The sequence below is a fragment of the Moschus berezovskii genome, chromosome 5 (assembly GCF_049115385.1).
Source record: "Moschus berezovskii isolate FMDL1 chromosome 5, NW_MosBer_1.0, whole genome shotgun sequence".
In the NCBI taxonomy this organism is placed as follows: Eukaryota; Metazoa; Chordata; class Mammalia; order Artiodactyla; family Moschidae; genus Moschus; species Moschus berezovskii.
In genome coordinates this window covers 3,304,168-3,590,564 of record NC_142464.1, presented here as the reverse complement: position 1 = coordinate 3,590,564, position 286,397 = coordinate 3,304,168, and positions in this window count along the sequence as shown.

Below are 286,397 nucleotides of genomic sequence, written 5' to 3'. Positions count from 1 at the left end.
CAGGGAATATCTTGAGTCTCATAAAGGGTGTCAAGTAACCGTTCGCGTTTCAAGCGGGAATGTATGATTTCTCTTGAGACTCGGCACGGGAAATTTTCCTCATCTCACCTTGAGTGCAGAATATTGTGGTTTTTCTCGAGTTGTGGCGGAAAGCTTGGGATCCTTCTCGAGTTGTGACATGGACCTCAGGAACTCGCTCTTGTAGTCCCTGGGAAGTCAGGTCTCCTTTCGCCTTGGTAGGGGAACATCGGGATTACTCTCGAGGCGTGGAATGGGAATAGGGCCTCTTTTAAAGATGAGTCCATAAAATGTGTTCTCTTCTCAAGTGGGGACAGCTATGTCAGGGAATGTCTTGTGTTGCATAAAGGGTGTCAAGTACCCGTTCGCATTTCAAGCGGGAATGTGGGAATTCTCTTGAGACTGTGCAGGGGAAATTTTCCTCATGTCACCTTGAGTGCAGAATCTTGTGGTTTTTCTCGAGTTGCGGTAGGAAGCTTGGGGTCCTACTCGAATTGCAACAGGTACCTCAGGAACTCATTCCTGTATTCCCTGGGAAGTCAGGTCTCTTTCGTGATGTAGGGGAACCTCGGGATTACTCTCAAGGCGTGGAATCTGAACAGGGCCTCATCTCAATTTGAGTCCATAAATTGTTTTCTCCTCTCAACTGCGGAGAGCTATGTCAGGGAAAGTCTTGAGTCACATAAATTGTGTCAAGTACCCGTTGGCGTTCCAGCGGGAATGAGGGATTTCTCTTGAGATTCTGCAGGGGAAATTTTCCTCATCTCACTTTGAGTGCAGAATCTTGTTGTTTTTCTCGAGTTGCGGTGGGAAGCTTGGGGTCCTTCTCGATTTGCGAAAAGTACCTCAGCAACTCCCTCTTGTATTCCCAGGGAAGTCAGGTCTCCTTTCGTTTTGGTATGGGAATATTGGGATTACGCTCAAGGCGTGGAATGGGAATAGGGCCTAATCTCAAATTCATTCCATAAATTGTGTTCTACTCTCACGTGGGGACAGCTATGTCAGGGAATGTCTTGATTTGCCTAAAGGGTGTCAAGTAATCATTCACGTATCAAGGGGGAATGTAGGATTTCTCTTGAGACTCTGCAGGGGAAATTTTCCTCATCTCACCTTGAGTGCAGAATATTGTGGTTTTTCTCGAGTTGTGGCGGAAAGCTTGGGATCCTTCTCGAGTTGTGACATGGACCTCAGGAACTCGCTCTTGTAGTCCCTGGGAAGTCAGGTCTGCTTTCGTTTTGGTAGGGGAACCTCAGGATTACTCTCAAGACGTGGAATGGGAACAGGGCCTCATCTATGGTTGAGTCCATAAATTGTGTTTTCCTCTCAAAGTGAGTTCAGCTATGTCAGGGAATGTCTTGAGTCGCATAAAGGTTGTCAATACTTGTTCGCATTTCAAGTCGGAACGTGGGATTTCTCTTGAGACTCAGCAGGGGAATTTTTCTCATCTCACCTTGAGTGCAGAATGCCGTGGTTTTTCTCGAGTTGCGGCGGGAAGCTTGGGGTCCCTCTCGAGTTGTGACATGGACTTTAGGAACTCGCTCGTGTAGTCCCTGGGAAGTCACGTCTCCTTTCATTTTGGTAAGGGAACCTTGGGATTACTGTCGAGGCATGGAATTGAAATAGGGCCTCATCTTAAGTTGATTCAATAAATTTTGTTCTAATCTCAAGTGGGGACAGCTATGTCAGGAAAGTCTTGAGTCTCATAAAGGGTGTAAAGTACCCGTTCGCGTTTCAAGCGGGAATGTGGGATTTTTCTTGAGACTCTTCAGGGTAAAATTTCCTCATCTCACCTTGAGTGCAGAATCTTGTGGTTTTTCTCAATTTGCGTCGGGAAGCTTGGGGACCTTCTCCAGTTGCGATGGGGACCTCAGGAACTCGCTTGTTTAGTCCCTGGGAAGACAGGTCTCCTTTCGTTTTGGTAGGGGAACATCGGGATTACTCTAGAGGCGTGGAATGGGAATAAGGCCTCATCTATTGTTGAGTCTATAAATAGTGTCCTCCTCACAAGTGGGGACAGCTATGTCAGGGAATATCTTGAGTCTCATAAAGGGTGTCAAGTAACCGTTCGCGTTTCAAGCGGGAATGTATGATTTCTCTTGAGACTCGGCACGGGAAATTTTCCTCATCTCACCTTGAGTGCAGAATATTGTGGTTTTTCTCGAGTTGTGGCGGAAAGCTTGGGATCCTTCTCGAGTTGTGACATGGACCTCAGGAACTCGCTCTTGTAGTCCCTGGGAAGTCAGGTCTCCTTTCGCCTTGGTAGGGGAACATCGGGATTACTCTCGAGGCGTGGAATGGGAATAGGGCCTCTTTTAAAGATGAGTCCATAAAATGTGTTCTCTTCTCAAGTGGGGACAGCTATGTCAGGGAATGTCTTGTGTTGCATAAAGGGTGTCAAGTACCCGTTCGCATTTCAAGCGGGAATGTGGGAATTCTCTTGAGACTGTGCAGGGGAAATTTTCCTCATGTCACCTTGAGTGCAGAATCTTGTGGTTTTTCTCGAGTTGCGGTAGGAAGCTTGGGGTCCTACTCGAATTGCAACAGGTACCTCAGGAACTCATTCCTGTATTCCCTGGGAAGTCAGGTCTCTTTCGTGATGTAGGGGAACCTCGGGATTACTCTCAAGGCGTGGAATCTGAACAGGGCCTCATCTCAATTTGAGTCCATAAATTGTTTTCTCCTCTCAACTGCGGAGAGCTATGTCAGGGAAAGTCTTGAGTCACATAAATTGTGTCAAGTACCCGTTGGCGTTCCAGCGGGAATGAGGGATTTCTTTTGAGATTCTGCAGGGGAAATTTTCCTCATCTCACTTTGAGTGCAGAATCTTGTTGTTTTTCTCGAGTTGCGGTGGGAAGCTTGGGGTCCTTCTCGATTTGCGAAAAGTACCTCAGCAACTCCCTCTTGTATTCCCAGGGAAGTCAGGTCTCCTTTCGTTTTGGTATGGGAATATTGGGATTACGCTCAAGGCGTGGAATGGGAATAGGGCCTAATCTCAAATTCATTCCATAAATTGTGTTCTACTCTCACGTGGGGACAGCTATGTCAGGGAATGTCTTGATTTGCCTAAAGGGTGTCAAGTAATCATTCACGTATCAAGGGGGAATGTAGGATTTCTCTTGAGACTCTGCAGGGGAAATTTTCCTCATCTCACCTTGAGTGCAGAATATTGTGGTTTTTCTCGAGTTGTGGCGGAAAGCTTGGGATCCTTCTCGAGTTGTGACATGGACCTCAGGAACTCGCTCTTGTAGTCCCTGGGAAGTCAGGTCTGCTTTCGTTTTGGTAGGGGAACCTCAGGATTACTCTCAAGACGTGGAATGGGAACAGGGCCTCATCTATGGTTGAGTCCATAAATTGTGTTTTCCTCTCAAAGTGAGTTCAGCTATGTCAGGGAATGTCTTGAGTCGCATAAAGGTTGTCAATACTTGTTCGCATTTCAAGTCGGAACGTGGGATTTCTCTTGAGACTCAGCAGGGGAATTTTTCTCATCTCACCTTGAGTGCAGAATGCCGTGGTTTTTCTCGAGTTGCGGCGGGAAGCTTGGGGTCCCTCTCGAGTTGTGACATGGACTTTAGGAACTCGCTCGTGTAGTCCCTGGGAAGTCACGTCTCCTTTCATTTTGGTAAGGGAACCTTGGGATTACTGTCGAGGCATGGAATTGAAATAGGGCCTCATCTTAAGTTGATTCAATAAATTTTGTTCTAATCTCAAGTGGGGACAGCTATGTCAGGAAAGTCTTGAGTCTCATAAAGGGTGTAAAGTACCCGTTCGCGTTTCAAGCGGGAATGTGGGATTTTTCTTGAGACTCTTCAGGGTAAAATTTCCTCATCTCACCTTGAGTGCAGAATCTTGTGGTTTTTCTCAATTTGCGTCGGGAAGCTTGGGGACCTTCTCCAGTTGCGATGGGGACCTCAGGAACTCGCTTGTTTAGTCCCTGGGAAGACAGGTCTCCTTTCGTTTTGGTAGGGGAACATCGGGATTACTCTAGAGGCGTGGAATGGGAATAGGGCCTCATCTAAAGTTGAGTCCATAAATTGTGTTCTCTCAAGTGGGGACAGCTATGTCACGGAATATTTTGAGTCTCATAAAGGGTGTCAAGTACCCGTTCTGGTTTCAAGCGGGAATATGGGATATCCCTTGAGATTCTGCAGGGGAAATTTTCCTCATCTCACTTTGAGTGCAGAATCTTGTAGTTTTTCTCGAGTTGCCGTGGGAAGCTTGGGGTTCTTCTCGAAAGGGGAAAGGGATCTCAGGACCTCCCTCCTGTAGTCCCTGGGAAGTCAGATCTTCTTTCGTTTTGGTAGTCACATCGGGATTACTCTCGAGGCTTAGAATGGAAATAGGGCCTCTTACCGAAGTGAGTCCTAAATTGTGTTCTCCTCTCCAAAGGGGACGGCTCTGTGAGGGAGCTTTCTGAGTCGCATAAAGGGTGTCAAGTACCCGTTCACCTTTCAAGCGGGAATGTGGGATTTCTCTTGATATGCTGCAGCGGAAAATGTCCTCATCTCGCATTGAGGGGATAATTTTGTGGTGTTTCTCGACTTGCGGCGGTAAGAATTGAGTTCCTATCGAGTTACGACTGGGACCTCAGTACCTCGATCTCGATATCCCAGGGCAGTTAGGTCTCCTTGCGTGTTGGAAGAGGAACATCGCCATTCCTCTCGAGGCACGGGAGAGTAATAGGGTCGCATCTAGTGCTGTGTAGATAACTTGTGTTCTCTTCTTCAATGTGGACAGCTAACTAGGGGAAATTTTTGGGTCGCATAAAGTGTGTCAAGTTCTGTTCGGGTTTCAAGTGGTAATGAGCAATTTCTCTTGAGACTCTGCAGCGGAAATTATCCTCATCTCGCATTGAGGGGAAAATTTTGTGGTGTTTCTCGAGTTGCGGAGTAAAGCTTGGTATTTTTTTCGACTTACGATGGGGACCTCAGGAACTCGCTCATGTTACTTCAGGGAAGTCAGGTCCCCTTTTGTGTTGGAAGGGGAACTTCAGGATTACTGTCGACCCGTTAAATGTGAACAGGGCCTCTTCTCGACCTGAGTTCCATAAATTGTGTTCTCCTCTCCAATGGGGACGGCAGTGTGAGGGAACTTTCTGATTCGCATAAAGGATGTCAAGTACACGTACGCCTTTCAAGCGGGAGTGTGGGATTTCTCTTGAGATTCTACAGTGAAAAATTTCCTCATTTTGCACTGAAGGGATAATTTTTTTGTGTTTCTCAACTTGCAGCGGGAAGCTTGGCATTCCTCTCGAGTTGCGACGGGGACCCCAGGAACTCGCTCATGTTCCCCCAAGGAAAGTCAGGTCTCCTATCATTTTCGAAGGGGAACCTCGAGATTCCTCTATAAGGACCAGCAGAGGAATAGGACCTTATCTAGCATTCAGTTGATCCACTGTTTGTTCTTTTCCAGTGGAGACAGAAAAATTTTGGTTGCTCTCAAAATTCTCCAGGGGATTCAGGCCTCGTCTCTTGTTCAGACCTGGAACTGCGCTTTTTTCTCGAGTTGTAATACGGGTGATAGGCCACTTTAGTTTTCCATTTTTACCTGGAGATTGTATAGAGTATGCTCGTGGAGTCAGGTCTCCAATCGTCTTCTGAATTGATACTCGAGGATACATCTGAATCTGTGCAGTAGAATCAGACAATATCTCGAGTGGGTGGTGACATCCGTACCTTTTCCATTTGTGTTTTGAAAGCCGGTTATCCTCCCGAGTTTCAAGGTGGTACCTGCCTGCTCATCCTGTGGGATCGGAACCTCTAATTTCCATTCCAGATGAAGCAGAGGAATCAACTCTCATCTGGAAAAGAGGAGTGGAAAACGGGGCATTTTGTCAGTGTCGCAAGAAACTCGGTGTTCCTCTGGATTGGCGCTGTGTATGTAGGTTTAGTTTTTAGTCTCATTAAGGATGTTAACTAAACTGTCGAGTTTCAAGTGGGAATGTGGAATTTCTCTTGCGAATCTGAAATGCAAATGTTCTTCATCTCGCCTTGAGGGCAGAATCTTGTGGTTTTTCTCGAGTTGCGGCGGGAAGCTTGGGCTCTCTCTCGATTTGCCAAGGGGACATCAGGACATCCTCCATGTTGCTTCAGAGAAGTCAGTTCCCCTTTTGTGTTGGGAGGAAAACTTTGGGATTACTCTCGAGCCGTTAAATGGGAATAGGGCCTCTTCTCGAGTTGAGTCCATGAAATGTATACTCCTCTTCAATGGGGACCGCTGTTTTAGGGAACTTTCTGAGTCGCATAAATGTTGTCAAGTTAACGTTCGCGTTTCAAGCGGCAATGTGGGATTTCTCTAGAGATCTGCAGTGGAAATTTTCCCCATCTCTCATTGAGCGGTAATATTGTGGTGTTTCTCGACTTGTGGCAGGAAGCTAAATGTTCCTGTCGTGTTGTGACGGGGACCTCAGGACCTTGATCTTGATGTCCCAGGGAAGTTGGGTCTCATGGCGTGTTAGAACGGGAACATGGTGATTCCTCTCGAGACACAATAGAATAACAGGATCACATCTAGTGTTGTATAGAAAATTGTGTTCTCCGCTTCAATGTGGACGGCTTTCTTGGGGAAGTTTTTGGGTCGCATAAATGGTGTCAAGTACCCGTTCGAGTTTCAAACGGTAATGTGCGATTTCTCTTGAGTCTCTGCAGTGGAAAATATCCTAATCTCGCATTGAGGGGAAAATATTGAGGTGTTTTTCGAGTAGCGGCGGGAAGCTTGGTCCCCCTCTCGATTTGGAACGGGGACCTCAGGAAATCCCCCGTGTTGCTTCAGAGAAGGCAGGTCCCCTTTTGTGTTCAAAGGGGAACTTCGGGATTACTCTCGTGCCGTTCAATAGGAATAGGGCCTCTTCTCGAGTTGAGTTCATAAATTGTGTTCTCCTCTCCAATGGGGACGGCTGTGTTAGGGAACTTACTGAGTCTCATAAAGTCTGTCGAGTTCCGTTCTGGTTTCAACCGGTAATGTGCGATTTCTCTTGAGACTCTGCAGCGGAAATTATCCTCATCTCGCATTGAGGGGAAAATTTTGTGGCGTTTCTCGAGTTGCGGCATAAAACTTGGTGTTTTTTTCGACTTGCGACGGGGACCTCAGGAACTCGCTCGTGTTGCTTCAGGGAAGTCAGGTCCCCTTTTTTGTTGGAAGGGGAACTTCAGGATTACTGTCGACCTGTTAAATGTGAACAGGGCCTCTTCTCGACCTGAGTCCGTAAATTGTGTTCTCCTCTCCAATGGGGACGGCTGTGTTAGGGAACTTACTGAGTTGCATAAAGGATGTCAAGTTCCTGTTCGCCTTTCAAGTGGAAATGTGGGATTACTCTTGAGATTATGCAGTGGAAAATGTCCTCATCTCGCATTGAGGGGATAATTTGTGGAGTTCCCCTCGAGTTGTGACGGGGACCCCAGGAACTCGTTCGTGTTGCCCCAGGGAAGTCAGGTCTCCTATCTTTTTGGAAGGGGAGCCTCGAGATTCCTCTATAAAGAGCAGCAGAGGAATAGGGCCGCATCTAGCGTTGAGTCAGTCAACTGTTTGTTCTTCTCCAGTGGAGACAGGGATCTCGCGGTTGCTCTCAAAATTCTCCAGGGGATTCAGGCCTCGTCTCTTGTTCAGACCTGGAAGTGCACTTTCTTCTCGAGTTGTAATACGGGTGATAGGCCACTTTCAGTTCAGTTCGATTCAGTCGCTCAGTCGTGTCCGACACTTAGTGGATCCTGAACCACAACACGAAAGGCCTCCCTGTCCATCACCAACTCCCGACGTTCACTCAAACTCATGTCCATCGAGTCAGTGATGCCATCCAGCCACCGCCTTCTCTGTCGTCCCCGTCTTCTCCTACCCCCAACCGCTCCCAGCATCAGAGTCTTTTCCAGTGAGTGATCTCATCGCATGAGGTGGCCAAAGTATTGGAGTTTCAGCTTTAGCATAAGTCCTTCCAATGAACACCCAGGATTTATCTCCTCTAGAATGGACTGGTTGGATCTCCTTGCAGTCCAAGGGACTCTCAAGAGTCTTCTCCAGCACCACAGTTCAAAAGCATCAATTCTTCGGCTATCAGCTTTCTTCACAGTCCAACTCTCACATCCATACATGACCACGGGAAAAACCATAGTCTTGACTAGACAGAACTTGGTTGGCAAAGTAATGTCTCTGCTTTTTAATATGCTATCTAGGCTGGTCATAACTTTCCTTCCAAGGAGTAAGCGTCTTTTAATTTCATGGCTGCATTCAGCATCTGCAGTGATTTTCGAGCCCCCAAAAATAAAGTCTGACACGGTTTCGACTGTTTCCCCATCTATTTCCCAAGAAGTTATGGGACCAGATGTGATGATCTTCGTTTTCTGAATGTTGAGCTTCAAGACAACCTTTTCACTCTCCTCTTTTGCTTTCATAAAGAGACCTTTGAGTTCCTCTTCACTTTCTGCCATAAGGGTGGTCTCATCTGCATATCTTAAGTTATTGATATTTCTTCTGCCAATCTTGATTCCAGCTTGTGCTTCTTCCAGCCCAGCGTTCCTCATGATATACTCTGCATAGAAGTTAAATAAGCAGGGGGACAATATACAACCTTGACGTACTCCTTTTCCTATTTGGAACCAGTCTGTTGTTCCATGTCCAGTTCTAACTGTTGCTTCCTGACCTGCATACAGATTTCTCCAGAGGCAGGTCAGGTGGTCTGGGATTCCCATCTCTTTCAGAATGTTCCACAGTTTATTGTGATCCACACAGTCAAAGGCCTTGGCATAGTCAATGAAGCAGAAATAGATGTTTTTGTGGAACTCTTGCTTTCTCCATGATCCAGCGGATGTTGGCAATTTTGTCTCTGGTGCCTCTGCCTTTTCTTAAACCTGCTTGAACATCTGGAAGTTCACGATTCACATATCGCTGAAGCCCAGCTTGGAGAATTTTGAGCATGACTGTACCAGCGTGTGAGATGAATGCAATTGTGTGGTAGTTTGAGCATTCTTTGGCATTCCCTTTCTTTGGGATTGGAATGAAGACTGACCTTTTCCTGTCCTGTGACCACTGCTGAGTTTTCCAAATTTGCTGGCATATTGAGTGCAGCACTTTCACAGCATCATCTTTTAGGATGTGAAATAGCTCAATTGGAATTCCATCAGCTCTACTAGCTTGGTTCATCGTGATGCTCTCTAAGGCCCACTTGCCTTCACATTGCAAGATGTCTGGTTCCAGGTGAGTGATCACGCCATCCTGATTATCTTCATCGTGAAGACATTTTTTTTACAGTTCTTCTGTGTATTCTTGCCACCTTCTCTTAATATCTTCTGCTTCTATTAGGTCCATACAAGTTCTGTCCTTTTTCGAGCCCATTTTTGCATGAAATGTTCCCTTGATATCTCTAATTTTCTTGAAAAGATCTCTTGTTTTTCCTATTCTGTTGTTTTCCTCTATTTCTTTGCATTGATCGCTGAGGAAGGCTTTCTTATCTCTCCTTGCTCTTCTTTGGAACTCTGCATTCAGATGCTTATATCTATCTTTTCCTCCTTTACTTTTCGCTTCTCTTCTTTTCACAGATATTTGTAAGGCCTCCTCAGACAGCCATTTTGCTTTTTTGCATTTGTACCTTGAGATTGTATAGAGTATGCTCATGGAGTCACGTCACCATTTGTCCTGTGATTTGATACTCGAGGCTACATTTGAAACTGTGCAGTACAATCAGACAATAGGGTCGAATCTAGTGCTGTGTAGATAATTTGTGTTCTCCTCTTCAATGTGGACCACTATCTCGGGGATGTTTTGGAGTCACATAAAGGATGTCAAGTACCCGTTCGAGTTTCATGCAGTAATGTGTGATTTCTCTTGAGACTCTGCAGCGGAAAATATCCTCATCTCGCATTGAGGGGAAAATTGTGTGGTGTTTCTCGAGTTGTGGTGGAAAGCTTGGGGTTTTTCTCGACGTGCGACGGGGAACTCAGGAACTCGCTCGTGTTCCCCCAGGGAAGTCAGGTCCCCTTTTGTGTTGGAAGTGGAACTTCGGGATTTCTCTCAAGCCGTTAAATCACAATAGGGCCTCTTCTCGAGTTGAGTCCCTGAATTGTGTTCTCTCCAATGGGGACGGCTCTGTTAGGAAACTTTCTGAGTCACATAAAGTGTGTCAAGTTCCCGTTCACATTTCAAGCGGGAATGTGGGATTTCTCTTGAGATTCTGCAGCGGAAAATTTCCTCATCTCGCATTGAGGGGATAATTTTGTGTTGTTTCTCGACTTGCAGCAGGAAGCTTCATGTTACTCTCCAGTTGCGAAGGGGACCTCAGGACCTAGATCGTGATGTCCCAGGGAAGTTAGGTCTCCTTGTGCGTTGGAAGGGGAACATCGGAATTCCTCTTGAGGCATGGCATAGTAATATGGTCACATCTAGTGCTGTGTAGATATATTGTGTTCTCCGCTTCAATGTGGATGGCTATCTTGGTGAAGTTTTTGGTCACATAAAGGGTGTCAAGTTCCTGTTCGATTTTCAAGCGGAAATGTGGGATTTCTCTTGAGATTCTGCTGCAGAAAATTTCCTCAGCTCGCACTGATGGGGGAACGTTTTCATTTATCTTGATTTGCGGCGGAAATCTTGGGGTTCCTCTCGGGTTGTGACGGTGAACCCAGGAACCTGATCACGTTGTCCCAAGAAGGTTGAAATCGTTTGCTGTTTGAAGGGGACCTCAGGATTCATGTCTAGTCACAGGAGACGAATAGGGCCGCATCTAGTGTTGTGTACGTAAATTGTGTGCTCCGCTTCAATGTGGACGGCTATGTTGGGGAAGCATTTGGTTCGCTTAAAGGGTGTCAAGTTCCCATTCGAGTTTCAAGTGGGATAGTGGGATTTCTCTTGAGACTCTGCCGCAGAAAAAATTCCTCATCTCGCATTGAGGGGATAATTTTGTGGTGTTTCTTGAGTTGCAGCAGGAGGCCTGGTCTCCCTCTTGAGTTGCAATGGGGACCTCAGGAAATCCCCGTGTCTCTTCAGAGAAGTCAGGTCCATTTTTTGTTGGAAGGGGAATTTCTGGATTACTCTCGAGTCGTTAAATGATAATAGGGCCTCATCTCAAGTTAAGAATATAAATTGTGTGCTCCTCTCGAGTGGGGATGGCTATGATAGGGAACTTTCTGAGTCACATAAAGTGTGTCAAGTACCCGTTCGCCTTTCAAACTAGAATGTGGGATTTCTCTTGAGACAGTGACAAGGAAAAAATTCCTCATCTCGCATTGAGGGGATAATTTTGTGGTGTTTCTTGAGTTGCGTCAGGAAGTTGGGGTTCATCATGAGTTGCGACGGGGATGTCAGGAACTCGCTCGTGTTGACCCAGGGAAGTCAGGTCTCCTATAGTGTTGAAAGGGGAAACTCAGGATTCCTCTATAAGGAGAAGCAGAGGAATAGGGCCGCATCGAGTGTTGAGTCAGGCAACTGTTTGTTCTTCTCCAGTGGAGACAGGAATCTCCGGTTGCTCTCAATATTCTCCAGGGGATTCCGTTCTCCTCTCTTGTTCTGACCTGGAACTGCATTTTCTTCTCGAGTTGTAATACGAGTGTTAGGCCACATTAGAGTTGAATTTGTACCTCGAGATTGTATAGAGTAGGTCGTGCAGTCAGGTCTCCACTCGTCCTGTGAGTTGATACTCGAGGTTACATTTGAATTTCTCTTGCGAAACTGAAATGGAAATGTTCTTCATCTCGCCTTGAGGGAAGAATCTTGTGGTTTTTCTTGTGGCGGGAAGCTTGGGCTACCCCTCGAGTTGCGATGGGGAACTCAGGAAATCCCCGTGTTGCTTCAGAGAAGTTAGTTCCATTTTTTGTTGGAAGAGGAACTTCGGGATTACTCTCGAGCTGTTAAATGGGAATAGGGCCTCATCTCAATTTAAGTCTGTAAACTGTGTGCACGTCTCCAGTGGGGATGTTTGTTAGGGAACTTTCTGAGTCGAATAAATGGTGTCAAGTGGCCTTTTGAGTTTCAAGCGGGAATGTGAGATTCCTCTTGAAACTCTGCAGTGGAAATGTTCCTCATCTCACATTGAGGGGAAAATTTTGTGGTATTTCTCACATTGCACTGGAATGTTTTGGGTTCTTCTCGAGTTGAGGGGGACCTCATGTCGTAGCTAGTGTTGCTTCAGGGAAGTCAGGTCCTCTTTTGATTGGTACGGGGAACTTCTTGTTTACTCTCGAGACCTTAAATCGGAATGGGGCCTCATCTCAAGTTCAGTCCGTAAATTGTGTGCTCCTCTTCAGGGGGACACGTATGGTAGGGAACTTTTTGAGTCACATAATGGCTGTCAAGTACCGTTCGAGTTTCAGGTGGGAATATGGGATTTCTATTGAGATTCTGCAGCAGAATATTTCCTCATCTCGCATTGATGGGGTACCATTGTCTTTTTTCTCGTGTTGTGGGGGAAAGCTTGGTGTGGTTCTTGAGTTTCAACGGGGACCTCTGGAACCCACTCTCGTTGTCCCAAGATGTTCAAAATCATTTGCTGTTGGAAGGGAAACCTCAGGATTCATGTCTAGGCTCAGGATACGAATAGGGCCACATGTAGTGTTGTGTACATAAATTGTGTGCTTCGCTTCAATGTGGACGGCTATGTCAGGGAAGTATTTGGGTCGCATAAAGGGTGACAAGTACCCAATCGCCTTTCAAGAAGGAATGTGGCATTTCTCTTGAGACTCTGCCGCTGAAAGAAGTCCTCATCTCGCATTGCAGGGATAATTTTGTGTTGTTTCTTGGCTTGTGTTGGGAAGCTGGGGATTCCTCTCGAGTTGCGATGGGGATGTAAGGAACTCGCTCGTGTTGTCCCAGGGACCTCAGGTCTCCTATCCTGTTGAAAGGGGAACCTCGGGATTCCTCTCTAAGGAGAAGCAGAGAAATAGGGCCACATCGAGCATTGAGTCGGGCAACTGTTTGTTCTTCTCCAATGGAGAGAGGGATTGCGCGGTTGCTCTCAAAATTCTCCAGGGTATTCAGGCCTCGTCTCTTGTTCAGGCCTGGAACTGCGCTTTCTTCTCGAGTTGTAATACCGTTGATGGACCACTTTAGAGTTGCATTTGTACCTGGAGATTGTAAAGAGTATGCTTGTGGAGTCAGGACTCCATTCTTCCTGTGAGTTGATACTCGAGGAAACATTTGAACCTGTGCAGTAGAATCAGACAATATCTCGATTGGGTGGTGACATCCGTACCTTTTCCACTTGTGTTTTGAAAACCGGTTATCCTCCCGAGTTTCAAGGTTGTACTTGTCTACACGTCCTGTGCGACCGGAACGTCTGGATTCCATTCCAGAGAAAGCAGAGGAATCAACTCTCATCTGTAAAAGAGAAGTGGAAAACGGGGCATTTTGTCAGTGTGGCAAGAAACTCGGTGTTCCTCGGGATTGGGGCTGTGTATGTCGGTTTAGTGTTTAGTCGCATAAAGGATGTTAAGTAACCTGTCGAGTTTCAAGTGGGAATGTGGAATTTCTCTTACCGAATCTGAAACGGAAATGTTGTTCATCTCGCCTTGAGGGCACAATCTTGTGGTTTTTCTTGAGGGTCGGCGCGAAGGTTCGGCTCCCTCTCGATTTGCGATGGGGACCTCAGGTAATCCCCCGTGTTGCTTCTGAGAAGTCAGTTTCCCTTTATGTTGGAAGGGGAACTTCGGGATTACTCTCGAGCCGTTCAATGGGAATAGGGTCTCTTCTCGAGTGAATCCATGTAAATTTTGTTCTCTGCAATGGGGACGGCTGTGTTAGGGAACTTTCTCAGTCGCATAAAGGGTGTCAAGTTCCCATTCTCCTTTCAAGCGGTAATGTGGGATTTCTCTTGAGATTCTGCAGCGGAAAATTTCCTCATCTCGCATTGAGGGCAAAATTTTATGTTGTTTCTCGAGTTGCGGCAGGAAGCTTGGGGTTTATCTCGACTTGTGATGGTGACCTCAGTAACTCGTTCGTGATGCTTCAGGGAAGTTGGGTCCCCTTTTGTGTTGGAAGGATAACTTCGGGATTACTCTCAAGCTGTTAAATGGGAATAGGGCCTCTTCAAGAGTTCAGTCCATAAATGTGTTCTCCTCTCCAATGGGGACGGCTGTGTTAGGGAACTTTCTGAGTCGCATAAAGGGTGTCAAGTACCTGTTCGCCTTTCAAGCGGGAATGTGGGATTTCTCTTGAGATTCTGCAGCTGAAAACTTCCTCATCTCGCATTGAGGGGATAATTTTGTGGTGTTTCTCTACTTGTGGCGGGAAGCTCGGGGTTCCTCTCGAGTTGCGACGGGGACCTCAGGAACTCGCTCGTGTTGCCCCAGGGAAGTCAGGTCTTCTATCGTTTTTGAAGAGGAACCTTGAGATTCCTGTATAAGGAGCAGCAGAGGTATAGAGCCGCATCTAGCGTTGTGTCGGTCAACTGTTTGTTCTTCTCCAGTGGAGACAGGTATCGCGGGGTTGTTCTCAATATTCTCCAGGGTATTCAGGCCTCGTCTCTTGTTCAGGCCTGGAAATGTACTTTCTTCTCGAGTTGTAATACCGTTGATGGGCCACTTTAGAGTTGCATTTGTACCTGGAGATTGTATAGAGTATGCTCGTGGAGTCAGGACTCATTCTTCCTGTGAGTTGATACTCGAGGAAACATTTGAACCTGTGCAGTAGAATCAGACAATATCTCGATTGGGTGGTGACATCCGTAACTTTTCCACTTGTGTTTTGAAAATCGGTTATGCTCCCGAGTTTCAAGGTTGTACCTGTCTACACGTCCTGTGCGACCAGAACGTCTGGATTCCATTCCAGAGAAAGCAGAGGAATCAACTCTCATCTGTAAAAGAGAAGTGGAAAACGGGGCATTTTGTCAGTGTGGCAAGAAACTCGGTGTTCCTCGGGATTGGGGCTGTGTATGTCGGTTTAGTGTTTAGTCGCATAAAGGATGTTAAGTAACCTGTCGAGTTTCAAGTGGGAATGTGGAATTTCTCTTACCGAATCTGAAACGGAAATGTTGTTCATCTTGCCTTGAGGGCACAATCTTGTGGTTTTTCTTGAGTGTCGGCGCGAAGGTTCGGCTCCCTCTCGATTTGCGATGGGGACCTCAGGTAATCCCCCGTGTTGCTTCTGAGAAGTCAGTTTCCCTTTGTGTTGGAAGGGGAACTTCGGGATTACTCTCGAGCCGTTCAATGGGAATAGGGCCTCTTCTCGAGTGAGTCCGTAAATTTTGTTCTCCTCTCCAATGGGGACGGCCGTGTTAGGGAATATCCTGAGTGGAATAAAGGGTGTCAAGTTCCCATTCTCTTTTCAAGCGGTAATGTGGGATTTCTCTTGAGATTCTGCTGCCCAAAATTTCCTCATCTCGTATTGAGGCCATATTTTTGTGGTGTTTCTAGAGTTTCGATGGGAAGCTGTGGGTATTTCTCTAGTTGTGACTGGGACCTCAGGAACTCGCTCGGGTTGCTTCAGGAAAGTCAGCTCTCCTTTTGTGTTGGAAGGGGATCTTCCGGATCACTCTCCAGGCGTTAAATGGGAATAGTTCCTTCACTTAGGTTGAGTCCAAAAAGTGTGTTTTCATCTCCAATGGGGATGGCTGTGTGAGGGAAATTTCTGAATCGCATAAAGGGTGTCAAGTACCATTTTGCCTTTCAAGTGGGAATGTGGGATTTCTCTTGAGATACTGCTGTGCAAAATTTCCTCATTTCGCATTGAGGCCATACTTTTTGGTGTTTCTCGAGTTGCAGCGGGAAGCTGGGGGTACTTCTAGAGTTGCGACGGGGACCTCAGGAACTCATTCGGGTTGCTTCAGTGAATTCAGGTCCCATTTTGTGTTGGAAGGGGAACTTCCGGATTACTTTCGAGCTATTAAGTGGGAATAGGGCCTCTTCTCAAGTTGAGTCCATAAAGTGTGTTCTCCTGTCCAATTGGGATGTCTGTGTGAGGGAAATTTATGTGTCGCATAAAGAGTGTCAAGTACCCTTTTGATTTTCAGGCGAGAATGTGGGATTTCTCTTGAATAGTGCTGCGCAAAATTTCCTCATCTCGCATTGAGGGGATAATTTTCTTGTGTTTCTCCTGTTGAGGTGGGAAGCTGGGGGTAAATATCGAGTTGCGACATGAAATTCAGGAACTCGCTCGTGTTGCTTCAGGGTAATTAGGTCAACTATTTAATGGAAAGGGAATTTCAGGATTACTCTCGAGCCGTTAAATGGAAATAGGGCCTCTTCTCGAGTTGAGTCCATAAAGTGTGTTCTCCTGTCCAACTGGGACATCTGTGTGAGGGAAATTTATGTGTCGCATAAAGAGTGTCAAGTACCCTTTTGATTTTCAGGCGAGAATGTGGGATTTCTCTTGAATAGTGCTGCGCAAAATTTCCTCATCTCGCATTGAGGGGATAATTTTGTTGTGTTTCTCCTGTTGAGGCGGGAAGCTGGGGGTACATATAGAGTTGCGACATGAAATTCAGGAACTCGCTCGTGTTGCTTCAGGGAAGTTAAGGCCCCTATTTAATGGAAAGGGAATTTCGAGATTACTCACGAGCCGTTAAATGGAAATAGGGCCTCTTCTCGAGTTGAGTCCGTAAAGTAGGTTCTACTCTCCAATGGGGACGACTGTGTGAGGGAAATTTCTGAGTCGCATAAAGCGTTTCAAGTACCCGTTTGCCTTTCAAGCGGGAAAGTAGGATTTCTCTTGAGATTCTGCAGCGCAAAATTTCCTCATCTCACATTGAGGGGATAATTTTGTGGTGTTTCCTGAGTTTCAGCGGGAAGTTGGGGGAACTTCTCGAGTTGCAACGGGGACCTCATTAACTCGCTTGGGTTTCGTCAGGGAAATCAGGTCCGCTTTTGTGTTGGGAGGGGAATTTGGGGATTACTCTCGATCCGTTAAATGGGAATAGGGCCTCTTCTCGATTTGAGTCCATAAATTGTGTTCTACTCTCCAATGGGGATGGCTGATTGAGGGAACTTTCTGAGTCCCATAAAGGGTGTCAAGTACACTTTTGCCTTTGAAGTGGGAATATTTGATTTCTCTTGAGATTCTGCAGTGGAAAATTTCCTCATCTCGCATTGAGGGGTAATTTTGTGGTGTTTCTCGAGTTGCGGCGGGAAGATTGGGGTATTTCTAGGGTTGCGACTGGGAACTCAGGAACTCGCTCGGGTTCCTTCAGGGAAGTAAATTCCCCTTTTGTGAAGTAGGGGAAACCTCAGGATTACTCTCGAACCGTTAAAGGGGAATAGTGCCTCTTCTCGTGTTGAGTCCAAAAAGTGTGTTTTCCTCACCAATGGGGACGGCTGTGTGAGGGAACTTTCTGAGTCTCATAAAGTTTGTCAAGTACACTTTTACCTTTCTAGAGGGAATGTGGGAAATCTGTTGAGATTCTGCAGCAAAAAATTTTAGTCATTTCACATTGAGGGGATAGTTTTGTGGTGTTTCTCGATTAACGGCGGGAAGTTGGGTACTTCTCAAGTTGCGACGGGGACCTCAGGAACTCTCTCCGGTTGTTTCAGAGAAGTCAGGTTCCCTTTTTTGTTGGAAGGGGAACTTCCGGATTACTCTCGAGCTGTTAAATGGGAATAGGGCCTCTTCTCGAGTTGAGTCCATAAAGTGTGTTCTCCTCTCCAATTGGGATGTCTGTGTGAGGGAAATTTGTATGTCGCATAAAGGGTGTCAAATAAACTTTTGATTTTCACTCGAGAATGTGAGATTTCTCTTGAGATTCTGCAGTGCACAAATACCTTATCTGGCATTGAGGGAATAATTTTGAGGTGTTTCTCCAGTTGGGCCTGGTAGGTGGAGTATTTTACGAAATGCGACTGGGACCTCAGGAATTTGCTTGGGTTGCTTCAGGGAAGTGAGTTCCCCTTTTGTGTTGGATGAGCAACTTCCGGTATACTCTGGAGTCGTTAAATGGGAATAGGGCCTCATCTCGAATTGAGTCCATATAGTGTGTTCTCCTTTCCAATGTGGACTCATGTTAGTGAAATTTCTGAGTGGCATAAACTGTGTCAAGTTCCCTATTGTCTTACAAGAGTTATTGTGGTAATTCCCTTGAGATTCTGCAGCAGAGAATTTCCTCATCTCGCATTAGGGGTTAATTTTGTGGTGTTTCTCGAGTTGCGGCGGGAAGCTGGGCGTAATTCTCGAGTTGCGAAGAGGACCTCAGGAACTCACTCTGGTTGCTTCAGGGAAGTCAGGTCCCCCTTTTTGTTGGAAGGGGAGCTTCTGGTTTACTCTAGCCGATAAATGGGAATAGGGCTTCATCTTGAATTGAGTCCATGAAGTGTGTTCTCCTGTCCAATTGGGAAGGCTGTGTGAGGGAACAAACTGAGTCGCAAAAAGGGTGTCAGGAACCCTTTTGCCTTTCAAGAGGGAATGTTGTATTACTCTTGAGGTTATGCAGCGAAAATTTCCTCATGTTGCATTAAGGGATAATTTAGCGGTATTTCTCGAGTTGCGGCGGGAAGCTGGGGGTACTTCTCGAGGTACGTCGGGCACCTCAGGAACTCGCTCAGGTGGCTTCAGGGTAGTCAGGTCCCCTTTTGTGTTGGGAAGGGAACTTCCTGTTACCCTCAAGCTGTTAAATGGCAATAGGGCCTCATCTCGAATTGAGTCCATAACTTGTGTTCTCCTCTCCAATGGGTACAGCTGTGTAAGGGAACTTTCTGAGTCCCATAAAGGGTGTCAAGTACCGTTTTGCCTTTCAAGAGGGAATGTGGTATTTCTCTCGAGATTCTGTAGGGCAAAATTTCCTCATCTCGCATTGAAGGGATAATTTTGTGTTGTTTCTCGACGTGCGGCAGGATGGTGGGGGTAATACTAGAGTTGGGACGGGGACCTCAGGAACTCGCTCGGGTTGCTTCAGGGAAGTCAGGTTCCCTTTTGTGTTGGAAGGAAAACTCCCGTTTTACTCTCGAGCTTTTAAATGGAAATAGGGCCTCATCTCGAATTGCGTTCATAAAGTGTTTTCTCCTCTCTAATGGGGACGGCTGTGTCAGGGTAAATTCTGAGTCGCATATATGGTGTCAAGTACCCTTTTGCCTTTCAAGAGGCAATGTGGTATTTCTCTTGAGATTATGCAGTGCAAAATTTCCTCATCTCACATTGAGGGGATAATTTTTTGGTGTTTCTCGAGTTGCGGCGGGAAGATGGGGGTACTTCTTGAGTTGCGACTGGGACTTCAGAAATGCACTCCGGTTGCTTCAGGGAAATCAGGTCCCCTTTTGTGTTGGAAGGGGACCTTCCAGTTTACTCTCGAGCCGTTAAATGCGAATAGGGCCTCATCTCGAATTGAGTCCATAAAGTGTGTTCTCCTCTGCAATGGGGACTGATGTTATTCAATTTTCTGAGTCGCATAAAGTGTGTGAAGTGCCTCTTTTGCCTTTCAAGAGGAAATGTGGTATTTCTCTTGAGATTCTGCAAGGTAATATTTCCTCATCTAGCACTGAGGGGATTATTTTCTGTAGTTTCCTGATTTACGGCGGGAAGCTGGGGGTATTTCTCGAGTTGAGACCGGGACCTCAGGTCCTTGCTCGGGTTTCTTCAGGGAAGGAAGGTCATCTTTTGTGTTGGAAGGGGAAGTTCCGGTTTACTCTTGGCCGTTAATTGGGAATAGAGCCTCTTCTCGAGTTGAGTCCATAAAGTGTGTTCTCCTCTCCCACGGGGACAGATGTTAGGGAACTTTCTGAGTGGCATAAAGTGTGTCAAGTACCCTTTTTCCTTTCAAGCGGGAATGTGGGATTTCACTTTAGATTCTGCAGTGCAAAATTTCCTCATCTCGCATTGAGGGGATAATTTTGTGGTGTTTCTCGTGTTGTGGCGGGAAGCGGGGGTACTTTTCGAGTTGGGACGGGGACCTCAGGAACTTGCTCGGGTTGATTCAGAGAAGTCAGGTCCCCTTTGGTGTTGGAAGGGGAACTTCCTGTTTACTCTCGAGCCATTAAATGGGAACAGGGACTCATCTCGAATTGAGTCCATAAAGTGTGTTCTCCTCTCCAATGGGGATGGCTGTGTGAGGGGACTTTCTGAGTCGCATAAAGAGTGTCAAGTACACTTTTACCTTTCAAGAGGGAAAGTGGTATTTCTCTTGAGATTCTGCAGCACAAAATTTCCTCATCTCGCATTGAGGGGATAATTTTGTGGTGTTTCTCGAGTTGCGGCGGGAAGCTGGGGGTACTTCTCGAGTTGCGACGGGTACCTCAGGAAATTGCTCGGGTTGCTTCAGGGAACTCAGGTCCCCTTTTGTGTTGGAAGGGGAACTTCCGGATTACTCTCGAGACATTAAATGGGAATTGGACCTCATCTCCAGTTGAGACTATAAAGTGTGTTCTCCTCCCCAATGGGGAAGACTGTGTGAGGGAATTTTCTGTGTCTCACCCAGCAGCGCAGATGCGAGAGATGCCGTCCCCTCCAGCGCAGAAGCAAGAGAAGCCTTCCCTGCCTGCCCAGATGCTAGAGAACCCGGCCCCTCCCACGCGGACGCGAGAGACACCACCCCCACCCACGCAGATGCCAGAGTCGCCGGCCCCGCCCGTGCAGACGAAAGAGACACCGGCCTGGCCCGCGGTGACCCGCGAGACCCCGGCCCCTTCCGCACAGAATCGAGTTACACTGCCCCCGCCTAAGGAGACGCGAGAGTCGCCTGCCCCGCCCGCTCAGACCCTAGAGTCCCGGATCCCTTCCGTGCAGACGCAAGAGACCCAGGCCTCGCCCGCGCAGTTGCGAGAGAATCCGGCCTCACCCGCTGCAGACTAGAGAGAACCCGGCCCCGCCCGCGCAGATCGCCGGCCCCTCCTGCTCAAACGAGAGAGACGCTGGCCCCGCCCACGCAGACGCGAGAGAAGCAGGCCCTGGCACAACCGACCATGCAAAGAGGCGAGGCCATGACCTCACGCCTGAGGCCAGGGCAGGCGGCCAAGAGGAGGTACCCCAAGTCCAATAGGCGGTGACTGTGTGGGGGAGGGCTGAGAGGAGGTACTCACCTTCAAAGTCAGGAGGGGCAGCCTTGAGGACACACCCCTCATCCAAGGTAAGGTGCAGCAGCTGCGTTTTCTTGGAGCAGCTGTTAAGAGACATCCCACACCCAAGGTAAGAGAAACTCAAATAAGATGGTAGGTATTGCGAGGGGGCCTCAGAGGGCAGACACACCAAAATCATAATCACAGGAATCTAGTCAATGTGATCACATGGAACACAGCCGAATGTGGTCCGCTGGAGAAGGGAATGGCAAACCACTTCAGTATACTTGCCTTGAGAACCCCATGAACAGTATCAAAGGGCAAAATGATAGGGTACTGAATGAGGAATTCCCCAGTTTGGTAGGTGCCCAGTATGCTACTGGAGATCAGTGGAGAAATAACTCTAGAAGGAATGAAGGGATGGAGCAAAAGCAAAACCAGTACCCAGTTTTGGATGTGACCGGTGATAGAAGCAGGGTCCAGTGCTGTAAAGAGCAAGATTGCATAGGAACCTGGAATGTTAGGTCCATGAAACAAGGCAAATTGGAAGTGGTCAAACAGGAGATGGCAAGAGTGAACATAGACATTCTAGGAATCAGTGAATTTAAATGGACTGGAATGGGTGAATTTAACTCAGATGACCATTATATCTACTACTGTGGGCAGGAATCCCTTAGAAGAAATGGAGTAGCCATCATGGTCCACAAAATAGTCCAAAATGCAGTACTTGGATGCAATCCTAAAAACGAGAGAATGATTTCTATTCGTTTCCAAGGCAAACCATTCAACATTACAGTAATCCAGGCCTAGGCCAAACCATTAACACTGAAGAAGCCGAAGTTGAGCGGTTCTATGAAGACCTACAAGACCTTTTAGAACTAACACCCAAAAAAGATGTCCTTTTCATTATAGGAGACTGGAATGCAAAAGTAGAAAGTCAAGAAACACCTGGAGTAACAGGCAAATTTGGCCTTGGAGCACAGAATGAAGCAGGGCCAAGGCTAATAGAGTTTTGTCAAGAAAACACACTGGTCATAACAAACACCCTCTTCCATCAACACAAGAGAAGACTCTACACGTGGACATCACCAGATGGTCAACACCAAAATCATATTGATTATATTCTTTGCAGCCAAAGACAGAGAAGCTGTATACAGTTAGCAAAAAAAAAAAAAAAAAGACCAGGAGCTGACTGTGGCTCAGATCATGAACTCCTTATTGCCAAATTCAGACTTAAATTGAAGAAAGTAGGGAAAACCCCTAGACCATTCAGATATGACCTAAATCAAATCCCTTATTATTATACAGTGGAAGTGAGAAATAGATTTAAGGGACTAGATCTGATTGATAGAGTGCCTGATTAACCCTGGATGGAGGTTCATGACATTGTACAGAGACAGGGACCAAGAGCATCCCCATGGAAAAGAAATGCAAAAAAGCCAATGGCTGTCTGAGGAGGCCTTACAAATAGCTGTGAAAAGAAGAGAAGCGAAAAGTGAAGGAGAAAGGGAAAACTATAGGCATTAGAATGCAGAGTTTCAAAGAAGAGCAAGGAGAGATAAGAAAGCCTTCCTCAGTGATCTATGCAAAGAAATAGAGGAAAACAACAGAATAGGAAAAACAAGAGATCACTTCAAGAACATTAGAGATTTCAAGGGAATATTTCATGCAAAGATGGGCTCGATGAAGGACAGAAATGGTATGGACCTAACAGAAGCAGAAGATATTAAGAAGAGGTGGCAAGAATACACAGAAGAACTGTACAAAAAAGATCCTCACAACCAGGATAGTCACGAAAATGTGATCACTGACCTAGAGCCAGACATCTTGGAATGTGAAGTCAAGTGGGCCTTAGAAAGCATCACTACGAACAAAGCTAGTGTAAGTGATGGAATTCCAGTTGAGCTATTTCAAATCTTGAAAGATGATGCTGTGAAAGTGCTGCACTCAATATACCAACAAATTTGGAATACTCAGCAGTGGCCACAGGACTGGAAGAGGTCAGTCTTCATTCCAATCCCAAAGAAAGGCAATGCCAAAGAATGCTCAAAGTACCGCACAATTGCATTCATCTCACACACTAGTAAAGTCATGCTCAAAATTCTCCAAGCCAGGCCTCAGCAATATGTGATCCGTGAACTCCCAGATCTTCAAGCAGGTTTTAGAAAAGGCAGAGGCACCAGAGATCAAATTGCCAACATCCGCTGGATCATGGAGAAAGCAAGAGAGTTCCAGGAAAAAATCTATTTCTGCTTCATTGACTATGCCAAATCCTTTGACTGTGTCCGTCAAAATAAACTATGGAAGATTCTGAAAGAGATGGGAATCCCAGACCACCTGAGCTGCCTCTTGAGAAACCTGTATGCAGGTCAGGAAGCAGCACTCAGAACTGTACATGGAACAACAGACTGGTTCCAAATAGGAAAAGGATTACGTCAAGGCTGTATATTGTCACCTTGCTTATTTAAATTATATGCAGAGTACATCATGAGAAACGCTGGGCTGGAAGAAGAACAAGCTGGAATCAAGATTGCTGGGAGAAATATCAATAACCTCAGATATGCAGATGACACCACCCTTAGGGCAGAAAGTGAAGAGGAACTCAAAAGCCTCTTGATGAAAGTGAAAGAGGAGAGTGAAAATTTGGCTTGAAGCTCAATATTCAGAAAACAAAGGTCATGGAATCTGGTCCCATCACTTCACTGGAAATAGATGGAAAAACAGTGGAAACAGAGTCAGACTTTAATTTTTGGGGCTCCAAAATCACTGCAGATGCTGATTGCAGCCATGAAATTAAAAGGCGCTTACTCCTAGGGAGGAAAGTTATGACCAACCTTGATACTATATTTAAAAGCAGAGACATTACTTTGCCAACCAAGGTCCGTCTAGTCAAGGCTATGGTTTTTCCCGTGGTCATGTATGGATGTGAGAGTTGGACTGTGAAGAAAGCTGATGGCCGAAGAATTGATGCTTTTGAACTGTGGTGTTGGAGAAGACTCTTGAGAGTCCCTTGTACTGCAAGAAGATCCAACCAGTCCATTCTAAGGGAGATCAATCCTGGGTGTTCATTGAAAGGACTGATGCTAAAGCTGAAACTGCAATAGTTTGGCCACCTCAGGCGACGAGTTGACTCACTGGAAAAATTCTGGTGCAAGGAAAGCTTGGGGGCGAGAGGAGAAGGGGACGACAGAGAATGAGATGGCTGGATAGAATCACCGACTCTGTGGACATGAGTTTGAGTGAACTCCGGGAGCTCCTGATGGACCGGGAGGCTTGACGGACAGTGATTCATGGGGACGCGGAGAGTCGGACACGACTGAGCGACTGAACTGAACTGAACTGAATAAACTGTGTCAAGTACCCTTTTGCATTTCAGGCCGAAATGTGGAATTTCTCTTGATTGTGCAGCACAAAATTTCCTCATCTCGCATTGAGGGGATAATTTTGTGGTGTTTCTGGAGTTGTGGCGGGAAGATGGGGGTACTTCTCGAGTTGCGACGGGGACCTCTGGAACTCGCTCGTGTTGCTTCAGGGAAGTTAGTTCCCCTTTTGTGTTGGGATTGGGAACTTCCGGTTTACTCTTGAGCCGTTAAATGGGAATAGGGGCTCATCTCGAATTGAGTCCATAAAGTGTGTTCTCCTCTCCAATGGGAATGGATGTGTGAGGGAACAATCTGAGTCGCATAAAAGGTGTCAAGTACCCTTTTGAATTTAAAGCGGGAATGTGGGTTTTCTCTTTAGATTTTGCAGTGCAAAATTTCCTCATCTCGCATTGAGGGGATAATTTTGTGGTGTTTCTCGAGTTGCGGTGGGAAGTTGGGGGTACTACTCTAGTTGCGACGGGGACCTCAGGTACTTGCTCGGGTCCCTTCAGGGAAGTCACGTCCCTGTTTTTGTTGGAAGGGGATATTCTCAATTACTCTCGAGCCATTAAAAGGGAATAGGGACGCTTCTCGAGTTGAGCCTATAAATGTGTTCTCCTCACCAATGGGGACGTCTGTTTGAGGGAAGTTTCTGAATCGCATAATCGGAGTCAAGTACCCTTTTGCCTTTCAAGTGGGAATGTGGATTTTCCCTTCAAAATCTGCACTGCAAAATTTCCTCATCTCGCATTCAGGGAATAATTTTGTGGTGTTTCTCGAGTTGCGGCCGAAAGCTGGGGGTACTTCTCGAGTTGCAATGGGGACATCAGAAACTCTCTCATGTTGCTTCAGGGAAGTCAAGTCCCCTTTTTTGTTGGAAGGGGAACTTCCGAATTACTCTCCAGCCGTTAAATGGGAATATTGCCTCTTCTCGATTTGAGTCGACAAGTTTGTTCTCCTCTCCTCTGCAGAGTGATGTTAGGGACCATTCTGAGTCGCCTAAAGTGACTCAAGTCCCCATTTGCCTTTCAATCGGGAATGTGGGATTTCTCTAGAGATTCTGCAGCGCAACATTTCCTCATCTCGCTTTGACGGGATAATTTTGTGCTGTTTCTCGAATTGCGGTTGGAAGCTGGGGGGGTTTCTCGAGTTGCGACGAGGACCTCAGGAACTCCCGCGAGTTACTAAAGGGAAGTCAGGTGCCATTTTGTGCCAGAGGAGAAACTTCCGGATTACTCTCGAGCCCTTTAATGGGAATAGGACTTCTTCTCGACCTGAGTCCATAAAGATTGTTCTCCTCTTTAATGGGGACGGATGTTAGGGAACTTTCTGAGGGGCATAAAGTGTGTCAAGTACCCTTTTGCCTTTCCAGCGGGAATGTGGGTTTTCTCTTGAGATTCTGCAGCGCAAAATTACCTCATCTCGCATTGAGGGGATAATTTGGTGGTTTTTCTCGAGTTGCGGCGCGAAGCAGGTTGTAATTCTTGAGTTGCAACTGGGACCTCAGGAACTCGTTCGCGTTGCTTCAGTGAAGTCAAGTTCCTTTTTGTGTTGAAAGGGGAACTTACCGATTACTCTCGAGCCTTTAAATAGTAATATTGCGTCTTCTCGAATTGACTCCATTAGGTGTCTTCTCCTCTCTAATAGGGACGGATGTTAGGGAACATTCTGAGTCGCCAAAAGGGAGTCAAGTACCCTTTTGCCTTTCAATTGGGAATGTGGGATTTCTCTTGAGATTCTGCAGCACAAAATTTCCTGATTTTGCATTGAGCAGATAATTTTGTGGTGTTTCTCGAATTGTGGCGGGAAGTTGGGGTACTTCTCGAGTTGCAACGGGGACCTCAGGAACTCTCTCATGTTATTTCGGGGAAGTCGGTTCCCTTTTGTGCTGGAAGGGGAACTTCCCGATTACTCTCTGGCCTTTTAAAGGGAATAGGCCCTCTACTCGTGTTGAGTCCATAAATTGTGTTCTCCTCTCCAATGGGGACGCAGGTTAGTGAATTTTGTGAGTGTCATAAAGTGTGTCAAGTACCCTTTTGCCTTTCAAGTGGGAATGTGGGATTTCTCTTGAGATTCTGCAGCGCAAAATTTCCTCTTGTCGCAATGAGGGGATAATATGGTGGTGTTTTTCGAATTTCGGCGAGAAGCTGGGGGTAGTTCTCGGGTTGCGGCGGGGACCTCAGGATATCACTCGAATTACTTAAGGGTGGTCTTGTCCCCTTTTGTGCTGGAAGGGGAACTTCCGGATTACTTTCGAGCACTTTAATGGGAATAGAGCCTTTCTCGAGTTGAGTCCATAGAGTGTGTTCTCCTCTCCAATGGGGATGGATGTTAGGGAATTTTCAGAGTGGTATAAAGTGTGTCAAGTACACTTTTGCCTTTCAGGCCGGAATGTGGATTTCTCTTGAGATTCTGAAGTGCAAAATTACTTCATCTCGCATTGAGGGGATAATTTGGTGGTGTTTCTCGTGTTGTGGAGGGAAGCAGGGTGTAATTCTTGAGTTGCGAAGGGGACCTCAGGAACTCGCTCGGGTTGCTTCTGTGAAGTCAAGTCCCCTTTTGTGTTCAAAGGGGAACTTCCTAATTACTCTCAAGCCGTTAAATGGAAATATTGCCTCTTCTCGATTTGACTCCACTAAGTGTGTTCTCCTCTCCAATGAGGACAGATGTTAGGGACCGTTCTGTGTCGCCTCAAGGGCGTCAAGTTCCCTTTTGCCTTTCAAGTGGGAATGTGGGATTTCTCTTGAGATTCTGCAGCGCAAAATTTCCTCATCACGGATTGAGGGGATAATTTTGTGGTGTTTCTCGAATTGCGGTTGGAAGCTGGGGGGATTTCTCGAGTTGCAACGAGGACCTCAGGAACTTACTCGAGTTACTTCAGGGAAGCCAGGTCCCCTTTTGTGCTAGAAGGGGGACTTCTGGATTACAATCGAGTCCTTTAATGGGAATAGGGCCTCTTCTCGAGTTAAGTTCATAAAGTGTGTTCTCGTCTCCAATGGGGACAGATGTTAGGGAACTTTCTAAATGGCATGAAGTGTGTTAAGTACCCTTTTGCTTTTCAAGCAGGAATGTGGGATTTCTCTTGAAATTCTGCAGCGAAAAATTACCTCATCTCACATTGAGGGGATAATTTTGTGGTGTTTCACGAATTGCGGCGGGATACTGGGGGTACGTCTCGAGTTGCGAGGTGGACTTCAGGAACTCACTCGGGTTACTTCAGGGAAGTCAGGTGCCCTTTTGTGCTGGAAGGGGAACTTCCGGATTACTCTCGAACCGTTAAACAGGAATATTGCCTCTTCTCGATTTGAGTCCATAAAGTGTGTTCTCCTCTCCACTGAGGACGGATGTTAGGGACCATTCTGACTCGCCGAAAGGGAGTCAAGTACCCTTTTGCCTTTCAAGCGGCAATGTGGGATTTCTCTTGAGATTTTACAGCGCAAAAATTCCTCATCTCGCATTGAGGGGTAATTTTGTGGAGTTTCTCGAGTTGCGGAAGGAAGCAGGGGGTACTCTTGAATTGCAACGGGGACCTCAGGAACTCGCTCTGCTTTCTTCAGGTAAGTCAAGTCCCCTTTTGTGTTGGAAGGGGAACTTCCGGATTACTCTCCAGCCGTTAAATGGGAATATTGCCTCTTCTCGATTTGAGTCGACAAGTGCGTTCTTCTCTCCTCTGCAGAGGGATGTTAGGGAACATTCTGAGTCGCCTAAGGGGACTCAAGTAACCTTTTTCCTGTCAATCGGGAATGTGGGATTTCTCTTGAGATTCTACAGCTCAAAATTTCCTCATCTCGCATTGAGGGGATAATTTATGCTGTTTCTCGAAATGCGGTTGGAAGATGGGTGTGTTTCTCGAGTTGCGACGAGGACCTCAGGAACTCACTCGAGTTATTTCAGGGAAGTCAGGTCCCCTTTTATGACAGAGGAGAAACTTCCCTATTACTCTCGAGCCGTTCAATGGGAAAGGGACATCTTCTCGAGTTGAGTCCATACAGTGTGTTCTTCTCTCAAATGGGAACAGATGTTAGGGAACTTTCTGAGTGGCATAAAGTGTGTAAAGTACACTTTTGCTTTTCAAGCGGGAATGCAGGATTTCTCTTGTAATTCTGCATCGAAAAATTACCTCATCTCACATTGAGGGGATAATTTTGTGGTGTTTCACGAATTGCAGCGGGATACTGGGGGTACTTCTCGAGTTGCGAGGTGGACTTCAGGAACTCACTCGAGTTACTTCAGGGAAGTCAGGTGCCCTTTTGTGCCAGAGGAGCAACTTCCGGATTACTCTCGAGCCCTTTAATGGGAATAGGGCCTCTTCTCCAGTTGAGTCCATAAAGATTGTTCTCCTCTCCAATGAGGACGGAAGTTAGGGAACTTTCTTAAAGGCATAAATTTTGTCAAGTACCCTTTTTCCTTTCAAGTGGGAATGTGGGTTTTGTCTTGAGATGCTGCAGTGCAAAATGACCTCTTCTCGCATTGAGGGGATAATTTTGTGGTGTTTCTCTAGTTGCGGCGGGAAGCAGGTTGTAATTCTTGAGTTGCGACGGGGATCTCAGGAAATCATTCACGTTGCCTCAGTGAAGTCAAGTCCCCTTTTGTGTTGAAAGGGGAACTTCCGGATTCTTCTCAATCCCTTTAATGGGAATAGGGCCTCTTCTCGAGTTGCGTCTATAAAGTGTGTACTCCTCTCCAATGGGGATGGAAGTTAGGGATCTTTCTGAGTGGTACAAAGTGTGTCAAGTACACTTTTGCCTTTCAAGCGGGAATGTGGGATTTCTCCTGATATTCTGAAGCGCAAAATTACCTCATCTCACATTGAAGGGATAATTTTGTGGTGTCTCTTGTGTTGAGGCAGGAAGCTTGGGGTATTTCTCGAGTTGCGCCGGGGACCTCAGGAACTCGCTCTGGTTTCACAGAGAAGTCAGGTCCCATTTTGTGTTGGAAGGGGAACTTACGATTACTCTCGATCACTTAAATGGGAATAGGGCCTCTTCTCGAATTAAGTCCATAACGTGTGTTCTCCTCTCCAATGGGGATGGATGTTAGGGAACTCTCTGAGTGGTATAAAGTGTGTCAAGTACCCTTTTCCCTTTCAAGCTGGAATGTGGGATTTCTCTTGAGATTCTGCAGTGCAAAATTACTTCATCTCGCAATGAGGGGATAATTTGGTGGTGTTTCTCGAGTTGCGGCGGGAAGCAGGGTGTAATTCTTGAGTTGCGACGGGGACCTCAGGACTCGCTTCGGTTGCTTCAGTGAAGTCAAGTCCCCTTTTGTGTTGAAAGGGGAACTTCCGGATTACTCTCGAGCCGTTAAATGGGAATATTGCCTCTTCTCGATTTGACTCCTTTAAGTGTGTTCTCCTCTCCAATGAGGACGGATATTAGGGACCGTTCTGAGTCCCCTCAAGGGAGTCAAGTTCCCTTTTGCCTTTCAAGCGGGCATGTGGGATTTCTCTTGAGATTCTGCTGCGCAAAATTTCCTCATCTCCAATTGAGGGGATAATTTTGTGGTGTTTCTCGAATTGCGACGGGAAGCTGGGGGTACTTCTCGAGTTACGGCGGGGAACTCAGGAACTCACTCGAGTTACTTCCAGGAATGCAGGTCGCATTTTGTGCTGGAAGGGGAACTTCCAGCTTGCTCTCGAGCACTTTAATGGTAATAGGGCCACTTCACGAGTTGCGTCCATAAAATGTGATCTCCTCTCCATTGGAGATGGATGTTAGAGAACTTTCTGAGTGACTTAAAGTGTCTCAAGTACCGTTTTGCCGTTCAAGCCGGAATGTTCGATTTCTCTTGAGATTCTGCAGCGCAAAATTTCCTCATCTCGCTTTGAGGGTATAATTTGGTGGTGTTTCTCGAATTGCGGCGGGAAGCTCGGGTTACTTCTCTATTTGCGACGGTGACCTCAGGAACTCACTCAAGTTACTTCAGGGAAGTCAGGTCCCCTTTTGTGCTGGACAGGGAAATTCCGGATTACTCTCGAGCCCTTAAATGGGAATATGGCCTCTTCTGGAGTTGAGTCCATAAAGTGTGATCTCCTCTCCAATGGGGATGGATCTTAGGGAACTTTCTGAGTGGAATAAAGTGTGTCACGTACCCTTTTGCATTTCAAGCGGGAATGTGGGATTTCACTTGAGATTCTGCAGCGCAAAATTACCTCATCTCGCATTGCCGGGATAATTTTGTGGTGTCTCTCGTGTTGTGGAAGCTTGGGCTATTTCTCGAGTTGCGACGGGGACCTCAGGAACTCACTGGAGTTACTTCAGGAAAGTCAGGTCCCCTTTTGTGCTGGAAGGGGAACTTCCGGATTACTCTCGAGCCCTTTAATGGTAATAGGGCCTCTTCTCCAATTGCGTCCATAAAGTGTGTTCACCTCTCCAATGGGGAGAGATGTTATGGAACTTTCTGAGTGGTACAAAGTGTGTCAAGTACCCTTTTGCCTTTCAAGCGGGAATGTTGGGATTTCTCTTGAGATTCTGCAGCCGAAAATTTCCTCATGTCGCATTGAGGGGATAATATTGTGGTGTTTCACTAATTGCGGCGGGAAGCTGGGGGTACTTCTCGGGTTGCGACGGGGACCTAAGAAACTCACTCGAATTACTTCGGGGAACTCAGGTCGCATTTTCTGCTGGAAGGGGAATTTCCCGATTGCCTGGAGCCCTTTAATGGGAATAGGGCCTCTTCTCGAGTAGCGTCCATAAAGTGTGTTCTCCTCTCCAATGGGGATGGATGTTAGGGAAATTTCTGCGTTGCATAAAGTGTGTCAACTACTGTTTTGCGTTTCATGTGGGAATGTGTGAGTTCTCTTGAGATTCTGCAGCACAAAATTTCCTCATGTCGCTTTGAAGGAATAATTTTGTGGTGTTTCTCGAACTGCGGCGGGAAGCTGGGGGTACTTCTCGGGCTGTGACGGGGACCTCAGGAACTCACTCGAGTTACTTCAGGGATGGCAGGTCCCCTTTTGTGCTGGAAGGGGAACTTCCGGATTACTCTCGAGCCCTTTAATGGGAATAGGGCCTCTTCTCAAGTTGAGTCCATAAATGTGTTCTCCTCTCCAATGGGGATGGATCTTAGGGAATTTTCTGAGTGGTATAAAGTGTGTGAAGTACTCTTTTGCCTTTCAAGCGGGAATGTGGGATTTCTCTTAATATTGTGCAGCGCAAAATTACCTCATCTCGCATTGACGGGATAATTATGTGGCATCTCTTGTGTTGAGGCGGGAAGCTTGGTGTATTTCTTGAGTTGCGACGGGGACCTCAGGAACTCGCTCTGGTTTCACAGAGAAGTCAGGTCCCATTTTGTGTTGGAAGGGGAACTCACGATTACTCTCGAGCCCTTAAATGGGAATAGGGCCTCTTCCCGAATTAAGTCCATAACGTGTGTTCTCCTCTCCAATGGGGATGGATGTTAGGGAACTCTCTGAGTGGTATAAAGTGTGTCAAGTACACTTTTGCCTTTCAAGCGGGAATGTGGGAATTCTCTTGAGATTCTGCATCGCAAAATTTCCACATGTCGCGTTGAGGGTATAATTTGGTGGTGTTTCTCGAACTGCGGCGTGAAGGGGAACTTCCGGTTTACTCTCAAGCTTTAATTGGAAATAGGGGTAATCTCGAATTGAGTCCATAAAATGTGTTCTCCTCTCCAATGCCGACTAAGGTTAGTTAAATTTCTGAGTCGCAAAAACGGTGTCAAGTACCATTTTGCCTTTCAAGAGGGAATGTGGTATTTCTCTTGAGATTCTGCATGGCAAAATTTCCTCTTGTCGCATTGAGGGGATAATTTTCTGGTGTTTTTCGAGTTGCGGCGGGAAGCTGGGGGACTTCTCGAGTTGTGACTGGGACCTCCGGATCTCGCTCAGGTTGCTTCAGGGAAGTCAGGTCCCCTTTGGTGTTGGAAGGGTAACTTCCGGTTTACTCTCGAGCCCTTAAATGTGAACAGGGGTTCATCTCGAATTCAGTCCATAAAGTGTGTTCTCCGCTCCAATGGCGACGGCTGGGTGAGGGAAGTGTCTGAGTCGAATAAAGGGTGTCAAGTACCTTTTTGCCTTTCAAAAGGGAATGTGTTATTTCTCTTGAGATTCTGCATTGCAAAATTTCCTCATCTCGCATTGAGGGGATAATTTTGTGGTGTTTCTCGTGTTGCGGCAGTAAGCTGGGTGTACTTCTCAAGTTGCGACGGGTACCTCAGGAACTCTCTCTGGTTGCTTCAGGGAAGTCAGGTCCCCTTTGGTGTTGGAATTGGAACTTCCGGTTTCCTCTCGAGCCCTTACATGTGAACAGGAGCTCAGCTCAAATTGTGTCCATAAAGTGTGTTTTCGTCTCTAATGGGGAAGGCTGTGTGTGGGAACTTTCTGAGTCGAATAAAGCGAGTCAAGTACCTTTTTGCCTTTCAAGAGGGAATGTGGTATTTCTCTTGAGATTCTGCATCGCAAAACTTCCTCATCTCGCATTGAGGGGATAATATTGTGGTGTTTCTTTTTTGGTGCGGGAAGACGGGGGTACTTCTGGATTTACGAAGAGAATGTCAGGAATTCTCTAGGGTTGCTTCAGGGAAGTCAAGTCCCTTTTTGTGTTGGAAGGGGAACTTCCGGATTACTCTCAAGCCGTTAAATGGGAATATTGCCTCTTTTGGATTTGAGGCCATAAATTGTGTTCCCCACTCCACTGAGGACAGATGTTGGGAACATTCTCAGTCGCATGAAGGGAGTCAAGTACGCTTTTGCCTTTCAAGCGGGAATGTGGGATTTCTCTTGAGATTCTGCAGCTCAAAATTTCCTCATCTCGCATTGAGGGGATAATTTTGTGGTATTTCTCGAATTGCGGCGGGAAGCTGGGGATACTACTGGAGTTGCGAGGGGGACCCCAGGAACTCACTCGTGTTGCTTCAGGGAAGACAGGTCCCCTTTTGTGCTGGAAGGGGAACTTCCGGATTACGCTCTAGCCCTTTAATTGCAATAGGGCGTCTTCACGTGTTGAATCCATGAAGTGTGTTCTCATCTCCAATGGGGACGGATGTTAGGGAAATTTCTGAATGGCATAAAGTGTGTCAAGTACCCTTTTGCCTTTCAATCGGAAATGTGGGATTTCTCTTGAGATTCTGCAGCGCAAATTTACCTCATCTCGCATTGAGGGGATAATTTTGTTGTGTTGCTTTATTTGCGGCAGGAAGCCGGGGTTACTTCTGGATTTGGGAAGGGAACTTCAGGAAGTCGCTAGGGTTGCTTCAGGGTATTCAAGTCACCTTTTGTGTTGGAAGCGGAACTTCCGGGTTACTCTCGAGCCGTTAAATGGGAATATTGTCTCTTCACGATTTGAGTCCATAAAGTGTGTTCTCTTCTCCGCTGAGGACGGATTTTAGGGAACATTCTGAGTCACATAAAGGTAGTCAAGTACCCTTTTGCCTTTCAAGCGGGAATGTGGGATTTCTCTTGAGATTCTGCATTGCAATTTTCCTCATCTCGCATTGAGGGGATAATATTGTGGTGTTTCTCGAATTACTGCGGGAAGTTGGGAGTATTCTCCAGGTGAAACGGAGACCTCAGGAACTCACTGCAGTTACTTCAGGGAAGTCAGGTCCCCTTTTGTGCTGGAAATATAACGTCCATATTAATTTTGAGCCCATTAAAGGGAATAGGGCCTCTTCTCGATTTGAGTCCATAAAGTGTGTTCTCCTCTCCACTGAGGACAGAAGTTAGGGAACATTCTGAATGGCACAAAGTGTGTCAAGTACGCTATTGCCTTTCAAGCGGGAATGTGGGATTTCACTTGAGATTCTGCAGTGCAAAATTACCTCATCTCGCATTGAGGGGACAATTTTGTGATGATTGTCGAGTTTCGGCGGGAAGCAGGGGGTACTTCTGGAGTTGCGACGGGGATCACAGGAACTCGCTCGATTTGCTTTACGGAAGTCAACTTCCTGTTTGTGTTGGAAGGAGAACTTTCGGATTACTGTCGAGCCGTTAAATGGAAATATTGCCTCTCTTGATTTGAGTCCATAAAGTGTGTTCACCTCTCCACTGAGGACGGATGTTAGGGAACATTTTGAGTCGCATTAAGGGAGTCAAGTACCCTTTTGCCTTTCAAGCGGTAATGAGGGATTTCACTTGAGATTCTGCAGCGAAAATTACCTCAGCCACCATTCACGGGATAATTTTGTGGTGTTTCTCGAGTTGCGGCTGGAAGCAGGGGTTATTTCTCGAGTTGGACGGGGACCTCAGGCACTCGCTCGTGTTGCTTCAGGGAAGTCAAGTCCCCCTTTGTGTTGGAAGGGGAACTTCCGGATTATTCTCGAGCCTTTAAATGAGAATATTGCCTCTTCTCGATTTCAGAGCATAAAGTTCTGAACATTCTGAGTGGCCTAAAGGGAGTCAAGTACCCTTTTACTTTACAAGCGTGAATGTGGGATTTCTCTTGAGATCCTGCAGCACAAAATTACCTCATCTCGCATAGAGGGGAAAATTTTGTGGTGTTTCTCGTGTTGCGGCAGGAAGCAGCGGGTACTTTTCGATTTTCGAGGGTAACCTCAGGAACTCGCTCCAATTGCCTCAGTGATGTCAAGTCCCGTTTTGTGTTGGAAGGGGAACTTCCAAGTTACTCTCGAGCAGTTAAATGGGAATATTGCCTCTTCTTGATTGGAGTCCATAAAATGTGTTCCCCACTTCACGGAGGACGGATTTAAGTGAACATTCAGAGTCGCATATAGGGTATCAAGAACCCTTTTCCCTTTCAAGCGAGAATGTGGGTTTTCTCTTGAGACGCTGCAGCGCAAAATTACCTCATCTCTCATAGAGGGGATAATTTTGTGGTGTTTCTCCAAATGCGGCGGGAAGCTGGTGGTACTTATCAAGTTGGGACGCGGACCTCAGACACTCACTCGAGTTACTTCAGGGAAGTCAGGTCCCCTTTGTGCTAGAAGGGGAACTTCCGAATTACTCTCTAGCCCTTTAATTGCAATAGGGCGTCTTCACGTGTTGAATCCATAAAGTGTGTTCTCCTCTACAATGGGGACGGATGTTAGGGAAATTTCTGAGTGGCATAAAGTGTGTCAAGTACCCTTTTGTCTTTCAAGCGAGAATGTGGGATTTTTCTTGAGGTTCGGCAGCACAAAATTTCCTCATCTCGCATTGTGGGGATAAATTTGTGGTGTTTCTCGAATTGCAGCGGGAAGTTGGGGATAATTCTCGAGTTGGGACGCGGACCTCAGGAACTCACTCGAGTTATTTCAGGGAAGTCAGGTCCCCTTGTGTGCTGGAAGGGAACTTCCCCGTTACTCTCTAGCCCTTTAATTGGAATAGGGCATCTTCACGTGTTGAATCCATAAAGTGTGTTCTCCTCTCCAATGAAGATGGATGTTAGGGAACTTTGTGAATGGCCTAAAGTGTGTCAAGTAACCTTTTGCCTTTCAAGTGGAAATGTGGGATTTTTCTTGAAATCCTACAGCGCAAAATTACCTCATTTCGCATAGAGGGGATAATTTTGTGGTGTTTCTCGTGTTGTGGCGGGAAGCAGTAGGTACTTAACGATTTGCGATGGGAACATCAGGAACTAGCTCCAATTGCTTCAGGGAAATCAAGTCCTCTTTTGTGTTGGAATGGGAACTTCCGGGTTACTCTCGAGCTGTTAAATGGGTATATTTCCTCTTCTCGATTTGAGTACATAAAGTGTGTTCTCCACACCACTGAGGACGGATGTTAGGGAACATTCAGAGCCGCATAAATGGTATCAAGTACCCTTTTGCCTTTCAAGCGGGAATGTGGGATTTCTCTTGAGATTCTGTTGTGCAAAATTTCCTCATCTCGCATTGAGGGGATAATATTGTGGTGTTTCTTTTGTTGCTGCGGGAAGCCGGGGGTACTTTTGCGAAGGGAACGTCAGGAATTCTCTAGGGTTTTTTCAGGGAAGTCAAGTCCCCTTTTGTGTTGCAAGGGGAACTTCCGGGTTACTCTTGACCCGTTAAATGGGAGTATTGCCTCTTCTCGATTTGAGTCAATATAGTGTGTTCCCCTCTCCACAGAGGAGGGATGTTAGGGAACATTCTGAGTGGCATAAAGGGAGTCAAGTAACCTTTTTCCTTTCAAGCGGGAATGTGGGATTTCTCTTGAGATTCTGCAGCCCAAAATTTCCTCATCTCGAATTGAGGGCATAATTTTGTGGTATTTCTCTATTAGTGCTGGGAAGGTGGGCATACTACTGGAGTTACGACGGGGACCTCAGGAACTCACTTGAGTTATTTCAGAGAAGTCTGGTCGCCTTTTATACTGGAAGGGGAACTTCGAGATTACTCTCTAGCCCTTTAATTGGAATAGGGCCTCTTCTGGTGTTGAATCCATAAAGTGTGTCCTCCTTTCCAATGGGGACGAATGTTAGGGAACTTTCTGAGTGGCATAACGTGTGTCAAGTACCCCTTTGCCTTTCAAGCGGGAATGTGGGATTTCTCTTGAGATTCTGCAGCGGAAAATTTCCTCATCTCGCATTGAGGGGATAATTTTGTGGTGTTTTTTTTTTTGCGGAGGAATGCCGGGGGTACTTCTGGATTTGCGAAGGGAACGTCAGGAACTCGCTAGCATTGCTTCATTGAAGTCAAGTGCCCTTTTGTGTTGGAAGGGGGAACTTCCGGGTTACTCTCCAGCCATTAAATGGGAATATTGCCTCTTCTGGATTTGAGGCCATAAATTGTGTTCCCCTCTCCACTGAGGACGGATGTTAGGGAACATTCTGAGTCGCATGAAGGGAGTCTAGTACACTTTTTCCTTTCAAGCGGGAATGTGGGATTTCTCTTGAGATTCTGGAGCCCAAAATTTCCTCATCTCGAATTGAGGGCATAATTTTGTGGTATTTCTCTATTAGTGCTGGGAAGGTGGGCGTACTACTCTAGTTACAACGGGGACCTCAGGAACTCACTTGAGTTATTTCAGAGAAGTCTGTTCGCCTTTTATACTGGAAGGGGAACTTCGAGATTACTCTCTAGCCCTTTAATTGAAATAGGGCCTCTTCTGGTGTTGAATCCATAAAGTGTGTCCTCCTTTCCAATGGGGACCGATGTTAGGGAACTTTCTGAGTGGCATAACGTGTGTCAAGTACCCCTTTGCCTTTCAAGCGGGAATGTGGGATTTCTCTTGAGATTCTGCAGTGGAAAATTTCCTCATCTCGCATTGAGGGGATAATATTGTGGTGTTTTTTTTGCGGAGGAACGCCGGGTGTACTTCTGGATTTTCGAAGGGAACGTCAGGAACTCGCTAGCATTGCTTCATGGAAGTCAAGTCCCCTTTTGTGTTGGAAGGGGGAACTTCCGGGTTACTCTCCAGCCATTAAATGGGAATATTGCCTCTTCTGGATTTGAGGCCATAAATTGTGTTCACCTCTCCACTGAGGACGGATGTTAGGGAACATTCTGACTCGCATGAAGGGAGTCAAGTACACTTTTTCCTTTCAAGCGGGAATGTGGGATTTCTTTTGAGATTCTGCAATGCAAAATTACCTCATCTTGCATTGAGGGGATAATTTTGTGGTGTTTCTCCTGTTGCGGCGGGAAGCAGCAGGTACTTTTTGATTTGCGACGGGAACCTCAGGAACTCGCTCCAATTGTTTCAGGGAAGTCCAGTCCCCTTTAATATTGGAAGGGGAACTTCCCGGTTAGTCTCGAGCAGTTAAATGGGAATATTGCCTCTTCTCGATTTGAGTCCATAAAGTGTGTTCACTCCACTGAGGACAGATTTTAGGGAACATTCAGAATCGCATAAAGGGTACCAAGTACCCTTTTGCCTTTCAAGCGGGAATGTGGGATTTCTCTTGAGATTCTGCAGCGCAAAAAATTCCTCATCTCGCATTGAGGGGATAAATTTGTGGTGTTTCTCGAATTGCGGCGGGAAGCTTGAGATAATTCTCGAGTTGCGACGCGGACCTCAGGAACTCACTCGAGTTACTTCAGTGAAGTCAGGTCCACTTTTGTGTTGGAAGGGGAACATCCGAGTTACTCTCAAGCCGTTAAATGGGAATATTGCCTCTTCTCGATTTGAGTCCATAAAGTGTGTTCTCCACTGCACGGAGGACGGATGTTAGTGAACATTCAGAGTCGCATAAAGGGTATCAATACCCTTTTGCCTTTCAAGCGGAAATGTGGGATTTCTCCTGAGATTCTGCAGCACAAAATTTCCTCATCTCGCATTGAGGGGATAATATTGTGGTGTTTCTTTTTTGGTGCGGGAAGACGGGGGTACTTCTGGATTTACGAAGAGAACGTCAGGAATTCCCTAGGGTTTTTTCAGGGAAGTCAAGTCCCTTTTTGTGTTGGAAGGGGAACTTCCGGGTTACTCTCGAGCCGTTAAAGGGAATATTGCCTCTTTTGGATTTGAGGCCATAAATTGTGTTCCCCACTCCACTGAGGACGGATGTTAGGGAACATTCTGAATGGCACAAATTGTGTCAAGTACGCTTTTGCCTTTCAAGCGGGAATGTGGGATTTCACTTGAGATTCTGCAGTGCAAAATTACCTCATCTCGCATTGAGGGGACAATTTTGTGATGATTCTGGAGTTTTGGCGGGAAGTAGGGGGTACTTCTCGAGTTGCAACGGGGATCACAGGAACTCGCTCGATTTGCTTTAGGGAAGTCAACTTCCCGTTTGTGTTGGAAGGAGAACTTTCGGATTACTGTCGAGCCGTTAAACGGAAATATTGCCTGTCTTGATTTGTGTCCAAAAAGTGTGTTCACCTCTCCACTGAGGACGGATTAGGGAACATTTTGAGTCGCATTAAGGGAGTCAAATACTCTTTTGCCTTTCAAGCGTGAATGTGGGCTTTCTCTTGAGATTCTGCACTGGAAAATTTCCTCATCTCGCATTGAGTGGATAATTTTGTGATACTTCTTAAATTGCGGCGAGAAGCTGGGGTACTTGTCGAGGTGCGACGGGGACCTCAGGAACTCACTCGAGTAACTTCAGGGAAGTCAGGTCCCATTTTGTGCTGGAAGGGGAACTTCCGGATTACTCTCTAGCCCTTTAATTGGAATAGGGCCTCTTTTCGTGTTGAATCCATAAAATGTGTTCTCCTCTCCACTGAGGACGGATATTAGGGAACTTTGTGAGTGGCATCAAGTGTGTCAAGTACCCTTTTGCCTTTCAAGCAGAAATTTGGGATTTCTCTTGAGATCCTGCAGCAAAAAATTACCTCATCTCGCATAGAAGGGATAATTTTGTGGTGTTTCTTGTGTTGCGGGGGGAAGGAGCGGGTACTTTTCGATTTTCGAGGGGAACCTCAGGAACTCCCTCCAATTGCTTCAGGGAAGTCAAGTCCCATTTTGTGTTGGAAGGGGAACTTCCGGGTTACTCTCGAGCCGTTAAATGGGAATATTGCCTCTTCTGGATTTGAGGCCATAAATTGTGTTCCCCTCTCCACTGAGGACGGATGTTAGGGAAATTTCTGAGTCGCCTAAAAGAAGTCAAGTACCCTTTTACTTTTCAAGCTGGAATATGGGATTTCTCTTGAGATCCTGCAGTGTAAAATTACCTCATCTCGCATTGAGGGGATAATTTTGTGGTGTTTCTCGAGTTGCAGCTGGAAGCAGGGGGTACTTCTGGAGTTGCGACGGGGACCTCAGGCACTCGCTCGTGTTGCTTCAGGGAAGTCAAGTCCCCTTTTGTGTTGGAAGGGGAACTTCTGGGTTTCTCTCGACCCATTAAATGGGAATATTGCCTCTTCTTGATTTCAGTGCAGAAAGTGTGTTCTCCTCTCCTTGAGGACGGATTTTAAGGAACATTCTGAGTGGCCTAAAGGGAGTCAATTACACTATTACTGTTCAAGCGGGAAGGTGGGATTTCTCTTGATATTCTGCAGCACAAAATTTCCTCATCTCGCATTGAGGGGATAAATTTGTGGTGTTTCTCGAGTTGCAGCGGGAAGTTGGGGATAATTCTCGAGTGGCCACCCGGACCTCAGGAAATCACTCGAGTTACTTCACGGAAGTCAGGTCCCCTTTTGTGCTGGAAGGGGAACTTCCGCATTACTCTCTACCCCTTTAATTGGAATAGGGCGTCTTCACGTGTTGAATCCATAAAGTGTGTTTTCCTCTCCAATGGGGACGGATGTTAGGGAAGTTTGTGAGTGGCATAAAGCATTTCAAGTACCTTTTGGCCTTTCAAGAGGAAATGTGGGATTTCTCTTGAGATCCTGCAGCACAAAATTACCTCTTCTTGCATAGAGAGGATAATTTTGTTGTGTTTCTTTAGTTGCGGCTTGAAGCAGCGGGTACTTTTTCGATTTGCGACGGGAACCTCAAGAACTCGCTCCAATTGTTTCAGGGAAAACAAGTCCCCTTTTGTTTGGAAGGGGAACTTCCGGGTTACTCTTGAGCCTTTAAATGGGAATATTGCCTCTTCTCGATTTGAGTCCATAAAGTGTGTTCTCCACTCCACTGAGGCCGGATGTTAGGGAACATTCAGAGTCGCAAAAAGGGTATCAAGTACCCTTTTGCCTTTCAAGCGTGAATGTGGGATTTCTCTTGAGATTCTGCAGCGCAAAATTTCCTCATCTCGCACTGAGGGGATAATATTGTGGTGTTTCTTTAGTTGCGGCGGTAAGCCGGTGGTACTTCTGGATTTGTGAAGGGAACGTCAGGAACTCGCTAGGTTTGCTTCAGATAAGTCAAGTCTCCTTGTGTGTTGGAAGGGGAACTTTCGGGTTACTCTCAGTCTGTTAAATGGGAATATTGTCTCTTCTCGATTTGAGTCAATATAGTGTGTTCTCCTCTCCACAGATGACAGATGTTAGGGAACATTCTGAGTCGCATAAAGGGAGTGAAGTACACTTTTGCCTTTCAATTTGGAATGTGGGATTTCTCTTGAGATCCTGCAGGGCAAAATTTCCTCATCTCGAATTGAGGGCATAATTTTGTGGTATTTCTCTAAGAGTTGTGGGAAGCTGGGCATACTACTGGAGTTGCGAAGGGGACCTCAGGAACTCACTTGAGTTATTTCAGGGAAGTCTGGTCGTCTTTTGTGCTGGAAGGGGAACTTCGAGATTACTCTCTAGCCGTTTAATTGGAATAGGGCCTCTTCTGTTGTTGAATCCATAATGTGTATTCTCCTCTCCAATGGGGACGGGTGTTAGGGAACTTTGTGAGTGGCTTAAAGTGTGTCAAGTACCCTTTTACCTTTCAAGCGGGAATGTGGGATTTCTCTTGAGATTCTGCAGCACAAAATTTCCTCATCTTGCTTTGAGGGAATAATTTTGTGATGTTTCTCCAATTGCGGCCGGAAGCTGTGGGTACTACTGGAGTTACGACGTGGACCTCAGCAACTCAGTCGAGTTACTTCAGGGAAGTCAGGTCCCCTTTTTTGCTGGAAGAGGAACTTCCGGATTACTCTCTAGCCGTTTAATTGGAATAGGGCGTCTTCACGTGTTGAATCCATAAAGTGTGTTCTCCTCTCCAATGGGGACGGATGTTAGGGAACTTTCTGAGTGAAATAAAGTGTGTCATGTACCCTTTTTCCTTTTAAGAGGGAATGTGGGATTTCTTTTGAAATCCTGCAGCGCAAAATTTCCTCATCTCGAATTTAGGGCATAATTTTGTGGTTTTCTCTAATAGTGGTGGGAAGATGGGGATACTACTGGAGTTGTGACGGGGACCACAGGAAATCACTTGAGTTATTGCAGAGAAGTCTGGTCGCCTTTTGTGCTGGAGGGGGAACATCTAGATTACTCTCTAGCCCTTTAATTGGAATAGGCCTCTTCTGGTGTTGAATCCATAAAGTGTGTTCTCCTCTCCAATGGGGGCGGATGTTAGGGAACTTTCTGAGTGGCATAAAGTGTGTCAAGTACCCTTTTACCTTTCAAGCGGGAATGTGGGATTTCTCTTGAGATTCTCCTTCGCAAAATTTCCTCATCTCGCATTGAGGGGATAAATTTGTGGTGTTTCTCGAATTGCGGCGGGAAGCTGGGGATAATTCTCGAGTTGCGACGCGGGCCTCAGGAACTCACTCGAGTTACTTCAGGGAAGTCAGGTCCCCTTTTGTGTTGGAAGGGGAACTTCCAGGTTACTCTCGAGCCGTTAAATGTGAATATTGCCTCTTCACGATTTGAGTCCATAAAGTGTTTTCTCCTCTCCACTGACGACGGATGTTAGGGAACATTCTGAGTCGCAAAAAAGTACCCTTTTGCCTTTCAAGCGGGAATGTGGGATTTCTCTTGAGATTCTGCATTGCAAAATTTCCTCATCTCGCCTTGAGGGGATAATATTTGGTGTTTCTCGAATTGCGGTGGGAAGTTGGGGATATTCTCAACGTGCAACGGAGACCTCAGGAACTCACTCCAGTTACTTCAGGGAAGTCAGGTCCCCTTTTTGCTGGAAAATTGAAAGTCTATTTGGGACCAGCCTCGATATGGCCCAGGGTAACCTCGGGATGAACGGCGTCGGCGTCAGAGCTAGAGAGAGAGAAAGAGAGAGAGACAGGGGCTGATGATTCCCTGGTTTACGCTGGAAACCAATAAAACCCCAGCAGGGGACTTGCTCTGTTTACGTAGGCCGCAGGCGCCCTCTCAAATCACTGGAGGCACCCCACCAGGGCACCCCCTCGAGTGGGTCTTAGAAGCCCAGGCAGAGAAGTAAACTCAGAGGGCCCAGCGCTCCAAGGATCTCAACCAGAAAAACGAGAATAGAGAAAAGGATGGAAAAAGAGAAAGAACGACACGGGGAGACCAAGCTTCAGTGAGCAAGGCCCAAAACTTTATTTTCCAGTGTTGCTTTTATACCCTAAGTTATGCGCATAAGAAACAGACAAAGGGAGGTATAGAGTCACGCCAAAATCGCGTGGGGTCAGCAGTCTTGACCCTTATCAGGATCAGGGCTTATTTTTGTGTGTCTTGTGATAAAAGTTTTAGGTGGTTTACATCCTCTTCTGGCCAGGGGCCCTGCTAACAGTTTATGGCCCTCTCTCCTAACAATAGGTTAGTTAGCAAGTAAAAGGCTTATATTCTTTTAAGGTGACTTTCCTAGAGTCAGGTGCTAGACACATAACAAAGTTACATTCCTATAAGGCACCGGTGTAGTGAGCTGCAAGAAAGGAATTTATTAACTTAAGATCTGATGTGGTTAAATCAAAGGCTACTAGTTATATTCTCTATATGTGATTAATATATTTCCAAGGATACAATAGATAGAGGAAACTGCAGCAAGCATTGATTCAACAATGAAACCTTTTTTAGTACTACTATAATGATTTTAACTTCTTCAACAGATTCCTGTATTTTAGAATATTAGGCTTTCTGTCCTTGCATGGCTGGGAGGCTATAAACAGTCACACTCATAGTTGTAAGAGCCCGGACATACTTGTCATGCAAGTTAGAAAGCTATCAGAGGGGCTTGGATTAGAACACTCCTATTAAGCCGAGGAGAACTTTTAAACTACAGCTCTGAATTAATGTTTTCAGAGAAAGATGGTTGGGGGGAAGCCCCTGTAAGTATTAGAGGACTTGATAAGAGGCGTAAGAGAGTAAAGCAGTCAGACTCTAGTTTGCTTTGGGGTAGATGCTCAGGTAAGTCCAGGGGGTTCCTCGAGCCCTGATTAGCCTTTGCCCGTCAGGCCTCTTCCCCAATTGACCTTTGCCATGGGTAGGATTTCCCTCGCTGGCTCCCGGCAAACGTCCGTATTACCTTTGAGCCCTTTAAAGGGAATAGGGCCTCTTCTCGATTTGAGTCCATAAAGTGTGTTCTCCTCTCCACTGAGGACGGATGTTAGGGAACATTCTGAATGGCACAAAGTGTGTCAAGTACGCTTTTGCCTTTCAAGCAGGAATGTGGGATTTTACTTGAGATTCTGCAGCGCAAAATTACCTCATCTCGCATTGAGGGGACAATTTTGTGATGATTCTGGAGTTTTGGCGGGAAGCAGGGGGTACTTCTCAAGTTGCGACGGGGATCACAGGAATTCGCTCGATTTGCTTTAGGGAAGTCAAGTTCCCTTTTGTGTTGGAAGGAGAATTTTCGGATTACTCTCGAGCCTTTAAATGGAAATATTGCCTCTCTTGATTTGAGTCCATAAAGTGTGTTCCCCTGTCCACTGAGGACGGATGTTAGGGAACATTTTGAGTCGCATGAAGGGAGTCAAGTACACTTTTGCCTTTCAAGCGGGAATGTGGGATTTCTCTTGAGATTCTGCAGCGGAAAGTTTCCTAATCTCTCATTGAGGGGATAATTTTGTGGTATTTCTTGAATTGCGGCGAGAAGCTGGGGTACTTGTCGAGGTGCGACGGGGACCTCGGGAACTCACTCGAGTAACTTCAGGGAAGTCAGCTCCCCTTTTGTGCTGGAAGGGGAACTTCCGGATTACTCTCTAGCCCTTTAATTGGAATAGGGCCTCTTCTCGTGTTGAATCCATAAAATGTGTTCTCCTCTCCACTGAGGACGGATGTTAGGGAACTTTGTGAGTGGCATCAAGTGTGTCAAGTACCCTTTTGCCTTTCAAGCGGGAATGTGGGATTTCTCTTGAGATCCTGCAGCAAAAAATTACCTCATCTCGCATAGAGGGGATAATTTTGTGGTGTTTCTCGTGTTGCGGCGGGAAGCAGCGGGTACTTTTCGATTTGAGATGGAACCTCAGGAACTCGCTCCAATTGCTTCAGGGAAGTCAAGTCCCTTTTTGTGTTGGAAGAGGAACTTCTGGGTTACTTTCGAGCTGTTAAATGGGAATATTGCTTCTTCTGAATTTGAGGCCATAAACTGTGTTCCCCTCTCCACTGAGGACGGATGTTAGGGAATATTCTGAGTCTCCTAAAGGGAGTCAAGTACCCTTTTACTTTTCAAGCTGGAATGTGGGATTTCTCTTGAGATTCTGCAGCACAAAATTTCCTCATCTCGCATTGAGGGGATAATTTTGTGGTGTTTTTCGAATTGCTGCGGGAAGCTGGGGGTACTTCTTGAGTTGCGACGCGGACCTCAGCGACTCACTCGAGTTACTTCAGGGAAGTCAGGTCCCCTTTTTTGCTGGAAGGGGAACTTCCGGATTACTCTCTAGCCCTTTAATTGGAATAGGGCGTCTTGACATGTTGAATCCAAAAAGTTTGTTCTCCTCTCCGATGGGGACGGATGTTAGGGAACTTTCTGAGTGGCATAAAGTCTGTCAAGCACCCTTTTGCCTTTCAAGCGTGAATGTGGGATTTCTCTTGTGATTCTGTCGCCCAAAATTTCCTCATCTCGCATTGAGGGGATAAAGTTGTGGTGTTTCTCCAATTGCGGCGGGAAGCTGGTGGTACTTCTCGAGTTGTGACTTGGACCTCAACAACTCACTCGAGTTACTTCAGGGAAGTTAGATCCCCTTTTGTGCTAGAAGCGGAACTTCTGGATTACTCTCGAGCCCTTAATAGGGAACATTGCCTCCTCTCGATTTCAGTGCATAAATGGTGTTCTCCTCTCCTTGAGGACGGATGTTAGGGAACATTCTGAGTCTCCTAAAGGGCGTGAAGTGCCCTTTTACTTTTCAAGCGGGAATGTGGGATTTCTCCTGAGATTCTGCAGCACAAAATTTCCTCATTTTGCTTTGAGGGGATAATTTTGTGGTGTTTCTCCAATTGAGTCGGGAAGCTGGGGGTACTTCTCGAGTTGCGACGCGGACCTGAGGGACTCACTCGAGTTTCTTTAGGGAAGTCAGGTCCCCTTTTTTGCTGGAAGGGGAACTTCCGGATTACTCTCTAGCCCTTTAATTGAAATAGGGCGTCTTCACGTTTTGAATCCAGAAAGTGTGTTCTCCTCTCCAATGGGGACGGATGTTAGGGAACTTTCTGAGTGAAATAAAGTATGTCAAGTACCCTTTGGCCTTTCAAGCGGGAATGTGGGATTTCTCTTGAGATTGTGCAGCGAAAAATTACCTCATGTCGCATTAAGGGGAAAATTTTGTTGTGTTTCTTTAGTTGCGGCGAGAAGCCGGGGATACATCTGGATATGGGAAGGGAACGTCAGGAACTCTCTAGGGTTGATTGAGGGAAGTCAAGTTCCCTTTTGTGTTGGAAGGGAAACTTCCGGGTTACTCTCGAGCCTTTAAATGGTAATATTGCCTCTTCTCAATTTGAGTCCATAAAGTGTGTTCTCCTCTCCACGGAGGGCGGATGTTTGTGAACATTCAGATTCGCATAAAGGGTATCAATACCCTTTTGCCTTTCAAGCGGGAATTTGGGAATTCTCTTGAGAACCAGCAGTGGAAAATTTCCTCATCTCGCATTGAGGGGATAATATTGTGGTGTTTTTTTTTTTTTTTTTTTTGCAGCAGGAAGCCGGCGGTACTTCTGGATTTGCGAAGGGAACATCAGGAACTCGCTAGGGTTGCTACAGGGAAGTCAAGTCCCCTTTTGTGTTGGAAGGGAACTTCCGAGTTACTCTCGAGCTGTTAAATGGGAATATTGCCTCTTCTCGATTTGAGTCAGTATAGTGTGTTCCTCTCTCCACAGAGGATGGATGTTAGGGAACATTCTGAGTCGCATAAAGGGAGTGAAGTACACTTTTGCCTTTCAAGTTGGAATGTAGGATTTCTCTTGAGATTCTGCAGGGCAAAATTTCCTCATCTCGAATTGAGGGCATAATTTTCTGGTATTTCTCTAATAGTTCTGGAAAGCTAGGCGTACTACTGGTTTGCGACGGGGACCTCAGGAAATCACTTGAGTTATTTCAGGGAAGTCTGGTCGTCTTTTATGCTGGAAGGGGAACTTCGAGATTACTCTCTAGCCCTTTAATTGGAATAGGGCCTCTTCTGGTGTAGAATCCATAAAGTGTGTTCTCCTCTCCAATGAGGGCGGATGTTAGGGAACTTTCTGAGTGGCATAACGTGTGTCAAGTACCCTTTTGCCTTTCAAGCGGGAATGTGGGATTTCTCTTGATATTCTGCTTCGCAAAATTACCTCATCTCCCATTGAGGGGATAATTTTGTTGTCTTACTTTAGTTGCAGCGGGAAGCTGGGAGTACTTCTGGATATGGGAAGGGAACGTCAGGAACTCGCTAGGGTTGCTTCAGGGAAGTCAAGTTCCCTTTTGTGTTCGAAGGGGAACTTCCGGTTTATTCTCGAGCCGTTAAATGGGAATATTGCCTCTTCTCAAAATGAGTCCATAAAGTGTGTTCTCCTCTCAATTGCTGACAGATGTTAAGGAACATTCTGAGTCGCATAAAGGCAGTCAAATACCCTTTTACTTTTCAAGCGTGAATGTGGGATTTCTCTTGAGATACTGCAGCCCAAAATTTCCTCATCTCGCATTGAGGGGATAATTTTGTGGGGTTTCTCGAATTGCGGCGGGAAGCTGGGGGTACTTCTCGAGTTGTGACGTGGACCTCAGCAACTCACGCGAGTTACTTCAGGGAAGTCAGGAGCCCTTTTGTTCTAGAAGGAGAACTTCTGGATTACTCTCGAGCCCTTAATAGGGAATATTGCCTCCTCTCGATTTCAGTGCATAAATTGTGTTCTCCTCTCCTTGAGGACTGATATTAGGGAACATTCTGAGTCGCCTAAAGGCAGTCAAGTACCCTTTTACTTTTCAAGCGGGGATGTGGGATTTCTCTTGAGATTCTGCAGCACAAAATTTCCTCATCATGTTTTGAGGGGATCATTTTGTTGTGTTCCTTTTTTGTAGCGGGAAGCCGGGGCTACTTTTCGAGTTGCGACGTGGACTTCAGCGACTCACTCCAGTTCCTTCAGGGAAGTCAGGTCCCCTTTTTTGCTGGAAGGGGAACTTCCGGATTACTCTCTAGCCCTTTAATTGGAATAGGGCGTCTTCACGTGTTGAATCCAGAAAGTGTGTTCTCCTCTCCAATGGGGACGGATGTTAGGGAACTTTCTGAGTGAAATAAAGTATGTAAAGTACCCTTTGGCCTTTCAAGCGGGAATGTGGGATTTCTCTTGAGATTCTGCAGCGCAAAATTACCTCATCTCTCATTGAGGGGATAATTTTGTTGTATTTCTTTAGTTGCGATGGGAAGCTGGGGGTACTTCTGGATATGGGAAGGGAACGTCAGGAACTCGCTAGGGTTGCTTCAGGGAAGTCAAATTCCGTTTGTTTTTGGAAGGGAAACTTCCGGGTTACTCTCGAGCCCTTAAATGGGAATATTGCCTCTTCTCAATTTGAGTCCATAAAGTGTGTTCTCCTCTCCACGGAGGACGGATGTTAGTGAACATTCAGAGTCGCATAAAGGGTATCAAGTACGGTTTTGCCTTTCCAGCGTGAGTGTGGGATTTCTCTTGAGATTCTCCAGCGGAAAATTTCCTCATCTCACATTGAGGGGATAATATTGTGGTGTTTCTTTTTTGCGGCGGGAAGCCGGTGGTGCTTCTGGACTTACGAAGTGAATGTCATGAACTCGCTAGGGTTGCTTCAGGTAAGTCAAGTCCCCTTTTGTGTTGGAAGGGGAACATCCGGATTATTCTCGAGCCCTTAAATGAGAATATTGCCTCCTCTCCATTTCAGTGCATAAATTGTGTTCTCCTCTCATTGAGGACGGATCTTAGTGAACATTCTGAGTCGCCTAAAGGGAGTAATGTATCCTTTTACTTTTCAAGCGGGAATGTGGGATTTCTGTTGACATTTTGCAGGACAAAATTTCCTCGTCTCGCATTGAGGGGATAAATTTGTGGTTTTTCTCGAATTGCGGCGGGAAGCTGGGGATAATTCTAGAGTTGCGACGCGGACCTCCGGAACTCACTCGAGTTACTTCAGGGAAGTCAGGTCCCCTTTTTTGCTGGAAGGGGAACTTCCAGATTAATCTCTAGCCCTTTAATTGGAATAGGGCGTCTTCACGTGTTGAATCCATAAAGTGTGTTCTCCTCTCCAATGGGGATGGATATTAGGGAAATTTCTGAGTGGCATAAAGGGTTTCAAGTACCCTTTTGCCTTTCAAGAGGGAATGTGGGATTTCTCGTGAGATTCTGCTTGCAAAATTACCTCACCTCGCATTGAGGGGATAATTTTTTCGTGTTTCTTTAGTTGCGATGGGAAGCCGGGGGTATATCTGGATTTTCGAAGGGAACGTTAGAAATTCGCTAGGGTTGCTTCAGGGAAGTCAAGTCCCCTTTTGTGTTGGAAAGGAAACTTCCGTGTTACTCTCGAGCCGTTAAATAGGAATATTGCCTCTTCTGGATTTGAGGCCATAAATTGTGTTCCCCTCTCCACTGAGGATGGATGTTAGGGAACTTTCTGAGTCACATGAATGGAGTCAAGTAAGATTTTTGTTCAAGTGTGAATGTGGGATTTCTCTTGAGATTCTACAGCACAAAATTTCCTCATCTCATTTTGAGGGGATAATTTTGTGTTGTTTCTCGAATTGCGGCAGGAAAATTTGGGTACTTCCCGAGTAGTGTCGCGGACCTCATCACCTCCCTCGAGTTACTTCAGTGAAGTCAAGTCCCCTTTTGTGCTAGAAGGGGAACTTCTGGATTACTCTCGAGCCCTTTATAGGGAATATTGCCTCCTCTCGATTTCAGAGCATAAATTGTGTTCTCCTCTCCTTGAGGACGCATGTTAGGGAACATTCTGAGTCGCCTAAAGGGAGTCAAGTACCCTTTTACTTTTCAAGCGGGAATGTGGGATTTCTCTTGAGATTCTGCAGCACAAAATTCCCTCATATCGCTTTGAGGGAATAATTTTGTTGTGTTTCTCGAATTGCGGCAGGAAGCTGGGGGTACTTCTCGAGTTGCGACACGGACCTCAGCGACTCACTCGAGTTACTTCAGGGAAGTCAGGTCCCCTTTTGTGCTGGAAGGGGATCTTCCGGATTACTCTCTAGCCCTTTAATTGGAATAGAGCGTCTTCACGTGGTGAATCCATAAAGTGTGTTCTCCTCTCCAATGGGGACGGATATTAGGGAACTTTCTGAGTGAAATAAAGTATGTCAAGTACCCTTTTGCCTTTCAAGCGGGCATGTGGGGTTTCTCTTGAGATTCTGCAGCGCAGAATTACCTCATCTCCTATTTAGGGCATAATTTTGTAGTATTTCTCTAATAGTGGTCGGAAGCTGGGGGTACTACTGGAGTTGCGACGGGGACCTCAGGAAATCACTTGAGTTATTTCATAAAAATCTGGTCGCCCTTTGTGCTGGAAGGGGAACTTCTAGATTACTCACTAGCCCTTTAATTGGAATAGGGCCTCTTCTGGTGTTGAATCCATAAAGTGTGTTCTCCTCTCCAATGGGGGCGGATGTTAGGGAACTTTCTGAGTGGCATAAAGTGTGTCAAGTACCCTTTTACCTTTCAAGCGGGAATGTGGGATTTCTCTTGAGATTCTGCTTGGCAAAATTACCTCATCTCGCACTGAGGGGATAATTTTGTTGTGTTTCTTTAGTTAGGCGGGAAACCGGGGGTACTTCTGGATATGGGAAGGGAATATCAAGAACACGCTAGGTTGCTTCAGGGAATTCAAGTCCCCTTTTGTGTTGGATGGGTACTTCTGGGTTACTCTCCAGCCGTTAAATGGGAAAATTGCCTCTTCTCGATTTGAGTCCATAAATTGTGTTCCCCTCTCCACTGAGGACGGATGTTCGGGAACATTCTGAGTCGCATAAATTGAGTCAAGCCCCCTTTTTCCTTTCAAGCGGGAATGTGGGATTTCTCTTGCGATTCTGCAGCTCAAAATTTCCTCATCTCGGATTGAGGGGATAATTTTGTGGTGTTTCTCGAATTGCAGCGGGACGCTGGTGGTACTACTGGAGTTGTGAGGAGGACCTCAGGAACTCACTCGTTTTGCTTCAGGGAAGTCAGGTCCCCTTTTGTGCTGGAAGGGGAACTTCCGTATTACGCTCTAGCCCTTTATTTGGAATAAGGCCTCTTCTCCTGGTGAATCCATAAAGTGTGTTCTCCTCTCCAATGGGGACGGATGTTAGGGAACTTTGTGAGTGGCTTAAAGTGTATCAAGTACCCTTTTGACTTTCAAGCGGGAATGTGGGATTTCTCTTGAGATTCTGCAGCGCAAAATTTCCTCCTCTCTCATTGAGGGGATAATTTTGTGGTGTTTCTCGTGTTGCAGCTGGAAGCAGGGGGTACTTCTGGAGTTGCGACGGGGACCTCAGGAACTCGCTCGGGTTGTTTAAGGAAGTCAAGTCCCCTTTTGTGTTGGAAGGGGAAAATCGGGATTACTCTCTAGCCGTTAAATGAGAATATTGCATCTTCTCGATTTCAGTGCATAAATTGTGTTCTCCTCTCCTTGAGGACGGATGTTAGGGAACATTCTGAGTCGCCTAAAGGGAGTCAAGTACCCTTTTACTTTTCAAGCGGGAAGGTGGGATTTCTCTGCTGCACAAATTTTCCTCATCTCGCATTGAGGGGATAGATTTGTTGTATTTCTCGAATTGCGGCGGGAAGCTGGGGATAATTCTCGAGTTGCGTCGCGGACCTCAGGAACTCACTCGAGTTACTTCAGGGAAGTCAGGTCCCCTTTTGTGTTGGAAGGGGAACTTCCGTTTTACTCGCGAGCCATTTATGTGAATATTGCCTCTTCACGGTTTGAGTCCATAAAGTGTGTTCTCCTCTCCACTGAGGACGGATGTTAGTCAACATTCAGAGTCTCATAAATGGTATCAATTACCCTTTTGCATTTTAAACGGGAATGTGGGTTTTCTCTTGAGATTCTTCAGAGGAAAATTTCCTCATCGTTCATTGAGGGGATAATATTGTGGTGTTTCTTTTTTGTTGCGGGAAGTCGGAGGAACTTCTCGATTTGCGAAGGGAACGTCAGGAACTCGCTAGGGTTTTTTCAGGGAAGTCATGTCTCTTTTTGTGTTGGAAGGGGAACTTCCGGGTTAATCTCGAGCAGTTAAATGGGAATATTGCTTCTTCTGGATTTGAGGCCATAAATTGTGATCCCCTCTCCACTGAGGACGGATGTTAGGGAACATTCAGAGTCGCATGAAGGGAGTCAAGTACCCTTTTTCCTTTCAAGCGGGAATGTGGGATTTCTCTTGAGATTCTGCATCTCAAAATTTCCTCATCTCGCATTGAGGGGATAATTTTGTGGTATTTCATGAATTTTGGCAGGAAGCTGGGGGTACTACTGCAGTTGCGAGGTGGACCTCAGGAACTCACTGGTGTTGCTTCAGGGAAGTCAGGTCCCCTTTTGTGCGGGAAGGGGAACTTCCAGATCACTCTGTAGCCCTTTAATTGGAATAGGGCGTCTTCACGTTTTGAATCCATAAGTGTGTTCTCCTATCCAATGGGGACGGATGCTAGGGAAATTTATGAGTGGCATAAAGTGTGTCAAGTACCCTTTTGCCTTTCAAGTGGAAATGTGAGATTTCTCCTGAGATTCTGCAGCGCAAAATTTCCTCATCTCGCATTGAGGGGATAATATTGTGGTGTTTCTCAAACTGAGGCGGGAAGTTGGGGGTATTCTCAACGTGCAACGGAGACCTCAGGAACTCACTCCAGTTACTTCAGGGAAGTCAGGTCCCATTTTGTGCTGGAAAGGGAACGTCCGTATTACTTTTGAGCCCTTTAAAGGGAATAGGGCCTCTCCTCAATTTGAGTCCGTAAAGAGTGTTCTCCTCTCCACTGAGGACGGATGTTAGGGAACATTCTTAATGGCACAAAGTGTGTCAAGTATGCTTTTGCCTTTCAAGCAGGAATGTGGGATTTCACTTGAGATTCTGCAGCGCAAAATTACCTCATCTCGCCCTGAGGGGACAAATTTTGATGATTCTCGAGTTTCGGCGGGAAGCAGGGGGTACTTCTCGAGTTGCGATGGGTATCACAGGAACTCACTCTCTTTGCTTTAGGGATGTCAAGTTCCCTTTTGTGTTAGAAGGAGAACTTTCGGATTACTCTCCAGCCGTTAAATGGAAATATTGCCTGTCTTGATTTGAGTCTATAAATTGGGTTCCCCTCTCCACTGAGGACGGATATTAGCGTACATTTTGAGTCGCATGAAGGGAGTCAAGTACCCTTTTGCCTTTCAAGCGTGAATGTGGGATTTCTCTTGAGATTGTGCAGCGGATAATTTCCTCATCTCGCATTAAGGGGATAATTTTGTGGTATTTTTTGAGTGGTGGCGAGAAGCTGGGGTACTTATTGAGGTGCGACGGGGACCTCAGGAACTCACTCGAGTAACTTCATGGAAGTCAGGTCCACTTTTGTGCTGGAAGGGGAACTTCCAGATTACTCTCTAGGCCTTTAATTGGAATAGGGCCTCTTTTCGTGTTGAATCCATAAAATGTGTTCTCCTTTCCACTGAGGACGGATGTTAGGGAACTTTGTGAGTGACATCAAGTGTGTCAAGTACCCTTTTGCCTTTCAAGCGGGAATGTGGGATTGCTCTTGAGATCCTGCAGTGCAATATTATGTCATCTCACATAGAGGGGATAATTTTGTGGTGTTTCTCGTGTTGCGGCGGGAAGCAGCGTGTACTTTTCGATTTGCAATGGAACCTGAAAAACTCGCTCCAATTGCTTCAGGGAAGTCAAGTCCCCTTTTGTGTTGGAAGGGGAACTTCCGGGTTACTCTCGAGCCGTTAAATGGGAATATTGCCTCTTCTGGATTTGATGCCATAAATTGTGTTCCCCTCTCCACTGAGGACGGATGTTAGGGAACATTCTGAGTCGTATAAAGGGAGTCAAGTAACCTTTTTCCTTTCAAGCATGAAGGTGGGATTTCTCTTGAGATTCTACAGCACAAAATTTCCTCATCTCGTTTTGAGGGGATAATTTTGTGGTGTTTCTCGAATTGCGGCGGGAAGCTGGGGGTACTTCTCGAGTAGTGATGCAGACCTCAGCACCTCACTCGAGTTACTTCAGGGAAGTCAAGTCCCCTTTTGTGCTAGAAGGGGAACTTCTGGATTACTCTCGAGCCCTTAATATTGAATATTGCCTCCTCTCGATTTCAGTGCATAAATTGTGTTCTACTCTCCTTGAGGACGGATGTTAGGGAAATTTCTGAGTCGCTTAAAGGGAGTCAAGTACCCTTTTTCCTTTCAAGCGGGAATGTGGGATTTCTCTTGAGATTCTGCAGTTCAAAATTTCCTCATCTCGCATTGAGGGGATTATTTTGTGGTATTTCTCGAATTGCGGCGAGAAGCAGGGGGTACTACTGGAGTTGCGAGGGGGACCTCAGGAACTCACTCGTGTTGCTTCAGGGAAGTCAGGTCCCCTTTTGTGCTAGAAGGGGAACTTCCAGATTACTCTCTAGCCCTTAAATTGAAATAGGGCGTCTTCATGTGTTGAATACATAAAGTGTGTTCTCCTCTCCAATGGGGACGGATATTAGGGAAATTTTTGAGTAGCATGAAGTGTGTCAAGTACCCTTTTGACGTTCAAACGGGAATTTGGGATTTCTCTTGAGATTCTGCAGTGCAAAATTACCTCATTTCGCATTAAGGGGATAATATTGAGGTGTTTCCTTTGTTGCGGCGGGAAGCCGGGGGTTCTTTTGGATTTGAGAAGGGAATGTCAGGAATTCTCTAGGGTTTTTTCAGGGAAGTCAAGTCCCGTTTTCTGTTGGAAGTGTAACTTCCGGGTTACTCTCGACCTGTTAAATGGGAATATTGCCTCTTCTCGATTTGAGTCAATATAGTGTGTTCCCCTCTCCACAGAAGACGGATGTTAGGGAACATTCTGAGTCGCATAAAGGGAGTCAAGTACCCTTTTTCCTTTCAAGCGGGAATGTGGGATTTCTCTTGAGATCCTGCAGTGCAAAATTTCCTCATCTCGATTTGAGGGCATAATTTTGTGGTATTTCTCTAATAGTGGTGGGAAGCTGAGCGTACTACTGGAGTTACGACGGGGACCTCAGGAACTCACTTGAGTTATTTTAGAGAAGTCTGGTCGCCGTTTAGGCCGGAAGGGGAACTTCTAGATTATTCTCTAGCCCTTTAATGGGAATAGGGCGTCTTCACGTGTTCAATCTATAAAGTGTGTTCTCCTCTCAAATGGGGATGGATGTTAGGGAATTTTGTGAATGGCCTAAAGTGTGTCAAGTAACCATTTGTCTTTAAAGCGGGAATGTGGGATTTCTCTTGAAATCCTGCTGCGCAAAAATACCTCATTTCACGTAGAGGGGATAATTTAGTGGTGTTTCTCCTGTTGCAGCGGGAAACAGTGGGTTCTTTAAGATTTGCGACGGGAACGTCAGGAACTCGCTCCAATTGCTTCATGGAAGTCAAGTCCCCTTTTGTGTTGGAAGGGGAACTTCCGGGTTACTCTAGAGCCTTTAAATGGTAATATTGCCTCTTCTCAATTTGAGTCCATAAAGTGTGTTCTCCTCTCCACTGAGGACTGATGTTAGCGAACATTCAGAGTCGCATAAATGGTATCAAGTACCCTTTTGCCTTTTAAGCGGGAATGTGGGATTTCTCTTGAGATTCTGCAGCGCAAAATTTCCTCATCTCGCATTAAGGGGATAATATTGAGGTGTTTCTTTTGTTGCGGCGGGAAGCCGGGGGTTCTTTTTGATTTGCGAAGGGAACATCAGGAACTCGCTAGGGTTGCTTCAAGGAATTCAAGTCCCCTTTTGTGTTCTTACAGGAACTTCCGAGTTACTCTCGAGCCGTTAAATGTGAATATTGCCTCTTCACAATTTGAGTCCATAAAGTGTGTTCTCTCCACTGAGGACGGATGTTAGGGAACATACTGAGTCGCATAAAGAGAGTTAAGTACGCTTTTGCCTGTCAAGCGGGAATGTGGATTTCTCTTGAGATACTTCATTGCAAAATTTCCTCATCTCGCATTGAGGGGATAATATTGTGCTGTTTCTGGAACTGAGGCGGGAAGTTGGGGGTATTCTCGACCTGCAACGGAGACCTCAGGAACTCACTCCAGTTACTTCAGGGAAGTCAGGTCCCCTTTTGTGTTGGAAAGGGAAGGTCCGTATTACTTTTGAGCCCTTTAAAGGGAATAGGGCCTCTTCTCGATTTGAGTCCATAAAGTGTGTTCTCCTCTCCACTGAGGACGGATGTTAGGGAACATTCTGAATGGCACAAAGTGTGTCAAGTACGCTTTTGCCTTTCAAGCGGGAATGTGGGATTTCACTTGAAATTCTGCAGCGCAAAATTATCTCATTTCGCATTAAGGGGACAATTTTGTGATGATTCTGGAGTTTCGGAGGGAAGCAGGGGGTATTTCTCAAGTTGCAACGGGGATCACAGGAACTCGCTTGATTTGTTTTAGGGAAGTCAAGTTCCCTTTTGTGTTGGAAGGAGAACTGTCGGATTACTCTCGAGACTTTACATGGAAATATTGCCCTTCTTGATTTGAGTCCATAAAGTGTGTTCCCCTCTCCACTGAGAACGGATGTTAGGGAACATTTTGAGTCGCATTAAGGGAGTCAATTACCCTTTTGCCTTTCAAGCGTGAATGTGGGATTTCTCTTGAGATTCTGCAGCGGATAATTTCCTCATCTAGCATTGAGGGGATGATATTGTGGTATTTCTTAAATTGCAGCGAGAAGCTGGGATACTTATCGAGGTGCCACAGGGGCCTCAGGAACTCACTCGAGTAACTTCAGGGAAGTCAGGTCCCCTTTTGTGCTGGAAGGGGAACTTCCGGATTACTCTCTAGCCCTTTAATTGGAATAGGGCCTCTTCTCGTGTTGAATCCATAAAATGTGTTCTCCTCTCCACTGAGAACGGATGTTAGGGAACTTTGTGAGTGGCATAACGTGTGTCAAGTAACCTTTTGCCTTTCAAGCGAGAATGTGGGATTTCTCTTGAGATCCTGCAGCGCAAAATTACCTCATCTCACATAGAGGGGATAATTTTGTAGTGTTTCTCGTGTTGCGGCGGGAAGCAGCAGGTATTTTTTGATTTGCGATGGAACCTCAGGAACTCGCTCCAATTGCTTCAGGGAAATCAAGTCCTTTTTTGTGTTGGAAGGGGAACTTCCAGGTTACTCTCGAGCCGTTAAATGGTAATATTGCCTCTTCTGGATTTGATGCCATAAATTGTGTTCCCCTCTCCACTGAGAACGGATGTTAGGGAACAATCTGAGTCGCCTATAGGGAGTCAAGTACACTTTTAATTTTCAAGCGTGAAGGTGGGATTTCTCTTGAGATTCTGCAGCACGCAATTTCCTCATCTCGCTTTGAGGGGATAATATTGTTGTGTTTCTCGAATTGCGGCGGGTACTTCTCGAGTTGTGACGCGGACCACAGTGACTCACTCGAGTTACTTCAGGGAAGTCAGGTCCCCTTTTTTGCTGGAAGTGGAACATCCGAATTGCTCTCTAGCCCTTTAATTGGAATAGGGCGTCTTCATGTGTTGAATCCAAAAAGTGTGTTCTCCTCTCCAATGTGGACGAATGTTAGGGAAATTTCTGATTTGGAAAGGGATACTTCCCTTTTAATCTCGAGCCGTTAAATGTGAATAGGAACTCATCTCGAATTCAGTCCATAAAGTGTGTTCTCCTCTCCAAAGTGGACAGATTTTAGTGAAATTTCTGAGTTGCATAATGAATGTCAAGTACCCTTTTGCCTTTCAAGAGGGAATGTGGTATTTCTCTTGAGATTCTGCAGCGCAAAATTTCCTCATCTCGCATTGAAGGGATAATTTTGTGGTGTTTCTCGTGTTGAAGGGGAAATCTGGGTGTACTTCTCGAGTTGCGACGCGGACCACAGCGACTCACTCAAGTTACTTCAGGGAATTCAGGTCCCCTTTGGTGTTGGAAGGGGAACTTTCGGTTTACTCTCAAGCCGTTAAATGGGAATAGGGGCTCATCTCGAATTGACTCTATAAAGTGTGTTCTCCTGTCCAATGGGGACGGCTGTGTGAGGGAACTATCTGAGTCGCATCAAGGGTGTCAAGCAACCTTTTGCCTTTCAAGAGGGAATGTGGTATTTCCCTTGACATTCTGCAGCGCAAAATTTCCTCATCTCGCATTGAGGGGATAATTTTGTCGTGTTTCTTGAGTTGCGACGGGAAGTTAGGGGTACTTCTCGAATTGCCACGTGGCCCTAAGAATTCGCTCGGGTTGCTTCAGGAAAGTCAGGTCCCATTTTGTATTGGAAGGGGAACTTCCGGTTTACTCTCGAGCCTTTAAATGGGAATAGGGGCTCATCTTATATTGAGTCTATAAAGTGTGTTCTCCTGTCCAATGGGGACGGCTGTGTGAAGGAACTATCTGAGTTGCATCAAGGGTGTCAAGCAACCTTTTGCCTTTCAAGAGGGAAAGTGGTATTTGTCTTGAGATTCTGCAGCGCAAAATTTCCTCATCTCGCATTGAGGAGATAATTAATGGTGCATCTCGAATTGCGGATGGAAGCTGGGGGTACATATGAAATTTCAACGGGGACCTCAGTAACTTGCTCGGGTTGCTTCAGGGAAGTCAGGTCCCCTTTGGTGTTGGAAGGGAAACTTCTGGTTTACTCTCGAGCCGTTTTTTCGGAATAGGGCTTCATCTCGAATTGAATCCCTAATGTGTATTCTCCTCTCCAATGGGGACTGATGTTAGTGAAATTTCTGAGTCACATAAAGGGTGTCAAGTACCATTTTGCCTTTCAAAAGGGAATGTGATATTTCTCTTGAGATTCTGTAGCGCAAAATTTCCTCATCACGCATTGAGGGGATAATTTTCTGGTGATTCTCGTGTTGAAGGGGAAAGCTGGGTATACTTCACGAGTTGCGACGGGGACCTCAGGAACTCGCTCGGGTTGCTTCAGGGAAGTCGGTCCCCTTTGGTGTTGGAAGGGGAACTTCCGGTTTACTCTCGAGCCGTTAAGTAGGAATAGGCGCTCATCTCAAATTGAGTCCATAAAGTGTGTTCTCCTCTCCAATGTGGACGGCTGTTTGAGGGATGTTTCTGAATCGCATAACCGGTGTCAATTACCCTTTTGCCTTTCAAGAGGCAATGTGGTTTTTCTCTTGAGATTCCGCAGCGCAAAATTTCCTCATCTCGCATTGAGGAGATGATTTTGTGGTGTTTCTTGAGTTGCAGCGGGAAGCTGGTTGTACTTCTCGAGTTGCGATGGGGACCTCAGGAACTCGCTCGGGTTGCTTCAGGGAAGTCAGTTCCCCTTTGGTGTCGGAAGGCTAAATTCCGGTTTCCTCTCGAGCCGTTAAATGGGAATAGGATCTTATCTCGAATAGAGTATATAAAATGTGTTCTCCTCTCCAATGGGAAGGCTGTGTAAGGAACTTTCTGAGTCGCATAACCGGTGTCAAGTAACCTTTTGCCTTTCAAGAGGGAAGGTGGTATTTCTCTTGAGATTCTGCCGCGCAAAATTTCCTCATCTCGCATTGAGCGGATTATTTTGTGGTATTTCTCAAGTTGCGGCGGGAAGCTGGAGGTACTTCTCGAGTTGTGACGGGGACCTCAGGAACTCGCTCGGTTTGCTTCAGGGAAGTCAGGTCCTCTTTGGTGTTGGAAGGGGTACTTCCGGTTTACTCTCGAGCCGTTAAATGGGAATAGGAATTCATCTCGATATCAGTCCATAAAGTGTGTTCTCTACTCCAATGTGGACAGATTTTAGTGAAATTTCTGTGTCGCATAAAGAATGTCAAGTACCCTTTTGCCTTTCAAGAGGGAATGTGGTATTTCTTTTGAGATTCTGCAGTACAATATTTCCTCATGTCGTATTGAGGGGATAATTTTGTGGTGTTTCACGAGTTGCGGCGGGAAGTTGGGGGTAATTCTCGAGTTGCGACCCAGACCTCAGGAACTCGCTCGGGATGCTTCAGGGAATTCAGGTCTCCTTTGTTGTTGGAAAAGGAAATTCCGGTTTACTCTCGAGCCATTAAATGGGAATAGGTGCTCATCTCGAATTGAGTCCATAAAATATGTCCTCCACTCCAATGGGGACAACTGTGATGGAACTTTCTGAGTCGCATAAAGGATGTCAAGTACCCTTTTGCCTTTCAAGAGGAAATGTGGTATTTCTCTTGAGATTCTGCAGCGCAAAATTTCCTCATCTCGCATTGAGGGGATAATTAATGGTGCATCTCGAATTGCGGATGGAAGCTGGGGGTACATATGAAATTTCAACGGGAACTTTAGTAACTTGCTCGGGTTGCTTCAGGGAAGTCAGGTCCCCTTTGGTGTTGGAAGGGAAACTTCTGGTTTACTCTCGAGCCGTTTTTTCGGAATAGGGCTTCATCTCGAATTGAATCCCTAATGTGTATTCTCCTCTCCAATGGGGACTGATGTTAGTGAAATTTCTGAGTCACATAAAGGGTGTCAAGTACCATTTTGCCTTTCAAAAGGGAATGTGATATTTCTCTTGAGATTCTGTAGCGCAAAATTTCCTCATCACGCATTGAGGGGATAATTTTCTGGTGATTCTCGTGTTGAAGGGGAAAGCTGGGTATACTTCTCGAGTTGCGACGGGGACCTCAGGAACTCGCTCGGGTTGCTTCAGGGAAGTCGGTCCCCTTTGGTGTTGGAAGGGGAACTTCCGGTTTACTCTCGAGCCGTTTAATAGTAATAGGGGCTCATCTCAAATTGAGTCCATAAAGTGTGTTCTCCTTTCCAATGGGGACGGCTGTGTGAGGGAACTTTCTGAGTCGCATCAAGGGTGTCAAGCAAACTTTTGCTTTTCAAGAGGGAATGTGGTATTTCACTTGACATTCTGCAGCGCAAAATTTCCTCATCTCGCATTGAGGGGAAAATTTTTTCGTGTTTATCGAGTTACGACGGGAATTTGGGGGTACTTCTCGAGTTTCAACGTGGACTTCAGGAACTCGCTCGGGTTGCTTCAGGGAAGTCGGGTCCCCTGTAATGTTGGAAGGAGAACTTCCTGATTACTCTCCAGCCGTTAAATGGGAATAGGGGCTCATCTCAAATTGAGTCCATAAATTGTGCTCTCCTCTCCAATGTGGAGTGATGTTAGGGAAATTTTGGAGTCGCATGAAGTGTTTCAAGTACGCTTTTGCCTTTCAAGAGGGAATGTGGTATTTCTCTTGAGATTCTGCAGCGCAAAATTTCCTCATCTCGCATTGAGGGTTAAATTTGTGGTGTTTCTGGATATGCGGCGGAAACCTGGGGGTACTCCTCGAGTTGCGACGGGGACCTCAGGAACTCGCTCGGGTTGTTTCAGGGAAGTCGGGTCCCCTATTTTGTTGGAAGGGGAACTTCCTGTTTACTCTCGAGCCGTTAAATGGGAATAGGAGCTCATCTCGAATTGAGTTCATAAAGTGTGTTCTCCTGTCCAATTGGAACGGCTGTATGAGGGAACATTCTGTGTCGCATAAAGGGTGTGAACTACCCCTTTGCCTTTCAAAAGGGTATGTGGGATATCTCTTGAGATTCTGCAGCGCAAACTATCCTCATCTCGCATTGAGGGGATAATTTTGTGGTGTTTCTCGAGTAGAGGCGCAAAGCTGGGGGTACTTCTTGAGTAGGGACGGGGACCTCAGGAACTCACTCCCTTTGATTCAAGGATGTCAGGTCCCCTTTGGTGTTGGAAGGGGAACTTCCGGTTTACTCTTGAGCCGTTAAATAGGAATAGGCCATCATCTCGAATTGTGTCCATAAAGTTTGTTCTCCTCTCCAAAGGCGACAGATGTTCGTAAAATTTCTGAGTCGCATAAAAGGTGTCAAGTACCATTTTTCCTTTCAAGAGGAAATGTGGTATTTCTCTTGAGATTCCTCAGCGCAAAATTTATTCATTTCCCATTGAAGGGATAATTTTGTAGTGTTTCTCGAGTTGCGGCGTGAAGGTGAGGGTACATCTAGAGTTGCGACGGGGACCTAGGGAACGCGCTATGGTTGCTTCAGGGAAGTCAGATCCCCTGTAAAGTTGGAAGGGGAACTTCCAGTTTACTCTCGAGCAGTTAAATGGGAATAGGGGCTCGTCTCGAATTGAGTCCATAAAGTGTGCTCTCCTCTCCAATGCGGAGTGATGTTACTGAAATTTTGGAGACGCATGAAGTGTTTCAAGTACGCTTTTGCCTTTCAAGAGGGAATGTGGTATTTCTCTTGAGATTCTGCAGCGCAAAATTTCCTCATCTCACATTGAGGTGATAATTTTGTGGTGTTTCTCGTGTTTAGAGGGAGCTGGGGGAACTTTTCGAGTTGCGACGGGGACCTCAGGAATTCGCTCGGGTTGCTTCAGGGAAGTCAGGTCCCCTTTTGTGTTGGAAGGGGGACTTCCGGTTTCCTCTCGAGCCGTTAAATGGGAATAGGGGCTCATCTCGAATTGAGTTCATAAAGTGAGTTCTCCTCTCCAATGGGGACTGACGTTAGTGAAATTTCTGAGTCGCATAAAGGGTGTCAATGACCCTTTTGCCTTTCAAGAGGAAATGTGGTATTTCTCCTGAGATTCTGCAGCGCAAAATTTCCTCATCTCGCATTGAGGGTATAATTTTGTGGTGTTTCTCGAGTTGCGGCGCGAAGCTGGGTTACTTCTCGAGTTGCGATGGGGACCTCTGGAACTCGCTCGGGTTGCTTCAGGGAAGTCAGGTCGCCTTTTGTGTTGGAAGGGGAACTTCCGGTTTGCTCTCCAGCTATTAATTGGGAATAGGGCCTCATCTCGAATTGAGTCCATACAGTGTGCTCTCCTGTCCAATGGGGACCGCTGTTTGAGGGAAATTTCTAAGTCTCATAAAGGGTGTCAAGTACCGTTTTGCCTTTCAAGAGGGAATGTGGTATTTCTCTTGAAATTCTGCGGGTCAAAATTTCCCCATCTTCTATTGAGGGGATAATTTTTTGATGTCTCTCGAGTTGCGGCGGGAAGCTTGGGACACCTCTGGAGTTTCGACGGGGACCTCAGGAACTCGCTCTTGTTGCTTCAGGGATGTCAGTTCCCCTTTTGTGTTGGAAGGACAACTTCCTGTTTACTCTCGAGCCATTAAATTGAAATAGGGCCTCATCCTGAATTGTGTCCATAAGGTGTGTTCCCCTATCCAATGGTGACTGATATTAGTGAAATTTCTGAGTTGCATAAAAGGTTTCAAGTACACTTTTCCTTTAAAGAGGGAATGTGATATTCCTCTTGAGATTCTGAAGCACAATATTTCTTCATCTAGCAATGAGGCGATAATTTTATGGTGTTGCTCGCGTAACGACGGCAAGCTGGTGGTAATTCTCGAGTTGCAACGCGGACATCAGTAACTCGTTCGGGGTGCCTCAGGGAAGTTAGGTCCCCTTTTGTGTTGGAAGGAGAACTCCCGGTTTATTCTTGAGGCATTAAATCGGAATAGGGCCTCATGTCGAATTGAGTCCTTAAAGTGTGTTCTCATCTCCAATTGCGACTGCTGTGTGAGGGAACATTCTGAGTCACAAAAAGGGTGTCAAGTACCCTTTTGCCTTTTAGGAGGGAATGTGGTATTTCTCTTGAGATTCTGCGGGTCAAAATTTCCTCATCTCACCTTGAGGGGATAATTTTGTGGTGTTTCTCGAGTTGAGGAAGGAAGCTGGGGATACTTCTCGAGTTGCGATGGGGACCTCAGGAACTCGCTCGGGTTGCTTCATGGAAGTCAGGTCCCCTTTTGTGTTGGAAGGGGAACTTCCGGTTTACTCTCGAGCCATTAAATGGGAATAGGGCCTCATCTAGAATTGAATCCATAAGAGTGCTCTTCTCTCCAAAGGGGACGGCGGTGTGAGGGAACTTTCTGAGTTGCAAAAAGGGTTTCCAGTAAACTTTTGCGTTTCAAGAGGGAATGTGGGATTACTCTTGAGATTATGCAGCGAAAATTTCCTCATCTCGCATTGCGGAGATAATTTTGTGGTGTTTCTCGAGTTGAGGCAGGAAGCTGGGGGAACATTTCGAGTTGCGACTGGGACCTCAGGAACTCGTTCGGGTTGCTTCATGTAAGTCAGTTCACCTTTTGGGTTGAAAGGGAAACTTCTGGTTCACTTTTGAGCCGTTAAATAGGAATAGGGCCTCATCTCGAATTGAGTCCATAACGTGTGTTCTCCTCTCCGATGTTGACTGATGTTAGTGAAATTTCTGAGTCGCATAAAGCGAGTCAAGTACCCTTTTGCCTTTCAAGCGCAAATGTGGGATTTGACGTGAGATTCTGCAGCGCAAAATTTCCTCATCTCACATTGTGGGGATAATTTTGTGGTGTTTCTCGAGTTGTGATGGGGACCTCAGAAACTTACTCGAGTTACTTCAGGGAATCAGGTCCCATTTGTGCTGGAAGGGGAACTTCCAGAATACGCTTGAGCCCTTTAATGGGAATAGGGCCTCTTCTCCAGTTGAGTCCATAAAGTGTGTTATCTTCTCCAATGGGGACGGATATTATTGAACTTTCTGAGTGACATAAAGTGTGTCAAGTAAGCTTTTGCCTTTCAAGCAGGAATGTGGGATTTCTCTTGAGATTCTGCAGCGCAAAATAACCTCATCTCGCATTGAGGGGATAATTTTGTGGTGTTTCTCTAATTGCGGAGGGAAGCTGGGGGTACTTCTCGAGTTGCGGCGGGGACCTCAGGAACTCGCTCGGGTTGCTTCAGGGAAGTCAAGTCCCCTTTTGTGTTGGAAGGGGTACTTCCGGAATACTCTCGAGAAATTAAAAGGGAATATTGCTTCTTCTCCATTTGAGTCCATAAAATAAGATCTCCTCTCCACTGAGGATGGATGTTAGGGAATATTCTGAATCGCATAAAGGGAGTCAAGTACCCTTTTGCCTTTCAAGCGGGAACGTGGGATTTCTCTTGAGATTCTGCAGCGCAAAATTTCCTCATCTCCCATTGAGGGGATAATTTTGTGGTGTTTCTCTAATTGCGGCGGGAAGATGGGAGTACGTCTCGAGTTGCGGCGGGGACCTCAGGAACTCATTCAAGGTACTTCAGGGAAGTCAGGTCCCCTTTTGTTCTGGAAGGGGAACTTCCGGATTACCCTCGAGCCCTTAAATGGGAATAGGGACTCTTCTGGAGTTGAGTCCATAGAGTGTGTATGCCTCTCCATTGCGGACGGATGTTAGGGAATTTTCTGAGGGTCATAAAGTGTGTCAAGTTCCCTTTTGCTTTTCAAGCGGGAATGTGGAATTTCTCTTGAGATTCTGCAGCGCAAAATTTTCTCAACACGCATTGAGGGGTTAATTTTTTGGTGTTTCTCGACCGTTGGCGGGAAGCAGGGGTACTTCTCTAGTTGCGGCGGGGACCTAAGGAACTCGCTCCGGTGGCTTCAGGGAAGTCAATTCCTCTTTTGTGTTTGAAGGGGAACTTCTTCATTACTCAGGAGCCTTTAAATGGGAATATTGCCTCTTCTCGATTTGAGTCCATGAAGTGTGTACTCCTCTCCACTGAGGACTAATATTAGGGAACATTCTGAGTCGCATAAACGGAGTCAAGTACCCTTTTGCCTTTCAAGTGGGAATTTGGGATTTCTCTTGAGATTCTGCAGCGAAAATTTTCCTCAACTCGCAGTGAGGGGATAATTTGAGGTGTCTCTCGAGTTGGGGCGGCAAGCAGGGGGTACTTCTCGAGTTGAGCCGGGAACCTCAGGAACTCTCTCGGGTTGTTTCAGGGAAGTCAAGTCCTTTTTGTGGTGGAAGGGGAATTTCTTGATTTCTCTCTAGCCTTTAAATGGGAATATTGCCTCTTTTCGATTTGAGTCCATGAAGTGTGTTTTCCTCTCCACTGAAGAAGGATGTTAGGGAACATTCTGAGTCGCATAAAGGGAGTCAAGTACCCTTTTGCCTTTCAAGCGGGAATGTGGGATATCTCTTGAGATTCTGCAGCGCAAAATTTCCTCCTCGCATTGAGGGGATAATTTTGTGATGTTTCTCGAAGTTGGCGGGTAGCTGGGGGTACTTCTGAAGTTGCGACCGGGACCTCAGGAACTCACCCGAGTTACATCAGGGAAGTCAGGTCCCCTTTTGTGCTGGAAGGGGAACTTACAGATTACTCTCAAGCGCTTGAATGGGAATAGGGCCTCATCTCGAATTGAGTCTAATAAGTGTGTTCTCCTCTCCAATGGGGAAGGATGTGTGAGGGAACATTATGAGTCGCATAAAGGGTGTCAAGTACCCTTTTGCCTTTCAAGAGTGAATGTGGTATTTCTTTTGTGATTCTGTAGCGCAAAATTTCCTCATCTCGCATTGAGGGGATAATTTTGTGGTGTTTCTGGAGTTGTGGCAGGAAGCAGGAAGTACTTCTCTAGTTCCAGCGGGGACCTCAGGAACTCACTCAGGTTGCTTCAGGGAAGTCAAGTCCCCTTTTATGTTGGAAGGGGAACTTCTGGATGATTCTTGAGCTGTTAAATGTGAATAATGCCTCTTTTCGATTTGAGTACATAAATTGTGTTTTCCTCTCCACTGAGGAAGGATGTTAGGGAACATTCTGAGCCGCCTAAAGGTAGTCAAGTACTCTTTTCCTTTCAAGCGGGAATGTGGGATTTCTCTTGAGATACTGCAGCGCAAAATTTCCTCATCTCGCATTGAGGAGATAATTTTGTGGTGTTTTTCGAGTTGCGATGGGGACTTCAGGAACTTTCTCGAGTTACTTCAGGGAATCAGGCCCCTTTTTTCCTGGAAGGAGAACTTCCGGATTACTCTTAAGCCCTTTAATGGGAATAGGGCCTCTTCTGGAGTTGAGTCCATAAAGTGTGTTATCCTCTCCACTGAGGACGAATGTTAGGGACCATTCTGAATCACCTAAAGGGAGTCAAGTACCCTTTTGCCTTTCAAGCGGAATGTGGGATTTCTCTTGAGATACTGCAGTGCAAAATTACCTCATCTCGCATTGAGGGGATAATTTTGTGGTGTTTCTCGAGTTGTGATGGGGATCTCGGAAACTTACTCGAGTTACTTCAGGGAATCTGATCCCATTTGTGCTAGAAGGGGAACTTCCGGAATATTCTTGAGCTCTTTAATGGGAAAAGGGGCCTCTTCTGTAGTTGAGTCCAAAAAGTGTGTTATCTTCTCCAATGGGGACGGATATTATTGAACTTTCTGAGTGGCATAAAGTGTGTCAAGTACGCTTTTGCCCTTCAAGCGGGAATGTGGGATTTCTCTTGAGATTCTGCAGCGCAAAATAACCTCATCTCGCACTGAGGGGATAATTTTGTGGTGTTTCTCGAATTGTGGCGGGAAGCTGGGGGTACGCCTCGAGTTGCGGCGGGGACCTCAGAAACTCACTCGAGTTACTTCAGGGAAGTCAGGTCACATTTTGTGCTGGAAGGGGAACTTCTGGATTACTCTCCTGCTGTTAAATGAGAATAATACATCTTCTCGATTTGAGTCCATAAAGTGTGTTTTCCTCTCCACTGAGGAAGGATGTTAGGGAACATTCTGAGTCGCCTAAAGGGAGTCAAGTACCCTTTTGCCTTTCAAGTGGAATTGTAGGATTTCTCTTGAGATTCTGCAGCGTAAAATTTCCTCATCTCGTATTGAGGGGATAATATTGTTTTGTTTCTCGAGGTGCGGTGGGAAGCATAGGTACCTCTCCAGTTGAGCCGGGAACCTAAGGAACTCGCTCAGGTTACTTCAGGGAAGTCAAGTCCACTTTTGTGTTTGAAGGGGAACTTCCGGCTTACTCTCGTGCTGTTAAATGGGAATAATACATCTTCTCGATTTGAGTCCATAAAGTGTGTTTTCCTCTCCACTGAGAAAGGATGTTAGGAAACATTCTGACTGGCCTAAAGGGAGTCAAGTACCCTTTTGCCTTTCAAGCGGGAATGTGGTATTTCTCCTGAGATACTGTAGGGCAAAATTTCCTCATCTAGCATTGAGGGGATAATTTTGTGATGTTTCTCGAGTTGCGGCGGGAAGCTGGGGGTACTTCTCGAGTTGCGGCGGGGACCTCAGGAACTCGCTCGGTTTGCTTCAGGGAAATCAGGTCCCCTTTGGTGTTGGAAGGGGAACTTCCGGTTTCCTCTCGAGCCGTTAAATGGGAATAGGGGCTCTTCTCGAATTGAGTCCATAACGGGAGTTCTCCTCTCCAATGGGGACTGACGTTAGTGAGTTTTCTGAGTCACATAAAGGATGTCAATTACCCTTTTGCCTTTCAAGAGGGAATGTGGTATTTCTCTTGAGATTCTGTAGCGCAAAATTTCCTCATCTCGCATTGAGGGTATAATTTTGTGGTGTTTCTCGAGTTGCGGTGGGTTGCTGGGTTACTTCTCGAGTTGCGACAAGGACCTCTGGAACTCGCTTGGGTTGCTTCAGGGAAGTCAGGTCGCCTTTTGTGTTGGAAGGGGAAATTCCGGTTTGCTCTCCAGCTATTAAATGGGAATAGGGCCTCATCTCGAATTGAGTCCATACAGTGTGTTCTGCTGTCCAATGGGGACCGCTGTTTGAGGGAACTTTCTAAGTCTCATAAAGGGTGTCAAGTACAGTTTTGCCTTTCAAGAGGGAATGTGGTGTTTCTCTTGAGATTCTGTAGTTCAAAATTTCCTCATCTCGCATTGAGGGGATAATTTTGTGGTGTTTCCCGAGTTGCAGCGGGAAGCTGGGAGTACTTCTCGAGTTGCGACGGGGACCTCAGGAATTCGCTCGGGTAGCTTTAGGGAAGTCAGGTCCCCTTTGGTGTTGGAAGGGGAAGTTCCGGTTTACTCTCGAGCCGTTAAATGGGAATAGGGGCTAATCTTGAATTGAGTCCATAAAGTGTGTTCTCCTCTCCAATGGGGACTGACGTTAGTGAAATTTCTGAGTCACATAAAGGGTGTCAATTACCCTTTTGCCTTTCAAGAGGAAATGTGGTATTTCTCCTGAGATTCTGCAGGGCAAAATTTCCTCATCTCGCATTGAGGGGATAATTTTGTGTTGTTTCTTGAGTTGTGGCGGGAAGCTGGGGGTACTTCTCCAGTCGCAACTGGGGCCTCAGGTACTCACTCGGGTTGCTTCAGGGATGTCAAGTCCCCTTTGTTGTTGGAAGGGGAACTTCAGGTTTATCTCCAGCTGTTAAATGGGAATAGGGGCTCATCTCGAATTGAGTCCGTAAAGTGAGTTCTCCTCTCCAATGGGGACGGCTGTTTGAGGGAAATTTCTGAGTCGCATAAAGGGTGTCAAGTACCGTTTTGCCTTTCAAGAGGGAATGTGGTATTTCTCTTGAGATTCTGCGGGTCAAAATTTCCTCATCTTCTATTGAGGGGATAATTTTGTGATGTCTCTCGAGTTGCGGCGGGAAGCTTGGGACACTTCTGGAGTTTCGACGGGGACCTCAGGAACTCGCTCTTGTTGCTTCAGGGAAGTCAGGTCCCCTTTTGTGTTGGAAGGGGAACTTCCGGTTTACTCTCGAGCCGTTAAATGGGAATAGGGCCTCATCTCGATTGAATCCATAAGAGTGTTCTTCTCTCCAAAGGGGACGGTGGTGTGAGGGAACTTTCTGAGTTGCAAAAAGGGTTTCCAGTAAACTTTTGCGTTTCAAGAGGGAATGTGGGATTACTCTTGAGATTATGCAGCGAAAATTTCCTCATCTTGCATTGCGGAGATAATTTTGTAGTGTTTCTCGAGTTGAGGCGGGAAGCTGGGGGAACATTTCGAGTTGCGACTGGGACCTCAGGAACTCGTTCGTGTTGCTTCATGGAAGTCAGTTCACCTTTTGTGTTGAAAGGGAAACTTCTGGTTCTCTTTCGAGCCCTTAAATAGGAATAGGGCCTCATCTCGAATTGAGTCCATAAAGTGTGTTCTCCTCTCCGATGTGGACTGATGTTAGTGAAATTTCTGAGTCGCATAAAGGGAGTCAAGTACCCTTTGCCTTTCAAGGGTAAATGTGGGACTACTCTTGAGATTCTGCAGCGCAAAATTTCCTCATCTGGCACGGAGCGGATAATTTTGTGTTATTTCTCAAGTTGCGGCGGAAAGCTGGTGGTACTTCTGGAGATGCGATGGGGACCTCAGCACCTCGCTCATGTTGCCTCAGGGAGGTCAAGTCCCCATTTGTGTTGGAAGGGGAACTTCCGGTTTACTTTCCATTCTTTAAATGGGAATAGGGCCTCATCTCGAATTGAGTCCATTAAGAGTGTTCTCCTCTCCAATGGGGACTGATGTTAGTGAAATTTCTGAGTCGCATAAAGGGTGTCAAGTACCCTTTTGCCTTATAAGAGGGAATGTGGGATTTCTTTTGAGATTCTGCAGCGCCAAATTTCCTCATTTCGCACTGAGGGGATAATTTTGTGGTGTTTCTCCAGTTGCGGCGGGAAGTTGGGGGTACTTCTTGATTTGCGTCGGGGAACTCAGGAACTTGGCCGGGTTGCTTCAGTGAAGTCAGGTCCCCTTTTGTATTCGAAGGGGAACTTCCGGATTTAATCTCGAGCCGTTAAATGGGAATAGGGCCTCATCTTGAATTGCGACCATAAAAGTGTTCCCCTCTCCAATGGGGACGGCTGTGTGAGGGAACTTTCTGAGTCGCGTAATGGGTGTAAGTACAATTTTGCATTCAAGAGGGAATGTGGGTTTACTCATGAGATTATGCAGCGAAAATTTCCTCATCTCGCATTGAGAGGATAATTTTGTGGTGTTGATCGAGTAGCGGCGGGAAATTGGGTATACTTCTCGAGTTTCAACGGGGACCTCAGGAACTCGCTCGGGTTGCTTCAGGGAAGTCAGGTCACCTTTTGTGTTGGAAGGGGAACTTCTGGTTTACTCTCGAGTCGTTAAAGGGGAATAGGGCCTCATCTCGAAATGAGTCCATAAAGTGTGTTCCCCTCTTCAATGGGGACGGCTGTGTGAGGGAACTTTCTGAGTTGCATAAAGGGTGTCCAGTACCCTTTTGCCTTTCAAGAGGGAATGTGGTGTTTCTCTTGAGATTTGCAGCACAAAATTTCCTCATCTCGCTTTGAGCGGATAATTTTGTGCTGTTTTTCGAGTTGCAGCGGGAAGCTGCGGGTATTTCACGAGTTGTGACGGGGACCTAAGGACTCGCTCGGTTTGCTTCAGGGAATTCAGGTCCTCTTCTGTGCTGGAAGGGGAACTTCCGGATTACTCTTGAGCCCTTTAATGGGAATAGGGTCTCTTCTGGAGTTGAGTCCATAAAGTATGTTATCCTCTCCACTGAGGACGAATGTTAGGGACCATTCTGAGTCGCCTAAAGGGAGTCAGGTACCCTTTTGCCTTTCAAGCGCAAATGTGGGATTTGACGTGAGATTCTGCAGCGCAAAATTTCCTCATCTCACATTGTGGGGATAATTTTGTGGTGTTTCTCGAGTTGTGATGGGGACCTCAGAAACTTACTCGAGTTACTTCAGGGAATCAGGTCCCATTTGTGCTGGAAGGGGAACTTCCAGAATACGCTTGAGCCCTTTAATGGGAATAGGGCCTCTTCTCCAGTTGAGTCCATAAAGTGTGTTATCTTCTCCAATGGGGACGGATATTATTGAACTTTCTGAGTGACATAAAGTGTGTCAAGTACACTTTTGCCTTTCAAGCGGGAATGTGGGATTTCTCTTGAGATTCTGCAGCGCAAATTAACCTCATCTCGCATTGAGGGGATAATTTTGTGGTGTTTCTCGAATTGCGGCGGGAAGCTGGGGGTACTTCTCGAGTTGCGGCGGGGACCTCAAGAACTCGCTCGGGTTGCTTCCGGGAAGTCAAGTCCCCTTTTGTGTTGAAAGGGGAACTTCCGGAATACTCTCGAGAAATTAAAAGGGAATATTGCTTCTTCTCCATTTGAGTCCATAAAATATGTTCTCCTCTCGACTGAGGATGGATGTTAGGGAATATTCTGAATCGCATAAAGGGAGTCAAGTACCCTTTTGCCTTTCAAGCGGGAATGTGGGATTTCTCTTGAGATTCTGCAGCGCAAAATTTCCTCATCTCCCATTGAGGGGATAATTTTGTGGTGTTTCTCTAATTGCGGCGGGAAGATGGGAGTACGTCTCGAGTTGCGGCGGGGACCTCAGGAACTCATTCGAGTTACTTCAGGGAAGTCAGGTCCCCTTTTGTTCTGGAAGGGGAACTTCCGGATTACCCTCGAGCCCTTAAATGGGAATAGGGACTCTTCTGGAGTTGAGTCCATAGAGTGTGTATGCCTCTCCATTGCGGACGGATGTTAGGGAATTTTCTGAGGGTCATAAAGTGTGTCAAGTTCCCTTTTGCTTTTCAAGCGGGAATGTGGAATTTCTCTTGAGATTCTGCAGCGCAAAATTTTCTCATCTCGCATTGAGGGATAATTTTTTGGTGTTTCTCGACTTGTGGCGGGAAGCAGGGGTACTTCTCTAGTTGTGGCGGGGACCTCAGGAACTCGCTCCGGTTGCTTCAGGGAAGTCAATTCCTCTTTTGTGTTTGAAGGGGAACTTCTTCATTACTCACGAGCCTTTAAATGGGAATATTGCCTCTTCTCGATTTGAGTCCATGAAGTGTGTACTCCTCTCCACTGAGGACTAATGTTAGGGAACATTCTTTGTCGCAAAAACGGAGTCAAGTACCCTTTTGCCTTTCAAGCGGGAATTTGGGATTTCTCTTGAGATTCTGCAGCGAAAATTTTCCTCAACTCGCAGTGAGGGGATAATTTGAGGTGTCTCTCGAGTTGCGGCGGGAAGCATGGGGTACTTCTCGAGTTGAGCCGGGAACCTCAGGAACTCTCTCGGGTTGCTTCAGGGAAGTCAAGTCCTTTTTGTGGTGGAAGGGGAATTTCTTGATTTCTCTCTAGCCTTTAAATGGGAATATTGCCTCTTTTCGATTTGAGTCCATGAAGTGTGTTTTCCTCTCCACTGAGGAAGGATGTTAGGGAACATTCTGAGTCGCATAAAGGGAGTCAAGTACCCTTTTGCCTTTCAAGCGGGAATGTGGGATATCTCTTGAGATTCTGCAGCGCAAAATTTCCTCCTCGCATTGAGGGGATAATTTTGTGATGTTTCTCGAAGTTGGCGGGTAGCTGGGGGTACTTCTGAAGTTGCGACCGGGACCTCAGGAACTCACCCGAGTTACATCAGGGAAGTCAGGTCCCCTTTTGTGCTGGAAGGGGAACTTACAGATTACTCTCAAGCCCTTGAATGGGAATAGGGCCTTTCTCCAGTTGAGTCCATAAAGTGTGTGCTCCTCTCCAATGGGGACGGATGTTAGGAAACATTCTGAGTGGCATAAAGTGTGTCAAGTACGCTTTTGCCTTTCAAGGTTAATGTGGATCTTGTCTTGAAATTCTGCAGCGCAAAATTTCCTCATCTCGCATTGAGGGGATAATTTTGTGGTGTTTCTCGAGTTGTGGTGGGAAGCAGTGTGCACTTCTCTAGCTACGGACGGGACCTCAGGAATTCGCTTGGGTTGCTTCAGGGAAATCAAGTCCACTTTTGTGTTGGAAGGAGAACTTCAGGATTACTCTGGAGCTGTTAAATGGGAATAATGCCTCTTCTCGATTTGAGTCCATAAAGTGTGTTTTCCTCTCCACTGAGGAAGGATGTTAGGGAACATTCTGAGTCGCCTAAAGGGAGTCAAGAACCCTTTTGCCTTTCAAGCGGGAATGTGGGATTTCTCTTGAGGTTCTGCAGCGCAAAATTTCCTCATCTCGCATTGAGGGGATAATTTGTGGTGTTTCTCGAGTTGTGGTGGGAAGCAGGTTGTACTTCTGTAGTTCAGGCGGGGACCTCAGGAAATCGCTCGGGTTGCTTCAGGGAAGTCAAGTCCCCTTTTGAGTTGGAAATGGAACTTCCGGGTTACTCTCCAGCTTTAAATGTGAATAATGACTGTTCTTGATTTGAGTCCATAAAGTGTGTTTTCCTCTCCACTGAGGAAGGATGATAGGGAACATTCTGAGTCTCCTAAAGGGAGTCAAGTACCCTTTTGCCTTTCAAGCGGGAATGTGGGATTTCACTTGAGATTCTGCAGCACAATATTTCGTTATCTCGCAGTGAGGGGATAATTTTGCGGTGTTTCTCGAGTGCCCCCGGAATCTCGGGGTACTTATCGAGTTGCGATGGGGACCTCAGGATCTCACTCGGATTCCTTCAGGTAAGTCAGGTCCCCTTTGGTGTTTGAAGGGGAACTTCCGGTTTACTCTCGAGCCGTTAAATGGGTTAGGGCCTCATCTCGAATTGAGTCTAATAAGTGTGTTCTCCTCTCCAATGGGGAAGGATGTGTGAGGGAATTTATGAGTCACATAAAGGGTGTCAAGTACCCTTTTGCCTTTCAAGAGTGAATGCGGTATTTCTCTTGTGATTCTGTGGCGTAAAATTTCCTCATCTCGCATTGAGGGGATTATTTTGTGGTGTTTCTCTTGTTGCAACGGGAAGCTGGGAGTACTTCTCGAGTTGCGACGGGGACCTCAGGAACTTGCTCGGCTTGCTTCAGGGAATTCAGGTCCACTTTTGAATTGGAAGGGGAAATTCCGGTTGACTCTGGAGCCGTTAAATGGGAATAGGGACTCATCTCTAATTGAGTCCATAAAGTGTGTTCTCCTATCCAATGGGGACAGATGTTAGGGAATATTCTGAGTGGCATAAAGTGTGTCAAGAACGCTTTTGCCTTTCAATCGGGAATGTGGAATTTCTCTTGGGATTCTGCAGCGCAAAATTTCCTCATCTCGCATTGAGGGGATAATTTTGTGGTGTTTCTCGAATTGTGGCGGGAAGCTGGGGGTACGCCTCGAGTTGCGGCGGGGACCTCAGAAACTCACTCGAGTTACTTCAGGGAAGTCAGGTCTCATTTTGTGCTGGAAGGGGAACTTCTGGATTACTCTCCTGCTGTTAAATGTGAATAATACATCTTCTCGATTTGAGTCCATAAAGTGTGTTTTCCTCTCCACTTAGGAGGGTGTTAGGGAACATTCTGAGTCGCCTAAAGGGAGTCAAGTATCCTTTTGCCTTTCAAGCGGAATTGTAGGATTTCTCTTGAGATTCTGCAGCGTAAAATTTCCTCATCTGGCAATGAGGGGATAATATTGTTTTGTTTCTCGAGGTGCGGCGGGAAGCATAGGCACTTCTCCAGTTGAGCCGGGAACCTAAGGAACTCGCTCGGGTTACTTCAGGGAAGTCAAGTCCCCTTTTGTGTTTGAAGGGGAACTTCCGGCTTACTCTCGTGCTGTTAAATGGGAATAATACATCTTCTCGATTTGAGTCCATAAAGTGTGTTTTCCTCTCCACTGAGAAAGGATGTTAGGAAACATTCTGAGTGGCCTAAAGGGAGTCAAGTACCCTTTTGCCTTTCAAGCGGGAATGTGGTATTTCTCCTGAGATTCTGTAGGGCAAAGTTTCCTCATCTAGCATTGAGGGGATAATTTTGTGATGTTTCTCGAGTTGCGCCGGGAAGCTGGGGGTACTTCTTGAGTTGCGACGGGGACCTCAGGAACTCGCTCGGTTTGCTTCAGGGAAGTCAGGTCCCCTTTGGTGTTGGAAGGGGAACTTCCGGTTTCCTCTCGAGCCGTTAAATGGGAATAGGGGCTCTTCTCGAATTGAGTCCATAACGTGAGTTCTCCTCTCCAATGGGGACTGACGTTAGTGAATTTTCTGAGTTGCATAAAGGGTGTCAATTACCCTTTTGCCTTTCAAGAGGGAATGTGGTATTTCTCTTGAGATTCTGCAGCGCAAAATTTCCTCATCTCGCATTGAGGGTATAATTTTGTGGTGTTTCTCGAGTTGCGGCGGGAAGCTGGGTTACTTCTCGAGTTGCAACGGGGACCTCTGGAACTCGCTCGGGTTGCTTCAGGGAAGTCAGGTCGCCTTTTGTGTTGGAAGGGGAACTTCCGGTTTGCTCTCCAGCTATTAAATGGGAATAGGGCCTCATCTCGAATTGAGTCCATACAGTGTGTTCTCCTGTCCAATGGAGCCCGCTTTTGAGGGAACTTTCTAAGTCTCATAAAGGGTGTCAAGTACAGTTTTGCCTTTCAAGAGGGAATGTGGTGTTTCTCTTGAGATTCTGTAGTTCAAAATTTCCTCATCTCGCATTGAGGGGATAATTTTGTGGTGTTTCCCGAGTTGCAGCGGGAAGCTGGGAGTACTTCTCGAGTTGCGACGGGGACCTCAGGAATTCGCTCGGGTAGCTTTAGGGAAGTCAGGTCCCCTTTGGTGTTGGAAGGGGAAGTTCCGGTTTACTCTCGAGCCGTTAAATGGGAATAGGGGCTAATCTTGAATTGAGTCCATAAAGTGTGTTCTCCTCTCCAATGGGGACTGAGGTTAGTGAAATTTCTGAGTCACATAAAGGGTGTCAATTACCCTTTTGCCTTTCAAGAGGAAATGTGGTATTTCTCCTGAGATTCTGCAGCGCAAAATTTCCTCATCTCGCATTGAGGGGATAATTTTGTGTTGTTTCTCGAGTTGTGGCGGGAAGCTGGGGGTACTTCTCCAGTCGCAACTGGGGCCTCAGGTACTCGCTCGGGTTGCTTCAGGGAAGTCAAGTCCCCTTTGTTGTTGGAAGGGGAACTTCAGGTTTATCTCCAGCCGTTAAATGGGAATAGGGGCTCATCTCGAATTGAGTCTGTAAAGTGAGTTCTCCTCTCCAATGGGGACGGCTGTTTGAGGGAAATTTCTGAGTCGTATAAACGGTGTCAAGTACCGTTTTGCCTTTCAAGAGGGAATGTGGTATTTCTCTTGAAATTCTGCGGGTCAAAATTTCCTCATCTTCTATTGAGGGGATAATTTTGTGATGTCTCTCGAGTTGCGGCGGGCAGCTTGGGACACTACTGGAGTTTCGACGGGGACCTCAGGAAATCGCTCTTGTTGCTTCAGGGATGTCAGGTCCCCTTTTGTGTTGGAAGGACAACTTCCTGTTTACTCTCGAGCCGTTAATTGGAAATAGTGCCTCATCTTGAATTGTGTCCATAAGGTGTGTTCCCCTATCCAATGGTGACTGATATTAGTGAAATTTCTGAGTCGCATAAAAGGTTTCAAGTACACTTTTCCTTTAAAGAGGGAATGTGATATTCCTCTTGAGATTCTGAAGCACAATATTTCTTCATCTAGCAATGAGGCGATAATTTTATGGTGTTGCTCGCGTAACGACGGCAAGCTGGTGGTAATTCTCGAGTTGCAACGCGGACATCAGTAACTCGTTCGGGGTGCCTCAGGGAAGTTAGGTCCCCTTTTGTGTTGGAAGGAGAACTTCCGGTTTACTCTTGAGCCCTTCAATGTGAACCGGGGCTCATCTCGAATTGAGTCCATAAAGTGTGTTCTCCTCTCCAATGGGGACGGCTGTGTAAGGGAACTTTCTGAGTCGATTAAAGGGTGTCAAGTACCTTTGGGCATTTCAAAAGGGAATGTGGTATTTCTCTTGAGATTCTGCATCGCAAAATTTCCTCCTCTCGCATTGAGGGGATAATTTTGTGGTGTTTCTTGCGTTGCGGCGGTAAGCTGGGGCTACTTCTCGAGTTGCGACGGGGACCGCAGGAACTCGCTTGGGTTGCTTCAGGGAAGTCAGGTCCCCTTTGGTGTTGGATGGGAACTTCCGGTAATCTCTCAGCCCTTAAATGTGTTCAGGGGCTAATCTCGAATTGAGTCCATAAAGAGTGTTCTCCTGTCCAATGGGGACGGGTGTGTGAGGGAACTTTTTGAGTCGAATAAAGGGTGTCAAGTACCTTTTTGCCTTTCAAGAGGGAACGTGGTATGTATCTTGGGATGCTTCATCTCAAAATTTCCTCATCTCGCACTGAGGGGACAATCTTATGGTGTTTCTCGAGTTGAGGCGGGAAGCTGGGGGTACTTCTTGAATTGCTCCTTGGACCTTATTAACTCGCTCGGGTTGCTTCAGGGAAGTCAGGTCCCCTTTGGTGTTGGAAGGGGAACTACCGGTTTACTCTCGAGCCTTTAAATGTGAACAGGGTCTCATCTCGAAATGAGTCCATAAAGTGTGTTCTCCTCTCCAATGGTGACGGCTGTGTGAGGGAACTTTCTGAGTCGAATAAAGTGTGTCAAGTACTGTTTTGCCTTTCAAGAGGGAATGTGATATTTCTCTAGAGATTCTGCATCGCAAAATTTCCTCATCTCGCATTGAGGGCATAATTTTGTAGTGTTTCTCGATTTGGGGCGCGAAGCTGGGGGAACTTCTCGAGTTGCCACTGGGCCTCAGGAACTCGCTTGGGTTCCTTTAGGAAAGTCAGGTCCACTTTTGTGCTGGAAGGGGTAATTACGGAATACTTTAGAGCCATTAAATGGGAATATGGCCTCTTCTCGAGTTGAGTGCATAAAGTGTGTTCTCGTCCTCAATTGGTACGGCTGTGTGAGGGAGATTTCTGAATCGCTTAAAGGGTGTCAAGTACGGGAGAGATGGGAGTGACCCCGGCCCCAGCTGTGCAGAAGTTAGAGACACCGGCCCTGCCTGCGAAGATGTGAGAGACGCCGGCCCTTTCCACGGAGTCCCGAGAGACACTGACCCTACCCGCGCAGACGTGAGAGTCGCCGGCCCCAGCGCACTGACCATTCAAAAATGCACGGCCGTGAGGAGCTACCCCACTCCTGAGGCCAGGGCAGGCAGCCGAGAGGAGCTACCCCACGTCCAATAGGCTGTGGCTGTGCGGGGGAGGGCCGAGAGGAGCTACACACGTTCAAGGTCAGGAGGGGCGGCCTTGAGGTGATACCCCTCATCCAAGGTAAGGTGCAGTGGCTGCGCTTTCTTGGAGCAGCTGTGAAGAGATATCCCTCACCCAAGGTAAGAGAAACCAAATAAGACGGTAGATATTGCGAGGGGGCATCAGAGGGCAGACACACTGAAATCATATTCACAGGAATCTAGTCAATCTGATCACATGGAACAGAGCCGAATGTGGTCCACTGGAGAAGGGAATGGCAATCCACTTCATTATACTTGCCTTGAGAACCCCATGAAGAATATCAAAGGGCAAAATGACAGGATACTGAATGAGGGATTCCCCAGGTCGGTAGGTGCCAAGTATGCTACTGGAGATCAGTGGAGAAATAACTCTAGAAGGAATGAAGGGATGGAGCAATAGCAAAATCAGTACCCAGCTGTGGATGTGACCAGTGATAGAAGCAAGGTCCGGTGCTGTAAAGAGAAATATTGCATAGGAACCTGGAATGTTAGGTCCATGAATCAAGGCAAATGGGAAGTGGTCAAACAGGAGATGGCAAGAGTGAACATAGACATTCTAGGAATCAGTGAATTAAAATGGATTGGAATGGCTGAATTTAACTCAGATGACCACTATATCTACTATTGTGGGCAGGAATCCCTTAGAAGAAATGGAGTAGCCATTATGGTCAACAAAAGAGTCCGAAATGCAGTATTTGGATGCAAACTTATAAAGGACAGAATGATTTATGTTCGTTTCCAAGGCAAACCATTCAACATTACAGTAATCCAGGCCTATGCCCCAAGCAGTGACACTGAAGAATGCGAAGCTGAACGGTTCTATGAAGACCTGCAAGACCTATTAAAAGTAACACACAAAAAAGATGTCCTTTTCATTAGAGGCGAATGGAATACAAAAGTAGGAAGTCAAGAAACACCTGGAGTAACAGGCAAATTTGGCCTTGGAGCATGGAATGGAGCAGGGCCAAGGCTAATAGAGTTTTGTCAAGAGAACACACTGGTCATAGCAAACACCCTCTTCCAACAACACAAGAGAAGACTCTACACGTGGACATCACCAGATGGTCAACACCAAAATCAGATTGATTATATTCTCTGCAGCCAAAGAAGGAGAAACTGTATACAGTTAGCAAAAACAAGACCAGAAGCTGACTGTGGCTCAGATCATGAACTCCTTATTGCCAAAATCAGACTTAAATTGAAGAAAGTAGGGAAAACCCCTAGACCATTCATATATGACCTAAATCGGATCCCTTATGATTATACAGTGGAAGTGAGAAATAGATTTAAGGGACTAGATCTGATAGATAGAGTGCCTGATGAACTCTGGTCGGAGGTTCGTGACACTGTACAGGAGAGAGGGACCAAGAGCATCCCCATGGAAAAGAAATGCAAAAATTGCAAAATGGCTGTCTGAGGTGGCCTTACAAAGAGCTGTGAAAAGAAGAGAAGAGAAAAGCAAAGGAGAAAGGGAAAGATATAAGCATTAGAATGCAGAGTTCCAGAGAATACCAAGGAGAGATAAGAAAGCCTTCCTCAGTGATCAATGCAAAGAAATAGAAGAAAACAACAGAATAGGAAAAACAAGAGATCTCTTCAAGAACATTAGAGATTCCAAGGGAACATTTCATGCAAAGATGGGCTCGATAAAGGACAGAAATGGTATGGACCTAACAGAAGCAGAAGATATTAGGAAGAGGTGGCAAGAATACACAGAAGAACTGTACAAAAAAGGTCTTCAAGACCAGGATAGTCACGAAAATGTGATCACTGACCTAGAGCCAGACATCTTGGAATGTGAAGTCAAGTGGGCCTTAGAAAGCATCACTACGAACAAAGCTAGTGGAAGTGATGGAATTCCAGTTGAGCTATTTCAAAATGAAAGATGATGCTGTGAAAGTGCTGCAATCAATATGCCAACACATTTGGAAAACTCAGCAGTGGCCACAGGACTGGAAAAGGTCAGTCTTCATTCCAATCCCAAAGAAAGGCAATGCCAAAGAATGCTCAAACTACAGCACAATTACACTCATCGCACACGCTAGTAAAGTCATACTCAAAATTCTCCAAGCCAGGCTTCAGCAATATGTGATCCGTGAACTCCCAGATGTTCAAGCGGGTTTTAGAAAAGGCAGAGGCACCAGAGATCAAATTGCCAACATCCGCTGGATCATGGAGAAAGCAAGAGAGTTCCAGAAAAACATCTATTTCTGCTTCATTGACTATGCCAAAGCCTTCAACTGTGTGGATCACAATAAACTGTGGAAGATTCTAAAAGAGATGGGAATACCAGACCACCTGACCTGTCTCTTGAGAAACCTGTATGTAGGTCAGGAAGCAACAGTCAGAACTGGACATGCAACAACTGACTGGTTCCAAATAGGTAAAGGAGTACGACAACGCTGTATATTGTCACCTTGCTTATTTAACTTATATGCAGAGTACGTCATGAGAAACGCTGGGCTGGAAGAAGAACAAGCTGGAATCAAGATTGCTGGGAGAAATATCAATAACCTCATATATGCAGATGACACCACCCTTAGGGCAGAAAGTGAAGAGGAACTCAAAAGCCTCTTGATGAAAGTGAAAGAGGAGAGGGAAAAGGTTGGCTTGAAGCTCAACATTCAGAAAATAAAGATCATGGCATCTGGTCCCATCACTTCACGGGAAATGGAAAAACAGTGGAAACAGTGACAGACTTTATTTTTTTGGGCTCCAAAATCACTGCAGATGCTGATTGCAGCCACAAAATTAAAAGGCGCTTACTCCTTGGAAGGAAAGTTATGACCAACCTTGATAGTATATTAAAAAGCAGAGACATTACTTTACCAACCAAGGTCCGTCTAGTCAACGCTATGGTTTTTTCCATGGTCATGTATGAACTGTGGTGTTAGAGAAGACTCCTGAGAGTCCCTTGTACTGCAAGAAGATCCAACCAGTCCATTCTAAGGGAGATCGATCCTAGGTGTTCATTGGAAGGACTGATGCTAAAGCTGAAACTGCAATACTTTGGCCAACTCATGCGATGAGTTAATTCACTGGAAAAGATTCTGATGTTAGGAAAAGTTGGGGGTGGGAGGAGAAGGGGACGACAGAGAATGAGATGGCTGATGGCATCATCATCTCTGTGGACATGAGTTTGAGTGAACTCCAGGAGATGGTGAAGGACAGGGAGTTAAGGCGTACAATTATTCATGGGGTCGTGGAGATTCGGACACGACTGAGCGACTGAACTGAACTGAATAAAGTGTGTCAAGAACCCTTTTGCCTTCCAGGCGTGAATGTGGGATTTCTCTTGTATGTGCAGCGCAAAATTTCCTCATCTCGCATTGACAGGATAATTTTGTGGTGTTTCTCGAGTTGTGGCTGGAAGCTGGGGGTACTTCTCGAGTTGCGACTGGACCTCAGGAACTCGCTCGGGTTGCTTCAGGGAAGTCAGGTTCCCTTTTGTGTTGAAAGGGGAACTTCGGGATTACTCTCGAGCCGTTAAATGGGAATACGGCCTCTTCCCAGTTTGAGTCCATAAAGTGTGTTCTCCTCTCGCATGGGGACAGCTGTGTGAGGGAACTTTCTGAGTCGCATAAACAGTGTCAAGTACACTTTTGCCTTTCAAGCGGGAATGTGGAAATTCTCTTGAGATTCTGCAGTGCAAAATTTCCACATCTCTCATTGAGGGGATAATTTTGTGGTGTTTCTCGAGTTGCGAGGCGGACCTCCGGAACTTTCTCGGGTTGCTTCAAGGAAGTCAGGTCCCCTTTTCTGATGGAAGGGGAAATTCGGGATTTCTCTCAGGCCGTTAAATGGGAATAGGGCTTCTTCTCGTGTTGTGTCCAAAAAGTGTGTTCTCATCTCAAAAAGGGGACGGCTGTGTGAAGGAAATTTTTGAGCCGCATAAAGAGTGTAAAGTACCCTTTTGACTTTATAGAGGGAATTTGGGATTTCACTTGTGGTTCTGCAGCGCAAAATTTCCACATCTCTCATTGAGGGGATAATTTTGTGGTGTTTCTCGAGTTGCGGCGGGAAGCTGGGGGTAATTCTCGAGATGCGACGGGGACCTCAGGAACTCGCTCGGGTTTCTTCAGGGAAGTCAGGTCCCCTTTGGTGTTGGAAGGGAAATTTCCGAATTACTCTAGAGCCGTTAAATGGGAATAGAGCCTCTTCTCGACTTGAGTCCTTAAAATGTGTTCTCCTCTCCAATGGGAACGGTTATCTGAGGGAACTTTCTGTGTCGCTTAAAGGGTGTCAAGTAAACTTCTGCCTTTCAAGCGGGAATTTGGGATTTCTCTTGAGATTCTACAGCGTAAAATGTCCTCATCTCGCATTTAGCAGATAATTTAGTGGTGTTTCTCAAGTTGCGTCGGGAAAAGGGGGTACTTCTTGAGTTTCGACGGGGACCTCAGGAATTCAATCCGGTTGCTTCAGGGAAGTCAGGTCCACTTTTGTGTTGAAAGGGGAACTTCGGGGTAACTCTCGAGCCATTAAATGGGAATAGGGCCTCTTCTCGTTTTGAGTCCATAAAGTGTGTTCTCCTATCCAATGGGGACGGCTGGGTGAGGGAAATTTTTGAGTCATATAAAGGTTATCATGTACCATTTTTCCTTTCAAGCAGGAATGTGGGATTTCTCTTGAGATTCTGCAGCGCAAAATTTCTTCATCTCGCATTGAGGGGATAATTTTGTGGTGTTCCTCGAGTTTCGGCGGGAAGATGGGGGTACTACTCAAAGTGCGATGGGGACCTCAGTAACTCGCTTGGGTTGCTTCAGGGAAGTCAGGTCCCCTTTAGTGTTGGAATGGAAAATTTGGGATTCCTCTCGAGCCGATAAATGGGAGTAGGGCCTCTTATTGAGGAGAGTCCCTAAAGTGTGTTCTCCTGTCTAATGGGGTGGGCTGTGTGAGGAAAATTTCTGAGTCGAATAATGGATGTCAAGTACACTTATGCCTTTCAAGCGGGAATATGGGATTTCTCTTGAGACTCTGCAGCACAAAGTTTCCTCATCTCACATTGAGGGGATAATTTTGTGGTGATTCTCAAGTTAAGGCTGGAAGATGGGGGTACTTCTCTAGTTGCGACGGGGACCACAGTAGTTCTTTCATTTTGTTTCAGGGAAGTCAGGTCCCCTTTTGTTTTGGAAAGTGAACCTCGGGGGTACTCTCAAGCCGTTAAATGGGAATAGGGCCTCTTCTCGTGTTGAGTCCATAAAGTGTGTTCTCCTCTCCAATGGGGATGGCAGTGTCAGGGAACTTTCTGAAACGCATAAAGTTTGTCAAATACCATAGTGCCTTTGAAGTGAGAATGTGGGATTTCTCTTGTGATTCTACAGTGTAAAATTTCCTCATCTCGCATTGAGCAGATAATTTAGTGGTGTTTCTCGATTTGCGGCAGGAATTTGGGTTACTTTTCGAGTTGCCACGGGGACCTCAGGAACTGCTCGAGTTGCTTCAGGGAAGTCAGGTCACCTTTTGTGTTGGAAGAGGAACTTCGGGATTACACTCGAGCCGTTAAATGGGAATAGGGCCTCTTCTAGAGTTGAGTCCATAAACTGTGTTCTCCTCTCCAATGGGGACAGCAGTATGAGGGAAATTTCTGAGTCGCATAAAGGGTGTCAAGTACCCTTCTGCCTTTCAAGCGGGAATGAGGGATTTCTCTTGAGATTCTGCAGCACAAAATTTCCTCATTTCACATTGAGGGGATAAATCTGTGTTGTTTCTCGAGTTGCGGCCGGAAGCTGGGGGTACTTTTCAAGTGGCGTCGGGGTCCTCAGGAACTCGCTCTGTTTGCTTCAGGGAAGTCAAGTCCTCTTTTGTGTTGGAAGAGAAACTTCGGGATTACTCTCGAACCGTTAAAATGGAATAGCGTGTATTCTCGAGTTGAGTCCATAAATTGTCTTCTCCTCTCCAATGGGGACCGCAGTTTGAGGGAACTTTCTGAGTCGCATAGAGGGTGTGAAGTACCCTTTCGCCTTTCAAGCGGGAATGAGGGATTTCTCTTGAGATTCTGCAGCACAAAATTTCCTCATCTCGCATTGAGGGGATAAATCTGTGTTGTTTCTGGAGTTGCGGCTGGATGCTGGGGGTACTTCTCGAGTGGCGTTGGGGTCCTCAGGAACTCGCTCGGTTTACTTCAGGGAAGTCAACTCCTCTTTTGTGTTGGAAGAGGAACTTCGGGATTACTCTCGAACAGTTAAAAGGGAATAGCACGTATTGTCGAGTTGATTCCATAAAATGTGTTCTCCTCTCCAATGGGGACCGCGGTTTGAGGGAACTTTCTGAGTCGCATAAAGGGTGTTAAGTACCCTTTTGCCTTTCAAGCGGGATGTGGGATTTCTCTTGACATTCTGCAGCGCAAAATTTCCTCATCTTGCAATGAGGGAAGAATTTTGTAGAGTTTCTCTAGTTGCGGCAGGAAGCTGGGGGTATTTCTCGGCTGGGCCGGGGACCTGAGGAACTCACTCGGATTTCTTCAAGGAAGTCAGTTCACCTTTTGTGAAGGAAGGGGAACTTCGGGACTACTCTTGAACCATTAAATGGGAATAGGGCATCTTCTCGGGTTGAGTCCATATAGTGTGTTCTCCTCTACATTGGGGACTGCTCTATTAGGGAACTTTCGGAGTGGCATGAAGGTTGCCAAGTACTCTTTTGCCTTTCAAGCCGGAATGTGGGATTTCTCTTGAGATTCTGCAGCGCAAAATATCCTCATGTCGCATTGAGGGGCAATTTTGTGTTTTATATTGTGTTGTGGTGGGAAGCTGTGGGTACTTCTCGAGTTGCAATGAGGACCTCAGGAACTCACTTGGGTTGTTTCAGGGAAGTCAGTTCCCCTTTTGTGTTGGAAGAGAAACTTCCAGATTACTCTCGAGGCGTTAAATGGTAATAGGGCCTCCACTCGAGTTGAGTCCATAAAGTGTTTTCTCCTATCCAATGGGAACGGCTGTTAGGGAACGTTCTGAGTCGCATAAAGCGTGTCAAGAACACTTTAGCCTTTTAAAGCGGGAATGTGGGATTTCTCTTGAGATTCTACAGCGCAAATTTCCTCATCTCGCATTGAGGGGATAATTTTGTGGTGTTTCTCGACTCTCGGTGGAAGCTGGTGGTACTTTACGAGTTGCAAATGGGAATACAGGGACTTCCTCGGGATCCTTCAGGGAATTCAGGACCCTTTTTTGTGTTGGAAGGGGAAATTCGGGATTACTCTCGAGCCCTTAAATGGGAATAGGGTTTCTTCTTGAGTTGAGTCCATAAAGTTTGTTCTCCTTTCCAATGGGGACGGCTGTTTGCAGGCACATTCTGAGTCGCATAAATGGTGTCAAATACACTTTTGCCTTTCAAGCGTGAATGTGGCATTTCTACTGAGATTCCGCAGCACAAAATTTCCTCATCTCGCATTGAGGGGATAATTTTGTGGTGTTTCTCGAGTTGGGGCGGAAAGCTGCGGGTATTTCTCCACTTGCGACGGGGACTTCAGAAACTCGCCCAGGTTGCTTCAGGGAAGTAAGTTCCCTTATTATGAAGGAAGGGGAACTTCCTGATTACTCTCGAGCAATTAAATGGGAATAGGACCTCTTCTCGAGTTGAGTCCAAAAAGTGTGTTCTCCTCTCCAATGGCGACGGTTGTGTGAGGGAATTTTCTGAGTCGCATGAAGGGTGTCAAGTACCCTTTTGCCTTTCACAAGGAATGTGGGATTTCCTCATCTCGGATTGAGGGGATAATTTTGTGCTGTTTCTCGAGTTGCAGCCAGAAGCTGGGGGTATTTCTCCAGTTGCGACGGGGACTTCAGGAACTCGCTCGGGTTGCTTCAGGGAATTAAGGTCCCATTTTGTGTTGGAAGGGGAACTTCCCGATTACTCTCAAGCCGTTAAATGGGAATAGGGCCTCTTCTCAAGTTGAGTCCATAAAGTGAATTCTTCTCTCCAAAGGGGCGGATGTTAGGGTACTTTCTGAGTCGCATAACGGGTGTCAAGTACCATTTTGCCTTTCAAGCCGGTTGTGGGATTTCTCTTGAAATTCTACATCACAAAATTTCCTCAACTCGCATTGAGGGGATAATTTTGTGGTGTTTTCGAGTTGCGAGGCAGACCTCAGGAACTTTCTCAGGTTGCTTCAAGGAAGTCACCTCCCCTTTTCTGATGTAAGGGGAACTTCGGGAATTCTCTAGAGTCATTAAATGGGAATAGGGCCTCTTCTCGTGTTGAGTCCAAAAGGTGTGTTCTCCTCTCCAATGGGGACGGCTATGGGAGGGAAATTTCTGAGTCGCATAAAGGGTGTAAAGTACCCTTTTGACTTTATACCGGGAATTTGGCTTTCTCTTGCGATTCTGCAGCGGAAAATTTCCTCATCTTGCATTGAGTGGATAATTTTGTGGTGTTTCTCGAGTTGCGTCGGGAAGCTGGGGATAGTTCTCGAGTTGTGACAGGGACCTCAGCAACTCGCCTGGGTTGCCTCAGGGAAGTCAGTTCCCCTTTTATGTTGGAACGGGAACTTCGGGATTACTGTTAAGATCTTAAATGGAATAGGGACTCTTCTCGATTTGAGTTCATAAGGTGTGTTCCTCTCTCCAATGGGGACGGCTGTTTGAGCGAACTTTTGAGTCGCATTAAGGGTGTCAAAAACCATAGTGCCTTTGAAGCGAGAATGCGGGATTCTCTTGAGATTCTACAGCACAAAATTTCCTCATTTCGCATTGAGTAGATAATTTTGTGGTGTTTCTCGAGTTGCAGGGGGAATTGAGGGTACTTCTCGAGGTGCTATGGGGACCTCAGGAAGTAGCTCGGGTTGCTTCAGGGAATTCAGGTCCCCTTTTGTGTTGGAAGAGGAACTTCGGGATTACTCTCAAAACTTTAAATTGGAATAGGACTTCTTCTCGAGTTGAGTCCATAAAGTGTGTTCTCCTCTTCAATGGCGATTGCTGGGTGAGGGAAATTTTGGAGTCACTTAAAGGTTTTCATGTACCCTTTTTCCTTTCAAGCGGGAATGTGGGATTTCACTTGAGATTTTGCAGCGAAAATTTCCTCATCTCGCATTGAGTGGATAATTTTGTGGTGTTTCTCGTGTTGCGGCGGGAAGCTGGGAGTACTTCTCAAGTTAAGACTGGGACCTCAGGAATTCGTTCGGGTTGCTTAGGTAAGTCATTTCCCCTTTTGTGCCAGAAGGGGAACTTCCGGATTACTGTAGAGCCGTTCAATGAGAATAGGGACTCTTGAGTTGAGTCCAAAAAGTGCGTTTTCCTCTCCAATGGGGACGGCTGTGTGAGGGAAATTTCTGTGTCGCATAATTGTGCCAAGTACCCTTTTGCCTTTCAAGCGAGAATGTGGGTTTTCTATTGAAATTCTGCAGCGCAAATTTACCTAATCTCGCATTGAGGGGAAAATTTTGTGGTGTTTCTCAAGTTGCGCCGGGAAGCTGGGGGTACTCCTCAAGTTGCAAAGGGGACCTCAGGAACTGGCTCGGGTTGCTTCAGGGAAGTCAGGTCCCCTTTTTTGTTGGAAGTGGAACTTCCGGATTACTCTCGAGCCCTTAAATGGGAATAGGGCGTCTTCTCGAGTTGAGTCCATAAAGTGTGTTCTCCTCTCCAATGGGGACCGCTGTGTGAGGGAATTTCTCAGTCTCATAAAGGGTGTCAAGTACCCTTTTGCCTTTCAAGCGGGAATGCGCGATTTCTCTTGAGATTCTGCAGCGCAAAATTTCCTCATCTCGCATTGAGGGGATAATTTTGTGGTGTTTCTCTAGATTCGGCAGGAAGCTGGTGGTACTTCTCAAGTTGCAACGGGACCTCACGAACTCTCTTGATTGATTCAGGGAAGTTAGGACACTTTTGTGTTGGAAGGGGAACTTCGAGATTACTCTCGAGCCATTAAAAGGGAATAGGGCCTATTCTCGAGTTGAGTCCATAAGGTGTATTCTCCTCTCCAATGGCGACGTCTGTGTGAGGGAAATTTCTGCGTTGCATAAAGGGTGTCAATTACCCTTTTGCCTTTCAAGCAGGAATGTGTGTTTTCTCTTGAGATTCTGCAGCGCAAAATTTCCTCATCTCGCATTGAAAGGATAATTTTGTGGTGTTTCTCTAGTTTTCGCTGGATACTGGGGTAACTTCTCAAGTTTAGCAGGGGACCTCAGGAACTCGCTCGGGTTGCTTCAGGGAAGTCAGGTCCCCTTTTGTGTTGGAAGAGGAATTTCGGGATTACTCTCTAGCCATTAAATGGGAATTGGCCTCTTCTCGAGCTGAGTCCTTAAAGTGTGTTCTCCTCCTAAATGTGGATGGCTGTTTGAGGGAATTTTCTGAGTTGAATAATGGGTTTAAAATAACTGTTTGCCCTTCAAGTGGCAATGTGGGATTATCATTGAGATTCTGTCTCGCAAAATTTCCTCATCTCGCATTGAGGTGATATTTTTGTGGTGTTTCTCCAGTTTCGACGGCAAGTTGTGGGTACTTCTCTAGTTGCGACGTGGAACTCAGGAGCTCGCTCAGGTTGTTTCAGGCTAGTCAGGTCCCCCTTCGTGTTGGAAGGGGAACTTCAGGTTTACTCTCTAGCGGTTAAATGGGAATAGGGCCTCTTCTCAAGTTGAGTCCATAAAGTGTGTGCTCCTCTCCAATGGGGACGGCTGTGTGAGGGAACTTTCTGAGTCGCATAAAAGGTGTCAAGTACCGTTTTGCCTTTCAAGCGGGAATGTGGGATTTCTGTTGAGATTCTGCAGCGCAAAATTTCCTCATCTCGCATTGAGGGGATAATTTTGTGGGGTTTCTCGAGTTGCGGTGGAAAGCTGGGGGTACTTCTCGAGTTGCGACGGGGAACTCAGGAGCTCGCTCGAGTTACTTCAGGGAAGTCATGTCCCTTTTTTTTGTTGGAAGGGGAACTTATGGATTACTCTCCAGCCATTAAATGGGAATAGGGCCTCTTCTCGATTTGAGTCCATAAAGTGTGTTCTGCTCTCCAATGGGGACTGCTGTGTTAGGGACCTCTCGGAGTCACATAAAAGGTTTCAAGTACCCTTTTGCCTTTCAAGCGGGAATGTGGGATTAACCTTGAGACTCTGCCACTCCAAATTTACTCATCTCGCATTGAGGGGATATTTTGTGGTGTTTCTCGAGTTGCGGCGATAAGCTGGGGGTACTTCTCCAGTTGGGACGGGAACATCAGTAACTCGCTCGGGTTGCTTGAGGGAAGTCAGTTACCCTTTTGTTTTGGAAGGATAACTTCGGGATTACTCTCGAGCCTTTAAATGGGAATTGGTCTCTTCTCGGGTTGAGTCCATAAAGAGTGTTCTCCTCTCCAAAGGGGACGGCTGTGTGAGGGAACTTTCTAAGTCACATAAAGGATGTCAAGTTGCCTTTTGCCTTTCAAGCGGAATGTGGGATTTCTCTTGAGATTCTGCAGCGCAAAATTTCCTCATGTCGCATTGACGGGATAATTTTGTGCGGTTTCTCGCGTTGTGGCGGGAAGCTGGGGGTACTTCTTGAGTTGCGACGGGGATCTCAGGAACTCGCTCGGGTTGCTTCAGGGAAGTCAGGTCCCCTTTTGTGTTGGAAGAGGAATTTCGGCATTACTCTCCAGACATTAAATGGGAATTGTCCTCTTCTCGAGTTGAGTCCTTAAAGTGTGTTCTCCTCCTAAATGTGGATGGCTGTTTGAGGGAATTTTCTGAGTTGAATAATGGGTTTAAACTAACCTTTTGCCTTTCAAGCGGGCCTGTGGAATTATCATTGAGATACTGTCGTGCAAAATTTCCTCATCTCGCATTGAGGTGATATTTTGTGGTGTTTTCCAGTTTCGACGGGAGGTTGTGTGTACTTCTCGAGTTGCGACGTGGAACTCAGGAGCTCGCTCCGGTTGTTTCAGGCTAGTCAGGTCCCCCTTCGTGTTGGAAGTGGAACTTCGTGTTTACTCTCGAGCGGTTAAATGGGAAGAGGGCTTCTTCTCAAGTTGAGTCCATAAAGTGTCTTCTCCTCTCCAATGGGGACGGCTGTGTGAGGGAACTCTCTGAGTAGCATATAGGGTGTCAAGTACCCTTTTGCCTTTCAAGCGGGGATTTGGGATTAACCTTGAGACTATGCCACTCAAATTTTCCTCATCTCGCATTGAGGCGATATTCTGTGGTGTTTCTCGTGTTGCGGCGGGAAGCTGGGGGTACTTCTCCAGTTGCGATGGGAACATCAGGAACTCGCTCGGGTTGCTTCAGGGAAGTCAGGTCCCCTTTTGTGTTGGAAGGATAACTTCGGGATTACTCTCCAGCCTTTAAATGGGAATTGGTCTCTTCTCGGGTTGAGTCCATAAATTGTGTTCTCCTCTCCAATGGGGACGGCTGTGTGAGGGAACTTTCTGAGTCGCATAAACAGTGTCACGAACCCTTTTGCCTTCCGGCGGGATTGTGGGATTTCCCTTGAGATCTGCCACACAAAATTTCCTCATCTCGCATTGGGGGATAATTTTGTGGTGTTTCTCGAGTTGCGGCGGGAAACTGGGGGTACTACTCGAGTTGCAACGGTGACCTCAGGAACTCGCCCGGGTTGCTTCAGGGAAATCTGGCTCCCTTTTTGTTGGAAGGGCAACATCGGGATTACTCTTGACCTGTTAAATGAGAATAGGGCCTTTTCTCGAGTTGAGTCCATAAAGTGTGTTCTACTCTCCAATATGGACGCATGTTAGGGAACTTTCTGAATCGCATAAAGGGTGTCAAGTACAATTTTGCCTTCAAGCGGGAATTTGGGATTTCTCTTGAGATTCTACAGCATAAAATTTCCTCATCTTCCATTGAGGGGATAATTTTGCTTTGTTTCTCCAGTTTCGGCGGGAACCTGGGGGTACTTCTCGAGTTGCGACGGGGACCTCAGGAAATCACTCGGGTTGCTTCAGGGAAGTCAGTTCCCCTTTTGTGAAGGAAGGGGCACTTGGGGATTACTTTCGTGCCATTCAATGGGGATAAGGCCTCTTCTCGACTTGAGTCAATCAAGTTCTTTCTCTTCTCCAATGGGGACGGCTGTTAATGAACTTTCTTTTTCACATAAAGCGTGAAAGTATGAATGTCTGATTTCTCTTGAGATTCTGCTGCGCAAAATTTCCTCGTCTCGAATTGAGTGGATAATTTTGTCGTGTTTCTCAAATACCGGTGGGAAGCTGTGGGTACTTTTTGAGTTGAGACCATAAAGTGTGTTCTCCTCTGTAAAAGGAAGGCTACGTGAGGGACCTTTCTGAGTCGCATAAAGGGTGTCATGTTCCCTTTCGCCTTTCAAGCGGGAATGTGGGATTTCTCTTGAGAATCTGCAGCGCAAAATGTCCTCATCTCGCATTAGGGGATAATTTCGTGCTGTTTCTCAAGTTGCAGCGGGAAGCTCTGGGTCCTTCCTGAGTTGCGACGGGGACTTCAGGAATTCGCTCGGGTTGCTTCAGGGAAGTCAGGTCCCACATTGTGTTGCAAAGGGAACTTCCGGATTACTCTCGAGCCCGTAAATGGGAATAGGCCCTCTTCTCGTGTTGAGTCCAAAAAGTGTGTTTCTCTCCAATGTGGACTGCTGTGTGAAGGAAGTTTCTGAGTCGCATACAGTGTGACAAGTACCCTGTGCCTTTCAAGCGGGATTGTGGGATGTCTCTTGAGATTCTGCAGCGCAAAATTTCCTCATCTCGCTTTGAGGGGATAATTTTGTGGTGTTTCTCGAGTTGCGGCGGGAAGATGGGGGTATTTCTCGAGTTGCGACGGACACCAGAGGAACTCACTCGTGTTGCTTCAGGGAAGTCAGGTCTCCTTTTATGCTGTAAGGGAAACTTCCGGATTTCTCTTGAGATTTCAAATGGGAATACGGCCTATTCTCCATTTAGGCCATAAAGTGCGTTCTCCTATCCAATGAGGATGGCTGTTAGGGAACTTTCTGTGTCGCATAAAGGGTGTCAAGTACCCTTTTGACTTTCAAGCGGGAATGTGGGATTTCTCTTGAGATTCTGCAGTGGAAAATTTCCTCATCTCGCAGTGAGGGGATAATTTTGGGGTGTTTCTCGAGTTTCGGTGGGAAGCTGGGGGTACTACTACTGTTTCGATGGGGTCCTAGGGAACTCTCTAGGGCTGCTTCAAGGAAGTCAGGTCCCCTATTGTGTTTGAAGGGGAATGTCGGGATTACTCTCAAGCCGTTAAATGGGAATAGGGACTCTTCTCGAGTTGAGTCCATAAAGTGTGTTCTCCTCTCCAGTAGGGACCGCTCTGTGAGGGAACTTTCTGAGTCGCACAAAGGGTGTCAAGTACTCTTTTGCCTTTCAAGAGGGAATGTGGGATTTCTCTTGAGATACTGCAGCACAAAATTTCCTCATCTCGCATTGAGGGGATAATTTTGTGTTCTTTTTCGAGTTGCAGCGGAAAGCTGGGGGTACTTCTCGAGTTGCGACGGGGACCTCAGGAACTCGCTCTGGTTGCTTCAGGGAAGTCAGTTCCCCTATTTTGAAGGAAGGGGAACTTCCGGATTACTCTCGCACCATTAAAGGGGAATAGGACCTCTTCTTGAGTTCAGTCTAAAATGTGTGTTCTCCCCTCCAATGGCAACGGCTGTGTGAGGGAATTTTCTGAGTCATATGAAGGGTGTCAAGTAACCTTTTGCCTTTCACAGGGAATGTAGGATTTCTCTTGAGATTCTGCAGCGCAAATTTTCCTCATCTAGCACTGAGGGGGTAATTTTGTGGTGTTTCTCGAGTTTGGGCCGGAGGCTGGGGGTACTTCTCGAGTTGCGACATGGAGTGAAGGAACTAGCTTGGGTTGCTTCAGGGATGTCAGGTCCCCTTTGTGTTGGAAGAGGATCTTCTGAATTACTCTCAAGCCGTTAAATGGGAATAGGTCTTCTTCTCGAGTTGAATCCATAAAATGTGTTCTCCTCTCCAATGGGGACATCTGTGTGAGGGAAATTTCTGAGTCGCATGAAGGGTGTCAAGTACCCTTTTGACTTTGAAGGGGGAATGTTAGATTTCTCTTGAGATTCTACAGCGCAGAATTTCTTCATCTCGCACTGAGGGAATAATTTTGTGGTTTTTCTCGAGTTGCAGCCGGAAGCTGGGCGTACATCTCGAGTTGCGATGGGAACTCAAGAACTCTCTCGGATTGCTATAGGGAAGTCAGGTCTCCTTTTGTGTTACAAGGGGAACTTCCGGATTACTCTCGAGCCATTAAATGGGAATAGGACCTCTTCTCCAGTTGAGTCAAAAAAGTGTGTTCTCCTCTCCAATAGCGACTGCTGTGTGAGGGAATTTTCTGAGTCGCATGAAGCGTGTCAAGTACCCTTTTGCCTTTCACAGGGAATGTGGGATTTCTCTTGAGATTCTGCAGCAAAAAATTTCCTCACCTCGCATTGAGGGGATAATTTTGTGGTGTTTCTCAAGTTGCGGCCGGAAGCTGGGGTTATTTCTTGAGTTGCGACGGGGACCTCATTAACTCGATCGGGTTGCTTCAGGGAATTCAGGTCCCCTTTTATGTTGGAAGGGAAGCTTCCGGATTACCTCAAGCCGTTAAATGGGAATACGGCCTCTTCTCGAGTTGAGTCCATAAAGAGTGTTCTTCTCTCCAATGGGTTGGATGTTAGGGAACTTTCTGAGTCGCATAAAGCGTGTCAAGTACCATTTTGCCTTTCAAACGGGTGGTGGGATTTCTCTTGAGATTCTGCAGTGCAAAATTTCCTCATCTCGCTTTGAGGGGATAATTTTGTGGTGTTTCTCGAATTGCAGTGGGAAGGTGGGGGTACTTCTCGAGTTGCAACGGGGACTTCAGGAACTCACTCGGGTTGCTTCAAGGAAGTCAGGTCCCCTTTTGTTTTGGAAGGGGAACTTCCGGATTTCTCTCGAGCCGTTAAATTGAAATAGGGCCTTTTCTCGAGTTGAGTCCATAAAGTGTGTTCTCCTCTCCAATGTGGACGGCTGTTTGTGGGAACTTTCTGAGTCGCCTAAAGGGTATCGAGTACACTTTTGTCTTTCAAGCAGGAATGTGAGATTTCTCTTGAGATTCTGCAGCGCAAAATTTCCTCATCTCGCATTGAGAGGATAATTTTGTGCTGTTTTTCGAGTGGCGGCAGGAAGATGAGGGTACTTCTCGAGTTGCAACGGGGACCTCAGGAACTCGCTCGGGTTGCTTCAGGGAAGTCAGGTACCCTTTTGTGTTGGAAGGGTAACTTCCTGATTACTCTCGATCCCTTAAATGGGAATAGGGCGTCTTCTCGAGTTGAGTCCATAAAGTGTGTTCTCCTGTCCAAAGGGGATGGCTGTGGGAGGGAAGTTTCTGAGATGCATAAAGCGTGTCACGAACACTTTGCCTTTCAAGCGGGAATGTGGGATTTCTCTTGAGATTCTGCAGCGCATATTTTCCTCATCTCGCATTGAGGGGATAATTTTTGGTGTTTCTATAGTTGCGGCGGGAAGCTGGGAGTACTTCTCGAGTTGCAACGGGGACCTCAAGTCATTCGCTCGGGTTTCTAGAGGTAAGTCAGGTCCACTTTTTTGTTGGAAGGGGAACTTCCGGATTTCTCTCGAGCTGTTAAGTGGGAATAGGGCCTCTTCTCGGGTTGAGTCCATAAAGTGTGTTCTCCTCTCCAATGGAGATGGCTGTTAGGGAAATTTCTGATTCAGGTAAAGGGTGTCAAGTACTATTTTGCGTTTCAAGCGGGAATGAGGGATTTCTCTTGAGATTCTGCAGCGCAAAATTTCCTCATCTCGCATTGAGGGGATAATTTTGTGCTGTTTCTCGAGTTGCGGTGGGAAAGTGGGGGTACTTCTCGAGTTGCGACGGGGACCTCAAGAACGTTCTTGGGTTGCTTCAGGGAAGTCAGGTCCCCTTTTGTGCTGGAAAAGGAACTTCCTTATTACTCTCGAGCCCTTAAATGGGAATAGAGCCTCTTCTACTTTTGAGTCCATAAAATGTGTTCTCCTCTCCAATGGGGACTGCTCTTAGGGAACTTTCTGATATTCATAAAGGTGTCAAGTACCCTTTTGCCTTTCAAGCGGGAATGTGGGATGTCCCTTGAGATTCTGCAGGGCAAAATTTACTCATCTCGCATTGAGGGGATAATTTTGTGCTGTTTTTCGAGTTGCGGCAGGAAGCTGGGAGTACTTCTCGAGTTGCGACAGGGACCTAAGGAACTCTCTCGGGTTGCTTCAGGGAAGTCAGTTCCCCTTTTGTGAAGGAAGGGGAATTTCGGGATTACTCTCGTGCCGTTAAATGGGAAAAGGGCCTCTTCTCGAGTTGAGTCCATAAAGTGTGTTCTCCTCTCCAGTGGGGATGGCTCTGTGAGGGAACTTTCTGAGTCGCATAAAGGGTGCCAAGTACCCTTTTGCCTTTCAAGCGGGAATGTGCGATTTCTCTTGAGATTCTGCAGCGCAAAATTTCCTCATCTCACATTTAGGGGATAATTTTGTTGTGTTTCTCGAGTTTCACCGGGAAGCTGGGGGTACTTCTCGAGTTGCCACGGGGACTACAGGAACTTACTTGGGTTGCTTCATGGAATTCAGGTCCCCTTTTTGTGTTGGAAGGGTAACATCGGGATTACTCTAGAGCCCTTGAATGGGAATAGGGCCTCTTCTCGAGTTGAGTCCATAAAGTGTGTTCTCCTCTCCAATGTGGACGGCTCTGTGAGGGAACTTTCTGTGTCGCATAAATGGTGTCATGTCCACTTTTGCCTTTCAAGCGGGAATGTGGGATTTCTCTTGAGATTCTGCAGCGCAACATTTCCTCATCTAGCATTGAGGGGATAATTTTGTGCTGTTTCTCGAGTTGTGGCAGGAAGCTGGGGTACTTCTCGAGTTGTGACAGGGTCCTCAGGAACTCGCTCGGGGTGCTTCAGGGAAGTCAGGTCCCCTTTTTTGCTGGAAGAAGAACTTCCGGACTACTCTCCATCAGTTAAATGGAATAGGCCCTCTTCTCTAATTGAGTCCATATATTGTGTTCTCCTCTCCAAAGGGGTCGGCTGCGTGAGGGAACTTTCTGAGGTGCATAAAGGCTGTCAAGTACCCTTTTTCCTTTCAAGCGTGTATATGGGATTTTTCCTGAGATTCTGCAGCGCAAATTTACCTCATCTCGCATTGAGGGGATAATTTCGTGGTGTTTCTGGAGTTTCGGCTTGAAGCTAGGGGTACTTCTCGAGTTATGATGGGGACCTCAGGAACTCGCTTGGGTTGCTTCAAGGAAGTAAGTTCCTCTTTTGTGAAGGAAGGGGAACTTCAGGATTATTCTCGAACCATTAAATCGGAATAGGGCCTGTTCTCGAGTTGAGTCAAAAAGTGTATTCTCTTCCCCAAAGCCGGCGGCTGTTTGAGGGAACTTTCTGAAGCGCATAAAGCGTGTCAAGTACCGTATTGCCTTTCAAGCGGGAATGTGGGATTTCTCTTGAGATTCTGCAGGGCAAAATTTCCTCATCTTGCATTGAGGGGATAATTTTTTGGTGTTTCTAGAGTGTAAGCTGGAAGCTGGGTCTACTTTCCGAATTGTGACGGGGACCTCAGGAACTCGCTCGGGTTGCTTCTGGGAAGTCAGTTCCCCTTTTGTGAAGTATGGGGAAATTCGGGATTACTGTTGAGCCGTAAAATGTGAATACGGCCTCTTTTCCATTTGAGTCCATAAACTGTATTCCCCTCTCCAATGGGGACGGCTGTTTGAGGGAAATTTCTGAGTCACATAAATCGTGGCAAGTACCCTTTTGCCTTTCAAGGGGAATTTGGGATTTTTCTCGTAATTCTGCAGCCCATATTTTCCTCATCTCGCATTGAAGGGATAATTTTGTGGTGTTTCTCGAGTTGCAGGGGGAAGCTGGGGTACCTCTCAAGTTGCGACAGGGACCTCAGGAACTTGCTCGGGTTGCTTCAGGGAAGTCAGGTCTCCTTTCTTTTTGGCAGGGAAACATCGGGATTACTCTCAAGGCGTGGAATGGGAATAGGGTCTCATCTAAATTTGACTCAATAAATTGTGTTCTCCTCTCAAGAGGGGACAGCTATGTCAGGGAACGTCCTGTGTCGCTTAAAGGGTGTCTAGTACCCGTTCGCCTATCAATCGGGAATGTGAGATTTCCCTTGAGACTCTGCAGGGGAAATTTTCCTCATCTCACCTTGAGTGCAGAATTTTTTGCTTTTCTCGAGTTGCGGCAAGAAGCTTGGTGTCCATCTCGAGTTGCGACAGGGACCTCCGTAACTTGCTCGTGTAGTCCCTGGAAAGTCAGATCTCCTGTCTTTTTGGTAGGGAAACTTCGGAATTACTCTCTAGGCGTGGAATGTGTATAGGACCTCATCTAAAGTTGAGTCCATAAATTGTGTTCTCCTCTCAAGTGGGGACAGCTATGTCAGGGAATGTCTTGAATCGCATAAAAGGTGTAAAGTTCGTGTTAGGGTTTCAAGCGGGAATGTGGGGTTTCTCTTGACACTCTGCAGGGGAAAATTTCGTCATCTCACCTTGAGTGCAGTATCTTGTGCTTTTTCATGAGTTTTGGCGGTAACCTTGGTGTCCATCTCAAATTGGAACAGGGTCCTCAGGAACTCGCTCATGTAGTCCCTGGTAAGGCAGGTCTCCTTTCATTTTGGTAATAGAACATCGGGATTACTCTCGAGTCGTGGAATGAGAATAGGGCTTCATCTTAAGCTGAGTCCATAAAGTATTTTCTCCTCTCAAGTGGGGAAAGCTATGTCAGGGAATGTCTTGAGTCGCATAAAGGGTGTGAAGTATGTGTTCGTGTTTCAAGTGGGAATGTGGGATTTCTCTTGAGACTGTGCAGCGGAAATTTTCCTCATCTCACCTTGAGTGACGAATCTTGTGGTTTTTGTCGAGTTGCTGTGGGAAGCTTGGGGTCTTTCTCGAGTTGCGACAGGACCTCAGGAACTCGCTCGTGTAGTCCCTTGGAAGTCAGGTCACCTTTCGTTTTGGTAGGGGAACATCGGGTTTACTCTCGAGGCATCGAATGGGAATAGGGAATCATCTAAAGTTAAGTCCATAAAATGTGTTCTCCTCTCAAGTGGGGACAGCTATGTCAGGGAATGTCTTGAGTCGCATAAAGGGTGTCAATTATCCGTTCGAGTTTGAAGCTGGAATGTGGGATTTCTCTTGAGACTATACAGGGGAAATTTTCCTCATCTCACCTTGAGTGCAGAATCTTGTGATTTTCCTCGAGTTGCAGCAGGAAGCTTGGGGTCCTTCTCAAGTTGCTGCAGAGACCTCAGGAACTCACTCAAGTAGTTCCTGGGAAGTCAGGTCTCCTTTCGTTTTGGTAGGGGAACATCGGGATAACTCTGGAGGTGTGGAATGGGAATAGGTCCTCATCTAAAGTTGAGTCCATAAATTGTGTTCTCCTCTCAGTTGGGGAGAGCTATGTCAGTGAAAGTCTAGAGTCGCATAAAGGGTGTGATGTACCCGTTCAAGTTTCAAGCGGGAATGTGGGATTTCTCTTGAGACTCTGCAGGGGAAATATTCGTCATCTCACCTTGAGTGCAGAATCTTGTGATTTTTGTCGAGTTGAGGCTGGAAGCATGGGGTCCTTCCCGAGTTGCGTCAGGGACCTCAGAAAATCGCTCCTGTATTCCCTGGGTAGTCAGGTCTCCTTTCGATTTGGTATGGGAACATCAGGATTATTCTCGAGGTGTGGAATGGGAATAGGCCTCATCTAAATTTGAGTCCATAAATTGTGTTCTCCACTGAAGTGGGGACAGGTATGTCAGGGAATGTCTTGAGTTGCATAAAGGCTGTCAAGTACCCTTTCGAGTTTCAAGCGTGAATGTGGGATTTCTCTTGAGTATCTGCAGGGGAAATTTTCCTCATCTTACCTTGAGTGCAGAATCCTGTGGTTTTTAACGAGTTGTGGCGGTAAGCTTGGGGTTCTTCTCGAGTTGCCGTAGAGTCCTCAGGAACTCGCTCGTGTAGTCCCTGGTAAGTCAGTCTCCTTTCATTTTGTTAGAGGAACATCGGGATTACTCTCGATGCGTGGAATGGGAATAGGGTTTCATCTTAAGTTGAGTCCATAAAGTGTTTTCTCCTCTCCAGTGGGGAGAGCTATGTCAGGGAATGTCTTGAGTCGCATAAAGGGTGTTCAGTACGCATTCGAGTTTCATGCGTCAATTTGGGACTTCTCTTGAGACTCTGCAGGGGAAATATTCGTCATCACACCTTGAGTGCAGAATCTTGTGGTTTTTCTCGAGTTGCGGCGGGAAGCTTGGGGTCCTTCTCGAGTTGGACAGGTACATCAGGAATTCGCTCGTGTAGTCCCTGGGAAGTCAGGATTACTTTCGTTTTGTTAGGGGAGCAGCGGGAGTTCCCTTGAGGCATGGAATGGGAATAAGCCCTCATCTAACGTTGAGTCCATAAATTGTGTTCTCCTCTCAAGTGGGGAGAGCAATGTCAGGGAAAGTCTTGAGTCTCATAAAGGGTGTTCAGTATGCGTTCGAGTTTCAAGCGTTAATGTCGGATTTCTCTTGAGACTCTGTGGGCGAAATATTTGTCATCCCACCTTGAGTGCAGAATCTTGTGGTTTTTCTCGAATTGCGGCGGGAAGCTTGGGGTCCTTCTCAAATTGTGACAGGGACCTCAGGAACTCGCTCGGGTAGTCCCTGGGAAGTCAAGTTTCCTTTCGTTTTGGTAGGGGTCACCGGGATTACTCTCGAGGCGTGGAATGGGAATAGGGCCTCATCTAAAGTTGAGTCCATAAAATGTGTTCTCCTCTCAAGTGAGGAGAGCTGTGTCACGGAATGTCTTGAGTTGCCTAAAGGGTGTGAAATTCCCATTTGAGTTTCAAGCGGGAATGTGGGATTTCTCTTGAGACTCTGCAGTGGAACATTCCTCATCTCCCATTGATGGGATAATTTTGTCGTGTTTCTCGATTTCTGGCGGGAAGTTTGGGGTTCTTCTCACGTTCCGACTGGGATCTCAGGAACTCGCTCGTGATGTCCCAGGGAAGTCAGGTCTCCTATCTTGTTGGAAGGGGAACTTCAGGATTACTATAGAGGCATTAAATGGGAATAGGGCCTCATCTCGAGGTGAGTCCCTAAATTTTGTTCTCCTCTCCAGTGTGGGCGGCTATGTTAGGGAACTTTTTGAGTCACATAAATGGTGTCATGTACCCGTTCAAGTTTCAAGCGGTAATGTGGGATTTCTCTTGAGATTCTGCAGAAGAAACGTTCCTCATCTCCTATTGATGGGGGAACATTTTCATTTTTCTCGAGTTGCAGCAGAAAGTTAGGAGATCCCCTCGAGTTGCAACGGGGACCTCAGGAACTCGCTCGTCTTGCCCCAGGTAAGTCAGGTCTCCTGTCATGTTGGAAGGGGAACCTCGGGATTCCTCTCGAGGCGCAGCAGGGGAATAGGGCCGCATCTAGTGTTGAGTCGGTCAACTCTGTGTTCCTTGTTTGTGACGACAGGGATCTCGGTGTTGGTCTCAAAATTCACCTGGGATGTCAGGCCTCATCTCATGTTACTATATCGAACTGCGCTTTCTTCTCGAGTAGTAAAACGGGTGTTAGGTCACATTAGATTTGAATTTTTACCTGGAGATTTTATCGTGTATGCTCTGCGAGTCAGGTGTCCACTCATCCTGTGAATTGATACTCGAGGATACATTTGAATCTGTGCAGTAGAATCAGACAATATCTCGAGTGGGTGTTGACCTACGTAACTTTTCCATTTCTGTTTTGAAAACCTGGGGATCCTCCTGAGTTTCAACGTGGTACACGCCTCCTCGTACTCTGTGACTGGAACATCTGAATTCCATTCCAGAGAAAGTAGAGGAATCGACTCTCATCTGGAAATGAGGACTGAAAAACAGGACAAGTTGTCAGTGTGGCAGGTAACTCGGTGTTCCTGTCGATTGGGCTGTGCATGTCGGTTTAATTTTTGAGTCGCATAAAGGATGTTAAGTAGTAACCTGTCGAGTTTCAAGCGGGAATGTGGAATTTCTCTTGTGAATCTGTAATGGAAATGTTCTTCATCTCGCCATGAGGGCAGAATCTTGTGGTTTTTCTCGAGTTGCTGCGGGAAGCTTGGGTTCCAACTCGCGTTGGGCCATGGACGTCTGGAACTCACTCCTGTTGCTTCAGGGATGAGAGGTCTCCTTTGTGTTGGAAGGGGAACTTCAGGATTATTCTGGGGCCCTTAAATGGGAATAGGACCTCATCTGGAGTTGAATCCATAAACTGTGTGCTCCTCTCCAGTGGGGACATCTATGTTAGGGAACTTTTTGAGTCACATAAAGGGTGTCAAGTAACCGTTCGAGTTTCAAGCGGAAATGTGTAATTTCTCTTCAGATTCTGCACCAGAAATGTTCCTCATCTCCAATTGATGGGGCATTTCTCGCTTTCCTCAAGTGGCGGCAGAAAGCTTGGGGTTCCTCTCGAGTTGCGACGGGGACCTTAGTAACTTGCTTGCGTTGTCCCAGGGAAGTTAGCTGTCCTTTACTGTTGGAAGGGGAACCTCAGGATTCTTCACAAGACGCCAGAGAGGAATAGGGCGGCATGTAGTGTTGTGTATGTAAATAGTGTGCTCCACTTCAATGTGGACAGCTATGTCAGGGAAGTTTCTGGGTCGCATAAAGTGTGTCTAGTACCCGTTCGAGTTTCAAGTGGAATGTGGGATTTCTCTTGAGACTCTGCAGTGGAAAAGATCTTCATCTCGCATTGAGGGGAAATTTTGTGGTGTTTCTCAATTTGTGGCGGGAAGCTTGGGGTTCTTCTCGAGTTGCGACCTCAGGAACTCGCTCGTGTTCCCCCACAGAAGTCAGGTCTCCTATCCTCTCGGAAAGGGAACCACGGGATTCCTCTCGAGGCGCAGCAGAGGAATAGGGCCTCATCTAGCTTTAGGTCGGACAACTGTGTGTTCCTTGACAGAGGTGACAGGGACCTCGCAGTTGCTTTCAAAATTCACCTGGGGAGTCAGGCCTCGTCTTTTGTTCAGACATGTGACTGTGCTTTTTCTCGAGTTGTAAAACGGGTGTTAGGCCACGTTAGAGTTGAATGTGTACCTGGAAATTGTATGCTCGGCGTGTCAGGTCTCTACTCGTCTTGTGAGTTGATAATCGAGGACACGTGTGAATCTGTTCAGGAGAATCAGACAATATCTCGAGTGGCTGGTGACATCCGTACCTTTTCCATTTGTGTTTTGAAAACCTGGGGATCCTCCCGAGTTTCAACGTGGTACACGCTTCCTCGTACTTTGTGACTGGATCGTCCGGATTCCATTCCACAGAAAGCAGAGGAATCGACTCTCATCTGGAAAAGAGGACTGGAAAACGGGGTAATTTGTCAGTGTGGCAGGAAACTCAGAGTTCCTCTAAATTGGTACTGTGTATATCAGTTTAATTTTTGAGTCGCATAAAGGATGTTAATTAACCTGTTGAGATTCAAGAGTTAATGTGGAATTTCACTTGCGAATCTCAAAGGAAATGTTTCTCATCTCGCCTTGAGGGCAGAATGCTGTGGTTTTTCTTGAGATGCGGCGAGAAGCTTGGGCTCCCTCTCGAGTCGAGCTGGGGACGTCAGGAACTCACTCGTGTTGCTTCAGGGAAGTCAGGTCCCCTTTGTGTTGGAAGGGGAACTTCTGGATTACTCTCTCGAGCCATTAAATGGGAATAGGACCTCATCTCGAGTTGAATCCATAAATTGTGTGCTCCTCTCCAGTGGGGACGGCTATGTTAGTGAACTTTTAGGGGCGCATAAAGAGTGTCAAGTACCCGTTCGAGTTTCAAGAGGGAATGTGGGATTTCTCTTGAGATTCGGCAGCATTATTGTTCCTCATCTCTCATTGATTGGGGAACGTTGTCATTTTTCTCGAATTGCGGCAGAAAGCTTGGGGTTCCGCTCGAGTTGCGTCGGGGATCTCAGGAACTCATTTACATTGTGCCAGGGAAGTTAGGTCTCCTTTTGTATTGGAAGGGAAACATCGGGATTCTTCTCGAGTCACGTTAGAGGAATAGGGCCACATCTAGTGTTGTGTACGTAAATTGTGTTCTCCTCTTCAATGTGGAGGGCTATGTTGGGAAGTTTATGGGTCGCATAATGGGTGTCAAGTACCCGTTCGAGTTTCAAATGGGAATGTGGGATTTCTCTTGAGACTCTGTAGCAGAAATATTCCTCATCTCGCATTGAGGGGATAATTTTGTTGTGTTTCTCGAGTTGCGGCGGGAATCTTGGGGTTCTTCTCAAGTTTCGATGGGGACCTCAGGAACTCGCTCGTGTTGCACTAGGGAAATAAGGTCCCCTATCGTGTTGGAAGGGGAACCTCGTGATTCCTCTATAAGGAGCAGCAGAGGAATAGGGCCACATCTAGCGTTGAGTCGGTCAACGGTTTGTTATTCTCCAGTTGCGACAGGGATCTTGCTGTTGTTGCAGGTGAAATGACACAAAGACAAGACCCACAAAAGACAGACAAAGACACAACTCCGGCAGGAGGAAAAATTCTGCTCAAGACCCCTTGCGGTTTATTTTTATACCCCGGTAGCTGGATACATACCAAAATCTAAGCAATGCATTTTTCTACCAAATAAGGACAAAAAGCCAAGCACATTTCAAGGCCTGGAGGAAGAAAGGGAGGAAGTGACAACATCATGTTTATTACGAAGCCTGCCGAGAACTCCAGCCTCTTCCTTATTTATAAGTAGCTCATGTTCCCTCGTATGCAAGCGGACCATTAAGCTTGGATACTGTGTGCAGGCTTCCTGGCAGAACATCCTGTTTCAAGCATGCTCTGCCCAAGCAGAGAGTCTTGTTTGCAGGCTTCCTTAACCATTCTTTCTCGTGGTCACTGTCGGGCTCCTACATTTCCCCCTTCTTTCTGAGAGGCAGTAGCAAGCTGTAAGGCGGCAATAATGCATTGTCTGTCCTTTTTTAGTTGTTGCCTTCTCCACCAGCACCGGAAGACTAGAATAATAACACAGCATAATAGTATTATGAACAAAGTATTCCCAAAGTAGTTCCAATTAGAGTAGATACATGCCCAAAAAGATTCAAATTTTTCATCCCTTCCTGCAAATCCTTTAACAGATGGGACCCAGTAATATCTGGTAGCGTTTTGCTAAATGTATACAAAATTTGTTGCTCTAATTCCATAATTTCCCTGGTTAGGTTTTGATGCCCTGTTAAAGACCGTTTCACCTTTTCTCAACCCTCACTCATGTTGAAAGGCACAGGTGTTATACATAATTGCGAGGAGTTCCAATCACATTTCAACACACTTTTTGTGGATAAGACAGTTAATTGATCCCCAAGCCAAGAAACAGTATGTTGAAGATTGTGCACATAATTTGCAAGTTGGGTATCCAAATCTCGTTGTTGTTGCCATAATAAATGAGAGTCTTTATGTCATTCCCGCACAAAGTCTGCTGTTTGGATTCCTTGATGCAAAGCAAGTCCAGCCATGGCAGCGGTTGTAGTAACTGAAGCCACTGCAAGAACTGAAGCTATGATTACTCCAAGCATGCGTCGGGATCAATGAAGCAAAGTTTGTACAGCAGTCACCAAATGAGATACAGCAAAAGAGTCTGACCAAGGTCTTGTCAAACTTACAGGTAGCCATACTTCGGTTTGAGTTTTAACAACCACCATAGAAAACTTAGAATTGCGATTTTGTATGTCAAAATATTTCCACCATGATTGATTTACACATTGTGTTAAATTACAATGATTACACGATATGGATCCCTCAGTTGCATTTCAAGTCCAATTCCCATACAACAATGCAAAGGTGTATTTTAAACAAGCCGTAGCAGAATAAGATTTATTAATATGCAAGTTAACATGTAAGGGACCTGAACTGTCACTTGTATCCAAAGTATAGTTTTCCGAACATATAGTGAGATTCCCAGAAACTGCCTACAATTTCCAAATATTCCCTTGGAAGTGGGGATACCCTAACAATTGAAACTGAGGGGGAATGAGTGCAAACTGCTGCCATTTTACGGTTTCATTACCGTTACCCATTAAAGTACCAATAATTCGATGCCATTTGAGAGTTTTGTTAGACCATTTTTCCAAAATTTGGCTATGATCAGGGCTCTTATCTACAATAACAAATCCAGAATAGTTCATAACTTTGAAACGCCAATGACCTTGGCAACTTTCCCATTCCAAAGATTCTAGAGAAGAAATAAAAAATTTAGAAGGGCATAATGGTATAAAGGTATCAGAATGATGACTCATTGATGTCTTAGAGGTTTTGAATCCCCTTGTGGATAAAAGCACAGTAAAGACAGCAGGATGATAATTATTATATTATACCCCCCAGTTATTATAAAAGTGATGATTGTGCTTTTTTGTAGAAAGGCAAAAGGGTTGTCCTCTAATGCACAAGGGGAGGCCCTCCACTGCAACAGTAACATTATTTATGTTATATTGATTATTATGGTGATACAAATGCTCAATTTCTCCACACACGGGTGGTGGGAAGAATGCAATTTCATTGGTGCATACCTATACTTCAGGTTCACCCCAAGAGACAGCTCTCACAAGAGGAGGATTAGGAACATAAGCCCAATAAGTATATTCTATCGCTTGCGCATACATTACCTGACAGGTAACCACAGCCATCATAGACAACAGCCAATTAGTAGGATTGAGAGGTTGACCAGCATTAACGAGGGTTTTTTCAGCCTCCTGTGTAAGCTTCTTCAGTTGCCCCCAGCTTGGAAGGGACGCAGATAGGGTAGGGAAAGTAAAGCCCCGCTGTGCAGAAAGCTCTTCAAATTTTCGCACAAAGTGGCCATCAATGATGAATCTTGATCAACCGAGTTGGTGTCCAAAACCTAAAATTATCAACAGATTTGAAAGCATAACCTCGTCCTAAATATATCAGTGATGCTGGAACCCAACCTTTTTATCTTTATACCACAGGAGTGTATTCAAGATCTTCTTATCCTCATCTTTTCTTCGAAAATGCAATTCTGCTGCTGATAGAATTTCTTTGATTCAAATATTCAAAAAATTTAAAGTAAGTAAGGTTTTATTCAAGATATCTTTTGGTTTCATAAATCTCTCCTGTTCCCCTTTTTTTATTTTTTCAATATATTTACGTAAAGTATGATTAGCTCTTTCAATGGTAGCTTGTCCTTGACTATTATAAGGGATGTCAAAATATCAGCTATATGATATTGGGATAAAAAGTGAGCTAATTTAGCCGATTGGTAAGCAGGTGCATTATCAGTTTTTAATTCAATTGGTATTCCCATAATTGCAAAACAAGATAATAAATGAGTAATAGCAGCGTCATATTTTTCAGAATGTAATGCAGTAGCCCATTGGAAATGTGTGCATGTATCTATAGTATGATGGACACATTTTTGTTGCCCAAAAGATGAAATAAAAATAAGATCCATTTGCCATATCTGATTTGCTTGTAGTCTTCTTATGTTGACACCTGTTTGGGCAAATGGTAAAGTAAAAGGCGCACATTTGGGACATGAGCAAACAATATTTTCAGCTTGTTTTTGAGCAATATCATAAGATATTTTTAATCCTTAAGAGTTAGTGTGTGGCAGATGATGCTCTTGTTTTGCTACTTTTATATGATAAAGTAATGCATGAATTGCAGAATTTCCGAAGGACAAGGGTCCAGGAAGGGCGGAATGAGCATGGATATGAGTAAAGAAAATTGATTTGAATGTTATAGAAGCAATTTCTGCACCTGATAAAACAATTTATCAATATCTGTCTTAAGAGTTATAGGCAGGGAAACTTGAGGAAGTTAAAGACAAGAGAGAACAGCATATCGAGATTTTGAAACAATGTTAACAAGAAGTTGAGGAAAATCTTGCAAAACTAAATAAATAGCCCACAACTCAGCAGGCTGTGCAGAGGAGAATGAATGGGGAAGAACTTTAGAACGTTCAAAAGTAAAATGTCCAGCGGTGTTTTTATTTGCATCAGTAAAAACAGTGGGTCTTTTAACTGGAACATCTGAAATCGGAGATTTCATGGCGTTAGCTAGAAGAAAATCAATCAATTTAGATGACGGATAATGATTGGAAAATGAACCAGGAAATGAAGCAAGGGAGATTTGCCAGTTTTTATTAAATTGTAAACATAAAGATATCTGAGCATTTGTTAATTGAATGAAAATTTGGTGTTTTTTTTTTTCCTGATAATTGTAAAATACGATTGTGACCCTTTTGTATAAGAAAGGCTAATTTATCCATATATATATATAGTTAATTTTTTAGAGAAACTATTAGGTAAAAAAAACCATTTTATTAATCCTTTTCCTTGAGCAACTGCACCAGATGGAGAATGAGGGGTATGAAATATTATGAATGCAATAGGTTGAGACGCAGAAATATATGTTAAAAAACCATCATTTAATCTTTGTTCAACAAACTGAAGCTCTTGCAAAGCCAAGGGGGTTAAGATTCGGGGACTATCTAAAGCTGTGACTCCTTTTAAAGTAGAAAATAAGTGTTGTAATTGATAAGTAGGAATCCCAAGTACCGAGTGAAGCCAATTAATATCTCCTCATAATTTCTGGAAGTCATTTAAAGTTTTTAAATGGTATCTTTTAATTTGCAAATTTTGAGGCCAAATTTGGTGTTGTTCTAGTATGGTCCTTAAATAAGAAATGGGAAAATCCTTTTGAATTTTCTCTGGCACTATCAGCAAGTTATATTATTTCAAAGACTCCTATACTTTTCAGAAGAATTTATCACGTTCAGCAATACCGGGAACTGCCAATAAGTGATCATCCATATGATGATAGAGAATATAATTAGGATATTCTTGACGGATAGATTGTAAGGAAGGAGCTACAAACTCTTGATATAAGGTAGGACTATATATCATTCCTTGTGGCAAGACTGTCCAATGGTAGTGCTTAACGGGCTGAGCGTGATTAAGAACAGGAACCATGAAAGCAAATTTATCTCTATCTTGTAATTGTAAGGGAATAGTAAAAGAAAAAAAAATCTTTAAGATCTAATACCATTAAAGACCAATTTTGTGGAAAAAGAGCAGGAGAAGGAAGGCCCAACTGTAAGGCTCCCATGGGTTCAATACATTTATTAACTTCTCTTTAATCAGTCAACATTTTCCATTTTTCAGATTTCTTTTTTTATAACAAATACAGGAGAATTCCAAGGGGAAGTAGAAGGCTCTGTATGGCCAAGTTGAAGTTGTTTGTTATTAATTACTCTAAGGCCTCGAGCATCATTTTTGGTAATGGCCACTGCTCAACGCATTTAGGAGTATTAATTATCCATTTTAATGAGAGTGCTCGAGGAGTTTGAGCAGTGGCTATTAGTTTCCCGATGGAATGCTTACAGAGGCTCCCATGGGAGAGAGAATATCTCTCCCCCATATATTAATAGGTATACTAACAATATAAAAAGTGACAAAAACTGTTTTTCCATTATGGAACTGGCATTGTAAAGGACGAGTACTTTTTCAAACATCTGCAATGGAGCCTATTCCGGTCAACATTAGAGGACTCTTTTCTTTGCTCCAGTCTTGGGGCCGTTGATCGGAGGATATGACTGAAACATCTGCCCCGGTGTCTATTAGCCCTTCAAAGTTCTTTCCTTGTATGGTCAAGGAAAGGACCGGACGAGAATCCTTGATGAGCATCTCCCAAAATATATGTTGCCCAGTACTTCTAAAACCCCCTGACCTTTCATAAGGAAGAGCAGAAAATGGTAGATAAGATAAAAGAAGTACTTGTGCTATACGTTCTCAGCCAATAGTGAAATTGTAACAGAAGTAGAGACCAAAATTAAAATTTCTCCAACAAAATCAGAGTCTATTACTCAAGGAATTACGGTTAGGCCTCTTAGAGCGGCACTATTGCGGCCCAATATTAAGCCAAAAGTGCCTTTAGACAATGGGCCAAATACGTTTGTTCTTAATTTATAAATACCACAGCCCGGAGACAAAAGAATATTTTCAGCGAGAGGCAAATCAGCAGCAGCTCTTCTTGAAGTTGCAGAGCGTAAATCTGACACCATTAGAGGTTTGGTTTTTCCTGTTGTAGTGGTCGTCTCTAAGGGTTGTTGGGAAACAAAGGAGTTACTTGAGGAGCAGGAAGCATGGTTAATTGCATCCCCGGCATTGATCCTGGGATCCAGGGACTGAGGCACGCTAAGTAGTTTCCGAATGTGGGTTACCAATAGGATTGCCATATTTATTAGTTTTAGAGAGGCATTCATTGGTCCAATGAAGCCCTTTATCACATTGGCAGCAAAGCCCATGGGGCTTATTTTGTTTTGCATATCCTTGTTTTGCCTTTATTTTTTTGCTATCCTTTTTCATATGTCCAGGTTTCCCACAATGGTAACAATTTTTGCCCTTAGAGGGCTTCATAGCTTGAGCCAAGGCAGTAGCAAAAACAGTAGCACTATGTTCAGTTCTTCCCACTCCCGAACAAGCTCTAATATATTTAGCTATAGAAGCCCCTTGTCCCCTTAAAGGACACGTTTACATTCCGGGTTTGCATTTTCGAAAGCAAGTGTTTGTAAAAGTACCTCTGAAATTTCATCACGTCCAACAGCCCCTCAACAGCCACCCACAATCTAGCAAGAAAATCAGTATAAGGTTCATTGGGTCCTTGTAAAGTTTTTGTGAAAGAAGGCTGAGCGTGGTCAGTAGGTACAATATGGCGCCAAGCCCTAAGAAATACTTGGCACACCTGTTGTAAATCCTGGTCAGAATATTGAGCCTGATCTCTTAAGGCTCGAAATTGTCGTTCTCCCATCAATTTATCTTCTAAAGGACCAGGAGGGTTCTGTCCCTCATTAATTTGAGCCTGTGTTTGGGCTTTTTCTTCTCACCAACTCTTTAATTGCAACCACTGGGATCCTTTAAGCAGAGCCTGGGCTATGGACTCCAAATCGAAGGGAAGAATCAATTTTGTCTTCTCTACAGAATCTAACATAGCTAATACAAAAGGGGATTGGGGACCATATTGAGCAACAGCAGCTTTAAGATCCTTGAAAAATTTATATTTAAAAGGCGAATATTGAACATTAATCATGTTGTTGTGAGCTGCATGCCATTGAATTGGAAATAACTGTGGAGGATCTGTAAAACCACCAGAGGGCACAGGGATATCATCATCATAAAACATGGACTTGGAAAATGAGAAAGAGGGCCCCTCTTGGCCTACTTCTGGAGAACTATGCGATACCAGAAAAAGAGAAGCATAGGGAGGGGCTGTAGGAGTAGGAACCCTCTTTGTTCCTTCATTCTGTGTTTTCTACCATTGTTGAAAATTTTGGGTCACTTTATCAACATCGTCGTTCCCTTCCGATGACGAGGAGAGATCACTAGCACTATCAGATTTGGTGTCTGATTCCCCATCCCTGGAATGCAAAGCAGTGGCCACGGAAGCGTCATTTAAAGCGGCACCATTTGATTTTTTGTTTGTTTGTTTCTCAATAGGACTTCCTCATAAATTACCTCAGATTTTGTAGATTTAGTTTCACTATCGGTGGAAAACAATGCAAGTGCTTGAGTGATAGCACTACATAGAGTCCACAATTTCAAAAGAATTATGTTACCCTTCTGATGTTGTTGCCGTAATTCTTTCTGTATTAATTTCCATTCCTTTAAGTTTAATTGTACTTTAGGTTGGCACTTAAACCAATAACAATGCTGCTCCACAAGGGGAAATAACTCCGATAAACGACGACTAGATGCCTTTACCCCGATGGAGTGGAGAAGTCCTTTGACTAGCTCCATGTATTGTGTCTTTGCTGATGGGGAATTCCCCATAATTTTCCCGAACGTTCCCCTGCCTTGGACCTACAATGCTCGAGGGGGTACTCACCCTTTCGGTTTCGCTTGGGCCCCACGTTGGGCGCCAGATGTTGTGGGCTAAATGACACAAAGACAAGACACTCAAAAGACAGACAAAGACACAACTCCGGCCAGAGGTAAAATTCTGTGCAAGCCCCCTTGTGGTTTAATTTTATACCCCGGTAGCTGGGCACATACCAAAATCTAAGCAATGCATTCTTCTACCAAATAAGGACAAAAAACTAAGCACATTTCAAGGACAGGAGGAACAAAGAGAGGAAGTGACCACATCATGTTTACTGCAAAGCCTGCCCAGAACTCCAGCCTCTTCCTTTTTTTTAAGGAGGGCATGTTCCCTCAGATGCTAGCGGAACATTAAACTTGGATATTGAGTGTAGGCTTCCTGGAAGAACATCCTGTTTGCAAGCATGCTCTGCCCAAGCAGAGAGTCTTGTTTGCAGGCACATCTCTGCTTCCTTAACCATTCTCTCTCGTGGTCACTGTCGGGCTCCTAAACGCGGTTGCTCTCAAAATTTTCCAGGGGATTCATCCCTCGTCTCTTGTTCAGACATGGAACTGCGCTTTCTTCTCGAGTTGTAAAACGGGTGTTAGGCCCCATGAGAGTTGATTTAGTAACTGAAGATTGTATCGAGTATTCTCAGGGAGTCAGGTCTCCACTCGTCTTCTGAGTTGATGCTCAAGGCTACATTTGAATCTGTGCAGTAGAATCAGACAATATTTCCAGTGGGTGGTGACATCCATACCTTTTCCATTTGTGTGTTGAAAACCTGGGGATCCTCCCGAGTTTCAAATTGGTACCCGCCTCCTCGTACTGTGCGACCAGAATATCCGGATTCCATTCCAGAGAAAGCAGAGGAATCGAATCTCTCATCTGGAAAAGAGGACTGGAAAACGGGGTAATTTGTCACTGTGGCAGGAAACTCGGTATTCTGCTGGATTGGGGCTGTGTATGTCGGTTTAATTTTTGAGTCGCATAAAGGATGTTCAGTAAGCTGTCGAGTTTCAAGTGGGAATGTGGAATTTCTCTTGCGAAGCTGCAACGGAAATGTTCCTCATCTCGCCTTGAGGGCAGAATCTTGTGGTTTTTCTTGAGATGCGGCAGGAAGCTTGGGGTCTCTCTCGAGTTGGGCTGGGGACCTCAGGAACTCTCTTGTGTTTCTTCAGGGAAGTCTGGTCCCCTTTTGTGTCGGAAGGGGAACTTTGGGATTACTCTCTGGCCATTAAATGGGCTTAAGGCCTCATCTTGAGTTGAGTCTGTAAATTGTGTGCTCCTCTCCAGTGGGGACGGCTATGTAAGGGAGATTTTTGAGTCGCATAAAGGGTCTCAGATACCTCTTCGAGTTTCAACTGGAAATGTGGGATTTCTCTTGAGATTCTGCAGCCGAAAATTTCCTCATCTCGCATAGATGGGGGAACTTTGTCATTTTTCACGAGTTGAGGCAGAAAGCTTTGCGTTCCTCTCGAGTTGCTATGGGAACGTCAGGAACTCACTCGCGTTGTCACAGGGAAGTTGGGTCTCTTTGCTGTTGGAAGGGGAACCTCAGGATTCATCTAGAGGCACGGGAGAAGAATAGGTTCGTTATCTAGTGTTGTGTAGGAAAATTGTGTGCTCCACATCAATGTGGATGGCTATGTTGGGGAATTTTTTGAGTCGCATAAAGGGTTTCAAGTACCCGTTCGAATTTCAAGCGGGAATGTGGGATTTCTCTTGAGATTCTGCAGTGGAAAATTTCCTAATCTCGCATTGAGGGCATAATTTTTTGGTGTTTCACGAGTGCGGCGGGAAGCATTGGGTTCTTCTCGAGTTGTGACGGGGACCTCAGGAAATCCCTCGTGTTGCCCCAGGGAAGTCAGGTTTCCTATCGTGTTGAAAGGTGAACCTCCGGATTCCTCTCGAGGTGCAGCAGAGGAATAGGGCGGCATTTAGTGTTGATTCGTTCAACTGTGTGTTCTTTGCCAGTGGCAACAAGTATCTCGGGGTTGCTCTCAAAATTCACCTGGGGAATCAGGCCTCGTCTATTGTTCAGACATCGAACTGCACTTTCTTCTTGAGTTGTAAAATGGGTGTTAGGCCACATTAGAGTTGAATTTGTACCTGGAGATTGTATCGAGTATGCTCGGGGAGTCAGGTCTCCACTCGTCTTATGAGTTGATACTTGAGGATACATTTGAAACTGTGCAGTAGAATCAGACAATATCTCAAGTGGGTTTTGACATCTGTACCTTTTCCATTTGTGTTTTGAAAACCTGGGGATCCTCCTGAGTTTCAAGGCGGTACCCACCTCCTCGTACAGTGCGACCTGAAGGTCCGGATTCCATTCCAGAGAAAGCAGAGGAATCTACTCTCATCTGGAAAAGATGACTGGAAAACGGGACAATTTGTCAGTGTGGCACAGAACTCGGTGTTCCTCTCGACTGGAGCTGTGTATGTCTGTTTAATTTTTGAGTCGCATAAAGGATGTTCAGTAACCTGTCGAGTTTAAACTTGGAATGTGGATTTCTCTGGTGAATCTGCTACGGATATATTCCTCATCTTGCCTTGAGGGCAGAATCTTGGTTTTTCTCTAGTTGAGGCAGGAAGCTTGGGTTCCCTCTTGAGTTGCGCCGTGGACCTCAGGAACTCGCTCGTGTTGCTTCAGGGAAGTCTTGTCCCCTTTTAGGTTGGAAGGGGAATTTCGGGATTACTCTTGAGCCGTTAAATGGGAATAGGCCCTCATCTCGTGTTGAGTCCATTAATTGTGTACTCCTCTCCAGTGGGGACAGCTATGTTAGGGAACTTTTTGAGTTCCATAAATTGTGTCAAGTACCCTTTCGAATTTCAAGCGGGAATTTGGGATTTCTCTTGATAATCTGCAGCAGAAAATTTCCTCATCTCACATTGATGGGGGAACGTTGTCGTTTTTCTTGAGTTGCGGTGGAAAGCTAGGGGTTCCCTGCGAGTTGTGACAGGGAACTCAGGAACTCGTTCACGTTGTCCCAGGGAAGTTAATGCTCATTTGCTGTTGGAAGGGGAACCTCAGTATTCCTCTTGAGGCATGTGGGAGGAAAAGGGCCGCATCTAGTGTTGTGTACGTAAATTGTGTGCTCCAGTTCAATGTGGACGGCTATGTCCGGGAAGTTTTTGGATCGCATAAAGGGTATCAACTACCCGTTCGAATTTCAAGCGGGAATGTGGGATTTCTCTTGAGACTCTGCAGTGGAAATATTCCTCATCTCTCCTTGAGGGCAGATTTTTATGGTTATTCTCTAGTTGTGGCAAGAAGCTTGGGCTCCCTCTCGATTTGCGACGTGGACCTCTGGAAGTCGATGGTGTTGCTTCAGGGAAGTCAGGTGTCCTTTCGTGTTGAAGGGGAACCTCGGGATTCCCCTCGAGGTGCGGCAGAGAAATAGGGCCGCATCTAGCGTTGTGTACCTAAACTGTGTGCTCCTCTTCAGTTGGGACAGCTCTGTCGGGGAAGTTTTGATTCACATAAAGGGTGTCAAGTACTTGTTCGAATTTCAAGTGGGAATGTAGGATTTCTCTTGAGACCCTGCAGCGGAAAAATTTCTCATCTCACATTGAGGGGAAAATCTGATGGTTTTTCTCTAGTTGCAGCAGTAAGTTTGGGGTTCTTCTCCAGTTGTGACAGGGACCATATGAAATCGCTCGTGTTGCCCCAGGGAAGTCAGGTCTCCTTTCGTGTTGAAAGGGGAACCTCGGGATTTCTCTCAAGGTGCAGCAGAGGAATAGGGCCGCATCTAGCGTTGAGTCTGTCAGCTGTGTTCTTTTCCAGTGGCGACAGGGATCTCGGGGCTGCTATGAAGGTTCTACTGGGGAGTCAGGCTTCATTTCGATTTGAAGCATGGAATTCTGCTTTCCTTTCTAGTTGTAAAAGGGGAATCATTCTTCGTGTCTTGATCACGAGGTTCATTAGGGCTTTTTCTCTCGGCTGAGCATGGGTGTCAGGTTTCTCATCATATTGTGAGGGGATATTCGGTGTTCCATTGGAGCTTTGCTAGATCATCAGGACTTACCTCGATTGGAGGTGGAACTCAGAGTCCTCAGCAGCTTCCGCGGGAGGGTACTTGAGTTTCAATAGGAGACAGAGGCCTCCTCTTGTGGTGGGAGAAGAAGAAAGGATACATCTAGAGTTGAAGCAGGGTTTGAATGCTCATATCGTGAGGACGTGGGGAATACAGAGCTCTTCTAGAGCTGTGCATGGAAACTGGGCTTTTCTCTCAATTGAAGATGGATATTCTGGGAGCCCCTTCAATTGTAAAAAGGGATTCAAGTCTCCTGTGGTATCTTGAGAGAGAACTCGGGATTGCTCTCCAGGCACTGTAGGAAAAAATGGCCTCAAGTGACGTTGCCTGGGGCTTCTCGTGGTATATGGCGATTGCAAAGGGAAGTATGGCTTTCATTTCGAGTTATGCCAGGGAACTCAGGGAGACACTCATATTGCCTCAGGGAAGAAAAGTTGTGAGGGTAAGTTCGTGATTGATCTCGAGTCAATGCAGAAAAATCGGGCTTCAATTCACATTGAAAGTGGGTAATCCCAAAGTGTTTCTCGAATTTGGGCAGGAATCTTTCAGATCCCTCGAGTTGCAAAAGGGGCCTCACGGATCCTCTCAAGTTGTCTCTGGGAAGTCCAGAAACCTTTTGTAGTGTGGAGAGCCTTTGGGATGCCTTTCGAGACAGTGCAGGGGAATAGGATCTGATCTGGAGTTGAGGCGCTATCCTCAGTGTGCCTCTCCAGTTCTTACATGGATCACAGGGTTCCTACAAAGTTTCAAAAGGGGAGTCATGCCAAGTCTCTTGTTGAGGCATGGAACTCCACTAACTTTTCGAGTTGTAAAAGGGGTGGTCGGCCTCCTGTTGAGTTGATTTCCTGTCCTGGGGCTTTTTCTCTATGATGCACCTGGGAAATCAGGCCTCCCTGAGTGGTGTTACTTGATCCTGGGAGTTCCCTTTGAATTGGGACGTTGGAATCAGTCCTTATATTGAGCGGATGGTTAAATTTTTGTCTTTTTAAATTGTGGCACGACTCCCCAGGGTCCTCTCGAGTTTTAAGAGGACATAGGCCTCCTCTTCAAATTTGACAGAAACATCGGGATTAATTTCCATACGAAGCAGGGCAATCGATCCTCACCTTGAGATGACGAGTGGAAAACGGGTCTCTTCTTGAGCTGTGGCAGGAACCTCGCTGCTCCTCTTGAGTTTAGCCGGGTATCTCGGGGAAACTCTTCAGTTGCCTGTAGTGTGCAGAGTATCCTTTCGAGTTTGAAGAGGGAATGTGGAACTTATCTTAAGACGCTGCAGCAGAAAAGGGCCTCCTGTCGCGTGGAGTGGAGAATTTCATGGTTTATCTGGAGTTGCAGCTTGAAGCTTGGAGGTATTCTCGCATTAAGACGGGAACCACTTGGACTTGCTAGTTTTGCCTCAGGGAAGTCAGGTCTCCTTTCCTGTTGAAAGTGGAACTTTGCGATTCCGTTGGAGTCGCTGCAGGGCATGAGGGCCACATTTAGACTTGAGTGGGTAAACTCAGTATTCCTTTCAAGTGACCACATGGATCTTGGTGTTGCTCTGATGGTTGCACTGGGGAATCAAGCCTAGTCTTTGTTGAGGAGGGAGTTCTACTTTACCCCCGAGTTGTAAAAGGACTATCAGGTCTGCTTTCTGTTTTAGCTGGAAATTTGCACTTTTTCGAAAGTCTCAGCAGGGAATTCATGCCTCTGATCATGTTGCGAGTTGATACTCTGTGTTCCACTGGAGCTGCTGCAAACACAACACTACTCATCTCTAGTTGAGTGTGAACTCGGAGTCCTTTGAACATGCTGCAGTATCTACAGTGTTGCCCTCAAGTGTAAATAGATGTGACAGGACTCGTCCTGTGGTACGAGGTGAAATTGGGATTCCTTTTCAGTTGAACGTGGAACGCTCATTATCTTCAGCTGAGGTGTGATCACTGGCCTTTTCTTAAATTGTGGTGGGGAAAATCGGGTTTCTTCTCTCATTGGGACTGGTAGTTCTGGGAGACCCTTAAGTGGCATCAAGGAACTCAAGCCTAATCGAATTTGGAGAAGGAACTTGGGACTTTTGTCTACGTGCTGTAGGAAAAAAAAGGGGGGGGCATCATCTTGCTTTGAAAGAGGAATTTCCAGGTTATTCTCGAGTTGCGGCGGGAAAATTGGATTTCCTCTCGAGTGACGATGGATATATCAGAGAGCCTCCTGTGTTGTTTCTGGGAAGTCAGAACGCTTTTCCATGTGCAAGGGGAACCTCGGGATTCCTTTGGAGTCACTGCAGAGAAGTACGTCTGCATTTAGATTTGAGTCCGTTTAACTCAGAATTCCTCTCCAGTAGCGAAAGGGTTGCTCTCAAAATTGTTTTGGGGAGTCAGGCCTCGTCTCATGTTCAGACATGGTACTCCACTTTCTTCTCGAGTTGTAAAAGGAGTGTTAGGCCACAATTGAGTTAAATGTTACCTGGAGATTTTGTTGAAAATCCTCAGGAGACATGTCTCCACTCGTCTTGTGAGTTGATATTCGAGGATATATTTGAATCTGTGCAGTGGAATCAGACAATATCTCGAGTGGGTAGGGACATTGATACCTTTTCCAATTGTGTTTTGAAACCCGGAATTCTCCCGAGTTTCAAGGTGTTACCGGTCTCCTCGTACTGTGCGACGGGAACGTCCGGATTCCATTCCAGACAAAGCGGGGGAATCGGATTTCATCTGGAAAAGAGAACTGGAAAACGGGACACTTTGTCAGTTGTGGCAGGAAATTCAGTGTTCCTCTCGGTTCAGTTCGGTTCAGTCGCTCAGTCCTCTCCCACTCTTTGCGACCCCATGATTCACAGCACGCCAGTCCTCTCTGTCAATCACCCTTTCCCACAGTTCATTCAATCTCATGTCCACCCAGTTGGTGATGCCATCCAGCCATCTCATTCTCCGTCGTCGACGTCTCCTCCCACCCCCAATCCCTCCCAGCATCAGACTCTTTTCCAATGAGTCAACTCGTCACATGAGGTGGCCAAAGTATTGCAGTTTCGGCTTCAGCATCAGTCCTTCCAATGAACACCCAGGATTGATTTCCTTTAGAATGGACTGGATGGATCTCCCTGCAGTCCAAGGGACTCTCAAGAGTCTTCTCCAGCACCACAGTTCAAAAGCATCAATTCTTCGGCGATCAGCTTTCTTCACAGTCCAACTCTCACATCCATACATGACCACGGGAAAAATCATAACCTTGACTACATGGAACTTGGTTGCCAAAGTAATGTCTCTGCTGTTTAATATGCTATCTAGGTTGGTTATAAATTTCCTTCCAAGGAGTAAGCGTCTTTTAATTTCCTGGCTGCAATCAGCATCTGCAGTTTTTTTGGAGCCCCCCAAAAATGAAAGTCTGACGGTTTCCAAGGATTCCTCATCTATTTCCCATGAAGTGATGGGACCAGATGCCATGATATTCGTTCTCTGGATGTTGAGCTTCAAGCCAACCTTTTCACTCTCCTATTTCACTTTCATCAAGAGGCCTTTGAATTCCTCTTTACTTTCTGCCATAAGGGTGGCATCATCTGCATATCTGAGGTTATTGATATTTCTCCCAGCAATCTTGATTTCAGCTTGTGCTTCTTCCAGTCCAGCGTTCCTCATGATGTACTCTGCATATAAATTAAATAAGCAGGGTGACAATATACAACCTTGACGTACTCCTTTTCCTATTTGGAACCAGTCTGTTGTTCCATGTCCAGTTCTAACTGTTGCTTCCTGACCTGCATACAGGTTCCTCAAGAGGCAGGTCAGGTGTTCTGGTATTCCCATCTCTTTCAGAATGTTCCACAGTTTATTGTGATCCACACAGTCAAAGGCTTTGACATAGTCAATGAAGCAGAAATAGATGTTTTTCTGGAACTCTCTTGCTTTCTCCATGATCCAGCAGATGTTGGCAATTTGATCTCTGGTTCCTCTGCCTTTTCTAAAACCTTCTTGAACATCTGGGAGTTCACGGTTCACATATTGCTGAAGCCTGGCTTGGAGAATTTTGAGCATGACTTTAGTAGCGTGTGAGATTAGTGCGATTGTGCTTTAGTTTGGGCATTCTTTGGCATTGCCTTTCTTTGGGATTGGAATGAAGACTGACCTTTTCCAGTCCTGTGGCCACTGCTGAGTTTTCCAAATTTGCTGGCATATTGTGTGAAGCACTTTCACAACATCATCTTTCAGGATTTGAAATAGCTCAATTGGAATTCCATCACCTCCACTAGCTTTGTTCATAGTGATGCTCTCTAAGGCCCACTTGACTTCACATTTCAAGATGTCTGGTTCCAGGTGAGTGATTATGCCATCATGATTATCTTTGTCCTGAAGATCATTTTTGTACAATTCCTCTGTGTATTCTTTCCACCTCTTCTTAATATCTTCCGCTTCTGTTAGGTCCATACCATTTATGTCCTTTATCGAGCCCATCTTTGCATGAAATGTTCCCTTGATATCTCTAATTTTCTGGAATGGTTATGTCAGTGTCACTTTTGATTCGCCTAAAGGATGTTAAGTAACCTGTCGAGTTTTAAGCGGGAATGTGGGATTTCTCCTGAGAGTCAGCAACGGAAAAGTTGAACATCTCGCCTTGAGGGCAGAATCTTGTGATTTTTCTCTAGTTGTGGCGGGAAGCTTTGGGTCCCTCTTGAGCTGCGACGGGGAATTCAGGAACTCCCTCGTGTTGTTCCAGGGAAGTCAGGTCTCATTTTGTGTTGGAAGGAGAACCTCGGGATTTCTCTCGAGGTGTGGCAGAGGAATAGGGCCGCATCTAGCGTTGTTTACATAAACTGTGTGCTCCTCTTCAGTGGGGACGACTATGATGGGGAAGTTTTGAGTTGTATAAAGGGTGTCAAGTACCCATTCAAATTTCAAGCGGGAATTTGGGATTTCTCTTGAGACTCTGCAGTGGAAATGTTCCTCATCTCGCATTGCGTGGAGAATCAGGTTGTTTTTCTCGAGTTGCGGCGGGAAGCTTGGTATTCTTCTCAAATTGTGACGGGGACCTTATGAACTCGCTCGTGTTGCCCCAGGGAAGTAAGGATTCCTCTCGTGTTGAAAGAGGAACCTCGGGATTTCCCTCGAGGCACAGTAGAGCAATAGGGTCCCATCTTGCGTTGAGTCGGTCAACTGTGTTTTCCTCTCCAGTGGCGACAGGGATCTTGGGGTTGCTATGAAGGTTCTGCTGGGGAGTCAGGTTTCGTCTCGATTTGAGGCATGGAATTCTGCTTTCCTTTCGAGTTGTAAAATGGGAACAAGTACTCTTGTCGTGATCAAGCTGTTCATTAGGGCTTTTTTTATAGGCTCAGCATGGGTGTCAGGATTCCCATCACATTGTGAGGGGATCGTCGGTTTTCCATTGGAGCTTTGCTAGATCATCAGGACCTACTTTGATTGGAGGTGGAACACAGAGTTCTTTATCCTTGCATCAGGACCCTCGGGAGTGCCCTCGAGTTTCAATAGGAGACAGAGGCCTTATCTTGTGGTGGGAGAGGGAGAAAGGATTCCTCTAAATTAGAAACAGGGTTTTAAAGATCATATCGTGAGGAGGTGGGGAATACAGAGCTCTTCTTGAACAGTGGATGGAAACTCAGGGTTTCACTCGACTGAAGATGGGTATTCTGTGAGCCACTTGAATTGTATATAGGGATTCAAGCCTCCTATGTTATCTTGATAGTCAACTCGGGATTGCTCTCCAGGCGCTGCAGGAAAAAAAAAAGGGCCTCATGTGAAGTTGCCTGGGGCTTCTCGTGGTTTTTGGCGAGTTGCGAAGGGAAGTTTGGATTTCCTTTCGAGTTACGCCAGGAACTCAGGGAGACACTCGTGTTTCCTCAAGGAAGTCAATTTGCAAGGGGAAGGTCGTGATTGTTCTCGAGTCAATGCAGACGAATCGGGCTTCAATTCACATTGAAAGGGGTAATGCCAGAGTGTTTCTAGGTTGGGGACAGGAAACTGTCGGATCCCTCGAGTTTCAAAAGAGGCCTCACGGAGCATCTCAAGTTTTCTCTGAGAAGTCCGGAATCCTTTTGAGCTGTGAGAAGCCTTTGGGATGTCTTTCGAGTCAGTGCAGGGGAATAGGGTCTGATCTGGAGTTGAGGCGCTAACCTCAGGGTGTCTCTCCAGTTCTGACATGGGTCTCAGTCTTCCTATGAAGTTTCAACAGGGGAGTCATGCCACGTCTCTTGTTGAGGCTTGAAACTCCGCTATCTTTTTGAGTTGTCCAAGGGGTGGGAGGCCTCCTGTTGAGTTCAATTTCTGTCCTGGGGCTTTTCCTCCATGATGCACCTGCGAAGTGAGGCCTCCCTTATTGGTGTTACTTGATGCCGGGAGTTCTTTTTGAATCAGCACAGTGGAATCAGTCCTTATTCGAGCGGATGGGATAATCCGTGTCTTTTTGAATTGCGACACAACTCCCCAGGGTCCTCTCGAGTTTCAAGGGGACATAGGCCTCCTCTTCACATTCAACAGGAACATCGGGATTAATTTCCAGACAAAGAAGGGGAATCGATCCTCACCTCGACATGACGAGTGGAAAACTGGTCTCTTCTTGAGTTGTGGCAGGAACCTCGCTGCTCCTCTCGAGGTTGGTCGGGTATCTCGGGGAACTCTTGAGTTGCATACAGGGTGCTGACTATTCTTTCGAGTTTGAAGAGGGAATGTGGGATTTCTCTTAAGATGTTAAGCAATTAGACTATCCCTGCTGCTAGAGCTACTGCATCCATCAACTGTGGAAATGCAGGCTAAAAAAAACCCGCATCTTTCCGAGAAGTTCTCCAAATGGGTTTAGGAACAACACGTTTGCAAACCAGAGTTGATGACATACATGTCCATGGAAACTTGACACCTCTCAACAAATGCACGACAAATGATTCCTAGACATACATTCCATGCAAAACGGATCACAAATCCAGAAGGAAATGGAGCAGACATTAGACATGAGCTCTGAGTCTTCACACATAATACAGAATGGCACTACACAAAGAGTAACCAGGGAACAGTGAACTTTGTCAAATCCAAGATTTGGACTCTGGGAAAGACCTTCTGAAAAATGCAAACGAGACATCCCACGTTGGGAGACAATTGTTTGCATACACAGAACTTAGGTAGGATTTGGCTCTTAATACACAAGACACATGATCACAAACGAGCCTGAAGGAGGGGTCTGAAGGGACACCAGGCGAAGGAAGGGACACGGAGAGAACACCGAATGATGCCCAGCACTGAGGGCCTGAGAAATACGACCTAGCTGCACTTCCCGAGATGCGTGTTACCCTGGACTAGGCCTGTTCTACCTGGAGGCTCAGAGAGATGGACAGTGAGGAAAGGGAAGAGAAATCCTTGGCATTTCTATCACTCACAGCAAACACTTAGAAGGAGAAGGCAAGTATCAACCCCACCGACGGTGACATTCCCTGAAAGGCAATAGCTAGGAGTCCATCTAACCCAGGAGGGAAGCCCCTGTTCTCAGAGAACTGCAAGAGATGGATGAAAGAAGGTGAAGCCCACCAATCCAGTGGAAAATAAGCTGTGCTCACGGATCAAAAGAATTCCTACTGGTAAGATGATATCGATTCCCCCTCCCCCCAACCCCCACCGTGGGGCAATCCAGAATTTCCACCCTATTCCTCTCAAAATACAAACAGCTGTTCTCAGGGTAATATAACCAAAGAATTCCAAAATGTCTATGGAAATATTAAGAGTCAAAGTAGTCAATGCAATCTGCCGCAAAGTCGTGAAATGGACATCACAGGCTGCCTGATAGCCAGTTAGACTATCACACTAGGATCATCAGGACAGCATGGTACTGGGAAGAAGTGAAACACACAGAACCAGATCCATGGAATGGAATTGAGGGTCCAGAAAAAAACCCAAGCTTCTATGGTCAATTCCTCGATGCCAAAGGAGAGTACACAATATGAATGGGAACAAGAGCCTCTGCAACGAAAGACAATGGGAATTGGAGATGGTTCCATCTGAAAAATCACATTGGCTTTTGGTCTCATAACACCTCAGATTCAGTGAAAAACATCAACGCAAAACTGAAGAGATGAAAGTCCTGGAAATAAACAAGGGACATTGGCTCCTTAATTTCAGGGACTTCTCAACATGTGTGGGGGGTAAAGCAAAATTGGGTGTCTTCAAGTCAAGGAAACAGGAAACCAAAGGACACCAATGGGCTTGCATCCATTTGAACAGCTATGCAACAGAAAAGCTAAGCATTCACAAATCAAAATGGTAACAAAGTGAACACAAAAGAATATTTGCAAACAGAATATCGGCGAAGGGGTTCCTTCGTAAAAGAGAGTGAGAAATCCCACCACTAAGTCTACCAGAATTGACCACAGATGAATCCCTTCCCCTCACACAAACTCCAGTCCCAAATCATTACCTCACTCGAAAGGAAAAACTATAGCCTCACCCTAGGTCAATATTATACATGTGTACATGCATTCACAGTTTGTGAGCATCCACAGGAGAGACACAGAGAAGAGACAGACTGAATTTGGACAGGTCATAAAAGAGACGGAACGAGGGACAGAGACTGAACAATGGAGAGAGGAAATGAGTCAATTTCACAGAATTTTCATGAATCTCTCTTGAGGATGGAAACAATGACAGTGCCTATTCCCCCTCGATGATTAGACTCAAAGACAAGGATGTGGGAAGCCACTGTTTGAACAGCCTCCCCCACCCCTCGAGGCTGAGTGGGACACTTGAGTAGGACGAGGAAGGTTGATATCAGAAGGGGCGATGTCTGAATATGACCTTCCGATCCTCCTAATGCGGGGGTCAAGAAATGGGCAGGAAGGGGACTGCCTTCGCCCAGGTCCCAGAGCCCATCCAGGCCTGATTCTGCCCCATTCTGTGCTAGGTCAGCCCTGTGTGGAATCCTTCCTTTGGGAAGTCTGTGTCCAAGCTCCTTTTGATGGAAGCCCAAAGTTTGAACAGGCACTGGAGCTCTTAGTAGGCTGACAGACCTAGGCAGGATATGGGAGAGGGACCCCCACTCTGCACACGGAGAGACTGGGGAAACCCTGCGGGGCACATGTCTTGCCCAGGGCCACATCACTCCTGAGAAGAAGGAGCCTGGGTTGAAAGCAGCTCTGTCTTCAGAGCTCAGGCTCTGGCTGCACCAAGTTCTCCCCAAGGCTGTTGGATGGGGTGTGTAGGTGTCACTTTGCCTGCACGTGGACTAAGGGCGTTGGGGAACAGCCAGAAATCAGAGGTTCCCTTTGGGAGCTTGTCTAAGGGACCTCAGCCACGAACCCAGGAAATGATGTCACTTCCTGGCAACAGAACCCAACAGAACCAGAAACCCATGTATCCAGGCCTCCACAGCGGAAAGGAGCCCCAAGCCAGATCACTTGCTGTCAGGATGTTCTGCTGCTTGCCCCTGCTAAGAGGCCGGGGTCTCAGGAGAGCTCACAGGCAGAGTGTGTGGGAATGCGGTCGACGCTGGCTCAGGCACCCCCCTCCTCGAGAGGCCTCTGGCCCTTTGCCCGAAGGAACAGAAAGGTACCAGGGGAGCCCCAGACCGGGTCCAGCCACATCTCCCGTCCCACGCGGGGAAGACTGAGGCCTTTCGCTGTGTGGGGATGGGGGTTTCTCCGGGTGTGTCGAACTCAAGCAAGCCCAGTCACATGAGGGCCAGGAGTCCATGGGCTTCTTATGGCCACACCACAGGGGAGAGCAGGCTGGGTGGCATGAGGAGAGTCCGGGCAGTGCCAGCTGCCCATGCTGGCCGCACACCCTCATGATATTCTCCGTCCTTCCGGGTGGGTATCTGAGCAGACACTTGTGTCTCTGGTCTTTCTCGGAGCAGAAGGGCAGGCAAGCAGAAGCAGCAGCCATCCTGGCCAGGCACAGCTCAGAAATATCGAAGCAGGGCTGGCTGATGGTTTACTATCATTGCAGATCGTCCCAACTGAGGTGCCCCTGAGGGGCATACCCTATCCACCTCCCAGAGGGAGGGCTCAGCACACCAGCCCCCTGCCCTGGAGGCTAAGTACAGGCTCCAGGTGAGAGTGGCCTTGGAGGGCTCAGCCCAAATGGCGTTGAAGAGGAAGAGGGCAAGGCCTGCTGCTCAGACACCACCCAGCACACAACCCGGGGCCCAGTCTCAGGCTGCCACGAACTCAGCACAGCTGGCTCTGACCCAGAGCTCTGAGAAGCCCTGCCTCGGAGGCAGCTGGAGGACCTGGAGCCCAGCAGGGCAGAGCACAGAGGTGAGGCGGCTGGGACTACTCCATGTGAGTGTGGGGAGGCAGTGCTGAGCCACAGAGAGAGGAATCTCCCAGAGCTGGGGCTGGGCCTGGACCAAAGGCTGGCCTCACACCACCCATCTTGGAGACTGCAGAGAAGACTCCGATGGTGGGCCTTCTTAGCGAATCTCTAGGAAGCTTTCTGGCCCACTTAGGCATATTGCAAGGCTGGCCTGTGGCAAACTCTTCTTCTCCCCCAGCTCTAGCTCTGGCCGTCAAACTCAGCCAGCCTCCAGGTCCAAGACCTGTCACTAAGGAGGAGGAGAGAGGTCCAAGTGCAGGACCCAGGGATCCAGTGAAGGGAGACCGAGACCTGAGACGTCCCCTCCCAATGACACGGGGCCAGCCGGGTACTGGCCAGCACCCTCAGCACATCGGATTTCTGTGCCAGGATGACCCCCAGCCCCAGGCCCCGATGTCCCACCCGGCCATCCAGAAACTCCACCTCCACGTGCACTTGCTCCTACTCAGGCTTTGGCAACAGAACCCCAGTCAAGGCCTGAGTGACCACATGTGCAGAGGCAGCCTGCCCTGGCTCCTGCAAAGGACTCAGACGCCCACCATGACTGTCCCACCCCACAGGGAGAAAAGGCCCCTTCTCTGGACAGAGACCCAGAACCCTTCGCAACCAAACCATCCAGGGGCGTGGTTGGCACTGCAGCCTCCATCCCTGTATGTTCCCCATGGATGCTGTCCACTCCCTCCCCACCAAGGGGAGACTGAATTTCCTTAACCTGAGCTGATTTTCATCAGGGTCCTAGGCATTTTTCTCCTCCTCTTTATTTTCTTTTATAGCTTTCTGTATATTTTGCTCCTAAGTGTGTGTCAATAAAGCTTCCTTCGTTGATGCCAGTTGGGAATATGGAGGCCTTCACAATGCTGTGTAAGCATCACCACTGTCTACATTGGGACGCCCTCATTCTATCCACCCTCACTTCAAAAAAAAAAAAAAAAGCCTCGATTCATGGCTAGCAGCCCCCATCCAACTCTCCTCCGCCTGACAACATTGAGTCGTCTCCTCTCTGCATTTCTTCCCATCCTTTCGGTGTCCCCAGTCAATGCCAATCACTAAAATGAGAGGAAACTAGATTTTGCTCTGACAAAAGGTGAAAGTTATAGTCTCTCAGTATTGTTAGTCTTGGCATTCCCGTGAATTCTACAGTCCATGGAATTCTCTAGGTCAGAATCCTGGAGTTGGTAGCTTTTCCTTTCTCCAGGGGATTGTGCTGATTCCCCACATATTGGAAGACCAAACTGGAGAATTCTGGTTTCTATGTCATTTGAAGGATCCTTTGGGTATCTGATAGGACCAGGTAGATCTTTTCAAGTTGTCATCTGACAAATGAAGCCCTCTAGGCAAATGTGTTCAGAATCTCCAGGTAGCATTGCTGTTGCAAGTGGGACACCTCAGGCACAAGAGAAAGGCTGAGTTCTTCCGCCGGCACAAACAAACTCACAGCAATAAACCAGGCAGGAGAAATGGAAAGATAAACCCACACCAACAAAGGGACAAATATTCCTCAGAACACAAGGCCAGAGAAAGACCCAGCATTCTTGTGGCCCGCACACGCTGGAGAAAATCAGTGATCGGGAAGGAAACAGAAAAAACATGTGCAGGTCCAATGAGAGGCAATGCACATGGCTAGTGTAGCTCAGAGACAGCCTGACGCTTCGCATGGACATGCGGGCAAAGGGAAACACAGTGCAAGTGGTGCTGGTCATCATCTCAGAGCTAGGTGCTCAGGATGGTGACAACCAAGCTTCAGGACCACGAGAGGGAGTGGAGAGCCTAGCAGAGCCCATAGACATTTCTCTCGCTCTCTGGCAGAAGAGTGTGACAGACCCATCAAAGTCCCACAGGAGCATCTCTTGACGATAAGTGCCCACCCTCAGGGTGGATCCCACTCCACTTCTGGCATGGTTGTTCCTCTCCTCTGAAATGCTCACCTCTGGCGGTCCAAAACCGCAGGCCTGCTGGGTGCCTGTGGAGTCGAAACTCACTTCAACTACTCACACAGCCAAGGACACTCAAGGATGCTTATGGCCTCTGGCTCAAAGATGGAAGATCAGCACCCTGTCAACCCGACCTGGGGATCGGGGCTGAAAGGGAGGCCGCACCCGTCTCCATTTTCACTGGACACAGTGTCCCTGCTGCTAGAGCTGCTGAATCCATTCATCTGCGGAAATGCAAGCTGAAAAACCCCCATCTTTACAAGAAGGTCTACAAAAGAGTTTATGAGCAACGCATTTGGAAACCAGAGGGGATGACATGCAGGTCCATGGAAACTTGACACCTCTCAACAAATGCACTTCAAATGAATCCTAGACATACGTTCCATGCAAAACGGTTCACAAATCCAGAAGGAAATGGGGCAGACATTAGACATGAGCTCTAAGTCTCCACACACAATACAGTAAGGCACTACACAAAGAGTAACCAGGGAATACAGTGAACGTTGTCTAACCAAGATTTGGACTCTGGGAAATACGGTCTGTAAAACACAAACGACACCTCCCAAGCTGGGAGACAACTGTTTACAGACACAGAACTTAGGCAGGATTTGGCTCCTAATACACAAATGACATGAACACAAACGAGCCTGAAGGAGAGGACTGTGAAGGGACACCAGGCGAAGGAAAGGACACAGAGAGTACACCGAGTGATGCCAAGCATTGAGGGCCTGAGAAACACGGTCTAGCTGCACTCCCCGAGACTCGTGGGGCCCTGGACTTGGCCTGTTCTACAAAGAAGCTTAGAGAGATGGACAGTGAGGATGGGGAAAAGAAATCCTTGGCATTTCTAACACTCACTGCAAATGCTTAGAAGGACAAGGCAAGGATCAACCCCACCGACAGGGACATTCCCTGAAAGGCAATAGCTAGGAGTCCATCTAGCCCAGGAGGGAAGTCCCTCTTCTCAGAGAACTGCAAGAGATGGATGAAAGAAGGTGAAGCCCACCAATCCAACGGAAAATAAGCTGTGCTCATGGAGCAGAAGAATTCCTCCTGGTAAGATGATGTCAGTTCCCCATCCCCCCGATCCCCAGAGTGGGGCATTACAGAGGTTCCACGCTATTCCTCTCAAATACCAACTGCTGCTCTCAGGGCATTATAACCAAAGAAATCCAAAATGTCTATGGAAACACAAAGGGGACAAAAGGGTCAATGCGATCTGCCGCAAAGCCCTGAAATGGACATAGCAGGCTGCCTGATAGCCAATTTGATTATCACACCAGGATAACAGCACAGCAGGGTACTGGGAAGAAATCAAACATGCAGAAAAAGATCCATGGAATGGAATTGAGGGTCCAGAACTAAACCCAAGCTTCTATGGTCAATTCATTGACGCCAAAGGAGGCGAGGCGATAAGAATGGGAACAAGAGCCTCTGCAACGAAAGGACATGGGAAATGGAGATGGTTCCATCTAAACAATCACATTGGCTTTTGGTCTCAGAACACGTCAGATTCAGTGAAACACATCAACGCAAAGCCTGAAGTGATGAAACTCCTGGAAATAAGCAGGGGCCATAGGGTCCTCCTTTTCAGGGATTTCTCAACATGTGTGTGTGGCGGGGAAGCAAAATTGGGTCTCTTCAATTCAAGGAAACAGGAAACCAAGGGACACCCACCAGCTTCCATCCACTTGAACAGCTTTGCAACAGAAAAGCTAAGCATTCACAAATCAAAATGGTAACAAAGTGAACACACAAGCATATTTGCAAGCAGAATATCGGAGAAGGGGTTATTATGTAAGAGAATGAGAACTCACACCACTAAGTCTCCCAGAACAAACCCCAGACCTAACCCTTCCCCTAACACCAACTCCAACCCCAAACCTTTACCTCACTCAAAATGAAACCCTAAAGCCTCAGCCTAGGCCAAAAATATACATGCGTACATGCCTTCACAGGCATGCGAGCATCCACAGGAGAGACACAGAGTGGAAGAGACAGACTGAATTTGGAAAGGTCAAGAAAGAGAGGAAACGATGGAGAGAGACTGAACAATGCAGAGAGGAAATGAGTCGATTTCACAGAATTTGAATGAATCTCTCTTGAATTTGGATAAAATGACTGTGCCTATTCTCTTGCAAGTGGTACAATGACCCACGATGATGGGACTCAATGACAAGGATGGGGGAAGCCACTGTTGGGGAGGCCTCCCCTCCTCTCTAGGCTGAGTGGGACACTTGAGTAGGACGAGGAAGGTTGATATCAGAGGGGGCGATGTCTGAATATGACTTTCTGGTCCTCCCAATCCGGGGGTCAAGAAATAGGCAGGAAGGGAACTGCCTTTTCCCAGGTAACATAGCCCATCCAGGCCTGATTCTGCCCTTTTCTGTGTTAGGTCAGCCCTGTGTTGAATCCATCCTTTGGGAAGTCTCAGTGTCCAAGTTCCCTGTGAGAGCTGCCCAAAGTTTGAACAGGCACTGGAGCTGTTCGTAGGTTGACAGACCTAGGCAGGAAATGGGAGAGTGAGCCCCACTCTGCAGATGGAGAGACAGGAAACCCTGCAGGGCACATGACTTGCCCAGGGCCACATCACTTCTGAGAAGAAGAAGCCTGGGCTGAAAGTAGCTGTGTCCTCAGAGCTCAAGCCCTGGCTGCACTCAGGTCTCCCCAAGGCTGTGGGGTGGGCTGTGTGGGTGTCACTGTGCCTGCACGTGGCCTAAGGAAGTGGAGGAACAGCCAGAAACACAGAAGTTCCCTTGGGGAGCTTTGTGGAAGGGACCTCAGCCACGAACCAGGAAATGATGTCATTTCCTGGCAACAGAACCCAACAGAACCCGCAACCCGTGTATCCAGGCCTGGCCAGCAGAGAGGAACCCGTGGCCAGATCGCTTGCTATCAAGATGTTTTGCTGTTTGCCCCTGCCCAGAGGCCGGGTCCTCAGACGAGCTCACAGGCCGAGTGTGTGGGAATGCAGTCGACGCTGGCTCAGGGGTCCCCCGAAAGGCCTCTGGCCCTTTGCCCGAAGGGACAGAAAGGTAACAGGGGAGGACCAGGCCGGATCCGGCCACCTCTCCCATCCCACCCGGGGAAGCCTGCGGCCTTTCCCTGTGTGTGGATGGGGGTTTCTTGGGGTGTGTCTGCCTCAAGCACGCCCAGCTGCATGTGGGTCAGGAGCCCTTGGGATGCTTGTGTCCACACCCCAGGGGAGAGCAGGCTGGGTGGCATGGGCAGAGTCTGGGCAGAGCTGGTTGCCCAGGCTGACCTCACGCCCTCATGGTGGTCTCCGACTTCCCGGGTGGGTATCTGAGACACACGTCTCTCTGGTCTTTCTGGGAGTAGAAGGGCAGGCGGGCAAAAGCAGCAGCCATCCTGGCCAGGCTCAGCTCAGAAATATTGAAGCAGGGCTGGCTGATGGTTACTGTAATTGCAGATCGTCCGAGGGGCACACCACATCCACCTCCCAGAGGGAGGGCTCAGAGCACCAGCCCCCTGCCTGGGAGGCCCAGTGCAGGCTCCAGGTGAGCGTGGTCATGGAGGGCTCAGCCCACCTGGCGATTAGGAGAAGGCGGGCAAGACTTGCTGCCCAGACGCCACCCAGCACACACCCCGGGGCCCAGTCTCAGGCTGCCATGGAGCTCAGCACAGCCGGCTGTGACCCAGAGCTCCGAGATGCCCTGCCTCGGATGCAGCAGGAAGACCTGGAACTCAATACGGCAGAGCACGGAGGTACTTTGGCTGGGGCTAATGCCTGTGAGTGTGGAGACGCGGTGCTGAGCCACAAAGGGAGGAGTCCCACAGAGCTGGCGCTGGGCTTGGATCAAAGGCTGGTCTCACACCTCCCATCTTGGAGACTTCAGAGATGACTCCGATGCTGTGACTTCTTAGCGAATCTCTAGGAAGCTTTCGTGCCCACTTAGGCACATGGCAAGGTTGGCCTGTGGCAAATTTTTCTTCTCCCACAGCTCTAGCTCTGGACATCAAACTCAGCCAGCCTCCACGTCCAAGACCTTTCCCTAAGGAGGTGGGAGCTCAAGGAGCAGGACCCAGGGATCCACTGAGGGGAGATCGAGACCTGAGACGTCCCCTACCAATGTCATGGGGCCAGTCGGGTACTGGCCAGCACCCTCAGCACATCCGAAATCTGTGCCTGCACGACCGCCAACCCCAGGCACCGATGTCCCACCCCACCTTCCAGAAACTCCACCTCCATGTGCACTTGCACCTGCTCGGGCTTTGGTGGCAGAACCCAAGTCAGGGCCTGAGTGCCTACTTTCGCAGCGGCAGCCTGACCTGCCTCCTACCAAGGACTGAGACGCCCACCATGACTGTCCCAACCTTGCAGGGAGAACAGGACCCTGCTCTGGACAGAAGCCCAGAGCCCTTTGGCAACCACATCATCCAGGGGCACGGTTGGCTCTGCAGGCTCCATCCCTGTGTGTTCCCCATGGATGCCGTCCACTCACTCCCCACCCAGGGGAGATTTACATTCCTTACCCTGAGCTGATTTTCATCAGGGTCATAGGCATTTTTCTTCTCGTCCGAAATGCAGTACTTGGATGCAATCTTAAAAAAGACAGAATGATTTTTGTTCGTTTCCAAGGCAAACCATTCAATATTACAGTAATCCAGGCCTATGCCTCAATCAGTAACTCTGAACAAGCTGAAGTTGAACGGTTCTATGAAGACCTACAAGACCTCTTAGAACTAACACCCAAAAAAGATGTCCTTTTCATTCTAGGGGACTGGAATGCAAAAGTAGGAAGTCAAGAAACACCTGGAGTAACAGGCAAATTTGGCCTTGGAGAATGGAATGAAGCAGGGCAAAAGCTAATAGAGTTTTGTCAAGAGAACGCACTGGTCATAGCAAACACCCTCTTCCAACAACACAAGAGAAGACTCTACACGTGGACATCACCAGATGGTCAACACCGAAATCAGTTTGATTATATTCTTTGCAGCCAAAGATGGAGAAGCTCTATACAGTTAGCAAAAACAAGACTAATACAGTTAGCAAAAATCTGACTGTGGCTCAGATCATGAACTCCTTATTGCCAAATTCAGATTAAATTGAAGAAAGTAGGGAAAACCACAAGACCATTCAGGTATGACTTAAATCAAATCCCTTATGATTATACAGTGGAAGTGAGAAATAGATTTAAGGGACTAGATCTGATAGATAGAGTGCCTGTTGAACTCTGGAAGAAGGTTCGTGACATTGTACAGGAGACAGGGACCAAGAGCATTCCCATGGAACAGAAATGCAAAAAAGCCAAGTGGCTGTCTTCGGAGGCCTTACAAATAGCTGTGAAAAGAAGAGAAGCAAAAAGCAAAGGAGAAAGGGAAAGATATAAGCATCTGAATGCAGAGTTCCAAAGAATAGCAAGGAGAGATAAGAAAGCCTTCCTCAGTGAGCAATGCAAAGAAATAGAGGAAAACGACAGAATAGGAAAAACAAGAGATCTCTTCAAGAAAATTAGAGATTCCAAGGGAACATTTCATGCAAAGATGGGCTCGATAAAGGACAGAAATGGTAGGGACCTAACAGAAGCAGAAGATATTAAGAAGAGGTGGCAAGAATACAAAAAAGAACTGTACAAAAAAGATCTTCACGAGCAAGATAGTCATGATAACGTGATCACTGACCTAGAGCCAAATACCTTGGAATGTGAAGTCAAGTGGGCCTTAGACAGCATCACTACGAACAAAGCTAGTGGTGGTGATGGAATTCCAGTTGAGCTATTTCAAATCTTAAAAGATGATGCTGTGAAAGTGCTGCACTCAATATGCCAGAACATTTGGAAAACTCAGCAGTGGCCACAGGACTGGAAAAGGTCAGTATTCATTCCAATCCCAAAGAAAGGCAATGCCAAAGAATGCTCAAACTACCGCACAATTGCACTCATCTCACTCGCTACTAAAGTCATGCTCAAAATTCTCCAAGCCAGGCTTCAGCAATATGTGAACTGTGAACTCCCAGATGTTCAAGCGGGTTTTAGAAAAGGCAGAGGCACCAGATATCAAATTGCCAACATCTGCTGGATTATGGAGAAAGCAAGAGAGTTACAGAAAAACATCTATTTCTGCTTCATTGACTATGCCAAAGCCTTTGACTGTGTGGATCATAATAAACTGTGGAAAATTCTGAAAGAGATGGGAATACCAGACCAACTGACCTGCCTCTTGAGAAACCTTTATGCAGGTCAGGAAGCAACAGTCAGAACTGGACATGGAACAACCGACTGGTTCCAAGTAGGAAAAGGAGTACGTCAAGGCTGTATATTGTCACCTTGTTTATTTAACTTATATGCAGAGTACATCATGAGGAACGCTGGGCTGGAAGAAGCACAAGCTGGAATCAAGATTGCTGGGAGAAATATCAGTAATCTCAGATATGCAGATGACACTACCCTTATGGCAGAAAGTGAAGAGGAACTCAAAAGCCTCTTGATGAAAGTGAAATAGGAGAGTGAAAAGGTTGGCTTGAAGCTCAACATTCAGAGAACAAAGATCATGGAATCTGGTCCCATCACTTCATGGGAAATAGATGGAAAACCAGTGGAAACAGTGTCAGACTTTATTTTTTTGGGCTCCAAAATCACTGCAGATGCTGATTGAAGCCATGAAATTAAAAGACGCTTACTACTTTGAAGGAAAGTTATGACCAACCTTGATAGTATATTGAAAAGCAGAGACATTACTTTGCCAACAAAGGTGCGTCTAGTCAAGGCAATGGTTTTTCCCGTGGTCATGTATGGATGTGAGAGTTGGACTGTGAAGAAAGCTGATCGCCCAAGAATTGATGCTTTTGAACTGTGGTGTTGGAGAAGACTCTTGAGAGTCCCTTGTACCGCACGGAGATCCAACCAGTCCATTCTAAGGGAGATCGATCCTGGGTGTTCATTGGAAGGACTGATGCTAAAGCTGAAACTGCAATACTTTGGCCACCTCATGCGACGAGTTGACTCACTGGAAAAGACTCTGATGCTGGGAAAGTTTGGGAGTGGAAGCAGAAGGGGACGACCGAGAATGAGATGGCTGGATGGCATCACCGACTCTGTGGACATGAGTTTGAGTGTACTCCGGGAGTTGCTGATGGATAGGGAGGCCTGGCGTGCTGTGATTCATGAGGTCGTGGGGAGTCGGACACGACTGAGCGACTGAAATAAACTGAACTGACTGATAGCTTTCTGTATATTTTGCTCGTAAGTGTGTGTCAATAAAATTTTCCTCCTTGATGCCAGTTGGGAATATGAAGGCCTTCACAATGCTGTGTAAGCATCAACACTGTCTACATTTGGACACCCTCATTCTATACCCCCCCCACTTCCAGCAAAGCCTGTATTCATTGCAAGCTGTCCCCATTCCACTCTCCCCCGCCTGACAACATTGAGTCTTCTTCTCTTTGTATTTCTTCCCATTTTTGGGGGTTCAACAATCAATGCCAATCACTAAAATGAGAGGAAACTGGATTTTGCTCTGATTGAAGGTGAACGTTATAGTCTCTCAGTATTGTTAGTCTTGGCATCCCCATGAATTTAACCATCCATGGAATTCTCTAGGCCAGAATCCGTGAGTTGGTAGCTTTTCCCTCCTCCAGGGGATTGTGCTGACTCCCCACATATTGGAAGATCAAACTGGAGAATTCTGGTTTCTATGTCATTTGAAGGATACTTTGGGTATCTGAAAGGATCGTGTAGGTCCTTTCAAAATGTCATCGGCCAAACGAAGCCCTCTCAGCAAATGTGTTCAGAATCTCCAGGTAGGCATTGCTGTTGTAAGTGGGACACCTCAGGCACAAGAGAAAGGCTGAGTTATTCTGCCGGCACAAACAAACTCACAGCAATAAACCAGGCAGGAGAAATGGAAAGATAAACCCACACCAACAAAGGGACAAGTGTTCCTCAGAACACAAGGCCAGAGAAAGACCCACCATCCTTGTCGCCCCCACATGCTCAAGAAAATCAGTGCTTGGGAAGGAAACATAAGAAACATGCACAAGTCCAATGAGAGGCAATGCACATGGCTAGTGTAGCTCAGAGACAGCCTGACGCTTCGCATGTATACGCGGGCAAAGGGAAACACAGTGCGGGTGGCGGTGGTCATCATCTCAGTGCTAGGTGCTCAGGATGGTGATAACCAGCCTTTGGGACCCAAAGAGGGAGCGGAGGGCCTAGCAGAGCCCACAGACATCTCTCTCACTCTCTAGCAGAAGAGTGTGCCAGACCCATCAAAGTCCCACAGAAGCATCTCTTGATGATCAGTGCCCAACCTCAGGGTGGATCCCACTCCACTTCTGGCACGGTTGTTCCTCTCCTTTGAGATGCTCACCTCTGTCGTTCTGAAGCTGCAGGCAAGCTGGGCGCCTGTGGAGACGAAACTCCCTTCAGCTGCTCACACAGACAAGGGCACACAAGGATGCCTGTGGCCTCTGGCTCATGGATGGAAGATCAGTGCCTTGTCAACCGGAAATGGGGATCGGTGCTGAAAGGGAGGCCGCACCAGACTCCCCTTTCACTGGACATAGCGTCCCTGCTGCTAGAGCTGCTGAATCCAATCATCTGTGGAAATGCAAGCTGAAAAACACCCATCTTTCCGAGAAGGTCTCCAAAAGAGTTTAGGAACAATGCATTTGGAAACCAGAGGGGATGACATGCATGTCCATGAAAACTTGGCACCTCTCAATAATTGCACCTCAAATGACTCCTAGACATATGTTCCATTCCAAACGGTTCACAAATCCAGAAGAAAATGGAGCAGACATTAGAAATGAGCTCTTAGTTTTCACACACAATACAGAAAGGCACTACACAGAGAGTAACCGGGGAACACAGTGAAATTTTTAAAATCCAAGATTTGGCCCATTTTTTGATTGGGTCACTTATTTTTCTGGAATTGAGCTGCAGGAGATGCTTGTATATTTTGGAGATTACTCCTTTATCAGTTGCTTCATTTGCTATTATTTTCTCCCATTTTGAAGGCTGTCTTTTCACCTTGCTTATAGTTTCCTTTGCTGTACAGAAACTTTTGATTTTATTTAAGTCCCATTTGTTTATTTTCGCTTTTATTTCCAATATTCTGGGAGGTGGGTCATGGAGGATCCTGCTGTGATTTATGTCGGAGAGTGTTTTGCCTACGTTCTCCTCTAAGAGTTTTATGGAATCTGGTCTTACATTTAGCTCTCTAATCTATTTTGAGTTTATTTTGTTGTGTGCTGTTAGGAAGTGTTTTAGTTTAATTCTTTTACAAGTGGCTGACCTGTTTTCCCAGCACCACTTGTTAAAGAGACTGTCTTTGCTCCATTTTATATTCTTGCCTCCTTTGTCAAAGATAAGGTGTCCATAGGTGCGTGGATTTATCTCTGGGCTTTCTATTTTATTCCATTGATCAATGTTTCTGTCTTTATGCCAGTACCATACTGTCTTGATGACTGTGGCTTTGTAGTAGAGCCTGAAGTCCAGCAGGCTAATTCCTCCAGTTCCATTCTTCTTCTTCAAGATTGCTTTGGCTATTCGAGGTTTTTTGTATTTCCATACAAATTGTGAGATTATTTGTTCTAGTTCTGTGAAAAATATCATTGGTAGCTTGATAGGGATTGCATTGAAAGTATAAATTACTTTGGATATTATACTTATTTTCACAATATTTATTCCTCCAATCCACGAACACGGTATATTTCTCCATCTATTAGTGTCCTCTTTGGTTACTTTCACTAGTGTTTTATAGTTTTCTATGTACAAGTGTTTTGTATCCTTAGGTAGATATATACCTAAGTATTTAATTCTTTTCGTTGCAACAGTGAATGGAATAGTTTCCTTAATTTCTCTTTCTATTTTCTCATTATTAGTGTATAGGAATGCAATGGATTTCTGTGTGTTGATTTTATATCCTGCAACGTTACTGTGTCCATTGATTAGCTCTAGTAGTTTTCTGGTAGAGTCTTTAGGGTTTTCTGTGTAGAGGATCATGTCATCAGCGAACAGTGAAAGTTTTAATTCTTCTTTTCCAATTTGTATACTTTTTATGTTTTTTCTGCTCTGATTGCTGTAGCCAAAACTTCCAGAACTATGTTGAATAGTAGTGGTGAGAGTGGGCACCCTTGTCTTGTTCCTGACTTTAGGGGAAATGTTTTCAGTTTTTCACCGTTGAAGATAATGTTTGCTGTGCGTTTGTCATACATAGCTTTTATTTTGCTGAGATATGTCCATTCTATTCCCACTTTCTGGAGTGTTTTTATCATAAATGGATGTTGTAGTTTGTCAAAGGCTTTCTCTGAATCTATTGAGATAATCATATGATTTTTATTTTTCAGTTTGCTAATGTGGTGTATTACGTTGATTGATTTGCGGATATTGAAGAATCCTTGCATTCCTGGGATAAAGCCCACTTGGTCATGATGTATGATCTTCTTAATGTGTTGTTGGATTCTGATTGCTAGAATTTTGTTAAGGATTTTTGCATCTATGTTCATCAGTGATATTGGCCTGTAGTTTTCTTTTTTTGTGGGATCTTTAGCAGGTTTTGGGATTAGGGTGATGGTGGCCTCATAGAATGAGTCTCGAAGTTTCCCTTCCTCAGCAATTTTCTGGAAGAGTTTGAGTAGAATAGGTGTTAGCTCTTCTCTAAATTTTTGGTAGAATTCAGCTGTGAAGCCGTCTGGACCTGAGCTTTTGTTTGCTGGAAGATTTCCGATTACTTCCTCTAGATCCGTGCTTGTGTTGGGTCTGTTCAGATTTGCTATTTCTTCCTGGTTCAGTTTTGGCAAGGTGTACTTTTCTAGGAATTTGTCCGTTACTTACAGGTTATTCATCTTATTGCCATACAATTGCTAATAGTATTCTCTAATAATCCTTTGTATCTCTGTGTTGTCGGTTGTGATCTCTTCATTTTCATTTCTAATTTTATTGATTTGGTTCTTCCTCCTTTGTTTCTTGATGCGTCTGGCTAGTGGTTTGTCAATTTTATTTACCTTCTCAAAGAACCAGCTTTTGGCTTTGTTGATTTTTGCTATGGTCTCTTTTGTTTCTTTTGCATTTATCTCTGCCCTAATTTTTACTATTTCTTTTCTTGTACTAACCCTGGGGTTCTTCATTTCTTCCTTTTCTAGTTGCTTTAGATGTAGAGTTAGGTTATTTAGTTGACTTTTTTCTTGTTTCTTGACGTGTGCCTCTATTACTGTGAACTTCCCCCCTAGCACTGCTTTTTCAGTGTCCCAGAGGTTGGGAGTTGTTGTGTTTTCATTTTCATTCATTTCTATGCATATTTTGATTTCTCTTTTGATTTCTTCTATGATTTGTTCATTATTCAGCAGCGTGTTGTTCAGCCTCCATATGTTGGCATTTTTAATAGTTTTTCTCCCGTAATTGAGATCTAATCTTACTGCATTGTGGTCAGAAAAGATGCTTGGAATGATTTCAATTTTTGTTTAATTTACCAAGGCTAGATTTATGGTCCAGGATGTGATCTATCCTGGAAAAGGTTCCGTGTGTGCTTGAGAAAAAGATGAAACTCATTGTTTTGGGGTGAAATGTCCTATAGAGACCTATTAGGTCTAACTGGTCTATTGTATCATTTAAAGTTTGTGTTTCCTTGTTAATTTTCTGTTTAGTTGATCTATCCATAGATGTAAGTGGGGTATTAAAGTCTCCCACTATTATTGTGTTATTGTTAATTTCCCCTTTTATAAGTGTTAGTAATTGTCTTACATATTGTGGTGCTCCTATGTTGGGTGCATAAATATTTATAATTGTTATATCTTCTTCTTGGATTGATCCCTTGATCATTATGTAGGTCCTTCTTTGTCTCTTTTCACAGTCTTTGTTTTAAAATCTATTTTATCTGATGTGAGTATTGCAACTCCTGCTTTCTTTCGGTCTCTATTTGTGTGGAATATCTTCCTCCAGCCCTTCACTTTCAGTCTGTATGTGTCCCTCGTTTTGAGGTGGGTCTCTTGTAGACAACATATATGGGGGTCTTGTTTTTGTATCCATTCAGCCAACCTTTGTCTTTTGGTTGGGGCATTCAATCCATTTATGTTTAAGGTGATTATTGATAAGTATGATCCCATTGCCACTTTCTTTATTGTTTTGGATTCTAGTTCGTATACCCTTTCTTTGTTTCCTGTCTAGAGAAGATCCTTTAGTATTTGTTGGAGAGCTGATTTGGTGATGCGGAATTCTCTCAGCTTTTGCTTGTCTGTAAAGCTTTTGATTTCTCCTTCATATTTGAATGAGATCCTTGCTGGGTATAGTAATCTGGGCTGTAAGTTACTTTCTTTCATCACTTTAAGTATGTCTTGCCATTCCCTCCTGGCCTGAAGGGTTTCTGCTGAGAGATCAGCGGTTATCCTTATGGGGATCAACTTGTGCGTTATTTGTTGTTTTTCCCTTGCTGCTTTTAATATTTGTTCAAAGACATAAAGATGGCTAACAAACACATGAAAAAATGCTCAACATCCCTCATAATCAGGGAAATGCAAATCAAAACCACAATGAGATACCATTTCACACCAAAAGTCTACATGCAATAAATGCTGGTGAGGGTGTGGAGAAAAGGGAACCCTCTTACACTGTTGGTGGGAATGCAAACTAGTACAGCCACTATGGAGAACAGTGTGGAGATTCCTCAAAAAACTGGAAATAGAACTACCATATGATCCAGCAATTGCACTCCTGGGCATACACATGGAGGAAACCAAAATTGAAAGAAAAACATGTACTCCAATTTTCATCGCTGCACTGTTTATAATAGCCAGGACATGGAAGCAACCTAGATGTCCATCTGCAGATGAATGGATAAGAAAGCTTTGGTACATATACACAATGGAATATTTTTCAGCCATCAAAAAGAATGCATTTGAATCGGTTCTAATGAGGTGGATGAAATTGGAGCCTATTATACAGAGTGAAGTAAGCCAGAAAGAAAAACACCAATACAGTATACTAACACATATATATGGAATTTAGAAAGATGGTAATATTAACCCTGTATACGACACTGGAAAAGTGACATAGGTATATAAAACAGTCTTTGGGACTCTATGGGAGAGGGTGAGGTGGGATGATTGGAGAGAACGACATTGCAGCACATATATTATCATATGTGAAATGAATCACCAGTCCAGATTCGACACATGATACAGGATGCTTGGGGCTGGTGCATGGGGATGACCTGGAGGGAGGATATGGGGAAGAGGGAAGTGGGAGGGGCTTTCAAGAAAGGGAACACATGTACACCCGGAGCAGATTCGTCTCAATATATGGTGAAACCAACCAATATATTAATGTAAGGTAATTTGCGTCCAATAAAATAAATTAAAAAAAAATAAAATCCAAGATTTGGACTTTGGGAAAGACCTTCTGAAAAACGCAAATGACACATCCCAAGCTGGGAGACAACTGTTTACAGACACAGAGCTTTGGCAGGATTTGGCTCCTAATACACAAACGACATGGACAGAAACGAGCCTGAAGGAGAGGTCTGAACGGACACCAAGCGAAGGTAGGGACACGGAGAGTACACTGAATGATGCCCAGGACTGAGGGCCTTAGAAACATGGTCTAGCTACACTCTCCGAGCCCCATGGGTCCCGGAACTAGGCCTCTTCTACCTGGAAGCTCAGAGAGATGGACAGTGAAGAAGGGGAAGAGAAATCTTTGGCATTTCTAACACTCAGAGCAAATGCTTTGAAGGAGAAGTCAAGGAACAACCCCACCGACAGTGACATACCCAGAAAGACAATAGCTAGGAGTCCATCTAACCCAGGAAGGAAGTCCCTCGTCTCAGAGAACTGCAAGAGATGGATGAAAGAAAGTGAAGCCCACAAATCCAATGGAAAATAAGCTGTGCTCCCGGATCAGAAGAATTCCTCCTGGTAAGATGATGTCAGTTCCCCATCCCCCTTATCCCCACCGTGGGTCAATCCAGAGGTTCCACGCTATTCCTCTCAAAATACCAACTGCTGCTCTCAGGACATTATAACCAAAGAATTCCAAAATGTCTATGGAAACACAAAGGAGACAAAAGGGTCAATGCGATCTACCGCAAAGCCCTGAGTGGACATAGCAGGCTGCCTGATAGCCAATTTGATTATCACACCAGGATAACAGCACAGCAGGGTACTGGGAAGAAATCAAACATGCAGAAAAAGATCCATGGAATGGAATTGAGGGTCCAGAACTAAACCCAAGCTTCTATGGTCAATTCATTGACGCCAAAGGAGGCGAGGCGATAAGAATGGGAACAAGAGCCTCTGCAACGAAAGGACATGGGAAATGGAGATGGTTCCATCTAAACAATCACATTGGCTTTTGGTCTCAGAACACGTCAGATTCAGTGAAACACATCAACGCAAAGCCTGAAGTGATGAAACTCCTGGAAATAAGCAGGGGCCATAGGGTCCTCCTTTTCAGGGATTTCTCAACATGTGTGTGTGGCGGGGAAGCAAAATTGGGTCTCTTCAATTCAAGGAAACAGGAAACCAAGGGACACCCACCAGCTTCCATCCACTTGAACAGCTTTGCAACAGAAAAGCTAAGCATTCACAAATCAAAATGGTAACAAAGTGAACACACAAGCATATTTGCAAGCAGAATATCGGAGAAGGGGTTATTATGTAAGAGAATGAGAACTCACACCACTAAGTCTCCCAGAACAAACCCCAGACCTAACCCTTCCCCTAACACCAACTCCAACCCCAAACCTTTACCTCACTCAAAATGAAACCCTAAAGCCTCAGCCTAGGCCAAAAATATACATGCGTACGTGCCTTCACAGGCATGCGAGCATCCACAGGAGAGACACAGAGTGGAAGAGACAGACTGAATTTGGAAAGGTCAAGAAAGAGAGGAAACGATGGAGAGAGACTGAACAATGCAGAGAGGAAATGAGTCGATTTCACAGAATTTGAATGAATCTCTTTTGAATTTGGATAAAATGACTGTGCCTATTCTCTTGCAAGTGGTAAAATGACCCACGATGATGAGACTCAAAGACAAGATTGCGGGGAGCCACTGTTGGGGCAGACTCCCCCAACCCTCGAGGCTGAGTGGGACATTTGAGTAGGACAGGGAAGGTTGATATCAGAGGGGGGGATGTGTGAATATAACCTTCTGGTCCTCCCATATCGGGGGCCATAAATAGGCAGGAAGGGGACTGCCTTTTCCCAGGTCCCAGAGCAAATCCAGGCCTGATTCTGCCCATTGTGTGCTAGGTCAGCCCTGTGTGGAATCCATCCTTTGGGAAGTCTGTGTCCAAGCTCCAAGTGATAGCGGCCCAAATTTTGAACAGGCACTGGAGCTCCTCGTAGGCTGACAGACCTAGTCAGGAGACGGGAGATTGTGACCCATTCTGCATATGGAGAGACGGGAAACCCTGTGGGGCACATGGCTTGCCCAGGGCCACAACACTTCTGAGAAGAAGGAGCCTGTTCTGAAAGGAGCTGTGTCCTCAGAACTCAGGCCCTGGCTGCACCCAGATCTCCCCAAGGCTGTGGGATGGGCTCTGTGGGTGTCACTGTGCCTGCACGTGGCTTAAGGGCATGGGGAAACAGCCAGAAAACCAGAAGTTCCGTATGGGAGCTTGGTGGAAGGAACCTCAGCCACGAACCGGGAAATGATGTCAATTCCTGGCAACAGAACCCAACAGAACCCGCAACCTGTGTATCCAGGCCTGGCCAGCAGAAAGGAGACCCTGGCCACATCGCTAGCTGTGAAGATATTCTGCTGTTTGCCCCTGCCCAGAGGACGGGGTCTCAGGCTAGCTAACAGGCAGAATGGGTGGGAACGCGAACGACACTGGCTCAGGGCCCCCGCCGAGAGGCCTCTGGCCCTTTGCTGAAGGAAAAGAAAGGTAACAGGGGAGCCCCAGACTGGGTCCGGCCACCTCTCCTGTCCCACACGGGGAAGCTTGAGGCCTTTCCCTGTGTGTGGATGGCGGTTTCTTGGGGTGTGTCTGCCTCAAGCAAGCCCAGCCGCATTTCAGTCAGGAGCCCATGTGCTTCTTGTGTCCACACCCCAGGGGAGAGCATGCTGTGTGGCATGGGGAGTGTCCGGGCAGAGCCAGATGCCCAGGCTGACCTCATGCCCTCAGGGGATTCTCCATCCTCCCGGGTGGGTATCTGAGCAGACACTCGTGTCTCTGGTCTTTCTTGGAGCAGAAGGGCAGGCAGGCAGAAGCAGCAGCCATCCTTGCCAAGTTAACCTCAGAAATATCGAAGCAGGGCTGGCTGATGGTCACGGACTTTGCAGACCGTCGCACCCGAGGTGGCTTCTGAGGGGCACACCCCATCCACCTCCCAAAGGGATGGTTCAGAGCACCAGCCCCCTGCTCGGGAGGCCCAGTGCAGGCTCCAGGTGAGGGTGGCCACGGAGGGCTCAGACCAACTGGCGATGAAGAGGAAGTGGCCAAGGTCTGCTGTCCAGACTCCACCCAGCACACACCCTGGGACCCAGTCTCAGGCTGCCACGGAGCTCAGCACAGCCGGCTCTGATGCAGAACTCCGAGAAGCCCTGCCTCGGAGGCAGCAGGAAGACCTGGAGCCCAGCACGGAAGAGCACAGAGGTGAGTTGGCTGGGGCTACTGCCTGTGAGTGTGGGGAGGCGGTGCTGAGCCACACAGGGAGGTGTCCCCCAGAGCTGGGGCTGGGCCTGGAACGAAGGCTAGCCTCACACCACCCATCTTGGAGACTGCAGAGAAGACTGTGATGCTGGGCCTTCTTAGCAAATCTCTAGGAAGCTTTCGTGCCCTCTTAGGCACATGGCAAGGCTGGCCTGTGGCAAACTTTTCTTCTCCCACAGCTCTAGCTCTGGCCGTCAAACTCAGCCAGCCTCCATGTCTAAGACCTGTCCCTACGGAGGTGGGAGCTCCTGGTGCAGGACTCATGGATCCACTGAGGGGAGATCGAGACCTGAGACGTCCCCTCCCAATGATACGGAACCAGCCGGGTATTGGCCACCACCCTCAGCACATCAGAACTCTGTGCCTGCACAACACCCAGCGCCAGGCCAAGATGTCCCACCCTGCCTTTGAGAAATTCCACCTCCATGTGCACTTGCACCTGCTCAGGCTTTGTCGGCAGAACCCGAGTCAGGACCTGAGTGAACAACTTTGGAGCAACAGCCTGCCCTGCCTCCTACCAAGGACTCAGACACCCACCACGGCTATCCAACACTTAAATGGAGAACAGGACCCTGCTCTGGATAGAAGCCCAGAACCCTTTGGCAACCACATCATCCAGGGGCGCAGTTGGCTCTGCAGCCTCCATCCCTGTGTGTTCCCCGTGGATGCCGTCTACTCCCTCCACACCAAGGGGAAACTGACTTTCCTTACCCAGAGCTCATTTTCACCAGGCTCCTAGGCATCTTTCTTCTCATCTTTTATGTCTTTTATGTCTTTCTGTATATTTTGCTCGCAAGTGTGTGTCAATAAATTTTCCTTCCTTGGGAATACGGAGGCCTTTACAATGCTGTGTAAGCGTCACCACTGTCTACACTCAGACACCCTCATTCTATCCCCCCCCACTTTGCAGCAAAGCCTGGCTTCATGGCAAGCATTCCCCGTTCCTCTCTCCCCCGCCTCTCAACATTGAGTCCACTTCTCTCTGCATTTCTTCCCATCCTTTCGGTGTTCCCAATCAACGCTATTCACTGAAATGATAGGAAACTGGATTTTGCTCTTATTGAAGGCGAAAGTTATAGTCTCTAAGTATCGTTAGAGTCTTGGCATCCCTATGAATTCTACAGTCCATGGAATTCTCTAGGCCAGAATCTTGGGTGGGTAGCTTTTCCCTTCTCCAGAGGATTGTTCTGACTTCCCACATATTGGAAGACCAAAGTGTGAATTAGCCTTTGGGGATCTGAAGGACTTGTAGGTCCTTTTATAATGTTATCTTCCAAATGAAGCCCTCTCGGCTAATATGCTCAGAATCTCCAGGTAGGCAGTGCTGTTGTAAGTGGGACACCTCAGGCACAAGGGAAAGTCTGAGTTCTTCCGCCGGCACAAACAAACTCACAAGACTAAACCAGGCAGGAGAAATGGAAAGATATACCCACACCAACAAAGGAACAAGTGTTCCTCAGAACACAAGGCCAGAGAAAGACCCACCATCCTTGTGGCCCCCACATGCTTGAGAAAATCAGTGATCAGGAATTAAAAAGAAGAAACGTGCAGGTCCAATGAGAGGCAATGCACATGGCTAGTGTAGCTCAGAGATGTCCTGACTCTTCGCATGTTCACATGGGCAAAGGCAAACACAGTGCATGTGGCGGTGGTCATCATCTCACAGCTAGGTGTACAGGATGATGACAACCAGCCTTCGGGATCCAAAGAGGGAGCGGAGGGCCTAGCAGAGCCCAAAGACATCTCTCTCACTCTCTGGCAGAAGAGATTGCCGGACCAATCAAAGTCCCACAGTAGCATCACTTAATGATCAATGCCAACCCTCCAGGTGAATTCCACTTACTTCTGGCACGGTTGCTCCTGTCCTCTTAGATGTTCACCTGTAGCGATCCAAAGCTACAGACCTGCTGGGCGCCTGTGGAGTAGAACCTCACTTCAGCTGCTCACACAGACAAGGACATACAAGGATGCCTGTGAGCTCTGGCTCACAGATGGAAGATCAAAGCCCTGTCAACCTGAACTGGGGACCAGTGTTGAAAGGGAGGACGCACCCGACTCCCCTTTCACTGGACACAGCGTCCCTGATGCTAGAGCTGCTGAATCCATTCAACTGTGGAAATTCATGCTGAAAAACACCCATCTTTCCGACAAGGTCTCTAAAAGGGTTTATGAGCAACGCATTTGGAAACCAGAGGGGATGACATGCATGTCCATGAAAATTGACACCTCTCAACAAATGCACTTCAAATGATTCCTAGACATATGTACCATGCAAAATGGTTCATAAATCCAGAAGTAAATGGAGCATACATTAGACATGAACTCTGAGTCTTTACACACAATACAGAAAGGCACTACACAAAGAGTAACCAGAGAATACAGTGAACTTTGTCAAATCAAAGATTAGGACTCTGGGAAAGACCGTCTGAAAAACGCATAAGACACCTCCCAAAATGGGAGACAACTCTTTGCATACACAGAGTTTAGGCAAGATTTGGCTCCTAATATGCAAATGACATGAACACAAACTAGCCAGAAAGAGAAGTCTGAAGGGACACCAGGCGAAGGAAGGGACACAGAGAGTATACCGAATGATGCCCAGCACTGAGGTCCTAAGAAACACGGTCTAGCTGCACTCCCCGAGCCCCATGGGACCCTGGACTAGGCCTCTTCCACCTGGAGGCTCAGAGAGATGGACAGTGAGGAAGGGGAAGAGAAATCCTCGGCATTTCTAACACTCACAGCAAACGCTTAGAAGGAGAAGGCAAGTATCAACCCCACTGACAGTAAATTCCCTGAAAGGCAATAGCTAAGAATCCATCTAACCCAGGAGGGGTGCCCCTCTTCTCAGAGAACGGCAAGAGATGGATGAAAGAAGGTGAAGCCCACCAATCCAATGGAAAATAAGCTGTGCTCATGGATCAGAAGAATTACTCATGATAAGATGATGTTACTTCCCCCTCCCCCGGACCCACACCGTGGGGCAATCCAGAGGTTCCACGCTATTCCTCTCAAAATTAAAACGGCTGCTCTCAGGGCATAAAAACCAAAAAAATTCCTAAATGTCTATGGAAACACTACGGTGTCAAAAGAGTCAATGCAATCGGCCGCAAAAACCTGAAATTTATATAGCAGGCTGCTGATAGCCAATTAGATTTTCACACTAGGATCATCAGGACAGCATGGTACTGGGAAGAAATCAAACATGCAGAACCAGATCCATGGAATGGAATTGAGGGTCCAGACATAAACCCAAGCTTCTACGGTCAATTTCTCGACGCCAAAGGAGGGGAGGCGATAAGAATGGGAACAAGAGTCTGTGCAAGGAAAGACCTTGGGAATTGCAGATGGTTCCACCTGAACAATCACGTTGGCTTTTGGTCTCAGAACACGTCAGATTCAGTGAAACACATCAAAGCAAAGCCTGAAGTGAAGAAACTCCTGGAAATAAGCACAGGACATAGGCTTTTAATGTCAGGGACTTCTCAACATATGTGGGTGGAAAAGCAAAGTAGGGTCTCTTCAAGTCAAGGAAACAGGAAACGAAAGGACACCCACGAGTTTCTGTCCACTTGAACAGCTTTGCAACAGAAAACCTAAGCATTCACAAATCAAAATGGTAACAAACTGAACACAAAAGGATATTTGCAAACAGAATATCGGAGAAGGGGTTCCTACGTAAAAGAGACTGAGAACTCACACAACTAAGTCTCCCAGAAAAAAACCCAGACCTATCCCTTCCCCTAACACCAACTCCAACCCGATACCATTATCTCACTCGACACGAAACCATAAAGCCTCACCCTAGGTCAACACTATACATGTTTACATGCATTCACAGACATGCGAGCATCCACAGGAGAGACACAGAAAGAAAGATACAGAATGAATTTGGAAAGATCAAGAAAGAGACGGAACGAGGGAGAGAGACTGAACAATAGAGAGAGGAAATGAGTCAATTTCACAGAACTTGCATGAATCTCTCTTGAGGATGGAAACAATGACAGTGCCTATTCCCCCTGCAAGGGGGAAAATGACCCAAGTTGATGAAACTCAAAGACAAGGATTCGGGAAACCACTGTTGGGGCAGCCTCCCCCAGGCCTCGAGGCTGAGTGGGACACTTGAATAGGACGAGGAAGGTTGATATCAGAGGTCGCGATGTGTGAATATGATTTTCCGGTCCTCCCAATGCAGGGGTCAAGAAATAGGTAGAAAGGGGACTGACTTTTCCCAGGTCCCAGAGCCCATCCAGGCCTGATTCTGCCCATTCTGTGCTAGGTCAGCCCTGTGTTGAATCCGTCCTTTGGGAAGTCTCAGTGTCTAAGTTCCATGTGATAGCAGCCGAAAGTCTGAACAGGCACTGGAGCTGTTTGTAGGATGACAGACCTAGGGAGGAGATGGAAGAGTGACCCCCACTCTGCAGATGGAGAGACTGGGGAAACCAAGGGGAGCACATGTCTTGCCCAGGACCACATCACTTCTGAGAAGAGGGAACCTGGGCTGAAAGCAGCTGTGTCCTCAGAGCTCAGGCCCTGGCTGCACCCAGGTCTCCCAAAGGCTGTGGGGTGGGCTGAATGTGTGTCACTGTGCCTGCACGTGGCATAAGGGCATGGGAGAACAGCCAGAGACCCAGAGGTTCCCTTGGGGAACTTTGTGGAAGGGACCTAGGCCACGAACCAGGAAATGATGTCATTTCCTGGCAACAGAACCCACAACCCGTGTATCTAGGCCTCCCCAGCCGAGAGGAGACCCCAGCCAGATCGCTTGCTGTCAAGATGTTCTGCTGTTTGCCCCTGCCCAGAGGCCGGGTCCTCAGGCGAGCTCACAGGCAGAGAGTGTGGGAAGGCCGTCGACGCTGGCCCAGGGCCCCTCCGAGAGTCCTCTGGCCCTTTGCTCGAAGGAACAGAAAGGTAACAGGGGAGCCCCAGGCCGGGTCCACCCACCTCTCCCGTCCCAACCATGGAAGCCTGAGGCCTTTCGCTGTGTGTGGATGGGGGTTTCTCAGGCTGTGTCTGCCTCAAGCAAGCCCAGCCACAGGTCGGTCAGGAGCCCGTGGACCGCTTGTGTCCACACCCCAGGGGAGAGCACGCTTGGTGGCATGGTGAGCGTCCAGGCAGAGCCGTGTGCCCAGGCTGATCTCAAGCCCTTGGCGGGGGGTCTCCATCCTCCCTGGTGGGTATCTGAGCAGGCATTCATCTTTGTTCTTTCTGGGAGCAGAAGGGCAGACAGGCAGAAACATTAGACATCCTGGCCAGTCTCAGCTCGGAAATATCAAAGCAGGGCTGGCTGATGGTCACTATCATTGCATAGCGTCCCACCCGAGGTGGCCTCTGAGGGGCACACCCCATGCACCTCCCAGAGGTAGGGTTCAGAGCACCACCCCGTGACCAGGAGGCCCAATGCAGGTTCCAGGTGAGCATGGCCAAGGAGGGCTCAGCCCAACTGGCAATGAAGAGGAGGCGGGCAAGTCCTGCTGTGAGACACCACCCAGCTCACAAACCGGGGCCCAGTCTAAGGCTGTCACGGAGCTCAGCACAGCTGTCTCTGACACAGAGCTCCAAGAAGCCCTGCCTCAGAGGCAACAGTAGGACCTGGAGCCCAGCACGGCAGAGCTCAGAGGTGAGGCGGCTGGGCTTCTGCATGTGAGTGTGGGGAGGCGGTACTGAGCCACACAGGGAGGAGTCCTACAGACCTGGGGCTGGACCTGGACCAAAGGCTGGTCTCAAACTACCCATCTTGGAGACTGCAGAGAAGACTCCGATGCTGGGCCTTCTTAGCGAATCTCTAGGAAGCTTTCGTGCCCACTTAGGCACATGGCAAGGCTGGCCTGTGGCAAACTTTTCTTCTCCCCCAGCTCTAGCTCTGGCCGTCAAACTCAGCCAGCCTCCACGTCTAAGACTTGTCCCTACAGAGGTGGGACCTCTAAGTGCAGGACCCAGGGATCCACTGAGGGGAGATCGAGACCTGAGACGTCCCCACCCAAAGACACGGGGCCAGCCATGTACTGGCCAGCACCCTCGGCACATCGGATCTCTGCATGCATGACGCCCAGCCCCAGGCCCTGATGTTGCACCACGCCTTCCAGAGCCTCTACCTCCACGGGCACTTGCACCTGCTAGGGCTTTGGCGGCAGGACTAAAGTCAGGGCCTGAGTGACCACCTGCACAGAGGGAGCCTGTCCTGGCTCCTGCCCAGGACTCAGATGCCCACCATGACTGTCCAACCCCTGCAGGGAGAACAGGCCCCTGCTCTGGACAGAGGCCCAGAGCCCGTTCGGCAAATACCTTATCCAGGGGTGCAGTTGGCTCTGCAGCCACCATCCCTGTGTGTTCCCCATGGACGCCGTCCACTCCCTCCCCACCCAGGGGAGATTGACTTCCCTTCCCCTGAGCTCATTTTCAACAGGCTTCTAGGAATCTTTCTTCTCATCTTTTATGTCTTTTGTGGCTTTGTGTATATTTTGCTCACAAGTGTGTCAATAAATTTTCCTTCCTTGATGCCATTGGGAATATGGAGGTCTTCAATGCTGTGTAAGGATCACCACTGTCTACATTCGGACACCCTCATTCTCCCCCCTCCCCAACTTCACAGCAAAGCCTGGATTCATAGCAAGCACTGCCCGTTACTCTCTCCCCCGCCTGACAACATTGAGTCTATTTCTTTCTGCATTTCTTCCCATCCTTTCGGGGTCCCCAATCAATGCCAATCACTGAAAAGATAGGAAACTTTATTTTGGTCTGACTGAAGGTGAAAGTTATAGTCTCTCAGTATCGTTCGAGTCTTGGCATTCCCTTGAATTCTACAGTCCATGGAATTCTCTAGGCCAGAATCCTGGAGTGGGTAGCTTTTCCCTTCTCCAGGCAATTGTTCTGACTCCCCATATGTTGGAAGACCAAACTGGATTATTCTGGTTTCTATTTTATTTGAAGTAGCCTTTGGGTATCTGAAAGGACCGTGTAGGTCCTTTCAAGAAGTCATCTGCCAAACAAAGCCCTCAGAATCTCCACGTAGGCAGTGCTGTTTCAGTGGGAAACTGCAGGCATAAGGGAAAGTCTGAGTTTTTCCGCCGGCACAAACAAGGGCTGACCTAGCACAGAATGGGGCAGAATCAGGCCTGGATGGGCTCTGGGACCTGGGAAAAGGCAGTCCCCTTCCTGCCTATTTCTTGACCCCCTCATTGGGAGGACCGGAAGGTCACATTCAGCCATCGCTCCCTCTGATATCAACTTTCATCCTCCTGCTCAAGTGTCCCACTCATCTTCGAGGGGTGGGGGAGGCTGCCCCAAAAGTGGCTCCCCGCATCCTTGTCTTTGAGCCTCATCAACTTGGGTCATTTTCCCCTTTGCAGGGGGAATAGGCATTGTCATTGTTTCAAAACTCAAGAGAGATTCATGCACATTTTGTGGAATCGACTCATTTCCTCTCTCCATTGTTCAGTCTCTCTCCCTCCTTCGGTCTTTCTTGAACTTTCCAAATTCAGTCTTTCTCTTCCTTTCTGTGTCTCTGCTGTGGATGCTCGCGTGCCTGTGAATGAATGTAAGCATGTATATTGTTGACCTAGAGTGAGGCTTCAAGGTTTCCTTTCCAGTGAGGTAAAGGTTTGGGGATGGAGTTGAGGTTAGGGGAAGGGATAGGTCTGGGGTTTGTTCTGTGAGACTTAGTCGTGTGAGTTCTTGTCTTTTTTACTTAGGAAACCCTTCTTCTATATTCTGCTTGCAAATATTCCTTTGTGTTCAGTTTGTTACCATTTTGATTTGTGAATGCTAAGCTTTTCTGTTTCAAAGCTGTTCAAGTGGATGGAAGCTAGTTGATGTTGTTTGGTTTCCTGTACTTGAAGAGACGCAATTTTGCTTCCGCCACCACACACATGTCGTGAAGTCCCTGACATTAAGGAACCTATGGCCCGTGCTTATTTCCAGGAGTTTCATCACTTCAGGCTTTGCGTTGATGTGTTTCACTGAATCTGAGGTGTTATGAGACCAAAAGCCAATGTGATTATTCAGATGCAACCATCTCCAATACCCACAGCTTTTCGTTGCTGAGGCTCTTGTTCCCATTCATATCGCCTCCCCTCCTTTGGCGTCAATGAAGTGACTATAGAAGCTTGGGGTTATTTCTGGACCCTCAATTCCATTCCATGGATCTGGTTCTGCATGTTTGTACCATGCTGTCCTAATGATCCTAGTGTGATAGTCTAATTGGCTATCAGGCAGCCTGCTATGTACATTTCAGGGCTTTGTGGCAGATTGCATTGACTATTTTGACTCCTTTCTGTTTCCATAGACATTTTGGAATTCTTTGGTTATAATGCCCTGAGAACAGCCTTTGGTATTTTGAGAGAAATAGCATGCAACCTCTGGATTGCCCCACGGTGGGGGTTCGGGGGAGGGGGAAGTGACATCATCTTACCAGGAGGAATTCTTCTGATCCGGGAGCACAGCTTATTTTCCATTGGATTGGTGGGCTTCACCTTCTTTCATCCATCTCTTGCAGTTCTCTGAGAAGAGGGGCTTCCCTCCTGGGTTAGATGGACTCCAAGCTATTGCCTTTCAGGAAATGTCACTGTCGGTGGGGTGGATCCTTGCCTTCTCCTTCTAAGCGTTTGCTGTAAATGTTAGAAATGCCAAGGATTTCTCTTCCCCTTCCTCACTGTCTATCTCTCTGAGCCTCCAGGTAGAACAGGCCTAGTCCAGGGTCCCCAGGGGCTTAGGGAGTGCAGCTAGATCATGTTTCTCAGGTGCTCAGTGCTGGGCATCATTCGGTGTACTCTCCAGGTCCCTTCCTTCGCCTGGTGTCCCTTCAGACCTCTCCCTCAGGCTCCTTTGTGTTCATGTCACTTGTGTATTAGAAGCTAAATCTGCCTAAGCTCTGTGTATGCAAACAGTTGTCTCCCAGCTTGGGATGTGTCGTTTGCGTTTTACAGACCATTTTTCCCAGAGTCCAATTATTGGTGAGACAAGTTCACTGTGTTCCCTGGTTACTCTTTGTGTAGTGTCTTTCTGTATTGTGTGTGAAGACACAGAGCTCATGTCTAATGTCTGCTTCATTTCCTTCTCGTTTTGTGAACCATTTTCCATGGAATGTATGTCTAGAAATCATTTGAAGTGCATTTGTTGAGAGGTGTCAAGTTTCCATGGACATGCATGTCATCCCCTCTGGGTTCCAAATGCGTTGCTCCTAAACTTTTTAGGAGAACTTCTCGGAAAGATGGGTGTTTTTCAGCTTGCGTTTTCACAGTTGAATGGATTCAGCAGCTCTAGCAGAAGGGGTGCTGACTCCAATGAAGGGAGTCGGGTGCGGCCTCCCTTTCAGCACAAATACCCAGGTCGGATCGTCAGGGGGCAGATCTTCCATCTGTGAGCCACAGGCCACTGGCATCCTTGTGTGCCCTTGGCTGTGTGAGCAGCTGAAGGGACTTTCGTCTCAGCAGGCGCCCAGCAGGCCTGTGGCTTCGGACCGCCAGAGGTAAGCATCTCAGAAGACAGGAGCCACTGTGCCAGATGTGGAGTGGTATCCACCCTGAGGGTGTGCACTGATCGTCAATAGATGCTCCTATGGGACTTTGATGGGTCCGGCACACTCTTCTCCCAGATAGCGAGAGAGATGTCTATAGGCTCTGCTAGGTCCTCCACTCCCTCTTGTGGTCCCGAAGGCTGGTTGTCACCATGATGAGCACCTAGCTCTAGATGATGACCACTGCCACCTGCCCTGTGTTTCCTTTTGACCGCATGTCCACGCAAAGCATCAGGCTCTCTCTGAGCTACACTAGCCATATTCATTGCCTCTCATTGGACCTGCATATATTTCTTCTGTTTCCTTCGCGATCATACATTTTCTCGAGCATGTGGGGACCACAAGGATGGTGGGTCTTTTTCTGGCCTTGTGTTCTGAGGAAGAGTTTTCCCTTTGTTGGTGTAGATTTAACTTTCCATTTCTCCTGCCTGGTTTATTGTTGTGAGTTTGTTTGAGCCGGGAAAAGAAGTCAGCATTTCCTTGTGTCTGAGGTGTCCCACTTACAACAGCACTGCCTACCTGGAGATTCTGAGCAGTTATCGAGAGGGCTTCGATGGGCAGGTGACATCTTGAAAGGACCTACACTGTCCTTTCATATACCCAAAGGCTCCTTCAAATGACATAGAAACCAGAATTCTCCAGTTTGGTCTTCCAATATGTGGGGACTCAGAACAATCCCCCGGAGAAGGGAAAAGCTACCCACTCCAGGATTCTGGCCTAGAGAATTCCATGCACTGTAGAATCCATGGGCATGTCAAGACTCTAACAATACTGAGAGACGATAACGTTCACCTTCAGTCACAGGAAAATCCAGTTTCCTTTCATTTCAGTGATTGCATTGATTGGGGACCCCGAAAGGATGGGAAGAAATGCAGAAAGAAGTAGACTCAACGTTGTCAGGCGGGGGAGAGAGGAATGGGCAGTGCTTGCCATGAATCCAGGCTTTGCTGGGAAGTGGGTGGGGGGATAGAGTGAGGGTGTCTGAATGTAGACAGTGGTGATGCTTACACAGCATTGTGAAGGCCTATATATTCCCAAATGGCATCAAGGAAGGAAAATTTATTGACACACACTTGTGAGCAAAATATACAGAAAGACATAAAAGACATAAAAGATGAGAAGAAAGATGCCTAGGAGCCTGATGAAAATCAGCTCAGGGGAAAGGAAGTCAGTCTCCCCTGGGTGGGGAGGGAGTGGACAGCATCCACAGGGAACACACATGGATGGAGCCTGCAGAGCCAAACGCACCCCTGGACGAGGTGTTTGCTGAACGGGCTCTGGATCTCTGTCCAGAGCAGGGGCCTTTTCTCCCTGCAGGGGTGGGACCGTCATGGTGGGTGTCTGAGTCCTTGGCAGGAGCCAGGACAGGCTGCCCTTGTGCAGGTGGTCACTCAGACCCTGAATCAGGTTCTGCCACCAACGCCCGAGCAGGTGTAAGTGCACGTTGAGGTGGAGGATCTGGAAACGGGATGGGACATCGGGTCCTGGGGCTGTGGGTCGTGCAGGCACAGAGATCTGATGTGCTGAGTGTGCCTGCCAATACCCGGTTGGAAACATGTCTTTGGGAGGGTACGTCTCAGGTCTCGAACCCCCCTCAGTGGATCCCTGGGTCCTGCACCTGGAGCTCCCACCTCCGTAGGGACAGGTGTTGGAGGTGGAGGCTCGCTGAGTTTGACGGCCGGAGCTAGAGCTGGGGGAGAAGAAAAGTTTACCACAGGCCAGCCTTGCCATGTGCCTAAGTGGGCACGAAAGCTTCCTAGAAATTCGCTAAGAAGGCCCAGCATCGAAGTCTTCTCTGCAGTCTCCAAGATGGGTGGTGTGAGGCTAGCCTTTGGTCCAGGCCCAGCCCCAGCTCTGGGGGACTCCTACGTGTGTGGCTCAGCACTGAATCCCTACACTCATGTGCAGCAGTCCCAGCCGCCTCACGTCTGTGCTATGCCGTTCTGGGTTTCAGATCCTCCTGCTACCTCAGGTGCAGGGCTTCTCAGAACTCTGGGTCAGGGCCGGCTCTGCGGAGCTCTGTGGCTGCCTGAGACTGGGCCCCGGGGTGCATGCTGGGTGGTGTCTGGGTAGCAGGCCTTGCCCGCTCCATCTTCATCTTCAGTTGGACTGAGCCCTCCTTGGCCACGCTCACTTGGAGCCTGCACTGGGCCTCCCGGGCAGGGGGCTAGTGCTCTGAGCCCTCCTTCTGGGAGGTGGATGGGGTGTGCCCCTCAGGGGCCAACTCGGGTGGGACGCTATGCAATGATAGTGACCATCAGCCAGCCCTGCTTCGATATTTCTGGGCTGAGGCTGGCCAGGATGGCTGCTGCCTCTGCCTGTCTGCCCTTCTGCTCACAGAAAGAGCAAATACAAAGATCTGCTCAGCTACCCACCTGGGAGGACAGAGACACCCCTGAGGGTGTGAGGTCAGCCTGGGCACACGGCTCTGCCTGGACACTCCCCATGCCACCCAGCCTTCTCTCCCCTGGGGTGTGGACACAAGCGACCCATGGTCTCTTGACCCACATGCGGTTGGGCTTGCTTGAGGCAAACACACCCCGAAAAACCCCCATCCACACACAGCGAAAGGCCTCAGGCTTCCCCGGGTGGGACAGGAGAGTTGGCCGGACCTGGCCTGGGGCTCCCCTGTTAACTTTCTGTTCCTTCGGGCAAAGGGACAGAGGACTCTCGGGGGGGGGGGGGGCTGAGCCAGTGTCAACCGCGTGCCCGTACAGTCTGCCTGTGAGCTCGCCTGAGGTCCTGGCAGCATGTGGGCAAGGGCAATCAGCAGAACATTTTGACAGCAAACAATCTGGCTGGGGGCTCCTCTCCGCTGGGGAGGACTGGATACCCGGTTTGTGGGTTCTGTTGTGTTCTGTTGCCAGGAAGTGACATCATTTCCTGGTTCGTGGCCGAGGTCCCTTCCACAAAGCTCCCCAAGGGAACCTCTGGGTTTCTGGCTGTTCCCCCACGTCCTTAGACCACATGCAGGCACAGTGAAACCACACAGCCCACCCCACAGCATTGGGGAGACCTGGGTGCAGCCAGGGCCTGAGCTCTGAGGACACAGATGTTTTCAGCCCAGGATCCTTCTTCTCAGAAATGATGAGGCCCTGGGCAAGGCATGTGCTCCGCAGGGAAACCCAGTCTCTTGATCTTCAGAGTGAGGAACACTCTCCCATCTGCTGCCTAGGTTTGTCAGCCTACGAACAACTCCAGTTCCTGTTCATACTTTGGGCCTCTATCACACGGATCTTGGACACTGAGACTTCCCAAAGGACAGATTTCACACAGGGCTGACCTAGCACAGAATGGGGCAGAATCAGGCCTGGATGGGCTCTGGGACCTGGGAAAAGGCAGTCCGCTTCCTGCCTATTTCTTGACCCCCGCATTGGGAGGACTGGAAGGTCATATTCAGACATCGCCCCCTCTGATATCAACCTTCCTTGTCCTACTCAAGTGTCCCACTCAGCCTAGAGGAGTAGGGGAGTCTGCCCAAACAGTGGCTCCCCGCATCCTTGTCTTTGAATCTCATCATCTTGTGTCATTTTACCACTTGCAGGGGGAATACGCACTGTCAATGTTTCCAACCTCTAGAGAGATTCATGCAAATTCTGTGAAATCGACTCATTTCCTCTCTCCCTGGTTCAGTCTCTCTTCCGCGTTCCGTTTCTTTCTTGACCTTTCCAAATTCAGGTTGTCTTCCTCTCTGTGTCTCTCCTGTGGATGCTTGAATGTATGTGAATGTATGTAAGCATGTAAACTGTTGACCTAGGGTGAGGCTTTAGTGTTTCGTGTAGAGTGAGTTAAAGGTTTGGGGTTGGAATTGGTGTTAGGGGAAGGGCTAGATCTGGGGTTTGTTCTGGGAGACTTAGTGGTGTGAGTTCTCAGTCTCTTTTATGTAGGAACCCCTTCTCCGATATTCTGCTTGCTAATATTCTTTTTTGTTCAGTTTGTTACCATTTTGATTAGCAAATTCTTAGCTTTTCTGTTGCAAAGCTGTTCAAGTGGATGGAAGCTGGTGGGTGTCCTTTGGTTTACTGTTTCCTTGACTTGAAGGGACCCAATTTTCTTCCACCCCCACACACATGTTGAGAAGTCCTTGACGTTAAGGCGCCTATGGCCCGTGCTTATTTCCAGGAGTTTCATCACTTCAGGCTTTTCATTGATGTGTTTCACTGAATCTGACGTGTTATGAGACCAAAAGCCAATATGATTGTTCAGATGGAACCATCTCCAATTCCCATGGCCTTTCCTTGCAGAGGTTCTTTTTCCCATTCGTATCACCTCCCCTCCTTTAGTGTCGAGGAATTGACCGTAGAAGCTTGGGTTTAAGCCTGGAACCTCAAATCCATTCCATGGATCTGGTTCTGCGTGTTTGATTTCTTCCCAGTACTATGCTGTCCTGATGATCCTAGTCTGAGAGTCTAATTGGCTATCAGTCAGCCTGCTATGTCCATTTCAGAGCTTTACGGCAGATTGCATTGACTCTTTTGACTCCTTTGTGTTTCCATAGACTTTTGGATTCTTTGGTTATAATGCCCTGAGAAAAGCCGTTGGTATTTTGAGAGAAATAGAGTGGATCCTCTGGATTGCCCCACGGTTGGGGTCCGGGGGAGGTGAAATTGATATCATCTTGCCAGTAGGAATTCTTCTGATCCTTGAGCACAGCTTTTTTCCAGTGGATTTGTGGGATTCACCTTCTTTTATCCATTTCTTGCAGTTCTCAGAGAAGAGGGGCTCCCCTCCTGCTTTAGATGGACTCCTAGCTATTGCCTTTCAGGGAATGAAACTGTCGGTGGGGTTGATAATTGCCGTCTTCTAAGCGTTTGCTATGAGTGTTAGAAATGCCAAGTATTTCTCTTCCCCTTCCTCACTGTCCATCTCTCTGAGCATCCAGGTAGAACAGGCCTAGTCCAGGGTCCCACAGGCCTCGGGGAGTGCACCTAGACCCTGTGGATCAGACCCTCAGTTCTGGGCATCATTTGGTGTACTCTCCACGTCCCTTTCTTCGCCTGGTGTCCCTTCAGACCTCTCCTTCAGGCTCCTTTGTGTTCATGTCATTTGTGTATTAACAGCCAAATCCTGCCTAAGCTCAGTGTATGCATACAGGGTCCTGCCACCTCTCCCATCCCACCCGGGGAAGCCTGAGGCCTTTCTCTGTGTGTGGAAGGGGTTTTCTCGGGGTGTGTCTTACTCAAGCAAGCCCAGCGGCATGTGGGTTTGGAGCCCTTTGACTGCTTGTGTCCACACCCCAGCGGAGAGCAGGCTGTGTGTCATGGGAAGCGTCCAGTCAGAGCTGGTGGACGAGGCTGACTTCACACCCTCGGGTGTGTTTCCGTCCTCCTGGGTGTGTATCTCAGCATATCTTTGTCGCTGCTCCTTCTGGGAGCAGAAGGGCAGACGGGCAGAAGCAGCAGCCATACTAGCCAGTCTCAGCTCACAAATATCAAAGCAGGGCTGGCTGATGGTCTCTATCATTACAGAGCATCCCACCCGAGGTGGCCCCTGAGGGGCACACCCCATCCACCTCCCAGGGGGAGGGCTCAGAACACCAGCCCCCTGCCCGCTAGGCCAAGTCCAGGCTCCAGGTGAGCATGGCAACGGAGGGCTCAGCCCAACTGGCAATGAAGACGGAGCAGGCCAGGCCTGCTACACAAACACCACCCAGCACGCACCCTGGGGCCCAGTCTCAGGCTGCCACGGAACTCAGCAGAGCCTGCCCTGACCCAGAGCTCTGAGAAGCCCTGTCTTGGAGGTAGCAGTAGGACCTGGATCCCAGGAGGGCAGAGCAAATAGATGAGGCGTTTGTGGCTGCTGCATGTGAGTGTGGGGAGGTAGTGCTGAGCCACACAGGGAGGTGTCCCCCAGAGCTGGGGCTGGTCCGGGAACAATGGCTGGCCTCACACCACACATTTTGGAGACTGCAGAGAAGACTCCGATGCTAGGCCTTCTTATAGAATCTCTAGGAAGCTTTTGTACCCACTTAGGCACATGGCAAGGCTGTCCTGTGGCAAACTCTTCTTCTCCACCAGCTCTAGCTCTGACCGTCAAACTCAGCCAGCCTCCACGTCCAAAACGAGTCCTTACAGAGGTTGGAGCTCCAGGTGCAGCACCCAGGGATCCACTGAGGGGAGATTGAGACCTGAGACGTCCCCTCCCAAAGAAATGGGGCGAGCCGGGTACTGGCTAGCACCGTCAGCACATCCGAACTCTGTGCCTGCACGAACCAGAGCCCCAGGCTCCGATGTCCCACCCCGTTTTCCAGAACCTCCAACTCCACGTGAACTTACACCTGCTCGGACTTTGGCGGCAGAACCCGAGTCAGGGCCTGAGTGACCACCTGCAGAGGGGCAGCCTGCCTTGTCTCCTGCCAAGGAATCAGACGCCTAACATGCCTGTCCCACCCCTGCAGGGAGAACAGGTCCATGCTCTGGACAGAGACCCAGAGCCCTTTCATCAAAAACCTCGTCCAGGGACGTGGTTGACTCTGCAGCCTCCATCCCTGCGTGTTGTCCGTGGCAGCCGTCCACTCGCTCCCCACCCAGGGGAGATTGACTTCCATTCCCCTGAGCTGATTTTCATCAGGCTCCTAGGCATCTTTCTTTTCATCTTTTATGTCTTTTATGGCTTTCTGTATATTTTGCTCGCAACTCTGTGTCAATAAATTTTCCTTCCTTGATGCCATTTGGGAATATGGAGGCCTTCACAATGCTGTGTAAACATCACCACTCTCTACATTTGGACACCCTCATTCTATCTCCCCCAGTTCCCAGCAAAGCCTGGATTCACGGCAAGCACTCCCCGTTCTTCTCTCCCCGCCTGACAACATTGAGCCTACTTCTTTCTGCATTTCTTCCCATCCTTTCGAGGTCCCCAATCAATGCCAATCACTGAAATAAAAGGAAACTGGATTTTGCTCTGACTGAAGGCGAAAGTTATAGTCTCTCGGCATTGTTAGAGTCTTGGCATCCCCATGAATTCTACAATCCATGCAATTCTCTAGGTCGGAATCCTGGAGTCGGTAGCTTTTCCCTTCTCAGTGAATTGTTCTGACTCCCCACATATTGGAACACCAAACTGGAGAATTCTGGTCCCTATGTCATTTGACGTAGCCTTTGTGTATCTGAACGGACCATGTAGCTCTTTTCAAGATGTTATCTGCCAAACGAAGCCCTCTAGGCAAATGTGCTCAGAATATGCAGGTAGGCAATGCTGTTGTAAGTGGGACACCTCAGGCACAAGGGAAATGCTGAGTTCTTCCGCTGGCACAAACAAACTCACAACAATAAACCAGGCAGGAGAAATGGAATGATAAACCCAAACCAACAAAGGGAGAAGTGTTCCACAGAACACAAGGCCAGATCCACCATCCTCGTAGCCCCCACATGCTAGAAAATCAGTGATTGGGAAAGAAACAGAAGAAACATGTGCAAGTCCAATGTGAGGCAATGCACATGGCTAGTGTAGCTCAGAGATGGCCTGATGCTTCCCATGGACACGCGGGCAAAGGGAAACACAGTGCAGGTTGCGGTTCTCATAATCTCAGAGCTAGGTGCTCAGGTTGGTGTCAACCAGCCTTCGGGACCACAAGAGGGAATGGAGGGCCAGCAGAGCCCATAGACATCTGTCTCGCTCTCTGCCAGAAGAATGTGCTGGACCCATCAAAGTCCCACTGGAACATCTTTTGGCCATCAGTGCCCACCCTCAATGTGGATCCCATTCCACTTCTTGCACGGTTGATTCTGTCTTCTGAGATGCTCACCTCTGGTGGTCCAAAGCCGCAGGCTTGCTTGGTGCCTGCGCAGATGAAACTCCCTTAAGCCGCTCACACGTCCAAGGGCACACAAGGATGCCTGTGGCTTCTGGCTCAATGATGGAAGATCAGAGCCCTCTCAACCAGACTTGGGGATCGGTGCTGAAAGGGAGGCCGCACCTGACTCCCCCTTTCACTGGACAATGTGTCCTTGCTTATAGAGCTGCTGAATCCATTCAACTGTGGAAATGCAAACTGAAAAACACCCATCTTTCCGAGAAGGTCTCCAAAAGAGTTTAGGAGTGACACATTGGAAACCAGAGGGGATGACATGCATGGCCATGGAAAATTAACACCTCTCAACAAATGCACTTCAAATGATTCCTAGACATACGTTCCATGCAAAATGGTTCACAAATCCAGAAGGAAATGGAGCAGACATTAGACATGAGCTCTGAGTTTTCACACACAATACCAAAAGGCACTACACAAAGAGTAACCAGGGAACACAGTGAACTTTGTCAAATCCAAGATTTGGGCTCTGGGAAAGACCGTCTGAAAAACACAAACAACATATCCCAAGCGGGAAGACAACTGCTTGCATACACAGAACGTAGGCAGAATTTGGCTCCTAATACACAAACGACATGAACACAAGCTTGAAGGAGAGGTCTGCAGGGAAACCAGGCGAAGGAAGGGACATGGAGAGTATACCGAAAGATGCCCAACAATGAAGGCCTGAGAAACACAGTCTAGCTGCACTCCCCAATAGCCGTGGGACCCTGGACTAGGCCTGTTCAACCTGGAGGCTCAGAGAGATGGACAGTGAGGAAGGGGAAGAGAAATCGTTGGCATTTCTAATACTAACAGAAAATGCTTAGAAGGAGACGGCAAGTATCAACCCCATCGACAGTGACATTTCCTGAAAGCCAATAGCTAGGGGTCCATCTAACCCAGGAGGGAAGCCCCTCTTCTAAGAGAACTGCAAGAGATGGATGAAAGAAGGTGAAGCCCACCAATTCAATGGAAAATAAACTGTGCTCCAGTATCAGAAGAATTTCTCCTGGTAAGAAAATGTCACTTCCCCCTCCCCCCGACCCCCAACTTGGGGCAGTCCAGAGGTCGCACGCTATTCCTCTCAAAATACCAACGGCTACACAAATACAAAGGATTATTAGAGAATACTATCAGCAATTATATGGCAATAAAATGAATAACCTGGAAGAAATTGACAAATTCCAAGAAAAGTACAACTTTACAAAACTGAACCAGGAAGAAATAGAAAATCTGAACAGACTCATCACAAGCTCGGAACTAGAGGCTATAATAAAAAATTTTCCAGCAAAAAAAGCCCTGGTCCAGACGGCTTCACGGCTGAGTTCTACCAAAAATTTAGAGAAGAGCTAAAACCTATTCTACTCAAACTCTTCCAGAAAATTGCTGAGAAAGGGAAACTTCCAAACTCATTCTATGAGGCCACCATAACCCTAATCCCAAAACCTCATAAAGATCCCACAAAAGAAGAAAACTACAGGCCAATATCACTGATGAACATAGATGCAAAAATCCTTAACAAAATTCTAGCAATCAGAATCCAACAACACATTCAGAAGATCATACATCATGACCAAGTGGGCTTATCACAGGAATGCAAGGATTCTTCAATATCCACAAATCAATCAACGTAATACACCACATTAACAAACTGAAAACTAAAAAATCATATGATTATTTCAATAGATGCAGAGAAAGCCTTTGACAAAATACAGCATCCATTTGTGATAAAAACCCTCCAGAAAGTGGGAATAGAAGGGACATATCTCAATATAATAAAAGCTATATATGACAAACCCACAGCAAACGCTATCCTCAAAGGTGAAAAACTGAAAGCATTTCCCCTAATGTCAGGAATAAGACAAGGGTGCCCGTTCGCACCACTACTGTTCAACATAGTTCTGGAAGTTTTGGCTACAGCAATCAGAGCAGAAAAAGACAGAAAAGGAATACAAATTGGAAAAGAAGAAGTAAAACTTTCACTGTTCGCTGATGACGTGATCCTCTACACAGAAAACCCTAAAGACTCTACCAGAAAACTACTAGAGCTAATCAATGAATACAGTAAAGTTGCAGGATATAAAGTCAACACACAGATATCACTTGCATTCCTTTACACTAATAATGAGAAAATAGAATGAGAAATTAAGGAAACTATTCCATTCTCTGTTGCAACGAAAAGATTTAAATACTTAAGAATGTATTTACCTAAGGAAACAAAAGACTTGTACACAGAAAACTATAAAACACTAGTGAGCATAATCAAAGAATACACTAATAGATGGAGAAATATACCATGTTCGTGTATTGGAAGAATAAATATTGTTAAAATGAGTATAATATCTAAAGTAACTTATACATTCAATGCAATCCCTGTCCAGCTACCAACGATATTTTTCATAGAACTAGAACAAATAATCTCACAATTTGTATGGAAATACAAAAAACCTCGAATAGCCAAAGCAATCTTGAGGAAGAAAAATGTCACTGGGGGAATTAGCCTGCCGGACTTCAGGCTCTACTACAAAGCCACAGTCATCAAGACAGTATGGTACGGGCATAAATACAGAAACATAGATCAATGGAACAAAATAGAAAGCCCAGCTATAAATCCACGCACCTATGGATACCTTATCTTTGACAAAGGAGGCAAGAATATAAAATGGAGAAAAGACAGTCTCTTTAACAAGTGGTTCTGGGAAAACTGGTCAGCCACTTATAAAAGATTAAAACTAGAATACTTCCTAACACCATATACCAAAATAAACTCAAAATAAACTAGAGAGATAAACGTAAAACCAAAAACTATAAAACTCCTAGAGGAGAATGTAGGCGAAACACTCTCTGACATAAAACACAGCAGGATCCTCCAAGACCCACCTCCCAGAATATTGGAAATAAAAGCAAAAATAAACAAATGGGACCTAATTAAAATCAAAAGCTTCTGCACAGCAAAGGAAACTAAAGGCAAGGTGAAAAGACAGCCTTCAGAATGGGTGAAAATAATAGCAAATGAAACAACTGATAAAGGATTAATCTCCAAAATATACAAGCAGCTCCTGCAGCTCAATTCCAGAAAAATAAATGAGCCAATCAAAAAATGGGCCATAGAACTAAACAGACATTTCTCTAAAGAATTCATAAAGATGGCTAACAAACACATGAAAAAATGCTCAACATCTCTCATAATCAGAGAAATGCAAATCGAATCCACAATGAGATACCATTTCACACCAGTCAGAATGGCTGCTATCCAAAAGTCTACATGCAATAAATGCTAGAGAGGTTGTGGAAAAAAGGGAACCTTCTTACACTGTTGTTGGGAATGCAAACTAGTACAGCCACTATGGAGAACAGTGTGGAGATTCCTCAAAAAACTGGAAATAGAAATGCCATATGATCCAGCAATCACACTCCTGGGCATACACACCGAGGAAACCAGAATTGAAAGAGACACATGTACTCCAATGTTCATCGCAGCACTGTTTACAATAGCCAGGACATGGAAGCAACCTACATGTCCATCTGCAGATGAAAGGATAATAAAGCTTTGGTACATATACACAATGGAGTATTACTCAGCCGTTAAAAAGAATGCATTTGAATCAGTTCTAATGAGGTGGATGAAATTGGAGCCTATTATACAGAGTGAAGTAAGCCAGAAAGAAAAACACCAATACAATATACTAACGCATATATAGGGAATTTAGAAAGATTCAAATAATAACCCCGTATACGAGACAGCAAAAGAGAAACAGATGTATAAAACAGTCGTAGGGATTCTGTGGGAGAGGGTGAGGATGGGATGGTTTGGGAGAATGGCATTGAAACATGTATATTATCTTATGTGAAACGAATCACCAGTTCAGGGTCGAGGCATGTTACAGGATGTTCAGGGCTGGTATGACACAGAGGGAAAATAAAGGTAGGAGGGAGGTGGGAGGGGGGTTTGGGAGAGGGACCTCATGTACACCCGAGGCGGATTCATGTCAATGTATGGCAAAACCAACCAATATAATATTGTAAAATAATTAGCCTCCAATAAAAAAAAAAAAAAAAAAAAAAAAAACAGCTGTTCTCAGGGCATTATAACCAATGAATTCCAAAATGTCTATGGAAACACAAAGGAGTCAAAAGAGTCAATGCAATCTGCCACAAAGCCCTGAAATGGACATAGCAGGCTGCTTGATAGCCAATTAGACTATCACACTAGGATCATCAGGACAGCATGGTACTGGGAAGAAATCAAACACGCAGAACCAGATCCATGGAATGGAATTGAGGGTCCAGACATAAACCCAAGCTTCTACGGTCAACTCCTCGACGCCAAAGGAGGGGAGGTGATACGAATGAGAACAAGAGCCTCTGCAATGAAAGGCCGTGGGAATTGGAGATGGTTCCATCTGAACAATCACATTGGCTTTTGGTCTCAGAACACTTCAGATTCAGTGAAACACATCAACGCAAAGCCTGAAGTGATGAAACTCCTGGAAATAAGCACGGGCCATAGGCTCCTTCATGTCATGGACTTCTCAACATGTGTGTGTGTGAGGGGAAGAAAATTGGGTCCCTTCAAGTCAAGGAAACAGTAAACCAAAGGACACCCACGGGCTTTCATCCACTTGAACAGATTTGCATCAGAAAAGCTGACCATTCACAAATCAAAATGGGAACAAACTGAACAAAAAAGAATATTAGCAAGCAGAATATCGGAGAAGGGGTTCCTACGCGTCTCCCAGAACAAACCCCAGACCTATCCCTTCCCCTAACACCAAATCCAACAACAAACCTTTAACTCACTAGACACGAAACCCTAAAGCCTCAAACAAGTTCAACAACATACATGCGTCCATGCATTCACATGCATGCGAGCATCCAGAGGAGAGACACAGAGAGGAAGAGACAGACTGAATTTGGAAAGGTCAAGAAAGAGAGGGAACGAGGGAGAGAGACTGAACAATGGAGAGGGGAAATGATTCGATTTCATAGAATTTGCATGAATCTCTCTTGTGGTTGGAAACAATGAGTGTGCTTTTCCCCCAAGGGGGAAAATGACTCAAGATGATGAGACTCAAGGACAAGGATGCGGGGAGCCACTGTTGGGGCAGACTCCCCCAGCCTTCGAGGCCGAGTGAGGCAATTGAGGAGGATGGGGAAGGTTGATATCAGAGGGGGTGATGTCTGAATATGACTTTCCGGTCCTCCAAATGCAGGGGTCAAGAAATAGGCAGAAAGGGGACTGCCTTTTCCCAGGTCCCAAAGCCCATCCAGGCCTGATTCTGCCCCATTCTGTGCTAGGTCAGCCCGGTGTGGAATCCATCCTTTGGGAAGTCTCAGTGTCCAAGCTCCATGTGATAGCGGCCCAATGTTTGAACAGGCACTGGAGCTGTTCGTAGGCTGACAGACCTAGGTAGGAAATGGGAGAGTGACCCCCACTCTGCAGATGGAGAGAGTGGGGAAAACCTGCAGGGCACATGCCTTGCCCAGGGCCACTTCACTTCTGAGAAGGAGCCTGGGCTGAAAGCAGCTGTGTCCTCAGAGCTCAGGCCCTGGCTGCACCCAGGTCTCCCCAATGCTGTGGGGTGGGCTGTGTGTGTCACTGTGCCTGCACGTGGCCTAAGGGCGTGGGGAAACAGCCAGAAACCCAGAGGTTCCCTTGGGGAGCTTTGTGGAAGTGACCTCGGCCATGAACCAGGAAATGATGTCACTTCCTGGCAACAGAACCCAACAGAACCGGCAACCCTGGTATCCAGGCCTCCTCAGTGGAGAGGAGTCCCCAGCCAGATCACTTGCTTTCAAGATGTTCTGTTGTTTGCCCCTGCCCAGAGGCCGGGGCCTCAGGCGAACTCACACGCAGAGAATGTGGGAACGTGGATGACGTTGGCTCAGGGACCCCGGAGAGGCCTCTGGCCCTTTGCCCTAAGGAACAGAAAGGTAACAGGGAGGCCCAGGCCGGGTCCGGCCACCTCTCCCGTCCCGCATGGGGAAGTCAGAGGCCTTTGCCTGTGTGTTGATGGGGGTTTCTCAGGGGTGTGTGTCTGCCTTAAGCAAGCCCAGCCGCATATTGGTCAGGAGCTCGTGGGTCGCTTTTGTCCACACCACAGGGGAGAGCAGGCTGGTGGCATTGGAAGCATCCGGGCAGAGCTGGCTGCACAGGCTGACCTCACTCCCTCAGGGGTATCTCTGTCCTCCCGATTGCGTATCTGAGCAGACACTCATCTCTGCGCTTTCTGGGAGCAGAAGGGCAGATGGGCAGAGGCAGCAGCCATCCTGGCCAGGCACAGCTCAGAAATATCGAAGGAGTGCTGCTGATGGTCACTGTCATTGTAGAGCGTCCCACCCGAAGTGGCTCCTGAGGGGAAAACCCCTACCACCACCCTGAGGGAGGGTTCAGAGCACTAGCCCCCTGCCCAGGAAGCCCAGTACAGGCTCCAGGTGAGCGTGGCCATGGAGGGCTCAGCCAAACTGGCGAAGAAGAGGAAGCAGGCAAGGCCTGCTGCACAGACACCACCAAGCACACACTCCGGGGCCCAGTCTCAGGCTGCCACGGAGCTCAGCACACCCGGCTCTGACCCAGAGCTCCGAGAAGCCCTTCCTTGGAGGCAGCAGGAGAGCCTAGAGCCCAGCAGTGCAGAGCACAGAGTTGAGGCTCCTGGGGCTGCTGCATGTGAGTGTGGGGAGGCGGTGCTTAGCCACACAGGCAGGAGTCCCCCAGAGTGGGGCTGGGCCTGGACCAAAGGCTGGCCTCACACCACCCATCTTGGAGACTGCAGAGAAGACTCCGAAGCAGGGCCTTCTTAGCGAATCTCTAGGAAGCCTTCATGTCCCTTAGGCTCATGGCAAGGCTGGCATTTGGCAAACTCTTCTTCTCTCCCAGCTCTAGCTCTGCCCATGAAACTCAGCCAGCCTCCACGTACATGACCGGTCCCTACAGAGGTGGGAGCTCCAGGTGCAGGACGCAGGGATCCAATGAGGGGAGATCGAGACCTAAGACAACCCTCCCAAAGCTACGGGGCGAACCGGGTACTTGACAGTCCCTTGAGCACATCGGAACTCTGTACCTGCACGACTCCCAGCCCCAGGCCCCGATGTCTCACCATGCCTTCCAGAACCTCCACCTTCACGTGTACATGCACCTGCTTGGGCTTTGGCGGCAGAACCCGAGTCAGGGGCTGAGTGACCACCTGCACAAGGGCAGCCTGCCCTGGCTGCTGCCAAAGACTCAGACGCCCACCATGACTGTCCCACCCCTGCAGGGAGAACAGGTCCCTGCTCTGGACAGACTTCCAGAGCCCTTTCAGCAAACACATCGTCCAGGGGCGCGGTTGGCTCTGCAGCCTCCATCCCTGTGTGTTCCCGGTGGACGCCGTCCACTCCCTCCCCACCCAGGGGAGATTGACTTCCCTTCCCCTGAGCTGATTTTCATCAGGCTTCTAGGCATCTTTCTTCTCATCTTTTATGTCTTTTATGGCTTTCTGTATATTTTTCTCACAAGTGTGTGCCAATAAATTTTCCTTCTTTGATGCCATTTGGGAAGATGGAGGCCTTCACAATGCTGTGTAAGCATCACCACTGTCTACATTCTGAAACACTCATTCTATCCCCCTCCCACTTCCCAGCAAAGCCTGGATTCATGGCAAGCACTCCCCGTTCCTCTCTCCCCCACCTGAAAACATTGAGTCTACTTCTTTCTGCATTTCTTCCCATCATTTCGGGATCCCCAATCAATGCCAATCACTAAAATGAGAGGAAACTGGATTTTGGTCTGACTGAAGGTGAAAGTTATAGTCTCTCATTATTGTTAGAGTCTTGGCATCCCCATGAATTCTACAGTCCATGGAATTCTCTAGGCCAGAAACCTGGAGTTGGTAGCTTTTCCCTTCTCCAGGGGATTGTTCTGACTCCCCACATATTGGAAGACCAAACTGGAGAATTCTGGTTTCTGTGTCATTTGAAGGAGCCTTTGGATATCTGAATGGACTGTGTAGGTCCTTTCAAGATATCATCTGCCAAAAGAAGTCGTCACGGCAAATGTGCTCAGAATCTCCAGGTAGGTCGTCCGTTGTAAGTGGGACGCATCAGGCACAAGTGAAAGGCTAAGTTCTTCCGCCGATACAAACAAACTCACAACAATAAACCATGCAGGATAAATGGAAAGATAAAACCACACCAACAAAGCGAGAAGTGTTCCTCAGAACACAAGGCCAGAGAAAGACAAACCATCCTTGTGGCACCCACATCCTCGAGAAAATCAGTTATAAGGAAGGAAACAGAAGAAACATGTGCAGGTCCAATGACAGGCAAAGCACATGGCTAGTGTAGCTCAGAGATGGCCTGACACTTTGCATGGACATGTGGGAAAAGGGACATACATTGTAGGTGGAGGTGGCCATCATCTCAGAGCTAGGTGCTCAGGATGCTGACAACCAGCCTTCGGGACCACAAGAGGGAGTGGAGGGCCTAGCAGATCCCATAGACATCTCTCTCGCTATGTGGGAGAAGAGTGTGACGGACCCATCATAGTCCCACAGGAACATCACTTGACGATCAGTGCCCGGCCTCAGGGTGGATCTCACTCCACTTCTGGCACAGTGGCTCCTGTCCTCTGAGATGCTCACCTCTGGCGGTCTGAAGCTGCAGGCCTGCTGGGCGCCTTTGGAGACGAAACTCCCTTCAGCTGCTCACACAGCCAAGGGCACACAAGGATGCCTGTGGAATCTGGATGACAGATGGAAGTTCAGAGCCTTGTCACCCTGAACTTGGGATTGGTGCTGAAAGGGAGGCCACACCCAACTCCCTTTTCACTGGACACAGCGTCCCTGAGCTAGAACTGCTGAATCCATTCTTCTGTGGAAATGCAAGCTGAAAAACACCCATCTTTCCGAGAAGATATCCAAAAGAGTTTAGGAGCAACACATTTGGAAACCAGAGGGGATGACATGCATGTCTATGGAAACTTGACACCTCTCAACAAATGCACTTGAAATGATTCCTAGACATATGTTCCATGCAAAACGGTCCACAAATCCAGAAGGAAATGGAGCAGAGATTAGCATGAGTTCTGTGTCTTCACACACAATAAAGAAAGGCACTACACAAAGAGTAACAAGGGAACACAGTGAACTTTGTCAAATCCAAGATTTGGACTCTGGGAAAAACCGTCTGAAAAGCGCAAATGACACATCCCAGGCTGGGAGACAACTGTTTGCATACACAGAGCTTAGGCAGGATTTGGCTCTTAATACAAAAATGACATGAACACAAATGGGCCTGAAGGAGACACCAGGAGAAGGAAGGGACAGGGAGAGTACACCGGATGATGCCCAGCACTGAGGCCTGAGAAATACGGTCTAGCTGCATTCCCCGAGCCCCGTGGGACCCTGGAATAGGCCTGTTCTACCTGGAGGCTCAGAGAAATGCACAGTGAGGAAGGGGAAGAAAAATCCTTGGCATTTCTAACACTTCCAGCAAACGCTTAGAAGAAGGCAATTATCAACCCCACCGACAGTGACATTCCCTGAAAGGCAATAGCTAGGAGTCCATCTAACCCAGGAGGGAAGCCCTTCTTCTCAGGGAACTGCAAGAGATGAATGAAAGAAGGTGAAGCCCAACAATCCAATGGAAAATAAGCTGTGCTCATGGATCAGAGGAATTCCTCCTTGTAAGATGATGTCACTTCCCCCTCCCCCCAACCCCCACCGTGGGGCAATCCAGAGTTTCCACGCTATTCCTCTCAAAATACCAATGGGTGTTCTCAGGTCATTATAACCAAAGAATTCCAGAATATCTATGGAAAAACAAAGGAGTCAAAATAGTCAATGCAATCTGCCACAAAGCCCTGAAATGTACATAGCAGGCTGCCTGATAGCCAATTAGAGTATCACACAAGGATCATCAGGACAGCATGGTACTGGGAAGAAATCAAACACGCAGAACTAGATACATGGAATGGAATTGAGGTTCCAGAAATAAACCCAAGCATCAACGGTCAATTCCTCAATGCCAAAGGAGGGGAGGCGATACGAATGGGAACTAGAGCCTCTGCAAAGAAAGGCCGTGGGAATTGGAGATGGTTCCATCTGAACAATCACATTAGCTATCGTTCTCATAACATTTCAGATTTAGGGAAACACGTCAATACAAACCTGAAGTGATGAAACTCCTGGAAAGAAACAAGGGCCATTGGCTCGTTAATGTCAGGGACTTCTCAACATGTGTGTGGGAGGGGGAAGAAAATTGGGTCTCTTCAAGTCAAGGAAAGAGGAAACCAAAAGACACCAACTTGCTTCCATCCACTGAACAGCTTTGCATCAGAAAAGCTAAGCATTCATTTATCAAAATGGTAACAATCTGAACACAAAAGAATATTTGCAAGCAGAATATCGGAGAAGGGGTTCCTTCATAAAAGAGACTGAGAACTCACAACACTAAGTCTCCCAGAACAAACCCCAGACATATCCTTTCCCCTAACACGAACTCCAACCCGAAAGCTTTACCTCACTTGAAATGAAACCCTAAAGCCTCACCCTAGGTCAACATTTCCCCAGCGATCAATGCAAAGAAATAGAGGAAAACAACAGACTAGGAAAAACAAGAGATCTTTTCAAGAAAATTAGAGATATCAAGGGAACATTTCATGCAAAGATGGGCTCGATAAAGGACAGAAATGTTATGGACCTAACAGAAGCAGAAGATATTAAGAAGAGGTGGCAAGAATACACAGAAAAACTGTACATAAAAGATCTTCACGACGAAGATAATCACGATGGCGTGATCACTCACCTGGAGCCAGACATCTTGGAATGTTAAGTCAAGTGGGCCTTAGAGAGCATCACTACAAACAAAGCTAGTGGAGGTGATGGAATTCCAATTGAGCTATTTCAAATCCTAAAAGTTGATGCTGTGAAAGTGCTGTATTCAATATGCCAGCAAATTTGGAAAACTCAGTAATGGCCACAGGACTGGAAAAGATCAGTCTTCATTCCAATCCCAAAGAAAGGCAATGCCAAAGAATGCTCAAAATACGGCACAATTGCACTCATCTCACAAACTAGTAAAGTCATGTTCAAAATTTTCCAAGCTAGGCTTCAGTAATATGTCAATCAAGAACTTCCAGATGTTCAAGCAGGTTTTAGAAAAGGCAGAGGCATCAGAGATCAAATTACCAACATCTGCTGGATTGTGAAGAAAGCAAGAGAGTTCCAGAAAAACATCTATTTCTGCTTCATTGACTATGCCAAGGCCTTTGACTGTGTGGATCACAATAAACTGTGGAACATTCTGAAAGAGATGGGAATCCCAGACCACCTGACCTGCCTCTGGAGAAACCTGTATGCAGGTCAGGAAGCAACAGTTAGAACTGGACATGGAACAACAGACTGGTTCCAAATAGGAAAAGGAGTACGTCAATGTTGTATATTGTCACACTACTTATTTAACTTATATGCAGAGTACATCATGAGGAACGCTGGGCTGGAAGAAGCACAAGCTGGAATCAAGATTGCTGGGAGAAATATCAATAACCTCAGATATGCAGATGACACCACCCTTATGGCAGAAAGTGAAGAGGAACTCAAAGGCTTGTTGATGAAAGTGAAAGAGGAGAGTGAAAAGGTTGTCTTAAAGCTTAACATTCAGAAAAGAAAGATCATGGCATCTGGTCCCTTCACTTCTTGGGAAATAGATGGAGAAACAGTCAAAACAGTGTCAGACTTTATTTTTTGGGCTCCAAAATTACTGCGTATGCTGATTTCAGCCATGAAATTAAAAGACGCTTACTCCTTGGAAGGAAAGTTATGACCAGCCTAGATAGCATATTAAAAAGAAGAGACATTACTTTGCCAACCAAGGTCCGTCTAGTCAAGGCTATGGTTTTTCCCGTGGTCATGTATGGATGTGAGAGTTGGATTGTGAAGAAAGCTGATCACCGAAGAATTGATGCTTTTGAACTGTGGTGCTGGAGAAGACTCTTGAGAGTCCCTTGGACTGCAGGGAGATCCAACCAGTCCATTCTAGAGGAGATCAATCCTGGGTGTTCATTGGAAGGACTTATGCTAAAGCTGAAACTCCAACACTTTGGCCACCTCATGCGACAAGTTGACTCACTGGAAAAGACTCTGATGCTGGGAGCGATTGGGGGTAGGAGGAGACGGGGACGACAGAGAATGAGGTGACTGGATGGCATTACCAACTCGATGGACATGAGTTTGAGTGAACTCCGTGAGTTGGTGATGGACAGGGAGGCCTGGCGTGCTGCGGTTCATGGGGTTGCTAAGAGTCGGACACGACTAAGCGACTGAACTGAACTGAACTGAACTGAATTGAACTGAAGGTCAACAATATACATGTGTACATGCATTTCTCAGGCATGCAAGCATCCAGAGGAGAAACACAGAGAGGAAGAGACAGACTGAATTTGGAAAGGTCAAGAAAGAGAGGGAATGAGGGAGAGAGAATGAACAATGGAGAGAGTAAATGAATCGATTTCACAGTATTTGCATGAATCTCACTTGAGTTTGGGAAAAGTAACGGTGCCAATTCCCCCTGAAAGGGGGAAAATGACCCAAGATGATGAGACTCAAAAACAAGTATGCGGGGAGCCACTGTTGAGGCAGGCTCCACCACCCCTCGAGGCAGAGTTCGACATTTGAGTAGGACGAGGAATGTTGATATCAGAGGTGGTGATGTCTGAATATTACCTTGCGGTCCTCCCAATGCTGGGGTCAAGAAATAGGCAGGAAGTGGACTTCATCTTTGAAGGTCCCAGAGCCCATCTAGGCTTGATTCTGCCCCATTCTGTGCTAGGTAGCCCTGTGTGGAATCCGTCCATTGCGAAGTCTCTGTGTCCTAGCTCCAAGTGAGAGCGGCCCAAAGTTTGAACAGGCAATGGAGCTGTTCGTAGGTTGACAGACATAGGCAGGAAATGGGAAAGTGATCCCCACTCTGCAGATGGAGAGACTGTTGTAACCCTGCGGGGCACATGGCTTGCCCAGGGCCACATCACTTCTGAGAAAAAGGAGCCTGGGCTGAAAGCAGCTGTGTCCTCAGAGCTCAGGCCCTGGTTGCACCCTGGTCTCCTCAAAGCTGTGGGTTGTGCTGTGTGGGTGTCAATTTGCCTGCACGTGTCCTGAGGGCATGGGGGAACAACCAGAAACACAGAGGTTCCTTTGGGGAACTTTGTGGAATGGACCTTGCCCACGAAAGCAGGAAATGATATCACTTCCTGGAAACACAACTCAACAGAACCCGAAACCCGGGTTTCCAGGCCTCCCCAGCAGAGAGAAGCCCCCAGCCAGATCGCTTGCTTTCAAGGTGTTCTGCTGTTTGCCCCTGCCCAGAGGCCAGGGCCTCAGGCAAGCTCACAGGCAGAGTGTGTGGGAACGCGGTCGATGCTGGCTCAGGGCCCCCAGAGAGTCCTCTGATCCTTTGCCTGAAGGAACCGAAAGGTAACAGGGGAGACCCAGGCCAGGTCAGGCCACCTCTCCCGTCCCATATGGGGAAGCCTGAGGCCTTTCCTTGTGTGTGGATGGGTTTTATTGGGGTGTGTCTGCCTCAAGCAAGACCAGCCGCATGTGGGTCAGGAGCCCGTGGGTCGCTTGTGTCCACACCCCAGGGGAGAGCATGCTGGGTGGCATGGGGAGCGTCCGGGCTGAGCCATGTGCCCAGGCTGACCTCACACCCTCATGGGGGGTCTCCGTCCTACCCGGTGGGTACTGAGCAGACACACGTATCTGTTCTTTTTGGGAGCAGAAGGGCAGACGGGCAGAAACTTTAGACATCTTGTCCAGACTCAGCTTAGAAATATTGAAGCAGGGCTGGCTGGTGGTCACTATCATTGCACAGCGTCCCACCCGAGGTGGCCCCTGAGGTGCACACCCCATCAACCTCCAAGAGGGAGGTTTCAGACCACGACCCCCCGCCCTGGAGGCCCAGTGCAGGCTCCAGGTGAACGTGACCACGGAGGGCTCAGGCGAACTGGCGATGAAGAGGAAGCGGGCAAGGCCTGCTGCTCAGACACCACCCAGCACACACCCGGGTACCCAGTCTCAGGCTGCCACTGAGCTCAGCACAGCCAGCTCTAAAGCAGAGCGCTGAGAAGCCCTGCCTCGGAGGCAGCAGGAGGACCTGGAACCCAACACAGCAGAGCAAAGAGGTGAGGCGGCTGGGGATGTTGCTTGTGAGTGTGGGGAGGCGGTGCTGAGCCACACAGGGATGAGACCTCAAGAGCTGAGGCTGGGCCTGGACCAAAGCCTGGACTCAAACCACCCATCCTGGAGACTGCAGAGAAGACACCAATGCTGGGCCTTCTTAGCGTATCTCTAGGAAGCTTTCATGCCCACTTAGGCACATGGTAAGGCTGGCTTGTGGCAAACTCTTCTTTTCCCCAAGCTCTAGCTCTGGCCGTCAAACTCATCCAGCCTCCACGAACAAGACCTGTCCCTGCCGAGGTGGGAGCTCCAGGTGCAAGACCCAGGGATCCAATGAGGGGAGATCGAGACCTGAGACGTCCCCACACAAAGACACGGGGCAAGCCGGGTACTGGCCAGCACCCTCAGCACATTGGATCTCTGTGCCTGCAGAACCCCCAGCCCCAGGCCCTGATGCCCTACCCCACCTTCCAGAACCTCCACCTCCACGTGCACTTGCACCTGCTTGGGCTTTGGCGGCAGAACCCTAGTCAGGGCCTGAGTGACCACCTGGGCAGGGACAGCCTGTCCTGGCTCCTGCCAAGGACTCAGACGCACACCATTTCTGTCCCTCCCCTGCAGGGAGAACAGGCCCCAGTTCTGGACATAGACTCAGAGCCCTTTTGGCAAATACCTGGTCCAAGGGTGTGGTTGGCTCTGCAGCCTCCATCCCTGTGTGTTCACCGTGGACGCCGTCCACTCTCTCCCCACCCAGGGGAGATTGAATTCCCTTCCCCTGAGCTGATTTTCATCAGTCTCCTAGACATCTTTCTTCTCATCTTTTATGTTTTTTGTGGCTTTATGTATATTTTGCTCATAAGTGTGTATCAATAAATTTTCCTCCCTTGAAGCCATCTGGGAATATGGAGGCCTTCACAATGCTCTGTAAGCATCACCACTGTCTACATTCAGACACCCTCATTCTATTCCCCCCACTTCCCAGGAAAGCCTAGATTCATGGCAAGCACTCCCCGTTCCTCTCTCCCCCTCCTGACAACATTGAGTCTACTTTTCTCTGCATTTCTTCCCATCCTTTTGAGGCCACAATCAATGCCAATCACTGAAATGAAAGGAAACTGGATTTTGCTCTGACTGAAGTTGAAAGTTGCAGTCTCTCAATATTGTTAGAATCTTGGCATCGCCATGAATTCTACAGTCCGTGGAATTCTCTAGAGCAGAATCCTGGAGTGGGTAGCTTTTCCCTTCTCCAGGGGAGTTTCTGACTCCCCACATATTGGAAGACCAAACTTTAGAATTCTGGTTTCTATGTCATTTGAAGTAGCCTTTGGGTATCTGAAAGGACAGTGTAGGTCCTTTCAAGATGTCATCTGCCAAACGAAGCCTCTTGGCAAATGTGTTCAAAATCTCCAGGTAGGCAGTGCTGTGGTAATTGGGACTTCTCAGGCACAAGGGAAATGCTGAGTTCTTCTGCCGGAATAAACAAACTCACAACAATAAACCAGGCAGGAGAAATGGAAAGATAAACCCACACCAACAAAGGAAGAAGTGTTCCTCAGAGCACAAAGCCAGAGAAAGACCCATCATCCTTTTGGCCCCCATATCCTCGAGAAAATCAGTGATCGGGAAGGAAAGAGAAGAAACATATGCAGGTCCAATGAGAGGAAATGCACATGTCTCGTGTAGGTCAGAGATGGCCTGACACTTCGCATGGACACGCGGGCAAAGGGAAACACAGTGCTAGGTGCTCCAGATGGTGACAACCAGCCTTCGGGACCACAAGAGGGAGCCGAGGGCCTAGCAGAGCCCATAGACATCTCTCTCGCTCTCTGGGAGAAGGGTGTGCAGGACCCATCAAAGTCCCACAGGAGCATCTCTTGGCGATCAGTGCCCACCCTCAGGGTGGATCCCACTCCACTTCTGGCACGGTTGTTTCTGTCTGCTGAGATGCTCACCTCTGGCGGTCCGAAGCCACAGGCCAGCTGGGCGCCTGCCGAGACTAAACTCCCTTCAGCTGCTCACACAGCCAAGGCCAAATGAGGATACCTGTGGCCTACGGCTCACAGATGGAAGATCAGAACCCTGTCAACCCGACCTGGGGATCGGTGCTGAAATAGAGGCTGCACCCGAGTCCTTTTTCACTGGAAACAGAGAAAGTCTGATTGGCTATTGTTCGTCGGGAACATCCAGAAAGTTTAATTAGCGGATAGGGGCGACCTGTACGTGGAGTGCAGAATTTCATGGTTTTTCTCGAATTGCGGCTTGAAGCTTGGAGGTCTTCTCGAGTTACGACGGGAACCACTGTGACTCGCTAGTTTTGCCTCATGGAAGTCAGGTCTCCTGGCGTGTTGTAAGTGGAACTTCGTGATTCCTTTCGAGTCGTTGCAGGCATGAGGGCCACATTTAGACTTGAGAGGGTAAACTCAGTTTTCCTCTCCAGTGGCCACAGGGATCTTGGGGTTGCTATGAAAGTTCCCCTGGGGAGTCAGGCCTAGTCTTCGTTGAGGAGGGAACTAAGATTTCCCCCCAAGTTGTAAAAGGATTATCAGGCCCGCTATCTGTTTGAGCGGGAAATTTGGGCTTTTTCGAGAGGCTCAGCGGGGGATTAATGCCTCCGATCACTTTAGGAGTTGATACTCCGTGTTCCACTGGAGCTGCTGCAAACACAACATGACTCATCTCTAGTTGAGTGTGAACTCAGAGTCCTTCGACCTTGCTGCAGTATCTATTGGGTTGCCCTCGAGTGTCAGTAGATGTGACAGGACTCATCAAGTGGTGTGAGTGGAAGTTGGGATTCCGCTTCATTTGAAAGTGGAATGTCCCATTATCTTCAGCTGAGGTGTGATCACAGGCCTTCTCTTAAATTGTGGTGGGGAAATTCAGTTTTCTTCTCTCATCGGGATTGGTATCTCTGGGTGACCCTTAAGTTGCATCAAGGAAGTCAAGCCTCATATCGAATTTGGAAAAGGAACTCGGGACTTCTGTCTATGTGTTTCAGGAAAAAAAGATAACCTCATCTTGCTTTGAAAGAGGAATCTCGAGGTTTTGCTCGAGTTGCTATGGGAAGTTTGGTGATCCACTCGAGTAACGACGGGAATATCAGGGAGCCTTCCGTGTTGTCTCTGGGAAGTCAGAACTCCTTTCCATTTGCAAGAGGAAACTTAGGATTCCTTGGCGTTGCTGCAAAGAAAGAGGTCTGCATCTAGATTCGCGTCGGTTTAACTCAGCATTCCTCTCCAGTAGCAACAGAGTTCTTAGCATTGCTCTCAAATTTCACCTGGGGACTCAGGCCTCCTCTCGTTTTCAGACTTGGAACTCCGCTTCCTTCTCGGTTTGTAAAAGGGGTGTTAGGCCACAGTCGAGTTGAATTTGTACCTGGAGATTGTATTGAGAATGCTCGGGGAGTCAGGTCTCCACTCTTCTTGTGAGTTGATCCTCGAGGATACATTTGAATCTGTTCAGTGGAATCAGACAATATCTCGAGTGGGTGGGGACACTGGTACCTTTTCCAATTGTGTTTTGAAACCCTGTGGATATTCCCGAGTTTCAAGGTGGTACTGGCCTCCTTGTACTGTGCAACGGGAATGTCCGGATTCCATTCCAGACATAGCAGTGGGATCGACTGTCATCTGGGAAAGAGAACTGGAAACAGGGCACTTTGTCAGTTGTGGCAGGAAACTCGGTGTTCTTCTTGATTGGGATGGAGTAGGTCGATGTAATTTTTCAGTCACATAAAGGATGTTAAGAACCTTCTGGAGTTTCCAACGGGAACGTGGGACTGCCCTTGAGAATCTGCAATGGAAATGCTCCTTATCTTGCCTTTAGGGCAAAATCTTGTTGTTTCTCTCGAGTTGCGGAGGGAAGCTTCGTATCTCTCTCCAGTTGCGAAGGGAACCTAGGAAATCGCTCATGTTGCTTCAGGGAATTCAGGTCTCCTGTCATCTTGGAAGGGGTACTTCGGGATTACTCTTGAGACGTGGAATGGGAATAGGGCCTCCTCTGCTGTTGAGTCGGAAAAACGTGTGCTCCTCTCCAGTGGGGACAGCTATGTCGTGTAGTTTTTGAGTCGCATAAAGGGTGTCAATTACCCATTCGAATTTCAAGCGGGAATGTGGGATTTCTCTTGAGACTCTGCAATGAAAAATTTCCTCATCTGGCATTGAAGGGATAATCTTGTGGTTTTTCTCGAGTTGCGGCTGGAAGCTTGGGGTTCTTCTCGAGTTGTGACGGAGACCTCCGGAACTCTCTCGTGTTGTCCCATGGAAGTCAGGTCTCCTATCATGTTGGAAGGGAAACCTCGGGATTCCTCTCTAGGCACAGCAGAGGAATAGGGCCGCATCTAGCGTTGAGCCGGTCAACTGTGTGTTCCTCTCCAGTGGCTACAGGGATCTCGGAGTTGCTACGAAGGTTTTACTAGGGGGTCAGGTTTCATTTCGATTTGAGGCATGGAATTCTGCTTTCCTTTCGAGTTATAAAAAATGAATCTGTCCTCATGTCGTGATCAGGCCGTTCATTAGGGCTTTTTCTATAGGCTCATCATGGGTGTCAGGTATCCTGTCCTGTTGTGATGTCATAGTCGGTTTTACTTTGGAGCTTTGCTAGATCCTCAGGACATACCTCGCTTGGAGGGGGAACTCATAGCAGCGGGTAGCTTGTAGTCTCTCTCGAGTTATGACAGGGACTTCAGGAACTCGCTCGTTTTGCTTCTTAGAAGTCAGGTCTCCTTTCGTGTTGCAAGGAAAGCTTCGGGATTACCCTCGAGGTGTGGAATGGGAATAGGGCCTCATCTAAGAATGAGTCTGTATATTGTGTTCTCCTCTCCTGTGGGGACTGCTATGTCAGGGAATTTTTGTGTCGCATAAAGGGTGTCAAGTACCCCAACAAGTTTCAAGCGGGAATGTGGGATTTCTCTTGAGACTCTGCTGCAGAAAATTTCCTCATCTCGCATTGATGGGCGAATTTTTTGGTTTTTGTCCAGCTCAGGCTGGTAGCTTGTAGTTTCTCTTGAGTTGCGACGGGGATCTCAGGATATTGCTGGTGTTGTCCCTGGGAAGTAGGGTCTCCTTTCGCATTGGAACGGAACCACGGTATTCTTCCCATGGCGCAGCAGAGGAGTAGGGCTGAATCTAGCGTTGTGTAGGTAAATTGTGTGCTCTTCCTCAGTGGGGCCGGTTATGTTGGGGAAGTTTTGAGTCGCATAAAGGGTTTCAAGTACCCGTACGAGTTTCAAGCGGAAATGTGGGATATCTCTTGAGACTCTGCAGCAGAAAAGTCCCTCATCATGCCTTGAGGGCAGAATGTTGTGGTTTTTCTTGAGTTGCGCCGGAAACCTTGGAGTCCCTCTCAAATTGGGACGGGGACCTCAGGAACTCGCTCCCATGGACCATGGAAAGTCAGGTCACCTTTCGTGTTGGAAGGGCAACTTAGAGATTCCTGTCGAGGCGTGGAATGGGAATTGGGCCTCATCTAGAGATGAGTCCGTTAATTGTGTGCTCCTCTCCTGTGGGGACGGCTTAATCAGGGAGCTTTTTGTGTCGCAGAAAGGGTGTCAACTATCCGTTAGAACTTAAACCGGGAATGTGGGGTTTCTCTTGAGACTCTGCAGCAGAAATATTCCTCATCTCACATTGATGGGGAGTCTTTTGATTTTTCTCGAGTTGCGGCACTAAGCATATGGTCTCTCTCGAGCTACGTCGGGGACCACAGGAACTCGCTCGTGTTGCTTCAGGGAAGTCAGGTCTCCTTTCGTGTTGCAAGAATGTTTCTGGATTAACTGGAGTCATCGAGAGAATAGGGCCTCATCGAGGAATCAGTCTGTAAATTGTGTTCTCCTCTCCGTGCAGGCAGCCATTTCATGGAACTTTTTGAGTCACATAAAGTGTGTCAAGTACCCGTAAGAGTTTCAAGCGGAAATATGGGATGTCTCTTGAGACTCTGCAGCGGAAAATTTCTCATCTCACACTTAAGGTAGAATCTTGTAGTTTTTCTCAAGTTGTGGCAGGAAGCTTGGGGACCCTCTCAAGTTGTGCCGGGGACCTCAGGAATTCACTCGTGGTGCTTCAGCGAAGTCATGTCTCCTTTCGTTTTGCAAGAAGAGCTTCGGGATTACTCTCGAAGCGTGGAATGGGAATAGGGCCTCATCAAATGTTGAGTCCGTAAATTGTTTGCTCCTCTCCAGTGGGGACGGCATAGTCAGGGAACATTTTGTATCACAGAAAGTGTTTCAAGTACCCTTTCGAGTTTCAAGTGGGGATTTGTGATTTCTCTTGAGACTCTGCAGGAGAAATGTTCCTCATCTCGCATTGAAGAGAGAATCTTGTGGTTTATCTCGAGTTGCAGCTGAAAGCTTGGGGTCCCTTTTGGGTTGAGATGGGGATCTCAGGAACTGGCTAGTGTAGCCCAAGGGAAGTCAGGTCTCCTTTCTTCTGATAGGGGAACTTCGAGATTACTCTTTAGGCGTGGAATGGGAATAGGGCATCATCTAAAGTTGAGTCCATAAATTGTGTTCTCCTCTTACGTGGGGAGAGCTATGTCAGGGAATGTCTTGAGTCGCATAAAGGGTGTCAAGTACCCGTTCGAGTTTCAAGCGGGAATGTGGGATTTCTCTTGAGACTCTGCAGGGGAAATTTTCCTCATCTCACCTTGAGTGCAGAATCTTGTGGTTTTTCTGTGGTGTGGCATGAAGCTTGGGGTCCTTCTCGAGTTGCGATGGGCCTTCAGATATTCCCTGGTCATGCCCCAGGGAAGTCAGGTCTCCTTGTGTGTTGGAAGGGAAATTTCGGGTTTATTCTGGAGGCGTGGAATGGCAAATGGAAGTCATCTAGAAATGAGTCCTTAAATTGTGTGCTCCTCTCCAGCAGGGACGGCTTAGTCAGGGAACTTTTATAATTGCCGAAAGGGTGTCAACTACCCGTTCGAATTTCAAGCGGGAATGTGGGTTTTCCCTTGAGATTCTGCAGCAGAAAATTCCTCATCTCGCATTGCTGGGGGAATCTCGTGATTTTTATCGAGTTGCGGCCGGAAGCTTGTAGACCCTCTCGAGTTGTGACAGTGACCTCAGAACCTAGCTCTTTTTACTTCAAGGAGGTCAGGTCACTGTTCATTTTGCAAGGGGAGCTTCGGGATTACACTCGAGGCATAGAATGGGAATATGGCCTCATCTAAATTTGAGTCCTTAAATTGTGTTCTCCTCTCCAGTGGGGACAGCTATGTCAGCGAATGTCTTGAGTCGCATAAAGCGTGTCAAGTACCCGTTCGAGTTTCAAGTGGGAATGTGTGATTTCTGTTTAGACTCTGCAGCAGAAATATTCCGCATCTCGCATTGAGGGGAGAATCTTGTGGTTCTTCTCTAGTTGCAGCTGAAAGCTTGGGTTCCCTTTCGTGTTAAGACGGGGATCTCAGGAAATCGCTCCTGTAGCCCCAGGGAAGTCAGGTCTCATTTCCTGTTGTAAAGGGTACTTCGGGATTTATCTCGGGGCATGGAATGTGGATTTGGACTCATCTAGAGATGAGTCTGTTAATTGTGTGCTCCTCTGCAGTGGGGACGGCTTAGTAAGGAAGCTTTCAAGGTTGCAGAAACGGTGTCAAGTACCCGTTCGAATTTAAGCGGGAATGTGGGAATTCCCTTGAGACTCTGCAGCAGAAAATTCCTCATCTCGCATTGATGGGGTAATCTCGTGGTTTTTATCGAGTTGCAGCGGGAAGCTTGTAGTCCTTCTCGAGTTGGGACAGTGACTTCAGATCCTAGCTCTTTTCACTTCAGGGATGTCAGGTCACCCATCTTGTTGCAAGGAGAGCTTCAGGATTACACTCGAGGCATAGAATGGGAATACCACCTTATCTAAAGATGAGTTCATATACTGTTTTCTCCTCTCAAGTGGGGACAGCTATATCAGGGAATGTCTTGAGTCGCATAAAGGGTGTCAAGTACACATTGGAGTTTAAAGCGGGAATGTGGGATTTCTCTTGAAACTCTGCAAGGGAAATTTTCCTCACCTCATGTTGAGTGCACAATCTTGTTTTTCACGAGATGTGGCGGGAAGCTATGGGTCCTTCTCAAGTTTCGACGGGGACTTCAGTAACTCGCTCGTGTTGCCCCAGGGAAGCCAGGTCTCATTTCGTGTTGGAAGGGAAACTTTGGGATTATTCTCGAGGCGTGGAATGGGAATTGGAAGTCATCTAGAGATGAGTCCGTAAATTGTGTGCTCCTCTCCAGTAGGGACAGCTTAGTCAGGGAACTTTTATGGTTGCAGAAATGGCGAAAAGTACCCGTTCCAATTTCAATTGGGAATGTGGGATTTCCCTTGAGACTCTGCAGAAGAAAATTCCTCATCTCCCTTTGATGGGGAAATCTCGTGGTTTTATCGAGTTGTGGCGACAAGCTTGTAGTCCCTCTCGAGTTGGGACAGTGGCCTCAGAACCTAGCTTTTTTTACTTCAGAGAAGTCAGGTCACTTTTCTTGTTACAAGGAGAGCCTCGGGCTTTCACTCGAGGAGTAGAATGGGAATAGGGCCCCATCTAAAATTGAGTCCATAAATTGTTTTCTCCTCTCCAGTGGGGACATCTATGTCAGGGAATGTCTTGAGTCACATAAACGGTGTCAAGTACCCGTTGGCGTTTCAAGCGGGAATGTGGGATTTCTCTTCAGACTCTGCAGGGGAAATTTTCCTATTCTCACCTTGAGTGCAGAATCTTGTGGTTTTTCTCGAGTTGAGGCGGGATGCTTGGGGTCCTTCTCGAGTTGCGACGGGGCCCTCACGAACTGGCTCGTGTTTTCCCAAGGATCTCAGGTCACCAATCGTGTGGAAGGGTAACCTCGGGATTCCGTTCGTGGCATGGAATGTGATTTCAGTCTCATCTTGTGTTGAGTCCGTTAATTGTGTGCTCCTCTCCAGTGGGGACGGCTTAGTCAGGGATCTTTTTGCGTCGCAGAAAGGGTTTCAAGTACCCTTTCGAGTTTCAAGCAGGAATGTGTGATTTCTCTTGAGACTCTGCAGCAAAAATATTCCTCATCTCGCATTGAGGGGAGAATCTTTTGGTTTTACTCGAGTTGTGCCTGGAAGCTTGGGGTCCCTTTTGGGTTGCGACGGGGATCTCAGGAACTCGCTCGTGTAGTCCCTGAGAAGTCAGGTCTCGTTTTGTTTTGGTAGGGGAACTTTGGAATAACTCTCGAGGAAAGGAATGGGAATAGGGCCTCAACTAAAGTTGAGTCCATATATTGTGTTCTCCTCTCAAGTGGGGACAGCTGTGTCAGGAATATCTTGAGTCGCATAAAGCTTGTCATGTACCCATTCGAGTTTCATGTGGGAATGTGAGATTTCTCTTGAGTCTCTGCAGGGGAAATTTTCCTAATCTCACCTTGAGTGCACAATCTTGTGGTTTTTCTCAAGATGAGGCCGGAACCTTCAGCTCCTTCTCAATTGCGACGGGGACCTCAGGAATTCGCTCGTGCTGTCCGAGGGACGTCAGGTCTCCAATTGTACTGGAAGGGGAACCTCGTTATTCCGCTCAAGCCGTGGAATGTGATTTGGGTCTCATCTTGCGTTGAGTCCGTTAATTGTGTGCTCTTCTCCAGTGGGGACGGCATAGTCAGGTAACTTTTTGTGTTGCAGAAAGGGTTTCAAGTACTCTTTCGGGTTTCAAGTGAGAATGTGTGATTTCGCTTGAGACTCTGCAGCAGAAATGTTCCTCATCTCGCATTGAGGAGAGAATCTTGTGGTTTTTCTCGAGTTGCAGCTGAAAGCTTGGGGTCCCTTTCGGGTTGCGACGGGGATCTCAGGAACTGGCTAGTGTAGCCCCAGGGAAGTCAGGTCTCCTTTCCTGTTGGAAAGGGTAATTCAGGATTTCTCCTGAGGCATGGAATATGAATTGAGACACATCTATAGATGAGTCCGTTAATTGCGTGCTCCTCTACAGTGCGGACTGCATAGTAAGGGTCCTATTTATGTCACAGAAATGGTGTCAAGTACCCGTTCGAGTTTAAGCGGGAATGTGGGATTTATTTTGAGACTCTGCATGGGAAATTTTCCTCCTCTCACCTTGAGTGCAGAATCTTGTGTTTTTTCTCGTTTTGTGGCAGGAAGCTTTTGGCCCTACTCGATTTCCGACAGGGACTTCAGAAACTCGCGACTGTAGTCCCTGGGAAGTCAGGTCTACTTTTGTTTTCGTAGGGGAACATCGAGATTACTCTCAAGGCGTGAATGAAAATAGGGATCAGCTAAATTTGAGTCCATAAATTGTGTTGTCCTCTGAATTAGGGACAGCGATATCATGATTGTCTTGAGTCGCATAAAGGGTATCAGTTCCTCTTTCGCGTGTCAAGCGGTAATGTGGGATTTCTCTTCAGACTCTGCAGGGGAATTTTTCCTCATCTCACCTTGACTGCAGAATCTTGTGGTTTTTCTCACGTTGCGGAGGGAAGCTTGGGGCACTTCTCGGGTTGTGACAGGGACCTCAATACCTCACACTGTAGTCCCTGGGAAGTCAGGTCTCCTTTCGTTTTGATAGGGGAATTTGGGGTTACTAGTGAGGCCTGGAAGGGAAAAAGGCCTTCATTACTGTTGAGTTCATAAATTATGTTCTCCTCTCAAGTGGGGACTGCTATGTCAGGGAATGTCTTGAGTCGCATAAAGGGTATCAAGTACACGTTCGCATTTCAAGCGGGAATGTGAGATTTCTCTTGAGACTCTGCAGGGAAGATTTTCCTCATGTCACTTTGAGTGCAGAATCTTGTGGTTTTAGTCTTGTTGCGGCGAGAAGCTTAGGGTCCTTCTCGAGTTACAAAAGGGACCTCAAAAACACGCTCTTGTAGTCCCTGGGAATTCAAGTCTCCTTTCGTTTTGGTAGGGGAACATCGGGATTACTATCGAGTCATGGAATGGGAATAGGGCCTCATCTAAAGTTGAGTCCATAAACTGTGTTCTCCTCACAAGTATCGACAGCCTTGTCAGGGAATTTCTTGAGTCACCTAAAGTGTGTTAAGTACCTGTTCGTGTTTGTAGTGCGAATGTGGGATTTCTCTAGAGACTCTACAGGGGAAATACTCCTCATCTCACCTTGAGTGAAGAATCTTGTGGTTTCTCTCGAGTTGAGGCTGGAAGCTTGGGTTCCTTCTGGAGTTGCGAAAGGGAACACAGGATCTCGCTCGTGTAGCCCCTGGGAAATCAGGTTTCCTTTCGTTTTGGTAGGGGAACATTGGGATTATTCTTGAGGCATGGAATGGGAATAGGGCCTCATCTAAAGTTGAGTCCATAAATTGTGTTCTCCTCTCAAGTGGGGACAGCTATGTCAGGGAATGTCTTGAGTCACATAAAGGGTGCCAAATGCCCAATCGCATTTCAATCGGGAATGTGGGATTTCTCTTGTGACTGCAGGGGAAATTTTCCTCATCTCACCTTGAGTAGAGTATATTGAGGTTTTTCTCGAGTTGCGGCGGGAAGCTTGGGGTCCTTCTCGAGTTGTGACAGGGACCTCAGGAACTCGCTCGTAAGTCCCTGGGAAGTCAGGTCTCCTTTCGTTTTGGTAGGGGAACATCGGGATTATTCTCGAGGTGTGCAATGGGAATAGGGCTTCATCTAAATTTGAGTCCATAAAATGTGTTCTCCTCTCAAGTGGCGAGAGTTAAGTCAGGGAAATTCTTGAGTGGCATAAACGGTGTCAAGTACCGATTCGCGTTTCAAGCGGGTATGTTGGATTACTCTTGTTTCTATGCATTGGAAATTTTCCTCATCTCTCCGTTACTGCCGAATCTTGTGTTTTTTCTCTAGTTGCCCCGGGAAGCTTGGGGTCTTCCTGGAGTTGCGACAGGGACCTCAGGAAGTCGATGGTGTAGGCCCTGGGAAGTCAGATCTACTTTTCTTTTGGTAGGGGAACATCGGAATTATTCTCAAGGCGTGGAAAGGGAATAGGGCCTCATCTAAAGTTGCGTCCAAAAAGTGTGTTCTCCTCTCAAGTGGGGACAGCTATGTCAGGGAATGTCTTGAGTCGCATAAAGGGTGTCAAGTGCCCGACTGCTTTTAAATCAGGAATGTGGGATTTCTCTTGAGACGCTGCAGGGGAAATTTTCCTCACCTCATCTTGAATAGAGAATATTGTGTTTTTTCTCGAGTTTCAGCGGGAAACTTGGTGTCCTTCTCGAGTTGCGACACAGACCTCAGAAACTAGCTCATGTGTTCCTCAGAACTCTGCTCTTCCTTCGTTTTGTTAGGGGAACATCAGGATTACTCTCGAGGCGTGGAATGAGAATAGGGCCTCATCTAAAGTTGAGTCCATAAACTGTGTTCTCCTCTCAAGTGGGGACAGGTATGTCAGGGAATATTTTGAGTCTCATAAAGGGTGTCAAAAACCCTTTTGCTTTTCAAGCGGGAATGGGGGGTTTCTCTTGAGACTCTGCAGGGGAACTTTTCCTCATCTCACCATGAGTGCAGAATTTTGTAGTTTTTCTCGAGTTGCGGCGGGAAGCTTGGGGTCTTTCTCGAGTTGCGACAGGACCTCAGGAACTCGCTCGTGTTTTCACTGGGAAGTCAGTTCTCCTTTTTTTAATTAGAGGAACATCAGGATTACTCTCGAGGCATGGAATGGGAATAGGGCCTCATCTAATGTGGAGTCCATACACTCTGTTCTCCTCTCAAGTGGCAAGAGCTATGTCAGGGAAACTCTTGAGTCGCATAAAGGGTGTCAAGTGATGATTCGCGTTTCAAGCATGAATGTTGGATTACTCTTGAGTTTCTGCATGGGAAATTTTCCTCATTACACCTTTACTGCCAAATCTTGTGATTTTTATTGAGTTGGGGCGGGAATATTGGGTTGTTTCTGGAGTTCCGACAGGGACCTCCGGAACTCGCTGGTGTAGTCCCTGGATAGTCATGTCTCCTTTCATTTTGGTAGGGGAACATCGGGATTACACTCGAGGCATGGAATGGGAATAGGGCCTCATCTATGCTTGAGTCCATAAATTATGTTTTCCTCTTACGTGGGGATAGCTATGACAGGGAATGTCTTTAGTTGCATAAAGGGTGTCACGTACCCGTTCGCGTTTCAAGCAAATATGTGGGATTTATCTTGAGACTCTGCAGGGGAAATTTTCCTCATCACACCTTGAGTGCAGAATCTTGTGGTTTTTCTCAAGTTGCTGTGGGAAGCTTGGGTCCCTTCTCGAGTTGCGACAGGGAGCTCAGTACCTGGCTCTGTAGTCCCTGGGAAGTCAGGTCTCCTTTCGTTTCGGTAGGGGAATTCGGGATTACTAGCGAGGCCTGGAAGGGGAATAGGGCTTCATTACTGTTGAGTCCATAATTTGTGTTCTACTCTCAAGTACGGACAGCTATGTCAGGGAATGTCTTGGGTCGCATAAAGGGTGTAAAGTACCCGTTCCCATTTCAAGCGGGAATGTGAGATTTCTCTTGAGACCCTGTAGGGGAGATTTTCCTCATGTCACCTTCAGTGCGGAATCTATTGGTTTTTCTCTTGTTGCGGCGGGAAGCTTGGGGACTTTCTCGAGTTATGAAAGGGACCTCAAAAACACGCTCTTGTAGTCCCTGGGAATTCAAGTCTCCTTTCGTTTTGTTATGGGAACATCAGGATTATTATCCAGCCATGGAATGGGAATCGGACCTCATCTAAATTTGAGGCCATATATTGTGTTCTCTAATCAAGAGGGGACAGCTATGTCAGGGAATTTCTTCAGTCGCATAAAGGGTGTCATATACCAGTTCGGGTTTCAACCGGGAAATTGGGAATTCTCTTGAGACTCTGCAGGGGAAATTTTCCTCATCTCACCATGAGTGCAGAATCTTGTGGTTTCTCTCGTATTGTGGCTGGAAGCTTTGGGCCCTTCTCGATTGGCGGCGGGGACATCAGAAACTCGCTTGTGTAGTCCCTGGGAAGTCAGGTCTCCTTTCGTTTTGGTAGGGGAATATCGGCATTACTCTCAAGGCGTGGAAGGGGAATAGGGCCGCATCTAAAGTTGAGTCCATAAATTGTATTCTCCTCTCAAGTATGGACAGCTTTGTCAGGGAATGTCTTGAGTCGCCTAAAGTGTGTCAAGTACCCGATCACGTTTCTAGCGGGAATGTGGGATTTCTTTTGTGATGCTACAGGGGAAATTTTCCTCATCTCACCTTGAGTGCAGAATCTTGTGATTTTCTCGAGTTGAGGCGGGATGCTTGGGGTCCTTCTCGAGTTGCGACAGGGACCTCAGGATCTCCCTCGTGTAGCCCCTGATAATCAGGTCTCCTTTCTTTTGGTAGGGGAACATCAGGATTACTAGCAGTGCGTGGTAGGGTAATAGGGCATCATTAAAGTTTACTCCATAAATTGTTTTCTACACTCAAGTACGGACAGCAATGTCAAAAAATGTCTTGCGTCAGATAAAGGGTGTCAAGTACCCGTTCGCATTTCAAGCGGGAATGTGGGATTTCTCTTGAGACTCTGCAGGGGAGATTTTCCTCATTTCCCCTTGAGTGCAGAATCTTGTGGTTTTTCTCAAGTTGCGGCGGGAAGCTTGGATCCCTTCTCGAGTTGGGACCTCAGTACCTCGCTCTGTAGTCCCTGGGAAGTCAGGTCTCCTTTTGTTTTGGTAGGGGAATTCAGGATTACTAGCGAGGCCTGGAAGGGAAATAGGGCCTCATTAAAGTTGAGTTCATAAATTGTGTTCTACTCTCAAGTACGCACAGCTATGTCAGGGAATGTCTTGAGTCACATAAAGGGTGTCAAGTACCCGTTCGCATTTCAAGCGGGAATGTGAGATTTCTCTTGAGACTCTGCAGGGGAGATTTTCCTCATGCCACCTTGAGTGCAGAATCTTGTGGTATTTCTCTTGTCGTGGCGGGAAGCTTGGGGTCTTCCTCGAGTTACGAAAGGGACCTCAAAAACACGATCTTGTAGTCCATGGGAATTCAAGTCTCCTTTTCTTTTGGTAGGGGAACATCGAGATTACTATCGAGCCATGGAATGGGAATAGGCCTCATCTAAACTTGAGGCCATAAATTGTTTTCTCCTCTCAAGAGGGGACAGCTATGTCAGGGAATGTCTTGGGTTGCATAAAGGGTGTCAAGTACCCGTTTGGGTTTCAACCGGGAATTTGGGATTTCTCTTGAGACTCTGCAGGGGAACTTTTCCTCATCTCACCATGAGTGCAGAATCTTCTGTTTTCTCTCGCATTGTGGCAGGACGTTTTGGGCCCTTCTCGATTTACGACAAGGACTTTAAGAACTCACTAGTGTAGTCCCTGGGAAGTCAAGTCTCCTTTCGTTTTGTTAGGGGAATATCGGGATTACTCTCAAGGCTGGGAAGGGGAATAGGGCCTCATCTAAATTTGAGTCCATAAATTGTGTTCTCCTCTCAAGTATGGACAGCCTTGTCAGGGAATATCTTGAGTCGCCTAAAGTGTGTCAAGTATCCGTTCGCGTTTGTAGTGCGAATGTGGGATTTCTCTTGAGACTCTACAGGGGAAATTCTCCTCATCTCACCTTGAGTGAAGAATCTTGTGGTTTTTCTCGAGTTGAGGCGGGAAGCTTGGGGTCCTTCTCGAGTTGTGACAGGGAACTCAGGATCTCGCTCGTGTAGCCCCTGGGAAATCAGGTCTCCTTTCGTTTTGGTAGGGGAACATTGGGATTACTCTCGAGGTGTTGAATGGGAATAGCGCCTCATCTAAAGTTGAGTCCATAAATTGTGTTCTCCTCTCAAGTGGGGACAGCTATGTCAGGGAATGTCTTGAGTCGCATAAAATGTGTCCAGTACCCGTTCGCGTTTCAAGAGTGAATGTGAAATTTCTCCTGAAACTCTGCATTGGAAATTTTCCCCATCTCACCTTGAGTGCAGAATCTTGTGGGTTTTCTCGAGTTGCGGCGGGAAGCTTGGGTCCTTCTAGAGTTGCAACAGGTACCTCAAGAACTCGATCATGTAATTTCTGGGAAGTCAGGTCTCCTTTCGTGTTGGTAGGGGAATATTGGTATTACTATCGAGGTGTGGAAAGGGAATAGTGCCTCATTTTTGTTGGCCCATAAATTGTGTACTCCTTTCAATTGAGGACAGCTATGTCAAGGAATGTCTTGAGTCGCATAAAGAGTGTCAAGTACCCGCTAGCGTTTCAAGCGGAAATGTGGATTTTTTCTTGAGATTGCAGGGGGAATTTTCCTCTTCTCACCTTGAGTGCAGAATCTTGTGGGTTATCTCGAGTTGCGGCGGGAAGTTTGGGGACCTTCTCGAGTTGCGAATTAACCCCAGGAACTCGCTCGTGTAGTACCTGGGAAGTCAGGTCTCCTTTCGTTTTAGTAGGTGAATATCGGCATTACTCTCAAGGCATAGAAGGGCAATAGCGCTTCATTAATGTTGAGTCCATAAATTGTGTTCTCCTCTCATGTGGGGACAGCGATGTCAGGGAATGTCTTGAGTCGCATAAAGGGTGTCCAGTACCTGAGCGCGTTTCAAGCAGGAATGTGGGATTTCTCTTGAGACTTTGCAGGGGAGATTTTCCTGATCTCAACTTGAGTGCAAAATCTTGTGGCTTTTCTCCAGTTGCGGCACAAAGCTTGAGTTCCTTTTCGAGTTGGGAAAGGGAGCTCAAGAACACGCTCGTGTAGTCCCTGGTAAGTCAGGTCTCCTTTTGTTTTAGTAGGGGAACATCGGGATTACTCTCGAAACGTGGAATGGGAATAGGGCCTCATCTAAAGTTGAGTCCATAAATTGTGCTCTCCTCTCGTGTGGACAGCTATGTTAGGGAATGTCTTGAGTCGCATAAAGGGTGTCAAGTATCCGTTCGCATTTCAAGCTGGAATGTGGGGTTTCTCTTTAGACACTGCGAGGGAAATTTTCCTCATCTCACCTTTAGTGAAGAATTTTGTGGCTTTTCTCCAGTTGCGGCGTGAAGCTTGGTGTCCTTCTCGAGCTGCGACAGGGACCTCAGGAACTCGCTCGTGTAGTCCCTGGGAAGTCAGGTCTCCTTTCGAATTTGTAGGGAATATGGGGATACAAGAGAGGTGTGGAAGGGGAATAGGGCCTCATTAAAATTGAGTCCATCAATTGTGTTCTCCTCTCAAGTACGGACAGCTATGTCAGGGAATGTCTTGCGTCACATAAAAGGTGTCAATTACCCGTTCGTGTTTCATGCGGGAATGTGGGATTTCTCTTGAGACTCTGCAGGGGAGATTTTCCTCATGTCACCTTGAGTGCAGAATCTTGTGGTTTCTCTATTGTTGCGGCGGGAAGCTTGGGGCCCTTCTCGAATGTGACAGCGACCTCCGGAACTCGCTCAAGTAGTCCCTGGGAAGTCAGGTCTCCTTTCTTTTTGGTAGGGGAACATCGGGAATGCTCTCAAGGCGTGGAATGGGAATAGGGCCTCATCTAAATTTGAGTCCAAAAATTGTTTTCTCCTCTCCAGTATGGACAGCTATGTCAGGGAATGTCTTGAGTGGCATAAAGGGTGTCAAGTACCCATTCGCGGGAATGTTGGATTTCTCTTGAGACTCTGCAGGAGAAATTTTCCCCATCTCATCTTGAGTGCAGAAACTTGTGGTTTTTTTCTTGTTTCGGCGGGAAGCTTTGGTCCTTTCTCGAGTTGCGACAGGGACCTCAGGAACTCGCTCGAGTAGTCCCTGGGCAGTCAGGTCTCCTTTCGTTTTGGTAGGGGAACATCGGGATTACTCTCAGGGCATGGAAATGGAATACTGTCTCATCTAAAGTTGAATCCCTAAATTGTGTTCTCCTCTCAAATTGGGACAGCTATGGTAGGGAATGTCTTGAGTCGCATAAAGGTTGTCAAGTACCAGTTGGCGTTTCATGCGGGAATGTGGGATTTCTCTGGAGACTCTGCAGGGGAAATTTTCCTCAACTCACCTTGAGTGCAGATATTGTGGTTTTTTCGTGTTGCGGCGGGAAGGTTGGGTCCTTCTCGAGTTGTGACCTGGACCTCAGGAACTCGATCGTGTAGTCCCGGGGAAGTCAGGTCTCCTTTCGTTTTGGTAGGGGAACATCAGGATTACGCTCGAGGCGTTTAACGGGAATAGTGCCTCATCTAAAATTGATTCCATAAAATATTTCTCCTCTCAACTGGGGACAGCTATGTCAAGGAATGTCTTGAGTTGCATAAAGGGTGTCAAGTACCCAGTTCACTTCAAGTGGGAATGTGAGATTTCTCTTGAGATTCTGCAGGTGAAATTTTCCTTATCTCACGTTGAGTGCAAAATCTTGTGGTTTTTCTCGAGAGGCGACGGGAAAATTGGGGTCCTTCTCGAGTTCCGACATGGACCTCAGGAACTCGCTCGTGTATTCCCTGGGAAGTCAGGTGTCCTTTCATTTTGGTAGGGGAACATTGGGATTACTCTTGAGCTGTGGAAAGGCAATAGGGCCTCATCTAAAGTTGAGTCCATAAATTGTGTTCTCTTCTCAAGTGGGGACAGCTGTGTCAGGGAATGTCTTGAGTCACATAAACGGTGTCAAGTAACTATTCGTGTTTCAAACCTGAATGTGGCATTTCTCTTGAGATTCTGCAGGGGAAATTTTCCTCAGCTCACATTGAATGCAGAATGTTGTGGTTTTTCCGGAGTTGCGGCGGGATGTTTGGGGTCCTTCTCGAGTTGTTGCAGGGACCTGAGGAACTCGCTCGGGTATTCCCTGGTATATCAGGTCTCCTTTCCTTTTGGTAGGGAAATATCGGGATTACTCTCGTGGTGTGGAATGGGGATAGGGCCTCATCTAAATTTGAGTCCATAAATTGTGTTATAATCTCAAGTGGGAAGAGCTATGTCGGGGAATGTCTTGAGTCACATAAAGGGAGTCAACCCATTTGAGTTCAAGCGGGAATGTGGGAGGTCTCTTGAGATTCTGCAGGGTAAATTTTCCTCATTTCACCTTGAGTGCAGAATCTTGTTTTTTTTCTCCTTTTGCGGCAGGAAGCTTGGTGTCCTTCTCGAGTTGCTACAGGGACCTCAGGAACTCGCTCCTGTGTCCCTAGAAAGTCAGGTCTCCTTTCGGGATTACTCTCGAGGCATGGAATGGGAATACGGGCCCATTTAATGTTGAGTCCATAAATTGTGTTCTCCTCTCAAGTGCGTACAGCTATGTCAGGGGATGTCTTGAGCAGCATCAGTTCAGTTCAGTTCAGTCGCTCAGTCGTGTCCGACTCTCCGTGACCCCATGAATCACAGAACGCCAGGCCTCCCTGTCCATCACCAACTCCCGGAGTACACTCAAACTCATGTCCACAAAGTCGGTGATGCCATCCAGCCATCTCATTCTCCGTCGTCCCCTTCTCCTCCCGCCCCCAACCTTTCCCAGCATCAGGGTCTTTTCCAGTGAGTCAACTCGTCGCATGAGGTGGCCAAAGTATTGCAGGTTCAGCTTTAGCATCAGTCCCTCCAATGAACATCCAGGATTGATCTCCTTTAGAATGGACTGGTTGGATCTCCTTGCAGTATAAGGGACTCTCAAGAGTCTTCTCCAACACCACAGTTCAAAAGCATCTATTCTTCGGCGATCAGCCTTCTTCACAGTCCAACTCTCACATCCATACATGACCACGGGAAAAACCATTGCCTTGACTAGACGGACCTTGGTTGGCAAAGTAATGTCTCTGCTTTTCAATATACTATCAAGGTTGGTCATAACTTTCCTTCCAAGGAGCAAGCGTCTTTTAATTTCATGGCTGCAATCAGCATCTGCAGTGATTTTGGAGCCCAAAAAAACAAAGTCTGACACTGTTTCCACTGGTTTTCCATCTATTTCCCATGAAGTGATGGGACCAGATGCCATGATCTTTGTTTTCTGAATGTTGAGCTTCAAACCAACCTTTTCACACTCCTCTTTCACTTTCATCAAGAGGCTTTTGAGTTCCTCCTCACTCTCTGCCATAAGGGTAGTGTCATCTGCATATCTGAGGTTATTGATATTTCTCCCAGCAATCTTGATTCCAGCTTGTGCTTCTTCCAGCCCAGCGTTCCTCATGATGTACTCTGCATATAAGTTAAATAAGCAAGGTGACAATATACACCTTTTCCTATTTGGAACCAGTCTGTTGTTCCATGTCCAGTTCTAACTGTTGCTTCCTGACCTGCATACAGGTTTCTCCAGAGGCAGGTCAGGTGGTCTGGGATTCCCATCTCTTTCAGAATCTTCCACAGTTTATTGTGATCCACACAGTCAAAGGCTTTGGCATAGTCAATGAAGCAGAAATAGATGTTTTTCTGAAACTCTCTTGCTTTCTCCATGATCCAGCGGATGTTGGCAATTTGATCTCTGGTGCCTCTGCCTTTTCTAAAACCCGCTTGAACATCTGGGAGTTCACGGATCACATATTGCTGAAGCCTGGCTTGGAGAATTTTGAGCATGACTTTGCTAGCGTGTGAGATGAGGGCAATTGTCCGGTAGTTTGAGCATTCTTTGGCATTGCCTTTCTTTGGGATTGGAATGAAGACTGACCTCTTCCAGTCCTGTGGCCACTGCTGAGTTTTCCGAATCTGCTGGCATATTGAGTGCAGCACTTTCACAGCATCATCTTTCAGGACATGAAATAGCTCAACTGGAATTCCGTCACCTCCACTAGCTTTGTTAGTAGTGATGCTTTCTAAGGCCCACCACTTCACATTCCAAGATGTCTGGCTCTAGGTCAGTGATCACGTTATCGTGACTATCTTGGTCGGGAAGATCTTTTTTGTACAGCTCTTCTGTGTATTCTTGCCACCTCTTCTTAATATCTTCTGCTTCTGTTAGGTCCATACCATTTCTGTCCTTTATCGAGCCCATCTTTGCATGGAATGTTCCCTTGGAATCTCTAATTTTCTTGAAGAGGTCTCTTGTTTTTCCTATTCTGTTGTTTTCCTCTATTTCTTTGCATTGATCACTGAGGAAGTCTTTCTTATCTCTCCTTGTTATTCTTTGGAACTCTGCATTCAGATGCTTATATCTTTCCTTTTCCCCTTTGCTTTTCGCCTCTCTTCTTTTCACAGCTATTTGTAAGGCCTCCTCAGACAGCCATTTCGCTCTTTTGCATTTCTTTTCCATGGGGATGGTCTTGGTCCCTGTCTCCTGTACAATGTCACGAACCTCCGTCCAGAGCTCATCAGGCACTCTATCTATCAGATCTAGTCCCTTAAATCTATTTCTCACTTCCACTGTATAATCATAAGGGATTTGATTGAGGTCATATCTGAATGGTCTAGTGGTTTTCCCTACTTTCTTCAATTTAAGTCTGAACTTCGCAATAAGGAGTTCATGATCTGAGCCACAGTCAGCTCCTGGTCTTGTTTTTGTTAACTGTATACAGCTTTCCCATCTTTGGCTGCAAAGAATATAATCAATCTGATTTCGGTGTTGACCATCTGGTGATGTCCATGTGTAGAGTCTTCTCTTGTGTTGTTGGAAGAGGGTGTTTGCTATGACCAGTGAATTCTCTTGACAAAACTCTATTAGCCTTTGCCCTGCTTCATTCCGTGCTCCAAGGCCAAATTTGCCAGTTACTCCAGGTGTTTCTTGACTTCCTACTTTTGCATTCCAGTACCCTAGAATGAAAAGGACATCTTTTTTGGGTGTTAGTTCTAAAAGGTCTTGTAGGTCTTCATAGAACTGATTAACTTCAGCTTCTTCAGCATTACTGGTTGGGGCATAGGCCTGGATTACTGTAATATTGAATGGTTTGCCTTGGAAACGAACAGAAATCATCCTGTCATTTTTAAGATTGCATCCAAGTACTGCATTTCGCACTCTTTTTTTGACCATGATGGCTACTCCATTTCTTCTCAGGGATTCCTGCCCACAGTAGTAGATATAATCGTCATCTGAGTTAAATTCACCCATTCCAGTCCATTTTAATTCACTGATTCCTAGAATGTCTATGTTCACTCTTGCCATCTCCTGTTTGACCACTTCCAATTTGCCTTGATTCATGGACCTAACATTCCAGGTTCCTATGCAATATTGCTCTTTACAGCACCGGACCTTGCTTCTATCACTGGTCACATCCACAACTGGGTATTTGTTTTGCTTTTGCTCCATCCCTTTATTCCTTCTATAGTTATTTCTCCACTGAGCTCCAGTAGCATACTGGGCACCTACCGACCTGGGGAATTCCTCATTCAGTATCCTATCATTTAGCCCTTTGTCACTGGTCATGGGGTTCTCAAGTCAAGTATACTGAAGTGGTTTGCCATTCCCTTCTCCAGTGGACCATATTCGGCTGTGGTCCATGTGATCAGATTGGCTAGTTTCCTGTGATTATGATTTCAGTTTTTCTGCCCTCTGGTGCCCCCTAGCAATACCTACCGTCTTATTTGGGTTTCTCTTACCTTGGTCATGGAAAATCTCTTCACAGCCGCTCCAGCAAAGTGCAGCTGCTGTACCTTACCTTGGACGAGGGGTATCTCCTCAAGGCCGCCCCTCCTGACCTTGAACGCGGAGTAGCTCCTCTCGGCCCTCCTACGCCCGCGCAGCCACCGCCTGTTGGACGTGGGGTAGCTCCTCTCGGCCGCCGGCCCTGGCCTCAGGCGTGGGGTAGCTCCTCACGGCCGCACCTCTTTGTGTGGTTCGTTGCGCCGGGGCCGGCGTCTCTCGCGTCGCGTCTGCGCCGCCAGGGCAGGCGTCTCTCGCGTCGCGCAGCATAAAGTGTGTCAATTACCCTTTCGCGTTTCAAGCAGGAATATGGGATTTCTCTTGAGACTCTGCAGGGAACATTTTCCTCATCTCATCTTCAAGGCAGAATCTTGTGTTTCTTTCTCGAGTTGCGGCGGGTAGCTTGGGGTCCTTCTCAATTTGCGACAGGGACCTCTGGAACTCACTCGTGTAGTCCCTGTGAAGCCAGGTCTCCTTTCGTTTTGTTAGGGGAACATATGGATTACTCTCGAGGTGTGGAAAGGGAATAGGGCCTTATCTATTTTGAGCCCATAAATTGTGTTCTCCTTTCAAGTGAGGACAGCTATGTCAGAGAATATCTTGAGTCGCATAAAGGGTGTCCAGCACCCGTTCGCGTTTCAAAAGGGAATGTGGGATTTCTCCTGAGACTCTGCATTGGAAATTTTCCTCATCTCATCTGAGTGCAGAATCGTGTGGTTTTTCTCGAGTTGCTTTGGGAAGCTTGGGGTCCACCTCGAGTTGCGATAGAGACCTCAGGAACTCGCTTGTGGAGTACCAGGGAAGTCAGGTCTTCTTTCGTTTCCGTAGGGGAACATTGGGATTACTAGCGATGCGTGGTAGGGAAATAGGGCCTCATTAATGTTGAGTGCATAAATTGTTTTCTGTTCTCAAGTACGGACAGCTATGTCAGGGAATGTCTTGAGTAGCATAAAGGGTGTCAAGGACCCGTTCGCCTTTCAAGCGGGAATGTGGGATTTCCCTTGAGACTCTGCAGGGGAGATTTTCCTCATCTCAACTTGAGTGCAGAATCTTGTGGGTTTTTTTCGTGTTGTGGCGAGAAGGTTTGGCCCTTCTCAATTTGCGACTGGGACTTCAGAAACTCGCCTGTGTCGTCCCTGGGAAGTCAGGTCTACTTTCGTTTTGGTATGGGAACATCGGGATTACTCTTGAGGCGTGGAATGGAAATAGGTCTCTTCTCAATTTGAGTCCATAAATTGTTTCCTCCTCTCAAGTAGGGACAGCGATGTCAGGGATTGTCTTGAGTCGCATAAAGGGTGTCAATTCCCCTTTCCCGTGTCAAGCACGAATGTTGGATTTCACTTAGACTCTACACGGGAAATTTTCCTCATGTCACCTTGAGTGCAGAATCTTGTGGTTTTTCTTCTGTTGCTGCGGCACACTTGGTGCCCTTCCCGATTTGCAACAGGGACCCCAGGAACTCGCTCGTGTAGTCCCTGGAATCAGGTCTCCTTTCGTTTTTGTAGGGGAACATCGGGATTAATCTCATGGTGTGTAATGGGAATAGGGCCTCATCTAAATTTGAGTACATAAATTGTGTTCTCCTCACAAGTGGGGAAGCTATGTCGGGGAATCACTTGTGTCGCATAAATGGAGTCAAGTACCAGTTCGAGTTTCAAGCGGATATATGTGGTTTCTTTTGAGACTCTGCAGGGTTAAATTTCCTCATTTCACCTCGAGTGCAGAATCTTGTGAAGTCTCTAGAGTTGTGGCTTGAAACTTGGGGTCCTTCTCGAGTTACAAAAGGGACCTCAGGTACACCCTCTTGTAGTCCATGGGAAGTCAAGTCTCCTTTCGTTTTGGTAGGGGAACATGGGGATTACTATCGAGCCATGGAATGGGAATAGGGCCTCATCTAAAGTTGAGGCGATAAATTGTGTTCTCCTCTCAAGTGGGGACAGCTATGTCAGGGAATGTCTTGAGTCGCATAAAGGGTGTCAAGTACCCTTTCCCGTGTCAAGCAGGAATGAGGGATTTCCTTGAGACTCTGCAGGTGAAATATTCCTCACCTCACCTTGAGTGCAGAATCGTGTGGTTTTTCTCGTGTTGCGGCGGGAAGCTTGGGACCCTTCTCGAGTTGTGACAGGGACTTCAGGAACTGGCTCTTGTAGTCCCTGGGAAGACACGTCTCCTTTCGTTTTGGTAGGGGAACATTAGGATTTCTCTTGAGGTGTAGAATGGGAATAGGGCCTCATCTAAAGTTGAGTCCATAAATTGTCTTCTCCTCTCAAGAGGGGACAGCTATATCAGGGAATGTCTTGAGTCGCATAAAGGGTGTCAAAGACCCGTTCGCCTTTCAAGCGGGAATGTGGGATTTCTCTTGAGACTCTGCAGGGGAGATTTTCCTCATCTCACCGTGAGTGAAGAATCTTGTGGTTTTTTTTCGTGTTGTGGCGAGAAGCTTTTGGCCCTTCTCAATATGCGACAGGGACTTCAGAAACTCGCTAGTGTCGTCCCTGGGAAGTCAGGTCTACTTTCGTTTTGGTAGGGGAACATCGGGATTACTCTTGAGGCGTGGAATGGAAATAGGTCTCTTCTAAATTTGAGTCCATAAATTGTGTCCTCCTCTCACGTAGGGACAGCGATGTCAGGGATTGTCTTGAGTCGCATAAAGGGTGTCAATTCCCCTTTCCCGTGTCAAGCGGGAATGTGGGATTTCACTTAGACTCTACATGGGAAATTTCCCTCATGTCACCTTGAGTGCAGTATCTTGTGGTTTTTCTTCTGTTGCTGCTGCAAACTTGGTGCCCTTCTCAATTTGCAACGGGGACCCCAGGAACTCGCTCGTGTAGTCCCTGGAATCAAGTCTCCTTTCGTTTTGGTAGGGGAACATACGAATTACTCTCAAGGCGTGGAATGGGAATAGGGCCTCATCTAACGTTGAGTCCATAAATTGTGTTCTCCTTTCAAGTGGAGACAGCTATGTCAGGGAATGTCTTGAATCGCATAAAGGGTGTCCGGTACACTTTCGTGTTTTAACAGGGAATGTGGGATTTCTCCTGAGACTCTGCATTGGATATTTTCCTCATCTCACCTTGAGTGCAGAATCTTGTGGTTTTTCACGAGTTGTGGCGGGAACCTTGGAGTCTTTCTCGAGGTGCAACAGGGACCTCAGGAACTTGCTCGTGTAGTACTTGGGAAATCAGGTCTTTCGTTTTGGTAAGGGAATATCGGGATTACTCTCGAGACATGGAATGGGATAGGGCCTCATGTAAATTCGAATCCATAAATTTTGTTCTCCTCTCAAGTGGGGACAGCTATGTCAGGGAATGTCTTGTGTCGCATAAAGGGTGTCAAGTACCCGTCCGCGTTTCAAGCGGGAATGTGGGGTTTCTCTTGAGACTCTCCAGGGGAATTTTCCTCATCTCACCGTGAGTGCAGAATCTTGCGGTTTTTCACGAGTTGTGGCGGGACGCTTGGGGTCCTTTTCGAGTTCCGACAGGGACCTCGGGAACTCGCTCCTGTAGTCCCTTCTAAGTCAGGTCTTTCGTTTGGTAAGGGAACATTGGGATTATTCTAGAGGCGTAGAATGGGAATAGGGCCACATCTAAAGGAGAGTCCATAAATTGTTTTCTACTCTCAAGTGGGGACAGCTATGTGAGGGAATATCTTGAGTTGCATAAAGGGAGTCAAGTACACGTTCGTCTTTCAAGCAGGAATGTGGGATTTCTCTTGAGAATCTGCAGGGGAGGTTTTCCTCATCTCACCTTGAGTGCATAATCTTGTGTTTTTTCTAGTGTTGTGGCGGGAAGATTTTGGCCCTTCTCAATCTGTGACAGGGACTTCAGAAACTCTTTGTGTAGTCCCTGGGAAGTCAGGTCCGCTTTCGCTTTGGTAGGGGAACATCGGGATTACTCTCGAGGCATGGAATGGGAATACGGGCCCATTTAATGTTGAGTCCATAAATTGTGTTCTCCTCTCAAGTGCGTACAGCTATGTCAGGGGATGTCTTGAGCATAATAAAGGGTGTCAATTACCCTTTCGCGTTTCAAGCGGGAATATGGGATTTCTCTTGAGACTCTGCAGGGAACATTTTCCTCATCTCACCTTCAAGGCAGAATCTTGTGTTTCTTTCTCGAGTTGCGGCCGGTAGCTTGGGGTCCTTCTCGATTTGCGACAGGGACCTCTGGAACTCGCTCGTGTAGTCCCTGTGAAGCCAGGTCTCCTTTCGTTTTGTTAGGGGAACATACGGATTACTCTTGAGGCGTAGAATGGGAATAGGGCCTCATCTAAAGTTGAGTCCGTAAATTGTGTTCTCCTCTCATGTGGGGACAGCTATTTCAGGGAATGTCTTGAGTGGCATAAAGGGTGTCCAGCACCCGTTAGCGTTTCAACAGGGAATGTGGGATTTCTCCTGAGACTCTGCATTGTAAATTTTCCCCATCTCACCTTGAGTGCAGAATCTTGTGGTTTTTCTCTAGTGGCGGCGGGAAGCTTGGTGTCCTTCTAGAATTGTGACAGGGACCTCAATTACTCGATCGTGTAGTTTCTGGGAAGTCAGGTCTCCTTTCGTTTTGGTAGTGGAACATTGGTATTACTCTCGAGGCGTGGAATGGGAATAGGACCTCATCTATGTTGAGCCCATAAATTGTGTTCTCCTTTCAAGTGGGGACAGCTATATCAGGGAATATCTTGAGTCGCATAAAGGGTGTCAAATACCCGTTCGCGTTTCAAAAGGGAATGTGGGATTTCTCCTGATACTCTACATTGGAAATTTTCCTCATCTCAACTGAGTGCAGAATCGTGCGGTTTTTCTCGAGTTGCTTTGGGAAGCTTGGTGTCCTCCTCGAGTTGCAACAGGGACCTCAGGAACTCGCTCGTGGAGTCCCAGGGAAGTCAGGTCTTCTTTCGTTTCCGTAGGGGAATATTGGGATTATTAGCAATGCATGGTAGGGACATAGGGCCTCATTAATGTTGAGTGCATAAATTGTTTTCTACTCTCAAGTACGGACAGCTATGTCAGGTAATGTCTTGAGTCACATAAAGTGTGTCAAGGACCCGTTCGCCTTTCAAGCGGGAATGTGGGATTTCTCTTGAGACTCTGCAGGGGAGATTTTCCTCATCTCACCGTGAGTGCAGAATCTTATGGGTTTTTTTCATGTTGTGGCGAGAAGATTTGGCCCTTCTCAATTTGCGACAGGGACTTCAGAAACTCGCCTGTGTCGTCCCTGGGAAGTCAGGTGTGCTTTCGTTTTGGTAGGGGAACATCAGGATTACTCTTGAGGTATGGAATGGAAATAGGTCTCTTCTCAATTTGAGTCCATAAATTGTGTCCTCCTCTCACGTAGGGACAGCGATGTCAGGGATTGTCTTGAGTCGCATAATGGGTGTCAATTTCCCTTTCCCGTGTCAAGCCGGAATGTGGGATTTCACTTAGACTGTACATGGGAAATTTTCCTCATGTCACCTTGAGTGCAGAATCTTGTGGTTTTTCTTCTGTTGCTGCGGCATACTTGGTGCCCTTCTCGATTTGCAACAGGGACCCCAGGAACTCGCTTGTGTAATCCCTGGAATCAGGTCTCCCTTCGTTTTTGTAGGGGAACATCGGGATTAATCTCATGGTGTGTAATGGGAATAGGGCCTCATCTAAAGTTGAGTACATAAATTGTGTTCTTCTCTCAAGTGGGGAAGCTATGTTAAGGAATCTCTTGAGTCGCATAAATGGAGTCAAGTACCCGTTAGAGTTTCAGGCGGATATATGCGGTTTCTTTTGAGACTCTGCAGGGTTAAATTTCCTCATTTCACCTTGAGTGCAGAATCTTGTGAATTCTCTAGAATTGTGGCTGGAAGCTTGGGGTCCTTCTCGAGTTACGAAAGGGACCTCAAATACATCCTCTTGTAATCCCTGGGAAGTCAAGTCTCCTTTCGTTTTGGTAGGGGAACATCGGGATTTCTATCGAGCTGTGGAATGGGAATAGGGCCTCATCTAAAGTTGAGTCCATAAATTGTCTTCTCCCCTCAAGAGGGGACAGCTATATCAGGGAATGTCTTGAGTCTCATAAAGGGTGTCAAGGACCCGTTCGCCTTTAAGCGGGAATGTGGGATTTCTCTTGAGACTCTGCAGAGGACATTTTCCTCATTTCACCTTGAGTGCAGAATCTTGTGTTTTTTCACGTATTGTTCCAGGAAGCTTTGGGCCCTTCTCAATTTGCGACAGGTACTTCAGGAACTCGCTAGTGTAGTCCCTGGGAAGTCAGATCTCCTTTCGTTTTTGTAGGGGAAAATCGGGATTACTCTCAGGGCGTGGAGGGGAATAGGGCTTCATTAAAGTTGAGGCCATAAATTGTTTTCTCCTCTCAAGTGGGTACAGCTATGTCAGGGAATGTCTTGAGCAGCATAAAGGGTGTCAAATACCCTGTTGCGTTTCAAGCGGGTTATATGGGATTTCTCTTGAGACTCTGAAGGGAACATTTTCCTCATCTCACCTTTAAGGCAGAATCTTGTGTTTTTTCTCTAGTTGGGGTGGGTACCTTGGGGTCCTTCTCGATTTGCGACAGGGTCCTCTGGAACTCGCTCATGTAGTCCCTGGTAAGGCATGTCTCCTTTCGTTTTGGTAGGGTAACATCGGGATTTCTCTTGAGGCGTGGAATGGGAATAGGGCCTCATCTAATGTTGAGTCCATAAATTGTGTTTTCCTCTCAAGTGGGGACAGCTATGTCATGGAATGTCTTTAGTCGCAAAAAATGGTGTCAAGTACCCATTCACGTTTCAAGCGGGGATATGGGATTTCTCTTGAGAGTCTACAGGGGGAATTTTTCTCATCTCACCTTGAGTGCAGAATCTTGTGTTTTTTCTCGATTTGCGGCGGGAAGCTCGGGGTCCTATTCGAGTTGCGCCAGGGACCTCAGGAACTCGCTGGTGTAGTACCTGGGAAGTCAGTTCGCCTCTCCTTTTGGTAGGGGAACATCGGGATTACTCTCGATGCGTGGATTGGGAATAGGACCTCATCTCAAGTTGAGTGCATAAATTGTGTTTTCCTCTCAAGTGTGGACAGCTATGTCAGGGAATGTCTTGAGTCGTATAAAGGGTGTCAAGTACCCGTTCGCGTTTCAAGTGGGAATGTGCGATTTCTCTTTAGACTTTGCAGGGGAAATTTTCCTCTTCTCACCTTTAAGGCAGAATCTTGTGTTTTTTTCTCGAGTTGTGGCTGGTAGCTTGGGGTCCTTCTCGATTTGCGACAGGAACCTCTGGAACTCACTCGTGGAGTCCCAGGGAAGTCAGGTCTCCTTTCGTTTTGGTAGGGGAACATTGGGATTACTCTCGAGGTGTGGAATGTGAATAGGGCCTCATCTGTTTTGAGTCCATAAATTTCGTTATCTTTTCAAGTGGGGACAGCTATGTCAGGGAATGTCTTGAGTCGCATAAATGGTGTCAAATACCCGTTCGCGTTTCAACAGGGAATGTGGGATTTCTCCTGAGACTCTGCATTTGAAATTTTCCTTATCTCACCTTGAGTGCAGAATCTTGTGGTTTTTCTCTTTTTTGCTTGGTAAGCTAGGCATCCTTCTCAAGTTGCGACAGGGATCTCAGTAAATCGTTCCTGTAGTCCCGGGAAGTCAGGTCTCGTTTCGTTTTGGTAGGGGAACATCGGGATTACTCTCGAGGCGTGGAATGGGAATAGGGCCTCATCTAAAGATGAGTCAGTAAATTGTGGTGTCCTCTGAAATTGGGACAGCTATGTCAAGGAATGTCTTGAGACGCATAAAGGGTGTCAGTTACTTGTTAGCATTTCAAGCGGGAATGTTGGATATCTCTGACTCTGCCAGGGGAATTTTCCTCATCTCACCTTGAGTTCAGAATCTTTGGTTTTTCTCCGAGCTGTGGCAGGAAGCTTGGGGTCTTTCTCGAGTCGTGACATAGACCTCAGGAACTCACTCGTGTAGACCCTGGGAATTCAGGTCCCCTTTCCTTATGGTAGTGGAACATCGGGATTATTCTCGAGGTGTGGAATGGGAATAATGCCTCATGTAAAGTTGAGTCCATGAATTGTGTTTTCCTCTCAAGTGGGGACAGCTATGTCAGGGAATGTCTTGAGTCGCTTAAAGGGTGTCAAGAAACTTTTTGCGTTTCAAGCGGGAATGTGGGATTTCTCTGGATATTCTGCAGGGGAAATTTTCCACATCTCATCTTGAGTGTAGAATATTGTGGTTTTTCTCGAGTTTAGGCGGGAAGCTAGGGGTCCTTCTCAAGTTGCTACAGGGACCTCAGGAACTCGCTGGTGTATTCCCTGGAAAGTCATGACGCATTTCGTTTTGGGAGGGGAACATCGGTATTACTAACGAGGTGAGGAATGCGAATAGGGCCTCATCTAATGTTTGTCCATAAATTTTGTTCTCCTCTCAAGTGAGGACAGCTATCAGGGAATGTCTTGAGTCGCATAAAGGGTGTCAAGTACCCGTTCAAGTTTCAAGCAGAAATGTGCGATTTCTCTTGAGATTCAAAGGGGAAATTTTCCTCATCTCACTTTGAGTGCAGGATCTTGTGGTTCTTCTCGAGTTGCGGCGGGAAGATTGGGGTCCTTCTCGAGTTGCGATAGGGACCTCAGGAACTCGCTCGTGTAGTCCCTGGGACGTAATGTCTCCTTTCGTTTGGTAGGGGAACATCGGGATTACTCTTGAGACGTGAAATGGGAATAGGTTCTCATTTAAAGTTCAGTCCATAAATTGTGTTCTCCTCTCAAGTGGGGGCAGCTATGTCAGGGAATGTCTTGAGTCTCATAAAGGGTGTCAAGTGTCCGTTTGAATTTCAAGCACGAATACATGATTTCCCTTGAGACTCTGCAGGGGAAATTTTTCTAATCTCGCTTTGAGTACAGAATCTTGTGTTTTTTCTCGAGTTGCGGCTGGAAGCTTGGGGTCCTTCTCGAGTTGCGACAGGGAACTCAGTTACTTCCTGGTCATGCCCCAGGGAAGTCAGGTCTCCTTATGTTTTGGAAGGGAAATCTCGGGATCATTCTCGAGGCGTGGAATGGCAATTGGACGTCATCTAGAGATGAGTCCATAAATTGTGTGCTCCTCTCCAGCAGGGACGGCTTAGTCAAGGAACTTTTATGGTTTCAGAAAGGGTGTCAAGGTCCTGTTCGAATTTCAAGCGGTAATGTGGGTTTTCCCTTGAGACACTGCAGCAGAAAATTCCTCATCTCGCATTGATTTGGGAATCTCGTGGTTTTTATCGTGTTGCTGCGGGAAGCTTGTAGTCCCTCTCAAGTTGACACAGTGACCTCAGAACCTACCTCCTTTTACTTCAGGGAGGTCAGGTTACTTTTCTTTTTGCAAGGAAATCTTCGGGATTACACTAAAGAAGTAGAATGGGAATACAGCTTCATCTAAAATTGAGTCCAAAAATTAACAAAATAATAATAAAATTGAGTCCATTAATTGTGTTCTTCTCTCAAGTGGGGACAGCTATGTCAAGGAATGTCTTGGGTCGCATATAGTGTGTCAAGTCCTGGTTCGAGTTTCAAGCGGGAATGTGGGATTTCTCTTCAGTCTAAGCATGGGAAAATTTTCCTCATCACACCTTGAGTGCACAATCTTGTGGTTTGTTTCTAGTTGTGGTGCGAAGCTTATGGTCCTTCTCAAGTTGCGACAGGGACCTCAGAAACTCGCTGGTGTTATCCCAGGGACGGCAGGTCTCCCATCGTGTTGGAAGGGGAACCTTGGGATTCCAATTATGGCATGGAATGTGATTTGCTTTTCATTTTGTGTTGAGTCCAATAATTGTGTGCTCCTCTCCAGTGGGGACGGCTTAGTCTGGGTTCTTTTTGTGTTTCAGAAAGGGTTTCAATACCCTATCGAATTTCAAGCAGGAATGTGTGATTTCCCTTGAGACTCTGCAGCAGAAATGTTCATCATCTCGCATTGAGGGGAGAATCTTGTGGTTTTTCTCATGTTACGGCTTGAAGCTTGGGGTCCCTTTCAGGTTGCAACGGTGATATCAGGAACTCGATCGTGTAGTCCCTGGGAAGTCAGGTCTCCTTTGGTTTTGGTAGGGGATTTCAGGATTACTCTCGAGGCATGAAATGCGAATACGGCCTCATCTAAAGTTGAGTCCATAAATTTTTCTCCTGTCATGTGGCGACAACTATGTCAGGGAATGTCTTGAGTCACATATAGGGTGTCATGGACCCTTTCGAGTTTCAAGCGGGAATGTGGGATTTCTCTTTGGACTCTCCATGGGAAATTTTCCTCAGCTCACCTTGAGTGCAGAATCTTACGTTTTTTCTCGAGTTGCTTCGGGATGCTTTGGCTCCTTCTTGAATGCGACGGTACCTCAGGAATTCGTTCGTGTTGTACCATGGACATCCGGTCTCCAATTATGTTGGAAGAAGAACCTCGGGATTCCACTCGTGACGTGGAATGTAATTTGGGCATCATCTTTTGTTGAGTCCGTTAATTGTGTGTTCCTCTCCATTGGGGACGGATTAGTCAGGGATCTATTTTGTGTCAAAGAAAGGGTTTAAAGTACCCTTTGAGTTTCAAGCGGGAATATATGATTTCTCTTGAGACTCTGCAGCAGAAATATTCCTCATCTCGCATTGAGGGGAGAATCTTCTGGTTTTTCTCGAGTTACGGCTGGATGCTTGGGGTCCCTTTTGGTTGTGATGGAGATCTCAGGAAAGCGCTCGTGTTGCCCCAGGGAAGTCAGGTCTCATTTGCTGTTGGAAAGGGTACTTTCGGATTTCACTCGAGGCGTCGAATGTGAATTGGGCCTCATTTAATGATGAGTCTGTTAATTGTGTGCTCCTCTCCAGTGGGTACGGCTTAGTAAGGGTCCTTTTGGTGTCGCAGGAATAATGTCAAATGCCCGTTAGAGTTTAAAAGGGTATGTGGGATTTCTCTTGAGATTCTGCAGGGAAAAATTTCCTCATCTCACCTTGAGTGCAGAATCTTGTGTTTTTTCTCGAGTTGAGGCGGAAGCTTGGGGTCCTTTTCGACTTACAACGGGCACCCAAGGAACACGCTCGTGTTATCCCTGGGAAGTCAGGTCTCCTTGCCTCTGGTAGGGGAACTTTGGGATTACTCTGGAGACGTGGAATGGGAATAGGGCCTCATCTAAATTTGAGTCCAGAAATTGTGTTCTCCTCTCAAGTGGGGACAGCTATGTCAGGGAATGTCTTGAGTAGCATAAAGGGTGTCAAGTATCCGTTCGAGTTTCAAGAGGGAATGTGGGATTTCTCTTGAGACTCTATATGGGAAATTTTCCTCATCTTGCCTTGAGTGCAGAATCTTGTGGTTTTTCTCTAGTTGCGGCGGGAAGCTTTGGGTCCTTCTCGAGTTGCGACGGGGACCGCAGTTACTCAGTGGTCCTGCCCCAGGGAAGTCAGGTCTCCTTACGTGTTGGAAGGGAAACTTCGGGATTATTCTCCAGGCGTGGAATGGCAAATGGAAGTCATCTAGAAATGAGTCCTTAAATTGTGTGCTCCTCTCCAGTAGGGACGGCTTAGTCAGGGAACTTTCATGGGTGCAGAAAGGGTGTCAAGTACCTGTTCGAATTTCAAGCGGTAATGTGGGTTTTCCCTTGAGACTCTGCAGCAGAATATTCCTCATCTCGCATTGATGTGGGAATCTCGTGGTTTTTATCAAGTTGATGCGGGAAGCTTGTAGTCCCTCTCAAGTTGAGACAGTTCCATCAGAACCTAGTTCTGTTTACTTCAGGGAGGTCAGGTCACTTTTCTTTTTGCAAGGAGAGCTTCGGGATTACACTCGAGGTCTAGAATGGGAATACGGCCTCATCTAAAATTTAGTCCATAAATTGTGTTCTTCTCTCCAGTGGGGACAGCTGTGTCAAGGAATGTCTTGGGTCGCATATAGTGTGTCAAGTTCTGGTTCGAGTTTCAAGCGGGAATGTGGGATTTCTCTTGAGACTCAGAATGGGAAAATTTTCCTCATCACAGCTTGAGTGCACAATCTTGTGGTTTGTCTCGAGTTCCGTCGGAAGCTTGGGGTCCTCTTCGACTTACAACGGGCACCTAAATGACACGCTCGTGTTGTCCCTGGGAAGTCAGGTCTCGTTTACTTTGGTAGGGGTCTTCGGGATTACTCTTGAAGCGTGGAATGGGAAAAAGGCCTCAGCTAAAGTTGAGTCCAGAAATTGTGTTCTCCTCTCAAGTGGGGAAAGATATGTCAGGGAATGTCTTGAGTCGCATAAAGGGTGTCAAGTATCCGTTCGAATTTCAAGCGCGAATGTAGGATTTCTCTTGAGACTCTGCAGGGGAAATTTTCCTCATCTCACCTTGAGTGAAGAATCTTGTGGTTATTCTCGAGTTGCAGCGGGAAGCTTGGGGTCCTTCTCGAGTTGCGACAGGGACCTCAATTACTCGCTCATCATGCCCCAGGGAAGTCATGTCTCCTTGCATTTTGGAAGGGAAAACTCGGGATTATTCTCGAGGCGTTGAATGGGAATACAGCCTCATCTAAAATTAAGTCCATTAATTGTGTTCTTCTCTCCAGTGGGGACAGCTATGTCAAGGTATGTTTTGGGTCTCATATAGTGTGTCAAGTCCTGGTTCGAGTTTCAAGCGAGAATGTGGGATTTCTCTTCAGTCTAAGCATGGGAAAATTTTCCTCATCACACCTTGAGTCCAGAATCTTGTGGTTTGTCTCGAGTTGCGGCGGGAAGCTTGGGGTCCTTCTCGAGTTGCAACTCGGACCACAGAAACTCGCTCATGTTATCCCAGGGACGACAGGTCTCCAATCGTGTTGTAAGGGGAACCTCGGGATTCCAATCGTGGCGTGGAATGTGATTTGCTTCTCATTTTGTGTTGAGTCCGATAATTGTGTGCTCCTCTCCAGTGGGGACGGCTTAATCCGGGATCTTTTTGTGTTTCAGAAAGGGTTTCAAGTACCCTACCGAGTTTCAAGCAGGAATGTGTGATTTCTCTTAAAACTCTGCAGCAGAAATGTGTTGCGGCTTGAAGCTTGGGGTCCCTTTTGGGTTGCGACAGTGATATCAGGAACTCGCTCTTGTAGTCCCTGGGAAGTCAGGTCTCCTTTGGTTTTGGTAGGGGATTTCAGGATTACTCTCGAGGCATGGAATGGGAATACGGCCTCATCTAAATTTGAGTCCATAAATATTTTCTCATCTCATGTGGCGACAACTATGTCAGGGAATGTCTTGAGTCGCATAAAGGGTGTCATGTACCCTTTCGAGTTTCAAGCAGGAATGTGGGATTTCTCTTCAGACTTAGCATGGGAAAATTTTCCTCATCACACCTTGAGTCCACAATCTTGTGGTTTGTCTCGAGTTGCTGCAGGAAGCTTGGGGGCCTTCTCGAGTTGCGATGGGGACCTCAGAAACTCGCTCTTGTTATCCCAGGGATGGCAGGTCTCCAATCATATTGGAAGGGGAACATCGGGATTCCAATCGTGGCATGGAATGTGATTTGCTTCTCGTGTTGAGTCCGATAATTGTGTGCTCCTCTCCAGTGGGGAAGGCTTAGTCCGGGATCTTTTTGTGTTTCAGAAAGGGTTTCAAGTAGCCTCTCGAATTTCAAGCAGGAATGTGTGATTTCTCTTGAGACTCTGCAGCAGAAATGTTCCTCCTCTCACATTGAGGGGAGAATCTTGTGGTTTTACTCGTGTTGTGGCTTGAAGCTTGGGGTCCCTTTCGGGTTGTGACGGCGATATAAGGAACTCGCTAGTGTAGTCCCTGGGAAGTCAGGTCTCCTTTCGTTTTGGTAGGGGATTTCAGGATTACTCTCGAGGCATCGAATGGGAATACGGCCTCATCTAAAGTTCAGTCCATAAATTTTGTTCTCATCTCATGTGGCGACAGCTATGTCAGGGAATGTCTTGAGTCACATATAGGGTGTCATGGGCCCTTTCGAGTTTCAAGCGGAAATGTGGGATTTCTCTTGGGACTCTCCATGGGAAATTTTCCTCAGCTCACCTTGAGTGCAGAATCTTGTGGTTGTTCTAGAGTTGCGGTGGGATGCTTTGGCTCCTTCTGGATTGTGACGGTATCTCAGGAATTCGCTCATCTTGCCCCAGGGACATTCGGTCTCCAATCGTGTTGGAAGAGGAACCTCGGGATACCACTCGTGGCATGGAATGTGACTTGGGCATCATCTTGTGTTGTGTCCGTTAATTGTGTGTTCCTCTCCAGTGGGGTCGGATTAGTCAGGGATCTTTTTGTGTCAAAGAAATGGTTTAAAGTACCCTTTCGGGTTTCAAGGGTAAATGTGTGATTTCTCTTGAGACTCTGCCTTAGAATTATTTCTCATTGTGCATTGAGTGGAGAATCTTGTGGTTTTTTCTCGAGTTGTGGCTGGATGCTTGGGGTCCCTTTCAGGTTGCGACGGGTATCTCAGGAAATCGCTCGTGTTGCCCCAGGGAAGTCAGGTCTTCTTTCCAGTTGGAAAGGGTACTTTGGGATTTCACGCTAGGCATCGAATGTGAATTGAGCCTCATCCAGAGATGAGTCTGTTAAATGTTTGCTCCTCTCCAGTGGGGACGGCTTAGTAAGGGTTTTTTTGTGTCACAGAAATAGTGTCAAGTGCCCGTTCGAGTTTAAAAGGGTATGTGGGATTTCTCTTCAGACTCTGCAGCAGAAATATTCCTCATCTCGCATTGAGGGGAGAATCTTGTGGTTTTTCTCGAGTTGCGGCTGGAAGCTTGGGGTCCCTTTCAGGTTGTGACGGGGATCTCACAAAATCGCTCGTGTTGCCCCAGGGAAGTCAGGTCTCCTTTCCTGTTGGAAAGGCTACTTCGGGATTTCTCTCGAGGCATCGAATGTGAATTGGGCCTCATCTAGAGAAAAGTCCGTTAATTGTGTGCTCCTCTCCAGTGGGGACAGCTTATAAGGCTCCTTTTTGTGTCGCAGAAAGAGTGTCAAGAGCCCGTTTGAGCTTAAAAGGGAATGTGGGATTTCTCTTGAGACTCTGTAGGGGAAATTTTCCTCATCTCACCTTGAGTGAACAATCTTGTGGTTTTTCTCGAGTTGCGGCGGGAAGATTGGGGTCCTTCTCGAGTTGGGACAGGGACCTCAGGAACTCGCTCGTGTAGTCCCTGGAAAGTCAATTCTGCTTTGGTTTTGGTAGGAGAACATCGGGATTACTCTCGAGGGGTGGAGTGGGAATAGGGCATCATCTCAAGTTGAGTCCATAAACTGTGTTCTCATCTCAAGTGGAGACAGCTATGCCAGGGAATGTTCTGATTCGCAAAAGGGTGTCAAGTACCCGTTCGAGTTTCAAGCGGTAATGTGGGATAACTTTTGTGACCCTCTAGGGGAAATTTTCCTCATCTCACCTTGACTGCAGAATCTTGTGGTTTTGCTCGAGTTGTGGCGGAAACTTGCGGTCCTTCTCGAGTTGCAACAGGGGCCTCAGGAACTCGCTCATGTAGTACCTGGGAAGTCAGGTCTCATTTCGTTTTGGAAGGGGAACATAAGGATTACTCTGGAGGCGTGGAATGGGAATAGGGCCTCATAAAATTGAGTCCATTAATTGGGTTCTCCTCTCTAGTGGAGACAGCTATGTCAGGGAATGTCTTGATTTGCCCAAAGGGTGTCAAGTACCCATTCACGTTTCAAGGGGGAATGTAGGATTTCTCTTGAGACTCTGCAGGGGAAATTTTCCTCATCTCACCTTAAGTGCAAAATCTTGTGGTTTTTCTCGAGTTGCGGCGGAAAGCTTGCTGTCCTTCTCGAGTTGTGACATGGACCTCAGGAAATCGCTCTTGTAGTCCCTGGGAAGTCAGGTCTGCTTTTGTTTTGGTAGGGGAACCTCGGGATTACTCTCAAGACGTGGAATGGGAACAGGGCTTCATCTATGATTGAGTCCATAAATTGTGTTCTAATCTCAAGTGAGTTCAGCTATGTCAGGGAATGTCTTGAGTCACATAAAGGTTGTCAATACTTGTTCGCATTTCAAGCCGGAATGTGGGATTTCTCTTGAGACTCAGCAGGGGAATTTTTCTCATCTCACCTTGAGTGCAGAATCCCGTGGTTTTTCTCGAGTTGCGACGGGAAGCTTGGGGTCCCTCTCGAGTTGTGACATGGACCTCAGGAACTCGCTCGCGTAGTCCCTGGGAAGTCACGTCTCCTTTCATTTTGGTGGGGCAACCTCTGGATTACTGTCGAGGCATGGAATGGGAATAGGGCCTCATCTTAAGTTGATTCAGTAAATTTTGTTCTAATCTCAAGTGGGGACAGCTAAGTCAGGGAATGTCTTGTGTCTCATAAAGGGTGTCAAATACCCACTTGCGTTTCAAGCGGGAATGTGGGATTTTTCTTGAGACTCTGCAGGGTAAAATTTCCTCATCTCACTTTGAGTGCAGAATCTTGTGGTTTTTCTTGATTTGCGTCGGGAAGCTTGGGGTCCTTCTCCAGTTGCAATGGGGACCTCAGGAACTCGCTTGTTTAGTCCCTGGGAAGACAGGTCTCCTTTCGCTTTGTAGGGGCACATCGGGATTACTCTCGAGGCGTGGAATGGGAATAAGGCCTCATCTATTGTTGAGTCTATAAATATTGTTCTCCTCTCAAGTGGGGACAGCTATGTCAGGGAATATCCTGAGTTTCATAAAGGGTGTCAAGTACCCGTTCGCGTTTCAAGCGGGAATGTATGATTTCTCTTGTGACTCGGCACGGGAATTTTCCTCATCTCACCTTGAGTGAAGAATCTTGTGGTCTTTCACGAGTAGCCACGGGAATCTTAATGTCCTTCTCGAGATGCGACAGACACCTCAGGAACTCGCTCGTGTAGTCCCTGGAAAGTCAGGTTTCCTTTCGTATTGGTAGGGGAACATCGGGATTACTCTAGAGGCCTGAAATGGGAATAGGGCCTCATCTAAAGTTGGGTCCATAAATTGTGTTCTCTCAAGTGGGGACAGCTATGTCACAGAATATTTTGAGTCTCATAAAGGGTGTCAAGTACCCGTTCTGGTTTAAAGCGGGAATATGGGATATCCCTTGAGATTCTGCAGGGGAAATTTTCCTCACCTCACTTTGAGTGCAGAATCTTGTGGTTTTCCTCGAGTTACCGTGGGAAGCTTGGGGTTCTTCTCGAAAGGGGAAAGGGATCTCAGGACCTCCCTCCTGTAGTCCCTGGGAAGTCAGATCTTCTTTCGTTTTGGTAGTCACATCGGGATTACTCTCGAGGCTTAGAATGGAAATAGGGCTTCTTACCGAGTTGAGTCCTAAATTGTGGTCTCCTCTCCAAAGCGGACGGCTCTGTGAGGGAACTTTCTGAGTCGCATAAAGGGTGTCAAGTACCCGTTCACCTTTCAAGCGGGAATGTGGGATTTCTCTTGATATGCTGCAGCGGAAAATGTCTCATCTAGCATTGAGGGGATAATTTTGTGGTGTTTCTCGACTTGCGGCGGTAAGAATTGAGTTCCTATCGAGTTACGACGGGGACCTCATTACCTCGATCTCGATATCCCAGGGCAGTTAGGTCTGCTTGCGTGTTGGAAGAGGAACATCGCCATTCCTTTCGAGGCACGGGAGAGTAATAGGGTCGCATCTAGTGCTGTGTAGATAAATTGTGTTCTCTGCTTCAATGTGGACGGCTACCTGGGGGAAATATTTGGGTCGCATAAAGTGTGTCAAGTTCCTTTCGGATTTCAAGCGGTAATGTGCAATTTCTCTTGAGACTCTGCACCAGAAAATATCCTCATCTCGCATTGAGGGGAAAATATTGAGGTGTTTTTCGAGTTGTGGCGGGAAGCTTGGTCCCCCTCTCGATTTGGAACGGGGACCTCAGGAAATCCCCCGTGTTGCTTCAGAGAAGGCAGGTCCCCTTTTGTGTTCAAAGGGGAACTTCGGGATTACTCTCGTGCCGTTCAATGGGAATAGGGCCTCTTCTCGAGTTGAGTTCGTAAATTGTGTTCTCCTCTCCAATGGGGACGGATGTGTTAGGGAACTTACTGAGTCGCATTAAGAGTGTCAAGTTCCGTTTGGGTTTCAAGCGGTAATGTGCGATTTCTCTTGAGACTCTGCAACGGAAATTATCCTCATATCACATTGAGGGGAAAATTTTGTGGTGTTTCTCGAGTTGCGGCGTAAAACTTGGTGTTTTTTCGATTTGAGACGGGGACCTCAGGAACTCACTCGTGTTGCTTCAGGGAAGTGAGGTCCCCTTTTGTGTTGGAAGGGGAACTTCAGGATTTCTGTCGACCCGTTAAATGTGAACAGGGCCTCTTCTCGAACTCAGTCCGTAAATTGTGTTCTCCTCTCCAATGGGGACGGCTGTGTTAGGGAACTTACTGTGTTGCATAAAGGATGTCAAGTTCCCATTCGCCTTTCAAGTGGAAATGTGGGATTTCTCTTGAGATTCTGCAGTGGAAAATGTCCTCATCTCTCATTGAGGGGATACTTTGTGGTGTTTCCCGATTTGCGGCGGAAAGCTTGGGGTTCCTCTCGAGTTGCGACGGGGACCCCAGGAACTCGTCCGTGTTGCCCCAGGGAAGTCAGGTCTCCTATCTTTTTGGAAGGGGAACCTCGAGATTCCTCTATAAAGAGCAGCAGAGGAAAAGGGCCGCATCTAGCGTTGAGTCAGTCAACTGTTTGTTCTTCTCCAGTGGAGACAGGGATCTCGCGGTTGCTCTCAAAATTCTCCAGGGGATTCAGGCCTCGTCTCTTGTTCAGACCTGGAAGTGCGCTTTCTTCTCGAGTTGTAATACGGGTGATAGGCCACTTTCAGTTCAGTTCGATTCAGTCGCTCAGTCGTGTCCGACTCTTAGTGACTCCTGAACCACAACACGAAAGGCCTCCCTGTCCATCACCAAATCCCGATGTTCACTCAAACTCATGTCCATCGAGTCAGTGATGCCATCCAGCCACCTCATTCTCTGTCGTCCCCTTCTCCTCCTACCCCCAATCGCTCCCAGCATCAGAGTCTTTTCCAGTGAGTGATCTCATCGCATGAGGTGGCCAAAGTATTGGAGTTTCAGCTTTAGCATAAGTCCTTCCAAAGAACACCCAGGATTTATCTCCTCTAGAATGGACTGGTTGGAACTCCCTGCAGTCCAAGGTACTCTCAAGAGTCTTCTCGAGCACCACAGTTCAAAAGCATCAATTCTTCGGCGATCAGCTTTCTTCACAGTCCAACACTCACATCCATACATGACCACGGGAAAAACCATAGTCTTGACTAGACAGACCTTGGTTGGCAAAGTAATGTCTCTGCTTTTTAATATGCTATCTAGGCTGATCATAACTTTCCTTCCAAGGAGTAAGCGTCTTTTAATTTCATGGCTGCATTCAGCATCTGCAGTGATTTTCGAGCCCCCAAAAATAAAGTCTGACACGGTTTCGACTGTTTCCCCATCTATTTCCCAAGAAGTGATGGGACCCGATGCGATGATCTTCTTTTTCTGAATGTTGAGCTTCAAGCCAACATTTTCACTCTCCTCTTTTGCTTTCATCAAGAGACCTTTGAGTTCCTCTTCACTTTCTGCCATAAGGGTGATCTCATCTGCATATCTGAGGTTATTGATATTTCTTCTGGAAATCTTGATTCCAGCCTGTGCTTCTTCCAGCCCAGCGTTCCTCATGATATACTCTGCATAGAAGTTAAATAAGCAGGGGGACAACATACAACCTTGACGTACTCCTTTTCCTATTTGGAACCAGTTTGTTGTTCCATGTCCAGTTCTAACTGTTGCTTCCTGACCTGCATGCAGGTTTCTCCAGAGGCAGGTCAGGTGGTCTGGGATTCCCATCTCTTTCAGAATGTTCCACAGTTTATTGTGATCCACACAGTCAAAGGCCTTGGCATAGTCAATGAAGCAGAAATAGATGTTTTTCTGGAACTCTCTCGCTTTCTCCATGATCCAGCGGATGTTGGCAATTTGACCTCTGGTGCCTCTGCCTTTTCTTAAACCTACTTGAACATCTGGAATTTCACGATTCACATATTGCTGAAGCCCAGCTTGGAGAATTTTGAGCATGACTTTACTAGCATGTGAGATGAATGCAATTGTGTGGTAGTTTGAGCATTCTTTGGCATTCCCTTTCTTTGGGATTGGAATGAAGACTGACCTTTTCCAGTCCTGTGACCACTGCTGAGTTTTCCAAATCTGCTGGCATATTGAGTGCAGCACTTTCACAGCATCATCTTTTAGGATGTGAAATAGCTCAATTGGAATTCCATCACCTCCACTAGCTTTGTTTGTAGTGATGCTCTCTAAGGCCCACTTGCCTTCACATTGCAAGATGTCTGGTTCCAGGTGAGTGATCACGCCATCCTGATTATCTTCATCGTGAAGACCTTTTTTGTACAGTTCTTCTGTGTATTCTTGTCACCTTCTCTTAATATCTTCTGCTTCTATTAGGTCCATACCAGTTCTGTCCTTTATCGAGCCCATTTTTGCATGAAATGTTCCCTTGATATCTCTAATTTTCTTGAAAAGATCTCTTGTTTTTCCTATTCTGTTGTTTTCCTCTATTTCTTTGCATTGATCGCTGAGGAAGGCTTTCTTATCTCTCCTTGCTCTTCTTTGGAACTCTGCATTCAGATGCTTATATCTATCCTTTCCTCCTTTACTTTTCGCTTCTCTTCTTTTCACAGCTATTTGTAGGGCCTCCTCAGACAGCCATTTTGCTTTTTTGCATTTGTACCTTGAGATTGTATAGAGTATGCTCATGGAGTCACGTCACCATTTGTCCTGTGATTTGATACTCGAGGCTACATTTGAAACTGTGCAGTACAATCAGACAATAGGGTCGAATCTAGTGCTGTGTAGATAATTTGTGTTCTCCGCTTCAATGTGGACCACTATCTCGGGGAGGTTTTGGAGTCACATAAAGGATGTCAAGTACCCATTCGAGTTTCAAGCAGTAATGTGTGATTTCTCTTGAGACTCTGCAGCGGAAAATATCCTCATCTCGTATTGAGGGGAAAATTTTGTGGTGTTTCTCGAGTTGTGGCGGAAAGCTTGGGGTTTTTCTCGACGTGCAACGGGGACCTCAGGAACTCGCTCGTGTTCCCCCAGGGAAGTCAGGTCCTCTTTTGTGTTGAAAGTGGAACTTCGGGATTTCTCTCAAGCCGTTAAATCAGAATAGGGCCTCTTCTCAAGTTGAGTCCATGAATTGTGTTCTCTCCAATGGGGACGGCTCTGTTAGGGAACTTTCTGAGCCACATAAAGTGTGTCAAGTTCCCGTTCGCATTTCAAGTGGGAATGTGGGATTTCTCTTGAGATTCTGCAGCGGAAAATTTCCTCATCTCACATTGAGGGGATAATTTTGTGTTGTTTCTCGACTTGCAGCAGGAAGCTTCATGTTGCTTTCGAGTTGCGAAGGGGACCTCAGGACCTAGATCGCGATGTCCCAGGGAAGTTAGGTCTCCTTGCGTGTTGGAAGGGGAACATCGGAATTCCTCTTGAGACGTGGCAGATTAATATGGTCGCATCTAGTGCTGTGTAGATATATTGTGTTCTCCGCTTCAATGTGGATGGCTATCTCGGTGAAGTTTATGGTCGCATAAAGGGTGTCAAGTTCCCGTTCGATTTTCAAGCGGAAATGTGGGATTTCTCTTGAGATTCTGCTGCAGAAAATTTCCTCAGCTCGCATTGATGGGGGAACGTTTTCGTTTATCTTGAGTTGCGGCGGAAATCTTGGGGTTCCTCTCGAGTTGTGACGGTACCCCAGGAACTCGATCACGTTGTCCCAAGAAGGTTGAAATCGTTTGCTGTTTTTAAAGGGGACCTCAGGATTCATGTCTAGTCACAGGAGACGAATAGGGCCGCATCTAGTGTTGTGTACGTAAATTGTGTGCTCCGCTTCAATGTGGACGGCTATGTTGGGGAAGCATTTGGTTCGCTTAAAGGGTGTCAAGTTCCCATTCGAGTTTCAAGTGGGATAGTGGGATTTCTCTTGAGACTCTGCCGCAGAAAAAATTCCTCATCTCGCATTGAGGGGATAATTTTGTGGTGTTTCTCGAGTTGCGGCAGGAGGCCTGGGCTCCCTCTTGAGTTGCAATGGGGACCTCAAGAAATCCCCGTGTCTCTTCAGAGAAGTCAGGTCCATTTTTTGTTGGAAGGGGAATTTCTGGATTACTCTTGAGTCGTTAAATGATAATAGGGCCTCATCTCAAGTTAAGAATATAAATTGTGTGCTCCTCTCGAGTGGGGATGGCTATGATAGGGAACTTTCTGAGTCACATAAAGTGTGTCAAGTACCCGTTCGCCTTTCAAGCTAGAATGTGGGATTTCTCTTGAGACACTGACACGGAAAAAATTCCTCATCTCGCATTGAGGGGATAATTTTGTGGTGTTTCTTGAGTTGCGGCGGGAAGTTGGGGTTCATCTTGAGTTGCGACGGGGATGTCAGGAACTCGCTCGTGTTGACCCAGGGAAGTCAGGTCTCCTATAGTGTTGAAAGGGGAAACTCAGGATTCCTGTATAAGGAGAAGCAGAGGAATAGGGCCGCATCGAGCGTTGAGTCAGGCAACTGTTTGTTCTTCTCCAGTGGAGACAGGGATCTCCGGTTGCTCTCAATATTCTCCAGGGGATTCAGTTGTCCTCTCTTGTTCTGACCTGGAACTGCGCTTTCTTCTCGAGTTGTAATACGAGTGTTAGGCCACATTAGAGTTGAATTTGTACCTGGAGAATATATAGAGTATGCTCGTGCAGTCAGGTCTCCACTCGTCCTATGAGTTGATACTTGAGCTTACATTTGAATTTCTCTTACCGAATCTGAAACGGAAATGTTCATCTCGCCTTGAGGGCACAATCTTGTGGTTTTTCTTGAGTGTCGGCGGGAAGCTTCGGCTTCCTCTCGATTTGCGACGGGGACCTCAGGTAATCTCCTGTGTTGTTTCTGAGAAGTCAGTTTCCCTTTGTGTTGGAAGGGGAACTGCGGGATTACTCTCCAGCAGTTCAATGGGAATAGGGCCTCTTCTCGAGTTGAGTCCGTAAATTTTGTTCTCCTCTCCAATGGGGACGGCTGTGTTAGGGAACTTTCTCAGTCGCATAAAGGGTGTCAAGTTCCCATTCTCCTTTCAAGCGGTAATGTGGGATTTCTCTTGAGATTCTGCTGCCCAAAATTTCCTCCTCTAGTATTGAGGCCATATTGTTGTGGTGTTTCTAGAGTTTCGATGGGAAGCTGTGGGTATTTCTCTAGTTGCGACGGGGACCTCAGGAACTCGCTCGGGTTGCTTCAGGAAAGTCAGCTCTCCTTTTGTGTTGGAAGGGGAACTTCCGGATCACTCTCCAGGCGTTAAATGGGAATAGGTCCTTCACTCAGGTTGGGTCCAAAAAGTGTGTTTTCCTCTCCAATGGGGATGCCTGTGTGACGGAAATTTCTGCGTCGTATAAAGGGTGTCAAGTACCATTTTGCCTTTCAAGTGGGAATGTGGGATTTCTCTTGAGATACTTCCGTGCAAAATTTCCTCATCTCGCATTGAGGCCATATTTTTGTGGTGTTTCTCGAGTTACGGCGGGAAGCTGGGGGTACTTCTCGAGTTGCAACGGGGACTACAGGAACTAGATTGGGTTGCTTCAGGGAAGTCAGCTCTCCTTTTGTGTTGAAAGGGGAACTTCTGGATTACTTTTGGGCCATTTAATGGGAATAGGGCCTCTTCTCGAATTGAGTCCATAAAGTGTGTTCTCATCTACAATGGGGACGGCTGTGTGAGGGAAATTTCCGAGTCACATAAAGGGTGTCAAGTACCCCTTTGCCTTTCAAGTGGGAATGTGGGATTTCTCTTGAGATACTGCCACGCAAAATTTCCTCATGTCGCATTGAGGCCATATTTTTGTGGTGTTTCTGGAGATTTGGTGGGAAGCTGGGGGTACTTCTCGAGTTGAGACGGGGACCTCAAGGAACTCGCTCGGGTTGTTTCAGGGAAGTAAGGTCCCCTTTTGTGTTGTAAGGGGAACTTCCGGATTACTCTCGAGCCATTAAATCGGAGTAGGGCCTCTTCTCCTGTTGAGTCCATAAAGTGTTTTTTCCTCTCCAATCGGGACATATGTGTGAAGGAACTTTCTGAGTCACATAAAGGGTGTCACTACCATTTTGCCTTTCAATCGGGAATGTGGCTTTTCTCTTGAGATCCTGCAGCACAAAATTACCTCATCTCGCACTGAGGGGATAATTTTGTGGTGTTTCCTGAGAAGCGGCGGGAAGCTGGCAGTAATGTTCGAGGTACAACGACGACCTCGGGAACTCATTCCGGTTTCTTCAGGGAAGTCAAGCCCCCTTTTGTGAAGCAAGTGGAAATTCGGGATTACTTTCACGACGTTAAATGGGAAAAGGGCCTCTTCTCGAGGTGAGGCCATAAAGTGTGTTCTCCTCTCAAATGGGGACAGCTGTGTGAGGGACCTTTCTGAGTCCCATTAAGGATGTCAAGTATCCATTTGCCTTTCAACAGGGAATGTGGGATTTCTCTTGAGATTCTGCAGCGCACAATTTCCTCATCTCGAATTGAGGGGATTATTTGGTTGTTTTTCTCTAGTGTCTACGGGAAACTTGGGGTACTTCTCGAGTTGCAACGAGGACCTCATGAACTCGCTCGGGTTGCTTCAGGAAAGTTTGTTCCCCTCTTGTGTTGGAAGAGGAACTTCCAGGTTATTCCAGAGGCATTAAATGGGAATAGAGCCTCTTCTCGAGTTTAGTCCATAAGGTGAGTTCTACTTTCCAATCGGGAATGCTGTTTGAGGGAACTTTCTGAGTCGCATAAGGGGTGTCAAGTACACTTATGCCTTTCAAGCGGGAATGTGGGGACTCTCTTGAAATTCTGCAGCCCAAAATTTCCTCATTTCGCTTTGAGGGGATAATTTTGTGGTGTTTCTCGAGTTGCGGTTGGAAGCTGGAGGTACTTCTCGAGTTGCAACAGGGACCTCAGGAACTCGCTCGGGTTGCTTCATGGAATAAGGTCACCTTTTTTGTTGGAAGGGGAACTTCTGGGTTACTCTCGAGCTGTTAAATGTGAATAGGACCTCCTCTCGAGTTTAGTCCAAAATGTGTGATTTCCTCTCCAATGGGGCGGCTGTTTGAGGGAACTTTCTGAGTCCCACAAAGTTTGTCAAGTAACCTTTTGCCTTTCAAGCGGGAATGTGGGTCTTTTCTTGAGATCTGCAGCCCAAAATTTCCTCATTTCGCTTAGAGGAGATAATTTTGTGGTGTTTCTCGTGTTGGGGGTAGCTGGGTGTACTTCTCCAGTTACCACGGGGACCTCAGCTACTCGCCCGCGTTGCTTTAGGGAAGTCAATTCCCCTTTTGTGAAGGAAGGGGAATTTCGGGAATACTCTCGAGCCATTACATGGGAATAGGGCCTCTTTTCGAATTGAGTCCATTAAGTGTGTTCTTTTCTCCAATCGGGACAGCTGTGTTAGGGAAATTTCTGAGTCACATAAAGTGTGTAAAGTACAGTTTTGCCTTTCCAGCGGGAACGTGGGATTTCTTTCCAAGTGTGCAGCACAAATTTTCCTGATCTAGCATTGAGGGGATAATTTTGTGGTGTTTCTAGTGTTGCGGCGGGAAGCTGGGGGTAATTCTAGAGTAGTGAAGAGGACCTCAGGAACTCACTCAGGTTGCTTCAGGGAAGTCAGGTCCCCTTTTGTGTCGGAAGGGGAACTTCGGGATTACTCTCGAGCCGTTAAATGGGAATAGGTTCTCTTCTCGAGTTGAGTTCATAAATTGTGTCCTCCTCTCCAATGGGGAAGACTGTGTGAGGGAATATTCTGAGACTCACCCGTCGGAGCAGACCCAAGAGACCCCGGCCCCACCCACGCAGATGCAAGAGATGCCGGCCCCGGAGCAACCTACGATGCAAAGATGCGCGGCCATGAGGAGCTACCGCACGCCTCAGGCCAGGGCAGGCGGCCGAGAGGAGGTACCCCACGTCCAATAGGCGGTGACTGTGCGAGGGAGGGCCGACAGGATCTACTCACGTTCAAGGTCAGGAGGGGCTGCCTTGAGGACATACCCCTCATCCAAGGTAAGGTGCAGCAGCTGCGCTTTCTTGGAGCAGCTGTGAAGAGATATCCCACACCCAAGGTAAGAGAAACTAAATAAGATGGTAGGTATTGCGATGGGGCATCAGAGGGGAGACACACTTAAATCATAATCACAGGAATCTACTCGATCTGATCACATGGACCACAGCCAAATGTGGTCCACTGGAGAAGGGAATGGCAAACCACTTCAGTATATTTGCATTGAGAACCCCATGAACAATAACAAAGGGCAAAACGACAGGATACTGAATGAGGAATTCCCCAGGTCGGTAGGTGCCCAGTATGCTACTGGAGATCAGTGGAGAAATAACTCTAGAAGGAATGAAGGGATGGAGCAAAAGCAAAACCAGTACCCAGTTGTGCATATGACAGGTGATAGAAGCAAGGTCCGGTGCTGTAAAGAGCAATATTGCATAGGAACCTGGAATGTTAGGTCCATGAATCAAGGCAAATTGGAAGTGGTCAAACAGGAGATGGCAAGAGTGAACATAGACATTCTAGGAATCAGTGAATTAAAATGGACTGGAATGTGTGAATTTAACTCAGATGACCATTATATCTACTACTGTAGGCAGGAATCCCTTAGTAGAAATGGAGTAGCCATCATGGTCAACAAGAGTCCGAAATGCAGAACTTGGATGCAATCTTAAAAACGACAGAAAGATTTCTGTTCGTTTCCAAGGCAAACCATTCAACATTACAGTAATCCAGGCCTATGCCCCAACCACTAACGCTGAAGAAGCCGAAGTTTAACGCTTCTATGAAGACCTACAAGACCTTTTAGAACTAACACCCAAAAAAGATGTCCTTTTCATTCTAGGGTACTGGAATGCAAAAGTAGGAAGTCAAGAAACACCTGGAGTAACAGGCATATTTGGCCTTGGAGCACGGAATGAAGCAGGGCCAAGGCTAATAGAGTTTTGTCAAGAGAACGCACTGGTCATAGCAAACACCCTCTTCCAACAACACAAGAGAAGACTCTACACGTGGACATCACCAGATGGTCAACACCGAAATCAGATTGATTATATTCTTTGCAGCCAAATATGGAGAAGCTGTATACAGTTAGCAAAAACAAGACCAGGAGCTGACTGTGGCTCAGATAATGAACTCCTTATTGCCAAATTCGGACTTAAATTGAAGAAAGTAGGGAAAACCCCTAGACCATTCAGATATGACCTCAATCAAATCCCTTATGATTATACAGTGGAAGTGAGAAATAGATTTAAGGGACTAGATCTGATAGATAGAGTGCCTGATGAACTCTGGACGGAGGTTCGTGACATTGTACAGGAGACAGGGACCAAGAGAATCCCCATGGAAAAGAAATGCAAAAAAAGCAAAATGGCTGTCTGAGGTGGCCTTACAAATAGCTGTGAAAAGAAGAGAAGCGAAAAGCAAAGGAGAAAGGGAAAGATATAAGCATTAGAATGCAGAGTTCCAAAGAATAGCAAGGAGAGATAAGAAAGCCTTCCTCAGTGATTAATGCAAAGAAATAGAGGAAAACAACAGAATAGGAAAAACAAGAGATCTCTTCAAGAACATTAGAGATTCCAAGGGAACATTTCATGCAAAGATGGGCTCGATAAAGGACAGAAATGGCATGGACCTAAAAGAAGCAGAAGATATTAAGAAGAGGTGGCAAGAATACACAGAAGAACTGTACAAAAAAGATCTTCACGACCAGGATAATCACGATAATGTGATCACTGGCCTAGAGCCAGACATCTTGGAATGTGAAGTCAAGTGGGCCTTCGAAAGCATCACTACGAACAAAGCTAGTGGAAGTGATGGAATTCCAGTTGAGATATTTCAAATCTTGAAAGATGATGCTGTGAAAGTGCTGCACTCAATATGCCAACACATTTGGAAAACTCAGCAGTGGCCACAGGACTGGAAAAGGTCAGTCTTCATTCCAATCCCAAAGAAAGGAAATGCCAAAGAATGCTCAAACTACCGCACAATTGCACTCATCTCACACGCTATTAAAGTCATGCTCAAAATTATCCAAGCCAGGCTTCAGCAATATGTGATCCGTGAACTCCCAGATGTTCAAGCGGGTTTTAGAAAAGGCAGGGGCAACTGAGATCAAATTGCCAACATCCGCTGGATCATGGAGAAAGCAAGAGAGTTCAAGAAAAAACATCTATTTCTGCTTCATTGACTATGCCAAAGCCTTTGACTGCGTCGATCACAATAAACTGTGGAAGATTCTGAAAGAGATGGTAATATCAGACCACCTGAGCTGCCTCTTGAGAAACCTGTATGCAGGTCATGAAGCAACACTCAGAACTGTACATGGAACAACAGACTGGTTCCAAATAGGAAAAGGAGTACGCCAAGGCTGTATATTGTCACCTTGCTTATTTGACTTATATGCAAAGTACTTCATGAGAAACGCTGGGCTGGAAGAAGAACAAGCTGGAATGAAGATTGCTGGGAGAAATACCAATACCTCAGATATGCAGAATACACCACCCTTATGGCAGAAAGTGAAGAGGAACTCAATAGCCTCTTGATGAAAGTGAAAGAGGAGAGTGAAAAATTTGGCTTAAAGCTCAACATTCAGAAAACAAATATCATGGAATCTGGTCCCATCACTTCACTGGAAATAGATGGAAAAACAGTGGAAACCGTGTCAGACTTTATTTTTTTGGGCTCCAAAATCACTTCAGATGCTGATTGCAGTCATGAAATTAAAAGTCGCTTACTCCTTGGAAGGAAAGTTATGACCAACCTTGATAGTATATTAAAAAGCAGAGACATTACTTTGCCAACTAAGGTCCGTCTTGTCAAGGCTATGGTTTTTCCCATTGTCATGTATGGATGTGAGAGTTGGACTGTGAAGAAAGCTGATCGCCGAAGAATTGATGCTTTTTAACTGTGGTATTGGAGAAGACTCTTGAGAGTCCCTTGTACTGCAAGAAGATCCAACCAGTGCATTCTAAGGGAGATCAATCCTGGATGTTCATTGGAAGGACTGATTCTAAAGCTGAAACTGCAATACTTTGGCCAACTCATGAGACGAGTTGACTCACTGGAAAAGATTCTGATGCTAGGAAATGTTGGGGGCGGGAGGAGAAGGGGTGACAGAGTATGAGATGGCTGGATAGCATCACCGACTCTGTGGACATGAGTTTGAGTGAATTCTGGGAGTGAGCGATGGACAGGGAGGCCTGGCGCACAGTGATTGATTGGGTCGCGGAGAGTCGGACACGACTGAGCGACTGAACTAAACTGAATAATTGTGTCAAGTACCCTTTTGCCTGTCAGGCTGGAATGTGGAATTTCTCTTGATTGTGCAGTGTAAAATTTCCTCATCTCGCCTTGAGGGGATAATTTTGTGGTGTTTCTCGTGATGCGGCGGGAAGCTGGGTATAATTCTCGAGTTGCGACGGGGACCTCAGGAATTCGCTCGGGTTGCTTCAGGGAAGTCAAGTTCACTTTTGTGTTGGAAGGGGAACTTCCGGATTACTCTCCAGCCATTAAATGGGAATAGGGCCTCTTCTCAAGTTGAGTCCAAAAAGTGTGTTCTCCTCTCCAATGGGGACGGCTATGTCAGGGAACATTGTGAGTCGCATAAAGGTTGTCAAGTAACATTTTCCCTTTCAAGCGGGAATGTGGGATTTCTCTTGAGATTCTGCAGCGAAAAATTTCCCCATCTCCCATTGAAGGATAATTTTGAGTGTTTCTCGAGTTGCAGCCGGAAACTGCGGGTTCTTCATGAATTGCAATGGGGACCTCAGGTATTCGCTCGGGTTGCTACAGGGAAGTCAGGTCCCTTTTTTTGTTCGAAGGGGAACTTCGGGATTACTCTCGAGTCGTTAAATGGGAATTGGCCTCTTCTCGAGTTGAATTCATAAAGTGTGTTCTCCTCTCCAATGGGGACGGCTGAGTGAGGGAACTTTCTGAGTTGCATAAAGGGTGTCCAGTACCTTTTTGCCTTTCAAGCAGGAATGTGGGATTTCTCTTGGGCTTCTGCAGCATAAAATTTCCTCATCTCGCATTGAGGAGATAATTTTGTGGTGTTTCTCGAGTTGCGGCGGGAAGCTGCGATTACTTCTAGAGTTGCGACGGGGACATCAGCAACTCGCTCAGGTTGCTTCAGGGAAGTCAGGTCCCATTTTGTGTTGGAAGGGGAACTTCGGGATTACTCTGGAGCCGTAAAATGGGAATAGGGCCTCCTCTCGAGTTGAGTCCATAAAGTGTGTTCTCCTCTCCAATGGGGACTAAGAGTGTTAGGGAAATTTCTGAGTCGAATTATTGCTTTCAGGTACCCTTTTGACTTTCAAGCTGGAATGTGGGATTCCTCTTGAGATCTGCTGCGCAAAATTTCCTCATCTCACATTAAGGGTATAATTTTGTGGTGTTTCTCGAGTTTTGGCGGGAAGTTGGGGGAACTCCTCGAGTTGCGATGGGGACCTCAATAACTCGCTTGGGTTTCGTCAGGGAAATCAAGTCCGCTTTTGTGTTGGGAGGGGAAATTCGGGATTACTCTCGATCCGTTAAATGGGAATAGGGCCTCTTCTCGATTTGAGTCCATAAAGTGTGTCCTACTCTCCCATGGGAGAAATATCAATAACCTCAGATATGCAGATGACACTACCCTTATGGCAGAAAGTGAAGAGGAACTCAAAAGCCTCTTGATGAAAGTGAAAGAGGAGAGTGAAAAGGTTGGCTTGAAGCTCAACATTCAGAAAACTAAGATCATGGCATCTGGTCCCATCACTTCATGGGAAATAGATGGAAAAACAGTGGAAACAGTGTCAGACTTTGTTTTTTTGGGCTCCAAAATCACTGCAGATGCTGATTGCAGCCATGAAATTAAAAGACGCTTGCTCCTTGGAAGGAAAGTTATGACCAACCTTGATAGTATATTAAAAAGCAGAGACATTACTTTGCCGACCAAGGTCCGTCTAGTCAAGGCAATGGTTTTTCCCGTGGTCATGTATGGATGTGAGAGTTGGACTGTGAAGAAAGCTGATCGCCGAAGAATCGATGCTTTTGAACTGTGGTGTTGGAGAAGACTCTTGAGAGTCCCTTATACTGCAAGGAGATCCAACCAGTCCATTCTAAAGGAGATCAATCCTGGATGTTCATTGGAGGGACTGATGCTAAAGCTGAAATTCCAGTACTTTGGCCACCTCATGAGACGAGTTGACTCACTGGAAAAGACTCTGATGCTGGGAAAGGTTGGGGGCGGGAGGAGAAGGGGACGACGGAGAATGAGATGGCTGGATGGCATCACCGATTCTGTGGACATGAGTTTGAGTGAACTCCGGGAGTTGGTGATGGACAGGGAGGCCTGGCGTGCTGTGATTCATGGGGTCGCGGAGAGTCGGACACAACTGAGCGACTGAACTGAACTGAACTGAACTCTCCCATGGGGATGGCTGATTGAGGGAAATTTCTGAGTCCCATAAAGGGTGTCAATTATCCTTTTGCCTTTGAAATGGGAATGTTTGATTTCTCTTGAGATTCTGCAGTGGAAAATTTCCTCATCTCGCATTGAGGGGATAATTTTGTGGTGTTTCTCGAGTTGCGGCAGGAAGCTGAGGGTAGTTCTCGAGTTGCGACGGTGTCCTCAGGGACTCGCTCAGGTTGCTTCAGTGAAGTCAGGTCCCCTTTTCTGTTGGAAGGGGAACTTTCGGGTGACTCTCGAGCCATTAAATGGGAATAGGGATTCAACTCGAATTGAGTCTATAAAGTGTGTTCTCCTCTCCAATGGGGATTGCTGTGTGAGGGAAATTTCTGAGTCGCATAAAGATTTTTAGGTACACTTTTGCCTTTCAAGAGGGAATGTGGGATTACTCTTGTGATTATGCAGGGAAAATTTCCTCATCTCGCAATGAGGAGATAATTTTGTGATGTTTCTCCTGTTAAGGCGGGAAGCTGTGGATACTTCTCGAATTGTGACATAAATCTCAGCAACTCTCTCGTGTTGCTTCAGGGAAGTTAGTTCCCCTTTGTAGCGCATGGGGTATTTCGGAATTACTCTCGAGATGTTAAATGGAAATAGGGCCTCATCTCCAGTTGAGTCCATAACTTGTGTTTTCCTGTCCAATGGGGATGATTGGGTAAGGAAACTTTCTGAGTGGCATAAAGGGTGTCAAGTACCCTTTTGCCTTTCAAGCAGAAATGTGGGATTTCTCTTGAGATTCTGCAGCGCACAAATACCTCATCTCGCATTGAGGGAGTAATTTTGAGGTGTTTCTCCAGTTGGGCCTGGTAGGTGGAGTATGTTACGAAATGCGACTGGGACCTCAGGCACTTGCTCGGGTTGCTTCAGGGAAGTCAGTTCCCTTTTTGTTGGAAGGAGAACTTTCGGAATACTCTCGAGCCGTAAAATGGGAATAGGGCCTCTTCTCGAGTTGAGTTCATAAATTGTGTTCTCCTCTCCAATGGGGACAGCTGTGTGAGCGAACATTCTGAGTCGCATAAATGGTGTCAAGTACCTTTTTGCCTTTCAAGAGGGAATGTGGTATTTCTCTTGAGATTCTGCAGCGTAAAATTTCCACATCTCGCATTGAGAGGATAATTTTGTGGTGTTTCTGGACATGGGGATGGAAGCTGGGGGTACTTCTCGAGTTGCGACGGGGACCTCAGGAACTCGCTCGGGTTTCTTCAGGGAAGGAAGGTCTCCTTTTGTGTTGGAAGGGTAACTTCCGGTTTACTCTCGAGCCGTTAAATGGGAATAGGGCCTCATCTCGAATTGAGTCCGTAAAGTGATACTCTACTCCAATGGGCACGGCTGTATCAGGGAACATTCTGAGTCGCATAAAGGGTTTCAAATAACCTTTTGCCTTTCAAAAGGGAATGTGGTATTTCTCCTGAGATTCTGCAGCGCAAAATTTACTCAACTCACATTGAGGGGATAATTTTGTGGTGTTTCTCGAGTTGTGGCGGGAAGCTGAGGGTACTTCTCGACTTGCAACGGGGACCTCAGGAACTCGCTGGGGTTGCTTGAGGGAAGTCAGATCCGCCTTTTTGTTGGAAGGGGAACTTCCAGTTTACTATTGAGCCGTTAAATGGGAATAGGGCCTCTGCTTGATTTGAGTCCATAAAATGTGTTCTCCTCTCCCATGGGACGGCTGTGTGAGGGAACTTACACATAAAGGGTGTCAAGTACCCTTTTGCCTATCAAGAGGGAATGTGGTTTTTCTCTTGAGATTCTGCAGCGCAAAATTTCCACATCTCTCATTGAGGGGATAATTTTGTTGTGTTTTTCAAGTTGCGGCGGGAAGCTGGGGGAACTTCTCGATTTGGGACGGGTACCTCTGGAACTCGCTCGGGTTGCTTCAGGGAAGTCAGGTCCCCTTTGGTGTTGGAAGGGGAACTTCCGGTTTACTCTGGAGCCGTAAATAGGTATAGGGCCTCATCTCGAATTTAGTCCATAAAGTGTGTCCTTCTGTCCATTGGGCATGGCTGTTTGAGGGACTTTCTGAGTCACATAAAGGGTTTCAAGTACCCTTTTGCCTTTCAAGAGGGAATGTGGTAGTTCTCTTGAGATTCTGCATCGCAAAATTTCCTTACCTCACATTTAGGAGATAATTTTTTGCTGTTTCTTGAGTTGCGGCGGGAAGCTGGGGGTATTTGTCGAGTTGCGACGTGGACCTCAGGAACTTGCTCGTGTCTCTTGAGGGAAGTCAGATACCCTTTTGTGTTGGAAGGGGAACATCTGGTTTACTCTGGAGCCGTTAAATCGGAATAGGGGCTCATCTCGAATTGAGTCCATAAAGTGTGTTCTCCTCTCCAATGGGGACGGCTGTGTGAGGGAACTTCCTGAGTCAAAAAAGGGTGTCAAGTACACTTTTTCCTTCCAAGAGGGAATATGGTATTTCTCTTGAGATTCTGCAGCGCAAAATTTCCACATCTCGCATTGAGGGGATAATTTTGTGGTGTTTCTCGAGTTTCGGCAGGAAGCTGGGGGTAGTTCTCGAGTTGTGACAGGGAACTCAGGATCTCGCTCGGGTTGCTTCAGGGAAGTCAGGTCCCATTTTGTGTTGGAAGGGGAACTTCCGGTTTACTCTCGAGCCGTTAAATGGGAAAAGGGCCTCATCTCGAATGGAGTCCATAACGTGTGTTCTCCTCTCAATTCGGACTGATATTAGTGAAATTTCTGAGTCGCATAGGGTTTCAAGTAACCTTTTGCCTTTCAAGAGGGAATGTGGTATTTCTCTTGAGATTCTACAGCGCAAAATTTCCTCATCTTGCATTGAGGGGATAATTTTGTGGTGTTTCTGGAGTTGCGGCGGGAAGCTGGCGGTATTTCTCGAGTTGCGACTGGGAGCTCAGGAACTCGCTCGGGTTGCTTTAGGGAAGTCAGGTCCCCTTTTTAGTTGGAAGGGGAACTTCCAGTTTACTCTCGAGCCCTAAATAGGAATAGGGCCTCATGTCGAAGTGAGTCCATAAAGTGTATTCTTCTGTCCAATGGGGACAGCTGTGTGTGGGAACTTTCTGGGACGCATAAAGTGTTTGAAGTACACTTTTGCCCTCAAGAGGGAACGTGGTATTTCTCTTGAGACTCTGCAGCGCCAAATTTCCTCATCTCGCATTGAGGGGATAATTTTGTGGTGTTTCTCGAGTTGCGGCGGGAAGCTGAGGGTAGTTCTCGAGTTGCGATAGGGACTTCAGGGACTCGCTCCGGTTGCTTCAGGGAAGTCAGGTCCCCTTTTTTGTTGGAAGGGAAACTCCCGGTTTACTCTCGAGCCGTTAAATGGGAATAGTGCCTCATCTCGAATTGAGTCCATGAAGTGTGTTCTCCTCTCCAATGGGGACTGATGTTAGTGAAATTTCTGAGTCGTATAAAGGGTGTCAAGTACCCTTTTGCCTTTCAAGACGGAATTTGGTATTTCTCTTCAGATTTTGCAGCGTCAGATATCCTCATCCTGAATTGAGGGGAAAATTTCGTGGTGTTTCTCGAGTTGTGGCGGGAAGCTGGGGGTACTTAGCGAGTTGCGATGGGGAACTCAGGACCTCTCTCGCATTGCTTCAGGGAAGTCAGGTCCCCTTTTGTGTTGGAAGGGGATATTCTGGATGACTTTCAAGCCATTAAATTGGAATAGGGTCTCATCTCGAGTTGAGTCAATAAATGTGTTCACGTCTCCAGTGTGGACGGCTGTGTGAGGGAACTCTCTGAGTCGCATAAAAGGTGTGAAGTACCCTTTTGCCTTTCAAGACGGAACATGGTATTTCTCTTGAGATTCTGCAGCGCAAAATTTCCTCATCTCGCATTGAGGGGATAATTTTGTGGTGTTTTTCGAGTTGCAGCGGGAAGTTAGGGGTACTTCTTGAGTTGCGACGGGGACCTCAGGAACTTGCTCGGGTTGCTTTGGGAAAGTTAGGTCCCCTTTTGTGTTGGAAGGGAAACTTCCGGTTTACCCTCGAGCCGTTAAATGGAAATTGTGCCTCATCTCGTACTGAGTCCATAAAATGTGTTCTCCTCTCCAATGGGGACGGATTTTAAGGAATTTTCTGAGTGGCATAAAGTGTGTCAAGTACCATTTTGCCTTTCAAGCGGGAATGTGGGATATCTCTTGAGATTCAGCAGGGCAAAATTACCTCATCTCGCATTGAGGGGATAATTCTGTGGTGTTTCTCGAGTTGCCGTGGGAAGCAGGGTGTACTTCTCCAGTTGCGACCGGGACCTCAGGAACTCGCTTGGGTTGCTTCTGTGAAGTCAAGTCCGATTTCGTGTTGGAAAGGGATCTTCCGGATTACTCTCTTGCCGTTAAATGGGAATATTGCCTCTTCTCAATTTAAGTTCATAAATTATTTACTCCTCTCCACTGTTAAAGGATGTTAGGGACCATTCTGAGTCGCCTCAAGGGAGTCAAGTACCCTTTTGCCTTTCAAGCGGGAATGTGAAATTTCTCTGAGATTCTGCAGTGCAAAATTTCCTCACCTCGCATTGAGGGCATAATTTTGTGGTGTTTCTCGAATTGCGGCGGGAAGCTGAGTATATTCCTAAAGTTGCAACGGGGACCTCAGGAACTCACTCGAGTTACTTCACGGAATTCAGGTCCCCTTTTGTGCTGGAAGGGGAACTTCCGGATTACTCTCTTGCCTTTTAATGGGAATATTGCCTCTTCTCGATTTGAGTCCATAAAGTATGTTCTCCTCTCCACTGAGGACGGATGATAGGGACCATTCTTAGTCGCCTCAAGGGATTCAAATACCCTTTTGCCTTTCAAGGGGGAATGTGAAATTTCTCTGAGATTCTGCAGCGCATTATTATCTCATTTCGCATTGAGGGGATAATTTTGTGGTGTTTCTCGAATTGCGGTAGGAAGCTGGGTGTATTCCTAAACTTGCAACGGGGACCTCAGGAGCACACTGGAGTTACTTCAGGGAAGTCAGGTTCCCTTTTGTGCTGGAAGGGGAACATCCGTATTACTCTCTTGCCCTTTAATGGGAATAGGGCCTATTCTTGAGTTGAATACATAAAGTGTGTTCTCCTCTCTAATGGGGACGGATGTTAGGGAACTTTCTGAGTGACATAAAGTGTGTCAAGTACACTTTTGCCTTTCAAGCGGGAATGTGGGATTTCTCTTGAGATTCTGCAGCGAAAAATTACGTCATCTCACATTGAGGGTTTAATTTTATTGTGTTTCTCGAGTTGCGGCGGGAAGCAGGGGTTACTTCTCGAGTTGAACGAGGACCTCAGGAACTCGCTCGGTTGGTTCAGGGAAGTCAAGTCCCCTTTTTGTGTTGGGAGGTTAACTTCCGGATTACTCTCGAGCCGTTAAATGGGAATATTGCCTCTTCCCGAGTTGAGTCTATAAAGTGTGTTTACCTCTCCACTGAGGACGGATGTTAGATACCATTCTGAGTCGCCTAAATTGTGTCAAGTACCCTTTTCACATTCAAGCGGTAATGTGGGATTTCTCTTGAGATTCTGCAGCGCAAAATTTCCTCATTTCGCATTGAGGGGATAATTTTGTTGTGTTTCTCGAATTGCAGTGAGAAGCTGGGGTTAATTCTCGAGTTGCGACGTGGACCTCAGTAACTCGCTCAGGTTTCTTCAGGGAAGTCAGGTCCCTTTTTTTGTTGGAAGGGAAACTTCCGGTTTACTCTCGAGCCGTTAAATGGGAATATTTCCTCATCTCGAACTGAGTCCATAAAGTGTGTTCTCCTCTCCAATTGAGACTGTTTTTAATAAAATTTCTGAGTCTCATCAGTTCAGTTCAGTTCAGTCGCTCAGTCCTGTCCGACTCTCCGTGACCCCATGAATCACAGCACGCGAGGCCTCCCTGTTATCCCCAACTACCGGAGTTCACTCAAACTCATGTCCACAGAGTCGGTGATGCCATCCAGCCATCTCATTCTCTGTCGTTCCCTTCTCCTCCCGCCCCCAAACTTTCCCAGCATCAGAGTCTTTTCCAGTGAGTCAACTCGTCGCATGAGGTGGCCAAAGTATTGCAGTTTCAGCTTTAGCATCAGTCCCTCCAATGAACACCCAGGATTGATCTCTTTAGAATGGACTGGTTGGATCTCCTTGAAGTATAAGGGACTCTCAAGAGTCTTCTCCAACACCACATTTCAAAAGCATCGATTCTTCGGCGATCAGCTAAAGGGTGTCAAATACCCTTCTGCCCTTCAAGAGGGAATGTGGCATTTCTCTTGAGATTCTTCAGTGCAAAATTTCCTCATCTCGCATTGATGGGATAATTTTGTGGTGTTTCTCGAATTGCGGCGAGAAGCTAGGGGTACTTCTCGAGTTGCGACGGGGACCTCAGGAACTCACTCGAGTTACTTCAGGAAAGTCAGATCCCCTTTTGTGCTGAAGGGAACTTCCGGATTACTCTCTAGCCCTTAATGGGAATAGGGCTTCTTCTAGATTTGAGTCCATAAAGTGTGTTCTCCTCTCCAATGGGGACGGATGTTAGGGAACTTTCTTAGTGGCATAAATTGTGTCAAGCACGCTTTTGTCTTTCAAGCGGGAATGTGGGATTTCTCTTGAGATTCTGCAGCACAAAATTACCTCATCTCGCAGTGAGGGGATCATTTTGTGGTGTTTCACGAGTTGCGGCGGGGAGCTGGGGGTACTTCTCGAGTTGCGACGGGGACCTCAAGAACTCACTCGGGTTGCGTCAGGGAAGTCTGGTCCCCATTTGTGTTGAAAGGGGAACTTCCGGTTTACTCTCGAGCCGCTAAATGAGAATAGGGCCTCATCTCGAATTGAGTCTATAAAGTGTGTTCTCATTTCCAATAGGGATGGCTATGTGACGAAACTTTCTGAGTCGTATAAAGGGTGTCAGGTACCCTTTTGCCTTTCAAGAGGGAATGTGGTATTTCTCTTGAGATTCTGCAGCGCAAAATTTCTTCTTCTCGCATTGAGGGGATAATTTTGTGGTGTTTCTCGAGTTGAAACGGGAAGCTGTTGGTACTTCTCGAGTTGCACTGGGGACCACAGTAACTCGCTCGGGTTGCTTTAGGGAAGTCAGGTCCCCTTTTGTGTTGGAAGGGGAATTTCCGGTTTACTATCAAGCACTTAAATGGAAATAGGGCCTCATCTCGAATTGAGTCCGTAAAGTGATACTCCACTCCTATGGGCACGGCTGTGTCAGGCAACATTCTGAGTCGCATAAAGGGTGTCAAGTAACCTTTTGCCTTTCAAGAGGGAATGTGGTATTTCTCTTGAGATTCTGCAGTGCAAAATTTACTCAACTCACATTGAGGGGATAATTTTGTGGTGTTTCTCGAGTTGTGGCGGGAAGCTGAGGGTACTTCTCGAGTTGCGACGGGGACATCAGGAACTCGCTCGAGTTGCTTCAGCGAAGTCAGATCCCCGTTTGTGTTGGAAGGGGAACTTACGGTTTACTATCCAGCCGTTAAATGGGAATAGGGCCTCAGCTCGATTTGAGTCCAAAAAATGTGTTTTCCTCTCCAATTGGGACAGCTGTGTGAGGGAACTTTCTGAGTCGTATAAAGGGTGTCAAATATCCTTTTGCCTTTCAAGCGGGAATGAGGGATTTCACTTGAGATTCTGCAGCGCAAAATTTCCTCATCTCGCATTGAGGGGATAATTTTGTGGTGTTTATCGAGTTGCGGCAGGAAGCTGGGGGTACTTCTTAAGTTGCGGACCTAAGGAACTCGCTCAGGTAACTTCAGGGAAGTCAGATCACCTCTGTGTTGGATAGGGAACTTCCGGTTTACTCTCGAGCCATTAAATGGGATTAGGGGCTCATCTCGAATTGAGTCCATAAAGTGTGTTCTCCTCTACAATGGGACTGATGTTAGTGAAATTTCTGAGTCTCATAAAGGGTTTCAAGTACCCTTTTGCCTTTCGAGAGGGAATGTGGTATTTCTTTGGGATTCTGCAGTGCAAAATTTCATCTTCTCGCATTGAGGGGATAATTTTGTGGTGTTTCTCGAGTTGCGGCGGGAAGATGGGGGTACTTCTCGAGTTGCGACGGGGACCTCAGGAACTCGCTCGGGTTGCTTCAGGGAAGTCAGGTCCCCTTTGGTGGTGGAAGGGGAACTTCCAATTTACTCTGGAGCCATTAAATGGGAATAGGGGCTCATCTCGAATTGAGTCCATAAAGTGTGTTCTCCTGTCCAATGGGGACGGCTGTGTGAGGGAACTTTCTGAGTCGCATAAAGGGTGTCAAGTACCCTTTTGCCTTTCAAGAGGGAATGTGGTATTTCTCTTGAGATTCTGCAGCGCAAAATGTCCTCATCTCGCATTGAGGGGATAATTTTGGGGTGTTTCTCGAGTTGCGGAGGGAAGCTGGGGGTACTTCTCGAATTGCGACGGGGACCTCAGGAACTCGATCGAGTTTCTTCAGGGAAATGAGGTCCCCTTTGTTGTTGGAATGGGAACTTCCGGATTACTCTCGAGCCGTTATTTGGGAAGAGGGGCTCATCTCGAATTGAGTCCATCAAGTGTGTTCTCCTCTCCAATGGGGACGGCTGTGTGAGGGAACTTTCTGAGTCGCATAAAGCATGTCTAGTAACCTTTTGCCTTTCAAGAGGGAATGTGGTATTTCTCTTGAAATTCTGCAGCGCAAAATTTTCTCATCTCGCATTGAGGGGATAATTTTGTGGTGTTTCTCGTGTTTCGGAGGGAAGCTAGTGTACTTCTCGAGTTTCAACGGGGACCTCCGGAACTCGCTCGGGTTGCTTCAGTGAAGTCAGTCCCCTTTGCTGTTGGAAGGGGAACTTTCGATTTACTCTAGAGCTGTTAAATGGGAATAGGGGCTCGTCTCGAATTGAGTCCATAAAATGTGTTCTCCTGTCCAATGGGGACGGCTGTGTGAGGGAACTTTCTGAGTCGATTAGAGGGTGTCAAGTACCCTTTTGCCTTTCAAGAGGGAATGTGGTTTTTCTATTGAGATTCTGCAGCGCAAAATTTCCTCATCTCGCATTGAGGGGATAATTTTGTGGTGTTTCTCGAGTTGCGATGGGAAGCTGGGGGTACTTCTCGAATTGTGACGGGGCCTCCGGAACTCGCTCGGGTTACTTCAGGGAAGTCAGGTCCCCTTTGGTGTTGGAATGGGAACTTCCGTTTTACTCTCGAGCTGTTAAATGGGAATACGGCCTCATCTCGAATTGAGTCCATAAAGTGTGATCTCCTCTCCAATGGGGACTGATGTTAGTGAAATTTCTGAGTCGCATAAAGGGTGTCAATTATCCTTTTGCCTTTCAAGCTGGAATGATGTATTTCTCTTGAGATTCTGCAGCGCAATAATTCCTCATCTCGCTTTGTGGGGATAATTTTTTGGTGTTTCTCGAGTTGCGGCAGGAAGCTGAGGGTAGTTCTCGAGTTGCGACAGTGTCCTCAGGGACTCGCTCAGGTTGCTTCAGTGAAGTCAGGTCCCCTTTTCTGTTGGAAGGGGAACTTTCGGGTGACTCTCGAGCCATTAAATGGGAATAGGGATTCAACTCGAATTGAGTCTATAAAGTGTGTTCTCCTCTCCAATGGGGATTGCTGTGTGAGGGAAATTTCTGAGTCGCATAAAGGTTTTTAGGTACATTTTTGCCTTTCAAGAGGGAATGTGGGATTGCTCTTGTGATTATGCAGGGAAAATTTTCCTCATCTCGCTTTGAGGAGATAATTTTGTGATGTTTCTCCTGTTAAGGCGGGAAGCTGTGGATACTTCTCGAATTGTGACGTGAATCTCAGCAACTCTCTCGTGTTGCTTCAGGGAAGTCAGGTCTACTTTGGTTTTGGAAGGGGACCTCCGGTTTACTCTCGAGGCTTTAAATGGGAATAGGGGCTCATCTCGAATTGAGTTTGTAAAGTGTATTCTCCTGTCCATTGGGGACGGTTGTGTTAGGGAAATTTCTGAGTCGCATAAAGGGTGTAAAGTACCCTTTTGCCTTTCAAGAGGGAATGTGGTATTTCTCTTGAGATTCTGCAGCGCAAAATGTCCTCATCTCGCATTGAGGGGATAATTTTGTGGTGTTTCTCGAGTTGCGGCGGGAAGCCGGGGGTACATCTCGAGTTGCGACGGGGACCTCAGGAATTCGTTCGTGTTGCTTCAGGGAATTCAGGTTCTCTTTGGTATTGGACAGGGAAATTCCGGTTTACTCTCGAGCCGTTAAATGGGAATCGGGGCTCATCTCGAATTGAGTCCAAAAATTGTGTTCTCCTGTCCAATGGAAACGGTTGTGTGAGGGAACATTCTGAGTCGCACAAAGGCTGTCTAATACCCTTTTGCCTTTCAAGAGGGAATTTGGTATTTCTCTTGAGATTCTGCATCGCAAAATTTCTTCATCTCGCATTGAGAGGATAATTGTGTTCTGTTTCACGAGTTGCGGCGGGAAGGTGACGGTACTTCTCGAGGTGTGACGAGGACCTCAGGAACTCGCTCGGGTTGCTTCAGGGAAGTCAGTTTCGTTTTGGTGTTGGAAGGGGAACTTCCGGTTTACTCTCGAGCCATTAAATGGGAATAGGGGCTCATCTCGATTTGAGTCCAGAAATTGTGTTCTCCTCTCCAGAAGGGACGGCTGTGTGTGGGAACTTTCTGATTCGCATAAAGGGTGTCAAGTACCCTTTTGCCTTTCAAGAGGGAATTTGGTATTTCTCTTTAGAGTCTGCAGCGCAAAATTTCCTCATCAAGCTTTAAGAGGATAATTATGTGGTGTTTCACGAGTTGCGGCGGGAAACTGGGGGTACTTCTCAAGTTGCGAAGTGGACCTAGGGAAATCGCTTGGGTTGCTTCAGGGAAGGCAGGTCCCCTTTGGTGTTGGAAGGGGAACTTCCAGTTTACTCTTGAGACGTTAAATGGGAATAGAGGCTCATCTCTAATTGAGTCCATAAAATGTGTTCTCCTCTCCAATGGGGACTGATGTGAGTGAAATTTCTGAGTCGCACAAAGGGTGTTAAGTACCCTTGTGCCTTTCAAGAGGGAATGTGGTATTTCTGTTGAGATTCTGCAGTGCAAAATTTCCTCATCTCGCATTGAGGGGACAATTTTTTGGTGTTTCTCTAGTTGCGGTGGGAAGCTGAGGGTACTGCTCGAGTTGCGACGGGGACCTCAGGAACTCGCTTGGGTTGCTTCAGGGAAGATAGGTCCCCTTTTGTGTTGGAAAGGGAACGTCCGGTTTACTCTCGAGCCTTTAAATGGGAATAGGGACTCATCTCGAATTGAGTTTGTAAAGTGTGTTCTCCTGTCCATTGGGGACGGTTGTGTTAGGGAACTTTCTGAGTCGCATAAAGGGTGTCAAGTACCCTTTTGCTTTCAAGAGGGAATGTGGTATTTCTCTTGAGATTCTGCAGCGCAAAATGTCCTCATCTCGCATTGAGGGGATAATTTTGTGGTGTTTCTTGTGTTGCCCCGGCAAGCTGGGAGTACTTCTCGAGTTGCGACGGGGACCTCAGGAACTCGCTTGGGTTGATTTAAGGAAGTCAGGTCCCCTTTTATATTGGAACATGAACTTCCGGTTTACTCTCGAGCCGTTAAATGGGAATAGGGCCTCATCTCGAATAGAGTCCATAAATGTATTTTCTTCTCTAATGGGGACGGCTGTGTGAGGGAACTTTCTGAGTCGCATAAAGGGTGTCAAGTACCCTTTTGCCTTTCAAGAGGCAATGTGATATTTCTCTTGAGATTCTTCAGCGCAAAATTTCCTCATCTCGCATTGAGGGGATAATTTTGTGGGGTTTTCGGGTTTCGGCGGGAAGCTGGGTGTACTTCTCCAGTTGCGAAGGGGACCGCAGGAATTCGCTCAGGTTGCTTCATTGAAATCAGGTCCCCTTTGGTGTTGGAAGGGGGACTTCCGGTTTACTCTTGAGACGTTAATTGGGAAATGGGACTCATCTCTAATTGAGTCCATAAAGTGTGTTCTCCTCTCCAATGAGGCCTGATGTGAGTGAAATTTCTGAGTCGCATAAATGGTGTCAAGTATCCTTTTGCCTTTCAAGAGGGAATGTGGTATTTCTCTTGAGATTCTGCAGCTCAAAATTTCCTCATCTTGCATTGAGGGGATAATTTTGTGGTGTTTCTCGAGTTGCGGCGGAAAGCTGGGGTACTTCTCAAGTTGTGACGGGGTCCTCAGGAATTCGCTAGGGTTGCTTCCGGCAGTCCGGTCCCCTTTCATCTTGGAAGGGGAACTTCCAGTTTACTCTCAAGCCGTTAAATGGAAAAGGCGCTCATCTAGAATTTAGTCCATAAAGTGTGTTCTCATCTCCAATGGGGACGGCTGTGTGAGGGAACTTTCTGAGTCGCATAAAGGGTGTCAAGTATCCTTCGGCCTTTCAAAAGGGAATGTGGTATTTCTCCTGAGATTCTGCAGCGCAAAATTTACTCATCTCGCATTGAGGGGATAATTTTGTGGTGTTTCTCGAGTTGGGGAGGGAAGCTGGGGGTACTTCTCCAGTTGCGACGGGGACCTCAGGAACTCGTTCGGGTTGCTTCAAGGAAGTCAGGTCCCCTTTTGTGTTGGAAGGGGAACTTCCGGGTTAGTCTCGAGCCATTCATGGAAATAAGGGCTCATCTCTAATTGAGTCCATAACGTGTGTTCTCCTCTCCAATGTGGACGGCTGTGTGAGGGAACTTTCTGAGTCACATAGAGTATGTCAAGTACACTATTGCCTTTCAAGAGGGAATGTGGTATTTCTCTTGAGATTCTGCAGCGCAAAATTTCCTCATCTCGCATTGAAGGGATAATTTTGTGGTGTTTCTCGAGTTGCAGTGGGAAGCTGGGGGTACTTCTCGAGTTGCGACGTGGACCTGAGGAACTCGCTCGGATTGCTTCAGGGAAGTCAGATCTCCTTTGGTTTTGCAAGAGGAACCTCATGTTTACTCTCGAGCCATTAAATGGTAATAGGGGCTCATCTCAATTTGAGTCCATAAAGTGTTTGCTTCTCTCCAATGGGATTCATGTTAGTGAAATTTTTGAGTCTCATTAAGGTTGTCAAGTACACTTTTGCCTTTCAGGAGGTAATGTGTTATTTCTCTTAAGATTCTGCAGCGTAAAATTACCACATTTAGCTTAGAGGGGATAATTTTGTAGTGTTCCCGATTTGCGGAAGGAAGCTGGGTGTATTTCTCTAGCTGCAGCGGGGACCTCTGAAACGCACTCGGGTTGCTTCAGGGAAGTCAGGTCCCGTTTTGTGTTGCAAGGGTAACTTCCGGTTTACTCTCGAGCCGTTAAATGGGAATAGGGCCTCATCTCGAATTGAGTACTTAATGTACTTCTCCTCTCCAATGGGGACTGATGTCAGTGAAATTTCTGAGTCGCATAAAGGGTGTCAAGTATACTTTTGCCTTTCAAGAAGGAATGTGGTATTTCTCTTTAGATTCTGCAGCTTAAAATTTTCTCATCTCGCACTGAGGTGATAATTTAGCGGTGTCTCTCGAGATGCGGCTTAAGGTGGGGGTACATCTAGAGTTGTGACTGGGACCTCAGGAAATCGCTCGGGTTGCTTCAGTGAAGTCAGGTTCCCTTTTATGTTGGAAGGGGAACATCCGGTTTACTCTCTAGCCATTAATGGGAATAGGGGCTCATCTCGAATTGAGTCCATAAAGTGTGTTCTCCTCTCCAATAGGAACGGCTGTGTGAGGGAACTTTCTGAGACGTATAAAGGGTGTCAAGTACCTTTTTGCCTTTCTAGTAGGAATGTGTTATTTCTCTTGAGATTCTGCAGAGCAAAATTTCCTGATGTTGCATTGAGTGGATAACTTTGTGGTGTTTCTCGAGTTGCAGCGGGAAGCTGAGGGTACTACTCGAGTTGCGACGGGGACCTCAGGAACTCGCTCGGGTTGTTTCAGGGAAATTAGGTCCCTTTTGTGTTGGAAGGGGAACTTCCGGTTTACTCTCGAGCCATTAAATGGGAATAGGGGCTCATCTCGAATTGAGTCCATAAAGCGTGTTCTCCTGTCCAATGGGGACGGCTGTGTGAGAACTTTCTGAGTCGCAATAAGGGTGTCAAGTACCCTTTTGCCTTTCAAGAGAGAATGTGTTATTTCTCTTGAAATTCTGCAGCGCAAAATTTCGTCATCTCGCATTGAGGGGATATTTTGTAGTGTTTCTCCAGTTGCGGCGGGAATCTGGGGATACTTCTCGAGTTGCGACGAGGACCTCAGGAACTCGCTCGGGTTGCTTCAGGGAAGTCAGGTCCCCTTTGGTGTTGGAAGGGGAACTACCGATTTACTCTCGAGCCTTTAAATTGGAATATGAGCTCATCTCGAATTGAGTCCATAAAGTGTCTTCTCCTGTCCAATGTGGACGGCTGTGTGAGGGAACTTTCTGAGTCGCATTAAGGGTGCCAAGTACACTTTTGTCTTTCAAGAGGAAATGTGGTATTTCTCTTGAGATGCTGCATCGCAAAATTTCCTCATCTCGCATTGCGGGGATAATTTTTGGTGTTTCTCGAGTTGCGGCGGGAAGCTGGGGGTACTTCTCGAGTTGGGACGGGGACCTTAGGAACTCGATCGGGTTGCTTCAGGGAAGTCAGGTCCCCTTTGGTGTAGGACGGGGAATTCTGGTTTACTCTCGAGCCGTTAAATGGGAATATGGGCTCATCTTGAATTCAGTCCATAAATTGTGTTCACCTCTCTAAAGGAGACTTATGTTAGTGAAATTTCTGAGTCGCATTAAGCGTGTCAAGTACCCTTTTGCCTTTCAAGAGGGAATGTGGTATTTCTCCTGAGATTCTGCAGCGCAAAATTTCCTCATCTCGCATTGAGGGTATAATTTCTGGTGTTTCTCGAGTTGCGACGGGAAGCTGGGGGTACTTTTCCTGTTGCGACGGGGATCTCAGGAACTCGCTCGGGTTGCTTCAGGAAAGTCAGGTCCCCTTTGCTGTTGGAAGGGGAACTTCCGGTTTACTCTCGAGCCGTTAAATGGGAATAGGGGCTCATCTCGAATTGAGTCCATAAATGGTGTTCTCCACTCCAGTGGGGACGGCTGTGTGAGGGAACTTTCTGACGTGCATAAAGGGTGTCAAGTACCCTTTTGCCTTTCAAGAGGGAATGTGGTAATTCTCTTGAGATTCTGTAGCCCAAATTTCCTCATCTCCCATGGAGGGGATAATTTTGTGGTGTTTCTCGAAATATGTCGGTAAGCTGGGGGTACTTCTCGAGTTGCGATGGGGACCTCAGGAACTCGCTCGGGTTGCTTCAGGGAAGTCAGGTCCCCATTGGTGTTGGAAGGGGAACTTCCGGTTTATTCTTGAGCCGTTAAATGGTAATATGGGCTCATCTTGAATTAAGTCCATAAAGTGTGTTCTCCTGTCCAATGGGGAATGATGTTAGTGAAATTTCTGAATCGATTTAAGGGTGTCAAGTACCCTTTTGCCTTTCAAGAGGGAATGTGGTATTTCTCATGAGATTCTGCATCGCATAATTTCCTCATCTCGCATTGAAGGGATAATATTGTGTTGTTTCTCGAGTTGCGGCGAAAGCTGGGGGTACTCTTCGAGTTGCGACGGGGACCTCAGGAACTCGCTCTGGTTGCATCAGGGAAGTCAGGTCGCCTTTTGTGTTCGAAGGGGAACTTCGGTTTACTCTCGAGCCCTTAATTAGGAAAAGGGCCTCATCTCGAATTGAGTACATAAAGTGAGTTCTCCTCTACAAAGGGGACTGATATTAGTGAAATTTCTGATTGGCATAAAGGGTGTCAAATACCATTTTGCCTTTCAAAAAGAAATATGGTATTTCACTTGAGATTCTGCCAGGCAAAATTTCCTCATCTCGCATTGAGGGGATAATTTTGAGCTGTTACTCAAGTTCTGGCGGGAAGCTTGGGGTACTTATCGAGGTGCGACAGGGACCTCAGGAATTGGCTCCGTTTGCTTCAGGGAAGTCAGGTCCCCTTTGGTGTTGGAAGGGCAACTTCCAGTTTACCCTCGAGTTGTGAAATGGGAATAGAGTCTCATCTCGAATTGAGTACATCAAGTGAATTTTCCTGTCCAATGGGGACGGCTGTGTGAGGAATCTTTCTGAGTGGCATAATGTTTGTGAAGTACCCTTTTTCCTTTCAAGAGGGAATGTGGTATTTCACTTGAGATTCTGCAGCGCAAAATTTCCTCATTTCGCATTGAGGGGATAATTTTGTGGTGTTTCTCGAGTTGCGGCGGGAAGCTTGGCGTACTTCTCGAGGTGGGACGGGGACTTCAGGAATTGGCTCCGGTTGCTTCAGGGAAGTCAGGTCCCCTTTTGGGTTGGAAAGGGAACTTCTGTTTTATCTAGAGTCGTTAAATGGGAATAGGTCCTCATCTCGAATTGAGTCCATAAAATGTGTTCTCTTCTCCAATGGGGACTAATGTTAGTGATATTTCTGAGTCGCATAAAGGGTGTCAAGTACCATTTTGCCTTTCTGGTGTTTCTCTTGAGATTCTGCAGCGCAAAATTTCCTCATCTCTCATTGAGTGGATAATTTTGTGGTGTTTCTCGAGTTGCGAGGGGAAGCTGGGGGTACTTCTCCAGTTGCGACGGGGACCTCAGGAACTCGTTCGGGTTGCTGCAGGGAAGTCAGGTCCCCTTTGGTGTTGGAAGGGGAACTTCCGGTTTACTCTCGAGCATTTAAATGGGAAAAGGGACTCATCTCGAATTGAGTCCATAAAGTGTGTTCTCCTGTCCATGGGGACGGCTGTGTGAGGGAAATTTCTGAGTCGCAAAAAGGGTGTCAAGTACCCTTTTTCCTCTCAAGAGGAATCCTGTATATCTCTAGAGATTCTACAGCGCAAAATTTCCTCATTTCGCATTGAGGGTACAATTTTGTGGTGTTTCTCGAGTTGCGGCGGGAATCTAGGCGTACTTCTCGAGTTTCGACAGGGACCTCAGGAAATCGCTCGGGTTGCTTCAGGGAAGTCAGGTCGAGTTTGCTGTTGGAAGGGAAACTTCCGGTTTACTCTCGAGACGTTATATTAGAATAGGGGCTCATCTCGAATTGAGTCCACAAAGTGTGTTCTCCTCTCGAATATGGACTGATGTAAGTGAAATTTCTCAGTCGTATAAAGGGTGTCAAGTACCCTTTTGCCTTACAAGAGGGAATGTGGTATTACTCTTGAGATTCTGCATTGCAAAATTTCCTCATTTCACATTGAGGGGATAATTTTGTGGTGTTTCTCGAGTTGCGACCGGAAGTTTGGTGTACTTCTCGAGATCCAACGGGGACCTCAGGAATTCGCTCTGGTTGCCTCAGGGTAGTCAGTTCCCTTTTTGTGTGGAAATGGAACTTCCGGTTTACTCTCGAGCCGTTACATGGGAATATGGGCTCATCTCGAATTAAGTCCATAAAGTGTGTTCTCCTCTCAATAGGGACTGATGTTAGTGAAGTTTCTGAGTCGCATAAAGGGTGTCAAGTACCGTTTTGCCTTTCATAAGGGAATGTGGTATTTCTCTTGAGATTCTAGAGCGCAAAATTTCCTCAACTCGCATTGAGGTGATAAATTTGTGGTGTTTCTCGAGTTGTGGCGGGAAGCTGGGGGTACTTCTCGAGTTGCGACGGGGACCTCAGGAACTCGCTCGGGTTGCTTCAGGGAAATCAGGTCCCCATTGTTGTTGAAAATGGAACTTCCCGTTTACTCTGGAGCCGTTAAATGGGAATAGGGGCTCATCTCGAATTGAGTCCATAAAATGTGTTCTCTTCTCGAATGGGGACTAATGTTAGTGACATTTCTGAGTCGCATAAAGTGTGTGAAGTACCATTTTGCCTTTCAAAAGGGAATTTGGTATTTCTTTTGAGATTCTGCAGTGCAAAATTTCCTCATCTCGCATTGAGTGGAAAATTTTGAGGTGTTTCTCAAGTTGCGATGGGAAGCTGGGGGTACTTCTCGAGTTGCGATGCGGCCCTCAGGAACTCGCTCGGGTTGCTGCAGTGAAGTCAGGTCCCCTTTGGTGTTCGAAGGGGAACTTCCAGTTTACTCTGGAGTCTATAATGGGAATAGGGGATGATCTCGAATTGAGTCCATAAAGTGTGTTCTCCTCTCCAATGGGACTAAAGTTAGTGAAATTTCTCAGTGGCATAAAGGGTGTCAAGTACCCATTTGCTTTTCAAGAGGGAATGAGGGATTTCTCTTGAGATTCTTCAGTGCAATATTTCCTCATCTCGCATGAGGGGATATTTTGTTCTGTTTCACGAGTTTCTGCGGGAAGCTGGGGTACTTCTCGAGTTGCGACGGGGACGTCAGGAACTCGCTTGGGTTGCTTCAGGATAGTCAGGTCCCCTTTGGTGTTGGAAGGGGAACTTCCGGTTTGCTCTCGAGCCCTTAAATGTGAACAGGGGCTCATCTCGATTTGAGTCCATAAAGTGTGTTCTCCTCTCCAATGGGGACTGCTGTGTGAGGGAGCTTTCTGAGTCGAATAAAGGGTTTCAAGTGCGTTTTTTACTTTCAAGAGGGAATGTGGTATTTCTCTTGAGATTGTGCATCGCAAAATTTCCTCATCTCCCAATGAGGGGATAATTTTGTGGTGTTTCTCAAGTTACGGCGAGAAGCTGGGGGTACTTCTCGAGTTGCGACGGGGACCTCAGGACCTCGCTCGGGTTGCTTCAGGGAAGTCACATCTCCTTTTATGTTGGAAGGGCAACTTCCGGATTACTCTCGAGCCGATAAATGGGAATATTGCGTCTACTCTATTTGAATCCATAAAGTGTGTTCTCCTCTCCACTGAGGATGGAAGTTAGGGACTGTTCTGAGTCGCCTCAAGGGAGTCAAGTACCCTTTTGCCTTTCAAGCGGGAATGTGGGATTTCTCCTGAGATTCTGCAGCCCAAAATTTCCTCATCTCGCATTTAGGGGATAATTTTGTGGTGTTTCTCGAGTTGTGGCGGGAAGCTGGGGATACTTTCGAGTTGCGACGGGGACCTCAGGAATTAGCTCGGGTTGCTTCAGGGATGTCAGGTCCCCTTTGGTGTTGAAAGGGGAACTTCCGTTTTACTCTCCAGCCGTTAAATGGGAATAGGGGCTCATCTCGCATTGAATCCATAATGTGTGTTCTCCTCTCCAATGGGTACTGATTTTAGTGAAATTTCTGAGTCGCATAAAGACTGTCAAGTACCCTTTTGCCTTTCAAGAGGGAATGTGGTATTTCTCTTGAGATTCTGTAACACATAATTTCCCCATCTTGACTTGAGGGGATAATTGTGGTGTTTCTCGATTTGCAGCGGGAAGCTGGGGTAATTTTCAAGTTGCGACGGTTACCTCAGGAACTCGCTAGTGTTGCTTCATGGAAGTCAGGTCCCCTTTGATGTTGGAAGGGGAACTTCCGGGTTACTCTCGAGCCGTTGAATGCGAATAGTGGCTCATATCGTTTGAGTTCATAAAGATTGTTCTCCTCTCTAATGGGGACTGATGTTAGTGAAATTTCTGAGTCGCATAAAGCGTGTCAGTACCCTTTTGCCTTTCAAGAGGGAATGTGGTATTTCTCTTGAAATTCTGCAGCGCAAAATTTCCTCCTCTCGCATTGAGAGGGTAATATTGTGGTGTTTCTCGAGTTGTGGCGGAAAGCTGGGGGTACTTCTTGAGTTGCGAGGAGGAACTCAGGATCTCACTCTGGTTGCTTCATGAATGTCAAGTCCCTTTTGTGTTGGAAAGCTACCTTCCAGATTACTGTTGAGCCGTTAAATGGAATATTTCCTCTTCTAGATTTGAGTCCAAGAAGTGTGTTCTCCTCTCCACTGAGGACGGATATTAGGGAACATTCTGAGTCGCCTAAAGGGAGTCAAGTACCCTTTTGCCTTTCAAGCCGAAATGTGGGATTTCTCTTGAGATTCTGCTGTGCAAAATTTCCTCATGTCGCATTGAGGGCATAATTTTGTTGTGTTTCTCGAATTGCGGCGGGAAGCGGGGGGAACACCTAGAGTTGCGATGGGGACCTTAGGAACTCACTCGAGTTACTTCAGGTGTGTCAGGTCCCCTTTTGTGCTGGAAGGGGTACTTCCGGATTTCTCTGGAGCTCTTTAATGGAAATAATGCCTCTTCTGGTGTTGAGTCCATAAAGTGTGTTCTCCTCTCCAATGGGGACGGATGTTAGGGAACTTTCTTTGTGGTATAAAGTGTGTCAAGTACACTTTTGCCTTTCAAGCGGGAATGTGGGATTTCTCTGAAATTCTGCAGCACAAAATTACCTCATCTCGCATTGAGGGTTTAATTTTGTGGTGTTTCTTGTGTTGCGGCGGGGAGCAGGGGTACTTCTAGAGTTGTGACGGGGACCTCAGGAAAGCGCTCGTGTTGCTTCAGGGAAGTGAAGTCCCCTTTTGTGTTGGAAGGGGAACCTCCAGATTACTCTCGAGTCGTTAAATGGGAATATTGCCTCTTCTCGATTTGAGTCATAAGGTGTGTTCTCCTCTCCACTGAGGAGTGATCTTAGGGACCATTCTGAGTCGCCTCAGGGGCGTCAATTACCCTTTTGCTTTTCAAGCGGGAATGTGGGATTATACTTGAGATTCTGCAGCGCAAAATTTCCTCATCTCACATTGAGGGGATAATTTTGTGGTGTTTTCGAATTGTGGTCGGAAGCTGGGTGTACTTCTTGAGTTGTGACGGAGACCTCAGTAAATCATTCGAGTTACTTCAGGGAAGTCAGGTCCCCTTTTACGCTGGAAGTCGAACTTCCAGATTACTCTCGAGCACTTTAAGGGAATAGGGCCTCTTCTCGAGTTGAGTCCATAAAGTGTGTTCTCCTCTCCAATGGGGACGGATGGTATGGTACTTTCTGAGTGGATTAAGGTGTGTCAAGTACCCTTTTGCCTTTCAAGCGGGAATGAGGTATTTCTCTTTAGATTCTGCAGCACAAAATTTCCTCATTTCTAATTGAGGGGATAATTTTTGGTGTTTCTGGAATAGCAGCGGGAAGCTGGGGGTACTTCTCCAGTTGCGATGGGGACCTCAGGAACTCGCTCGGTTGCTTCAGGGAAGTCAAGTCCCCTTTTGTGTTGAAAGGGGAACTTCCGGATTACTCTCGATCCTTTAATTAGGAATATTGCCTCTTCTCGATTTGAGTCCATAAAATGTGTTCTCCTCTCCACTGAGGACGGATGTTAGAGACCATTCTGAGTCGCCTAAGTGGAGTCAAGTGCCCTTTTGCCTTTCAATCAGGAACGTGGGATTTCTCTTGAGATTCTGCATCGCAAAATTTCCTAATCTCTCATTGAGGGGATAATTTTGTGGTGTTTCTCGAATTGCAGCGGGAAGCTGGGGGTGCTTCTCCTCTTGCTACAGCGACCTCTGGAACTCACTCGAGTTACTTCAGGGAAGTCAGGTCACCTTTTCTGCTGGAAACGGAACTTCTGGATTACTCTCGAGCTCTAAAATGTGAATATGGCCTCTTCTAGAGTTGAGTCCATAAAGTGTGTTCTCCGCACCACTGATGATGGATCTTAGGGACCATTCAAGGTCGCCTTAAGTGAGTCAAGTAGCCTTTTGCCTTTCAAGAAGGAATGTGGTATTTCTTTTATATTCAGCATCGCAAAATTTCCTCATCTCCCCTTGAGGGGATAAATTTGTGGTGTTTTTCTAGTTGCGGCGGGAAGCTGGAGGTACTTCTCGAATTGCAACGTGGACCTCAGGAATTCGCTCGTGTTGCCTCAGGGAAGTCAGGTCCCCTTTGGTGTTGGAAGGGGAAATTCTGGTTTACTCTCGAGCCGTTAAATAGGAATAGGGGCTAATCTCAAATTGATTCCATAAAGTGTGTTCTCCTGTCCAATGGGAACGGCTGTGTGAGGGAATTTTCTGAATTGCGTAAAGGGTGTCAAGTACATTTTTGCCTTTGAAGAGGGAATGTGATATTTCTCTTGAGATTCTGCAGCGCAAAATTTCCTCATATGGCATTGAGGGGATAATTTTGTGGTGTTTCTCGAGTTGAGTCGGGAAGCTGGGTGTGCTTCTCGAGTTGCGATGGGGACCTCAGAAACTCGCTCGGATTCCTTCAGAGAAGTCAGGCCCCCTTTGGTGTTGGAAGGGGAAATTCCGGTTTACTCTCGAACCGTTAAATGGGCATAGGGGCTCATCTCGAATGAGTCCATAAAGTGTGTTCTCATCTCCAGTGGGGACTGATGTTAGTGAAATTTCTGAGTCGCATAAAGCGTGTCAATACCCTGTTGCCTTTCAAGAGGGAATGTGGTATTTCTCTTGAGATTCTGCAGCGCAATATTTCCTCCTCTCGCATTGAGGGCATAATTTTGTGGTGTTTCTCGAGTAGCAGTGGAAAGCTGGGTATACTTCTTGAGTTGCGACGTGCTCCTGAACAATTCTCTCGGGTTTCTCCTGGGAAGTCAGGTCCCCTTTTGTGTTGGATGGGGAACTTCCGGTTTACTCTCCAGCTGTTAAATGGCAATAGGGGCTCATCTCGAATTGAGTCCATCAAGTGTGTTCTCTGCTCCAATGGGGACCGCTGTGTGAGGGAACTGTCTGAGTCGCATAAAGGGTTTCAAGTAACCTTTTGCCTTTCAAGAGGGAATGTGGTATTTCTCTTGAGATTCTGCAGCGCAAAATTTCCTCATCTCGCATTGAGGGGATAATTTGTTGTTGTTTTTCGTGTTGTGGGGGAAGCTGGGGGTACTTCTCGAGTTGTGATGGGGACCTCAGGTACTCGCTCGGGTTGCTTCAGGGAAGTCAGGTCCCCTTTTGTGTTGGAAGTGGAACTTCCGTTTTACCCTCGCGCTGTTAAATGGGAATAGAGCCTCTTCTCGAGTTGAGTCCATAAAGTGTGTTCTCCTCTCCAATGGGGACGGATGTTAGGGAACTTTCTGAGTCCCATAAAGTGGGTCAAGTACGCTTTTCCTTTCAAGCGGGAATGTGGGTTTTCTCTTGAGATTCTGCAACACAAAATTACCTCATCTTGCATTGAAGGGATAATTTTGTGGTGTTTCTCGAGTTGCGGCGGGAAACAGGGGGTACTTCTCGAGTTGCGAAGAAGACCTCAGGATGTCGCTCTGGTTGCTTCAGGGAAGGCAAGTCCCCATTTTTTTAATAAAGCTAACTTCCGGATTACTGTTAAGCCGTTAAATGGAATACTTCCTCTTCTCGATTTGAGTCCATAAAGTGTGTTCCCCGCTCCACTGAGGACGGATATTAGGGAACATTCTGAGTGGCCTAACGGGAGTCAAGTACCCTTTTGTTTTTTAAGTGGGAATGTGGGATTTCTCTTGAGATTCTGCAGCGCATTGAGGGCATAATTTTGTTGTGTTTCTCGAATTGCGACACGAAGCAGGGGGAACACCTAGAGTTGCGACGGGGACCTCAGGAACTCACTCGAGTAGCTTCAGGTGTGTCAGGTCTCCTTTTGTGTTGGAAGGGGAACTTCCTGATTTCTCTGGATCTCTTTAATGGGAATAGGGCCTCTTCTGGAGTTGAGTCCATAAAGAGTGTTCTCCTCTCCAATGGGGACGGATGTTAGGTAACTTTTTGAGTGGCATAAAATTTGTCCTGTTCCGTTTTGTCCTCATGCGGGAATGTGCGATTTCTCTTGAGATTCTGCAGCGCCAAATTACCTCATCTCGCATTGAGAGGATAATTTTGTGGTGTTTCTCGATTTGCGACGGGAAGCAGGGGGTTCTTCTAGAGTTGCGACGGGGAGCTCAGGACCTCAATCGGGTTACTTCAGGGAAGTCGGGTCCCCTTCTGTGCTGGAAGGGGAATTTCCGGATTGCTCTCGAAATCTTTAAAGGCAATAGGGCCTCTTCTCTAGTTGAGTCCATAAAGTGTGTTCTCCTCTCCAATGGGGACGGATGTTAGGGAACTTTCTTTGTGGTATAAAGTGTGTCAAGTACCCTTTTGCCTTTCAAGCGGGAATGTGGGATTTCTCTAGATTCTGCAGCGCAAAATTACCTCATCTCGCATTGAGGGTTTAATTTTGTGGTGTTTCTTGTGTTGCAGTGGGAAGCAGTGGGTACTTCTAGAGTTGTGACGGGGACCTCAGGAAAGCGCTCGGGTTGCTTCAGGGAAGTGAAGTCCCCTTTTGTGTTGGAAGGGGAACCTCCAGATTACTCTCGAGTCGTTAAATGGGAATATTGCCTCTTCTCGATTTGAGTCATAAGGTGTGTTCTCCTCTCCACTGAGGACTGATCTTAGGGAACATTCTGAGTCGCCTCAAGGGCGTCAAGTACCCTTTTGCCTTTCAAGCGGGAATGTGGGATTATTCTTGAGATTCTGCAGCGGAAAATTTCCTCACCTCGCATTGAGGGGATAATTCTGTGGTGTTTCTCGAGTTGCGGCAGGAAGCTGGGGGTACTTCTCGAGTTGGGACGGGGACCTCAGGAATTCGCTCGGGTTGCTTCAGTGATGTCAGGTCCCCTTTGGTGTTGAAAGTAAAACTTCCGTTTTACTCTAGAGCCGTTAAATGTGAACAGGGTCTCATCTCGAATTGAGTCCATAAAGTGTGTTCTCCTCTGAAATGAGGACGGCTGTGTGACGGAACTTTCTGAGTCGAATAAAGGGTGTCAAGTACCTTTTTGCCTTTCAAGAGGGAATCTGGTATTTCTCTTGAGATTCTGCAGCGCAAAATTTCCTCATCTCGCATTGAGGGGATAATTTTGTGGTTTTTCTGGAGTTCCGGCTGAAAGCTGGGGGTACTTCTCGAGTTGCGACGGGGACCTCAGGAACTCGCTCGGGTTGCTTCAGGAAAGTCAGGTCCCCTTTGGTGTTTGAAGGGGAACTTCCGTTTTACTCTCGAGCCCTTAAATGTGAACAGGGACTCATCTCGAATTGAGTCGATAAAGTGTGTTCTCCTCTCCAATGGGGACGGCTGTGTGAGGGAACGTTCTGAGTCGAATAAAGGGTGTCAAGTACCTTTTTGCCTTTCAAGAGGAAATGTGGTATTTCTCTTGAGATTCTGCATCGCAATATTTCCTCATCTCGCATTGAGGCGATTATTTTGTGGTGTTTCTGGAGTTGCGACGAGAAGGTGGGGGTAATTCTCGAGTTGGGACGGGGACCTCAAGTAACTCGCTCGGGTTGCTTTAGGGAAGTCAGGTCCCCTTTGGTGTTGGAAGGGGAACTTCCGGTTTACTCTCAAGCCCTTAAATGTGAACAGGGGCTCATCTCGAATTGAGTCCATAAAGTGTTTTCTCCTCTCCAATGGGGACGGTTGTGTGAGGGAACTCTCTGAGTCGAATAAAGGGTTTCAAGTACCTTTTTGCCTTTCAAGAGGGAATGTGGTATTTCTCTTGAGATTCTGCATCGCAATATTTCCACATCTCGCATTGAGGGGATAATTTTGTGGTGTTTCTGGATTTGCAGCTGGAAGCTGGGGGTACTTCTCGAGTTGCGACGGGGACCTCAGGAACTCGCTCGGGTTGCTTCAGGGAAGTCAAGTCCCCTTTGGTGTTGGAAGGGGAACTTCCGATTTACTCTGGAGCCGTGAATTGGGAACAGTGGCTCATCTCGATTTGAGTCATAAAGTGTGTTCTTCTCTATACTGAAGAAGGATGTTAGGGACCATTCTTAATCGCCTAAATGGAATCAAGTACACTTTTGCCTTTCTAACGGGAATGTGGGATTTCTCTTGAGATTCTGCAGTGCAAAATTTCCTCATCTCGCATTGAGGGGATAATTTTGTGGTCTTTCTCGAAATGCGGCTGGAAGCTGGGGGTATTTCTCGAGTTTCGACGGGGACGTCAGGAACTCACTTGAATTACTTCAGGGATGTCAGGTCCCCTTTTGTGCTGGACGGGACTTCCGGATTACTCTCGATCCCTTTAATGGGAATAGGGCCTCTTCTCTTGTTGAGTCCATAAAATGTGTTCTCTTCTCCACTGAGGGCGGATTTTAGGGATATTTCTTAGTCGGCTAAAGGGAGTCAAGTACCCTTTTGCTTCTCAAGCGGGAATGTGGGATTTCTCTTTAGATTTTGCAGTACAAAATTCCTCATTTCGCATTGAGGGGATAATTTGGTGGTGTTTCTCGAGTTGCGACGGGGAACTCAGGAACTCGCTTGCGTTGCTTCAGCGAAGTCAAGTCCCATTTCGTGTTGGAAGAGGAACTTCCGGATTACTTTTGAGCCGTTGAATTGGAATATTGCCTCTTCTCGATTTGAATCCATAAAGTGTGTTTTCCTCCCCACTGAGGACGAATGTTATGGAACATTCTGAGTCGCCTCAAGGGAGTCAAGTACCCTTTTGCCTTTCAAGCACGAATGTTGGATTTCTCTTCAGATTCTGCATTGCAAAATTTCCTCATGTCGCATTGAGGGGATAATTTTGTGGTGTTTCTCGAATTGCGGAGGGAAGTTGGGAGTAATCCTCGTGTTGGGACGGAGACCTCAGGAACTGACTCGAGTTATGTCAGGGAGGTCAGGTCCCCTGATGTGCTGGAAGGGGAACTTCTGGATTAATCTGGAGCCCTTTAACGGGAATAGGGCCTCTTCTCCAGTTGAGTCCATAAAGTGTGTTCTCCTCTCCAAGGAGACGGATGTTAGGGAACTTTCTGAGTGGCATAAAGTGTGTCAAGTACCGTGTTGCCTTTCAAGTGGGAATGTGGGATTTCTCTTGAGATTCTGCAGTGAAAATTTACCTCATCTCTCATTGAGGGGATAATTTTGTCGTGTTTCTCGAATTGCGGCGGGAAGCAGGGGGTATTTCAGGATTTGGGACGAGGACGTCAGGAACTCGCTCTGGTTGCTTCAGGAAAGTCAGGTCCCCTTTGCTGTTGGAAGGGGAACTTTTGGTTTACTCTCGAGACATTAAATGGGAATAGGAGCTCATCTCGAATTGAGTCCATAAAGTGTGTTCTCCTGTCCAATGGGAATGGCTGTGTGAGGGAACTTTCTGAGTCGCATAAAGGGTGTCAAGTACCCTTTTGCCTTTCAAAAGGGAATGTTGTATTTCTCTTGAGATTCTGCATTGCAAAATGTCCTCATCACGCATTGAGGGGATAATTTTGTGGTGTTTCTGGATTTGCGGCGGGAAGCTAAGTGTACTACTGGAGTTGCGATGGGGACCTCAGGAACTCGCCCGGGTTGCTTCAGTGAAGTCCGGTCCCCTTTGGTATTGGAAGGGGAACTTCCCGTTTACTCTCGAACCGTTAAATGGGAATAGGGGCTCATCTCGAATTGAGTCCATAAAGTGTGTTTTCCTCTCCAATTGTAATGATGTTAGTGACATTTCTCATTCGTGTAAAGGTTGTCAAGTACCCTTTTGCCTTTCAAGAGGAATGTGGTATTTCTCTTGAGATTCTGTAGCGCAAATTTACCTCATCTCGCATTGAGGGGATAATTTTGTCGTGTTTCTCGAATTGCGTTGGGAAACAGCGGGTATTTCAGAAGTTGCGACGAGGACGTCAGGAACTCGCTCGGGTTGCTTCAGGGAAGTCAGGTCCCCTATTGTGTTGGAAGGGGAACTTTTGGTTTACTCTCCAGATATTAAATGGGAATAGGAGCTCATCTCGAATTGAGTCCATAAAGTGTGTTCTCCTGTCCAATGGGAATGGCTGTGTGAGGGAACTTTCTGAGTCGCATAAAGGGTGTCAAGTACCCTTTTGCCTTTCAAGAGGGAATGTAGTATTTCTCTTGAGATTCTGCATCGCAATATTTCCTCATCACGCATTGAGGGGATAATTTTGTGGTGTTTCTGGATTTGCAGCTGGAAGCTGGGGGTACTTCTCGAGTTGCGACGGGGACCTCAGGAACTCACTCGGGTTGCTTCAGGGAAGTCAGGTCCCCTTTGGTGTTGGAAGGGGATCTTCCGATTTACTCTGGAGCCGCGAATTGGGAACAGTGGCTCATCTCGATTTGAGTCATAAAGTGTGTTCTTCTCTGCAATGAAGACAGATGTTAGGGACCATTCTTAATCGCCTAAATGGGATCAAGTACACTTTTGCCTTTCTAACGGGAATGTGGGATTTCTCTTGAGATTCTGCAGCGCAAAATTTCCTCATCTCGCATTGAGGGGATAATTTTGTGGTCTTTCTCGAAATGCGGCTGGAAGCTGGGGGTACTTCTCGAGTTTCGACGGGGACGTCAGGAACTCACTTGAATTACTTCAGGGATGTCAGGTCCCCTTTTGTGCTGGACGGGACTTCCGGATTACTCTCGATCCCTTTAATGGGAATAGGGCCTCTTCTCTTGTTGAGTCTATAAAATGTGTTCTCTTCTCCACTGAGGATGGATTTTAGGGATCTTTCTTAGTCGGCTAAAGGGAGTCAAGTACCCTTTTGCTTCTCAAGCGGGAATGTGGGATTTCTCTTTAGATTTTGCAGCACAAAATTCCTCATTTCGCATTGAGGGGATAATTTGGTGGTGTTTCTCGAGTTGCGGGGGGAAGCAGGCGTTACTTCTCGAGTAGCGACAGGGAACTCAGGAACTCCCTTGCGTTGCTTCAGGGAAGTCAAGTCCCATTTCGTGTTGGAAGAGGAACTTCCGGATTACTTTTGAGCCGTTAAATTGGAATATTGCCTCTTCTCGATTTGAGTCCATAAAGTGTGTTCTCCTCCCCACTGAGGACGAATGTTATGGAACTTTCTGAGTCGCCTCAAGGGAGTCAAGTACCCTTTTGCCTTTCAAGAGGGAATGTGGTGTTTCTCTTGAGATTCTGCGGCGCAAACTTTCCTCATCTCGCATTGAGGGGATAATTTTGTGGTGTTTCTCGAGTTGAGACGGGAAGCTGGGTGTACTTCTCGATTTGCGACGGGGACCTCAGGAACTCACTCGAGTTACATCAGGGAAGTCAGGTCCCCTTTGGTGCTAGAAGGGGAACTTCCGGTTTACTCACGAGCCGTTAAATGGGAATAGGTTCTCATCTCGAATTGAGTCCATAAAATATTTTCTCCTGTCCAATATGAACTGTTGTGTGAGGGAACTTTCTGAGTCACATAAAGGTTGTCAAGTACCCTTTTGCCTTTCAAGAGGGAATGTGGTATTTCTCTTGAGATTCTGCAGCGCAAAATTTCCTCATCTCGCATTGAGGGGATAATTTTGTGGTGTTTCTCGACTTGTGTTGGGAAGCTGGGGGTAGTTCTGGAGCTGAGACAGGGACCTCAGGAACTCGCTTGGGTTGCTTCATGAAAGTCAGGTCCCCTTTCTGTTGGAAGTGGAACTTCCGGGTTACTCTCGAACCGTTAAATGGGAATAGGGGCTCATCTTGTATTGATCCATAAAGTGGTTTCTCCTCTCCAATGTGGACGGCTGTGTAGGGAACTTTCTGAGTCGAATGAAGGGTATCAAATACTGTCTTTCCTTTCAAGAGGGAATGTGGTATTTCTCTTAAGATTCTGCAGCGCAAAATTTTATCATCTCGCATTGAGGGGATAATTTTGTGTTTTTTCTCGAGTTGCGACGGGAAGCTGGAGCTAATTCTCGAGTTGTGAAAGGGACCTCAAGAACTCGCTCGGGTTGCTTCAGGGAAGTCACGTACCCTTTTGTGGTGGAAGGGGAACTTCCGGTTTACTCTCGAGCCGTTATTTTGGAATAGGGCCTTATCTCGAGTTGAGTCCATAAAGTGTGTTCTCCTCTCCAATGGGGACTGCTGTTAGTGAAATTTCTGAGTCGCATAAAGGCTGTCAAGTACTTTTTTGCCTTTCAAGAGAGAATGTGGAATTACTCTTCAGAATCTGCAGCGCACAATTTCCTCATCTCACATTGAGGGGATAATTTTGTGGTGTTTCTCCAGTAGCGGCTGAAAGCTGTGGGTACTTCTCCAGTTGCCACGGCGACCTCAGGAACTCGCTCGGGTTGCTTCAAGGAAGTCAGGTCCCCTTTGGTGTTGGAAGGGGAACTTTTGGTTTTCTCTCGAGCCGTTAAATGGGAATAGGGTCTTATCTCGAATTGAGTCCATAAACTATGCTCTCCTCTCCAATGCGAAGAGATGTTAGTGAAATTTCTGAATCGAATAAAGGGTGTCAATTAACCTTTTGCCTTTCAAGAGGGAATGTGGTGTTTCTCTTGAGATTCTGCAACGCAAAATTTCCTCATCTCGCATTGAGGGGATAATTTTGTGGTGTTTCTCTAGTTGCGGCGGGAAGCTGGAGGTACTTCTTGAGTTGCGACGGGGCCCTCAGAAACTCGCTCGGGTTGCTTCAGGGAAATCAGGTCCCCTTTTGTGTTGGAAGGGGAACTTCCGGTTTACTCTCGAGCCAATAAATGGGAATAGGTCTCATCTCGAATTGAGTCCAAGAAGTGTGTTCTCCTCTCCAATGGGGACTGATGCTAGTGAAATTTTTGATTCGCATAAAGGGTGTTAAGTATCCTTTTGCCTTTCACGCGGGAATGTGGTATTTCTCTTGAGATTCTGCAGCGCAATATTTCCTCATCTGGCATTGAGGGGATAATTTTGTGGTGTTTCTCGAGTTGTGGCGGGAAGTTGGGGGTATTTCTAGAGTTACAACGGGGTTCAGGAACTCGCTCGGGTTGCTTCAGTGAATTCAGGTCCCCTTTTCTGTTGGAAGGGGAACTTCTGGTTGACTCTTGAGCCGTTAAATGGGAATAGGGATTCATCTCAAATTGAGTCTATATAGTGTGTTCTCCTCTCCAATGTGGACGGCTGTGTGAGGGAAAATTCTGAGTCGCATAAAGCGTGTCAGGTACACTCTTGCCTTTCAAGAGGGAATGTGGGATTACTCTTGAGATTATGCAGGGAAAATTTCCTCATCTCACATTGAGGGGATAATTTTGCGGTGTTTCTCCTGTTGAGGCTGGTACATCTCGAATTGTGGTACATCTCGAATTGTGATGTGAACCTCAGCAACTCTCTCGTGTTGCTTCAGGGAAGTTTGTTCCCCTTTTTTAGTGCAAGGGTTATTTCGCAATTACTCTCTAGATGTTAAATGGAAATAGGGCCTCTTTTTGAGTTGAGTCCATAAAGAGTGTTCTCCTCTCCAATGGGGACGACTGTATGAGGGAAATTTCTAATTCGCATAAAGGGTTTCAAGTACCCTTTTGCCTTTCAAGCGGAAAAGTAGGATTTCTCTTGAGATCCTGCAGCGCAAAATTTCCTCAACTCACATTGATGGGATAATTTTGTGGTGTTTCTTGAGTTTCGGCAGGAAGTTGGGGGAACTTATCGAGTTGTGACGGGGACCTCAGGAACTCGTTCGGGTTTCTTCAGTGAAGTCAGGTCCGCTTTTGTGTTGGAAAGGGAATTTCAGGATTTCTCTCGATCAGTTAAATGGGAATAGGGCTTATTCTCAAGTTGAATCCATAATGTTTTTTCTCCTCTCCAATCGGGACAGCTGTGTGAGGGAATTTTCTGAGTCCCATAAATTGTGTCAAGTACACTTTTGCCTTTGAAGCGGGAATGTGGGAATTCTCTTGAGATTCTGCAGCGCTCAATTTCCCCATCTTGCATTGAGCGGATAATTTTGTGGTGTTTCTCGATTTCGGTGGGAAGCTTTGGGTATTTCTCGAGTTGCCACGGGGACCTCAGTATCTCCCTCAGGTTACTTCAGGGAAGTCAGGTCCCCTTTTGTGTTGGAAGGGGAAATTCGGGATTACTCTGGAGCCATTAAATGGGAATAGGTCCTCTTCTTGAGTTGAGTCCATAAAGTGTGTTCTCCTAGGAATGGGGACGGCAGTGTGAGGGAACTTAGTGAGTCGCATAAAGGGTGTCAACTACCCTTTTGCCTTTCAAGAGGGAATGTGCTATTTCTCTTGAGATTCTGCAGGGCAATATTTCCTCATCTCGAATTGAGGGGACAATTTTGTGGTGTTTTTTGAGTTGCGGCGGGAAGCTGGGGTACTTCTCGAGTTGCAACGGGGACCTCAGGAACTTGCTCGGGTTGCTTCAGGGAAGTCAGGTCCCCTTTTGTGTTGGAAGTGGAACTTCTGGAATACTCTCGAGACGTTAAATGGGAATGGGACCTCATCTCCAGTTGAGACTATAAAGTGTGTTCTCCTCTCCAATGGCAACGACTGTTTGAGGGAATTTTCTGAGTCTCTCTTGGCGGCGCAGATGCGAGAGATGCAGTCCCCTCTGGCACAGACGCAAGAGAAGACTTCCCTGCCTGGCCAGAGGCGAGAGACACCGGCCCCGCCCGTGGAGACCCACGAGATCAGGCCCCTTCCCCACAGATGCGATTGACACTGCCCCCGCCCATGCAGATGCCAGAGTCGCGTGCCCTGCCCCCCGCTCAGACCCTAGAGTCCTGGAACTCTCCCGCGCAGACGGGAGAGATCCAGGCCCCGCCCAAGCAGTCGCGAGAGAATCCAGCCTTGCCCGCACAGAGACAAGAGAACCCGGCCCCACAAGACGCGAGAGTACCCGGCCCCGCCCACGCAGATGAGAGAGATGCCTTCCCCGCCCACGCAGTCGCAAGAGACGCTGGCTTCGCCCGCTCAGACGGGAGAGACGCAGGCCCTGGCGCAATCGACCATGCAAAGATGCGCGGCCATGAGGAGTTACCCCATGCCTGAGGCCAGGGCAGGCGGCAAAGAGAAGGTACAGCAGGTCCAATAGGCTGTGGCTGTGCGGGGGAGGGCCGAGAGGAACTACTCACGTTCAAAGTCAGGAGGGGCAGCTTTGAGGACATACCCCTCATCCAAGGTAAGGTGCAGCAGCTGCGCTTTTTTGGAGCAGCTGTGAAGAGATATCCCACACCCAAGGTAAGAGAAACTCAAATAAGATGGTAGGAATTGCGTGGGGGCATCAGAGGGCAGACACACTGAAATCATAATCACAGGAATCTAGTCGATCTGATCACATGGACCACAGCCGAATGTGGTCCAATGAAGAAGGGAATGGCAAACCACTTCAGTACACTTGCCTTGAGAACCCCATGAACAGTATCAAAGGGCAAAATGACAGGATACTGAATGAGGAATTCCCCAGGTCGGTAGGTGCCCAGTATGCTACTGGAGATCAGTGGAGACATAACTCTAGAAGGAATGAAGGGATGGAGCAAAAGCAAAACCAGTACCCAGTTGTGGATGTGACCGGTGATAGAAGCAAGGTCCGATGCTGTAAAGAGCAATATTGCATAGGAACCTGGAATGTTAGGTCCATGAATCAAGGCAAATTGGAAGTGGTTAAACAGGAGATGGCAAGAGTGAACATAGACATTCTAGGAATCAGGGAATTAAAATGGACTGGAATGTGTGAATTTAAATCAGATGACCATTATATCTACTACTGTGGGAAGGAATCCCTTAGAAGAAATGGAGTAGGCATCATGGTCAACAAAAGAGTCCGAATGTAATACTTGGATGCAATCTTAAAAACGACAGAAAGATTTCTGTTCGTTTCCAAGGCGAACCATTCAACATTACAGTAATCCAGGCCTATGCCCCAACCAGTAACGCTGAAGAACCCGAAGTTGAATGGTTCTATGAAGACCTACAAGACCTTTAAGAACTAACACCCAAAAAATATGTCCTTTTCATAATTGGGGAGTGGAATGCAAAAGTAGGAAGTCAAGAAACACCTGGAGTAACAGGCAAATTTGGCCTTGGAGCACAGAATGAAGCAGGAACAAGGCTCATAGAGTTTTGTCAAGAGAAGGCACTGGTCATAGCAAACACCCTCTTCCAACAACACAAGAGAAGACTCTACACGTGGACATCACCAGATGGTCAACACCGAAATCAGATTGATTATATTCTTTGTAGCCAAATACAGAGAAGCTGTATACAGTTAGCAAAAACAAGACCAGGAGCTGACTGTGGCTCAGAACATGAACTCCTTATTGCCAAATTCAGACTTAAATTGAAGAAAGTAGGGAAAACCTTTAGACCATTCAGATATGACCTAAATCAAATCCCTTATGATCATACAGTGGAAGTGAGAAATAGATTTAAGGGACTAGATCTGATAGATAGAGTGCCTGATGAACTCTGGATGGAGGTTCGTGACATTGTACAGGAGACAGGGACCAAGAGCATCCCCATGGAAAAGAAATGCAAAAGAAGCAAAATGGCTGTCTGAGGTGGCCTTACAAATAGCTGTGAAAAGAAGAGAAGAGAAAAGCAAAGGAGAAAGGGAAAGATATAAGCATTAGAATGCAGAGTTCCAAAGAATAGCAAGGAGAGATAAGAAAGCCTTCCTCAGTGATCTATGCAAAGAAATAGAGGAAAACAACAGAATAGGAAAAACAAGAGATCGCTTCAAGAACATTAGAAATTCCAAGGGAACATTTCATGCAAAGATGGGCTCGATAAAGGACAGAAATGGTATGGACCTAACAGAAGCAGAAGATATTAAGAAGAGGTGGCAAGAATACACAGAAGAACTGTACAAAAAAGATCTTCACGACCAGGATAATCACGATAATGTGATCACTGACCTAGAGCCAGACATCTTGGAATGTGAAGTCAAGTGGGCCTTAGAAAGCATCACTACGAACAAAGCTAGTGTAAGTGATGGAATTCCAGTTGAGCTCTTTCAAATCTTGAAAGATGATGCTGTGAAAGTGCTGCACTCAATATGCCAACACATTTGGAAAACTCAGCAGTGGCCACAGGACTGGAAAAGGTCAGTGTTCATTCCAATCCCAAAGAATGCTCAAACTACCGCACAATTGCACTCATCTCACTCGCTGGTAAAGTCATGCTCAAAATTCTCCAAGCCAGGCCCCAGCAATATGTGATCCGTGAACTCCCAGATGTTCAAGCAGGTTTTAGAAAAGGCAGAGGCACCAGAGATCAAATAGCCAACATCCGCTGGATCATGGAGAAAGCAAGAGAGTTCCAGAAAAACATCTATTTCTGCTTCATTGACTATGCCAAAGCCTTTGACTGTGTGGATCACAATAAACTGTGGAACATTCTGAAAGAGATGGGAATCCCAGACCACCTGATCTTCCTCTTGAGAAACCTGTATGCAGGTCAGGAAGCAACAGTCAGAACTTTACATGGAACAACAGACTGGTTCCAAACAGGAAAAGGATTACGTCAAGGCTGGATATTGTCACCTTGCTTATTAAACTTATATGCAGAGTACATCATGAGAAATGCTGGGCTGGAAGAGGCACAAGCTGGAATCAAGATTGCTGGGAGAAATATCAATTACCTCAGATATGCAGATGACACCACCCTTAGGGCAGAAAGTGAAGAGGAACTCAAAGGCCTCTTGATGAAAGTGAAAGAGGAGAGTGAAAATGTTGGCTTGAAGCTCAACTTTCAGAAAACAAAGGTCATGGAATCTGGTCCCATCACTTCACTGGAAATAGATGGAAAAAGAGTGGAAACAGTGTCAGACTTTAATTTTTTGGGCTCCAAAATCATTGCAGATGCTGATTGCAGCCATGAAATTAAAAGGCGCTTACTCCATGGAAGGAAAGTTATGACCAACCTTGATAGTATATTAAAAAGCAGAGACGTTACTTTGCCAACAAAGGTCCGTCTAGTCAAGGCTATGGTTTTTCCCGTGGTCATGTATGGATGTGAGAGTTGGACTGTGAGGAAAGCTGATCGCCGAAGAATTGATGCTTTTCAACTGTGGTGCTGGAGAAGACTCTTGAGATTCCCTTTTATTCAAGAAGATCCAACCAGTCCATTGTAAGGGAGATCAATCCTGGGTGTTCATTGGAAGGACTGATGCTAAAGCTGAAACTGCAATACTTTGGCCACCTCAGGCGACGAGTTGACTCACTGGAAAAGATTCTGATGCTAGGAAAGGTTGGGGACGGGAGGAGAAGGGGACGACAGAGAATGAGATGGCTGGATAGAATCACCGACTCTGTGGACATGAGTTTGAGTGAATTCCGGGAGTTGGTGATGGACAGGGAGGCTTGACGAACAGTGATTCATGGGGACGCGGAGAGTCGGACACGACTGAGCAACTGAACTGAACTGAACTGAATAAAGTGTGTTCAAGTACCCTTTTGCCTTTCAGGCAGAAATGTGGAATTTCTCTTGATTGTGCAGTGCAACATTTCCTCATCTCGCCTTGAGAGGATAATTTTGTGGTGTTTCTGGAGTTGTGTCGGGAAGATGGGGATACTTCTAGATTTGCGACGGGGAGCTCAGGAACTCGCTCGTGTCACTTCAGGGAAGTCAGGTCCCCTTTTGTGTTGGATTGGGAACTTCTGGTTTACTCTCGAGCCATTAAATGGGAATAGGGGCTCATCTGGAATTGAGTCCATAAAGTGTGTTTTCCTCTCCGATGGGAAAGGCTGTGTGAGGGAACATTCTGAGTCCCATAAAGGGTGTCAAGTACCCTTTTGCCTTTCAAGCGGGAATGTGGGTTTTCTCTTTAGATTCTGCAGTGCAAAATTTCCTCATCTCGCATTGAGGGAATAATTTTGTGGTGTTTCTCGAGTTGAGGTGGGAAGTTGGGGGTACTACTCTAGTTGTTACGGGGACCTCAGGTACTTGCTAGGGTCGCTTCAGGGAAGTCAGGTCCCTCTTTTTGTTGGAAGGGGATATTCTGGATTACTCTCGAGCCGTTAAAAGGGAATAGGGCCGTGTCTCGAATTGAGCTCATAAATGTGTTCTCCTCTCCAACGGGGATGTCTGTTTGAAGGAAGTTTCTGAATCGCATAAAGGGAGTCAAGTACCCTTTTGCCTTTCAAGTGGGAATGTGGATTTTCCCTTCAGAATCTGCACTGCAAAATTTCCTCATCTCGCATTTAGGGAATAAATTTGTGGTGTTTCTCGAGTTGCGGCCGAAAGGCGGGGGTACTTCTCGAGTTGCAATGGGGACATCAGGAACACTACCAGGTTGCTTCAGGGAAGTCAAGTCCCCTTTTGTGTTGGAAGGGGAACTTCCGGATTGCTCTGGAGCCTTTAAATGGGAATAATGCCTCTCCTCGATTTGAGTCCATAAGTTGTTCTCCTCTCCAAAGAGGACGGAATTTAGGGAATATTATGAGTCGCATAAAGGGAGTCAAGTACCCTTTTGCCTTTCAAGCTGGAATGTGGGACTTCTCTGGAGACTCTGCAGCGCAAAATTTCCTCCTCTCTCATTAAGGGGAAAATTTTGTGGTGTTTCTCAAATTGCGGCGGGAAGCTGGGGGTAGTTGTCGAGTTGGGACGAGTACCCCAGGAACTCACTCGAGTTACGTCAGGAAAGTCAGGTCCCCATTTGTGCTGGAAGGGGAACTTCTGGATTTCTCTCGAGCCCTCTAATGGGAATAAGGCCTCTTTTCGAGTTGAATCCATAAAGTGTGTTCTCCTCTCCAATGGGGACAGATGTTAGGGAACTTTCTGAGTGGCATAAATTGTTTCAAGTACCCTTTTGCCTTTCAAGCTGGAATGTGGGATTTCTCTTGAGATTCTGCAGCGCAAAATTACCTCATCTCGCATTGAGGGGATAATTTTGTGGAGTTACTCGAGTTGTGGCGGGAAGCAGGAGTTACATCTTGAGTTGAGACGGGAACCTCAGGAACTCGCTGGGGATTCTTCAGGGAAGTCAAGTCCCCTTTTGTGTTGGAAAGGGAACTTCCGGATTACTCTTGAGCCGTTAAATGGGAATGTTGCCTCTTCTCGATTTGAGTCATTAAAGTGTGTGCTCCTCTCCAATGAGGACAGATGTTAGGGAACATTGTGAGTCGCATATAGGGAGTCAAGTACCCGTTTGCCTTTCAAGCGAGAATGTGGGATTTCACTTGAAATTCTGCAGCGCAAAATTTCCTCATCTTGCACTGAGGGGATAAATTTGTGATGTTTCTCCAATTGCAGTTGGAAACTGGGGGGATTTCTCGAGTTGCGACGAGGACCTCAGGAATTTACTCGAGTTACTTCATGGAGGTCAGTTCCCCTTTTGTGCTGGAAGGGGGACTTCCTGATTACAATCGAGTCCTTTACTGGGAATAGGGCCTCTTCTCGAGTTGAGTCCATAAAGTGTGTTCTCCTGTCCAATGGGGACGGATGTTAGGGAACTTTCTGAGTGGCATAAAGTGTGTCAAGTACCCTTTTGCTTTTCAAGCGGGAATGTGGGATTTCTCTTGAAATTCTGCAGAGAAAAATTTCCTCATCTCACATTGAGGGGATCATTTTGTGGTGTTTCACGAATTGCAGCTGGGGATACTGGGGGTACTTCTCGATTTGCGACTTGGACTTCAGGAACTCACTCGAGTTACTTCAGGCAAGTCAGGTCCCATTTTGTGCTGGAAGGGGAATGTCCGGATTAATCTCGAGCCGCTAAAAAGGAATATTGCCTCCTCTCGATTTGAGTCCATAAAGTGTGTTCTCCTCTCCACTGAGGACGGATGTTAGGGACCATTCTGAGTCGCATAAAGGGAGTCAAGTACGCTTTTGCCTTTCAAGCGCGAATGTGGGATTTCTCTTCAGATTTTGCAGGGCAAAATTTCCTCATCTCGCATTGAAGGGTAATTTTCTGGAGTTTCTCGAGTTGCGGAAGGAAGCAGGGGGTACTTCTTGAGTTGCAACGGGGACCTCAAGAACTCTCTCCGGTTTCTTCAGGTAAGTCAAGTCCCCTTTTTTGTTGGAAGGGGAACTTCAGGATTACTCTCCAGCTGTTAAATGGGAATATTGCCTCTTCTCAATTTGAGTCCACAAGTGTTTTCTCCTCTCCTCTGAAGAGGGATTTAGGGACCATTCTGAGTCGCCTAAGGGAACTCAAGTACCCTTTTGCCTTTCAATCGGGAATGTGGGATTTCTCTTGAGATTCTGCAGCGGAAAATTTCCTCATCTCGCATTGAGGGGATAATTTTGTGCTGTTTCTCGAATTCCGGTTGGAAGATGGGGGGATTTCTCGAGTTGCTACGTGGACCACAGGAATTTACTCGAGTTACTTCAGGGAAGTCAGGTCCCCTTTTGCGCTGGAAGGGGGACTCCTGATTACAATCGAGTCCTTTAATGGGAATAGGGCCTTTTCTCGAGTTGCGTCCATAAAGTGTGTTCTCCTCTCCAATGGGGATGGAAGTTAGGGAACTTTCTGAGTGGTATAAAGTGTAGCAAGTACACTTTTGCCTTTCAAGAGGGAATGTGGGATTTCTTTTGAGATTTTACAGTGCAAAATTTCCTCATGTCGCATTGAGGGGATAATTTTTGGTGTTTCTTGACCTGCGGACGGAAGCTGGGGGTACTTCTCAGGCTGCGACGGGTACCTCAGGAACTCACTCGACTTACTTCCAGGAAGTCAGGTCCCCTTTTGTGCTGGAAGGGGAACTTCCTGATTACTCTCGAGCCCTTTAAAGGGAATAGGGCCTCTTCTCGAGTTGAATCCATAAAGAGTGTTTTCCTCTCCAATGGGGCCAGATGTTAGGGAACTTTCTGAGTGGCATAAAGTGTGTCAAGTACCCTTTTGCCTTTAAAGCGGGAATGTGGATTTTCACTTGAGATTCTGCAGCGCAAAATTACCTCATCTCGCATTGACGGGATAATTTTGTGGTGTCACTCGTGTTGCAGTAGGAAGCTTGGGGTATTTCTCGAGTTGCGACAGGAACCTCAGGAACTCGCTCGGGTTTCTTCAGGGAAGTCAAGTCCCCTTTTTTGTTGGAAGGGGAACTCCGGATTACTCTCGAGCCGTTAAATGGGAATAGGGGATCATCTCGAATTGAATCCATAAAGTGTGTTCTACTCACCAATGGGGACTGATGTTAGTGAAATTTCTGAGGCGCATAAAGGGTGTCAGGTACCCTTTTGCCTTTCAAGAGGGAATATGATATTTCTCTTGAAATTCTGCAGCGCAAACTTTTCTCATCTTGCATTGAGGGGATAATTTTGTGGTGTTTCTCGAACTGGGCGGGAAGCTGGGTGTAGTTCTCGAGTTGCGACATGGACCTCAGGAACTCGCTCGGGTTGCTTCAGGGAAGTCAGGTCCCCTTTTGTGTTGGAAGAACTTCGGTTTCCTCTTGAGCCCTTAAATGTGAACAGGGACTCTTCTCGAATTCAGTCCATAAAATGTGTTCTCCTCTTCAATGGGAATGGCTATGTGAGAGAACTTTCTGAGTCGAATAAAGTGTGTCGAGTACCATTTTGCCTTTCAAGCGTGAATGTGGGATTTCTCTTGAGATTCTACAGCACAAAATTTCCTCATCTCGCTTTGAGGGGATAATTTTGTGGTGTTTCTCGAATTGTGGCGAAAGCTGGTGGTACTTCTCGAGTTGTGACGCGGACCTAAGCAACTCACTCGAGTTACTTCAGGGAAGTCAGGTCCCCTTTTGTGCTTGAAGAGGAATTCTGGATTACTGTGGAGCCCTTCATTGGGAATATTGCCTCCTCTCGATTTCAGTGCATTTATTGTGTTCTCCTCTCCTTGAGGATGGATGTTAGGGAACATTCTGAGTCGCCTAAAGGGAGTCAAGTACCCTTTTACTTTTCAAGCGGGAATGTGGGATTTCACTTGAGATTCTGCAGCACAAAATTTTCTCATCTCGCATTAAGGGGATAATTTTGTGGTGTTTCTCCAATTGCGGCGGGAAGCTGGCAGTACTTCTTGAGTTGCGAGGCGGAACTCAGCGACTCACTCGAGTTACTTCAGGGAAGTCAGGTCCACTTTTGTGCTTGAAGGGGAACTTCTGGATTACTCTGGAGCCCTTCATAGGGAATATTGCCTCCTCTTGATTTCAGTGCATAAATTGTGTTCTCCTCTCCTTGAGGACGGATGTTAGGGAACATTCTGAGTCGCCTAAAGGGAGTCAAGTACCCTTTTACTTTTCAAGCGGGAATGTGGGATTTCTCTTGAGATTCTGCAGCTCAAAATTTCCTCATCTCGCTTTGAGGAGATAATTTTGTGGTGTTTCTCCAATTGCGGCGGGAAGCTGGGGGTACTTCTCGAGTTGCGACGCGGACATCAGCGACTCACTCGAGTTACTTCAGGGAAGTCAGGTCCCCTTTTGTGCTGGAAGGGGAACTTCCGGATTACTCTCTAGCCCTTTAATTGGAATAGGGGGTCTTCACGTGTTGAATCCATAAAGTGTGTTCTCCTCTCCAAAGGGGACGGATGTTAGGGAACTTTCAGAGTGGCATAAAGTGTGTCAAGTACCCTTTTGCCTTTCAAGCGTGAATGTGGGATATCTCTTGAGATTCTGCAGTGCAAATTTACCTCATCTCGCATTGAGGGGATAATTTTGTTGTGTTTTTTTGTTGCAACGGGAAGCCGGGTGTATTTCTGGATTTGCGAAGGGAACGTCAGGAAGTCTCTAGGGTTGCTTCAGGGAATTCAAGTCCCCTTTTGTGTTGGAAGGGGAACTTCCGGGTTACTATCGAGCCGTTAAATGGGAATATTGCCTCTTCACGATTTGAGTCCATAAAGTGTGTTATCCTCTCAACTGAGGATGAATGTTAGGGAACATTCTGAGTCGCATAAAGGGAGTCAAGTACGCTTTTGCCTTTCAAGTGGGAATGTGGGATTTCTCTTGAGATTCTGCATTGCAAATTTTCCTCATCTTGCATTGAGGGGATAATATTGTGGTGTTTCTCGAATTGCGGCGGGAAGTTGGGGGTATTCTCCACGTGCAACGGAGACCTCAGGAACTCACTCCAGTTACTTCAGGGAATTCAGGTCCCCTTTTGTGCTAGAAAGGGAACGTCCCTATTACTTTTGAGCCCTTTAAAGGGAATAGGGCCTCTTCTCGATTTGAGTCCATAAAGTGTGATCTCCACTCCACGGAGGACAGATGTTAGTGAATATTCAGTGTCGCATAAAGGGTATCAAGTACCCTTTTGCCTTTCAAGCGGGAATGTGGGATTTCTCTTGAGATTCTGCACCGGAAAATTTCCTCATCTTGCATTTAGGGGATAATATTGTAGTGTATCTTTTTTGCTGCGGGAAGCCTGGAGTACTTCTGGATTTGCGAAGGGAAAGTCAGGAACTTGCTACGGTTGCTACAGGGAAGTCAAGTCCCCTTTTGTGTTGGAAGGGGAACTTCCGGGTTACTCTCGAGCCGTTAAAATGGAATATTGCCACTTCTGGATTTGAGGCCATAATTTGTGTTCCCCTCTCCACTCAGGACCGATGTTAGGGAACATTCTGAGTCGCATGAAGGGAGTCAAGTACCCTTTTTCCTTTCAAGTGGAAATGTGGGATTTCTCTTGAGATTCTGCAGCTCAAAATTTCCTCATCTCGCATTGAGGGGATAATTTTGTGGTATTTCTCGAATTGCGGCGGGAAGCTGGGCGTACTACTTTTGTTGCCAGGGGGACCTCAGGAATTCACTCGTGTTGCTTCAGAGAAGTCAGGTCCGCTTTTGTGCTGGAAGGGTAACTTCCGGATTACTCTCTAGCCCTTTAATTGGAATAGGGCGTCTTCACGTGTTGAATCCATAAAGTGAGTTCTCCTCTCCAATGGGGACGGATGTTAGGGAAATTTCTGAGTAGCATAAAGTGTGTCCATTACCCTTTTGTCTTTCAAGCGGGAATGTGGGATTTCTCTTGAGATCCTGCAGCACAAAATTACATCATCTCACATTGAACGGATAATTTTCTCGTGTTTCTTTACTTGAGATTGGAAGCCGGGGTTACTTCTGATTTTGCGAAGTGAACTTCAGGAAGTCGCTAGGGTTACTTCAGGGAATTCATCTCCCCATTTGTGTTGGAAGGGGAACTTATGGGTTACTCTTGATGCGTTAAATGGGAATATTGCCTCTTCACGAATTGAGTCCATAAAGTGTGTTCTCCTCTCCACTGAGGACGGATGTTAGGGAACCTTCTTAGTCGCATAAAGGTAGTCAAGTACCCTTTTTCCTTTCAAGCGGGAATGTGGGATTTCTCTTGTGATCCTGCAGCTCAAAATTTCCTCATCTCGAATTAAGGGCATAATTTTGTGGTATTTCTCTAATAGGGGTGGGAAGCTGTGGGTACTACTAGAGTTGCGACGGGGACCTCAGGAAATCACTTGAGTTATTTCAGATAAGTCTGGTAGCCTATTGTGCTGGAAGGGGAACTTCTAGATTACTCTCTAGCTCTTTAATTGGAATAGGGCCTCTTCTGGTGTTGAATCCATAAAGTGTGTTCTCCTCTCCAATGGGGACGGATGTTAGGGAACTTTATGAGTGGCATAATGTGTGCCAAGTACCATTTTGCCATTCAAGCGGGAATGTGGGATTTCTCATGAGATTCTGCCTCGCAAAATTACCTCATCTCACATTGAGAGGATAATTTTGTTGTGTTTTTTTAGTTGCGGCCGGAAGCCAGGGGTATTTCAGGATATGGGAAGGGAACATCTTTAACTCGCTAGGGTTGCTTCAGGGAAGTCAAGTTCCCTTTTGTGTTGGAAGGGGAACTTCCGGGTTACTGTCGAGCCGTTAAATGGGAATATTGCCTCTTCTCAATTTGAGTTCATAAAATGTGTTCTCCTCTCCACTAAGCACGGATGTTAGGGAACATTTTGAGTCGCATAAAGGGAGTCAAGTACCCTTTTGCCTTTCAATGGTGAATGTAGGATTTCTCTTGAGATTCTACAGCACAAAATTTTCTCATCTCGCTTTGAGGGATAATTTTGTGGTGTTTCTCCATTTGCGGCGGGAATCTGGGGATACTTCTCGAGTTCCAACGAGGACCTCAGCAACTCACTCGAGTTACTTCAGGGAAGTCAGGTCCCCTATTGTGCTAGAAGGGGAAATTCTGGATTATTATCGAGCCCTTAATAAGGAATATTTCCTCCTCTCGATTTCAGTGCATAAATTGTGTTCTCCTCTCCTTTAGGACGGATGTTAGGGAACATTCTGAGTCGCCTAAAGGGAGTCAAGTTCCCTTTTCCCTTTCAAGCGGGAATGTAGGATTTCTCTTGAGATTCTGCAGCACAAAATTTTCTCATCTTACTTTGAGGGCATAATTTTGTGGTGTTTTTCCAATTCCAGCGGGAAGCTGGGGGTACTTATCGAGTTGCGAAGCGGACCTCAGCGACTCACTCGAATTACTTCACGGAAGTCAGGTACCCTTTTTTTTGGAAGGGGAACTTCCGATTACTCTCTAGAACTTTAATTGGAATAGGACGTCTTGTTGAATCCATAAAGTGAGTTTTCCTCTGCAATGGGGATGGATTTTAGGGAACTTTCTGAGTGAAATAAACTGTGTCAAATAATCTTTTGCCTTTCAAGCTCTAATGTGGGATTTCTCTTGAGATTCTGCAGCTCAAAATTTCCTCATCCCGCAATGAGGAGATAATTTTGTGGTATTTCTCGAATTGCGGCGGGAAGCTGGGCGTACTACTTGAGTTGCCAGGGGGACCTCAGGAAATCACTCGTGTTGCTTCAGGGAAGTCAGGTCCCCTTTTGTGCTGGAAGGGGAACTTCTGGATTACTCTCTAGCCCTTTAATTGGAATAGGGCGTCTTCACGTGTTGAATCCATAAAGTGAGTTCTCCTCTCCAATGGGGACAGATGTTAGGGAAATTTCTGAGTGGCATAAAGTGTGTCAAGTACCCTTTTGCCTTTCAAGCGGGAATGTGGGATTTCTCTTGAGATCCTGCAGCGCAAAATTACATCATCTCACATTGAGGGGATAATTTTGTCTTGTTTCTTTACTTGAGATTGGAAGCCGGGGGTACTTCTGATTTTGTGAAGTGAACTTCAGGAAATCGCTAGGGTTGCTTCAGGGAATTCAAGTCCCCTTTTGTGTTGGAAGGGGAACTTCCGGGTTACTCTCGAGCTGTTAAATGGGAAAATTGCCTCTTCTCGATTTGAGTCCATAATTTGTGTTCCCCTCCACACTGAGGACGGATTTTAGGGAACCTTCTGAGTCGCATAAATTGAGTCAAGTACCCTTTTTCCTTTCAAGCGGGATGTGGGATTTCGCTTGAGATTCTGCATTGCAAAAATTTCTCACTCGCATTGAGGTGATAATATTGTGGTTTTTCTCAAGTTGAAACGGGAAGGTGGGGGTGTTCTTGACTTGCAACGGAGACCTCAGGAACTTACTCCAGTTACTTCAGGAAAGCCAGGTCCCCTTTTCTGCTGGAAAGGGAACGTCCGTAATACTTTTGAGCTTTTTAAAGGGAATAGGGCCTTTTCTCGATTTGAGTCCAAAAAGTGTGTTCTCCTCTCCACTGAGGACGATGTTAGGGAACATTCTGAATGGCATAAAGTGTGTCAAGTACGCTTTTGTCTTTCAAGCGGGAATGTGGGATTTCTCTTGAGATCGTGCAGCGCAAAATTACCTCATCTCGCATAGAGGGGATAATTTTGTGGTGTTTCTCGGGTTGCGGCCGGAAGCAGCGGGTATTTTCGATTTGCGAGGGGATCCTCAGGAACTCGCTCCAATTGCTTCAGGGAAGTCAAGTCCCCTTTTGTGTTGGAAGGGGAACTTCCGGGTTACTCTGGAGTCGTTAAATGGGAATATTGCCTCTTCACGATTTGAGTCCATAAAATGTGTTCCCCTGTCCACTGAGGACGGATTTTAGGGAACATTCTGAGTCGTAAAATTGACTCAAGTACCCTTTTTACTTTCAAGCGGGAATGTGGGATTTCTCTTGAGATTCTGCAGCTCAAAATTTCCTCATCACGCATTGAGGGGATAATTTTGTGTTATTTCTCGAATTGCGGCGGGTAGCTGGGGGTACGACTGGATTTGCGAGGAGGACCTCAGGAACTCACTCGTGTTGCATCAGGGTAGTCAGGTCACCTTTTGTGCTGGAAGGGGTCCTTCCTGATTACTCTCTAGCCCTTTAATTGGAATAGGGCCTCTTCTCGTGTTGAATCCATAAAGTGTGTTCTCCTCTCCAATGGGGATAGATGTTAGGTAACTTTGTGAGTGGAATAAAGTGTGTCAAGTACCCTTTTGCCTTTCAAGCGTGAATGTGAGATTTCTCTTGAGATCCTGCAGCTCCAAATTACATCATCTTGCATAGAGGGGATAATATTGTGGTGTTTCTCATTTTGCGGCAGGAAGCAACGGGTATTTTCGATTTGTGAGGGGAACCTCAGGAACTCGCTCCAATTGCTCAGGGAAGTCAAGTCCCCTTTTGTGTTGGAAGGGGAACTTCCGGGTTACTCTCGAGCCATTAAATGGGAATATTGCCTCTTTTCAATTTGAGTCCATAAAATGTGTTCTCCTCTCCACTGAGCACGGATGTTATGGAACATTCTGAGTCGCATAAAGGGAGTCAAGTACCCTTTTGACTTTCAAGCGTGAATGTAGGATTTCTCTTGAGATTCTACAGCACAAAATTTTCTCATCTCGCTTTGAGGAATAATTTTGTGATGTTTCTCGAATTGCGGCGGGAATCTGGGGCTACTTCTCGAGTTCTGACGAGGAGCTCAGCAACTCCCTCGAGGTACTTCAGGGAAGTCAGATCACTTTTTGTGCTAGAAGGGGAAATTCTGGATTATTCTCGAGCCCTTAATAAGGAATATTTCCTCCTCTCGATTTCAGTGCATAAATTGTGTTCTCCTCTCCTTGAGGACGGATGTTAGGGAACATTCTGAGTTGCCTAAAGGGAGTCAAGTACCCTTTTGCTTTTCAAGCGGGAATGTAGGATTTCTCTTGAGATTCTGCAGCAAAAAATTTCCTCATCTTGCTTTGAGGGGATAATTTTGTGGTGTTTCTCCAATTGTGGCGGGAAGCTGGGGGTACTTCTCGAGTTGCGAAGGGGACCTCAGCGACTCACTCGAGTTACTTCAGGGAAGTCAGGTCCCCTTTTTTGCTGGAACGGGAACTTCCGATTACTCTCTAGCCCTTTAATTGGGATAGGGCGTCTTCACGTGTTGAATCCATAAAGTATACTCTCCTCTCCAATGGGGATGGATGTTAGGGAACTTTGTGAGTGGCATAAAGTGTGTCAGGTACCCTTTTGCCTTTCATGCCGGAAGGTGGGATTTCTCTTGAGATTGTGCAGGGCAAAAATTCCTCATCTCGCATTACGGGGATAATTTTGTGGTGTTTCTCGAGTTGTGGCCAGAAGCAGGTAGTACTTCTGGAGGTGCGCCGGGATCTCAAGAAGTCGCTCTGGTTGATTCAGGGAAGTCAAGTCCACTTTTGTGTTGGAAGTGGAACTTCCGGGTTACTCTCAAGCCATTAAATGGGAATATTGCCTCTTCTCGATTAGGGAACATTCTGAGTCGCCTAAAGGGAGTCAAGTACCCTTTTGTCTTTCAAGCGGGAATGTGGGAATTGTCTTGAGATTCTGCTGCGCAAAATTTCCTCATCTCGCATTGAGGGGATAATATTGTGGTTGTTCTCGAATTGTTGCGGGAAGCTGGGGTTACTAATCGAGCTGCGATGGGGACCTCAGGGACTCACTCGAGTTGCTTCTGAGAAGTCAGGTCCCCTTTTGTGCCGGAAGGGGAACTTCCGGATTACTCTCGAGCCCTTTAAAGGGAATAGGCCTCTTCTTGATTTGAGTCCATAAAATGTGTTCTCCTCTCCAATGGGGACAGATGATAGGGAACTTTCTGAATGGGATAAAGTGTGTAAAGTACACTTTTGACTTTCAACCGGGAATGTGGCATTTCTCTTGAGATTCTGCAGCACAAAATTATCTCATCTCGCATTGAGTGGATAATTTTGTGCTGTTTCTCTAGTTGCGGAGGGAAGCAGGGGTTATTTCTAGAGTTGCCCGGGTACCCTAGGAACTCGCTCGGGTTGCTTCACGCAAGTCAGGTCCCTTTTTGTGTTGGAATGAGACTTCCGGGTTACTCTCGAGCCATTAAATGGGAATATTTCCTCTTCTCTATTTAGGTCCATAAAGTGTTTTCTCCTCTCCACTGAGGGCGGATGTTAGGAACATTCTGAGGCTCATAAAGGGCATCAAGAACACTTTTGCCTTTCAAGTTGGAATGTGGGATTTCTCTTAAGATTCTGCAGCACAAAATTTCCTCAATCGCATTGAGGGGATAATTTTGTGGTCTTTCACGAATTGCAGCGGGAAGCTGGGGGTAGTTCTCGAGTTGCGACGGGGACCTCAGGACCTCAATCAAGTTACTTCAGGGAAGTCAGGTCCCCTTTTGTGCTGTAAGGGGAACTTCCGGATTACTCTTGAGCCCTTTAAAGGGAATAGGGCCCCTTCTCGAGTTGAGTCCTTAAAGTGTGTTCTCCTCTCCAATGGGGACAGATGTTAGGGAACTTTCTCAGTGGCATAAAGTGTGACAAGTATCCTTTTGCCTTTCAAGTGGGACTGTGGGACTTCTCTGGAGATTCTGCAGTGTAAAATTTCCTCATCTCGCATTGAGGGCATAATTTTGTTGTGTTTCACGAATTGCAGCGGGAAGATGGGGGTCCTTCTCGAGTAGCCAATGGGACCTCAGGAACTCACTAAAGTTACTTCAGGAATGTCAGGTCCCCTTTTGTTCTGGAAAGAGAACTTCCGGATTACTCTCATGGGAATAGGACCTCTTCTCGAGTTGAGACCATAAAGTGTGTTCTCCTCTCCAATGGTGACGGATTTTAGGGAACTTTCTGAGTGACATAAAGTGTGTCAAGTACCCTTTTGCCTTTCAAGCTTGAATGTGGGATTTCCTTTACATTCTGCAGCACAAAATTACCTCATCTCGCATTGAAGGTAATTTTGTGGTGTTTCTTTAGTTGCGGCGGGAAGCAGCGCGAACTTCTGGATTTGCGAAGGGAACGTCAGGAAATCACTCGGGTTGCTTCAGGGAAGTCACATCTCCTTTTGTGTTGGAAGGAGACTTCCGTGTTACTCTCCAGCCAATAAATGGGAATATTGCCTCTTCTCTATTAGAGTCCATAGTGTGTTCTCCTCTCCACTGAGGGCGGATGTTAGGGAACATTATGATTTGCCTTAAGGGCGTCGAGTCCCCTTTTGCCTTTCAAGCGGGAATGTGGGATTTCTCCTGAGATTCTGCAGCGGAAAATTTCCTCATCTCGCATTGAGGGGATAATATTGTGGTGTTTCTTTTTTGCTGCGGGGAACCGGGGGTATTTCTGGATTTGCGAAGGGAACGTCAGGAACTCGCTAGGGTTGCTTCTGGGAAGTCAAGTCCCTTTTTGTGTTGGAAGGGGAACTTCCGGGTTACCCTCGAGTCGTTAAAGGGGAATATTGCCTCTTCTGGATTTGAGGCCATAAATTGTGTTCCCCTCTCCACTGAGGACGGATGTTAGGGAACATTCTGAGTCGCTTAAAGGGAGTCAAGTACCCTTTACTTTTCAAGCGTGAATGTGGAATTTCTCTTGAGATTCTGCAGCACAAAATTTCCCCATCTCGCTTTGAGGGGTAATTTTGTGGTGTTTCTCGTGTTGCGGCAGGAAGCACCGGGTACTTTTCGATTTGCGAGGGGAACCTCAGGTACACGCTCCAATTGCTTCAGGGAAGTCAAGTCCCCTTTTGTGTTGGAAAGGGAACTTCCGGGTTTCTCTCGAGCCGTTAAATGGGAATATTGCCTCTTCTCGATTTGAGTCCATAAAGTGTGTTCGCCACTCCACTGAGGACGGATGTTAGTGAATATTCAGAGTCGCATAAAGAGTATCAAGTACCCTTTTGCCTTTGATGCGGGAAAGTGGGATTTCTCTTGAGATCCTGCAGGGCAAAATTTCCTCATCTCGCATTGAGGGGATAATATTATGGTGTTTCTTTAGTTGCGGCGGGAAGCCGGGGCTATTTCTGGATTTGGGAAGGGAACGTCAGGAACTCGTTGGTTTGCTTCAGGGAAGTCAAGTCCCCTTTTGTGTTGGAAGGGGAACTTCCGGGTTACTCTTGACCCATTAAATGGGAATATTGCCTCTTCTCGATTTGAGTCAATATAGTGTGTTCCCCTCTCCACAGAGGACGGATGTTAGGGAACATTCTGAGTCGCATAAAGGGAGTCAAGTACCCTTTTTCCTTTCAAGCAAGAATGTGGGATTTCTCTTGAGATCCTGCAGGGCAAAATTTCCTCATCTCGAATTGAGGGCATAATTTTGTGTTATTTCTCTAATAGTGGTGGGAAGCTGGGCACAGTACTGGAGTTGCGACGGGGACCTCAGGAACTCACTTGAGTTATTTCAGGGAATTCTGGTCGCCTTTTTTGCTGGAAGGGGAACATCTAGATTACTGTCTAGCCCTTTAATTGGAATAGTACCTCTTCTGGTGTTAAATGCATAAAGGGTGTTCTCCTCTCCAATGGGGACGGATGTTAGGGAACTTTCTAAGTGGCATAAAGGGAGTCAAGTACCCTTTAGCCTTTCAAGCGGGAATGTGGTATTTCTCTTGAGATTCTGCTTTGCAAAATTACCTCATCTCGCATTGAGGGGATAATTTTGTTCTGTTTCCATAGTTGCGGCGGGAAGCCAGTGGTACTTCTGGAGATGGGAAAGGGAACTTCAAGAACTTGCTGGGGTTGCTTCACGAAAGTCAAGTTCCCTTTTTTGTTGGAAGGGGAACTTATGGGTTCCTTTGGAGCTGATAAATGGGAAAATTGCATCTTCTCGATTTGAGTCCATAAAGTGTTTTCCCCTGTCCACTGAGGACGAATGATAGGGAACATTCTGAGTCGCCTAAAGGGAGTCAAGTACACTTTTACGTTTCAAGCGGGAATGTGGAATTTCTTTTGAGATTCTGCAGCACAAAATTTCCTCTTCTCACTTTGAGGGGATAATTTTGTGGTGTTTCTCGAATTGCTTTGGGAAGCTGCGGGTACTTCTCCAGTTGCGATGGGGTCCTCATCGACTCACTCGAGTTACTTCAGGGAAGTCAGGTCCCCTTTTGTGCTGGAAGGGCAACTTCCGGATTGCTCTCAAGCCCTTTAATTGGAATAGGGCGTCTTCACGTGTTGAATCCATAAAGTGTGTTCTCCTCTCCAATGGGGACGGATGTTAGGGAAATTTCTGAGTGGCATAAAGTTTGTCAAGTACCCTTTTGCCTTTCCAGTGGAAATGTGGGATTTCTCTTGAGATTTTGCAGCGCAGAATTACCTCATCTCACATTGAGGCGATAATTTGATCCTGTTTCTTTAGTTGCGACAGGGTGCCGGGGGTACTTCTGGATTTGCGAAGGGAACGTCAGGAGGTCGCTAGGGTTGCTTCAGGGAATTCAAGTCCCCTTTTGTGTTGGAAGTGAAACTTCAGGGTTACTCTCCAGCCGTTAAATGGGAGTATTGCCTCTTCACGATTTGAGTCCATAAAGTGTGTTCTCCTCTCCACTGAGGATGGATATTAGGGAACATTCTGAGTTGCATAAAGGGAGTCAACCACCCTTTTGCCTTTCAAGCGTGAATGTGGGATTTCTCTTGAGATTCTGCATTGCAAAATTTCCTCATCTCGCATTGAGGGGATAATATTGTGGTGTTTCTCGAATTTTGGCAGGAAGTTGGGGGTATTCTCTACGTGGTACTGAGACCTCAGGAACTCACTCTAGTTACTTCAGGGAAGTCAGGTGCCCTTTTGTGCTGAAAAGGGAACGTCCGTATTACTTTTAAGCCCTTTAAAGGGAATAGGGCCTCTTCCTGATTTGAGTCCATAACGTGTGGTCTCCTCTCCACTAAAGTGTGTTCTCCTCTCCACTGGGGACAGATGTTAGGGAACATTCTGAATGGCACAAAGTGTGTCAAGTATGCTTTTGCCTTTCAAGCGGGAATGTGGGATTTCACTTAAGATTCTGCAGCGCAAAATTACGTCATCTCGCATTGAGGGGACAATTTTGTGATGATTCTGGAGTTTCGGCGGGAAACAGGGGGTACTTCTGGAGTTTCGACGGGGATCACAGGTACTCGCTCTATTTGCTTTAGGGATGTGAAGTTCCCTTTTGAGTTGGAAGGAGAACTTTCGGATTACTCTCGAGCCGTTAATTGGAAATAATGCCTCTCTTGATTTGAGTCCATAAAGTGTGTTCCCCTCTCCACTGAGGACGGATGTTAAGGAACATTCTGAGTCGCATAAAGGGAGTCAAGTACCCTTTTGCCTTTCAAGCGGGAATGTGGGATTTCTCTTGAGATCCTGCAGCGATAAATTACCTCATCTTGCATAGAGGGGATAATTTCGTGGTTTTTCTCATGTTGCGGCAGGAAGCAGCAGGTACTTTTCGATTTGCGAGGGGATATTCAGGAACTCGCTCCAATTGCTTCAGGGAATTTAAGTTTCCTTTTGTGTTGGAAAGGGAATTTCCGGGTTACTCTCCGGCAGTTAAATGGCAATATTGCCTCTTCACTTTTTGAGTCCAAAAAGTGTGTTGTCCTCTCCAATGGGGACCGCTGTGTGAGGGAAATTTCTGAGTCGAAAAAGGGTGTCAAGTAACTTTTTGCCTTTCAAGAGGGAACGTGGTATTTCACTTGAGATTCGACATCAAAAAGTTTCCTCATCTCGCATTGAGGGGATAATTTTGTGGTGTCTCTCGAGTTGCGGCGGGAAGATTTGGGTACTTCTCGAGTTGCGATGGGGACCTCAGGAACTGGCTCTGGTTGCTTCAGGGAAGTCAGGTTCCCTTTGGGGTTGGAAGGGGAACTTCCGGTTTGCTCTCGAGCCCTTAAATGTGAACAGGGGCTCATCTTGAATTGAGTCCATAAAATGTGTTCTCCTCTCCAATTGGAACGGCTGTGTGAGGGAACTTTCTGAGTCGAATAAAGGGTGTCAAGTAATTTTTTGCTTTTCAGGAGGGAATGTGGTATTTCTCTTGAGATTCTACATCGCAAAATTTCCTCATCTCGCATTGAGGTGATAATTTTGTTGTGTTCCTCGAGTTGCTGTGGGAATCTGGGGGTACTTCTCGAGTTGCGACGGGGACCTCAGGAAATAGCACGAGTTGCTTCAGGGAAGTCAGGTCCCCTTTGGTGTTGGAAGGGAAACTTCCGCTTTGCTCTCAAGCCCTTAAATGTGAACAGGGGCTCATCTCGAATTGAGTCCATATAGTGTATTCTCCTCTCCAATGGGGACGACTGTGTGAGGGAACTTTCTGAGTCGAATAAACGGTGTCAAGTACCTTTTTCCCTTTCAGGAGGGAATGTGGTATTTCTCTTGAGATTCTGCATCGCAAAATTTCCTCATCTCTCATTGAGGGGATAATTTTGTGGTGTTTCTCAATTTGCGGGGGGAAGCTGGTTGTACATCTCGAGTTGCGACGGGGACGTCAGCAACTCGCTTTGTTGCTTCAGGGATGTCAGATCACCTTTGCTGTTGGAAGGGGAAGTTCCAGGTTGCTCTCGAGCCCTTAAACGTGAAAAGGGGTTCATCTCGAATTGAGTCCATAAAATGTATTCTCCTCTCCAATGGGAACGGCAGTGTGAGGGAACTTTCTGAGTCCAATAAAGGTTGTCAAGTACCTTTTTGCCTTTCAAGAGGGAATGTGGTCTTTCTCTTGAGATTCTGCATTACAAAATATCCTCATCTCGCATTGAGGTGATAATTTTGTCTGTTTCTTTAGTTGCTGTGGGAATCTGGGGGTACTCCTCGAGTTGGGACGGGGTCCTCAGGAACTCGCTCGGGTTGCTTCAGGGAAGTCAGGTCCCCTTTGGTGTTGGAAGAAGAACTTCGGGATTGCTCTCGAGCCCTTAAATGTGAACAGGGGCTCATCTCGAATTGAGCCCATAAAGTGTGTTCTCCTCTCCAATGAGGACGGCTGTGTGAGGGAACTTTCTGAGTTGAATAAAGGGTGTCAAGTACATTTTTGCCTTTCAAGATGGAGTGTGGTATTTCTCTTGAGCTTCTGCATCCCAAAATTTCCTCATCTCGCATTAAGGGGATAATTTTGTGGTGTTTCTCGAGTTGCGGCTGAAGCTGGGGTTACTTCTCGAGTTGCGCCGAGACCTGCTGATCTCGCTCAGGTTGCTTCCGGGAAGTCAGGTCCCCTTTGGTGTTGGAAGGGGAACTTCCAGTTTGCTCTCGAGCCCTTAAATGTGAACAGGGGCTCCTCTCGAATTGAGTCCAAAAAGTGTGTTTTTCTCTCCAATGGGGACAGTTGTGTGAGGAAACTTTCTGAGTCAAATAAAGGGTGTCAAGTACCTTTTTGCCTTTCAAGAGGGAATGTAGTATTTCTCTTGAGATTCTGCATCCCAAAATTTCCTCATCTCGCATTGAGGGGTTAATTTTGTTGTGTTTCTCGAGTTGCGGCGGGAAGCTGGGGGTAGTTCTCGAGTTGCGACGGGAACCTCAGGAACTCGATCGATCGGGTTGCTTCAGGGAAGTCAGGTCCATTTTGGTTTTGTAAGGGGAACTTCCAGGTTGTTCTCGAGCCCTTAAATGTGAACAGGGGCTCATCTCGAAATGAGTCCATAAAGTGTGTTCTCCTCTCCAATGCGGACGGATGTGTGAGGGCACTTTCTGAGTCGAATAAAGGGTGTCAAGGAAATGTTTGCCTTTCAAGAGGGAATGTGGTGTTTCGCTTGAGATTCTGCATCGCAAAATTTCATCATCTGGCATTGAGAGGATAATTTTGTGGTGTTTCTCGAGTTGCGGCGGGAATCTGGGGGAACTTCTCGAGAGTTGACGGGGACCTCAGAAATTCGCTCGGGTTGCTTCATGGAAGTCAGCTCCCCTTTGCTGTTGGAAGGGGAACTTCTGGTTTGCTCTTGAGCCCTTAAATGTGAACAGGGGCTCATCTTGAATTGAGTCCATATAGTGTGTTCTCCTCTCCAATGGCGACGGCTGTGTGAGGGAACTTTCTGAGTCGAATAAAGGTTGTCAAGTACCTTTTTGCCTTTCAATAGGGAATGTGGTATTTTTCTTGAGATTCTGCATCGCAAAATTTCCTCATCTGGCATTGAGGGGATAATTTTGTGGTGTTTCTCGAGTTGCGGCGGGAAGCTGGGGGTACTTCTTGAGTTGGGACGAAGACCTCGGGACCTCGCTCGGGTTGCTTCAGGGAAGTCAGGAACCCTTTGGTGTAGAAGGGGAACTTAGGGTTTGCTCTCGAGCCCTTAAATACGAACAGGGTCTCATCTCGAATTGAGTCCATATAGTGTGTTCTCCTCTACAATGGGGACGGCTGTGTGAGGGAACTTTCTGAGTCGAATAATGGGTGTTAAGTACCTTTTTGCCTTTCAAGAGGGAATGTGGTATTTCTCTTGAGCTTCTGCATCGCGAAATTTCCTCCTCTCGCATTGAGGGGATAATTTTGTGGTGTTTCTCGAGTTGCGGAGGGAAGCTGGGGGTACTTCTCGAGTTACGACGGGGACCTCAGCAACTCACTCCAGTTACTTCAGGGAAGTCAGGTCCCCTTTTGTGCTGGAAGGGGAAATCCGGATTACTCTCTAGCCCTTTAATTGGAATAGGGCGTCTTCACGTTTTGAATCCATAAAGTGTGCTCTCCTCTCCAATGGGGATGGATGTTAGGGAACTTTGTGAGTGGCATAAAGTGTGTCAATTACCCTTTTGCCTTTCAAGCGGGAAGGTGGGATTTTTCTTGAGATTGTACAGGGCAAAACATCCTCATCCCGCATTACTGGGATAATTTTGTGGTGTTTCTCGAGTTGTGGCGAGAAGCAAGGTGTACTTCTGGTGGTGCGTCGGGATCTCAAGAAGTCACTCTGGTTGATTCAGGGAAGTCAAGTCCACTTTTTTGTTGGAAGTGAAACTTCCAGGTTACTCTCGAGCCATTAAATGGGAATATTGTCTCTTCTCGATTTGAGTTCATAAAGTGTGCTCTTCACTCCACTGAGGACGGATGTTAGGGACCATTCTCATTCGCCTAATGCGAGTCAACTACCCTTTTGACTTTCCAGCGGTAATGTGGGATTTCTCTTGAGATTCTGCAGCACAAATTTTCCTTATCTCTCACTGAATGGTTAATTTTGAGGTGTTTGTCTTATTGCGGCGGGAAGCTGGGGGTACTTCCACAGTTGCGATGGGCACCTCACAAACTTACTCAAGTTACTTTAGCAAAGTCAGGTCCCCTTTTGTGCTGGAAGGGGAACATCAGGATTACTCTTGAGCCCTTTAATGGGAATAGGACCTCTTCTCGAGTTCAGTCCATAAAGTGTATCATCCTCTCCACTGGGACGGATGTTAGGGAACTTTCAGAGTGGCATAAAGTGTGTCAAGTACCCTTTTGCCTTTCAAGCGGGAATGTGGGATTTCACTTGAGATTCTGCAGCGCAAAATTTCCTCATCTCGCATTGAGGGGATAATTTTGTGAAGATTTCGAGTTGCGGCGGGAAGCTGGCAGTACTTCTTGAGTTGAGACGGGGACATCAGTAACTCACTCAACTTACTTCAGGGAATCAGGTCCCATTTTTTGCTGGAAGGGGAACTTCCGGATTACTCTCGAGACCTTTAATGGAAATAGGGCCTCTTCTCGATTTGAGTCCATAAAGTGGCTTCTCCACTCCACTGGGGAAGGATGTTAGGGAACTTTCTGAGTGGCATAAGGTGTGTCAACTAACCTTTTGCCTTTCAAGTGGGAATGTGGGATTTCTCTTGAGATTCTGAAGCTCAAAATGACCTGATCTCTCATTGAGGGGATAGTATTTTGGTGTTTCTCGAGTTGCGGCGGGAAGCATTTGGTACTTCTCGAGGTGAGACGGGGACCTCAGGAACTCGCTCTGTTTCCTTCAAGGAAGTCAAGTCCCCTTGTGTGTTGCAAGGGGAACTTCCGGATTACTCTCGAGCCCTTTAATGGGAATAGGGCCTCTTCTGAGTTGAGTCCAAAAGTGTGTTCTCCTCTCCAATGGGGACGGATGTTAGGGAACTTTCTAAGTATCATAAAGTGTGTCAAGACCCTTTTGTCTTTCAAGGGGGAATGTGGGATTTCTCTTGAGTTCCTGCAGCGCAAAATTTCCTCATCTCGAATTAAGGGCATAATTTTGTGGTATTTCTCTAATAGTTGTGGGAAGCTGGGGGCACTACTGGAGTTGCGACGGGGACCTCAGGAAATCACTTGAGTTATTTCAGAGAAGTCTGGTCGCCTTTAGTGCTGGAAGGGGAACTTCTAGATTAAGCTCTAGCCCTTTAATTGGAATAGGGCCTCTTCTGGTGTTGAATCCATAAAGTGTGTTCTCTTCTCCAATGGGGCCGGATGTTAGGGAACTTTCTGAGTGGCATAAAGTGTGTCAAGTACACTTTTGCCTTTCAAGCGGGAATGTGGGATTTCTCTTGAGATTGTGCTTCGCAAAATTACCTCATCTCGCATTGAGGGGATAATTTTGTGGTGTTTCTCGAATGGCTGCGGGAAGCTGGGGGTACTTCTTGAGTTGTGAAGCGGACCTCAGCAACTCACTCGAGTTACTTCAGGGAAGTCAGGTCCCTTTATATGCTAGAAGGGGAACTTCTGGATTACTTTCGAGCTTTTAAATGCGAATATTGCCTCTTCACGATTTGAGTCAATATAGTGTGTTCCCCTCTCCACAGAGGACGGATGTTAGGGAACATTCTGAGTCGCATTAATTGAGTCAAGTACCCTTTTTCCTTTCAAGTGGGAATGTGGGATTTCTCTTGAGATTCTGCAGCTCAAAATATCCTCATCTCGCATTGAGGGGATAATTTTGTGGTGTTTCTCAAATTGCGGCGGGAAGTTGGTTATAATTCTCGAGTTGCGACACGGACCTTAGCGACTCACTTGAGTTACTTTAGGGAAGTCAGGTCCCCTTTTGTGCTGGAAGGGGAACTTCCGCGTTACTCTCTAGCCCTTTAAATGGAATAGTGCCTCTTCTGTT